Below are 288,358 nucleotides of genomic sequence, written 5' to 3'. Positions count from 1 at the left end.
GAACCTTGGTGTTCCTCATGTAGTGGTACTAATCACAAGTAACGTAGACTCACGGTATTCTTTGAAATAGAATGGTACTAATTACAGATAATGTACTATTCACAGGTAATGCATACCTATAGTGTTCCCATGGTGTTCCTCACATAGTGGTACTAATCACAGGAGCAGCCCAGAACTGTGGTTTTCAACGTAGACCCACGGTGTCACTCATATAGTGGTACTAAACATAGGCAACGCCCAGACCCATGGTGTTTCTCACATAATAGTACTAGTCACAGGTAACACAGAACCATGGTGTTCCTCACATATTGGTATTAATCACACGCAACATCCAGACCTGTGGTGTTCCACATATAGTGGCACCAATCATGGGTACTGTAAACCCCTAGTGATCCACCCACGATGATACGGATCACAGACCTATGGTGTTCCTCACATAATAGTACTAATCACAAGTAAATCTTACCAATGGTGTTCCTCGTGTTATGGTTCTAATCACAGGTAATCTCATGGTTCAAGATCCATCATCTCTTGGTTGCCCCTTTTAGTCACGTCTTACAACAGGCGGGGGATACCGTGGATGTATTCTTCAACAGCGTCCCCCACCTACAGGGAGTATTGTAAAAAAGCATTTTGGTGCAAGTGCTCAAGAGAATGAGACGTTTGCTTCTTATAACATTGTAAAAATCATTGCCAAAGTAAGAATGGTGAGGAAGTGATTCTATCTGCCAGTGTGGTTTATCTGCAAATGTGTACCTGGTGAGTCAGCATCTAGCTAAATCAGCTAGGTGCCTCTACGAAACAACACAGTGAAACTAAGAATAAATTATATGTCTGCTGACATAAAACAGAAAGAGGCTCTCATTTCAAGGATACAGACTTCCACCATTTTCTCATTGCTAACTTGATGAAAGTTCCACATCACAAAGCTATAGTGCTGGTTTTTATATGCTACATACCGATATGGGAAGACAAAAATATGGAAGATTTCTTGTTTTCAAGTGAACTTCTACAGTTTACAGCAGAATATATTTTTAAGACTATGAATGACTTCTTTTGAGGAGAGTTCTATTTCAATGGAGAAATATGTGGGCCTGAATACAGATGGTGCACGTGCTACGTCAAGCATAAAAACTGGACTTATTTCTCAAGTGAAGAATATAGCACGTAATGTGAAATGAAACTGCTCCTGTATTCATCGAGAAGCCTTAGCTACAAAGAAGTTGCCACAATCATTAAACAAAATACTTGACGAGGTAATTAAGATTATAAATTTAATCAAATCGTGACCCTTGAATTCCAAAATCCTCTCAAAATTATGCGAGGAAATTTGAAGCCAATATACACAATTACTTTTGCATACAGAAGTGCATTAGGTGTCCAGAGAAAAGATTTTGAAGCGATTCTTTGAGTTAATCAATGAAGTATGACTATTTCTGAGTGATACTAAATATCCATGTGTAGAGTTGAGTAACTTCTCTTGGTTACGTATGGAAGCCTACTCAACAGATATTTTGGCATACTTGAACACATTCAGTACAAGTCTTCAAGGTAGTTGCATGAATATTTTTGATGTTGGAGACAGAATTGAGGCACCAATCATAAAAACTCATCTATGGCCTATCCGGGCTCAAGCGTCTTCCCAATAATGAAGTCATTTCTGGACTTTACAAATAAAGAATTTCCACAAGCAGTTCAACATGTCATCATTGAACATCTAAATGATTTAGCAACTAGCTTCAGAGATTAGTTTTCTGAATATGATGGAGGTAAGTAATGTATAAGAAACCGTTTTGAGTATGATGGAGTACAATCAAACAGTTTGTCTGAGGAGGAATAAGATGATCTTGATAATGTTACTTGTAATGACTCATTTAATATGTTTTTCAAAGAATGTACACTTGATAAGTTTTGGGTGAAAGTATTTTCTGAGCATTAGAAAATAGGCAAAAAGGCATTGAAACACCTTGTCCCATTTTGTAGCACATATCTTTGAGAAGAAACGTTTTCAACACTTTGTTTCCTGAAAATTAAAGAAGGAAATTGCCTTGATGTTGAACCTGATTTAAGGCTAAAAGTAGCAAATAGTGAATCAGATGTTGAAAGAATTGTCTGAAACAACTAGATTATGGTATATACTGTACATCATATGCTTATAAGATAAATAAAGTTTGGTAATTTAATTGTTTTTGACTTTGCTACATACCTTTCCACTATTACATCCACACAGAAGCCAAAATTTAAAGATGAGGGGTCTGTGGCTTGCCTTAAAAATAAGAAGTAATTGGGAGCAACTGCTGTAAGCTATAGAAAATGATCAGTTGTAGACTTTGAGTTAACAGAGATAAATGTAATAGCCCGTTGAATTCCAATAGAATGAAAAATATTACCATAGCACAAAATGTACCAAATGAAGAAAAATGGAAATGAAAAGTGAATAATGAAAAGGAATGGTACTTGTTAAAACAACACAATATGCTCAAAAGAATCTGAATAAAAGAGAATATGTTGATTCCATGTGAAACAGGACCATCATCAGATCGAACAATGTTTTCTAAAATGATCTAGTTAATTTATGAAATGCTGTGACATGATAAATGATACTCCATACCTTAGAAGGAAAAGACCTCCTCAAACTTCATTCCTGTTGAATGTTACAGAAGTTTACTAACTGATCCACATAAATATAGAGATCAGATACATTGCCTTGTATGCAAAACAAATAGACGTACAAAACAAAGATTTTGAGGATATCTATTAAAAGAATCAAATATTTTTTGTAATACGAAGGTAATCCCAAAAACAAGGTCTCCTATTTTTTTAAAAAATATGTAGACCTGTTTATTTCTACAATGGTTTACAACATTTTACAGCTTGAACATTTAGCTATTTTTCTACATAATCACCATTTCGGTCGATGCATTTTTGTAGATGCTGTGACAGTTTTTGTATGCCCATGTCATACCAGCTCGCCGCCATGCTGTTCAGGAAGTTGTGAGCGGTGCTTCGGGAAACCTCAGAAACCAAAGTGCAGAGATCATCCAGTGTGATCCACAGATCTTTACGCATGATTTGCTCAACCTTCATGACTATCCCGACGGAAATTGACGGTTTCCCACTCCTTTGTTCATTCGTCATGAATTTCAAGAACACCACTTATGAACATTTTTGACATCCATGCATGAATCACCATACACTTCCCTCAATTGGCGATGGATTTCAATCGGTTCAGTACATTTTGCATTTAAAAACCTAATAACTGTACACACTTCGTACTTGGCAGTAACATCAAACGGGAGCTCCATTCTCAATGGCTGCCAAGCCAAGACTGAGTGTCTCAGCACGGCGTGTGCATGTTTATATGCGAGCGCGGGAAACACTCTTCACAATATTGTGACCAACAGCCACACGAACACAGTTCTGTATTTATAAAAAATGGAGACCTCATTTTTGGGATTACCCTCGTACAATCAGAATATGATAAGAAAATGGAAGTAATTGGAACATTATAAATATGCTGAACATTAAATATTTGCATTCAACCCCAAAAAGTTTGTTACATAATTTTATACTTTTTAATATTGACAATTCATTACAGTAATGATACAACTCTAAAAAATTATTTTTTTATTCAAGGTTTACAATGGACTTTGTCTCAGAACTAGCATGTGACATACACAACTGAAAATTATTCTCCTCATGGTTTGCAACTCATATCAGATTGAGCCCTCATTGTCTTTAGAACATAGCTGCCAAAATCTTGAGATATTAAGGCCAAGAAACACCAGCACCACATTTCTAAATTACAGCATTTTTGAGCAAGAAACAAGAAAAACTTTCTTATCAAAATAGCAAGTTGTATGATAGCAAGTGTCATACATAAAGATTACATGTTTCTTAGTGTATAAGCACCAAATTTCAAACTTATTATTGTACTACCATACAAATATCTGGAATTTACACAAAATGAGGGAAAAATCAGACTTGAAGTTCTCAATACATTAATGATTTGCCAAAAAGATACAGGAACATAATTTACTCCCTCTAGTGAATAATGGACTCAAGAAAATGATGCATGAAGTACCCTTTTTGTACGTAAACACTCATATACGGAGACATTTGAAATGAAACAAAATGTAACTCTTTTTTTTTTTGAGATATAAGATAATAATGTAAGATTTTTATACATTTATCACCAAATGAAACAATGTTGATAGAGATTTAAGAGAAACTCTGTAGGGTAAGGCAAGTGTATTAATGAGACAACATGTTTTAACTCATAATCATAGTGGTATTTGAGGTGATAGGATGCATTTAGCCCAATTATTTACATTATAATTACCAGTACATAATATTAACTAAAGAAAAGTTTAAGCCACAGGATAGCAGAAAGGTGAGTTCGATCTCAAAGCTACCACACTTGAATTATACTGTTCTTAATTACATTTCAAATTAATTTTCACTATATAAATAAGTACACAGAATAGGTTCAGGTATAGAAATATGAATATGTGGTATAACACACCAATTTTATGGAATACCACTTCTTAATTTTTCTCTTCTTGGTCTTAAAAACAAGGTGTTCTGCTGGGACTGTTAGATACAATCTCTCCAATAGTCTCGGTGGGAAAAATTGGTGTTGAGTATTCAGCTTGCCTATGTGTACTCTTCATCTTACCATCATGAAAACAGAACACAAACACATGACTTTGGTAAGGTAGGACTGGGAAATTGGTGTAAAATTTTGATGTCTGTATTTATTACACAGAACATTCCATGAAGAAGATCAACCAAAATACTTGAATGTCACTTCAGCTGCATTATCCTGGTTTGAAAGGAAATCATTCATGCTCAATACTTGATGCTTATGTGTCATTTACAACTCAACATCCCTTGTTACTCATATAAACAAAAGATATAATTTCATATTCAGTTACTTATTTTGTTCATTTAAACATGCTACACTACTTCAGCATCAAGCATTCTTGTACTATTCAACAAATGAAAACATTGCTTACATGGTATAACAGAACAAAGCATGTGAGGCAAATGTTTTCTGACTAACATTTTCATATCTACAGCCATTTTCCTACAATCCATTCTCTTCAATCCTCTTTTGAAAATAAATTTCCTTCCTTAACAGCTTATTACAAATACAAATAAAAAGCCACTTATATTATGACATATTAGAGGAATAATGAATCTATTCTTACTTTAATAATAGTTTAACACTATGGCGCAACAGCCCCAAAGGGCTATGACCTACCAAGTGACCGCTGCTCAGCCCAAAGGCCTGCAGATTATGAGGTGTCGTGTGGTCAGCACATTGGATACTCTTGGACATTATTCTTGGCTTTCTAGGAGTTTATGGTGACTATTAATCTTAAGTTATCTGCCACAGGCAAACTTAATAATTTTGTAATGCATTTTGCAACAAAGGAACAAAAGGTTTTAAAATGATCGAGAATTGGTTACCCTGCAGCCATATAAAAATAATTTTACAATTCTAGAGGACAATCCTAGAGGCATATTTTTACCAGTTGATGTACATAATCAATTGTTTGAATTGACTGAAAATTAAGGTATTTCTTTAACAGAAACAATTATATCAATGATTAAAATTTAGGAAAGGTTAATGAAAGTGACCCATTTACAATGAAACTTAATTTTATCTCTATTTCTTTTACACAAAAACGATATGTATTAATATCCTGAAAATGTTCAGGTTGAATTCAAAGAGGCTGCAACAGCCAAGAGTTACATAACATGGAAATTGCTCCATCTTCTGAATCATTATGCACTGTACTTGAAAAATGTGATAACATTGTGTGTAACATAATGCAATTGTATGCCTGTGGTATTACACAAGCAACAGAATTGATGTTCACAGTTTAATGTTAATGACTACATTAATCTTAATTCTAGCACCCAGAGAGAACAGTTTTCAAGTTTAAAAAATAAATCTATCTGAACATATTTTTCAGTTCAGGGGAGGTGTAGGTAACACACCAAAACCACAGATAGTTTTGTCTATTAATCTAAACAAACTTAAGAGAGAAATTGATCACAAACCTTGGCAAAATATTGAAATTTTTAATGCTGGATCCTGGTCACAAAGCTTTAGATCACCAGGCGAGTTGGCCATGCAGTTAGGGGTGCGTTGCTGTGAGCTTGCATCCGGGAGATAGTGGGCACGAATCCCATTGTCCGCAGCCCTGAGGATGGTTTTCCGTGGTTTCCCATTTTCACACCAGGCAAATGCTGGGGCTGTACCTTTGTGAAGGCCACGGCCGCTTCCTTCCAACTCCTAGGCCTTTCCTATCCCATCGTTCCATAAGACCTATCTGTGTAGGTGCGACGTAAAGCCACTTGCAAAAAAAGCTTTAGATCATTGTTTGTAAGGTAACAGATTTTAAAGCTTTAGGCTACACAATAGTTTGCTACACATTATAGTATTTTGTGGAGCAATAATTATTTTTCTCATAATTTTCCCCTCAGTATTAAATGATGAAATCCTGTTTTGGGATGTTCGAACACCTGTGAGTGTATACCAGGCTACACTTAAGATTTATTTCATATAAATCTTCCAAGAAATTATCTAAATAAGAAAGTGAAGAGTTGAGAACTATCTGAAATTATGGAAATAGTCAGAATGTTTCCTGGCAGGAATTTCATACCAGTAATTTAAGTGGTTTGCTAAACATACTGGCCAGAACATTGACAATTCATTTTAACAAAAATTTGAAGCAGATGTATGCAATTCAGAGAATATCTCTATAATCTTACATGTTGTTTCAAAGAAATATACAGTATGACTTGGAATTTTATGTATTTCTGTCATAACTGTTAACATTTAAAACTCAGTAAACAGCGCATCAAAAACATTATTCTCAGTCCAAAGGAGATAATAAAATCTGAACTTAAAATCAGCCATGTCCAAGCACTGATTATAGACAGGGAGGTGTTACTGGAGCACATATTTGTTTTCAGGGTAAATTCAAAAAAATCATCTCATTGAGAAGCACATAGAAGGAACTCAACTCTGAAAAATCCTAGAATATAAATATACGGCCATCACAATCATTTTTAATTAATGAGGGGAAAGGGTGAGGTGGTTTGCTTTTTGAGACTTCATATGTGCTGGTATTATGTATTAAATATATATATATATTTTTTTGCTAGCTGCTTTACGTCGCACCGACACAGATAGGTCTTATGGTGACGATGGGACAGGGAAGGGCTAGGAGTGGAAGGGAAGCGGCCGTGGCCTTAATTAAGGTACAGCCCCAGCATTTGCCTGGTGTGAAAATGGGAAACAACGGAAAACCATCTTCAGGGCTGCCGACAGTGGGATTCGAACCTACTGTCTCCCGAATACTGGATACCAGCCGCACTTAAGCGACTGCAGCTATCAAGCTCGGTGTATTAAGTAAAGTCCAAGCACCTAAAGATATAGACTTGCTATATTCTATGGGCTCTGTGTGATACCATGCTAAATTCCTCTCTGTCACAGATTTTTCTCTGCAGCTTTATGAAAGTAGATGAGGGGCTGTTAGATATGGAAGGTTTACAAACTATGGCCTTAGGAACCAACTGTAATGGATACAACACCAACCATGTGATACTTTCTTCTGCCCCTAGGAGGGAGTAGTCAATCAGTCAACCAAAGCCCATGAGAGCTACAGTATCAAGGGGTACTGTTTGTATTAATTTTGCACGGGTGAAATAATGCTGTAAATCAAACTAATTATAGAAGTTTAACTCCCTAATTTAGTATAGTTCATGATAAATCCAATAATGTAATTAAAGACTACCTACAAGTCTATAACATATCACAATAAGAACAGCAGCACACGAATACAAGAAATGAGGATACGGTATATGGTAAATTTTCATTAGGTGTCGGTCTAGGAAATGCTTGGTAATTCATACTGACAAGGGTCACCCTTGACCTTCAATGCTGTGAACCACATGAAAACATGACTTTTCCATTGAAAACTCAGCAGTTCCCTGTTAGCGCCATTAAACGGTGGCATGTTATATCTGCACTGACAAGTATAGCTGCAGTACAAATGCATCTCTTGGAGTGTTCAGTTTCAGGTTACAGTGTAAAATGTGTACATGTTATATAGCATAGTAATGCAGAAATATGACAGGCATGACACAGAAATGCGTGATGTTATGCTAGATAGATACACTGATTTTGAAGGAGAGGAATAGCCTGCACCTGAAGGTGGCCGTCCAAACAGTACAAGATTTTCATCTGCAGAGCAACAGGAGCCGTCAAATCAAAGCGAAGACAAACTATCTCCATCCAAAACGTTGATGCCCAGTGTGTTAGAAGATACTAATGACATAATACTGGGAAACATTAATGAAGACTATTACAATTGTGGCCTCAACTACTGTAGGAAACTAGTGAGGTGCTATAAGTTCATTAGAATTTCATCAAATTGCAAGTTAATTTTAAATTATGTCACTAGCAAACAACGAGAAGGAGCTCATTTCAGAGGAAACAAGCTGTCACAATCAAGGGTGTATTGATCTACAGTTCACTATTTGCATCTGCAAACGTGGGTACTAGAAGCATCTAAAATGATTGGCCTGGATAATTTCAAAGTTTTTATTACTTTTATCAACAATCTGTCCAACTCGTTGGCTGACTGGTCAGCATTCTGGCCTTCGGTTTAGAGGGTCCCGGGTTCGATTCCCGGCCGGGTCGGGGATTTTAACCTTAGTTGGTTAATTCCAATGGCCCGGGGGCTGGGTGTTTGTGCTGTCCCCAACATCCCTGCAACTCACACACCACACGTAACACTATCCTCCACCACAATAACACGCAGTTACCTACAAATGGCAGATGCCGCCCACCCTCATCGGAGGGTCTGCCTTACAAGGGCTGCACTCGGCTAGAAATAGCCACACGAAATTATAATTATATATCAACAATCTTAAGGCTGAGTTTGGCATTTCATCCTGGCACATTACTACATTCATCACACATAAGGATATAGAAGAAGATAATATTGTATGTTTAAAGGCACAAGAGTTTGCAGAGGAAGTGAATAAATCATGACAGAGGGGAGCGTGGACAAAGAACATGTTCAAAATAGCGATCACAGTCAATTTCATTGTCTCCACTATCTCACATGGGGAGAAAACTGCAGCTTGTATATAGCTCTACACACTAAAGATGGGCAATCTGAGACAGGGTCTCGAGATATCGCGAGACTAGCGCAAGCACTTTTCTCGCAAGAAATGTTGAGAGATCTCGAGAGCATTGTCCCCGCATTGTGCGCCGAGAAGCATATCGTAGGCCTACACGTAAACGGAGCTGAATGTTGTTTGTGCCAAGTATGTGAACAGCCAACCACAGGCCTTCCCCCTTCCCTAAATGTGTGTCAACAAGTGACTGGGCTGTTCATTTCTACCGAGGTCTATTACTGAAGAAGTATAACATAATTATAAAGAATACACATTCTGGAGTTGTATGCAGTGGTAAGTACACGAGTAGGCTAAATACAGAAAATTACCGGTACAGTAGGTATACATCATTATCACACAATTTATCAGAACCCAATTTCAATATCCATTTAACCAGTGTTTGTGTTTACGGACATTATGGTGACGAAGGAAATAATTCCTTACAATGTTATAGAGTATTCGCATCATTATTAGGTACTTCGGTATATGATGGTGCAATGTGTAATTGTGTCTAAATGTACGCAACAACTTTAAGATGATGTTGGAAGCACAACACAGGTCGGGGACGTGGGATTGTTTTGAAGAGATGCCACATAGCACAGTCCGCTGTGCAGAAATACGAGGATTGGGGCAAAAGTCATGGCAACTATTTTTCTTCTTGTAGATATGTGAACGGATCACAAACGTATGTGTGTCGTGTGGAAGTTCTGCAGGCATAGTGTGTATGCAGAACAACAGATGGCTCTGTGATAGCTGGTAGTAGCGCAGCGAGGGCTGTGAAATCTGTCAGTTGGCGAGTGTCGTGCGAGATGGAAGTAACCCGTGTTGAGCAGCGTGCTTACATCAAAATAGCCATTCTCCAAAGGAGAAATGCGATGGAATGTCACAGTGAATTAGTGGAAGCCCTTGGGAATAATGCCCTACCATACCGTACAGTAGCACGGTGGGTAGGAAAGTTTTAGCAAGGACGTGTGTCAACGAGTGATGAGCGACGTTCGGGACGACCTGTCACTGTGCGAACCGACGTGGCACGTGCCGTCATCGAGCAGCTCCTGGATTAAGACAGACGATGGATACTACTGGAGTTAGAGAGGGCAGGTGGCATCAAGAAACGCACCGTCCACAGGATATTACATAATGAGCTGCAACTGCACAAAATCGCATCACGGTGGGTACAGCATGCACTGACGGAAGTTCAAAGGTGGGTGCGCTACGCAATATGCTCCGACCACCTTGCATGCTGGCAACGGGACGGCAATTAATTCTTGTCACGAATAATCGCCATCGATGAATTTTGGGCCAGGGCATATGAACCAGAACTGAAACGTCAGTCCGCGAAGTGGCGACATGCTGGATCACCAAGGAGGCAGAAGGTCCGTCAGAATCCTTCCTCAGTCAAATTGATGGTGATCGTCGCATATGGCATCAGGGGTGTCATTGTTTGCCACTTTTTTCCACATGGCAGAACAGTGACCGCACAGTACTACGGGGACTTTCTGGTGCGACAGGTACGACGTTGCGTTAGGGAGAAACGTCTGGATCTTGTGGAGAGTGCAATAATCCTGCACGACAATGTAAAACCACATAAAGCACAGTGTGTAGGGCAGCTACTGCGACGTTGGGAATGGGAAGAATTGGAGCACCCACCGTACTCTCCCAACATTTCGCCCTGTGACTTTGATCTCATTCAAAAGATTAAGGAACCACTATGTGGTAGGCGGTTTGCAACACGAGAGGACATTGCTAATGCTGTGCGCCAACAGGTGACCCGATTCACACATGGTGCGGCAAATGCTGAGGCAGATGGTATTCAGCACCTCCCACATCGTTGGCAGCATGTGGTGTCGGTAGCAGGGGACTACTTTGAGGGCCTTTAGGCCCAGGTTTGTCATGTCAACTTTACGTGTACTGTGTAGTCATTCTTTTGCACTGGGAAGGCCATACTGCCCTGTATACTACCGTAATAAATTAGTGTGTTACGATATTTCAGTGCTATTCATTGTCCACACATGTAGTTAACACCTTGTCCTTTTGTCTGTATATGTCGCATTTTCCAACCGGACTGGTATCTTAAAGAAAAACAATAGTTGCCATGATTTTTGCTCCAACCCTTGTATTTCTGAGATGATCTGGCACTTAAAATCACATAACTGGAAGGGGATCATTACAGAGAACACCTCCTGCCCAGTTTGCATCTGTGTTCAAGAGACACAAGGCACTTTTGGCATGAATGGTTCAAAGAAATTTGAAGCAACATCTCCACAAAACATTCATGTGGAGGTAAGCAAAGGATAAAAAAATGACAAAAGAGCAAATGAAATGTGTCTAATTTCAGCCCTTGGTGAACATGTAAGTGAAAAGAGCCTATTGGTGTGCAATTCCTCATATGGTCATAAAGATTGTACCCTTTTAGACACAAGTTTTCCAAGCACAGATGTTATACTTAAGATATTGCCACTGAAAACAACAAAATATTACCAAACTCTAGACCATCCATTCCCAAACTGTACTCTGCAGACCCCTGGGGGACTGTGGCAATAATCCAAGGGATCCGCAATAATAAAATGTACGTTGTAAGTACTTAAAAAAGCAAAATGTTGTACACACACAATTCATAGATTATAACTATGCCTTCACTGTTGTACTATTGAACAATATAACTTAAATATCATATATGTACCTCCTAACTTGGACGATTGATGACACAAGTTAGCAGCAGATTGTTAGTAATGCTTAAAGTGGCTGATAGATAGCATGGGGTGTCTTCATTGGTAGTGTGGTTTTTGTATACAGCCAGTTGCACGTAGACAAGTGTGTTGCCTGATGCTAACTGGTTATTTTATATTAATACAAAGGCTCTACCTTTGCTTCTCCACGTACCCAAAATTCAGGAATACAGAAGCAATGAATGAGAAAGTGTAAGTATAATAGTACTTTCAGACCATAATATGGATCGCTGGTTGAAGAAAAGTTCACTGAAGTGTACATCTAATTCCGTTCCAGAAACCTCAACCGCCAGCTGGAAAACTGTTGAATAAGTGCAAAAATGTCCTAAATATGATGATAAATACCTGGAACTGGGATTTACTGTGCTAAATATTGGATACTGCAGTGACGTTTTACATAACGAGTGTATGAAACCATCAAAATTAAAACATCTCCAAACCATGCAAGACAGTGCAGCTGACAAGCTAACTACTACTCTTGCAGTAAACTCACTGAAGTTCATGTATCGAAGAAAGTACTCAAGGAAAGTGTTACAGGAGACAAGGGATATGTAGTTTTAGCACCATATCAAGTTTTCCTGTTAATTGTAAGACATGGCCAACCACATACCATTGGAGAAGTGATGGTAAATACTGTACTTTGTGAAAAGTAGTAAAAACAGTTGGGAGCTATATTACTGTCTCACAACACTGTCAAGCAAAGTATAGAAGAAATGTAACATAAAAGCTTTCCAGTCTGTCAAACACACAATTACAATACATATTATAACACTATAATATACCTGTAAAAAAATACAAACTATTAAACAAAGAATGACATGTTTAATTCTACAAGCACATCCTCAGATTCTATCAAATCACTTAAATCATGTGTATATACTGTATATGTACAGTATTGTTTACATTGTGTAAACTTGTCAATGATTGATGGGTCTGGTGATAATATGAGCAAGTATTATCAAATAATGACTGTAATAGTATTCAACTATCACCATATTAACTTAATGAAATACTTCTGTATTTATCTAATCTACTGAAGCATTGTCCGTTGTTTTCAAACACTGTTTCCAGACTGTGATCATGGAGAGGCTAGTGGAAAGTTTTTGTGGGCATTGTATACTGTTCCGCAAAGAGGGGAGGGGAAGTAGGGGAGAGGGGAGCATTGTGGATCCTTCCTTCTATCTACTGGAGAAGGGAGAGAAGGTCATTTCCTCCCATCCCGAAGGCTTTTCTTTTTTTTTTTTGCTAGTGGCTTTACATCGCACCGACACAGATAGGTCTTGTGGTGACAAGCCCCTCCAGAAGGAAGAGAGTTGATAGAAAAAAAGCAAAATCTTTGAATATTAAAGGAGTCAATCTAAATTTACAAAGCAAAGCTAGCCAAGCCAACAGAGATAAAAAAAAAAAAAAAAAAAAAAAACTACAAAATGCCCCCTTTTGCCCTACTCAATTTACACTTGGGCAACATTTACACTCTTTGAATTAATGCTTAACGACCTTAAGACTATGATTTATCATTAAAAATAACATCCTACAAGATACTTTCTAAATCAATTTCATACTTTATTTAATCCCAATCATTAACTTGCATTACTCCATAATACATAAAATACATCACAACATGACGAAGGTAAATAACCTTCTCTCCCCTCTCCAAAAGATAGAAGGAAGGATCCACAATGCTCCCCCCACCCTGCTTTCCCTCCCCTCTCCACAGAACAGTATGCAATGCCAACAAAAACTTTCCACTAGCCTCTCCATGACCACAGTCTGTAAACAGTATTTGAAAACAATGGACAACGCTTCGGCAGATTAGATAAGTACAGAAGTACATACTTCATTAAGTTAATATGGTGAGGGTTGATACTAATACAATCATTATTTGTTAATACTTGTTCATATTATCACCAAACCCATCAATCATTAACAAGTTTACTGACAGGTTTACTCAATGTAAACAATATTATACATATATACGCACGATTTAAGTGATTTCATAGAATCTGAGGATGTTCTTGTAGAAAGAAACATGTTATTCTTTGTTTAATAGGGTGTATTATTTTTTTACAGGTATGTTATAATGTTATAATTTATATTGTAATTGTATGTTTGACAGACTGGAAAGCATTTAAGTTGAATTTAAGTAAGTCGACACTGGAAAATATGGTTCCCTTCTAAACAAAGTATAGAAGAAATGGCAGAAAATGTGCAAGATACGTTGCTGGAAAGAGTAAAAACTAGTAAATTCTACGCGATGCAGCTCGAAAAATATCAGTGATATTTCTAACAATGCAAACTTATTAACTTTCATTCTATATTAATTTGAAAACATGATCTAGGAGGATTTGCTGTTTTGTTTAGTCTTACCCACGCACGTGAATGCCAAAAGTATCTTTGCGGTCCTAAACACATTCGTGACTGAAAATGGATTTAACTGGGAGGAATGCATTGGGTTAACTACCAATGATGCTAGGACCTTATCTGGAAAATATAAAGGTGTCATTGCACACATGAGGACTGCTGCCTCTCATGTAATATGGATTCATTGTTGCATCCATCGTGAAGAACCAGCAATTCATAACATGGCCCCAGAACTGGATGATGTGCTGAAAGAAGCTGTGAAATTTTTCATTTCATTGAACAGTGCGAGTGATATAATGGTAAAATCCCTGGAATTGGTAGGTTCCATACTCAGACAATACAACATTTTCTGCCTCTGATTGAGCAAATCTCATGAATCAGAAACCCCTTCCTAGAAACTGAACATAAACTGTCCTCCCTTGAGGAAGATCAATTAAACAAAGTATCACAACTACACATCTCTGATTGATTTCTACATCCATGCACAACCCCTATACCCTGCCACTTCTAGAAAGGCAGTACTGCGTTTAACAACACACGTGAGTGTACATATTCTGCATTTATGCAAATGGAAACGAAGTAAAGAAATAGAGCCAATATAGAAGCTGATCTTTGGTTTAAAGTGACTAAACTTGAACCAGACCTAAAATGCTTGGTCTCTTGAAAACAGCACCATATGTCCCAATGATCCAACAACTGTACCATGTGAATGTTCTTAAGTAAGTTTCCAGATCAAGATTGTTATAATTATTAATCAAGTATGCTAATGTATTGTGAATCAAGTTAAATTAAACTTTAAAGTTTAACAGAGAGTAAATATTAGGTTTATATTATCAGAATAAAATTAAACATGGTAACATCACAAAATCCTGTCTTTTGCTTACTGAATTACAGAAAATGTTATGTTCTATGGCTAGGAGATCTTTGGACATGCTTGCGATATGTTGAAGGGTCCTCAGATAAAAAAATTTTTTGGAAACCCTGCTCTAGACATGTACATTTTTTTGGCAATATGAACTTGAGAAGGATAGCTGCTTTTGTAAGACTACAGTGTGAAAAACCATAAGTAAATTTACATGATCGGCATTTCATCACTAAAGATCACTCTCTGATATACAATCAATTTTCTGCCCCAAAGTACAACCCTGTGTTGCATGATGATGATGATGATGATACTTGTTGTTTAAAGGGGCCTAACATCTAGGTCATCAGCCCCTAATGGCACGAAATGAGACAAAATGTAATGACAATTTAAAAGTTCAAAATCATCCATCGACCAGAATAAAAAAAAGTGATGTGAAGAATGAATGGATGGATATGAATTTAAAACAATCAGTGGATCCGACCCGCAATGCCCCACATTCCCAGAAACTAGCGTTAAACAATAGTTTTACTGACCAAAGGACTGCTTCTTAAGCACAATCCTGAATCGATGATGCTCGTTGTCTAAGGGATTCAAAATCCAGATCTACGGTCCCTCATAATTGTACTTATTATCGCTAGTAAAGTGGAACCATGGTATTTCTCAAGTTGCGGTACTAATCAAAAGTAGCGTAAACTCACGGTGTTCCACACATTATGGTACTACTCACAAGTATTGTACTTACGTTGCACAAGTAACGCAGACCTATGGTGTTTCTCATATGATGGCACCATTCGTAGGCATTGCAAACCCATGGTGCACCTCACACAGGTGTACTAATCACAGGGACTCTTACTATCCCGTGGTGTTCCTCACATAGTGGGTACAAATCACAGGCAATGCAGACGAACGGTGTCGCTCATATGGTACTAATCACAGGCAACGCAGACCAACGGTGTCGCTCATATAGTGGTACTAATCACAGGCAACGCCCAGACACATGGTGTTTCTCACATAATGGTACAAATCACAGGCAACGTAAGCCCGTGATGTTCCGCATATAATGGTACTAATCATAGGTACTGGAAACCCACAGTGAACCGCTCTCCACTGCTACTAATCACAAACCTGTTGTGTACCTAACATAGTGGTATTACTCACAAGTAAAGGCAACCCATGGTGTTCCCTGCATGATAGTACTAATCACACGTAGTTTCATGGTTCTAATTCAATCATCTCTTGGTCGCCCCTTTCAGTCGTCTCTTACGACAGGTAGGGGATAGCATGGGTGTATTCTTTGTCTGCGTCCCCACCCACCCCTGTGTTGCAATATGCTTGGCAACAGGCAGGTAATAACACTGACAAATGAATATCATCGTTTCAAAATATAATTAAGTGTGACTTTTGATATTGGACTGCTTGAATGCAAAAGTAATGTTGAATGTAAATATTTGGCTTTAGTGAGATGTGCATGTTGTTCTTTTCTACTTTGCTCTAACCACTTCATAGCAATCCCACATCTGCGCTTCAAAGACTAACAGCAGCACTATCAGGTTAGTAGCACAAATGTGTTTTATGTGTTGTAATTACTTTAAGCAGAATGTTTGAGACACTGTTCATGGAAAATGTAATAATATAAGTTACTCACAGGATTAAATTATTTGAAGAATCATATGATATTGATATTATGTTTCCTTGCGTTACCCAAGTTCCTCTCTTAGGACTTGAATAGATGATTATTCAGATGTCTCTTGAGGTAAAATGCACCGTTTTGAATGGGGACGACTCAGACCACTGTCACTGTGATGAATGATCTACATTGTATATTCTAAGCATGTTTTCATCCGGTTCAGAGCATTCGAGGTCAAGGGTGCCCCTTGTGTCAGTGTCAGAATTGCTCTCCTTGAGTTCAATAAACTGTATTATAATTGTCTTCATTATACCTATTTCCTTCCTGTACCTAAATAACTATGCCTTTTGTAAATAGTCATTAACTTTGGTTCTCCCATTATAGAATGGAAATTCTCTTTGTGCACATAACTGTGTAACTCACAACTTAATCTCAGGCAGTAGAGCAATACTCTGATGTTCATAGAACAAATAGGAAATATTTCCACAGAATATTTGAATACAGGAGACAAAATCAATCAATCAATCAATCAATCAATCAATCAATCAATCAATCAATCAATCAATCAATCAATCAATCAATAAACAAACCAACAGTAAAAAATGTCTGGCATGTCCATGTCTTAAGGAGCCACACATCAGGATTTTCAGTAGGGTTTGGATTTCTATGACATGTTATATTTTAATTCTGAACTCTATTTATAAATCTAAGTTAAATTAAGCACATTTCTAACCTTTCTGAACAGGATGACATGGTTTTCACTGATCACATAAGTGCATATCTTACTACATTTTATCATTAGTCGTATTTGACCATGTGTAAAAACATATTATGTTTGGTGATATTATAATAGTTTAAACATTTCTCCAAGTATTATCTGCATGTTTTGTGTTGATAATAACAAGTGATTTTATTTATATTAAATTATTTTGGATTCCCTTTCCTCTGAAATATATTGTGGTTAAATGAAGTTTGAAGGTAACAGGTTTAACAAGCAGTAATATGTCAATAGAGAAAGGTCAAAAGAATGTTAGGAATGTGACTACTTTTTTCCTGGTCTTCTAAGCAAATTCTAGACAATATTTACATTCTTTTGCATCATATTTCCCAGATTTCATGTCATATTTTGGTATTTTTAGGGTCTAAGTGCAAGCACATTTCCAGTGTTTACAGATAATAGAAATCCAAACCCTAATTATCACTCCCAAAAGAAATAATCTGAAGGAAAATTGTAGGCCTACATGTGAAGACAAAATAGTCATCACCTTGGTCTTGGTGAGATGGTTGAAATGGAATATATTCAACCTTCTGGTGACAGCAAAGAAAAGGAAGGTAAAATTCAACCTTTCAAGGATCAGTATTTTACTGCAGTTTGGCACACTTAAAAATCACAATGGTACTGGCATCTAATATAAAGCCCATAATTTCTACCTTCCGAGTCTCAGCCTCATTTATAAACAAATGCATCAGAAGAAACCTGATAGCCACATATGTTATCAGAGATACCGATATTTGACAGACATTAAGTACAAAAATGAAGTAATAAAGACATACAAATTGAAAATAAATAAAAAATACTAAGTAACTTACTGATATTCATAAGAAGACAAAATCTTAGCTGGTATGGCTAATCTTAGCAAAACCAAGTAAACTTTACATAAGAAAGATCTGTACAATAAACATACAAGAAAATTACGAGAGACTATAAAGAGGAAAAGTAACCAAAGTTATTATGATAGTGGCTTGTTGCTATCCTGATTTTTCTGCTTTACATCCTCATAAAGGACATGAAACTGAAGAATGATGCATGCAGGATCTCTTTGTAGCCCATTAGGAAAATACATGATAGAGGGAAAATAAGAGGAACTATTTTTCACATATAATTATCACATTAAAAAGAATTATGAAATTAAATACAATATATAAGCGAGTTCATCACTATTAATATTTTTTGTGATAATTGTTGAATGGTCAGTCTTCCTTCCCACAGTTACACATCATTCTGGTTGTTCAAATCCATTTACTATTGTGACACTGGATTAACCCGGCACAGGGCGTTGAGGTAACTAGGAACGGAAGAGGGTGCGTGGTGAGATTTATCCTCACCCATGAAATACATAAATAAAATCATCTTTATAGTACAGTTTTAGATTTAATAGGTTAAGTAAAGATTTTAGTATTTATCTTTATTGTAATTATTGTAGCTTTATAATAATTTGGTTACAAATGTAGGATTCTAAATTGTTTAATCAGTATTACAAACATCTCTTTCACGTGTGACTCTTTTAAGCATTTCTGCCAACTTGAGATTTGTATAATGCTCAATTTTTCTTTTATAGTGCCTTCAGAGGGAAAAAATGCCATCCTTCCATTGCCGAATTTACATTTCATGCTACCCTGGCACCTGGTAGATATTTTACGAGATTCCTATGCCTAGTTTTATGTGTCTTGTTTCTGCAGTGTACATCCCATGTGGTTCCTCCATCTTTCCCTGTGTGTAGGGGTCTACTTCATACCACTTGGTCAGAATTTGTAACAACGGGTTCTGTATCAATTCCAGAAAACTTGCTTTCACTATTTTATTCAATTCATTCAACATTATCATTGCAACTGTCAATTATATCATCTAAATCTTCACATACTTCTTCCTCCCCGTTTATCTCCTTTTCCACTTGATCGATCCATTGTACAGTTTCTATGCATTCTCTTCACCCATAGTTCAATATATTCACAGTATTCAACAATGCCAGAAATACTAACATAACAAGGCGCAAGGTGAGGGAAAATTTCACTGAACTGCAAGGATGACAAGTACCACAAACTAAAGCAATGAATTTTCACCAACATACAACAGTTGCAGACTGATGTAAACTCAGAATACCTAGAAGGACAGACATGTTTGCAAAACCACTGTGAAGTAGGATATGACAAAATCAAGGAATGAGGGATTCCCTCACCATACACCCGGTGCCGGGTTATGGTAAGCGTTCTACAGAAAAAAAGGAATACAAGGGTATCCTATCTTATCTTTTTTGGATGTGGACAGAATTATTACATCACTAGGAGGAGAAAACACACATTTATTTCACTAGCAAATACAACATTGCTAACGAAAACAAAACACTGAACACAGCCAAATAATTGGAATGTGAAGATATGTCACCATATTCTAAGATTTATCACCGCTGAAGTCTCGATGTGTCAAGGCTTCCACATCTTAATTGACTGATCTTCACCGTGCAAATTGGTTATGCAGTTTGGATCACATAGCTGTCAGCTTGTATTCGGAAGATAGTGGGTTCAAACCCCACTGTCGGCAGTCCTGAAGATGGCTTTCCACGATTTCTCATTTTTACACCAGGAAAATGTCAGGACTATACATTAATTAAGGGCATGGTCACTTCCTTCCCAGACCTACACCTCTCCTATCCCACTGTAGCCATAAGACATGTCTGTGTCAGTGAAATATAAAACAAATAGCAAAAAAATTACTAATTATCCTGCAAGAATTTTTAAAATAGTCCACTCTGTCGTAAAATCTCTCTCACTCCTTGTTTCATAAACCTAGCAAGTATTGCTGAATGTTTTCTATAACATGATAAATATAATATGAACAAAAAGTAAAATAAGGCAATTTTGTACCTGTGAAATAGTTGTAAACATTGTCAGAAGTGACAAGCAAATCTAGATATAAAGTTGTGCTTGTCAGAACTATTTGCAACTGTAGTAAGAATATTGTTGCATTTCTTTTAATCCTTTCACTCTATTCATTTAATTTATTTTAAATTGAAGGAAGTGTTAGTATAATGTTAATTTCTCTTCAACATTCAACATCAGTAGAAGGCAATTATTACATAGTCATACAGAAGTAATGTATGTAAATGACCTTACAGAAAGTTGTCGTAAGACGTATCTCCTATTATGTTGTGAATTGAGGGTATATCAAAATACTTATAAAAGAAAACGAAAAAAGAAATAATTAAATTGACTGATTAATAAACATTGGTGATTAGCATCAGTGTTTCACAGCAAAGTTATAATGCACAAATGTTCTCAAATTTTGTTGGGGAAAGTTGTGTATTTCTTATATTTTATAGTAAAAAACATGAGTAAATTATCCAAGTAAGTGTCATGTTCAGTATAGTTGCTCCACTGAAACAACAATTATAAATGTTTTTATCAGCCAATCCTATGATTCCAGATTTTTTATAGTTTGTTGTAAATTTTCATTACAGTAATATTGCCACACACACTTCTATGAAATGTAGACTTGTTGCACTGTTAAATAATAATGTACCAAATGATCAAGTAGGTTACATCCAGGTTAATTCACAAAGGAACAGTGCAATTTAACATTTCTCTGATAGTAATTTTGGTTTGCCACCTTTCGACATCTCTGAACAAAATCACTAAATACACCAAACTAAATTTATAAATGGAGTTACTTATCTAAACACTTAATTCATATTTAAATATCTTCAACATACTCACGGGTGATTTAGAAGCTATTGGAGCCAATTATGTCATGGAGGTTACACTATGTCGTATAGTTTCCAAAGGTAGATATTTTGCCATAGTTTTCAGTACATTTCTAGAGGCCAAATGAGTGATGGAGGAAGTAGATTATTACTACAACTGTTGAAATACCACTGCAACCTTCTTTGAAGCAAATGCAGTAACAGTGTACTAGGGGAGATATGTACCTCACTTGCAATAAATGCCTGCCTTTGGCAACCTAAAAAGTTTGAATACTTATATAATATTCACAACCAGCAAAATTAACTTATGGTTCCCTTCAGGGAACTTAATTTTGTCACAGTCAAACAGCCGTCAGTTACTGTTTTGGGCTTTATGAAGTTAACGGAAAATTACAATAGATCTTAACTTGTTCATGTTAAGTCATGGCATCATAGCTAATACATTTAGAATCTGTGATACTAAAAGCAGCAATATGAATTAGATTTATAACTAGTAATGTCAAGAAAATATGTATTAGGTGATATAAGCCCTAAAAATAGCATATATCCACCAGGTCATAAGTAAAAATAAGTCCCCATGATATTTATTGTAACTGCTACAGTGTTGTTCACAGAAGTGATTGGCAAACATTTCTAATGCAACTGATTTATCTAAACTCAGATGTCAACATCCTAATTAAACAATTAGTGAATTTTTCTTTTACATATATGGATAGAGTATTGTCAAGGTGCTTTCATTCCTAGTCTGTCCGTCTGTCTGTTAGGTCATCAGCCCAGAGGCTGGTTGGATCCTCAAATAGCACCACCAAAAGTTATGCGGTTATAAGGAAACCGCAAAAACCAATGCCAGCACCAAAATGAGGCGTACTACGCAATACGAGGAATGGGGTAGTTTGCCATTGCTTTCCTCACTGGGTCAGAAAGTGCTATTGCAACACGACTGACCCTATGAGTAACACCTTTCATAACACTCAGATGCACTAGTCGTGCTCTGAATGTCATTACTCAGCAACATCCATACCCCAGCAGCTTCCATATTGTCACAGCCATGGATGAGACTGGGACTTCGGTGAAAGCTACACTTTACTCTGGCCTGTATATAATTCTAATCAACAAGATCTTTAAAAACAGTATTCTAGAAGCAATGAAATTTATGAGTATTATCTCCAGTTCAGAATACAAATTAAAGAATGTGTTTTCAGAAGCCTATCTTTAATAGGATTATGAAAATGCAGTACAGTACTGACAAGAATATTTTTAATGTCAAATAATACTTCTCCCCCTCAAATCACGGTACTTGTGAACTTCAAATTTAGTATGAACATACAGCAGTGAATGTTATTTTATTCACAGATTACAGAAAGAAATAATATAAAAAAATCAGGACAAATATTTTTCATAACCCATGTTAAAATATGACACTGTTTCTTACATTTTAGGTTAAGGTTAATAAAAATGCAGCTTGCCACAGTACAATATCAATTTTCAAACTGCTATTATAGATACGAATGGACAGAACAAGCATAGTAGTGATAGTGCAACCTTTGATCAGACTTTAGCAATGAAGAAAAGCAAATACTGCCTGTGCTGGTAAAAGGAGATGCTTGTGGAGCAGAACATCATCAAACCTCTGGATTCAGTTACACACTGCGTGACAAAAAATTGAAGCACCCAGAAGAAATGATCAGATCTCAATGTAACTTTGAACACGTATGTAAATGGTTAGAGTTTACATTCTCTGCATCAGGTAGAACGGCTACCAAAGAGCATTAGCATTGTTCGTGTTTATATATATAAGGGGTGTGTACAGCGTCGGATAGAGTGATCACTGTAAAGGACACGGAGATGCCGTGTACTCGTGTAAGACAGAGTTATCAGCACCTGATATAGTTTGAAAGGGGCCTCATTGCGGGTGTCCATTTGGCCACCTAGTCATAACGTGCAATATCCAGTTGTGGGGCATTCAGATGTGACAGTGGCCCAATGTGGAACTGCATGGGAACATGAGAGCAGGCATACTTATTGTCAAGGTTCCGGTCGACCACGTCTGACTACCACACGGGAGGATCACTGTATTGTGCACCAAGCACATCGTAACCCCTTCACATCTGCACCTGCCATCCGAGAACAAGTAATGGACTCCCTGCAACATTCTGCATCATCCCGGACTAGGGAATTACCATCCCATGCGTAGGCTGCCGTTAACACCACAACACAAATGGCTGCATTTGGAGTGGTGCCGTGACCGGGAAGCATGGACTGCTGATGAATGGCGTCACAATGTGCTCAGCGATGAATCGTGGTTCTGCACTACCCCGTCTGTGAGTGTGGTTACTCCTGGCATCACGGTGTGGGAAGCTATCGGGTATGATTCAGGACATGGCTGGTAGAGATCAAGGGAACTCGGGTGGTACAACAGTATGTCACGGACATCCTACATCCTCAAGTGTTACCTATCATGCAGCAGTATCATGGTGCCATTTTTAACAGGACAATGCTTGTCCACAGATGGCACATGTCTCTATGAACTGTCTGCGTAATGTTGAGGTACTCCTGTGGCCAGCAAGATCCCTAGATCTTTCCCCAATAGAACACGTGTGGGATCAGCTCGGACGTCAACTCAGTCCCAGTGCCAGTATTCAGGATATCAAGGACCAGTTACAACAGTTGGCCTGCTTGCCTCAGGAGAGGATACAATGGCTCTACAACAACCTTCCCAAGCGAATCAATGCATGCATCCAGGCCACAGGGGAAGCAATGTCATACTGATAAGTGGGCTCATACTGCCAATTTCTTTTTTGCAAATTTGACTTGATTTTATAATCACTGAAATAACATCACATACCCTCTCAACATATGAAGTTTCACTTTGTTTCTTGCTTGCTTGTTGTTTTAAGGGGCCTAACATCGAAGGTCATCAGCCCCTCAATTTGTTTCCTCCTTCCATTTTGGATGCTTAAATTTCTTTATTAGGCTGTGTATTTATGGTTTATATAAAGAAATTCTTCATAATCCCTTAAATCTCCTACCTTTAACCCTCTCATGTGCACAAACTTCATATGAAGTCCCTAATATGTGTTTTATTCGATATGACCTGCGGTACGGTACTTCCCTTTATGAATGCATGCAATATAATGACTCCACACATCACTTTAGATATCATGTAAGGTGATGAGTTACTAGCAGAGTTGGGAAGTAATTGAATAAAAGCAATTGAATTAGTTGTAATGAATACTTTTGAGTAATTCTTGTAATTGTTACTTTTTACAAAATGTAAATTTTCCTCGCAATTTACTGCTTGAAACAGAATTGTAATCATTACATTCTAGTAATAGACATACATAACATGGAAGCAGAAACTAACATAAAATTCGGTGATGATCATTTTTTCAACTACTGCAGCAGAACCAATAGCTTCACCAGTGCTGGATGAAGTACTTTCTTACCTCTTCAGGACTTCCAAAGACATCAAACTTATCCTACAATATCCATTAATACATGGGCATGTTCTTAAAACTAGAGCTTCTTTTCAGCAAATGCAAAGATGTACTTTGGTTTAGCGATGAGAATGTTAAGAACCAGTTATTTTGTAAAGCAAATGATAGACTATTTGAAAGAATTATGGGAAAAATCATTTATGAAGTTCCAAAGTATCATGGTCAGTCTTGCTTAGTGATTATAACCACTTACCGGTATTGTCTGTATGCTTAGGAAAAAAAAAGTAGCTAATATATTTTTCATTGCAAACTTAAGTTTCATTCCAGCCCCATGCAAAAAATATGTCAGTGTTCTGTATAAGACAGCTGTTCTGTGAAGTAACAATTATTGTAATTTTACTGATTACTTGTTGAGAAAGGAGTTTTTACTTGTAATTGAGTAAAATATTTCTTAGGTAATTATAATTCAGCCCAATTACTTTTTCCTTGTACTCTTCCCATCATTGATTACTTGTTCCACCTCAGTCCAAGTGATGTATGCAAAAAACATTGTGGTGCCCTCCCAAATTTTTGTTTTACACGAGTCACACATGCTACGTTATCATAATGAGGTAAAAACGTCTTCAACTGTGATCAGTTAGTAAAAGTGTTTTCTATAGTAGAAATGTGTGTTCTTTCCAATGATACTATTATTTTTCTGGAGCATACAATACATTACCATTATTTTCTAAAAAATTATATAACTTTCAAAGAAAATGGACATATAATTATTTTTAGAAAACATGATTGTTCTTTGCAAACTTTCAACAAATAAGAAATGGATAAAAAATATTGTGTTTTGAAATAATAATGCATGTAAGAGAGGGTTAATATCTTACAATATGTTCATAAATGTGGTACAGTATCACCATTCACTGAGTTATATACTCAGCAAATGTACTCATGAAATTCTTCCTCGTTTTACCTCTGTTGTTATCATGTAGATGCCTAATGGAAGTAATATCATATGATAGCAATAGAAGAGTTACACATTCTAGTTATCTTACCGTAACTGGAATATTTTCTCAAATAAGGTAATATTTATTAGAAGATACATCCAGTTCACTCCAATCATCTAAAAATAAGGTGAAGAAATTGAGCATTCTAAAAATAAGACAATAATTCACCAAACTTCAGTGTAAGAATACAGAGTTGAATGTTAAATAAAAAACTGTTAATATTTGATAAGAACTTACTAATTTGTATAAGTATGCAATGTTCATTTGGTATTCTTTTCAAGTCAAACTTTTGCAATTTACTTTAGGATGATTACATACAACATATGATATTTTCCTTGAGCTACAGAAGAAAAGTGAATTTCTTCCAACAATATCCCCCACACATCATATGTAATATATACTGTATATGCAATACGTCGTGTCACCTAGGCACTAAAAATGAGAAAAATGCATGAAATATAAAAATTCAAGCCAGTAGTATGAGTAATGTCTCTAGCTTTAGAGTTCAGATCCTTGAAATAAATGTCAATCAATGTTCCTTTTAGAACTCTGCTATTTTATATGTGAATACATTTTGAGTTTAAATGGAATTGAGGAAAATGTTTTTCTTTACGGACGTAGGCTAATGTAGGCACAAAACTAAATAAATATTTTTGAAATGTACTCATTACATATGATGATTATTTAGGTATGTCATGTGTGACTATCGTCACTTCAACATATATGTGCAATATTTTATAAATTACATTGTGTACAAGTATTTTGTGAAGAAGAGTACTAAATATAGTTTATCAACCAGATAATCATATTTAGCAGTATTATAACGGCTTCATTCAGAGAAATATAATTCCTTCAAGCTGTATGGGCTTATGAATGCATATTCTGCAGTTAAACATTAGAGAAATATTATGAACATTGCAATAAAAAAGCATCTAATTGTTAGAAGAAAAAGCCTATGATGTTAGATATGATTTCTCACTTCAAACAACCAAAGGACAAAAAAACAAGGTCATTTTTTTTGTAAGCTGGTTTACGTCGCACAGACACAGATAGGTCTTATGGCGACGATGGGATAAGAAAGGGCTAGGAGTGGGAAGGAAGTGTCCGTGGCCGTAATTAAGGTACAGCCCCAGCATTTGCCTGGTGTGAAAATTGGAAACCACAGAAAACCATCTTCAGGGCTGCCGACAGTGGGGTTAAAACCCACTAAACAAGGTCATTATATCTATTTCAAATGAAATTAAAATATTTTATTTTTTGCTAGTGGCTTAACGTCGCACCGACACAGACAGGTCTTATGGCGACGATGAGATAGGAAAGGCCTAGGAGTTGGAAGGAAGCGGCCGTGGCCTTAATTAAGGTACAGCCCCAGCATTTGCCTGGTGTGAAAATGGGAAACAACGGAAAACCATCTTCAGGGCTGCCGATAGTGGGATTCTAAAATATTTCTTTTTAATATAAAAAAAAAAAATTTAAATACAATTCATTAATCTAAAGAGTTTTTTGACAAAGAAATTTAGAACACTCCTATCTTGTGGATATCCAAATCCATAATGCATTCTCATCCTCCACAAGAGAAGTAAGTACATTTTACCCAAAACAATTATTGGTATAATACAACTACATATTCTACATATAAGCATTCAAAATATTCTTTATGCAAAGCAGAATATTAGTGATCGCTTCCTTCACCAAGATTCCTTCCCTTTGGTGACCAACACATGGTAAAAATTGTCCAAAATTCTGCTACAGGATGGTAGAAATAGGCTGGCACTGCAGAGTTGAATACGCTATGTGGCAGTGCAGTAACATTGCAGGTATTACCAATTGTTGTAACAAATCTATTGGCCAGTATGCCATGCCATGGGGACAGAATCATGACACCTTTGAACAATTAAATAACTTTGACAAAAGCAGCATTGTGAGCATACAAGAAGTGCAATGAACATATATACAAATTGCCAAAAGACAGGTACAAGATGTTAGGAGAATGCACGTGTATTTTCTACAGTATGAATATGGAGGAGAAACTATGCCAATAGTAAACAACTTTAAATATTTGGGCATTACACTACAGGCGTCAAGTACTACTTATACCAGACACATCAAGGATAGAGTGGCTGCGGCCGTAATAGCAATGAATGACATCTTGATCTTACGCAAACTTTGAAGTCGCTATGAAATTGTTCCATGCAAAAATATCTCCGATAATGACGTATGTACTAGAATTGATATGGGAACATCTCACTAAAGGACATATTCGAGACATTGAAAGTGTAAAAGCAATGTACATGAAAAAGGTATTATGTTTGTCCAAATTCACTCCTTCAAGACTATGTTACGAGCTGACAAGAGAACTCTTCTATACAGAAGAACTACGCCACAAACTAATATTGCCGTCTACAGATGCATTCAACCAGTTACAAACAGAGCTGCAAACCAAGAAGAGAGATATATGGGAAACATTTTACACCACAGAGGCTACGACCAGTACGGATTGGATGAAGGCAAACTATGAACTCAGGCACATAGTGACTAGATTAGCAACACACGGTTTTCATTATCGTGTGTGTGCTAACAAAACTTTTCACACCCCGAGAAAGGAATGTATATGTGTACTGTGCGAGAAGACTTGCGACATATATCATGTTGTGACGTGTACTAAAAGACATATGGGACTAACCAAATTCTGTTTGATGTAATTAGTCATGTAAATATATTTTAATGGCCATTGGCTGCAGTAAAATCCTTATTTTCTACAATGGGACATGGAGACCAGGATCACGACAATGGTATGTGAAGACCAGTATATCAGGCAGATCTCACCACTCCAGCAATGCACATCTGAAGTGTAGTTGCAGCAAGAATCTCTGCCCAAACCATCAGAAATTGTCTCCCAAAGGTAGGTCATGAATTCCTATGGGCACATATCCACTCACCAGAGACAATGATCTTGATGTACAGCCCCTTAAAATAACAATCATCATCATTACTACTTGCTCACCTGTACCCATCACAGAGCATGCTTACAGCAGTGTTTACAAGGTGACTGGAGAGAGTGAAGGCAGTTTGTGAGGTATTTAGTGACAATACTGCTTCTATCTGATATTAAGTAGGTACATAGGCAGGTCTGGCATAGATGTGGAGAGAGGCATCTGGCACCAACCATCTGTCCCACATTATGAATTAAAATGTGAAGAATCATATTGTACAACTGCCAAATATACAGTACTGTATTTCATCATCATCATCATCATCATCATCATCATCATCATCATCATAACCCTGACAGCCATAGAATGCATGCAAGATGTCATACAACCTATCCTGCTCCCCTCCATGTAGAATCACAGGATAATGGTCTTCAAGCAGGATAATAATACCTGTCTCCATGCTCTGGATTATATTAGTCAGCTACTATGGTTTGCTCATTTTCCAGATCTTTCTCTGATTGAGCATGTAGCACTACATGGGATGATACATCATCCATGTCTAAGCATCAGTAACGAATATCACTCAGTTGACAGTGCAGTTTGATTAGGCATGGAATGCTGTACCTAAGCAGTGCACTGATTATCTCTACAACAGTATGCAAAGCAGAATCTATGCATGTGGCTATATGTGATACTACGGTTTATTTTGGTTCAGAAATTTAGCTCTTAGTAGAGTAAATATAATGATATATTCATTTTGAAATCTTTGGTGTGATTTTTCAACGTACTGTCATTCTTTCTGGGTATAATTTTTTTTCAACTTCTATCAGTGAACTTGTTCATGATATTCTTTGTTTTGCTGATAAAATTAAACAAAATTTACTCTTGCAATATCTCAAATTCTATTTACAACTTTTCCAGATGTATTGAATACATTTTACCCAAGAACAAAAATGTTATATTTTCAAATTTCTGTATAACCACCTCATAACTTGCTTGCAGACAAATCAATAATATATTGCTTCCCTAAATATCTACTTGGCCTGCCACGGGATAGAGAAGTCTGCTGCACCTCCACCACATAATATCAGCATTAAGCCCATTTTGTTCCAACACAGCAAGTCCCATATGCCTGTCTATTATATTCCCTCAACAATTCCAGTCTGTATTATGTTGCAGAGTCGTTTAGTCGAAAAGAAGATTTTCAGTGCAATGTTACTGTCTCTTTGTAACTCTCTCTATGTTTATATAATAAAATCCTTCCGGGCTGTTATGCCGTGGTCCACTCCTCTCGCTTCTCCCAGACGTTTCGACTACTGCTGCGGTAGTCATCTTCTGTGGCGTCGTGTAGATACGCTCTCCTGTATCCCGCTGGCGACTGCAAAAGTTGTTTGGGAAGCAGCTGTATTTATATGTAAGTGTGTGGCCTCCAATTGGTTCGCGCTGTGCAAACCGACATCTGATTGACTATCTGAAAGCACGACCTCCGATTGGGTCGCGCCGGGCATGGATTCTGACTGGGTCGCTCCGAGAAGTCTGTCGTCTGATTGGATCTCGGAGTGCACGACCTCCGATTGGGTCGTGCCGAGCAATGGAACCTCTGGTTGGTTGACTGTAATGTCCCTGATCTTAGTAAACTTCGGCCGTACGTTATATAAAGGGGTGTACCAGGCCTTGCTGAGTTTCATTCCTTCCTCCTTTCTATTAAAGTTATCCGGATGTTTATGTATTTCGATTGCTTCCCTGTAGAGACGGGCGTGAAAGTGGGATGTTGTGGCCAGTATGTCAGTATCCTCGTAACGGATCTCATGATTTCCGTCAAGCAGTGCATGCTCCGCTACTGCTGATTTGTCGTATTGCCCCAAGCGACAATTCCTTTTGTGCTCCGTCAGGCGAGTATTGACACTTCTGCCAGTCGTGCCAATATAAACAGCTCCACAGCTGCACGGTATCCTATAGACCCCAGTAGATGTTAAAGGGTCACGTGGATCTTTGGCAGAACGTAACATGTTTCGTAGCTGTTGGGTTGGCTGAAAAATGGTTTTAACTTCGTGACGTTCAAGGAGCCTTCCAATACGATCCGTGACGTCCCGTATATACGGCAAATAAGCGATACCTTTCTTCCTGGGTTCTTCTCGCTTACTATTCGCTGGCTGTCTTCTGGGGTGGAGTGCTCTCCTGACCTCTTGTACCGTGTAGCCATTGGCTTGTAAGGCTAGATCAAGATGCCGTAGTTCCTTCTCGATGTACTCTGGTTCACAGACACGAAGGGCGCGATCCACCAAAGTCTTCATCATGGCGCGCTTCTGCCCAGGATGGTGATTCGAATTTTTGTTTAAATATCGGTCTGTGTGTGTTGGTTTTCGGTATACTTGATGCCCTAGGGATCCATCATTCTTCCTCTTCACCAGCACGTCCAGGAAAGCTAATTCTCCATCCTTTTCCTTCTCCACAGTGAATTGTATACGAGGATGAATACTGTTCAGATGTGTAAGAAAACCGTCAAGTGCCTCCTCTCCATGGCCCTTGACGGTTTTCTTACACATCTGAACAGTATTCATCCTCGTATACAATTCACTGTGGAGAAGGAAAAGGATGGAGAATTAGCTTTCCTGGACGTGCTGGTGAAGAGGAAGAATGATGGATCCCTAGGGCATCAAGTATACCGAAAACCAACACACACAGACCGATATTTAAACAAAAATTCGAATCACCATCCTGGGCAGAAGCGCGCCATGATGAAGACTTTGGTGGATCGCGCCCTTCGTGTCTGTGAACCAGAGTACATCGAGAAGGAACTACGGCATCTTGATCTAGCCTTACAAGCCAATGGCTACACGGTACAAGAGGTCAGGAGAGCACTCCACCCCAGAAGACAGCCAGCGAATAGTAAGCGAGAAGAACCCAGGAAGAAAGGTATCGCTTATTTGCCGTATATACGGGACGTCACGGATCGTATTGGAAGGCTCCTTGAACGTCACGAAGTTAAAACCATTTTTCAGCCAACCCAACAGCTACGAAACATGTTACGTTCTGCCAAAGATCCACGTGACCCTTTAACATCTACTGGGGTCTATAGGATACCGTGCAGCTGTGGAGCTGTTTATATTGGCACGACTGGCAGAAGTGTCAATACTCGCCTGACGGAGCACAAAAGGAATTGTCGCTTGGGGCAATACGACAAATCAGCAGTAGCGGAGCATGCACTGCTTGACGGAAATCATGAGATCCGTTACGAGGATACTGACATACTGGCCACAACATCCCACTTTCACGCCCGTCTCTACAGGGAAGCAATCGAAATACATAAACATCCGGATAACTTTAATAGAAAGGAGGAAGGAATGAAACTCAGCAAGGCCTGGTACACCCCTTTATATAACGTACGGCCGAAGTTTACTAAGATCAGGGACATTACAGTCAACCAACCAGAGGTTCCATTGCTCGGCACGACCCAATCGGAGGTCGTGCACTCCGAGATCCAATCAGACGACAGACTTCTCGGAGCGACCCAGTCAGAATCCATGCCCGGCGCGACCCAATCGGAGGTCGTGCTTTCAGATAGTCAATCAGATGTCGGTTTGCACAGCGCGAACCAATTGGAGGCCACACACTTACATATAAATACAGCTGCTTCCCAAACAACTTTTGCAGTCGCCAGCGGGATACAGGAGAGCGTATCTACACGACGCCACAGAAGATGACTACCGCAGCAGTAGTCGAAACGTCTGGGAGAAGCGTGAGGAGTGGACCACGGCATAACAGCCCGGAAGAATTTTATTATATTGACACCGGCCGTGAAAGCCTTCATACTCTCTCTATGTTTGCTATCTTGAAGTGATGTCAGAGAAATGTAAAAGACCTTTTCTCCCTGCCATAATTTTAACACTAAAGCTGTGTACTTCTTCCACTCTGGTAGTAAGGAAAGCAAGTCGATCCTCCGTGTCATAATTTACTGTCGTGGAAACCTGGAGGATTGTACCTTTACTACGAGCAAACTACTAATGTGCCAACTGGTTTGGCCGACATTGTACTCATAGCAAACCAGCAGCACAGAGCACTGTATGTTCAAAATAGGCAGAGAGCTATAATCCCTCGAGATGATTAACTCCAACAGATAAAACACTGCCATTTTCTTTTAAGTGGTACCAATTTCCAATTTGCTGGGCATTTTGTATCATGATCAATAAAGCTCAGGGGGAAACACTGGAACATGCAGGTTTCAGTTTACCTCAGCCAAATTTCAGCCATGGCATATGTTGCAATGTCAAGTGTGCAAATTTTTTATGTCCTTAAAGTTGCAATACTGCCAAAAAGTATTATACAAAGAACGTCTTATATCCAGAAATCCTTCACTAAATATTTACCCCATTGACCATCATGTTTTGACGGGTTTTGGCTAGTTATTTATAAATTTAGTTGCCTGCCACAGTACTAGAATGTCTTATTTTCAGACAAGTGTGGGTTTTTGTTTTTACATTCAGTTTGTGATATGTTGCTTTTTCACTGAGTGTGTTGATATTTTGTATATTGTGTGTGCATTGTTGTTGGTTTCAGAGTTTCTGTCAGTGTGATGTGAACCCACATGAATTAAGTTGCAAACATGCAAACTAATTTGTGAGTTACAGCTGATATGATAGCTATTCAATTAAACAGAATTCTCAACAGACAAATAACTAACAAGTTTATTGATTAATAGAGCCAGTTTACAAACTTCCTGGCTAGTTTTAAAATTTAAAAAAATTTGATATGTTCTTTAAATCTGCATTGTCATAGATAAATGATGGAAATCCAGTACCTTAAGTAAACTGTAAGGATGGTTTAATAGTTCAAGATCTCAATGAAACAAAGCCATAATTTCTGTATTTTCTAAATGTAAATGTTAATCTATACAGGAAGGTGGAGTGGAAAGCAAGAGATTGCAAGTGAGCCATCTCATATAAATAATGTCACTGTAATAATATGCTTTAAAATAGTGTTTATTTCATCTTCACTGGATGATTTAATTCCTTTATTTTTATTTTTCCATGTCCGTTAATTGTTAATGTTAATACATTTGTTAAAAGAAGTTAGTACCACGTCAGTTTTCATGTGAAGTAGATTTTACCTATAACATACCTTCTCATGAACCAATCAAGAGTAATCACACACCCGACATCTGCAACAGCTAGTAAATAGCATGGCAAGCATAACCCACAAGGGTACAATATATTTACATGCTGGACATTTTTTTCTGGGTTGAATTCTACTAACGAGTCTGTCCTTTGCACTGAATGCACACATCCTGGATGTACATATGTTTCTGGATGATGGCTTCTGTGATGGTGGAAGTCTAGGAAGTAAAAGGCTTTGTTGCAATTCTATTCTGCTGTGTAATGTAGGATTTTGTGTACTTTGTTAAAATGAGAGATTAACTGTGCACTTTCCCTGGTGTTTAGAAGGATAATGTTGTCAATATATCACTGCTAGTATATTATCTTGTGAATGATTTTATATTTGTTTATTTAGGATTTTAGTGTCTTCAATGAGATGCATAAAATTTCAGCAAGTATGCTTGAAATAGATGAGCCCAGGTTGAACATAATACTTATTACCAAAGGTGAAGTAATTTTGCTTTCTGAAGGTGTTTAGAATGGTAAAAATTTACATTAATTTTCAATACTGCATCATCACAACAACACTCAGGATTATGAGTAACACCCTGATACACTACCCTTCCGTCCACCTAACCCGCGTACTGAGTATTTTGATTCGTGGTACACAGATTCCACACCATTCCTGCTCTCCACAGAAGACAACAGCGAAGAACTACACACCATAGTGGCTACAACTGCACATTTATTGACAGCTCCTATATAAATAAAGGACAAAAATCCAATATACTGAAACATAAAGACAATGGGAGATACATCACGCCAACATATTTCAATGGACTGAGTGAAATGACTACTTGATGCTTGAATTCAGGAGATGGTGAGTTTGAACCCCATAATCGGAAGCCATAAAAATGCTTTTCCAGGGTTTCCCATTTTCACACCAGGCTGTGCCTTAACGCCATGGCTGCTTCCTTCCCTGTCTTACTATCGCCGAACAACCTATCCAAGTTAGTGACATTAAACAATTAGCAAAATGTAATATTCAATGTATGCAAATGGATGTAGGCAAAGTTGTTCAATAATTCAGAAAATAAGGGTTCAATACAGTATTCATACCAGTGAACAGAACCCTTATCAGAATTCAAACTACCGACCAAGTGGCTGCGTGGCTTGGGTCGTGCAGCTATCAGTTTGCATTTGGTAGATAGTGGGTTCAAACTCCACTGTCGACAGCCCTGAAGATGGTGTTCCGTGGTTTCCCATTTTCACACCACGCAAATGTTAGGGCTGTAACTTAATTAAGACCATGGTCACTTCCCACTCCAAGCCCTTTTCTATACCATTGTTGCCATAAAACCCATCTGTGTCTGTGTGATGTAAAGCAAATTATCAAAAATTGTAAAAATTAATAAGAAATCAAATTAGAAACAACACATGCTCTAAATTGTACATTGTACCTATACTCATCAAAACAATCTAAGGAAATACATACTGGTAGTCAGCCTTTGCCAAAACCTTATTAGACAAAGGACATGAACATGCATACATCAATAAAAGCATGAGAATTCTGCACTTCAATCCCAATGGACTCGTCCTTAACATTTTAGAACAGTACATGCACTGTATGTCGAAGTACAAACAATGCCCATGAACAGACACTATACAACTACATCATTGAAAATGACTTTCCACGAATGTAAGACTTCAAGTAATACCATGAAGATGACTGTATTGATGATAGTGTAATTACATATATAACAGACAGCAACATTTACTAAAAAAGAATCTTTTTTCATTACCATTGCCTAAAAGAAAGTAATTTTACTTGCACTTGCTAAGCATGAAAAGAATGTCATTATACAGAGTGTAAAAATAAGGTAGACCAAACTTTCAGAACACATTCTTTACATAGAAGAAGATATGTTATATGGAAATGGGCCAAGAAACACTTTATTTCCATGTTAAACTCATTTTCTACAGTTCTGCATAATACATCAATCATGGGAAACAGGCAGGAACACAACATACCAGCATATCATGTGAAACTCTTTCTTACACGAAATGTTCAAAAATTCCCTCATCAACCAGGCATCACACTGAAACCCAGATGCTGCGCTGATGTAGCGGGTTGATACATGCATCAATGTTAACGGAGGGCATTCTAAATATTTTGTGTGAGAAACAGTTTCACGTGATATGCTGGTACGTTCTGTTTCCATGTGTTTCCCATGATTAATGTACTATGTAGAGTTGTCCAACTCCTTGGCTGAATGGTCAGTAGCGAGGCCTTTGGTTCAGAGGGTCCTGGGTTTCATTCCCAGCCAGGTTGGAGATTTTAATAGTGTCTGTTTAATTCTTCTGACTTGTGGACTGGGTATCTCTCCCAACACACTACTCTTCATATTCAGACAACACACCACACTATCAACCACCACAGAAACATGCAATAATGATTAGAAGGGCACATGACTGTAAAACAGGACCAAATCTACGTTCCACACAGTTTGCACCCGCAACCCCACAGGTGTGAGAAAATTGGTAGAGAAAGAAGAAGAATGTACTATGTAGAGGTATGGAAAATGAGTTTAACATGGAAAATAAAGCGTTTCTATACACATGTCCATGTAACATATTTTCTTCTTCTACGTGTGAGGAATGTGCCCTGAAAGATTGGCCATACCATATTGTTCCACCCTGTCTATATAACTATTAATAAGGATATTTTTTGCACAGTATGAAAAAAATCCTGGACAACAAATTCTTACCTTAGAAACCAGTAAAATTATGAAGTAGATTGTTTTCATTAAATTTTATTAACTGTTAATGAAAATTAATATCAATGGTAATGTTAAAATTATTTTGATATCAATTCCTAGAATATGAGATTGACTTGTGCTGGAAATATTTGATCCATCTATATTGAGAAAGTGATCAATTTCTTAATATTTTAAATCTGAAAACCACTAGAACTTACAACCACTTTCTTGAAATCATCAGGGGGTCCTCCTATTCAATACAATTATTGTAATCCCACTTCAATATGGATCATGAAATTTCTAAATATCAATCAGGAAATGTGTCTAAATATATTTAATACAAGCAGGCTGCTTCAATTAAATTTTTCTTAACTAGAAGTTTTATTTTAAAACTCTTCTTGAAGTGATTTAAAGCATTTGCCTACAGGCCATATATTAAACTTCCCACTTGTAAAATAAAAACACCTCTTCAGCCACATTATATAAATTACTACTTCTGTGAGTTATTCAATTTTTGCACTTTACAAATTTTGATCATGAATGTACTCTGCCTCTTGATCAATTGGACATTGGATTATTTTACCTCTCATTGAAGTGAACATTCTTTTATTGTTATCCCAAATTACAAGTTATATGAATGAAAATCAAGACTATTAATCAACTGCTTCGGAGCAAACCTTAATTTTTCAGATGGCATGCTGGGATTCAATAGAGTGAAAACTATAGCAAGCTTTTCATTCGTATGTTAACCTGCCATTAAAACTAAGTCACAGTTATAAGTTAAAGTGCTTGCTATATTCAACTCTCCCACTTTCCTATGAGATGTTAATATTTACTCATCACTTTTTAAAGGAGAGGAACATATTATACAGAACAGCAGAAATATGTGAAACAATACAGATGATTTTGAGCCTAGACTCCCCAGCTTCACCACTAGTATACACAGGTAATGATTTCATGTGATGTACTGTGCAACAATCCTGTATTATCAAGAATTTACTAAGAAAAACAGCACTGTTCCTATCTTTTACATGTACCTTTCTCATGAACTCCATGCAGGAATATCATTATTAAAATGACATAACAAGGGAAGATGAGGAAATTTTCTATTATAAATGATATACAAATTTTATATACATTATTTTTCACTCAGGGATAGATACAGTACATTATATGATGGGGTTCCAAAAGCGGGATACTTTTTTTAATTGACAAGTGACAAAATATAATCTCCACCACTGTTGAGCAGCACACTACTTTGTAATATGTATTCAAATATAGAACACACAGAAATTCCAAACAGGAATTTAAAAACTTTCAGTCCATTAAACTAGTATTGGCAGTCACCACTCTAGGCAAATATCTTAAATAATTTAGCCTCCTTACTATTGAAGGAGATAAGGAACTATCAAATTCTGTCTGATATTTTTGAAAGGTCTGTAAACAGTATGTAAACACCACTTTACTCTGCCCTAGATTCTTGTGACATGGGCTCTTCTCTCCCATGCAGGAAGTCAGCACATCTTCAGGGGCATTTGCCAGTGCAGTCAGAAAACTTCAGTTCAGATATAATCACACGAGAGTAGGCTTCTTGAACCATGAGATGTATGACAGGCTATTAATTTATGGTGAAGCAAAAGGTGACAGTGACAGTGCAAGTGCAAGTGCAAGAGCAGTACAATAGTATGAGATCATTTTCCTAATGGAACACAGCCAAGAGAGCCAATGTTCATCGCAGTGTTTCAGAGACTTTGAGATGCTGCATGACTACAGCCCAATTCTGAGAGAAGAGGCCGCTCACAGCAGCAGAGGAGAAATCCCGGATAAGATCTACAATGATCCCACGAGGAGCACTAAGGACATTGCACAGGAGGTGGATTGTCTCACTCCATTGTACACTGAACACATAGGAAGCAGTTGGTCTATCCATACCATAAAACACATGTACAACACCTTCAAGCAACAGACTTTCCCTGTAGGAAAAAATTCTGTCAGTGATTTGTGAGAAAACAACAGCAACAAACAGACTTTCTTGCAATAATTTTGACTGCTGACAAAACACTTTTCACACAGGACAGGTGTTCAGAGCCGCTTTCAACAGTGGTTTTCACTGAACATATGAATGGAAATTTTCGGGGACACAATCATTGGCCATTTTGTACTTCCACCTCATTTCACAGGCCAATGGTGTCTGTAGTTTCTTACAGACATGTCACTGGAGGTAAGGGTGATGTTCCTCTCGATTCTGTAGATAAATGTCGTTACTGCACAATGACGCATCTCCTCACATATCACAGCCGGTAAAAGAGTCCTGGACACAAATTTCCAGGGCCAATGGATTGGTCAAAATGGCCCAGTACAGTGGCCGGCTCAAAGTTCTGATCCTGATTTAAATCCCTTTGATTTTTATTTCATGAAGGAACTAGTATACAGACATGAAGTACATGAGCTTTAAGACCTACGAAGGCATGTATGCAGTAGTCATGATAAGAAACGATGCCAGTCTTTGAAGTGCCCGAGGAAGTTGACTTCGTCGCACAGACCTGTACATTCATGGTAATGGTGGCCAGATTGAACACCTTTTCTTAAATCCAGGACATGATGTGTATTGAGAGTACTTTTGTTTTCATGTCAGAATGCTCTTTTTCTAATTCTCTGTGACAAATTGATAACAATAATTATTAATCATGCATTTAAAATAAGTATCTCAATGTAAAATGTTTTATTGTACTTGAATAATTGGTTAAAAGGTCATTGGTTTCCAAAAATCACACGCAGAATGCTGGTGTTGCACACTCAAACCTGCTGACGCCTGCAAAACATTTTTGTATTCGTTTATTCAGTTCATATCACCTTATTTACCACAATTTTTATTCTTGAGCTCGATTTGTTCTGGGTGATTTCTGACAAAGGAGTAGCGTTACAAAAATGTTGCAAAGTTTGGGCTGGGAAAATTTGGGAGAAAGGAGACGAGCTGCTCGATTAAATGGTATGATCCGAGCTGTCAGAGGAGAGATGGCGTGGGAGGACATCAGTAGACGAATAAGTTTGAGTGGTGTCTTTAAAAGTAGGAAGGATCACAATATGAAGATAAAGTTGGAATTCAAGAGGACAAATTGGGGCAAATATTCGTTTATAGGAAGGGGAGTTAGGGACTGGAATAACTTACCAAGGGAAATGTTCAATAATTTTCCAATTTCTTTGCGACCATTTAAGAAAAGGCTAGGAAAACAACAGATAGGGAATCTGCCACCTGGGTGACTGCCCTAAATGCAGATCAGTAGTGATTGAAAGTGTTATCACGAACGAGACGTAACAGAGTATAACAGATATGTACTTGTAAGAAGTCTTGTTTGGCAGATTTACAGATCCTTTCTGTAAATCCATGGAAGAAGTTTGACTGATACGGCAAAATAACCTTCAGGTTGATGGATGAGATTAATCCAACATAATTTGCAAGCACTCAACATGGGGAAAGAGAGAACATGCTTTAAGAGTTTCCACTACAATGTCACAGTAATAGAAAAACAGTCTAAAACACCTTGTCCCCACTCTAGGTGTGTGAACTGCTGTTCTGTTAAAATGGCCTCACTTCATGACCAGTGCCGTTTACAAAACTCACGCTGTCAAAAGCATACTACTGTAATGGATCATTGTTTACTGGTGGGAACATATAGTAGTAGTAGCAGCAGTAGCAGTAGCAGCAGCAGCAGCAGCAGCAGCAGCAGTAGTTTTTTTGCAAGTAGCTTAACGTCGCACCAACACAGATAGGTCTTATGGTGACGATGGGATAGGAAACGTCTAGGAGTTGGAAGGAAGTGGCCATGGCCTTAATTAAGGTACAGCCCCATTTACCTGGTGTGAAAATGGGAAACCACGAAACAAAATCTTTAGGGCTGCTGACAGTGCAAGCAGAAAAGCATGAAACCTCAAACTTCACTTGACTTTTTACCTGTCTTTCGAGATGAAGCACAACAGCTATTTTAACAAGAGCTGTTTAGATAAATGATACATACTTTACAAGATATTAGAATCATTCCGTACTGACGGTTTTCACTTTACAAAGGTAAAATTAAGTGCATCCTCTTAATTCAATACATCATATAATTCCATCATTAGATGGAGTATTCAAATTCAAACATGTTTCGGCTTGTTTGAGCCATCTTCAGTGGAAAGGGGTGGGGGTGGGGTGAAATAATTTACATAATACAAGCTAAAAATGTGCCAAAAAACATAATGAAGGAACAAATGACAAACAAAAGACACATGACAGAAATAAAAAACAACCTAATATACAATATTTACATCACATGGAGCAAAACAATACTCACTGCGTTAAAAATTCAGTGAAAACAGGGATTAATACAAAACATAATTGAATCTAAAAACTGTGTTACCTAAGAAGAAAACAAATTAAAACAAATGATACAGATTGAAAGGAACAATAAGTGCACATAGCGAGGTTGCAGACCTCTTAGTTTACAAAATTTTGGTTTTATAACAATTCAAAACAGGATGAAATCACTCTGTCGAAAATTCAGGCCGAAAGTCTGCCTTTGTAGAAACACCATCACATCAAATGGCTAGGAGGGGAGCGGAAGCGAAAAAGTTTGAGAAACCAAGCCTGAGATAACGTGCAGGCGAAATGCATATGACAAGTGATGAAAAAATGCAGATCTGTATCATTTGTTTTCTTCTTAGGTAACACAGTTTTTAGATTCAATTATGTTTTGTATTACCCCCTGTTTTCACTGAATTTTAACGTAGCAGGTTGTTTTTTGCTCCATATGATGTACAGGTTGTTTTTTTATTTCAGTCATGTGTCTCTTTTGTTTTTTCATTGTTCCTTCGTTATGTTTTTGGCACATTTTTAGCTTGTATATTGTAAATTATTTCAAACTCCACCCCCTTTTTTCACTGAATATGGCTCAAACGAGCCGAAACATGTTTGAATTTGATTACTCCATATAATGATGGAATTATATGACATATTGAATTAGGAGGATACACTTAATTTTACCTTTGTAAAGTGATACTTTGTTGGACACAAGGGAGAATTTTTGTTTGAAACGGAGCCCATGCTCGCACTCATTTTGAACATCTTAGTAGACAGAATTTCTATGTGCATAGTCAGGCACTGTATTCTCTATTATTTTTGCAGGACTGAGTGGCTAAGGTGGCAGAGTGCTGACTGGCTTTCTGAGCCCGAGTTGATGGGTTTGATCGCGACTTATTCTATTGGTATTTGAATATCATCATGATCTCTTACATTCACTATAAGAGAGAAAGAGATACACAAACACACCTACCGTACATAAATGAAGAGAATCAGTGTCTATTACACAACGTGTCGAGTATATCAATTGGGTTTTTCAAAGTAAATTATTAATAGGTAGTAGATATGGCCCATATGTTATTGTATGGTTAGATAAATCAAATAGATCGTGTAGGGGCGAAAAACACGATGAAAATCCAATGCCAGGAAATACTCAAAACGGGTTCATTATATTACATTTGATTATTTACGGGATGTTATAATTTAAGGGATTATTAGTTAGTTGATCCATTATTTAATTATAAGGTTATAAAGTTTTATTCTTGCTTAGTTGTTTATTTTTTGTATATTTTATATGTGAATTTTTGATGTTATTGTTGTTGTTTGTTGTTTAAAGGGGCCTAACATCTAAAGTCATCAGTCCCTGTGAATTTTTGTGAACATATTGATGCTTAGAAAGTGTAAGTGTGATTTGCAGTATTTAATATTATTTACCAAGGGGACTTGGAATTAGTAATATGATATGTGGCCGGCTAAAGTCGAGCTAGCCGCCGCAGTTATACGTAGGGCTAAAGTAAACATTATTAGTATAGAAGTTAATAGTTTTTATAAGTTTATAAGTTTCTCCTACAGAAACAATAGGAACTTACACCATCGTTGGAGGAGGATGACGACAGAAGTTCCTATGCCGAGAATGATGTGACCATAGCCTTCCTAAGATGACTCTTTACTCCAAGAAGAAAACCTCTAATAAAAAACTATCTAAGGAGTATTCCTGAAAACTAAATGAGAGAACCAAGATTGTAGAGGACAAGACATAAATCACTGAATGCATATGGTGACTGAAAAACTCCCAACAGCTGCAGAAGTCAGCAGTGTAATATTGTCTCCAGAGTTGGTATTTCTTAGTCTGTAACCATTTAATTTTTATATGTTCCATGTATAGCAATTTTACTGAGCAAGTCAACTACTTGTTGGGATAATGATTCTTTAAATTTAAATGTACATTTATTTGGATTTTGTTTCCTTTTGTTTTGTCCTTGTACATATTTTATACGTCTTCAATGGAGAGAATCTACACAGGTCGTAATGCCTTTGTAACAACAGCGTTCTACAGGACAACTCCCTCTGTGGATCAGTGATAGCATGTTGACTGCCGGATCCCAGCCTTAAGATAATGATATTTACTGGCATGTAAAAGATGCAGTCAGATTTTCGAAGGGCAGTAAGAAGTCCATGTAGCACTCCATGTCATACGATACAAGATCCCTTGCGACATATTTGGTGTTTACCCAACAAAATTAAAACTCAGGAATATATTATCCAACAGAGATACATTTCTGAGCCATCTGGTAGAGTAATGTGGAACATTGAAACTGACATGCAGGCAGCTTAAATGGCATTAAATCAAAATGCCTGCACATAATAGCCGACGCCATACAATTACGGTGATTATTATTATTATTACTACAATACAGAGTGTGTAGCCTCATGGCTCAGCTGGCAGCGCACCGGCCTCTCACCGCTGGGTTCCATGGTTCAAATCCTGCTCACTCCATGTGAGATTTGTGCTGGACAAAGTGGTAGCAGGACAGGTTTTTCTCCGGGTACTCCGGTTTTCCCTGTCATCTTTCATTCCAGCAACACTCTCCACTATCATTTCATTCCATCCGTCATTCATTAATAACTGCCCCAGAGGAGTGCGACAGGCTTCAGCAGCTGGCACAATTCCTATCCTCACTGCTAGATGGGGTTTCATTCATTCCATTCCTCACCCGGTCGGATGATTGGAATTAGGCTGTGGATTTTCATTACAAGACAGAGTGTGCAGGAAATGCGTCCGGTGGACACATTCTTACTGTAACTGAATAGTACACAACTGGGAGAGTCACTCTAAAAAACTGTTGCAGAGACTTCAATATGAGTACCAAATGAAATATGATTGGCAACTTGGCAAATTACAAGTGACTGGTAGAAACCCCTAGCAAAAATATTTTGTGTGTGTTTCATTCAAGACAGGCTTCGACTTTTCATTTTTCATTATTGATAAATGGTTTAATGGCTATTATTATGGCAGCCAGAAGAGAAGTTATCTGCTATCTGTTACAGAGTAACACGAACCTCATTTAATAGAGAATGACTTTGACAGAACTCTCCTGTCATGTCACTTAAATATCTGTTAACATTTTATGGTTTTAGGGAGTGCTGGCCTTTCCCACACCTCCAAAATTCTACAACTGGGTTGGGATCATTTTTTGCCAGTCAATAGTATAGTGTTAAAAGACTGGAATCTTCAACACTGAGGAGAATAGCTCTTGACCTGTAAAGAAGATTTCTAGCCCTTTATGGAAGTTTTTGGCAAGACATGGTTCTTTCCCATACTGTGAAGAAAGTTAAAAATTTTCAGGGATTATAAAGTTAGTAAGATTAGCGAGAGAACTCCTTGATATTAATAGAGTGAGAATCGTGTTGAGATTTTACACAAGCAGATAACAAAATTTGATTGTTCCAAATAAGGAACATACTTTTTTTTTTTTTTTTTTTTGCTATTTTGCTTTACATCGCACTGACACATATGTCTTATGGCTACTATGGGATCGGAAAGGCCTAGGAATGGGAAGGAAGTGGCCGTGGCCTTAATTAAGGTACAGCCCCAGCATTTGCCTATTGTGAAAATGGGAAACCATGGGAAACCATCTTCAGGGCTGCCGACAGGGGGTAAGGAACATACAACAGATTCTTCAACTCAAGAGTAGTCTCATGATGATCTATGAACTTCCTAAATTATACATTCAAAGTTATCAAACGGAAAGGCATTAGCTATTAGAAAGATGGAATACATATTTTTAAAAAAGAGAATAAGAGCAATAAATAAAATTGAAGTATTATTCTGGTACACTAATTAATAATCTACCTCTGTGGTGTAGTAGTTAGTGTGATTAGCTGCCACACCCGGAGGCCCGAGTTTGATTCCCGGCTCTGCCACAAAATTTGAAAAGTGGTACAAGGGCTGGAATGGGGTCCACTCAGCCTCAGGAGGTCAACTGAGTAGAGGAGGCTTTGATTCCCACCTCAGCCATCCTCGAAGTGGTTTTCCAGGGTTTCCCACCTCTCCTCCAGGCAAATACCTGGATGGTACCTAACTTAAGGCCACAGCCGCTTCCTTCCCTCTTCCTTGTCTATCCCTTCCGATCTTCCCATCCTCCCATAAGGTCCCTGTTCAGCATAGCAGGTGTACCGTCTGGGCGAGGCACTTGTTCTCCTTCCCAGTTGTATCCCCTGACCCTAAGTCTCGCGCCTCCCTTGAGGTGGTAGAGGTGGGATGCCTCGCTGAGTCCAAGGGAAAAACCAACCCTGGAGGGCAAACGGATTAATTAAGAAAGAAAGAATCCTAATTTTAATATGATTCCATGTATGGGAAGAGACACAAATCAAGTCCTTTGCCCTATGTTACGACTACACATACTAATTCATAATAAATTAAATTCCTCTGCTATAAGTTACTAGTTTTCCAATGCATAAATTCTCTCCTCCCTTCTAATAATTGCTGTTTCAATATCCAAGAAATAAAATGCATTACATGTGGACGTACAGGTGTAAGTACACAACATAAGAAACATGTTATAGTCATTCTTCACGGAATTATTCTTTATAAAAGAGTCCTCGCAGTTCATGATCCCAGTAAACCAGCTATTGTCAAACTGTGGGACTGGATGGATATCTAGCCATGTCAAAATTCATTTATCAGGTCCTGAAATTGATAAATAGTAAAACATGGACTTTTCCTGAATATAATCTGAATATTTGGCAAAAGAAGGTAGAACAAAGGGAAAATATCTCATTTCAAATGTAGTTAAGACTGACCACTTACCTGCTGCAGCAAAGTCAACTTCTTCTATATACTGTCCCTTTATCTCTTCCTAAATGTTGTTTCCTATTCTCACCAAGAATTCTTCAAGAAACTTTGGAATTTTAATGGAAGCTTTAGGTTTTTCTTGTTGCTGTTTCTGATAGTTCTAAACATCATCACAACATATACCATATACCTATATACTTTCTGTAAACTCCCAACTCAATGTTGTTCTTTTTATCAGCTGGCACTTTTCTAGAACTGCAAGAAATTTTAGTGTCCTACTATTTGGAATACAACAGAGATGCTATTTCAATGTAACATATAGGTGTAGCTTATGAAGGTTCACTCTGATATTGAAATAATCATTATATCCAAGACCAGTGTCAACCAAATTCTTATTTATGCAACTTCTTACTTTCTTTTGTCTTTTGTCATGTTTAACATATAAAGTTTAGTATTTTCTATCAAAATTCTTCATTCCTTTGATAAATATATATTATTAGTTCTTTTTGCCTACTTCATTAATAAGACACGCTATAATTTTGTCACCTCCAAGCTACATCCATAAACTTGACTTTAAAAAAAATTAAAACTGAAGTCAATTCTTTGCAATTCGGTGTATCTTTCACTTAAAGAATTTGGATTAATTTTTACAGTCGCTGTTCCTGAACAGAACAAAAATAAAATAAGCTTTTGATTTTTGAAAGTTCTGAGTTTACTCCAGGCAACTTGCATATCTGATTTCTGACTTAAATTACTTGAATAAAAATATATAGCATTCAAATTTTGCATTGCATTGTATAACATTCACATTTTTATTTGACAGTGAATATACAGAAAGATAAAATTGTTTTATTCATAGAAAGATACTCTTTTGAAAACACTATGAAATTTCCTCTGTACAAACAAACCATCATCATGAACAACAAGTATACTGTTTACGTCACTTATTAATACTTCAAGCCTATTACATATTCATGTATTATACTTGGAGAGGTATCCCACATATAAAATTACACTCAGGAAGTAAATTTGACCAAAATAATAAGATGCTTGGAGGAAATTTTGAAAATGAATCACAATACAACAGGACATTACCTCTTGTACCTTGTAATTCTCTCAAAATAACCTTGCCATACAAATGAATTTCAAATCATATAATTCCAACAAACTAGTTGCAAGGGTTAAATTCATTAGCATAGTCACTGAAAATAATATACATTACTTCTCATTTCAAATAGGTAAGGAATTGAGTAGTCTGTATCACACTGAAGAGTTCCCTTGAATAATGCTCTTGAGATCTTTGTTAATGAGTGGATAAGTATAACTTTTGAATAAATTGAAAACCTCATTTTCTCCAGTTCAAGTGTGGCTATGACAGATTTAGAAAGATAATATGTACCTACATTATATAAATTATGCCCTCCTGGAAATTAGCTTGATTTAATTCAAACTGTTCACACAGTTAGATGATAAATACAAAATTAAGTGATCAAAGGGAAGCATTGGGTATTTTATATTTAATTTTGAAAGTTATTCAAATGAAAAGCAGCACATGCTAGTAGAGAGAAAAGAAGTGATAGTTAATACTGTATCTCACCTTAACAAATGCATAATAAGTATATTAAAGTAGGAAGTAAAGAAAGCTTAGTTTTATTTAGAGAGATCAAATTGTTCCTTGCTTTTAGAAGAATATTAATATTTGGTATCCATATTACATGAATCTCTTGCCTATGCATCAGTTGCATTAGCCTGAGCAAGTATATAAACAGTTACTTAGGAATGTATGTGTATAGATGGTTCCTGTACTCAACCATGATCAACAGTTATGAGAAACTATGAACTGGAAGGTGATACTCCTAAGAGTTATCTATTCACTCATACTTTATCATTGCTGATGTAGCCTACGCACACATATAAAAATTAAAAAAGTATTAAATAGTAACAAATTATTTATAGCCTTTCCTTGTTAAGTCGCCCATAATTTTTTCAATCATTTTAAATGAATAAGTCACCTCTTGTACAGAAATTACATGTCCCTATAGCCTATTCAAAGATCATCTAGACAAAGAAAACAGACCCATAATGAAACTAACATGGATGAAACAGAGATAATAAATAATGGAACAGAACTTGTCAGAAGTAGAACAACAGAAGTTGGTTGAAATGAGTAAGTTTTATAAAGATAAATGTAAAGAATGATGATCAAATTTAAGATAAGGATAAACTTCTGTAAAATGTTTGCAGTAGCACACAAGTTCTTCATCATAATGATGGTTCCTGTTCCTTTAATTGTACAATAATTAAAGTATTTACATCATTATTCAAGGGGTAACTTTCTTTCCTAAGATGGAAAAAAAAGTAGAGGAACTTCATGGATCTCTCAACACAGGTAGACAGATATTGCATCCATTATTTTTTCAGATTCCATGGCAACTTCACAACATACAGTCAAATTCCATATATTAATAGAAATGCTTAGCACAATAAAGGGAACACAATAGGTACATTTAAGGAGACTAAATACATTTTTCAGTGTATATAGAGTCTTTATCAATCTCCAGCAACAACAAAGTTTTCACTTCATCTGAAGATATATATTTATGTGTGAGTTCATTTCCTGCAATCTTTGGAAATATTCACACAACTCTTCAGTCAAGTAAAACCACTTATGTACTTTCCTCTGATTTCTAAATTCGGAGCATGCTTTTATTTCAATGAAATTCACTTTGACCACATCAATTCCTCTGCATATAATTTCATGACATGACATGACATGAACCTTGACAAAGATTATACTATGAAGGCCAACTTAGTCAGACAGAAGACGAGGAAAGAAAATAATGCAGTCACTTTAAATTTCATAATATTATTAATAAAATTTAGCTAACAAGTTAAGAATGATATATATATATCTATCAGAATCACATAAACAACAAATTTCCCCATCTTCTATCTGAAGTATAGTGGTTCCTTGCAGAAAGCAATCATTATATTGAACCATACCTTTTATTTCCTACTATTCTTAAAGGCACTGAATGCACAACATTTCTAAGGGTTAGCTGATCAATTTGTGCACTAGTGATGGTGGATCAAGACAATACAGCAGGCTTCCTGTCATCTCCAATGACCAAAAGTTAATGATTTAGTATGTAAACTAATATCCTACAAGAATGAGTCACTTTGTTGTCATCATGATGCACAGCCTGAATGCTTTTCAGGCATAACCTACAATGTTTAACTCTAATTAGCAGTCCAGGAAATTTTGTCAATCTACCTCAAATATAAGAGCATCCATTACTAAGAAATATATAAGGATAAATACTTATATTTTCATTGTGAAAGCCTGTGTTCTGTATACATAAAGTAAAAGACAGCAAACATATCCATTTATGGCACTTAAATACTCATACCATATATACACATACATAATTACAGAACAACTAATATCTGTTTCAAGTCTAAAAATGATATTTAATTCAGTTTCACCAATCTATGAGTAACCTTTCCATATATATCTGGCATTAATACGTTTCTTGCAACTTATGAATGACATTGCATCACTCGTTGCTGAAAGTCGGACACATTTGGGTCTCTGTATTGTCACTCTATGGTAGCATCTAAATTTTAAAATAATGAAAGATAGCCCAAGGTTAAATCTATGGAGTGCCACACTTGGAACAAGAGACAGGGGTCAAACCTCTCCGCTAGAGCTCACATGCTGTTCCAATGGTCTAGGAAGTGCACAGAGGTTATATGAAATACTGAGAAACATGGGCAGATTAGAGATACTTTAAGGCACGAATCCAATGGTAAAAATCACGGCAGAGTTTAGAGGCACACAGCCTCATATTCGGACCTGCTCCCCAGAGCATTAATGAAAAATTTGGCTTTAATACCGATTCCTACCACACTGTTTTGTTTAACTCAGCCTCTGCACACTACCCTCACCGAAGACTTATTTTGAAGACATATAATCAATTGAACAGGAATTTTCTTTACAGAGGGTTAACATTTCAGGAAAACAACAGCTATATCAGTACAAGATTAAGCATCAGCAGATACAATAGCATACAGCAAACAATTGGCAAAGAGACAAGCTTCCACAAAAGACTGCCAAAATGTAGATATTTTGTGTGTATCATTCTATATTTTCATTGTGAATACTCTCCCTCTATAACTTGTGTCCTAGAAAATAGTTTCATACACTGTAACAAGGCAACTATAAGAAATAGTACTTTGTTCACAATGAGTTATTTTATACATCTACTTACTAAGTACTATCACAACATACTTGTCAAAATGCTGCCATGCATCCTATCACTCATCCATCTTAATATTCATACATCAATACATTCAAATATACATACACAATTCCATCATTCATACTTACATATAATATATATATATACACACGCACACATATTGCTTGTGTGTTTTTGTGTGTGTCTTTCCACACAAACATATATGCACATACACACAAACATGTAGGCAAATAGGTGCATATATGTACATGCACATGTGAATAGGCAGAGGAACACACACATTTACACACACAACTTGCTTTCCTGTCTCTGCAGCAGTCTGACTCCTGTTAAGTGCCAGGGGAGAACAAGCTATCCACTGCCCATCAATGGCTGAACCAGGAAAAGAACAATGTGATGATATGGTGACGACTGCCATGGAGATTCCGTCAGGAAGTTTTCTTATCAGAGAAGGACAATTATACCTTCAGACTCCATATGTTTGAAATATGTAAAAGTTCAAATAAACAGGATGTGATGAACTATTCTTCAATAATACCAAAAGGAAGATAAAGAAGGTGAAGAGGTCAACACTTACTTTTAGTGATTCATTATTCTTCAGAACTTAAACACTTCAAAAGTTGCACGCGTGCCACTAGTTCACATCACTAATTTTGTTAGAGAGAGATAGAGACTTGTTGTACCATATATTTCACACTATTAACATTGTTTTGGTTGTCTAGTCCACACAGTTTTGCCAAGATGAAACAGGCCTGGTCCGATCGCTCTCAATGTACAAAGAAAAATCTTAAATAAATCTCTCTTTCTCTTACCTTTTCATTCTTGGCAGTAACTGCTGATACATATGGAGAGGAATTGTGGGGTGGAAGGTGCAGGATTGAGGTGGGGCAGGGGTAGCCATCGTGGTTTGAGCTCTGTGATCCAGCAGAACATGGACATGATTGGGACTCTGGTATTCATGCCTGTGGGAAAGCCTTCCTCCCTTGCTCAGTCAAAAGCCACGTACGGCACATAAATAATGTACAATTATATTACAAGGAGCGGATATTTCGACGAATACTCCTCCTCACCGCCCGACTAGTCGTACTGCAAGAATTGCAACAACACAACTGCAGATCAGCAACATCCAGCATGTATGTCCATGTGGTGCCCTAGATCCATTGTAAGTCAGCTCCTCATTCTTCAGTACTTCATTTGGATGTTTGTCATACTCATCTGAAAAAGAGAAGGATATTTAAATCAGAATGGCAATTTTATAAAATCACAAACAATGAATTCCACTATACTGGAATCTCATATATTTTATAAAAAAATATATATAATCTTTTATTATTTTCACTTCGTACACCAAAATATCACATAGTAGCAAAGTTGAAGACGAAAGATGATGAAGGTATACACACTGATCCATCACTATTGCATGCTAGGAGGAACAAGAATTGACATAATGAAAATCATGAAATATGTTCAGTATATGCTTGTGTTACCTCCTAATTCCATATTTTTGAAACTTCCAATCCCATTAATTATAAGAAATTTAGCCTCTATGTGAGCTGTCTTCTCTTATTGTTCACTACATGAACCAATTAAAAATCTCCCTAATCATTAACCAGCCCTTTATACAAGAGTTATCCTAAAAGTAAGTTAACAAGACGTTTATCATCTTTAAATGTGATGCTAGACTGATTGCAATAGCAGCAGATCTCTGTTTACATTTCAGGTGGTATTTCTGCATCGGTTGGGAGCAATGTGCTCTACCATCTTGCTGACTGGCTCAGATGTTTGAGGCACTGGCTTTCTGACTCCAACTTGACAGGTTCGATCCTTGCTCAGTCCGGTGGTATTTGAAGGTGCTCAAATACGTCAGCCTCATGTCTGTAGATTTACTGGCACGTAAAAGAACTCCTGCAGAACTAAATTCTGGCACCTTGGTGTCTCCAAAAACCGTAAAAGTAGTTAGTGGGACAAAAGGCCAATAACATTATTATTATTATTATTATTATTATTATTATTATTATTATTATTATTATTATTATTATGACTTTGATGATAAAAGCCAGTTAGAAATGGAGGGTCAATTGGTGCAGTGGTCCAAAGTAGGAAGTTAGTGCTGTTATTTAATTTTTCAACATAAAAAAAGTGCCAGCTGTGGAAATTTGTTTTCAGTTGGTGGAAGTCCATGACGAAACTGACGAGTAATCGCAGTGTGGAAAAATGGTACATAATATTTAGATTCATCTGTATGATTTACACTTTACACATATAACACATACACTTCCTACATTCGATTCGCATTATTGTGGTAACGTATTCTGGTGCAATCACTCCAAAAAACTCCACGATATTAAACACAAGTCTTTCTTTGAGGCGACTGTATCTCTCAGCTAACTACTGTCTGTGACAGAACGGCTTTGATCAGATAAAATTCTCCCCTTTGCTAAATCAATCTTATCTCACCTGGAACAAACATATCCAACACCCATTCTCCCAACACTACTTAGCTCCTTGCAAATATCCAACAATGAATATAAATCATAACAAAGTATATTTTCAATCACAGAGAAAATGTTAATGTTCATTACTATTGAGTAAATTCTACTGGTCTCTTGGAACCTCACACTAAGTTTAGCTAAGTTCTTGCCTGCTCTGGCAGACAATTTTTACAGTTCAAAGACCTCATCTTCAAGAAAACCCTACAAACTTTCATGAAATATAACCGAGTCCTGATTCTCAGTCCACTAATTCATACCAATTTTCAAAATATAACAAAAGATTTCTTGGTCTGTATGTTAATAATTTATTAAGGTTCCAATGGGTGAAAAAGTATGTTGGTCTTGTTTACAGAAAAATTAACAAAACACATTCCCAAAATACTAGAGCACTTCTTCAATGGGCTGACAGGTGAAGAGAAAGTGTACGCATGATTCCAGCGATATTCTGAAACAGCTCATACAGTAAGTGAAAGTAGATCAGTTTTAGCATTTTTGAAGGTATCGCTATTATAGATAACACATGCTCAGCCCACTTCCCCGAACTCACTGTTTGTGCCTTTATCAAAGGGAAAGTTAAAAAAAAAAGAAGTAACCCATGCAAGATACAATGAAAAGAAGGGAAAGACTATCAGCAGTATATAAAGTGAATGAAAGAGAGCAAGTGCATGGATCGAATCTTACTCAGTACTTTGTTCAGCTAATGTTCTTCAATGGGCTAACAGGTGAAGAGAAAGTGTACGCACGGTTCCAGCGATATTCTGAAACAGCTCATACAGTAAGTGAAAGTAGATCTTGTCCTTTACCTTTAGTATTGTATTGTTATGAACGATAGCCCTAATGCACTGTTACGTAAATTAGGGCTACCTTCCTTGGAGAATTAATAATAACTAGCTGAAACCCATCAATACATGACAGTCAATGCAGTAAATATTTATGGAACGATTTCCTTATATATACATTCCTTGTCCTTTATTCTTTTTTTACAATTTTCTTTACGTCACACCGGCAGATATAATTCTTACAGCGACAATGGAATAGGAAACGGCCAGAAGTGGGAAGGAAGTGACAATGGCCTTAATTAAGGTACAGCTGCAACATTTGCTTGGTGTGAAAATGGCAAACCACGGAAAACCATCTTCCGGGCTGCTGACAGTGGCGGTCGAACCCACTATCTCCCGAATGCAAGCTGACAGCTATGTCACCTAAAAGTAGGACTGTTAGGCAGTACCATATGCCTGATAAAACAGGCATGAGGCAGTTTCTAAAAAGTAACTATGATCGGTGGAAAACGGTAAAAAAAATGTAAACAGACTATGGGATGGGTTTAAAGAAATTGTTGAGGAATGCCAAAACAGGTTTGTACCTTTAAGAGTGGTAAGGAATGGTAAAGACCCACCTTATTATAATAGAGAAATAAAGAGACTAAGAAGGAGGTGCAGGCTGGAAAGAAATAGAGTTAGAAATGGCTGTGGAAGTAAGGAGAAATTGAAGGAACTTACTAGAAAATTGAATCAAGCAAAGAAGGCAGCTAAGGATAACATGATGGCAAGCATAATTGGCAGTCATACAAATTTTAGTGAAAAATGGAAGAGTATGCATAGGTATTTTAAGGCAGAAACAGGTTCCAAGAAGGACATTCCAAGAATAATTAATGAACAAGGGGAGTGTGTATGTGAGGATCTTCAAAAGGCAGAAGTATTTAGTCAGCAGTATGTAAAGATTGTTGGTTACAAGGATAATGTCGAGATAGAGGAGGAGACTAAGGCTGAAGAAGTAATAAAATTTACATATGATAACAATGACATTTACAATAAGATACAAAAGTTGAAAACTAGAAGAGCGGCTGGAATTGATCAGATTTCTGGGGATATACTAAAGACAATGGGTTGGGATATAGTACCACATCTGAAGTACTTATTTGATTATTGTTTGGTCAGAGGAGCTATACCAGATGAATGGAGAGTTGCTATAGTAGTCCCTGTGTATAAAGGAAAGGGTGATAGACATAAAGCTGAAAATTACAGGCCAGTAAGTTGACATGCATTGTACGTAAGCTTTGGGAAGGCATTTTTTCTGATTATATTAGACATGTTTGCAAAATTAATAACTGGTTCGATAGAAGGCAATTCGGTTTTAGGAAAGGTTATTCCACTGAAGCTCAACTTGTAGGATTCCAGCAAGATATAGCAGATATCTTGGATTCTGGAGGTCAAATGGACTGTATCGCGATTGACCTGTCTAAAGCATTTGATAGGGTAGATCATGGGAGACTACTGGCAAAAATGAGTGCAATTGGACTAGACAAAAGAGTGACTGAATGGGTTGCTATATTTCTAGAAAATAGATCTCAGAGAGTTAGAGTAGGTGAAGCTTTGTCTGACCCTCTAATAGTTGAGAGGGGAGTTCCTCAGGGCAGTGTTATCGGACCTTTATGTTTTCTTATACATATAAATGATATGAGTAAAGGAGTGGAATCAGAGGTAAGGCTTTTTGCGGATGATGTTATTCTCTATAGAGTGATAAATAAGTTACAAGATTGTGAGCAACTGCAACGTGACCTCGAAAATTTTGTGAGATGGACAGCAGGCAATGGTATGTTGATAAACGGGACTAAAAGTCAGGTTGTGAGTTTCACAAATAGGAAAAGCCCTCTCAGTTTTAATTACTGCGTTGATGGGGTGAAAGTTCCTTTTGGGGATCATTGTAAGTATCTAGGTGTTAATATAAGGAAAGATCTTCATTGGGGTAATCACATAAATGGGATTGTAAATAAAGGGTACCGATCTCCGCACATGGTTATGAGGGTGTTTAGGGGTTGTAGTAAGGATGTAAAGGAGAGTGCATATAAGTCTCTGGTAAGACCCCAACTAGAGTATGGTTCCAGTGTATGGGACCCTCACCAGGATTACCTGATTCAAGAACTGGAAAAAATCCAAAGAAAAGCAGCTCGATTTGTTCTGGGTGATTTCCGACAAAAGAGTAGCGTTACAAGAATGTTGCAATGTTTGGGTTTGGAAGAATTGAGAGAAAGAAGAAGAGCTGCTCGACTAAGTGGTATGTGGTAATTCTAAATTCCCATGGAGGGAATTAGATATTTTTCCACCAATACAGCATATCAAAAATGAGATCAAAATTTAGATGTATGGCTTTTTCAGGCATTTGCTCTATTAACCAGCATTTCGTCTTTGGAATTGCTAGGCAGGCATTAATTCCATTGTGGAGTTTTATCTCCCGTATGCAGTTATCAGACTGTGCCACATAAGAGGCTTCTGATAAGTTCACCTGCATACACCCCAGAATCAGTGGGTAGGGTCTGACACATCCCACTCTGATGAGTCTAGTGTCAGACCTAAGACGAAATGCTGGTAAATAGAGCAAACGCCTGAAAAGCCATACATCTAAATTTTGATCTGATTTAAGTGGTATGTTCCGAGCTGTCAGCGGAGAGATGGCGTGGAATGATATTAGTAGACGAATAAGTTTGAATGGTGTTTATAAAAGTAGGAAAGATCACAATATGAAGATAAAGTTGGAATTCAAGAGGACAAACTGGGGCAAATATTCATTTATAGGAAGGGGAGTTAGGGATTGGAATAACTTACCAAGGGAGATGTTCAATAAATTTCCAATTTCTTTGAAATCATTTAGGAAAAGGCTAGGAAAGCAACAGATAGGGAATCTGCCACCTGGGCGACTGCCCTAAATGCAGATCAGTATTGATTGATTGATTGATTGATTGATTGATTGATTGAACCACACAGCCCGTTGCTCGGTGCATTCCTTGTACCTCAAACCTTGTACCTTTTGGAACTATTTCAACTTTAAAATATTGCTCTCTCGACATTGCAACCTTTAACTGGCATGGCTGAAAACTGGCTGAGGTAAACGGAGACCCTCACATCCCTTGAGGTTTATTGATCTGATACAAAATGCCAAGCGAATTGGAAATTGATGCCTCTTGAAAGAAAATGGAAGTGTTTCTAATTGGATATTGTTAAGTCAATTCGAGGGAAAAGAGCTCTCTGTCCAGCTTTATCTCAACTTATTATTTCCAAATCTAAACAATTTTCATACATACTTCTTAGAATTAGGCCCTAATCTGGTTCCGTTTAGAAGCTGTTGGGAAAAGTTTCTCATTTCTAAGGAGCATAACTTTGGCTCCAGGTATTAGAATATGGGGAGGCAAACCATTAATTCCAAGGAATTCACGAATTACGTAGGAAAGTGAAGTAGCTAACTTTCATTTTCAGTATTAATCTGTTGACGCTAGTGTATAGTTTTGAAGTACCATGTATAAGCCCAGTGATTTTCAAACTGATTAAGAATGGCAACTTTTGAGAAAATTATGTGATTTCTCACAGAAGTGAACGTTTATCTATAAATTTCAATCACGATGTAATCATGTGCTAAAATTCTGGCTCGTAGTTCAATAACATTTGATCCATCACAATCTATGGAGGGATAGTAGCCATTACCGCTTTCTTGTAAAAAATCAGCTAATTCCATTTTTATGTGGTTATGTGCACATGCTTTTATGGAAGCGGCGTGTTTCGAAAAAGGTTCAAAGAGGATTATTTAATACAATTTTAACCAAATAATTGTTTGGCGATAAGCATTTGGCAAAACAGGCAAAACCTTTAAGAAACCTCCCCCAGGCACAACAATTTTCGTACCAGGAGGAATGATACATTTCATAAGACGATCTACACACATTAATGAATTACTATTTGCCATTGGGGCTTTCTGCCATATTGGGCCATGCTCATCAAATATCAAGAGCTGTTTTGGAATTTAATTTTAATCCAAACACCAAACTCTCATTTAAATTTAGCGGAATTTTTAATGTATTATGCACTGTTCAACTGTTGAGGAGCAAAAACAGCAACTGTTCCTGTATACGAAGTACAACTGAAGAGTAAGACGTCTAATTGCGCATGTGTGCCTACCACCTTCCACCTCCCAAAACGTGCTTGCTTATCAGTGCTCTCATGCTTTAGGTGGCCTAAGATACTGCCAAGCTTACTGACCAATGAGAATGCTTTATTTTCTTTCACAATTTAAAAATATACAGCAAGAAATATTTATGCTTTTAAAGACACTCTGAAAATCTACAGGCCAAGAGCTTTCGTCAGAATGCTTACGATGTGAATTGGTTCAACCGTTCCCTCAAAATCGATGTAACACAAATCAGCCTAGCATTTTAAATATATAGATAATAATAATAATAATAATAATAATAATAATAATAATAATAATAATAATAATAATAATAATAATAATAATAATAATAACGGAGGTACACCCACTCCGTGCATTTATTTTTATTTTTTATTTTTTTTTGCTTTACGTCGCACCAACACAGATATGTCTTACGGCGATGATGGGATAGGAAAGGCCTAGGAATTGAAAGGAAATGGCCGTGGCCTTAAGTAAGGTACAGCCCCGGCATCTGCCTGGTGTGAAAATGGGAAACCACGGAAAACCATCTTCAGGGCTGCCGACAGTAGGGCTCAAACCCACAATCTCCCGATTACTGGATACTGGCCGCACTTAAGCGACTGCAGCTATCGAGCTCGGTTCCGTGCATTTAAATTACGCGCCTTTCAGAAGGCCATCTATAATGAACAATGAAAACTCATTTTGGGAGAAGTTTGAACATTCATCGACAGATGTCTCTACTGTCAACTTATGTGCTCCCTCTGATGAGAAGATGGACAATTCATTTTCAAGAGAAATTTTGTAAACATTGGTTTCTTAAACTGTGTTGATTGTAGATTGTTTTTGGCGTTCTAAGGTTATCAGCACTTCTATCTCTTCCCACCAGCTTAAAATTGTAGCCAATAGGAAATGTTGTACATTTATTTAAGTAACCAATCAGGGTTTTTGATATTTATTTGATTGTCCAATGGAAATTGTGGGTGTGTCAGGGCTTCAGCCCACAGATATCTGGACCTTCCTCTCTGTTATAAAAGCTGGGACCTTTCGGGCCATGTTGTCTTTCGACTGCTCCAACCCAGCAGTAGAGTGTGTTCGTAAAGGAGGCAGGGGAGGGCTTGCCTCGTCCATCTCTGGAAGGTCCACCAGCTAAAGGTAATGGGAGACATACTTTAATCATGTAATAGTTAATAGTCTCAGAAAGTTAACTAGAGGGGAAGGTTTCAAGCTTCTTTCTTAAAGCAATCTGGCCATGTAAATTCTACATCTGGTTTAAGATCTTAGTTTAAATTAGGGAATAAAGAATGTAAACCCTCTTGTATTCCCCTTCAACTTGGTCTTGAGGTGACTATGATTTTGTAAACTTTAAATTTATGTTTTCCTTGTAATTTAAACTTTCTCTCCATCTAGTCACCTCCGTAACTTACGGCCATCAGCCCAAATAGGGTTTTTAGGTATTTTTCAAGTGTATTTCAGAGTGCAAGAGTTTGCCTCCTAACATTTTGATTTTTGGCCAGTAACTTTAACCTTTTCCTTTTCCAAGACCATGTAGAATGGGTACTTGTTACCCCTGTTAAAATTAACTTCCATTATTCATTTCCTTTCAAATGTAACTGTTGAGCAGATAAGACAGTGAGTACTGTTTGGTTTTGGCAAAATGTAGACTGTGCCTTTAAGAGGCCTGAACTTGTAAAATTTGGAGAACAGTCTTCTACAGTGTAACTGTGTGGAGCAAAGACGCTCTTCCTACTGTTGTAAATTTTGGAGCTCAGTCTTCTTAAGGAGTTATTGACGGCAGCAGTAGTGATCTTGTTGAAGTTGTAACTGGGGAGCTCCAAGCTCATGTTGTTAAGTCGTTGTCTGTTCTAGACTTTTCGAGCTCATGAACAAAACTTTTTTACCTGACTATTTGTTATTACTTAGCAAGGTGTAAAAACTGAAATGAAAAGGAGAAACCTAGGAAAGAAATATATTCAGAATTTTATTTTAAATTACTATTTAATCTTTTCTCTATCCACCCATTCATGCCCGCACTTTCTTTCACCTCTGCGTTCCACAGAATCCCCGGAACAAGTGGCAGCAGAGCATGGTTGAATGGGCCTGGATGAAGCCCCTTTTGACGGCTATTTATAGAATTCAAAACCGAACTCTAAAAAGTTTTCCATTTTTTGAATTTTCTAAGTTCTGTTAGTTTCTCATTCACTATGTTTGGTCCTAGGGAAGTCCTTGCACCATGGTATCTGCGCAAGGAGGAATTAATTTATGAACTTTTAATTAGAAAGGTCCAGTCTGGTGGTACGGTTGCTACAGATACTGCTAAACTTAAAGAATCTTTAGAGCTTCCCATCGGTATTCCAGTATTTGAGGAGAAGGAAATTGATGAGGGCTCTGTCAACCATCACTGACAATACTACTGAGCTAGCGTCTGTTTTAAGTTTTTTTGAAGTAGATGAGCCTTCCACAGTTAGTCTGAAGCACACTCAACAATGGACCACACACCTCATGCAGTATTGAGAGGTAAGTCTCATATAACCTATGCCATCTAACTAACACATTCTCTCATTCAATTCATTAATTTAATTTTATCTAATTTATCAGGTTAACTTCATGGGCACCGCAATGAATCGCAAAAATTTTATACCAGACACAATGTATCTGTGTTAACCACATCTTCATGTGTTGTCCTGACAATGTCCAACACCATTTCAGCAAGATTTAACAAGCACCATGAGAGCATCTCATTTATTATTTTGATTGAAGATGAAACAACATCTAACAGTTCCCTGTCAGCTAGTGGTTATTTACAGCAGTGTCCAATGGATTACATATAGCTAACACCACACATATAGATTTGATGACAAACTACAGGATCAACATTTACCAGTTCCTATTGAAATGATCAGCAGTATTAGAACTAACAGTTCTGTGTATATAAATTAATACTTAATACTTGAAATTATTCTCAATGATGAACATACTCAAGATGTTAGAACCTAGTTCATTTTCAAATTTATTCATATTCCATCCCAGTTTTTAATGTCACTTTGTATATATTTGTTTTCATTTGTTTTTATGTCAATTGTGTGGATGTACATTTGTTTAGTTATTAGGTGTTTTACATTAAGGCTGAAGATGGCCAGCCCAGGCCGAAACTAGTCCCTAATTAATGTAATTTAGAATATTACATATTATAGTATTGAAAGGTGGACCATTACTACATTAATTTAATAATTACATTGTACTTCTACAAGGTTATAAACACTTCAAGACTTATTTTCTATGTAATAACAAATGAACTCTCCATCAAGAAACCTTCTGATATCAACTTCAAATTCAAAATTTTCTAAAACGTAAATTTCAAACTGTGTCAAGCGTGGAAGGACTTTAGAGGATGGAGGTCTGTACCGGAGGTACACCCGCTCTGTGAGTTGAAATTAAGTGTCTTTTAGAAGGCTATCTATAACATGAACAATGAAACTCATTTCAGAAGAAGTTTGAACAATCATCGAAAGATGTCTCTACTGTTAACTTACGAGGACGGTTTGAAAAGTTCTCGGAATCACCGCTAGATGTCAGTGCTAGAGCAACGAGGTTCCTGCGCAATAATCACACATCCTTTGTGAGTGAACACGTGGCGTGTCAGTGCTCTAGCTGCAGGAGTGTGGTAGTGATGACTCTTTGTTGTTGTTGTTGTTGTTGTTCCCGCGTAGTGATTTGTGACAATGGAAAAAACTGAGATTCGAGCAGTGATTAAAAGAAAGGTATGAAAGCAAAGGAAATTCATGCCAACTTTCAGAACACACTGGGGGACTCTGCTCCTTCATTTTCAACTGTTGCCAAGTGGACCAGCGAGTTTAAATGTGGTCGGGAGAGCTTGGATGATGATCCGCGTAGTGGACGGCCAAAAAGTGTAACGACCCCAGAATTTATTGCAAAAGTGCATAAAATGGTCATGGAGGATCGTCGACTGAAAGTGCGGGAGATTGCTGAAGCTGTAGGGATGTCTTCTGAATGGGTATATTATATTTTAACCGAAGAATTGGGTATGAAAAACTTATCCGCAAGACGGGTGACGCGGCTCTTGACACTGGACAATAAACGCACCAGGTTGGAAATGTCCGAACAAAGTCTGGCCCGTTTTCAGTGCAATCAACAAGATTTATTTGCGCCGGTTTGTGACTACAGATGAAACTTGGGTCCACTACTATACCCCAGAGACAAAACAGCAGTCAAAGCAGTGGAAACATGCTGATTCACCACCACCAAAGAAAGCAAAGGCAGTGCGTTCGGCCGGAAAGGTCATGGCCTCAGTTTTCTGGGATGCAAAAGGCATTCTGCTGATAGATTATCTTCCTACTGGCCAAACAATTACGGGGCAATACTATGCAAACCTCCTAGACCAACTACAGGAAAAGATACGCGAAACAAGGCCTGGTTTGGCAAGGAAAAAGTCATCTTTCATAAGGACAACGCTCCGCCGCACACAAGTGTTATTGCCATGGCAAAACTTCATGAACTGGGGTACGAATTGTTGCCACATCCACCTTATTAACCTGATTTGGCACCATCAGACTTTCGTCTATTCCCCAAGCTGAAAATTTTCCTCGGTGGACGGAGATTTTATACAAGGGAAGAACTGACAGCCGAATTGGAGAGGTATTTAGCAGGCCTGGAGGAATCTCATTTTCGAGATGGGATCAAGGCTTTGGAACATCGCTGGACCAAATGCATTAGTCTACAGGGAGACTATGTTGAAAAATAAAAGCAGTTCCACCAAGATAAGATACTTAATTCTAGTACATTCCAAGAACTTTTCAAAGCACCTACGTATGTGTTCCCTCTGATGAGAGGATGAAAAATTAGTTTTCAAGATAAATTTTGTACACATTGGTTTCCTAAACTGTGTTGTTTGCACATTGTTTTTGGTGTTCTAAGGTTATCAGCACTTCTATCTCTTCCTGCCAGTTTAAGATTGTAGCCAGTAAGAAATTTTGTACATTTAAGTAACCAATCAGGGCTTTTGATATTTATTTGATTGTCCAATGGAAATTGTGGGTGTGTTAGGGCTTCAGCCCAAAGATATCTGGACCTTCCCCTCTGCTATAAAAGCTGGGACCTTTCGGGCCATGTTGTCTTTCGATTGCTGGATAGAAAGAAAATACAGGAAAATAGTTTGCAGATACCCTGGGCATATGAGAACCAACAGATATGGAGAAAGGCTTATTGAAGTATCTGAAGCATTCAATCTGAAGTTGATGTCCACTCCATTCAAGAGAGAAAGTAAAGAGTTAATGACGTATCGTTCAACAAATCCCATGTTGGGAGAATTTCAAATAGATCACATAGCCACATCAAGCTCGTTGGAAATCTTGAATGTTAAAATACAAAGGCGGGCTAATATAGATTCCGATCACTACCTGATTAAAGTCAAGATAAAATTTATTTCGAAGTCCAACAAGAAACCACCACCCATAATTAAGAGATACTGAACCGACAAACTGAAGATAAACCAAGAAATTGTTGAGAAGTACCAACAAGAGCTTGAGGCCTTGGAGTCTTTGAACTGGGACAAAATGGCCAAAAGAATTCAAGAAGCAACCCTGCCGAAATGGTCCGAGGCATGGAATAAATGGTGTTCTAACCAAACCAAACCCCATGGTGCAATAGCCCCAAATAGCCATGGCCGACCAAGCGACCGCTGCTCAGCCCAAAGGTTTGCAGATTATGAGGTGTCGTGTGGTCAGCTCGACGGATCCTCTCAGCCGTTGTTCTTGGGTTCCTGGACCGGAAAATGGCTTCTAACCAGAAAACAATTTGAAGAATTCAAGGAACAAAGGAAACTCAAGGAAACAATCCTTCAGAACATGAAAAGAAGGTATGAAAAAGAACAGCTGCTCCATATAGAGGAAAATTTCAAGAAAAACAACACAAAACATTTCTACCACATGTTTAAGAACAAAATCAAAGGATTCACCCCCAGAAATCTGTGTTTTAAAAATGAACGAGGGAAACTCATCCTTGGGGTCAGGAAAAACTGCGAACACTTGGTGACTATTTCCAGAAACTGCTGAACTCTGAACCTCCTGAGGAGGGATTTTTTCTTTGGAGAAACCCTAGGATTCTTGCCATAAAATAAAGAAGAAATTAAGGATATCATTATGGAACAAAAATTTTAAAAAGCTCGGGGAAGGACTCAACTCCTGCAGAGTTACTGAAATATGCTGGTGAAAATTTGGTGAATAAATTACAAGAATTATTTGCCCATATCTGGGAGGCAGAAGAAATTCCAAGTGATTTGAAAAAAAAAAAAAAACACAGAGAGAGAGAGAGAGAGAGAGCCAGCATCAGCAACCACAGTGGTATCTTCCTTTTCCCTGTAGTATTCAAAATCCTCTCAGAAGCCTTGCAATACAGACTTGAAACTCATTTAGACAAACAGATAGGTCAATATTAGGCAGGGTTCAGGGAAAGGCATTCGTGTACAGAGCAAATATATATACTAAAATCAATAATCAAGGTATGATCAATGAGAAACCAGGAGAGGATAATCTTAACGTTGGTAGATTTCAAGAAGGCGTATGATTTTGTAGATCATGGAGTGTTCATGAACATTCTCTAGGAGTTAGGAGTTGATGAAAATCCTTGGCTATAATTAGACAAACCATCACACACACCTTTACTCAAGTTAAATTTATGGGTGAACTCTCTAAAGCATTTTGGATTAAAAGCAACCTAAGGCAAGGAGAACCTTTCTTCACTCCTCTTTAATAGCATCCTAGAAAAGGTCATCAGGGAATGGAGATTGAGAATGACTGAAAAAGAAACTCACAATGGGGTGAAGATAGGTTTTGGGAAGAATTGCTCTCATGTTGGACTCTTTAGCCTTCACAGATGACTCACTCCCAGTGGAAATGAAATGGAGGCATTAAAATTGAAGGTGAGGAGGATTGAGATGGGCTTCAGACTATGCCATGATACGTACAAGTCCAAGTCCATTTCCATTCAAGCTAAATTAAGACAATACTGCATAGTGGTCAGAACAGAATGCCATTATGGAGCGGAAACACTGACAGAAAAAAACAAAAAAGAAAAAACAGAGAAACTATGTTTCTTCTAAAAATCTTGGGTCCAGAGAAGTTGCAAAATGACCAACATACTTTTTGATTGAGATCAAACCAGGAACTCTCTAAAATGAACAAAAAGTTACGTTGACGATGAGAGAAAGAAGAGTGACCTTTTATGGACACATTGAAAGGATGAATATGGAGAGGTCGGCCAACAAAATACTCCTTCTACAAGGAAAGTGGAAAAAACAGCCTGAGTTGCTTACACAAGTGCAGAAAGACCTAGCAGAAGTGGGTGCCAAGGAGGAAGAGATACAGGACAGAACAAAATTTAGGAAAAATGTTGTGAAAGTGAGGGATGCACCCAAAAATCCACTGGACAAGCCACAGAACCTCTTGGTGGATGAAAGAGAACGGAGAAGCCAAAAACTTAAGGATATTTGACGAGAGTACAAAGAGAAAGGCATTAGTCTGCGCTACAGAAGGGCAAGTAGATTGTGTAAACATGGCCCACAGATGGCTGTATCGATGAATGAATGAATGAATGAATGAATGAATGAATGAATGAATGAATTAATAATAATAATAATAATAATAATAATAATAATAATAATAATAATAAACCCACACACCGAGGAAGAGCTGAAACAAAATATTTGCCACAAAATATCATTAATTTCTGAATACAACATACACTGAGTCAGCGGGAACTCTGTCCGAAGAAGTCAGTGGTGCATACAAGCCTACGGACATTTCCAACAACTTCTGTATGAAGCAAATACTAATTCATTTTAGAATATGGTTTCTTTCTTTCTTTCTTTCTTTCTTTCTTTCTTTCTTCCTTTCTTTCATACCCTAAGCAAGCAAGCAAGACGCTCATGAAATACTTTGTGCACTTGCCAACAATGACCCTGTATTTTAAACCAAATTCTAATTTCATACTTAGAAGGTAAGTGGTTGCAAGCACCCAAGCGACGAGCTCTTCCTCCGATTCAACTGGAGTCACATGTGCCAGGCTCTTCAAGTAACCCCCACCTTTCAAAAAAAGTCATGTGGGATGAGGTCAGAAGAACGAGCAGGTCTTGCAATGCAAGGGATTACTATCAAATGGAAACTTAATAGTTTCATTCTCAGTCACGTTAAAAAGTACCTCAATTATCAGTTTCTCACTAGTGGTTATTTAATACAACATATTTGTTTCGATTCCTTCTATCGTCCCTAGAAATTTGTCTCTTGAATTTTGTTACACACAGTAAAAACGAAATTTAAAATAACTATTTCTTTGCAAATAAGGATAAAAACAAAGAACACAAACCAATTTTGTCTGAAGAAAGTTTTGTGTAATGATGAATCTGAGATGCTCTCCTATGTATCTAACTATACAAAGCACTGAAAAAATCATGTACATGGTTAGTAAACATGAAATGGTACTGACTTGTTTTCTTGGTTGTGGACTTGACATTGTAGCTAGGAACATCCAGCTCCTTGAATGATGTGGGCTTCACTGTTGTGGGAAGAGTACTCGTTACACTTGGGGTCGTTGACAGAGACATAGTCGATACAGTTGTGCTCACAGTTGTACTTGGCTGACGATTGAAGGCAGCTGAAACAAATTTGGGAGAAAATAACTTTCAATTTTGTGGAAGATATAAAAAACACTAGATTATTTCTAATTATAAAAAAATACAGGGGAAAGAGGAGCTCTTCAATTACGACATTGGAGTCCCGTTAATTCAAACTAATTGAGACTGGAGTCTGTTCAGATTAACCGGAGAATAGTTTCTATAACGCAGTACACTACATAATTTGAAATGTCCATTCTTTAGCAGTTGCATTAATAAAATACTGTATAAAATGACAGTAGTTAAGAAACCGCAGAGGACAAAACAACTAAAACTAGGTTAAAATTTGTCTCTTAAAACTGCCAAAGTACGGTAACGGGTTACACTTTTGTTTTTGTTTATTTAAGAGTTCTGCCACACTTTCGGTAGTAGCACTGCAGAACGTGAACACGTGAGTCATCGCAGCAAGCCACAGCTTTAAAGGTCTCTGGGCGATTCTGCCCTCCTCAGTTCGCTGCTGACTTTGTCTCAGCTTATTAGGAGCGCTATACTGTGATAAATTCAATCGAGTTAAGGCTTGAAAATGGAAAGGAAAAGAAAAACTTGAAGTGCCGAAACGGTTGGATAAGGGTGACAGTGCATCAAGATTATCTGTCGAGTTTGGTGTTGGAAAAACTACGGTTTCTGACTGGAAGAAAAGATGTTCTAAAATCAAACAGTTTTGTACAGCATCGTCAGCAGACATCCTTAAAACCTACCAAACAGCAAAAGTGTCCAAATTTAATAAACTTGATTAAGTGCTTCATTTATGGTTTTCACAGGAGAGGCAAAAAGGTACTCGGTTAAGTGGACCTCTTGTTCAAGGAAAGGTGCTTCAATTAAGAAATTACTGAATGGAGATGTTTTATTCATTGCCAGTACTGGATGGTTCGATCGATGGAAGAAGGCATGGAATACATCAGTTAACAATAATGGGACAACAGTTATCAGGTGATCATGCCACTGCAGAAGATTACATCAGTGAATTTAATGACTTGGTTAGCATCAGAAAATTATTCACTGCAAGAAATGTATAACTCCAATGAAAAGGGTTTAAATTTCAAGGCCCTTCCCAATAAAAGCCTTGCATCTGCAGAGGAATCTCATGCAACTGGGTTTGAGTAAGGAATGTGTTACTGTATTAGTGTGTAGTAATGCTGCAGGAACAAATAAATTGCCCCTAATGGTTATCAGCAAATCATCAAAACCAAGGGCATTCAAAAACTGTAATATGTAACTGTAACTGAACAGAAATGGTTTGAAGAACAGTTTGTTCCCTCAGTAACAAGTTTTAGTGCAAAAAGTAGTTTGCCTTTTCAGCATAGCTCTTGACTGACAATAATCCAGTGCACCCAGCAGCGAGTGAATGAACCTGCGGTGAAATAAGAGCAATTTTCTTGGCTCCTAATGTTACGTCGATATTGCAGCCAATTGACCAAGGCGTTCTGCAAAATGTAAAACCTGTGTATAAACAGAAACTTCTCAGGTACGTATTTGAGAATGACAGTTCACTTACTTGTCTTCAAAAACTGAAGAACGCGGATATTAAGGACGGGGTTTACTGGGCAGCAGAGGCATGGGAGGGTGTGATGAGGAAAATGTGAAAGAAATTGTGGCCGAGTCTTGTATTCATCAAGAGTCCAGCAGAAGCGTCTGCATCTGTCAATCTCCTTGAACTCGTTCAACACATTCTTGGGTGTGAGGAATCGAATGAATATGACATTAGCAAGCGGATGGAAGCTGACTGTCATCAATTCCAAACAGACCAAGAAATTGTAGCTACGGTGGAGAACGAACCTGGAGTTGATGAGGAACAGAATGACAAAGAAGAAGAAATAAAATAGAGTTTGAGGGATGTTCCACCATTCAAAACATTGTAAAAATATATCAAATTATAAGACCGGTTTTGACTCCCTTGCAGTCATCAGTTCTTGGTGAAAATCAAAACAAGGGGAATCTGATAACAATCATCATAAAGAAAAAACATGTACCTATAGGTGATTGCATGGAAACACATCAATGGGTTGCTAGACATTACCTTGAAATGCTACGTACACTTGGCAAGCTGAACTTGGAACTTAAAAAGTTCCCTGTTCTGGCTCTAACCGTCTTGTGTTCATGGAACACGGAACACTGGAAACACATGTACTGGTTGAAAATATATACAAGCCCGATACGGACACTTATAATGATATGAAACCTTAGTTCTCTAAGAGCGTTCTTGGACTTGACAGTCCTGTTTCTATCTGAAAAAAATTGGATGAAATACACACACATTGAAGCAAAATGTACAAAGATATAGTTCTGGCCTAAACTGTCGTGCATTCATGAACACGGAACACTGGGAACACATGCACTGTTCGAAAACACACACATACGATATGAAACACTTATAACGATATGAAACATTCGTGTTACAAGAACGTTCCTGGGTTTGACTGACTGGAGGGTGATTGGGGATTTAAATGAGACTATGGAGTGGGTATGTGGGAAACTGGGAGTGAAATTTCTAGATCCTAATGGGTGGGTAGGAGATAGGGATCTGCGCTCAGATGGCCTTCATTTAAACCGCAGTGGCACGTATAAGTTAGGAAATTTGTTTGGAAGGGTAATAGGGAGGTACATTCAGGGAAACAGGATGGCCTAGGGAGCGGTGATAAGGGAAAAGGGAACTCGAAATCAAGTAGGGATGACATAAAATTGTTAGTGTTGAACTGTAGAAGTATTGTAAGGAAAGGAATAGAATTAAGTAATTTAATAGATATATATTTACCAGATATTGTAATAGGAGTTGAATCATGGCTGAGAAATGATATAATGGATGCAAAAATTTTCTCACGGCACTGGAGTGTGTATCGTAGAGATAGGATAGGAAGGATGGGAGGGGGAGTGTTCATTCTGGTGAAAGAAGAATTTGTAAGCTACGAAAAAGTTAAAGAGGAGACACATGAAATTCTAGGTGTAAGGCTCACTTCTAAATAGGCAACTTGATATATTTGGAGTGTACAGATCGGGAAAGGGTAGCACTGACGCGGATTCGGAATTATTTGATAGGATAGTCAGCTATGTGGGAAACGACATGGAAAGAAATGTGATTGTAGCGGGAGATCTGAATTTGCCAGATGTCAATTGGGAAGGAAATGCGAATGACAGGAAGCATGACCAACAAATGGCAAATAAGTTAATATGGGAAGGACAGCTGATTCAGAAAGTGATGGAACCAACCAGAGGGAAAAATATCCTGGATATCGTGCTGATAAAACCAGATGAGCTCTATAGGGAAACTGAAGTAATAGATGGTATTAGTGATCATGAAGCTGTTTTTGTGGTAGTTCAAAATAAATGTGATAGAAAGGAAGGTCTTAAAAGTAGGACTGTTAGGCAGTACCATATGGTTGATAAAGCAGGCATGAGGCAGTTTCTATAAAGTAATTATGATCGGTGGAAAACGGTAAATAAAAATGTAAACAGACTCTGGGATGGGTTTAAAGCAATTGTTGAGGAATGTGAAAACAGGTTTGTACCATTAAGGGTGGTAAGGAATGGTAAAGACCCACCTTATTATAATAGAGAAATAAAGAGACTAAGAAGGAGGTGCAGACTGGAAAGAAATAGAGTTAGAAATGGCTGTGGAAGTAAGGAGAAATTGAAGGAACTTACTAGAAAATTGAATCTAGCAAAGAAGGCAGCTAAGGATAACATGATGGCAAGCATAATTGGCAGTCATACAAATTTTAGTGAAAAATGGAAGGGTATGTATAGGTATTTTAAGGCAGAAACAGGTTCCAAGAAGGACATTCCAGGAATAATTAATGAACAAGGGGAGTGTGTATGTGAGGATATTCAAAAGGCAGAAGTATTCAGTCAGCAGTATGTAAAGATTGTTGGTTACAAGGATAATGTCGAGATAGAGGAGGAGACTAAGGCCAAAGAAGTAATAAAATTTACATATGATAACAATGACATTTACAATAAGATACAAAAGTTGAAAACTAGAAAAGCGGATGGAATTGATCAGATTTCTGGGGATATACTAAAGACAATGGGTTGGGATATAGTACCATATCTGAAGTACTTATATGATTATTGTTTGGTCAGAGGAGCTATACCAGATGAATGGAGAGTTGCTATAGTAGCCCCTGTGTATAAAGGAAAGGGTGATAGACATAAAGCTGAAAATTACAGGCCAGTAAGTTTGACATGCATTGTATGTAAGCTTTGGGAAGGCATTCTTTCTGATTATATTAGACATGTTTGCAAAATTAATAACTGGTTCGATAGAAGGCAATTCGGTTTTAGGAAAGGTTATTCCACTGAAGCTCAACTTGTAGGATTCCAGCAAGATATAGCAGATATCTTGGATTCTGGAGGTCAAATGGACTGTATCGCGATTGACCTGTCTAAAGCATTTGATAGGGTGGATCATGGGAGACTACTGGCAAAAATGAGTGCAATTGGACTAGACAAAAGAGTGACTGAATGGGTTGCTATATTTCTAGAAAATAGATCTCAGAGAATTAGGGTAGGTGAAGCTTTATCTGACCCTGTAATAATTAAGAGGGGAATTTCTCAAGGCAGTATTATCGGACCTTTATGTTTTCTTATATATATAAATGATATGAGTAAAGGAGTGGAATCGGAGGTAAGGCTTTTTGCGGATGATGTTATTCTCTACAGAGTGATAAATAAGTTACAAGATTGTGAGCAACTGCAGCGTGACCTCGAAAATGTTGTGAGATGGACAGCAGGCAATGGTATGATGATAAACGGGGTTAAAAGTCAGGTTGTGAGTTTCACAAATAGGAAAAGTCCTCTCAGTTTTAATTACTGTGTTGATGGGGTGAAATTTCCTTTTGGGGATCATTGTAAGTATCTAGGTGTTAATATAAGGAAAGATCTTCATTGGGGTAATCACATAAATGGGATTGTAAATAAAGGGTACAGATCTCTGCACATGGTTATGAGGGTGTTTAGGGGTTGTAGTAAGGATGTAAAGGAGAGGGCATATAAGTCTCTGGTAAAACCCCAACTAGAGTATGGTTCCAGTGTATGGGACCCTCACCAGCATTACCTGATTCAAGAACTGGAAAAAATCCAAAGAAAAACAGCTCGATTTGTTCTGGGTGATTTCCGACAAAAGAGTAGCGTTACAAAAATGTTGCAATGTTTGGGTTGGGAAGAATTGAGAGAAAGAAGAAGAGCTGCTCGACTAAGCGGTATGTTCCGAGCTGTCAGCGGAGAGTTGGCGTGGAATGACATTAGTAGACGAATAAGTTTGAATGGTGTTTATAAAAGTAGGAAAGATCACAATATGAAGATAAAGTTGGAATTCAAGAGGACAAACTGGGGCAAATATTCATTTATAGGAAGGGGAGTTAGGGATTGGAATAACTTACCAAGGGAGACGTTCAATAAATTTCCAATTTCTTTGAAATCATTTAGGAAAAGGCTAGGAAAGCAAAAGATAGGGAATCTGCCACCTGGGTGACTGCCCTAAATGCAGATCAGTATTGATTGATTGATTTGATTGATTGACTGTCCTGCCTCAATCTGGTTAAACTAGATGAAACATATAAACATTGAATGTACAAAGACAAACCACTTGGCATTTAAAAGTTCTGGTTTTCATTTCAAAAACTGTCATGTGTTCGTGGAACACAGAAGAAGAAGAAAACAGTGAACAACTAGTGTCGCATTCAGATGCCGCGGCCGCCTTACAATTTGCCGTATGCTACATCGAGCAATACTCCATTGCTATGCCCACAGATGTGATGTTTACGAGGCGCTGGTCTAACACTGCATCTTCGAGTAGGTTCCAATTACTGCGGCAAATGAAACTAACAGACTTAGTAAAGATAAACGACCAGTGATTGATGGTTTATGATGTGTACTTATGTTAACATTAAGTTATTCTACTGAAGTATGACTAATAAAATGCAAGTAAATGTTCATTCTATAATATATTCTTTCATTTCAACAAGAAGAAAAAGTTGAAAAAATTCAGTTTAACTGGATTTTCAGATTACCAGGGTTCGGATTAACAGGACTCCACTGTATTTTCAAATATTTATCCTCTATTTAAAAGGAGAATATTATAAATACTCAGACTGCACAGGATCTCAAAAACATAATGAATAACCTGTTTAGTATTGTGTTGTTGAAGAAATTATGTCATAGCTGTGGAAAGTTCCTCTTCAGACGTACATAACCAAGGCCACACACATATATTATGGGCCCCTTAACTACTCAAAATGGGGGGCTCTCTTCCTCAACTTCATTAAAAAGTACCGAATATGATTCGTACAATAATGTGTATAGACAAACAGATATCCATTTTTATTTTTAGAAATACAGTTTAATACATTATTCAAAACAAGTACATTATGAAAATTATTACTTAATATTAATGTCAAATAATACATTTTTAAGTCCTAGAATACCAAATATATTCCTCTAGCCCATTGCAGATTTTGAAGAATGGCATACTGTTGTGGTATTAAAACTATCACCTTTTGATATTATCGCCTTCTCTGAAAGTTGGTTAACTGGCTTGGTTTCGGACATGGAAAACCCTCTTTCCAGAGGGTTTTCCATTTTCAGAATTGACCGTGGATCTTGGGGGGGGGGGGGGGGTATCCTGGCCGTTAAATCCAAATGGCACGCAACCCTACGTACTGATTTAAGCAGTGACTGTGAAGCCATAAGCCATTTGGGTAGAAGTGAAATTTCAACATACCAAATATCTATTTGCTTGTTTTTACAGACCACTTCGATCAACCCTCAATTATTCTGAAAATATTATTTCTTCTTCTTCTTATTCTATGACCACAAAGGATCACTTTAGTCAGTCCATCGTTCAGGTCTCTTTGAATGGATTGTTCGGGCTTTGCGGTCCTCCCAGTACTTCTTCAGACACTCCGATCTTTGTGCCCTTTCCTCGGTTGAAAATATGTGTGTAGTTGGTTTGTTTCGTGTAAGGGTAAAGCAGAGGTTTGTATTCTTGAGTTTTGTATTCAATTTTATCTTATTTGTGGTGTGTTCTGTTGTAAGGCCTATTTCCTTCACATCCTCTCTTACTTCTGATTCACTTACATCCTGTTGTGGTGTTTTTTGAGACGAGATTTTGTTGTACTAGCTGGGTTTCAGAAGTCTTGAATCCTCCATCCTCATGATATGTCCAAAGAATCCCAGTCTCCTCTTACGCATAGTATCTGTAATGGGTTCTAGCTCTTTGTACACGACTTTTTTTTTTTGGTATTATCCACCACTGTCCATCTTTCTGGTATTTTTTGTTGATGCAGGTTCTTCCAATCCTTCCTTCAATTTTCTGAAGTCTGTCAGTCTTTGATTGTTTATTCAGGTGAAAAAGTGTTTTTGCTGCATATGTAGCTTCCGGTTTTATAACTGTGTTGTAGTGTTTTACTTTTGCATTTATAGACAAACATTTCTTTTTGTAGATATCCCATGTTAATTTTTGTGCTTTAGCTAATCTATTTGTTCTTGTTTGGATTGAGAATTTTTCAATTAGGTTATATGTTATTACTTCTCCCAGATATTTAAATTGAGTTATTATTCTGATTTTATTACCATTTATGGTAACTTCTTTTAGTTGTGTTGGTTTTGGGGGCATCATTTCTGTTTTTTTCAAATGATGTTTTGAGGCCAATTTTATTTGCAATGTTTTGAAGTTCTGATATCTGGGTTTTTGCTTCTTTAATGTCCACTTCTAGTAATGCTAAATCGTTGGCAAAACCCAGGCAATGTGTTTTGATTTTTTGGCCAATCTTTATTTTTGGGGGACATTTCCTAAACCATTCCCTCACTACCATTTCTAGAGCACAATTAAATAATAGTGGTGAGAGCCCATCTCCCTGCCATAGTCCACTTTTAATTTCATATGACTGTGATGTTTCACTCCTAAATTTCACTTTTGATTTGGTGTTAGTGAGTCAATTTTATCATGTTTATTAATTTGGGGTATAGTCTATAACATTTTAAACAGAGATTGTCTATGGATGCATTTGTAAGCTTTCTTGAAATCTACAAATGTTATCACCATATTGCTGTTTCTTCTCCTGTTATAGTTCATTATCAAGCTAAGACTCATGATCTAATCAGGACAGCTCCTCCAGGGTCTGAAACCTCCTTGATATTCTCCTAGTTCTTCCTCAAGTTGTAAACTTATCCTATTAGGGATGATTATTGAAAATATTTTGTATGTTATGCCTAGGAGTGAGATTCCCCTGTAGTTATTAGGGTCGGTTTTGTCTCCTTTTTTGTGCAGCGAGTGAATGAGGGCTGTTGTCCAGTGTTCTGGCAGTTCTTCTTTAATCCAGGTAGAGACAAGTTGTTTATGGAGGGCAACTTTTGCTGATCTTCCTACATATTTCCAGATTTCTGCAAAGGTCTGATCTTCTCCTGGCATTTTGTAGTTTTGTAATTTATTCAGTGCTTGGTAGACTTCCTTTATTGTGGGGGGATTGATGTTTTCTGGTGGAGTTTTTATTGGAGTGTTGGTGTCCAAATGAAGGAGTTCCATAGGTTCCTCACAATTTAGAAGCTTGTTGAAATATTTTGCCAGAATTTCTGCACTGTCTTTATTGTTAGGAGCCAGCTTAGCATTTTCATCCTTCATCAGTATTCATATCCTTCATATTTTTGGAGCTATTTTCTTAAGGTTTTGTAGTAGTCCCTTGATTGAGTTTTATTGCATTCTTCTTCAATGAATTGCAGTGTCTCCTTATGATGCTGTCTTTTTATTCTTCTTAAGACTTGGGTAGTTTCTTTTCTCTGTTCTACTAGATTTTAATAGGATATTTCTGACTTTTGGGACTGATATAATAGTCATGCCTGATATCTTTTCTCTGCTGTTTCATCACATTCACTGTTCAACAACTGGTGTTTTTTACGTGGTTTAATTGGAGCCAGTTCTTCTGCAATTTGTTTAATGTTGTGTTTTAAGTCTCCAAGTTTTTTTTTTATTTTTTCAGTTGCTTTTTGGTAGTTTTCATAGTTGATTAACTGGGTAGGATCTATTTTTCTTTTAGTTTTAGGGGCTTGCTTTTGTTGTCTCCTCTGGGGAGTGAGTTTAATTTTTATTTTAACTACATAGTGATCTGATCCTGTGTCTATTCCTCGGAGGACTTTGACGTTATAGATCTCTTTGTGGTGGTATTTTTCCATGCAGATGTGATCCAGTTGCCATTCTCCTTTAGTGTAGTCAGGGTGTTTCCATGTTTTGAGTTTTTGAGGTTTTCTCTTAAAACATATAGATTTTGAGATTAAATTATGGTTTCTACACAGGTCAAATAGTCTCTCTCCATTTTTATTTGTTTTCTTATGTGCTGGCCATTTTCTGATGATGTCACGGTATTTTCTTTCTCTGCCTAGTTGAGCGTTTAAGTTGTAATAATTTTACATGGTGTTTGGGGGTGTTATCTAGGGTCTGGTCCAATAGGTCCCAAAATTCTTCTGTTTCCTCATGGTCTTTTGAGGAGTTGTTATCTCTTCTGTAATGAAAACCATTAATCTGAATCCTAATGTCATTATACTGGGTCACTTTAACCTCTCCATATCTTGGAATTCCCCAGCGTATGGTGTCCCTTCTAATAACCCTGACAAGTGGTATCTCAACCATTATATTACCGGCCTAGGCCTCCAACAGTACATTCTTGAGAACACCTGTGGGGATAGTCTTCTTGACTACCTGCTCTGCTCCGTTAAGCCTTCAGCTATTTCTGTGGGACAAAATATTTTTATATCAAACTACAAGTATGTAGAGGAAACATTCCCTATTTCCCCTCCCTGCTCTCTCAAATGTCATCGACCCTTCACCAGGAAATATGTACCCATGTGGTGAAAGGTTGACTGGCAGGCTATGAAACACAACCTGGCACTTCTTGCAAGTGGGTGAAGTCCAAGAAGCAGTGAACCTTTTTTAAGACTGAACTCGTGCTGTGATCCATGACCTTGTTCCCACTCATAAAACATCGGCCAAATGCCCTTCATGGAAGAAAAGAGACACCAAAATTGCAGAAATTAATAAAACAAAAGCCTGGAAAAACTGGAAAAGGTTGCCTTCTGAAGTCGGCTATAAAACCTTTTCTGACCTTTGCAAACAACAATCATCTTCTAAAACAATATTACCAGGACTACATAAACTCTGCCTGCCTAGAAGTGAGAAGTAATAGCAAGAGATTCTGGTCTCTGATAAACAACAGGAAAAATACAAAGCGTGTGCCAGACAGAGTGACTTGGGTTTATAATAGACCAGAAATTTTCTACGATTACTTTGCATCTAATTTTGTTGCACCTATTCAGTTCCCAGTTTTCCGAGTATTGATTCTGTTACTTCTCATAGTCTCAGTAATCTTTACACCTCCGAGTCAGAAACCTATCCTTTACTTTCTTCCCTGCCAGAAAATAAGTCTACTCGTCCAGATGGCCTCAGTCTTGTCTTCTTTAAGAATACCGCTATGACTCTTGCCCATGCTATTGCTGTTATATTTAACCATGGCTCCTTAGCTTTCTACTTTTCTGACGACTGGAAAATCGCTAACATCACTCTGGTTTTTAAAAGTGGAAAGAGGTCTGATGTCAGAAACTATTGCCCGATTTCTACATTAGCCACCCTATCACTCATCCATGATAAGATTATCCACCAGCATCTTTCATTCACCACTGCTTATATATCGTCCCAGCAGCATGGTTTTCTTCCTGGTAGCTCCTGCCTAATTACTCTGGCTGTTCTTTTCCATCGTGCAACATCTGCTCTTAATGCCGGTTCACAGCTGGGCATGTGCTACATTGATATTCCAAAGACTTCTGAAACCATGGACCATGCGTTCCTAGGGCATATTGTGTCGCCCGATGGTGTTTCTATCGATCATCGCAGAACACAGGCCATCCGTGATTTCAAACCTCCTAAGGACATCAAAGGTATTGCCAGGTTCATAGGCACGGTGAATTTCTTCAGGAAATTTATTCCTAACTTCGCTAACAGAGCGGTGCCCTTGAACTTACTTCGCAGGAAAGGCGTCAAATTTGAGTGGGGACCTTCTCAACAAGCCGCTTTTGAAGATCTGAAATTAGCTCTTTGTAATGCCCCGGTCCTTGCTATGCCTGATTTTTCCAAGAAATTCATTGTCCAAACCGACGCCTCATCATCGGCGGTGGCTGCTGTCCTCCTTCAGGAAACTGAACTCGGAAGACGACCCACAGCTTATGCGTCTAGGACATTATCAGCCCAAGAGGCTAAATAATCCATCTATGAACTTGAGGGTTTGGCAGTCTTATTTGCATTAGACAAGTTCCGCCTCTATCTGGAATACGTTAAGTTCGACCTGGAAACAGATAATCGAGACTTAAAATGGATCTTAACTAAGCCGCGTTGTACTGGTCGTATAGCCCGTTGGGCCATCAGGATTTCTGCCTTCCAGTTTGATGTTAGGCATATCAAAGGATCTGAAAATGTTGTGGCGGATGCGCTAAGCCGCATGTTTTCTCATGATGTGGAGACCACCGAACAGGATGATAGTCCTTCTCTTTCCGCGCCCATACCGTCAGGTGTAAATGCCATTCTAACTGATGCCCCATGTTGTTTAGGGATACTGAAAAATATCAACGTGAAGATCCCATGCTGGCTCCTATTATTGAGACCCTTTTTTCTGGGGAACATGTCTTCCCTTATATATTGAGGAACGGGGTGTTGTGTTGCCCATCGAGGCATGATCAAAAGATGAAAGTAGTGGTTCCAGCCGTGCTTGTACCTATGATCTTCAAGTACTATCATGAGACCTCATTAGGGGGGCATTTAGGCATCTTCAAAACTCGGGAAAAGATCTTGTTTGCTTAGTAAACCCACCTTGTCCACTAAGCTAGGTCTGTTATCTTCTCATCAAGCCCCATGGAACGCCTCTATATAGACTATGTCGGACCCTTCCCCCAATCAAAGGGGAACACCAACAAATTCATTCTGGTGTGTGTAGATGGTTTCACAAGATTTTCCTGGCTATTTCCGACTAAGTTGGCAACCGCTCAGTCCACCATTTCTTGTTTAAATACAATCTTTGCTTCTTTTGGTCCTTGTCAATATATAGTTTCTGATAATGCTAAAGTCTTTACATCCAATCTTTTCCGTAAATTCTGTTTTGATCTGTCTATATCACATGTAACTACATCGGCGTATTATCCTCAACCATCTCTGACTGAGCGGGTCAATCGTAATCTTAGATCGGCTCTCATTGCATTTCATCATGATGATCATTCCAGGTGGGATACGTCCCTGCATTGGTTGGCCATTGCTTTGAATTTGGCGATTCATGAATCTCACAAGTTCACTCCAGCTTCTCTGATGTTTAAATTTGTGCCTAACACGCCGCTCTTTAACTTTTGGTCACTCAATGATATTTTACCAGAGACAATAGATCCCGATAATATTAGAGATCTATGGAAGAAGGCTAAGGCCAATCTGTTAGGGCTCACCAATTTAAAAGTCGGAGATCAAGTCATGGTTAGAAACTTTGTTCCCGCGGGCAAGCTTGCTCCCAGATTTCATGGGCCGTGCATTATATTGGATTTCCTGACTCCCGTTACATTATTAATGAGCAATCCAGCCATGGAGAGGATTTTTTAGAGCGCACCTCTCTCAAGTGAAACCTGTATGATTAAAGTACCTTTTTGCCATTAAAATTTTAGCAAGAGTTTGAAGGTTACATTTTTTAAATTATTATTATTCGAGGCCTTCTGCCCCGATTATGTTATTAAATTTTGTATATGATCTGTATGTACGATCTTCCATTCTGGTTTTCCTGCTGTCTATTCCTTAGTGGTCATTACCAAGCTCCCGTCTCCTGCATCTCCGCACTACTGGCACTAAAGAATCTTCCACGCCGCCCGCCCCTCTGTATCAGCAATAAAGATCGTACTCTCAAGTCTGCAACAACACTTCTCTGTCGCCGAGATCTTACTGTTTCAGTGCCCCCTCAGCTGTTCGCCGCCGTACTGCAACAGAAGTGGGGTACGGGCCCACTCCACTCCCGTGAAGGCTCGCTTGTGAACGGCGTGCCGGAGTCCATCTCCCGGCAAAGGCTGAAGTGCGGTGTCCCTACCGCCAACTCATCTGGGGACTGTACATATACTTCTTATCTTTGGCGACCATCACCACGACTACCCCTCTCATAGTAGCGGAAGAGGTGTATCTGAGGGTACTTGAGGGGTCCGGGCGACCTCAACTGGGTATCGGCAGCGGCGGCAGGTCTTGCCGTCAAAACTATCAACATGTTGTTAATACTCTACAACAACAAGGACACTCTAAAGCTGGAGTTAAACAAGTTTCTACCTATCAACTTTAAAAAAAAAAAAAAAAAAAAAAAAAACTTAGAAATGTTTTTTTTCTCTTCACTGAAGATGTTTCTCAAAATTCTTCTGTGTCACCCCAGGGAAGGACATTTGGGAGCGGGAGGCCTGTACCGGGAGGTACACCTCAACGCCGCACATTCAAAACTAGCGCCTAAATTAACTCCTCTATTGGTAAAACAGTGAAACTGAAACTACACCAACTTGGAACTTTAATCAGAAGATGTCACCACTAAAATATTGAGTAATTTTGTTATTGTGCAGTTGCCTAACCTGAGTGGATTTCTACTTGTTTAGTTCGACATTCATCAAGAAGTTTGGACATTTTTTCACAGAGGACACCACTAAAAACTATGATCATGCACACTGGTGTGAGTTGTAAGAAGTTATAATGTAAAGAAGTTTTGTATTTCTAGGTTTTTGTAACTGAATGATGTTCATTTATTTTTTGGTTGGCAATATTTCCTGTTTCTTTCTGCCAGTTTTGAATCTAGCCAATCCCTAATTTCGGTATTTTATTTTCAACCTATCACAGGCTTCTTGTTCGATTCTAAGCGTAACTTTTGAATTTATCCAATAAAATTTAGAGGGTGTGGCTAGGTTAATCTTGAATGATCTCGAACGTTCCCCGAGGGTTTCTAAACTGTGGCTTTTCTCGTTTCTTGGCAAACTGATCATCATCTTACTGAGTGTGTGTCAAAGCAGGAGGTGGGCGGCCTCTTTAATAATAATAATAATAATAATAATAATAATAATAATAATAATAATAATAATAATAGCTTCTATACTAAGATCTATTAACTAAGCACTAAACTACAAAGGACTACACATAACTTTCGCTTATACACACACTTACACATCTCTCTCTCTCTCTCTCTCTCTCTCTCTCCCTCTCTCTCTCTCTCTTTCTCTCTCTCTCTCTCTCTTTGTTTCTCAGGTAATGTGACCAGTTAATATTTCAAAATTTCATGATCCGTATTGAAGTGGGATTACAATAATTGAAATTAAGAGGGTTCCTCCTATTCGATACAAAGATATTTATTAACGTGAATGAATCACATATCGTTCACATGAGGTACTAGTTTTGGCACCAAACTATGTGCCATCATCAGCCAACAAGTCAAATCGGGCAAACACAATATAAACTTAAAACAACTTTAAATACACCTGCAGGTGTTATAGTGTATTTGCAGGTGTTATAGTGCTATTTACCAACTGACGAGCCCAACATAGCACACTGGGGCAAAACGCTGGCAACCAGGAATGAGTTAGTTGGAAAATTTATAATGTCCAATAACGGACCATTTATATTGGTATTAAAAATGCACTCATTCGGGACAAATATTTTAGGTTCCCTATGGGAATCAACATCTATATCATCTGATGGCCATGCAGGCATTAATATTTGGTAATGAGACGAAGTCTCTCATAGTGCATTGACACAAGTAGCCTACGCAGTGGCCTCCACAGTAAGCACTAGCCATGCGTCTTGGTGGGTGTGCTATTTACAAACTGATGAGCCCAACTTAGCACACTGGGGCAAAACGCTGGCAACCAGGCAGGAATGAGTTAGCTGGAAAATTTATAATGTCCAATAACGGACCATTTATATTGGTGTTATAAATTTACTCATTCGGGACAAATATTTCAGCTTCCCTGTGGGAATCAACATCTATATCATGCTAGATGTATCCAGGAACCTCGCGAGATGGAAGACTGCAGATTAATTGTTGAGTAATTTCCATAGTCCTCTGCTGTGCTACCACAGATGGCAGTGAGAGGGGGCCGGTCTGGCACTTAAGTCTTGTACGTGATTGGCGTAGTCGAAGCGTAAGCGGGTGGACTGGTACGGTGACGGCCCTCGGCCCGTAGCAAGTTGGCATGGCGGACGCTATAACCATTACACTGCTCCCTCCTAAAAGCTGCTTGTCCCGAGCTGCTCCACGATATGGTGCCAGGCAATCGTGATGAACAACCATCATCTTCCCTTGGGAAAGCTGCCGGATCCGGTAGATGATGTCATTAATCCTGGTGATGATTGTACATGGGCCTTCCCATTGTGGCTGCAGTTTCGGTGACTTCCCTTTTGTCCGCACTGGACGGTACAGCCACACTCGGTCACCTTCCTGGAAACCCGCAGAGTTCGCCAGCATGTCGTAGCGGGCTTTCATCCGGTCGCTGGCTACCCTTAGATGATGTCGTTCAGGTGATCCACCAACTCCCATACGTACTCCGTCATGGGCTGCTGCTGGTCTGGTGCCGACGCGAACATTAGATCACATATGGCAGGTGGAGCTCCCTTCCGAAGACCATGTTGGCAGGTGTCATGCCCGTCATCTCATGAGTGGACGCTCGATAGGTCATCAAGATGAATGGGACCCTCTCGTCCCAGTACCTCTGATGCGCCAAAACCACCTTCCTGAGATACTCCTCGACGGTTTTCACAAAAGGCTACATCATGCCATCTGACTGTGGGTGGAGAGGTGTTGTATGGGTCTTCCACACTCCTAAGCGCTGCAGAACCTCTTGCATCAAAGTTTCTGCCTTGGTCGCTATGAAGTTCCCTTTGGAAACCGAATCGGCAGAAGTTCTTGGCCAAGACGTCAGCTACTTTCGATGCCTCTTGGTTCGGGATGGCGTAGACCTCCGGCCACTTTGTGAAGTAGTCCATGGCCTGGAGTAGGTAACGATTCCCGGCGTCAGATTCGGAGAATGGTCCAGCGACATCAATGGCGATCCTTTCGAAAGGTGCTCCAACATTGTACTGCATCATTTGGCCCCTACTCCTGGTAAATGGACCCTGGCTCCCCGCTCAGGTGTCATACAGCTTGCACATCCTCTCAACATTGTTCCTCAGGTGCACCCATTAGTAACGCTGTTGGGCACGATCTAGGGTCTTATTCACTCCCAAGTGGTGGGCAGTAGTTGCAACTCGGTGCAACTCAGTCAGAACCTCTATTCTCATGCTCCTGGGAATTATCAGCTACGCAATGTGCTTCTTTCCGCCGGTTGATTCCCACGCATGGATAACCATGAGAGACGACCGCTGGGTCCAGTACGCCCTATAGTTTGGACTCCGTTCGGCGATGTTTTTCCATTCCGGCCTCTGCCCTGACTCTACTTCCCATAAGATCAGCCCGATACCGTCATCCTTCAGCTGCTCCCTCCTGAGGGCGTCTCGATCCCATCCTTCAGCGGTGGTGGCCCTCATGGCCCAGACATCCACGATGCCTGCCTGTCTCTCCACTTTCTGGCAGTGTGCACTGTTCTCAAGGCATGGTCTTCTGGATAGAGCGTCGGCGTTGCAGTGCTTCTTTCCTTGTCGGTGCTCGGTGGTGAAGTCGTACTCCTGAAGGCGTTGTAACCAGCAAGCTGTCTATCCTTCTAGGTTTCTAAAGCTTAGGAGGCAGGTCAATGCAGAGTGGTTGGTGCGCAGACGGAAAGTCTGCCCATACAGATACTTGTGGAAGTGCTCTCAGGTCTTCATGATGGCCAGCAATTCCCGATGCGTCATGCAGTAATTTATCTCAGCTTTTGACAACGTCTTGCTGAAATAGGCGATCACCTTCTCCTGGCCGTCTTGCGCTTGTGACAGTACCCTCCTTCAGCTTCCGGAAGGCAGCCTCCACCTCACTTGACCATTGGAAAGGCCTCCTCTCCTCGGTGAGCTGATGATGATGCTTGTTGTTTAAAGGGGCCTAACATCTAGGTCATCGGCCCCTAATGGTCCGACATGAGACGAAATGGAATGACAAATTAAAAGTCAAAAATCCTCCACTGACCAGAATTCAAAAAGTGAGGACGAAGAATGAATGGATGGATATAAATTTAAAACAATCTGTGGATCCGACCCGCAATGTCTCGCATTCACAGAAACTGAGATGAAACAATAGTATTATTGACCAAGGGACTGCGTCTATAGCATAATACTGAATCGATGATGCTTTTAGTCGAAAGGGGTCCAAAATCCAAGTCATCGGCCCCTCATAATGGTACTTATTGCTAGGAAAGTAGAACCACGGTATTTTTCATGTTGCGGTACTAGTCAAAATTAGCGTATACTCGTGGCATTCCACACAGAATGGTACTACTCACAGGTAATGAAATTTGCAATGGAATACAGACCTATGGTGTTTCGCACATTGCGGCGCCATTTACAGGCAACGCAAACCTATGGTGTTCATCACGTACGTGTACTAACTACAGGGACCCGCACTATCCCGTGGTGTTCCTCATATAGTGGGTAGTAATCCTGGGCAAGCCAGAACCATGGTGTCGCTCCTAAACAGGTACTAATCACAGGTACTGTAGAAGACGGCAATGCACTCTGTTGCTTCTAATCACAAACCTATTTGGTGCCTAACATAGTGGTACTACGCGCAAGTAAAAGCGATCCATGGTGTTACCCGTGTGGTGGTACTAATCACAAGTAGTTTCATGGTTCTAATACAATTATCCCTTGGTCGCCCCGTTTAGTCGCCTCTTACGACAGGCAGGGGATACCGTGGGTGTATTGTACGTCTGCGTCCCCCACCCACAGGGGGTTGTGTGTTTGGTCCGCGAGGTATTTTATTTCCCTCAAGTCCGCCGGCAAGCCGGTTAGGGCCCTTCTATCCGCCACCTGGGACGCGCCACGTGGGAGTATCACCTCTGCTCCTGCTAGGCCAGCGTAGTAGGTTCGTGGCCGTGTAGGAGGCTTTGAGATGTCTGTGTAGCCAGCTATAAATCTGCGGTAGTACGTGCAAAGGCCAAGGGAACTCCTCGGTTCTCGCTTGTCCTTTGGCACCGGCCAGTCCCTGACAGCTTCTAACTTCTCCGGATCCTTGGCTACTCCCTCCGATGGCACGATGTGGCCAAGGGAGCGCCACTCCTTCTGGAACATCTGGCACTTTCCGGGATTTAACTTTAGGTGATCCCAACGTAGCCTCTGGAGCACTCTCCGCAGGTTCTCAACGTGGTCTCTGAACGCGCGTCCCACAATAATTATATCGTCCAGATACACGAGGCAGGCGTCGTGTGTTAGCCCTCTCAGTACAGCCTCCATCAGTCATTCGAAAGTTGTCGGCGCGTTGCAGAGGCCGAAGGGCATCACGGTGAACTGGTAGAGCCCTTGGGCGGTTGAGAACGCCGTCTTCTCTTTGTCTTCCGGATGAAGCGCCACTTGCCAGTACCCAGACTTGAGGTACAAAGTCGAAAACCGCTGAGCTCCAGATAACGTGTCCAGGGTGTCATCCACCCGAGGTAACGAGAAATAATCCTTCTTCGTGACGTCTCAAATTGCGATAATCGACGCAAAAGCGGTGCTCACCGTTCTTTTTCTTCACCAGGACCACTGGCGAGACCACGGGCTGTTCGACTCCTCGATGACTGCCCGCTGCTTCATGTCATCTAGCATCTGGTCGATTTCCACCTTCTTCGCCAGGGGTACCCTACGAGGTGGCTGTCGGATTGGAGCGGCGTCGCCGGTGTTAATGCGATGGTACACTCTACCCGCCTTTCCGTAATCGCCTCCGATAGCAGTGAAGCAAATAACATTATTATTATTATTATTATTATTATTATTATTATTATTATTATTATTATTATTATTATTATTATTATTATTATTAGTTCCTCCTTCCTTAAGCTCCCTGAGCTGTCTCGCCTCCAAATGTTTTCGGGCGTCGGATATAATCTTCCGGTGCTTATACGATCCTTCGCCTGCTTCCAGGGCCTGTGCATCTTCGCCGTCCACTGGCACGACGCACGTGACCGGTTCACCAAGTCCCAAGCTCGGTCCCGCTGGGTATCCTCTGCTCCTGCGACTTCGAATTCAATATTCGTATCGGCACGCAGCTTCGTGCCGGAACGAGCGTCCTGGCCATGTAGAATCCTTGATCGACGGTCGGCGATCCGAGTTCCACGAGCACGCTGTTCTGGGTTCCTCTAAGCACGCTGTAACCATCATCTCGTTGTTGGCTGGTACCACTTCGTCACTGGCCAGCGTTAATCGCGCTACTCGATGTTGTGTCCCTGGGCGTCGGAGAATTACCTCTTGTTTGCAGAGCCACAACACACGTCGTCCCACGTTGACAGTCGTCTCGTATGCCCGTAGCGCGTCCAGATCCAGGATTACCTCATCCATGACGGTGGCGACGAAAGCCCAGACTCGTAGGCGTCGTTGTCCCAGCGTCAGTTGAAGTAGCGCCTCCTTCAGGACGGGAATGGTGTCTCTTGAGGCCGTTCGCAGCACGTAAGGGCGGTTGGGTTCTCTCACTGGCTGTCCCTCAGCGATGTCAGGCCTGGCGATGGTCAATGCCTCCCCCGTGTCTATCGTGACCCGGCATGGCATGTCTCCGAGCCACCCGTCGCTCCGCTCGGTGACCACATTTAACGTGAAACGAGGGGACGGTAGTGACGGTGCCGACGAGCCCCTCTCCTTGTCGGCCCTTTTTTTTAAATGCTATTTGTTCGGGGCGTCGACCCATGTGGATCTTTTGCCCCTACTGGCACCATATTGTATGAACCTGCATGTAATTGGAATGGCGGTAGTGTTGGAATGTTGTGTGTGAGGAAAGAAAGATTAAGGACATCACAAACACCCAGTTCCCAGGCCAAGGATATTAATCATTACAATTAAAAACCCCTGACCCGGCCGGGAATCGAACCCGGGACCGCCGGGTGACAGGCAGACGCGTTGCCCCCTACACCGCCGGGTTGTCAGCCCTTACTCGTTTCCCTGATCAGGGGCCGCCTCCATACGGCAGTTCCTCTGCAGGTGGCCACACTCGCCGCAGTTCCAACAGGTGATCTCGTTGGTGCGTCGGCGTCACGGCGGTGGCGTGCGTCCTTCTCCTGTAACGGCGTGTCTTCGGCGCGCCCTCGCTCCTCACGGCTCGTATTCCCGGTGACGGTGCCGCTGTTCCCTTCTTGCTGGTAGCCTTCTTGTCCACAACTCAATAATACAATCCAATATAGGACTCAGAACTCCGCCTCTCCGACGTCAAAACTACAGAGAAGCTAACTTTAATTTAGGTAACTATTTAACAAGAATTAAAGTGAAGTCCATTCATTAACAGCATTGGCCAAAAAACAGACCCAGAATACAAAAGTACAGGTTAGAATTAGAGATTATCTTCCACGAAATAATAGAGAAATTTCAAAAAGAACTATACGTTAGACTGCTACAAATGGGGAACAGAGAACTCAAAATATCCAAGAAGCTGCAAAACCAAAACATCTTTCAAGTTAAAAAAGAAAAAACATCTTTGGTGGAATGATGAATGTGAAGATGCTCTAAGGAATTGTTCTGAAGCCTGAAACAAGTACAACTCCACAAGCATAACTCTGAAGACCTGACTCATACAAAGACAGCCAATATCTACAGAAATGACAAAGATGCAAAAGACACCTGCCGAGATAAGATGAAAATGAACTTCAAGAAGTACAGCACTAGAGATTTCTATCGAACCTTTAAATTGAAAGTTCAAGGCTATTCACCGCTCAACATCTACTTCAAGAAAAATTAAGGAAAATTAATTTAGAAACGGAATATATCGGCAATTATATTTTTTAGGATTTATTATCCAGACATCATATGCAGATCCTTTCAGCTGGCCGAGCAGGATTTATAATCTTGACATTTTAGTTTAGTATAATACGTCAGGAATTATGATAATTATCCTGACATATTCACCTAAATTATCAGCCAATAAAAAAAATCTGCAATTTTTCAAATTCTTGTGTCCATTCCCCCTGAAAACACATAATTTACACATCACACTACCAAACGCCACAGAAACACGTAATATTGAATACATCACAGATGTAAAGGTCATCCCTAGTGAAAGCATGGACAGTGATGAGTGACCACAGATTGGGTACTTCCCTTCACATAGAGTTGGAATCAGGAAAGACATCTGGCCGTAAACTGGACTGAATCCACATAATGCCTACGCCAATACATTAGTTAAATGCCAAGCACAAGAAGAAGTAGTTTCAAATGTTATATCAGTTATATTTACATCTGATCATTTCAAAAAAAAAATATTTTCTTAAAACAACACAAATTAAAACAATAAGCATAAATCAGAATTTTAGACATACCGATTGCTTTGCTGAATAGTAATGAAAACAGAATTCTAATGGACCGAGAGTACGGCTCAGTTAATTTAATTCTGTAGGGTGATACCGAATGTGCCACCGAAGATATTTAAGATGGCAACAACAGTGACATGAAATGCCAAGATTCTTGACCACTCTTCAAAATAGGATTACCTCAGCAAGAATCAAACCCGCGAACTTGGAATCAGGAGTCGAACACTCCACTACAGATCCACCATGCCAGCTTAATGATTGAACTCCATATCTAGATGATGATGCAGCAGAAGTCTACCAGGAAGACACGACTACAGTAGCAATGATCACTCATATTTTAGTACTTGTTTTCAAAGATAAGAACACATAAACTAATTCTGATTAGAGGAATAACATACATGTGAATGATTGGGAATTTACTGATTTTTCATTAAACAGGCTTTATTTTATTTTATAACTGTTAGGTTCTTCAGTCTGCTGAAGCTCATTTTAAGTAATAAATTTATAAATTACCAGCAAGAAAATACACTGACTGACAGAGCAAATGCAACACCAAGAAGGAGTGGTCAGAACTTTATGCCAATTGCAGGGTAGACTGACGTCACTGAGGTATGCTCATGATGTGAAATACGCCGCTGTGCTGCGCACGTAGCGAACGATAAATGGGACACGGCGTTGGCGAATGGCCCACTTCGTACCGTGATTTCTCAGCCGACAGTCATTGTAGAACGTGTTGTCGTGTGCCACAGGACACGTGTATAGCTAAGAATGCCAGGCCGCCGTCAACGGAGGCATTTCCAGCAGACAGACGACTTTACGAGGGGTATGGTGATCGGGCTGAGAAGGGCAGGTTGGTCGCTTCGTCAAATCGCAGCCGATACCCATAGGGATGTGTCCACGGTGCAGCGCCTGTGGCGAAGATGGTTGGCGCAGGGACATGTGGCACGTGCGAGGGTTCCAGGCGCAGCCCGAGTGACGTCAGCACGCGAGGATCGGCGCATCCGCCGCCAAGCGGTGGCAGCCCCGCACGCCACGTCAACCGCCATTCTTCAGCATGTGCAAGACACCCTGGCTGTTCCAATATCGACCAGAACAATTTCCCGTCGATTGGTTGAAGGAGGCCTGCACTCCTGGCGTCCGCTCAGAAGACTACCATTGACTCCACAGCATAGACGTGCACGCCTGGCATGGTGCCGGGCTAGAGCGACTTGGATGAGGGAATGGCGGAACGTCGTGTTCTCCGATGAGTCACGCTTCTGTTCTGTCAGTGATAGTCACCGCAGACGAGTGTGGCGTCGGCGTGGAGAAAGGTCAAATCCGGCAGTAACTGTGGAGCGCCCTACCGCTAGACAACGCGGCATCATGGTTTGGGGCGCTATTGCGTATGATTCCACGTCACCTCTAGTGCGTATTCAAGGCACGTTAAATGCCCAGCGCTACGTGCAGCATGTGCTGCGGCCGGTGGCACTCCCGTACCTTCAGGGGCTGCCCAATGCTCTGTTTCAGCAGGATAATGCCCGCCCACATACTGCTCGCATCTCCCAACAGGCTCTACGAGGTGTACAGATGCTTCCGTGGCCAGCGTACTCTCCGGATCTCTCACCAATCGAACACGTGTGGGATCTCATTGGACGCCGTTTGCAAACTCTGCCCCAGCCTCGTACGGACGACCAACTGTGGCAAGTGGTTGACAGAGAATGGAGAACCATCCCTCAGGACACCATCCGCACTCTTATTGACTCTGTACCTCGACGTGTTTCTGCGTGCATCGCCGCTCGCGGTGGTCCTACATCCTACTGAGTCGATGCCGTGCGCATTGTGTAACCTGCATATCGGTTTGAAATAAACATCAATTATTCGTCCGTGCCGTCTCTGTTTTTTCCCCAACTTTCATCCCTTTCGAACCACTCCTTCTTGGTGTTGCATTTGCTCTGTCAGTCAGTGTATATAGTAACAGTACTAAAACTGAAAAAGAAATGACATAATTAAAATAGAACGACATGTTTCTTTCTTAAAAGAACATCATCAGATTCCATCAAATCACATTCAAATATTTAGAAAAGTATAAACATTTAAGTTTATTTCTGTTCAAATACTTATGAGCTTGAAAATCTGGAAAGTATCTTAATGAAGTCCTGTTTCCTTTCCACTCGCAAACATTTTTAAAAAATTAGCAGGCTATCCTTTGTGATTATTCCATTTATTCATTGCTGGATTCAACTTCAATTGGCAGCGAATTCAAAAACATGCTTATGAAATCATTCTGGCCACAGTGACCAATATATGAATATTAATTGTGGAAAGAGCAACAGAACTGTAAAGAAACAACACCTTGTGGTTACTGTGAAGATTCAAAATACTGTCGCACGTGAAGCAGAATGGTATTTGAAAAACCTGGTGCCGACTTCCTCTCATTTAAGCCACATTTGAAGTTGTGTAAATCATGGCTCAAAAACGCCCACTGTCAATATTCAAAACTTTACTCAGGACGTCAGTAACCGCAAACGTCATATCCTAACTGTGTGGACAATAACAGTGTTAGGAATGACTTAAGCAATTCCCCAATAATATGCCAGAATAAGTAATTTCTAGCCCAGGAATGTTCAGGCCCATTATATCTAAACACATTCATTATTATCAACGCACTACACCAACATGTACACTTATTGAAATTTATAGACCAATCTTCTAGGCAGCCAGGAAACATTTCAAATAACCGGAGGTGGCTATTAGAATGACATTTATTGTTGGATCAAACCAAAAGCCTACCATACGCCTATTTTTAAGAAACTTGGGATATTAACATTACCTTCAATAATTATTCTAAGGAATATGTTTACAGATTTGAAATGAATTGTGATATCCACGGATGTTAAAAAAAAAGCAGAGGGGCTTGGGTTCAATTCCATGTGTGGATTTGGCCCAGTTTTTTGGTCGGATGCTCTTCCTGACTCCCAAAATCATGGGGAAGGATGTCCTTACAAATGTGTGTTTCTGTGGTGGTTGGCAGTGTGGTATGTTGTGCTTAGATGAAGAGGTGTGTGTTTCGAACATAAACACCCGGTCTCCGAACAAGAGGAATTAACCATACAGAGTTAAAATTCTGGCCCAGCCTAGGATCCAGTCAGTATAAGATAGTCAGATCTCTCAGGTTCTTCAACCAACCCCTTAGGCAATTTGGAAATATATAATTAACAAGTTCAAAAGGACACCAATGTTACTGTTACACAATACACAACAGTACCATACTATCAACTACCACAGAGACACGAAATAATGAATATATCCCCCAACATATCGCTGGCATCTGGAAGGGCATCCTGCCATAAAACAAGGCCATGTGGAATTAGAAGTGTGCTTATATACATATTAATGTTCAAAACTTGACTTTGACTCCTGAAACATTTTTAAGTGCACTTACTCTGGTTCTGGAGGTCCTCTGGGCGGCAGCACACTTTGAACACTACCTTCATGTTGTGTGTCGAACAACGGCCACCAATGCGTCGGTGCAGGTCATCTTTGGATGAAGTTGCTGCACATGAAAGAGGAGAAATAGTTCTTGTTATACATATTCAATACCGTGGGATGTATTGTACATTAATCAAATGGCACACTATCTCACCATATTAATCACCAATAACGGTAGTTCATAAATATTCATTTTGCATCTGCTATAGTCCTAATCACACCAGGTTTATACCTGACAAATGAATTAATGCTGGCAAAGTTAAATCCAGTAACAATCCGACTAGTTTTCTCACAATATTTATAAGTGATGTGAATTGTCAACCAACGAAATAGTTCACGGACATGAATCCATGGATTCCTTGAGGTTGTTAGGCTCATCTAATGTAGGCCTACCTACTGCTGTACTTGTACATGCACAATACACCACAGTACCACACTATCAACCACCAGAAAAACACGCAATAATTAATATATCCAGAGCCATCTACACTTAAAGCCGGACGGTGTGTTTGGCAATGCTGTACTATCTGTCAAGTGAAGGCCAAGAGAAGAGGGGGTGTGTCAGAAGGCATTCACTGAAGTTAGAAATAGACATATTACATGAATAAAAACAAAACACTTTAAGAACAGTGTTCACAAGCTCAATTATTGTGGAGCGTTGACAGCTTCCTCCACATAATGTTTTTATCCTCACTGCTGATATAACTCATGTTCTTCATCTGCTTCATCTGTACTTATGACTACATTGGAAAATGTAGACAATAAACAATCTATCAGACCATTATTGTCACGCCCACAATGAGGGCGTTCAAACCAGAACTATTAATATTCATCTCTTTAGCTCTGGATAGAGAGAAGAGAAATTCTTTTTGATTTTCACAATCCAAGTACCTAGACTTCAGAAACCAACAAGGTAAATATTCCTGTCACTCTGCATAAAACACAATCTGATGGCACCACTAACCCATCTATGAGTTCTTCAAAATGGACCTAAACATTTGTTACAGCCTATCCTTCTGGATACTGTTCTTACTGTATATCCAGAAATGTATATTACCCCTGATATCTCAAAATGCCCACCAAAAACTTCACATGATAAAAGTGAGTCTGAATTATATATTACTTCCATATAGAGCCTAACAATACCTGTCTAGATGGAATCAGACATTTCTAATTGGCTACAACCAATCTTCACTTTTCCATACCACCAGCACCTCAAGCCTAGAACACCCTTAATCCTAATTTTCATCTCACTTTCTAGGACTTAAAGTGTAGTAACATTATAGTTACAACCACTAAGCTATCGGTACTTCTTTCTAAGTTATGACTTTAAAACTTCCCTAACAGTAAATAATTTGCTTTCAAAGTTCCAAACGAAACTTTCTGAGTAACTCTTCTTCCTTTTAGTGCAAAGTTTGAATTGTTCCCTTAAAAATATGAGGCAAGACAAAGAGTCTGTGCTTTCACTGATTACCTCACGAAACTCTATGGGCTTGTTGAACATTTTTAATACATTTCTTTGTACACATTCAAGACTAATACTACTAGGAGTAGCTCCTATACAATTTAATAAATATTCATTTTGTTGAGATCACTTGAATATTTTACCATCAGCTAAAATGCCATTTCTTTTACCAACACCTGATCATTATTAACACAAACCGTGCCATTCATATCTTGGTTAATTTTGAGTAAATTGCTTACATTTGGCAAATCATCCATCTTTTGTTTTTCCTACTCTTCATTTCCAGTCTCCTGGATATGACAAAATATTTTGGCAAATTTAGGAAAATAATTGGACATGCATCAGGAAGAATCTCATTAGGTTTCGGTGGTAGTTTAGTTACATTGCCTTTACTATCACAAATTTTATCCCCTGTTAAAAAAACTTTCGTTTGTGAAATGTTTTATGCACACGACTGAATCTTTCCCATGTTCCCAATTATCCGGTTTAAAGTGACAAATCCATTTTTTTGTTTTAATTCCTCTTCTGAAGGAAACGTAAACGAGGTAACAAAACCTTCTTTTTTCATGCTATAGTTGCTACGATACTTGGGAACACAACACTTTCTGGGCGTCTGCAAATGCAAGAAACGTTTTATTCGTGACCCAAATTTAATCTGCACATTCACAAATAATAATGTTATTGATTTACCGTCCCACTAACTACTTTTGACGGTTTTTGGGAGACGCCAAGTTGCCGGAATTTTGTCCCATAGGAGTCCTTCAACGTGCCAGTCAATCTACCGACACGAGGCTGACATATTTGAGCACCTTCAAATACCACTCTACCGTCTAAACTACTCATCCCTGCTGCGACTTCACATTATTTTGATAATAGGCTCTACGTATGATTATTCAATCACTAATCTTGTTATATCTACTCTAACATATCCGTGAAAAATAAAACTAAACAAGACGAAGTTCACTACACATTAACATACACTGATAGCTCCCGCGCTTTCACTTTGGCCTCCGCTGCATGTTGCCAAACTTACATGACTCCGGCTTGTAACTGTAGTCGGTTACGATTGATCCCCCCACAACATACCGCTGACATCACGAAAGGCATCCCGCCATAAAACACGGTTTGTTTTTTTAACAATTTACTTTACGTCGCACCGACCCAGATAGGTCTTTTGGCGATGATGAGATAGGAACGGGCTAGGAGTGGGAAGGAAGCAGCCGTGGCCTTAATTAAGGTACAGCCCCAGCATTTGCCAGGTGTGAAAATGGGAAACCATCTTCAGGGCTGCCGACAGTCGGGTTCGAACCCACAATCTACCGAATGCAAGCTCACAACTGCGCGACCCTAACCACATGGCCAACTCGCTCGGTACACAAGGCCTGGTACACATATGCGACACGGTTTTCACGATACACAATAAAACATTGAAATACAGTATATTCAGGCTCTTACCTAATTGAACTATACGTTCATGAAATAAATATTAGAAGTGGTAAGTTACATTTTCCGTCTAGTACGCTTTTTGTTGCTATGAATCAATAGGAACTGATAAATCTGCACGTTATAATAATTCATTCGGGGCTGTGTTTTTATCAACTTAACCTTCATCTCCTCATTCAGAGTACCCTCCAGTCATCACCAGCGATCATTCCCCCTACTTTCATGCCTGTTACATCGAACTTATGAATAAGATATCATGAGTCCACTGAGCTTTCACTCTCGTACAGAAAAGTTGTAAAGATAGTTTCGTCCGAGAGCTGACGTCTTTCTTACAGAATACTGTTCATCGCAACTGCGAGGTCACTTCATCAGCTTTGCTGCACCTCGATTCATTCTCACTTATTATACTACCATCCTAGGAGAATAAACATCCAAATACTTGAAATGATCTACCTGTTCCTTTTTTTTAATTTGTTTTGTGTCGCACCGACACAAATAGGTCTTATGGCGACGATGCGATAGGAAAGGTTTAGGCGTGGAAAGGAAGCGGCCGTGGCTTCAGCATTTGCCTGGTGTGAAAACGAGAAACCACGGAAAACCATCTTCAGGGCTGCCGACAGTGGCGCTCGAAACCACTATCTCCCGGATGCAAGCTCACAGCTGCGCGCCCCTAACCGCACGGCTAACTCACCCGGTGTGTTCTAGTTTTGTAAGAATACTATAGCGCGCTCGTAATCGAACCACAAGAGATGATTTAACAACGTAGTCCACTCATGACATGCATAAGCCACACAATTACTTCAAAATCAGTTGTATATTCTCAAAATTTCATTTCAGGCTTATGAAAGAGCGTGTGACTTATCATTCTGGTTCTTAGAACTGATCTGCAAGTTTAAGTATTCATATTTCGGAAGCCTTACTAGAAAATTGAATCTAGCAAAGAAGGCAGCTAAGGATAACATGATGGCAAGCATAATTGGCAGTCATACAAATTTTAGTGAAAAATGGAAGGGTACGTATAGGTATTTTAAGGCAGAAACAGGTTCCAAGAAGGACATTCCAGGAATAATTAATGAACAAGGGGAGTGTGTATGTGAGGATCTTCAAAAGGCGGAAGTATTCAGTCAGCAGTATGTAAAGATTGTTGGTTACAAGGATAATGTCGAGATAGAGGAGGAGACTAAGGCCAAAGAAGTAATAAAATTTACATATGATAACAATGACATTTACAATAAGATACAAAAGTTGAAAACTAGAAAAGCGGCTGGAATTGATCAGATTTCTGGGGATATACTAAAGACAATGGGTTGGGATATACTACCATATCTGAAGTACTTATTTGATTATTGTTTGGTCAGAGGAGCTATACCAGATGAATGGAGAGTTGCTATAGTAGCCCCTGTGTATAAAGGTAAGGGTCATAGACATAAAGCTGAAAATTACAGGCCAGTAAGTTTGACATGCATTGTATGTAAGCTTTGGGAAGGCATTCTTTCTGATTACATTAGACATGTTTGTGAAATTAATAACTGGTTTGATAGAAGGCAATTCGGTTTTAGGAAAGGTTATTCCACTGAAGCTCAACTTGTAGGATTCCAGCAAGATATAGCAGATATCTTGGATTCTGGAGGTCAAATGGACTGTATCGCGATTGACCTGTCTAAAGCATTTGATAGGGTAGATCATGGGAAACTACTGGCAAAAATGAGTGCAATTGGACTAGACAAAAGAGTGACTGAATGGGTTGCTATATTTCTAGAAAATAGATCTCAGAGAGTTAGAGTAGGTGAAGCTTTGTCTGACCCTGTAATAGTTGAGAGGGGAGTTCCTCAGGGCAGTGTTATCGGACCTTTATGTTTTCTTATATATATAAATGATATGAGTAAAGGAGTGGAATCGGAGGTAAGGCTTTTTGCGGATGATGTTATTCTCTATAGAGTGATAAATAAGTTACAAGATTGTGAGCAACTGCAACGTGACCTCGAAAATGTTGTGAGATGGACAGCAGGCAATGGTATGTTGATAAACGGGACTAAAAGTCAGGTTGTGAGTTTCACAAATAGGAAAAGTCCTCTCAATTTTAATTACTGCGTTGATGGGGTGAAAGTTCCTTTTGGGGATCATTGTAAGTATCTAGGTGTTAATATAAGGACAGATCTTCACTGGGGTAATCACATAAATGGGATTGTAAATAAAGGGTACCGATCTCTGCACATGGTTATGAGGGTGTTTAGGGGTTGTAGTAAGAATGTAAAGGAGAGTGCATATAAGTCTCTGGTAAGACCCCAACTAGAGTATGGTTCCAGTGTATGGGACCCTCACCAGGATTACCTGATTCAAGAACTGGAAAAAATCCAAAGAAAAGCAGCTCGATTTGTTCTGAGTGATTTCCGACAAAAGAGCAGCGTTACAAAAATGTTGCAATGTTTGGGTTGGGAAGAGAGAAAGAAGAAGAGCTGCTCGACTAAGTGGTATGTTCCGAGCTGTCAGCGGAGAGATGGCGTGGAATGACATTAGTAGACGAATAAGTTTGAATGGCGTTTATAAAAGTAGGAAAGATCACAATATGAAGATAAAGTTGGAATTCAAGAGGACAAACTGGGGCAAATATTCATTTATAGGAAGGGGAGTTAGGGATTGGAATAACTTACCAAGGGAGATGTTCAATAAATTTCCAATTTCTTTGAAATCATTTCGGAAAAGGCTAGGGAAGCAACAGATAACAGATAGGGAATCTGCCACCTGGGCGACTGCCCTAAATGCAGATCAGTATTGATTGATTGATTGATTGATTGATTGAGCACTTTCCAAATCCTGTATCTTAGCCTTGCGCATCTTTGTGTGATTATGATAACCTAGTAGTGATTTTTATAGTGCTTCTGAAATTAAAAACAAGAAAGTACGTAAAACTTGGTGAATAACTTAATTTTCAAAATAAGGTCAAGTGGCCCTCGTGGCCAGTTAGGGACGAGCATGGTTGGACCTCCTATTATCTTGACCTACGGAGTAGAATATGAGGGCACAGTGGTCAGCAATTTACCACCTGACGGAATATAATGCAGGAAATTCCTCCGATATTTATCTGGACAGCTAGCTGAGTCGACTGGTGGTAGACTGGAACGTGGAAGTTTGTTTTGAAATCCCTACCACAACCAGGGACTGAACCTAGGTCTCTTCATTTGGAAAGCTAATATATCTTACCAATTCCGCCACCACAGCTCTGCATTTCATCATCAAGCGGAAAATACAGGGTGTAGGATAAATGCTGCCCAATAATAGCAAGCCGTGATAAGATAAAGACGATTAAAATGAGGATATGGATTTACCATCTAACCCGTAATTTTCATCCATATTCAAAAGGGGCAAGTAACGTAATCGTTTAGACAAGGTTTACGGCCCAAATACGTCCAAAGGAGTCCCTGCGACGTCTTAAATCACAGCTACACTGCGAAACTCATGTTTTTCGGTGGCCGAGTCGACCAAGGGTAGGGTCAAACGTGGGAGTTTGTCCTGAAATCCCAACCACAAATGGGATTTTCAGTTGGAAAGCTAATTTATCATACCAGTTGCTCCACTGCAGCTCTGCACTGAATCATTAAACGGAAAGTACGGGATGTATTATAATAATAATAATAATAATAATAATAATAATAATAATAATAATAATAATAATAATAATACCCGTGTGGGGATTGACCAGCAGTCAGAGGGTAGTATGGAAATAAAATACCACCGTAAAAAAAAGGTCCCTTGCCAGGGTTACGACGAAGACAGGTAAATGACCAGAAGCCAGAAAACATCTTGAGGCAACCTCTAGGGCTAACAACCCTAGTTGTAAAAGGATGGGTTCCCGTCCAAAACAAAGTTAATCAAGGAGCATGATAGCACAACGTTTCAAGAAACATACCCCAGAGGGTAAGTCTTCGGATAAATCTCTCGTCGTGAACGCCACGGCGCACGAGTCTCGTTCGGATTCTGGAGGAGACTCGACATCATGCAAGAGACGAGTTGGAGCGTCTCGGTGTACCCCGAAGTGTCAAAAACTCAGGCCAAAATCCAAAATCTTTCTAGCAACTTTCAACATAAATTCACTTACACAAACTGGCAAGCTGAAAACCCTCACCAAAGCTCTTCACGAAAATCAGATATCCATAATGGCCCTACAAGAAACAAGGTACCCAGATGAAGAGATTTTTGAATCCGAAGGCTACCGATTTTTCAAGAGCAAAGCACAAAGAGGAATCCTCAATGGAGCTGTGATGCTTGGAATCGCGTTTGCTGTTAGAACCAAGATCCTTAAATCGGTTGCAAATTTCGAACCTGTGAATGACAGAATGTCTATACTCACAATTAAATGCTCGAACAAAACCTACACCCTAGTTAACGCACATGCTCCTACAAACGATAAGAACAAGTCTGATCCAGACGAAGTTGATAATTTCTGGGACCTACTGGATGAAAAATTAAACAAAATTCCCAAACACCATGTCAAGCTTCCTTTGGGTGACTTCAATGCCCAACTAGGTCGTGAACAGAAGTACAAGAACATTATAGGAAATTACCCTGCTCACAAAAGAACCAATCCCAACGGCAAAAGACTGGTGTCCGTTCGCGAAAATCACAACCTGCAGGTCATGTCGACCCACTTTCGCCATCTACCCAGAAAGCATAAATGACTTTGCGTCCTCCCGTCCAAACCCTCGGAGAGTTCCAGATAGATCATGTTGCAATCTCCAGGAGAAATAGCCCTGATATTATGAATGTCAAAGTAAAGAAAAGCATCAATGTGGCTTCAGATCACTTTATGTCTCTGATCAAATTCAAATCAATTTCTGCAAACCAAACAGATCACACGCTTCGACAACGATAAACTTCGACAAAGGGTCGAGGAGTTCCAGGAGAAGGCTAGACCAAATGACTGTGACTTTAATAACACCAAAAGTCTCCTTGTTGAGGCCGCCAAAGACGTTGCAGAAATCAAGAGAAGCAAAAAGCATGCCTGGTGGAATGATACCTGCGAATCAGTCCTCAAAGAAAGACTCAATGTGTGGAAACAGTACTACTCCACGAAATCAGAAACTGATTGGGAATCCTACAAAACCCAATGTGCCCAAGCAGCTAGGGTGTTCAGAACTGAGAAACGTAAATACGAAAAATCTCTCATTGAAAAGTTCTTGAGGTGATATTTATCAAGGTAGTAAGACATATACGGGTTGTAATATTCCTTTTCTCTTCGCTAAGGGGGTGAAAAGACGTGTGTGTGTGTGTGTGTGTGTGTGTGTGTGTGTGTGCGCGTGTGTGTGTGTGTGTATTGTTTAAATGAGCATATCTATATCTCAAAAACTTAAGTTTACAGATGTAAAAATTGGTATTTAGAATCTCCTTTAAAAATACACATTTTTGTTTTCGGAAAATCCCCTTAAGGGGGGGGGGGTGAAAAAATGTGAAAAAGTGATTGAATACCTTTTATGAGGCTACTTGTATCTCAAACACTGAAGATGTTACAGATATGAAAATTGGTAGGAATATCTTTTAAAAATAAAGAAACACGTATTCTTTGTTTTGGAAAACCCAATTAATGGGGGTGAATAGGAGCAGCAAGGTGGTGAATTTAAAAAAGGACTATATTTATAGTATATCTCAGAAACGTAAATTGTTACAGACAAAATGTAACTCATTATTTTATCAGAGCGCAACATATCATGCACTTAAGCACGTCAGTCATAAATCAGTATTATATTCATTGGCTAGAAGTTACCTGGGCTAAAGCCATCAAAATGACCGTGGTGCACGAACTTATGCCGGGTGATCTTGTATGTAGGATGGGATTTTACGAATGGATTTTGAATGAAGTGCATGACGGTGAAATTAATCCTTATCTCATTCTGTCTTCAGATGAGGCTTGGTTCGCCATCCTTGGATGCGTTAATATACCCCATGAGAAAACCCGTGATCAACAAATAAGAGAATGGTGCGCAGTTAGTTGGCAGTAACAGAGTACAAGGTCCATTATTTTAGGAAAATTAACACACGTAGTTGCGCGTTTCTACAACAGGACTGTAAGCAAATACAGTAGAGACAATACGCGACACTCAGCGAGATATCGAGGGACAGCTATTAGAGCTCTCTCTAACGGGTAGACCTGAGAACTACTGATTCTGTCATAAGAGCACGTGTATTTGTGTGTGAAGTTTTTGGTGTTATTTATGCGTTTTCAGTGAGTTGACATAATTAATAGTAGCGTGTGTCATTCCTTGATATCTCCTCTCAACATGTGGGGAAAGGTATGTGCTGTGTTTGGCTGCAGTAACTATGAAGTAGAGAAGAATGCGCGGTCTTTCTTTCGCTTCTCTCGTGACAAGAAAATGTAAGTAATATTGTGTTTGCATATATATTCTTCCCGTGACAAAGAGATTTTTATAGTAGTTCATAATCTTCTGACCTGCTCGACCCATATTTTAACTGGCTTAAAATATAATACGCATATTTTATTGTATAATGCAGCAGTTAACCTTCAATACTGATGTGTTGTTGTAGGCGTGATCTGTGGGTTTTGAAATGTCACAGAAGTGATTTGGATATGGTATGCAAGAAAGAATTTCCGCAGAGCCCGAGCGAACTGCGTATGGACATTCAAATCGTAAATGAACACTTTGCGGGATAGGATAATTAGGCCTATTATTTGTAATTCTGTATTCTTAGCAGCCTTTAAACTCTCTTTTTTTTTACTGCACAAGCGACACTGACTGACTGACTGACTGACTGACCGGCATGAGGCTCAAGACAACGTAGCAGTCAGTAAGCCTTCCCGCCCAGCTGTTGGTGGCTGGCCTTGAGCGAAGTCAGTCCAGTGGCCTCCTGGTCATCAGATAATTGGATGATCCGGTATATTATAGAATCATTACTACGTGAAGTCAATTTCGTTGCACTACAACAATAAAATATTTTAATGGAATGGGACTGATACCATCTATTTAACTATTCAAGGGACGTTACGCCTATATAAGAATTATAAGATCTGTTCAGATCACTTCCAGGCCAGCGACTTTAGAAATCCTCGACTATACAGCCATTGGTTTTTTTTACATTTTTACTCTAATTGTACGTAAATATTCCTCAAAGCATCACTATCGACAACATTTTTCATACTTTTGTTTCTTTTATCCCTCTTATCAGATTAAAGCCGTGATTTTATAGATTTTCTTTCTGTTAGTAGGCTTCATGTTGAGAGGAAAATTGTCCAGCTTTTAAATGTTAATTCATTGCATTATGTGTGTAAGGAATGTGCCGAAATTTTCATTGACGAGTGTCTTAATGTGATGATACAATGTTTTTTAAATGAGAAAAAGGATAAATCTAACCGTAAAAGTTCAGGCAGGAATGCTAAAGCAAAAAAGTAATGCATAAATGAAAGATCAAGCCATTTCACATCTTGTTTATATGACTAATTTCAGTCTTTAAATAATAACCTTTTACACAATTCTTCATCCATTTATCCAGAATTGCTTTAGCAACTTCGAAGTTAATATCTCAATAATACTTTCTTTCTAGACGTAATTTATTTATCCATTTTCGTATATGCATTTCCATTGATATTTGAATTAAGCGCGACTTTTCAGGTCAAGTCACTAGGAGCGCCACCGTCGAATTGTCTCCCATTTTAACAAGGCTAAATCCATAAGTGTCGCGTATTGTCTCTACTGTATCTGCTGTAAGGGCTCACACAGCCAGTGATTCCTTGGAGGCAATTTAGGAAGTATTTAATGACTGACAACACATAGCCCGCAGGAACCGTCAATTTAACCCCTTGTGATTTTTACCTCTGGGGTACATTATAATAGTTTGCAAAAAAAATCCACACATTTTAGACGAACTGAAGGACAGCATCCACCAACAGATCATTTTCATTTCTCAAAGGGAATTAAGATGCGTAATGGAAAATATCACAAGCAGAATCTAGAAAATGAAGTTCTAGCATCTCCTTGCATGACAAGTGCGCTAGAATTTCCTAGAATCTAGCTCTAGTGTTCCCAGCACAAACCTTGTGTCGAGGGATGGACGTAAGCGAAGGTTTATCGGCTGATGCAGAAGGCACCTCGTTCTTGTGATGAAAAATTTACTCGTTGATGAGTAGCAATATTTTAGTTGCCATTTACTGCCCTTGTTTGTTAATTAAATCTTTTTTTCAGCGATGAAATAAATAAATAAATAAATAAATAAATAAATAAATAAATAAATAAATAAATAAATAAATAAATAAATAAATAAATAAATAAATAAATAAATAAATAAATAAATAAATAAAACGAACAGAAAGATTTCTCCTCATCAAATTGAACAATATTACATCAATAAGAACAAATACAACAAAATTTGTAGTAAGGTTATCTGGGGGTACTGAAATTCACAACAGTGGATTATACAATATACTTACATATAAAATAGTAGTCCTGTCCGGGCTGAAACTCCAGTCCTCCAGGCTGTGGAGTGAACGACCGGAATGTAATGGTGAAGTACATTAGCTTGTACGGTTTATCACAGATTGCTATAATCTTCGGGTTAGGATTCGTGATTCGACATGTGTCGTATTCTTCCTTGGAGACCTGCAAAAAAAAAAAAAAAAAAATCGAACGATATATATTAATTATATTTCAAGTACAGGAACTTTTCGCATGAGGTACAGACGTTATAACTTTTCCTATATTCAGCAGCTGAGCAGACTATGGAATTTTTTAAAGGCTCTCCAGGGTATAACTACCGGTTTCAATCTATAACCCCGGGCAAGAGCTAAAATAGCGAACAGTCCCATTGCAGCTACATCACTGTATAACATAAATCTATACACCTCAATGGAAAATGCATATATAACAATGAAATTAACTCCGATTGATTGGCACTTTGTGTTGCAGTAACCCGTCTCAGAACAAGGTTTCATACTTTTCTTAATTTATTTATGAATTACCACAAAAATATACATAAATTATACATAATCTCTTGGGCTTATGTCGTGTCAATAAAACAAGGTGAAACTCTTTACGTTTCGTAGAGAACTTTGCTCCGCGTCTTCAGAAGAAAAACTCGACTGTTCACGAGAAAGTCTTCTAGAATAATGAGGGTTTGAATTTAAGAATATTTTACCCTTGGAGCTGTAGTGGTACGTTCATTCGTCATCAGGTGGCTCGCTGTATGCTGGCACAGCGCTCCAAGCGGGAGCTGACGACAACACTATGCTCCAATTAAGATGTTCTAATCACACCGTGTGTGCGTGAGAAAGAGGACATCAGACGAATCAGGGACGAATGTGGTAGAAGAAATAAATAGTAACTAATAAAATAAGATGCCACGAAGGACACCAGGATAGAATAGAACAGAGCTGAAGAACGGAAAGAAAGTATGTGGAGAAAACCAGAGGATGATAAAGGTGTGAGACGTTGTGAGAGGGGCGGGGGGCATAACCGGTGCGCACACTTTATGAAAGTATGACAAACATATAACACACAGCTTGGAATGAACCAACGTACGAATTTGGAAAACACGGAAACGAAATAACAATATAGAAAGGAGAGGGAAGAGAACCACCTACGTAAATCCTTAATGGCTGGCAACTACTTATTACTTAATTGATAGCCAGTGTCGCTGTTTAAATTGTTAGGACTTTTACGTATTTCCACAGCTCCCTGTTTAGTGTGGGTAAGAGCTCCAACATCTTTGAATACATCACGAACTGATGATAGGGTGTGTTCAGCCATTGCTGACTTGTCTGGCTGGTTGAGACGGATATTTCTTTGGCATTCCTTGATACGAGTCCCAATGGACCTTACCGCAAATACAGGGAATTCTGTACACCCCAGGGTGTAATAGTGTGGACAATTTGTCTTTGCGTTTACCTAAACTGTGAGCAATTTTAGTGACGGTTCCGAACACGGTTTTTATATTGTGCTTGCGGAGGACCTTGGCAATTCGGTCTGTGATATTGTGAATGTAAGGCAGGTAGGCCAGTTTCCTTCACGTCTTTCTGTGGGCTTTGCTTAGTTGTCCCTCTGGGATGCAAGGCTCTATGAACCTGGGATGGCTAGGTGCCTTTCATTGGTCAGAGTTTCTAACAAACTCCATGCAGTCTTGAAACGAAATCCAGGTTTGCGAGATCATTAGTGGTGAAGAAGAAGAGCCCTCAGAAGATATTCCACCCAGCTACTCTTTTTCTTTTAAAATATCACCGGTGACTTCCTGCGATGTTAAAAGTTCCTTCTCAGCCTACAAGAGAATTTTATCAGATCAGTGCCAAAATATCACAATGGAAAACATGAGAAGAATTTGGTGACACACTGCGCATCACGATAAAAATAGTTAGCGTACTTACTTGCGTTAGTTCATTGTTTGTTTTTTTTGCTAGGGGCTTTATGTCGCACCGACACAGATAGGTCTTATGGCGACGATGGGATAGGAAAGGCCTAGGAGTTGGAAGGAAGCGGCCGTGGTCTTAAGGTACAGCCCAGCATTTGCCTGGTATGAAAATGGGAAACCACGGAAAACCATCTTCAGGGCTGCCGATAGTGGGATTCGAACCTACTATCTCCCGGATGCAAGCTCACAGCCGCGCGCCTCTACGCGCACGGCCAACTCGCCTGGTCATTGGGTTTTAGGACAGATTCCGTATTAACTTAATTTAGTAACAATGACTGGCTTAATTTACAGGGCATGAGGGCAACAGGAAATTAGCTACAACAATACATTGTGTAATATACTCTGCGGTTTCCAGAGCATAACATTATTTTTAAATATTGGAAATATTTAGAATATACCTTCAATATTATTTAATGCTGTCAAAATTAGAAAACAGTAGACAATATAAATTATCTAAAGCAACGACGCTGACTTTGTCATAAAATATGGAGGTATTTAAATCAATGTCATCGTCTCATATCGTAACCATAAGTCATAATAAAAGGAATATGCGACCATTGTTGTGAATTTAGTGCATTAATACGATTATATAATTTATTAATCTATATATATATATAAAATAACTTGTCCTGACTGACTGACTGACTGACTGACTGACTGACTGACTGACTGACTGACTGACTGACTGACTGACTGATTCATCATCGCCGAGCCAAAACTACTGGACATAAAGAAATGAAATTTTGGGCATAGATTCATATTAAGATGTAGGTGCTCGCTAAGAGAGGATTTCTGGATATTCCTTTGCTAAGGGGGTGAAAAGGGGGTTGAAATTTTAAAATGAGTGCATCTATATCAAAACTTTGAAAGTTTACAGATGTAAAAATTGGTATTTAGAATCTCCTTTAAAAATAAGGAAACACGTATTTTTTTGTTTTCAGAAAATCCCAATAGGAGGGGTGAGAAACGGTGAAATAGGGGTTGAATGCCTTAAATAGAATACCGGTACTTATATCTCAGAAACTGAAGATATTACAGACCTGAAAATTGGTACTTTTGATCTCTTTTAAAAATAAAGAAACACGTAATTTTTTGTTTTTGGAAAATCCATTTAATGGGAGGGTGAAAAGGGGGGTGAATTTTTAAAAACAGTGCATCTATATCTCAAAACTTTTAAAGTTTACAAATGTAAAAATAGGTATTTAGAATCTTCATTAAAATAAAGAAACACGTATTTTTTGTTTTCGGAAAATCCCAATAGGAGGGGAGAAAAGGGGTGAAAAATGGATTGAATGCCTTTAATGAGGAGGATACTTATATCTCAGAAACGGACGATATTACAGACCTAAAAACTGGTGTTTGGAATCTCCTTTAAAAATAAAAAGCATGCGTTTTTTTTGTTTTTGGAAAATCCAATTAATGGGGGGGGGGGTGAAAAGAGGGTGAATTTTTAAAATGTGTATATCTATATCTCAAAACTTTTAATGTTTATAGATGTAAAAACTGGTATTTAGAATCTCCTTTAAAAATAAAGAAACGCGTATTTTTTCTTTTCAGAAAATCCCAATAGGAGTGGTGAAAAAGGGGTTGAATGCCTTTAATGAGGATACTTATATCTCAGAAACTGAAGATATTTCGGACCTGAAAATAGGTATTTGGGATCTCTTTTAAAAATAAAGAAACAATTTTTTTGCTTTTGGAACATCCAAATTCTGGGGGTGAAAAGGGGGTGGAATTTTAAAATGACTGTATCTATATCTCAAAACTTTTAAGTTTATAGATGTAAAAATTGGTATTTAGAATCTCCTTTAAAAATAAAGAAACACGTATTTTTTGTTTTTGGAAAATCCAATTAATGGCAGTTAAACTGGAGTGACTAATTGGGGTGAATTTTTTGAAAGACTATATCTGCAGAATATCTGAGAAAGGTAAAATGTTACAGATGTAAAAAGTGGGTATTTGTAATTTCCTGTAAATGTAAAGAAACGTAGGTGATTTGTTTTTGGAAACTCCCCTTAAGGGGAAATAAAAAGGGGTGAAATTTTAAAATGAGAATTTCTACAGTATATTTAAAAAAACTTAACATGTTACAGAAGTGAAAATGGTATTTTTATTTTTATCTCTATTAAAAACAAAGAAACGTGTATTTTTAGTTTTCGGAAATACCACTTGGGTGGAAGGGGTGTGTGTGTAAAAGTAACTGAAAATGGTGTCGCTTTCTTTTAATTAGGCTACTAATATCTCAAAAATGAAGATGTGACAGACGTGAAATTTGATATTTGGAATCTGCTTTAAAAGTAAAGAAACACGTATTTTCGGAAAATCAAATGAAAGGGGGGGGGGTGATAGAATTGAAAAATCAATTGACTTAATTGTATGAGAATACATACATCTAATAAAAACTAAAGTTGTTACAGACGTGAATATTGGTATTTGGCTCTCCTTTAAAAACAAAGAAAAACGCGTTTTGAACGGGAAATCATCTTGGGCGGCGGGAGTGAAAAGGAATTGAATTCCTTTCATGAGGACACACAAATCAAAAACTGAAGAATTTAAGAGTCGTGATAATTGGTATTTAAAAGATCATTTACTATTAAAGAAACAAGTATTTTTTGCCGGAAAATTCACCTGCGGGTGGAGGTGGAGGTGGGAGGGGGGGGGGGTGAGAGGAAGTCAAAAAATGATGAATTATTTTTATGGGGATACTTATGTCTCAAAACTGAAGGTAATAGACGTGAACATTGGTGTTTGGAATCTCCTTTAAACATAAAGAAACACGCCTTCTTTTAATTTTTCTTTGGTTGGGGGGGGGGTAATAAATAAACTTAACGGCGGTGGTGTGTAAGAGGAGGTTAGACCAATTGATTTTACTGTTCATAATGTACTTATAAGGAGCCTCCGTTGCTCACTCGGTAGCGCGCCGGCCTCTCACAGCTGGGTTCCGTGGTTCAAATCCCGATCACTCCATGTGATATTCGTGGTGGACAAATCGGAGGCGGGACAGGTTTTCTCCGGATGCTCCGGTTTTCCCTGTCATCATTCATTCCAGAAACACTGTCCAATATTTAATTTCATTTGTCATTCATCGCTCATTGCCCCAGAGGAGTGCTTCGGCAGCCGGCACAATTCTTATTTTTGCCGCTAGATGGGGCTTTATTCATTCCATTCCTGACCCTGTCGAATGACTGGAAACAGGCTGTAGATTTTCGATGTATTTATTTTGATCATAAACCGATCATTTTTAATCTTTCCTGGGTTCGATTTCAACAGCCATCTTTTCCTTCGGAGAACATTCTTAGATTACAGTAGACTCTCCTGGCATATAAATAAAAATTTAAACACATTTGAAATAAACGATAGGAATGAGATTGACCGTCAAATTATTCACCTCTATAATAAGGTCAGTACCGGTAATGCACGGAAGTATGTCATTCGTATCTCCAGAAATCCCGCACACTTGCCTACGCGCGACAATGGTGCTGGTCACATTGTCAACAATGACATTGGTAGCAGATGTAATTTACCGCCAAGTAGCGGTCTTGCATCTTGCTGCGGGGTCCAGAACAATAATAATAATAATAATAATAATAATAATAATAATAATAATAATAATAATAATAATAATAATAATAATAGGCCTAATAATAACCTAAATTAAACTAATAATAATAATTATTATTATAATGTTCTGGACCGTCGTTAAAATGTGCGGACCGCGCTGGAAACGGGTCCTAGCCGGGTAATGACTACGAACGCAGTCCGGCCGCGGGTTCAGTACCGCCAAGGCACCCAAGACGACACCACGCCGGATCTCCTCAAGAATTTGATTCATATTAAAAATGCTTACAGGAAAAGATGGCAAAGATTTAGGGACCCAACTGACCGGATGGAATACCTGGACCTAGCCCGGAAGTACGAAATCGATTGCTGGAAAGAAAGATTGAGAAATGGGGGGATCTTTGCCGTAATCTCTCAGAAAACGAGTCACATCGCGAATTTCGGCGGATTATATACAAAACGTTAAGCATTCAATTATAAATTTTAGTATAATACCGTAGCGAAGCAGTATGCCAGTACATACATATTTTAAGAAAATCTATAATGTGTACATAAATTGGCAATATTATGGTTACTAAATGAAATGCAAAATGGTTCTGTAGTATAAAATGACGCTCTTATTCACATTTTACGACTACGGTATAGTTTTTAACTGTGTATCTAAAGCCATATTTCTGCATGTTGTGTCTATTTATGGACTTCCCTCGAAGTTCGAAGACTTGCAGTTCACTGGCTACGTCGTTACCTTAAGACAGCTATTTGATTTGCTACACAAATTCTTTCCCTCCATGACTGAGCTAGCATTCTACCTCTCTCGTAATACTCAGCCGCTCGAGTTTTGTTTGTAGAAGGTCAGGGAAGGGCAATCGCGGAGAGATAAGGTAACTGGGAATACCGTAGGTTAAACTGCGCACTGGAAATATATTCCCTTAAGAGAAGGTAGTGGGACTGAGTCACTCGCAAACGTAAGGTTAGTTGTTCGGGTCCGCATATCATTCCTGCGGTTGAGTGATTTTATCTGAATTTCTAAGATAGAAGTATCTTTTCTTCTATGCCTGCTGCTAGTCCATCAAATTTTTCTTTCAATTCAACATTTCACAAAAAAAAAAAAAAAAATTGTCAAATCTTGTCAAAGATTGTTCAACACTGCTGAAGGTTTGACAGGATATTAAAATATTTGGCAAGGTTTGATAGCATTGTGTTTTATGATGGAGATAATATAACGGGGAATATCGTAGATTAAACTGCACACTGGAAGGATATTTGCCCAACAGAAAGTAGCGGGACTGAGTCACTCGTTGAACAGCAGTTGCGGTTCTTGGTCTAGCAGTGGGATATATTCTTAAAAAGAAGAGAAACGCGCCATAAACCATAATTTACATGAGAAAAATATTAATGTGGTTATCTTCAACATAATTTTTGCAATGTATTTACAGCCATAACATAATTTGTATTTACTCACATTAACTGAATGAAACTGATAGCAATGATGCGGAAATTCATATCTTATTGTATGAAAACATACTTTACCGGGCGAGTTGGCCGTGCGCGTAGAGGCGCGCGGCTGTGAGCTTGCATCCGGGAGATAGTAGGTTCGAATCCCACTATCGGCAGCCCTGAAAATGGTTTTCCGTGGTTTCCCATTTTCACACCAGGCAAATGCTGGGGCTGTACCTTAATTAAGGCCACGGCCGCTTCCTTCCAACTCCTAGGCCTTTCCTATCCCATCGTCGCCATAAGACCTATCTGTGTCGGTGCGACGTAAAGCCCATAGCAAAAAAAAAAAATACTAGAAATTCCTTAATAATATCAATAATACTGTAATAATATGCGATGATATAGGTTACCGTGCGGTAATAAACATAAAAACTGTCCATTTCCTTGAGATATTTCTTTTGCAATCTCCTCGTATGTTGCAGTATTTGTTATTGAGGTACTCTACGGAGTCCACTGAATATAGGCAGGGCTTTGTCTCATACTTAGCAATTATGGTCTGTTCAGGGTAACCTGTTGCCCGATGTAAACAGATACACGTGATAAAGTCGCATTCTGATTGACCGCCGGCTCTGCAGCGTTGTTCAACCATTATTTCCTATTGTAATACATTTACGGCATATTTTATCTTATATAAATGCAATCATTATATTGTAAACTTCTTTATTCAATTTTGTGACGACAGATCGTTTCATATGCACCAAGTATACCTGAGTGTATAGTATTTTTTTTTTTACTACGAATAGCGTCTGGAGCAGTCAAAGTCGAACTTCTTCAAATAGCCAATTCACTGAAACGATGATGACAAATGCCATAGATGACTTTGCAGAGAAGGCTAGACATTATGTCCTTATCACTGTGAGTTGAACCCCACAGAATTAATTTGGGGCCTTCTTAAACGTTACGTGGCAAGGCACAGCACAACTTTTAGGTTAAGAGACTTGCATGCCTTAGTTATAATGAAGGACTTGCTCATGTAATAGCTGAGAAGTGGCAGGAGTGTTTCGGATTCCATGTAAAACTGGAGCTCCCGTAGGTATGCTCACGGTATCAGATGTTACGTAAAACAGCCTGCTTGCTTGGAAATGGAAAAAAAAGAAAAAAACAGACTCCAACAACCCCAAGAATACAGGATATAAGCTTAAGAAAGTTTTGGGCCACGATTAGCGCAGCGGCTTACGTGCTGGCTTTTTACCCGGATGATCAATATTTGAATTCTCGTGGATCCCGAGTTGAATTTTCACTTCGAAAATCACAAGTATTCAGGATGGACATCCGACCGAATCGAGAATGAGCTATTGTGATTCCAGCGATCCTGTGATGGGCCTAAGCTTAAAAAAACCTGCGACGTGCTATACGGCCTTCTCTTGAACGTACTCAACACACCTTGCGCATTCTTACATGCCATTTAGCGCAAGTTATATAAATTCAGTTCTTTTTAAGGTATTACCTGTCACAGTGGGAAAAGATCCTGATCTACAATTCGTTGCAGCACGTATCCATTCACCTGCGCTCGAGTTCACATCTCCTTCAATATATTGTAAACCAGACAGAATTATAACACCGGAAGTTTGGAATAAAATTTTGCCCCCCTTTGACACCACCCTACCTTATATGTGAAGACTTCAACGCACACAGTGCCACCTGAGGTGTGCCTTCACCGAAGATTTTGCAGATAGAATTGCGCCACCATCACCTATTTATCCATCCTGTACATTTAATGAAGAGCAATCTGAACATTTTCTCTGTTCTCCATTTACACTCAACGAGCTCCAAGTGGCCATTAAGAACTCTGCCAATACAACACCGGGTATAGATGAGATCCGATACCCCATGTTACACCACATTCCTGACGAAACTTTGCAGCTTTTCCTCAGGATTGTCAATGGATTTTGGTGTCTGCCTCCGTAGCGTAACGGTTAGTGTTATTAGCTGCCGTCCCGGTACTGCCAGGAATTTAAGAATGGCAGGAGGGCTGGTATGTGGTTGGAATGGTACACGCAGCTCACCTCCATTGGGGGTGTGCCTGAAAAGAGCTGCACGACCTAGGGATGAGGACACGAGTTAACTTTCAACAACACGCAATTACCTACACATGGCAGATGCCGCCCACCCTCATCGGAGGGTCTGCCTTACAAGGGCTGCACTCGGCTAGAAATAGCCATACGAAATATATATAATGGATTTTGGTTTCAAAAATGCACATCTGAGTCACGGAAGACGCTATTTGTAGTACCCACCCTTAAGCCAGAAAAAGAGCCAGGAGATCCAGCAGGATATTGAGCTATTGCCCTTTCTTCCTGCTGCTCATACATCTATCCCTCTGAGAAAACATCCTGGTCAGAAGAAGAACTCTCGTACAGTATAGTGAAACGATGGTTGTTCTCGTACCATTGCTCTCTTAGAGACAGTCGACGCTTACAATCTATCTATATTGAACGACGTCTCATCAACACTAGTTCCGTCCTTAGACCCCCCTCCATCGGCAGTTCATATAACACTCTCACGCCATTGCCTAAATCACTCAATGGAATGCACTTAAAGACCCGTTTGGTTCAAATCACTATCCAATACTTATAAACATAGATATTTCTCCTAAGAGTAACCCCTCAGCATATCCATCAAGCAAGCGGAATATCAATGGTGCAGACTGGACACTTTTTATGGAAGAATACTTGAGGATACACGCTGTTTCCCGACCCACGCATCTGCAATGAACGATTATAATAACTGTGTAGAGATGATGGAATATGCTGCTCATACATCTATCCCTCTAAGAAAACATCCCGGTCAGAAGAAGAACCCTCCTACAGTATGGCGAAACGCTGGTTGTTCTCGAGCCATTGCTCTTCGGCGGAAGGCTCTCCGGGAGCTCCGAACACACCCGACCCTAGAAACATACCTACACTATCAGAAGACATCTGCTCGTACTAATCGATTTCTCAAGAATACTGAGAAACAACGTTGTCAAAAATATTGCTCCACATTGAATACGGAAACCCCAATAGGAGACGTATGGCATCACATAAGAAATTTGCGCAACAGAAACTACAGTAATCAGCATTCATCACCTGATACCTCTTGGTTAGAAGATTTTGCTGAAAGAATTGCGCCACTGTCACCTGTTTATCCACCGTGTACATTTAATGAAGAGCAATCTGAACACTTTCTGTTCTCCATTTACATTCAACGAGCTCCGAGTGGCAATTACGAACTCTGCCAATACAACACCGGGTATAGACGAGATCCGATACCCCATGTTACACCACATTCCTGACGAAACGTTGCAGCTTTTCCTTAAGATTGTCAATGGATTTTGGTTTCAAAAATGCACACCTGAGCCACGGAAGACGCTATTTGAAGTACACATTCTTAAGCCAGGAAAAGAGCCAGGAGATCCAGCAGGATATTGAGCTATTGCCCTTCCTTCCTGCACTGGAAAAACGGTGGAAAGAATGATTAAAAATCGCTTCGAATGATGGCTGGAATCACAATTTCTGCTACCTTCTATTCAAAATGGATTCCGCAAGGATCGTGGCGCGTATCATAACCATGCCACAATAACCACGGCGATTCATACATCTTTTCTAAATAAACGCTACCTTTCTGCTCTGTTTTTGGACATATCTGCTGCGTATGACAATGTAAGAATACCAATACTAACTGACAAACTGAGTGCTCTTTGACTGCCTCCAACCTTTGTGTCGGGTTTTACATATAAATTTATACATGTTAGATGGCTTTAATTTCGCCATAACCATAGACTTTTCTGACCACGATGATCGACCGAAGGACTCCCTCAATGTGCGGTGCTTAGTTGCATACTATATTACTTCAGCGACGACAATACCTCCAAGGGTCGTCTTCCAGAGGCTTTGCAACATGTAAATCAATGGTTACATCAACATGGGTTAGACCTCTCTCCAAGTAAATCTTCGGCAGTAATATTCACAAGAAGAAGAATTCAACCACCAATTTACAACTTCATCCTGCGATCACATAACATATTGGTTCAACCACAAATCTAATTCCTCGGACTGGTTTGTGATTCCCTACTCACTTGGACTGCTCATATGCAACATGTTACTCCAAACTTGGAACACGGGATCAACATCCTACGCACATTAATGCGAGTTTGGTGGGGAGACACACACTAACGCGAGTTTGGTGGGGAGCACATCCATCTATACTATTACTGCTATGTCGCACGCTGATTCATTCGAAGCTGGAATATGGAAGCATATTTCGTGTCAGTAACAATAAACGCTTACGAAATAAACTGGATAGTCCTCAGTTTCAGTGCATTCGAATTTGCCTTGGAGCTATTAAAACCAAGCCAACTAATGCTCTTATATTAGAAGGCACAGAAATGCCTTTGAATATCCGTGCACAATTTCTTTCTGATACGTTAGTATTAAAGCAAACTCACGCAAAAATTCACAATTTTAGCATCTCTTCGAAGATTACAACACTTAGCAGATGACCAAGACCAGCTTTCTTTGAATCAAAGATATTTCCTGCTGCGAAGTGTCACGTATATAAACTCACTACTGACCCAATACTGTCCAAAAAGTATAGCAAACATATATTATATTCCATTTGAGCAATGCATATGCCCTATCGAAGTGAATAAATCATTAACATATCTACAAGAGATCACAGATTGGCGCAATTATGTCAAGATGATTTGATTCACCGCTATCCTTCGTCTGTTAAGACTTATACTGATGGCTCAAAAATACCAATAGGCGGCGTAGGATGTGCATTCTATTGTCCTGAACAACAAGAAGCTCTAGGGTTTCGTTTGCCAGAACATATTTCTATCTATGCAGCAGAAGCTATTGCCATTAAAGAAGCCCTCAAATATGCCAGACGATTCTATCGTAAAAGTACCACTATCCTTACCGATTCACTGAGCGTCCTTTCCACACTATCCACACCGCTTATTCTCTAGAAACCCAATATATACAACATCAGTATTATTAAAAAACATATGAACTCCAAAGACGCGGTTCCAGAGTAAACTTCGTATGGATCCCTGGCCACATCGGGATACCACATAATGAATACGTTGATGCCTTAGCGAAAGAAGCATGCATTAGTGTACAGGTCATGAGTACTACCAGCAACTACATGGATTATACAATAATTATATACAATTGTCAGCAGACAAAAAAGTTGAAAGAAACAAAGAGCCATAAAGGATAATATTACTCAATGATCGAACAGAATCCCCCGCGATGTCATTGGTTCACACAACTGAATTATCACCGACGATTCACCTCGACAATCACTCGAATGTGATTCAATCACGCAAGTTCTAGAATTCACCTTTATCTTATCAATGTATTGGACACACCATACTATGCATGCAATGGCCAGTCGATTCAGGACCTAAATCATCTGTTCTTTGAATGCGCTCGTCACCACAAAGAGCAGACTGTGTTCATTACACCTCTGATTCACGTTAAGCAACAGTTACCAACCTGTATCAGTACACTACTGGCGACTAAAGACAGAAACGGGTATACTATTATTAAGAACTATGTAACAGAAACATGCCTACAAATTTGACCGATTTTATACGGATTTTTGTGTGACTGTAATGTGAAAATGTGCAATATATATGTATTTTTAAATATATATTCCAATCTACCAATTAATTGTGAAGTTCAAGCCAGCATGTTTTAATATCCAGATGGCTGTTCGGTCTGACAATGACCTAAAGACAAAGTTAAAGAAAATTATCATTCCACCCCTACCCCCGGCCCAGGTGTCCTAACGCGACCCAAACACCCCCTTGCAACATCTGCGGGCAGCCGCACACTAAGTATTCAAGACGAAGCAAAGCTTGTCTCCCACGACCCCAACCCCCAGCTACGAGTGGCCCCAGTTCGCACTACTGATACTCCCACCACACCAAGCCCGCTCACTTTTCGCCCCACCTAGTGTGGAAGACCTAATACGGTTCATCACTATCGCACTGTATGATATTCATCCTTACAATGGCCTAGTCATTTTCGCACTTCTCCAAACCACCGCCGAACAAACATTAAATTTACTTTTTTAAACAACTCATTCTGGACTGAACACATATTTTCATTCCACACCATTAGATACACTCGTTTAAATCTTCACAGGAACCCCCCCCCCTTTTAATCACCATTCTCATCATTCTATATCAGCGTTTACTTACAGGATAACATGGTAGGTAGGTGGGGGTGGGGTGGGGGGCATCATCAGTCATGGGATAATGGGAGGGTGAGTAGGTAAAAACCTACATCAATAACTCATCATCTAGCCACATATCCCCCCATCCAACATCCACCAATCACCCATCATCGACTCCATAAAAATAAAACTACACGCATTCATCCACACAGATATCATTCATCGCCTATTCACATTCCCACACCCGAATATCCACCAAACATCCATCCAGTTACATAAAAAATCTCCACACATGCTCGTGCATTCCACCATCATAGCATTCATTCAAACACTTATTTCCAGTATCAACTTGGCAGTTTCGAAACCATATACATCCCATATCATCCACTCTTCATCTTAAGCCATGTAAGACAACCAGCCACCAAATATTAAACTACACTCTCCGTATTAGGGAAGGAGCTGAAAACTATCTCCACATCAAACAATCTCACCTCCCATCTCGCGTTTGCTTTACCCCTACTCAACCCGCTCAAATCTCCTGACCAGAGACAGGCTTGTTACCCTTTAGGTGGCCAGCCCCACCAACCTCAGGCGGGACCGATGGTACTCTTCAGAATTTTGCTATAGCTCTTATGTGTTAGACGGCAATGTCTTCACCACCATAAGGGCATCATCACAAACCCAACTGCCCGCATAATTTTCACATAAGTGAAGTCCATTCTGTTTGCTTATGCATTCACTGAATGATCCACTCAAAAAACGTTCGACATTCGTATATAATTTGCCAAAATCCTGTAAATTGTTTCAAATGAGAATCATTCAACAGTCAATTTTCTCCAAGTTGCTTTACGTCGCACCGACACAGATAGGTCTTATGGAGACGATGGGACAGGAAAGGGCTAGGAGTGGTTCGGAATCGGCCGTGACCTTAATTAAGGAACAGCCCCAGCATGTGCCTGGTATAAAAATTGGAAACAACGGAAAACCATCTTCAGGGCTGCCGACAGTGGCGTTCGAACCCACTATCTCCCGAATACTGGATAATGTAGTCGATTATCACTGCGGCGTGATTCTCAACACAAATATGTTTACCGGTTGTGACAGCTTTTCTTGGTACCGTGCGGACGCGGAAATTCCTTTCTCTTTTACACTGACCAATTATCTCCTTTAAGGGGAGCCGGAGGTGCCTATGCTGCCCATGTTAAAATGATGAAATTTAAGGAACATTCATGTGAAAACTATTACTTCTATTGATGTGAAAATTTGTCAAGAAATACAGTGGTTTAGTCTTAAAGTCAGGACGGGGGGATTTTTTTTACTATCTTTTATAGTTTCCCTTAAATAACTTTTTGTTACCAACCCTAATTTTTTTGAAAAAAATGCTATATTTAATTAAGTTACTTATACACTACTGAACATAGTCAAATGGTTGTGTTAAAATGTACTTTTGACCACAAGGAGCACTATATATATGTTCCATCTAGCTATCTTGAGTGGTTGTTGAGAAAATATTCCTTAAATTTAAAAAAATATATAATTTACGGGAAATGGCCTCCAAAGTATACCAATGCATTCCTGCACTATAGGATGGATTGTCAGGGTCTTCTTCATTCTCCAAGAGCTGCCTTTTTATTCTTCTTTTCTCTCCTGTTGTTCCAACATATTTCATGTCCCTTTCTCTTCTTTCTGCTCCTCTTATCCTCTCTCTGTCAATACTTCTTAGTGCTCACACAGTGTTCACTCCAGCTTGAAACCCTAATGCCTTGAAATTTGCACACAACATAAAAACCCTATTTGGGCTCCTGGCCCGAAGTTACAGGGGCTAATACCATTCTACTGAGGTGACTAGATGAGGAGAATTTAAGTTACAAGACCAAAAAGAAAACGCTTACAAAAACATAGTCACCTCAAATACAAGTTGACTGGGAACTCGAGAGGGTGTCACACTCTCTATTCCCGAATTTCGTCCAAGTTTCTAGGCTAGTTTTGAGATTTACATTTGAAGATGAAATTTACATTATTGGAAATATGGGTTGCATAATTAAAGACAGGAAACCTTCCACTCGGGTTAGCTTTCAGAGGCTATCAACTAATGATTAACTGGCTGCCATTACCTTATTGCGTTGGACTGCTCGATGAAGGGCGAAAACGCCCCCATAACCAAAGGAACGATTTACACGAGGAGTATAATATCGACAAGAATAAGCGCGTTAATGAAATACTTCAAAACTAACGATAACAAATATGGGATGTTCTGCGTCCTTAGCGCTTCATTTGTTATAGAAAACAGTGTAGCCAACATTTGCGCGCGCGCGCGCGCTCGCACACACACACACACAGTTAATGTAATTAATATAATTCAAAAATTTCTGGATAATGTTAGGAAATATTCAACTCAGGACGAGAAAATGCCAAGTAATTCGCCAACAACTCACGAGAGGCTGTCAGTTCCATTCAGCGGTTCCGCCCACTTCCTCCGTCAGCACGTATAGGAACAGCAATAACTCCACTTCTAGGGCGAGTAGAATGATAAATCAAAGTTTGCCTTGAAGAGGAATGATCAAGTTAATTTTTAGTAGTAAAAATGAAATATCGTAATTTTTTGGATTTGACCACCTCCGGCTCCCCTTAAATCAAAGCAACAAAATTTAATATAGGTCTATTCTTCTTAAGAACTATCTCATTTACTACAGTCTTAAATGAAATGTAGAGAGGAATCAAGCATTGGATGTTTACATGTGAAGATAGCTTGAAAGCCAAGCGGTATAAATGCTTGACTTCTCACTAAGGCGCCCGCGGTTGAAATCTCGACCAATGCAAGTTGGATTCTTGAAATGAAAAGTTAAGTCCCTCTGGTTCGGATTCCCAAGCTGTGCTTGAGTACGTGGCAGGCTGAATGAGTACTAGGATGGTGGAATGCACGAGCATGTGTGGAGATTTTTACTTTATTTTCATGGATGGTTGATTGGTGGATGTTTGGGTGTAGGGATGCGAGTAGGCGATGAATGATTTATGTGTGAATGAGTTTTTGTGGTTTTATTTTCATGGAGTTGATGAAAAAAATGAAATTGCGTATGGCTTTTAGTGCTGAGAGTGTCCGAGGACATGTTCGGCTCGCCAGATGCAGGTATTTTGATTTGACACCCGTAGGCGACCTACGCGGCGCTTATTTTAATAGCTCATTCCAAAGATTGCTCTTTTCTCCAACTTCCATTAGCCACTTTTGACGTCCAGGGTATTCTTGCCATTCATCGGATGCGTCTCTCTTCTCATTTTTTGCCAACGGTCCATATTCCCGAGCCATAAACAGCAATACTCCAGCTACAACTTTTCATACATTTTATCTTCACTTCTTTGAGGTTACAGATCTCTGCACATGGTTATGAGGGTGTTTAGGGGTTGTAATAAGGATGTGAAGGAGAGGGCATGCAAGTCTCTGCTAAGACCCCAAACAGGGTATGATTCCAGTGCATGAGACCTTCACCAGGATTACTTGATTCAAGAACTGGAAAAATCCAAAGAAAAGCAGCTCGATTCGTTCTGGGTGATTTCCGACAAAAGAGTAGCGTTACAAGAATGTTGCAAAGTTTGGGCTGGGAAGATTTGGGAGAAAGAAGACGAGCTGCTCGACTAAGTGGTATGTTCCGAGCTGTCAGTGGAAAGATGGCGTGGAATGACATAAGACTAATAAGTATAAATGGTGCCTTTAAAAGTAGGAAAGATCACAATATGAATATAAAGTAGGAATTCAAGGGGACAAATTGGGGCAAATATTCGTTTATAGGAAGGAGAGATACGGATTGGAATAAATTACCAAGGGAGATGTTCAATCAGTTTTCAATTTCTTTGAAGTCATTCAAGAAAAGGCTAGGAAAACAACAGGTAGGGAATCTGCCACCTGGGCGACTGCCCTAAATGCAGATCAGTAGTGACTGATCGGTTGATGATGAGGATGAAATGATGATGAAGACGACACATACGCCCAGCCCCGTGCCAGCGAAATTAATCAATAATGGTTAAAATTCCCGACCCTGCCGGAAATCGAACCCGGGACCCCTGTGACCAAAGACCAGCACGCTAATTATTTAGCCATGGAGCCGGACTATGGAGTTGATTATGGGTGATTGATGGATGTTTAGATGTAAAGGTACCTGGCTAGATGATGAATGATTGATGTATGCGCGATTTTGTTCAAATGTGTCTTTAAAATATTCGGCGGACCGAGCAAGTTGATCGTGCGGTTAAGGTCACGCAGCTGTGAGCTTGCATTCGGGAGATAGTGGGTCTGAATCTCACCGTCGGCAGCCCTGAAGATGTTTTTTTCCTGGTTCCCTATTTTTACACCAGGCAAATGCCTGGGCTGTACGTTAATTACCGTATTTACGCGAATAATCCCGCATATTTTTTTTAAAAAAAAATGAGGCACGAAATTGGGGTGTGGGTTTCATTTGCGTCGAGGTTGGAAAGTTTTCGATGTTGGATGAATTGTTACGCTTTGTGTAACCGCAGATGGAAGAAAAGTGCCCTCATATGTCATATTTAAACGGAAAACAATTCAGACTTTTAATTTAGAACTGCATTTACATTTTTAAAGAATAGTATTTACAGAGGAATTTAAATTCAAAATTTCTCCGTGTCTCGACAGAATGCGTCTTCCAGAGCATGCATGGGTAGCTTTCCGCACTTTCTTTCACTTCGGTGTGTCGACAGTGTGTTTCATAGCTGCTAAGTTCGAGTGAAATCGTAATTCTTTTGTATTCAGCGTTTTAAGGAACGCCACAATATGATGTAACAGGCAGTGTGCGGAGAAGCGGAATCCGCGAACACATTCGATGCCGACAGCTGGCGAAAACGCGTCCCTCATAATTATTAATCAATTCGTACGCACTGAACAATACTGTCATTGCCAATGAAACTGCATTGTTTTGTATGCGTGGCCAAAACGGACGTTGTTAAAGGAGATTGGGTAACTTTACTGTGTTACAATGCAGACGGAAGCGAAAGATTTCCTCCCCTCGTCATAAGAAAGCTCGATAAGCTACGATGTTTTTAAGGGCATCGGGTATTTTCTGTGCAAGTACAAGGCATCTAGAAATGCCAACAGTACAGTAATAAAAAAAATAGCACTTGCGCAGGGGAGCCAGCATAATTTGTCCTCGTCTTTGAATCGTGTTTCTTTTTCCTCTTTCGTTGCGTGAGGTTATGTTTTCCACTGAGTTATCCAAGTGCGTTATTTGAATACTGTAAATGCACTTTTTGGATACATTTCGGATTTCTTCCATGACATTTTAAAGGTTTAAACTATAAATTAATGTTAGTTGCATGCAGTAGCAGGTCTCGAATATTTTGTGACGCGACAAGGGTTGGCATTTCTGAAGGACGAGTTGGTGGCAGTTAATTCGAAATCACGTAATTCGAAGTCAGATTTTTGCGTCTCAAAGAGTTCGAAATAACGAAGTTTTACTGTATCGCAAGACTAACATCAGTGCTCGCCGGTGTGTCTCTTTCAAGTGTTTACATTTGACGAAAAGAATTATCCACCACCGGTCGTGTTAATATCCGAGTAAAAAGAGACCGCGTGTGAAAAGTTTTTTAGACGTGGCGTGTGACTAATTTGTAAGTAATTTAGGAGAGGATTCTAGTGATGCAAGAAAAAACGAATCTTGCGATCTACAGGGAATCGAGCCTACTGCAATTTCAGATTAATGAAATACCTAGGCCTACTTGCTAATTTTCATGGCAGATATATTTTATAGCAGTGATAATGTATTTTTATCATTTCAAATATGTTCAGGCAAAGCAGCTATATCCGTAAATTTACACGTTCATATTTGCGTAAAGACCACGTGAACCTCGCGGAGTGATATGAAATGTTTGTTTATGCCTACTTTACTCCTTCGATGGAAAGAATTTTAGTTCATTTATTTCAAAATGATCCTTCCTAAAATTAGGGTGCGGGGATTATTCGGCGACGGGGATTATTCGCGTAAATACGGTGAGTCCACGGCCGCTACCTTCCCCATTCTAGCCCTTTCCCATCATTCCGTCCCCAAAAGCCTTCGATGTGTTAGTGCAACGTTAAACACGTAACAAGTAAACTCCGCTGCATAATATTGCCACCGGGCGAGTTGGCCTTGCGGTTAGGGGCGCGCGGCTGTGAGCTTGCATCCGGGAGATAGTGGGTTCGAACCCCACTGTCGGCAGGCCTGAAGATGGTTTTCCGTGGTTTCCCATTTTCACACCAGGCAAATGTTGGGGCTGTACCTTAATTAAGGACACGGCCGCTTCCTTCCCACTCCTAGCCCTTCACCATCCCTTCGTCGCCATAAGACTTATCTGTGTCGGTGCGACGTGAAGACAATTGTAAAAAAAAATATTGCCTTCTTGGTTTCTCAATCCTATTAGGGGGCAGTGATTTATCTTATCCATTTCTTCCTTTCTTTTGTTAGTAGTTTCATTCCAACAGGTTTTTTCATTCATATCGTCAATGATTTTGGTCAATGGAATTGCAATTTTGGCCTGCCTACCTCTTCCTCTTTTCCCTCCACTTCCCCCTCTAAACATTAACCATAAAGGCATTCTGCCCGGATAAGTGTCCAATAAACCAATCTCTTTGTTTTAACAGCTCGTTTCAAAGACGGCTCTTTTCTCCAACTTCCATTAGTCATGTTTGACGTCCAGGGTACTCTTTCCATTAATCTCCAACACCACAGCTCAGATGCGTCTCTTCTCATCTTTTGCCAACGGTCCATATAGCCGAGTCATAAACAGGAACACTCCACATTTTATCTTCACTTCTTTGAATAAGTTTTTAGTAGGTAGAATGGTTGTTTTCTTGTTGAATGACACTTGGCTTGGGCAATTCTGCTCCTTATACCAGCTGTGCTTGGTCCATCTGCAGTAAGCTTGCGCAACAGATGCCAAAACTCATCACTTGTTTTAGTGGAATACGCCAATTTTGATACTGACGTCCATTAGCTGGCAACCCCATATCATTACATCTCTTTTCAGGCTTATCTTCATGTTGAACTTCAGAGTTCAAAATTAAGTCCGTATATCTCAAGTATTTCTGTAGTAATTCTCCCCGTTCGTCAATGATCGTGATATAATCAACAAAGAACTGGAAGCACACCTTTTTATGTTAATTATGGCTATCTGGCTTTTATACAAGTACGGTATTACCCTTCCATCTTTGTCGTCAATTTGTGAATATTGTTTTCTAAAGAGTATTCCAATTTACATGCTCAAACGAATGCACGAAAGCAATAAATAGTGCTTTCCTCCAATGCAGTAATTTTTCTATCGCTTGTGGTAACAGTATGGCTTCTGTAATACTCCTAATTCTTTTAAAAGCAAACTGGTCCTCCAATAGATTATGCCCTACTTTGCCGTTAATTCTATTTGACACGACGCTCGTTATTTTTGACGTATGTAGCAAAGAGGCTTAGCGAGCAGTTTTCTTCACATTTCAGCGTTGATGATTTCTGAGAATTTGGGATTATAGTGTTGTTCTGAAAATCTCCACGGACTTCGCCCGTTTCATTCAGTGATTAGCTTGACTATGTAGTTATGATGCGTAATACGGTGACCACTAAACAACAGTTTACAACAAACAAACGAGGCGCGCATAGCGAGCTGGTGGGAAGAACAGGCTGTATTCCCCTACTGCGTCGTCCCATTCTCTGTCTTGTCAGTCTCGGTCGTTGTTAAAGCTCTGTACTTGTGCCAGTGAGACACGTGATTTTTTTGGATGCGCTTCAATGATTATAATTATAAAGTGCACAATAACAATTATCCATAATGGTTAAGTTCGCCATTGAGCAACGAGCGTTTATCGTTGAAATACATATATTAAAAAGAAAATGTAAGATAGGTATGTGCGGAAGTATTCAAACGATTTCCGGAAAGTTCTATATCATCACAACCATATGTTCGTGCTCTGTTTGAAAAGTGGTGGGTAAGTTCTCGTAATTTGTCAACGCGTTCAGCACAGGAGTGTGGTATCTCGCCTATCTCAATGCTGAAAGGGCTTAAAATTCTGAAATTCTTTCCGTAGTGCACAAGTAAAATGTTGCAGATACTGTCGCTCGTGCTTAACTTCTGCCAGTGGGTGCTACAATCCGTGCATGATGGAGATTTAGATCCTTGGTTTTGATTATGTTTAACGAAGGTTTGTTTCATCTCAGAGAGTATATTAATTCTTAGAACACTCCACACTGGGACACTGAAAATCCTCACGCACACATGAGGTACATTTTAATGACACGAAAGAGTGTGTATTGTGTGCAGTTCACGAGTGAATAATAATTGGACTCATTCTTTATATACATAAAACACTGTCCTTCGAACGATACCTGGACACTATTTTGCTTCCCTTCTTTAACATGTTGACAGACGAAGAGACAGGCAATGCCTACTTTCAACACGGTGCTACGGGCCGCACTGCACGTATTTCTATAGCTGCAATTAGAAATGTGTTCGGTTACGGGATAATTAGCAGGGGATTGTGGCCAGCTCGTTCCCCAGACTGCAGCATGTGTAACTTTTATATGTGGGGAAATTTGAAGCAGAAAACCTATCGGAACATTCCGCGTACAGCTGAGAACCTGGAAAACGAAATTAGGAGACTGATTATTGAAATAACAGAAGACTAATTACAACACGTGTCGCAGAATTTCCTTCGAAGATGCCAGGTCTGCATAAATGAAAATTAATATCATTTTCAGCAGCTGCTCTAACATTAAGGTAAGAAAAGGAAAATTTTGCCAGTTTTTCATTTTTACGTTTTTTTTTGTGATAATAAGACTTTCTTAACTCCTTCCTGTTTAAGAGAACAGCGGCCGTCTCCAGGGAAGGATTGGGAAGAGGCCGTGGCCTAAATTAAGGTACAGCTGTAGCATTTGTCTGGTGTGAAAATGGGAAACCACGGGAAACCCACCTTCAGGGCTGCCGACGATGGGATTCAGAACCACCATCTCCCAAATGGAAGCTGACAGCTACGCGACACTAACCACACGGCCAACCCGCTCGGTACCAGAATAAATGAACAGGGCAGAAGCTGACTATTTAGAAATTTAACTTGTCGGGTAACATTCTGTCTTCGATTTCACTTCACAGAATTAGTTTAAATACATTATAAAACTGTTACAATACATTTCATAACATAATTTTGAGCGTTTAAATTAAGGCGCTAAAATTCTCAATTTGTTCACTCTCACGAGAACTATGAAAACATGACTTGTTGCCTTTTGCCCTGAGACAGTCGAACATTTTAACGAAATTACTACAAAGCAAAACCAATTGATGAGGAGGTGGGGGCTGGAATACCCCTGGAATGAGTAAATTTGAAAGATGCATGGAGATTGTTAGGTAAACTAGATTGCTATAGTAAACAGCAGGCAGCAATCACACTGGGAGACTGATTACCTCGGATCGAGTAGGGGTATTTCAGTCGCCTTGACAAAGAATACTGCAATGTATTCGAAACGTCAACTGTACGTAATGTACAGAAAACAACAACACGGTTCAACCCGGAAAATAAACTAAATAATTCTACACACCGTGGAAACTTCACCTGTAAGAGGCGTTCCACACTACTAAAAGTAATTGCGGCCAGTAAACGTCTGTGTGGAAATCTCTCTTGGTAAGTGCGTTGTGCTTTTAGTGCATTCGACCTTGACTGACCGCAAATTAGGAGCATATCAACGTACTCAACCGCTGAATACAGCACTATTGAGACCGCACACTACGGTGTTTGAGTGGTGATAGTTAACATCCCCAATAAAACAGTGTCCCCATTGGTCGAATGGCTACGAACAGTCGTGTGTTTGATAGCCAAAGCTCCGGTTGCAAAACAAAAGCACACAAAACAATATTTCATGGGGAAATTCGAACCATCAGCGAGCGGCGGATGGACAATACATATGCTGTCTTAGCTAAGCCAACAACACAACCATGTCTACAAGTCATACTTAAGAGTTTACTTCCGTTCCACCAAGTCGAACACTTTTAAAGCCTCAGTATCGCTGTTCTCAGCATTCCCTTCATATTTTATTATGGCAGATCATTTGGCAAGATCCGTTTAAGTCGTGTGTAGATACATTTTGTAACCACCGGATTCACACAAGTTTTTACAAGGATCTTGCAGTGATGACTTCATCTACGCTTAGATGCTAGTTTTCTCTGCAAGTTCTACTCAGTGCCACGGTGCAATACCACAGGTATGCAAAGGAATTTAGACCTCCCGTGCTCTTGACGTATGAAGGGTGTTTGAAGATCTAAAATTCAAAGGGACAAAAGACTCGCACTGTAGAGTTAGGAACGGATGTGGGAGTAAGGAGAGATTGAACGAACTTACTAGGAAATTGAATTCAGCAAAGAATAACACGATGGCAATCACAATTGGTAGTCATATGAATTGTACGGAAAATGGAAGGGCATGTACAGGTACTTTAAAGCAGAAACAGGTTTCAGGATAGAGGTGAGCAGTAAGCGGTTTGGGGCTCGGCTAGACTCATACGAGTGTCTGCCAGCAAAGCTTGTGATGCTAAATATGACTATCACACCCCAGCACTGTATTTATCACAAATTATTATTATTATTATTATTATTATTATTATTATTATTATTATTATTATTATTATTATTATTATTATAGCCTCCGTGGCTCAGGCGGCAGCGCGTCGACCTCTCACCGCTGGGTTCCGTGGTTCAAATCCCAGTCATTCCATGTGAGATTTGTGCTGGACAAAGCGAAGGCAGAACAGGTTTTCCTCCGGGTACTCCGGTTTTCCCCGTCATCTTTCATTCATTGAATCATGGCTGAGAAATGGTATAATGGATGCAGAGATATTCTCACGGAACTGGAGTGTGTATCGTAGAGATAGGATAGGAATGGTAGGAGGGGAAGTATTCATTCTGGTGAAAGAAGAATTTGTAAGCTACGAAGAAGTTAAGGATGAAAAACATGAAATTCTGGGTGAAAGGCTCTTCTCTAAAGATAATAGGCAACTTCATGTCTATGGAGTGTACAGACCGGGAAAGGGTAGCGCTGACGCTGATTCAGAATTATTTGATAAGATAATCAGCTATGTTGGAAATGATACGGAAAGGAATGTGGTAGTAGCAGGTGATCTCAATTTACCAAATGTCAATTGGGAAGGTAATGCGAACGACAGGAAGCATGACCAACAAATGGCAAATAAGTTAATATGGGAAGGGCACCTGATTCAGAAAGCGCTGGATCCAACTAGAGGGAAGAATATATATTGCTACTGGCTTTACGTCGCACCGACACAGATAGCTCTTATGGCGACGATGGGACGGAAAAGGGCTAGGAGTGGGAAGGAAGTGGTCGTGGCCTTAATTAAGGTACAGCCCCACCATTTGCCTGGTGTGAAAATGGGAAACCATGGAAAACCATTTTCAGGGCTGCCGACAGTGGGGTTCGAACCTACTATCTCCCGAATAGTGGAAGAATATTTTGGATGTGGTGCTGATGAAACCAGATGAGCTCTATAGAGAAACCGAAGTAATAGATGGTATTAGTGATCTCACGAAGCTGTTTTTGTCGTAGTTAAAAATAAATGTGAAAGAAAGTAAAGTATTAAAATTAGGAGTATTGGGCAGTACCATATGGCTGATAAAACAGGCATAAGGGAGTTTTTTAAAAGTAACTATGATCGCTGGAAAATGGTAAATAAAAATGTATAAACTGACTCTGGGATGGGTTTAAAGCAAATGTTGAGGAATGTGAAAATAGGTTTGTTCCTTTAAAGGTGGTAAGGAATGGTAAGGATCCACTATATTATAACAGAGAAGTAGAGACTAAGAAGGAGGTGCAGACTGGAAAGAAATAGAGATAGAAATAGTTATGGAAGTAAGGAGAAATTGAAGGAAGTTACTAGGAAATTGAATCTAGCAAAGACGTCAGCTAAGGATAACATGATGGCAAGCATAATTGGTGGTCATACAAATTTTAGTGAAAAATGGAAGAATATGTATAGGTACCTTAAGGCAGAAACAGGTTCAAAGAACGACCTTCCAGGAATCATTAATGAACAAGGGGAGTGTGTATGCGAGGATCTTCAAAAGGCAGAAGTATTCAGTCAGCAGTATGTAAAGATTGTTGGTTACAAGGATAATGTCCAGATAGGGGATGTAACACTAAAGAAGTATTCAAATTTACCTATGATAACAATGACATTTACAGTAAGATACAGAAGTTGAAAACTAGAAAAGCAGCTGGAATTGATAAGATTTCTGGGGATATACTAAAGGCAATGGGTTGGGATATAGTACCATACCTGAAATACTTATTTGATTATTGTTTTGTTGAAGGAGCTATACCAAATGAATAGAGAGTTTCTATAGTGTAGTATAAAGGAAAGGGTGATAGACATAAAGCTGAAAATTGCAGGCCAGTCAGTTTGACATGCATTGTATGTAAGCTATGGGAAAGCATTCTTTCTGATTATATTAGACATGTTTGCGAAATTAATAACTGGTTTGACAGACGGCAGTTTGGGTTTAGGAAAGGTTATTCGACTAAAGCTCAGTTTGTAGGATTTCAGCAAGATATAGCAGATATCCTGGATTCAGGAGGCCAAATGGACTGTATTGCGATTGACATATCTAAGGCATTTGATAGGGTAGATCATGGAAGAATACTGGCAAAAATTAGTGCAATTGGACTAGGAAAAGGAGTGATTGAATGGGTGGCTATATTTCTAGAAAACAGAACTCAGAGAATTGGAGTAGGCGAAGCTTTATCTGACCCTGTAATAACTAAGAAGGGAATTCCTCAAGGCAGTATTATTGGACCTTTTTGTTTTCTTGGTAAGGTAAGGGTTATTCTGCCCGAAGGCAGGTCCGAACCTCTGTAGAGGTGTTCCTGAGCCGGAGTTTACGTGCGGTAGGGTGGCCAGTTCCTTTCCGCTCCTCCATTTCCTTACCCCCACCAACAGCGCGTGGCAACCCATCCAACTCCTGACCACGCCCAATGTTGCTTAACTTCGGAGATCTCACGGGATCCGGTGTTTCAACACGGCTACGGCCGTTGGCTTATGTTTTCTTATATACATATATCAATGATATGTGTAAAGAAGTGGAATCAGAGATAAGGCTGTTTGCAGATTATGTTATTCTGTACAAAGTAATAAGTTACAAGATTGTGAGCGGCTGCAGGGTGACCTCGATAGTGTTGTGAGATGGACGGTGGACAATGGCATGATGATAAACGGGGTTAAAAGTCAGGTTGTGAGTTTCACAAATAGGAAAAGTCCTCTCAGTTTGAATTACTGCGTTGATGGGTGAAAGTTCCTTTTGGGGATCATTGTAAGTATCTAGGTGTTAATATAAGAAAAGACCTTCATTGGGGTAATCACATAAATATGATTGTTAATAAAGGGCACAGTTCTCTGTACATGGTTATGAGGGTATTTAGGGGTTGTAATAACGATGTAAAGGAGAGGGCATATAAGTCTCTGGTAAGACCCCAACTAGAGTATGGTTCCAGTGTATGGGACCCTCACCAAGATTACTTGATTCAAGAACTGGAAAAAATCCAAGGAAAAGCAGCTCGATTTGTTCTGGGTGATTTCCGACAAAAGAATAGTGTTACAAAAATGTAGCAAAGTTTGGGCTGGGAAAATTTGGGAGAAAGGAGACGAGCTGCTCGATTAAGTGGTATGTTCCGAGCTGTCAGAGGAGAGATGGCGTGGGAGGACATCAGTAGACGAATAAGTTTGTGTGGTGTCTTTAAAAGTAGGAAAGATCACAATATGAAGATAAAGTTGGAATTCAAGAGGACAAATTGGGGCAAATATTCATTTATAGGAAGGGGAGTTAGGGATTGGAATAACTTACCAAGGGAAATGTTCAATAATTTTCCAATTTCTTTGTGATCATGTAAGAAAAGGCTAGGAAAACAACAGATAGGGAATCTGCCACCTGGGCGACTGCCCTAAATGCAGATCAGTAGTGATTGATTGATTGACTGATTCCAGCAACACTCTCCAATATCATATCATTTCATCTGTCAATCATTAATCATTGACCCAGAGGAGTGCGACAGGTTTCGGCAGCCGGCACAATTCATATCCTCGCGGCAAAATGGGGCTTCATTCATTCCATCCCTGACCCGGTCACTGACCGGAAAACAGGTTGTAGGTTTTCATTATTAGGCTATTATTATTATTATTATTATTATTATTATTATTATTATTATTATTATTGGCGCATTAATACAATAATATATAATACCCTCCAAAGGGTTATTTGAATAATAATAATAATAATAATAATAATAATAATAATAATAATAATAATAATAATAATAATAATAATAATAATCTGAAGCTGGAAGGTCTCCATAGTGGATACTAGTAGTTTATGTGTACAAGCAGTTGGGAAACACAGAGCTATCTCAAGATCTGGAAATATATCCCGGGAAAGTTTTGGTGAGTCAAAAGGAAAATGCAAGTCTAGGATACTGGAAGTACATACGACGAAGCATAAGAGGCTACAGTATTATAGTCAACTGGAGGATTACGGAGGTGTTTAGTTCATCGAATATATTTACAGAGTGAATACTGAAAGAATGAACAGTCCGTGATGAAAATCGTAAATGAAAATATTCCAAGAAAGCCCAACTAAGTGAATGGAAGTTTATTTCTCTAATATACAGTACCTTAGAAAAGGGGTCATATATGAAAACTGGGGTTAAATTTTCTGAAGTGTGTATCGTCACAGCAACATACGGTCCTAAAGATTACTACTCGTATTATGAGTTCCCAGTGGAATTAAATACACGGTAACTAGGAAATAACTAGACATGTCTGGGGAAATAGGCGATAATATAAAATCAGCGAATGAAGTATCTAGAAAACTTATTTCTCACTTAACCCATTCAGAAAATTTCGTCATTAGTCGTCAAAATTCACAGAAAACTTGCGCATCTTTTACGGCACATTTATAAATGGCAAGGCATCAAGATGAGAGAGTACGCCATAACAACTGCTACTTTGGAAAGATTGTCACAACTATCTCAGTATTGTTAAATAAGTAAATTCTCTAACTGAAAAGTTGTAATAGAAATTCCTGAAAAGACTTAACATGTGTTGTGCATTAACTTGTGATTCATAAAACACAAGTTACCAGTCCATATTATTTCAATTTTTGTCTTGTTTCCAGTTAAAATGTAGAAAGTACTTCTGTGCACATCCCCAAACACAGTCAGTCGAAGACTTAAAGAAAAAAATATTCCAAACCTAAAAGTTCCGTTTCTGCTAACCGCGTTGAACTGTTGGGCGCATGTAAGAAAGGATCCCTAGAAATCTGAAAAATGATCTGACGAGTTCTGTTTTCTATACAAAATATACCAGGTGGTTCCCGAACGCCGTACTTTCTATATATAAATTTCCCGCGTGTACAAATGAAGAATGGGATATCTACCAACTGATTTTCACAGGGGCACCACTGCCAGCGGGCAGGTTACGTCAGAATATGAAGAGATAAGAACGGAACTGTCGCTCGCATCATGTTACTCAGTGCTACCGGTTTAATGCACCCCTTGCATTAGTAAACCTCGTTTTCCACCGCATAGTTTTCGGCTGGTGTATGGTACAGCCACACCAAATTTGCTGTCTGCATTTCGGCGATGGCTGGTGTGTTCAGCAGCGATGAATACACAGACATTATGTTAATGTGGACAACCTGGTCGGAAAGCAGCCGAAGCTCCAAACAGACGTATGTCTTCTACACACGTATTTCGCCGAAAAGTATTAGTTTTTTGTTTCATACAAGCAACTTTTTTATCGACTGGAATGACTACACTACGAGGAGGGATAGTCGCCTCCCCCCCCCCCCCCATTACATATTTATTCCACCTTAGCCAGCTGGAACTAGGAATTATTTTTAAAAAAGCTATTTGTACAAGCCTTGTTGTCTTATGTAATAATTAAAGAAAATAAAGGAAAAAATTAGCAGATAACTATTGGCGGAAATACGTACAAAATGCCGTTCGTCGCGGCTAAGCGATTTGTATAGCGCTACGGCAAGTAGTGGAGACTTTGCATGTGCTGTGAGGAAGGTTAGCAGGGGTACATATTTTTTACCAAGATCGTGGACATTGAGTTATAATTCACCCGCTTGCCGCGCGCTTTCGTCAGTCTGGCAGTCTCTTTAGTGTCTGTTAGTTTCTTAGCGTGTATTCAAATACTAAATGATTTTAAATCGCTTAATCATGCCGTACTCCGATTTAATTGTACCGGTCGAGCTGGCCGTGGGGTTAGAGGCGCGCAGCTGTGAGCTTGCACCCGGGAGATGGTGGTTTCGAATCCCACTATCGGCAGCCCTTAAGATGGTTTCCGTGGTATCACATTTCCACACCAGACAAGTGCTGGGGCTGTACCTTAATTAAGGCCACGGCCGCTTCCTTTCCACGTGTAGTCATTCCCTGTCTCATCATCTCCATAAGTCCTATCTGTGTCGGTGCGTCGTAAAGCCAATTGTAAAAAAAAATCATTTGTAATTGTACAGTAATTTCAACGGGATATAATAACAAAGTTCCTTTCACTGGGCTAAATTATTTCTTTGGTGTTATGTTATTTATTAAGTAAATGTATTTAACCTGACCCGTGGTTTGTATGCGATAGGTGGTGAAAATTTTATTTTACAGCATTGAATCAAAATCTCAAAAAAAAAAAAAAAACTATTATTAAAAATAAACCACGCGGCACGTTAATTACATTTACATAATAAATAACACAAACGATAGAATTTAGTCCGGTGAAAGAAAAGTTGGCATTATCTCCCGTTGAAATTACAATTCGAATTAAATATATATTTTTTTTACAATTGGCTTTACGTCGCTCCTACACAAATAACACTTACGGTGACGATGCGACAGGAAAGGTCTAGGCGTGGGAAGGAAGCGGCCGTGGCCTTAATTAAGGTACAGCTCCAGCATTTGTCTGGTATGAGAATGGGGTACCACGGAAAACCATCATCAGGGCTGCCGGCAGTGGGATTCGAAACCACTATCTCCCGGGTGCAAGCTCACAGCTGCGCGCCCCTAACCCCACGGCCATCTCGCCCGTTACAATTAAACAGAAGTACGGCATGACTGTGCAATTAAAATCATTTAGTATTTGAATACACACTAAGAAACTAATGGACACTAAAGAGACTGCCAGACTGACGAATGCGCGCGGCAAGCGGATGAATTATAACCCGGTGCCCACGACCTTGGCAAAACAATATGTACCGTTACTACCCTTCCTCATAGCACATGCAAAGTCTCCACTACATGCCGTAGCGCTATACAAATCGGTTAGCAAGGACGAACGGCATTTTGTGCGTATTTCCGGCAATAGTTACGTTAATAATAAAAGAAAATAAAGAAAAGAATTAGCAGATAAGACAACAAGGCTTGTACAAATAGCTTTTTAAAAAATAATTCCTAGTTCAGGCTGGCTAAAGTGGAATAAAAATGTAATGTTTACTCCACAAAGTGTGGGGGGAGGGCGACTATCCCTCCTCGCCCCACCCCCTAATCGCCGCTAATATTTGTAAACACGCCAAAGATGCAGATAAGGAAATTTAATAACTTATTAATTTATACACGTGAAGACTTTCCACTCGATAAAAGAGCTGCTTGTATGAAACAAAAACTAATATTGTTCGGCGAAATACGTGTGTAGAAGACATACGTCTGTTTGGAGCTTCGGCTGCATTCCGACCAGGTTGTCCAGATTAACATATCTGTGTATTTGTCGCTGCTGAACACACCAGCCATTGCCGAAATGCAGACAGCAAATTTGGTGTGGCTGTACCATACACCAGCCTAGAACTATGCGGTGGAAAACGAGGTTTACTAATGCAAGGGGTGCATTAAACCGGTAGCACTGAGTAACATGCTGCGAGCGACAGTTCCGTTCTTATCTCTTCATATTCTGACGTAACCTGCCTGCTGGCAGTGGTGCCCCTGTGAAAATCAGTTGGGAGACATCCCATTCATCATTTGTGCATGTGGGACATTTATAAGTAGAAAGTACGGCGTTCGGGAGCTACCTGGCATAATTGCAACTCTCTTTTCTCTGACATGATCCGTGGTTGTGAGATAGGAAAGTATTTTAAGCAGCAGAGATAAATGATTTGAGAAAAATGAGAGTTTGTATCCAGAAGTTATTATTAGAGGATCGGTAATAAGAGGCATAGACAGAAATAATGACAGCAAAGTTACAATATAAATTCTATATCTGTTCACAATCGTGAAGTACTACTTGAAATAGTTTTCTTATTACCCTACCCTAAAATAACATCTGCACCAACTCTCTAATACTGTAATATATACCTTCTGGTTGCAAACTCTTATTTTTCTCATAAATAATTTATCTCTGCTGCTTAAAATAATTTCCTATCTCGTAATCCTGGATCATTTCGCCGCGGTGGGGTAGAGTCATACAGAACATAGTACCCTCATGCTAGGCTGCTGGGTACATGCTGTAGAGTACAACTCTGAATTACAATTGCCCTATTCGTATCAATTACTCGACCTGTCCAAACACATGTAGTATACCTTACGAATGGTGCACAAATGATATTATTTAGTTTATATTTTCCTAGTATCAATGAAATATCAATGCAAAAAGCTAATATTTCTCCCTAGTCGCTTCTGACAAAAAAAGTCAATTATCATGAATTTGGTACTCGTTTAACGTCTGCTATATTTCCACCTGTACATTAACACGGAAGCAGCAGTGCTAAATGCTGAAGTTTTCCGCCAATAGCGATTAATAGCCGAATTTCATGACAATGATTCGTCAGTGATTACGGAAGGAAGGAAGGAAGGAAGGAAGGAAGGAAGGAAGGAAGGAAGGAAGGAAGGAAGGAAGGAAGGAAGAAAAACTAACTGCATTATCATCAACCCCACAAAATAGGAGGTCCATTTTCTTATAAAAGATGATACGTGCCACACTTATTTCTCCATGTACTAATTACTACTGTAACCAGTAAGACGGCAGGAAATACAGGTACACGGCTTTCAATAAAATACTCCGAACGAGAGGCACACACACGTACTCGGCGTTGTAAAAGGCTAACAGAGATTTAGTTAAACTCCACAGGCGAATGCAAGAAGCTAGAAAATGTCCAAGATAGAGAGAATCTAGTCCAAAGCAAGGAGAATATTTAGAAACTGACCTGGTGCCGATCACGAATCACTGTATTCTTAAAAAAAAAGGATAAACGAGGTTAAAGTTGGCGCAGAACATTCTTGCAAATGAGGCTTCAGTGTAAAATTCTTATACTGTTGTATAACTGTATATACCGCTATAAACTAAACATGGCTGATTACTAGCTAGCATTAATATCTCTCGCAAAGGTGATAGAAAACGTCATTGGAATCCTGTTTTCCTTCTGTCACTTTTCCCACATCCTTGGTGGGGTTGCGTGTGTGAACTGTGTCACACAAGTGGACTTGGCTCTGTTTTATGGCCGCATGCCCTTTCTGTCGCCAGTACTGTGTAGAGGATGTATTCACTATCGCGTGCTTTTATAGTTGGTAGTATGGTATATTGTGTTGTATATGAGGAGTGTACTGGGACAAACAAAAATACCCAGTCCCCGAGTCAGGGGAATAAATTCCGATCCGTCAGGGAATCGAATTCGGAACCCTCCAAACCCAAGGTCTCTGCGCTGTCCATTCAGACAATCAGCCGGATGAAAACGTTACTGGAATGAAAAAGGGTATTTGGAAATACTTGGAGAAACAAACACAGGAGTAATTGCATTTGCGTTATCAATTTCAAGTAAGAAACTCCTGTTGTACTTTATTTTTTCTGCAGTCTGTCTATATTTTCTAAATGGAAATGCGTTAGAGAAAATTTTAAGTGTACTGTTTTCTTTCGGTTTAAAGAACAAAGTAAAAATCAATCATAATATTGAACCCATAATTCTACGGTGAGAAAAATTTTTATTTTTCCCAAATATTTATTTGGTATTCAGAAACTACTGTATGTTTGAGGGCAGCCATTTTGCGCTCCCAAGAGCCCGATGTTGCGTGGGAAGGTTCCCGCAAGGCGAGCTCGTGGATTGCCGGGACACCTCGGTGGAACTCGAGTGCCCGACAATTTTCTAAATTAATGAATTCTACACAACGAGGGATTTTGATAAGATAGTAAAGGATGAAATAAATAAGCAAAATTATTCATACACCCTCTGTGGAGGTAGTGACACCAGGGACAATTTAGATGCAGTTAAGCCCAAGTGTGTGTTAGCGTGAGAACAGCGAGCTAGTTACACGTGCCAAGGTCGTGGGCAGAAGAAAAACGCGCGAAATGCACGGGCAGAAACAATTTATTTCTCCTGTGGTGAGTGTAGAAAAATTATAAATTTAACATCGAACATAAGTGCAAGTCTGTCCGGAGTTCTGGGACAAGTTTTATCAAAATCGGTTTATTAGAAGCAAATTTGGCAGATTACACCACCGAGACTCATAGAGGGGATAGCGTCCTTCCGGAAATTATAAAAGAAACCCCCCACCGTAGATTTTGCAGTGTCGATCTGGAACTTGAAGCCGCGGGAGCTCGTGCCCGTCGTCATTAGAAATTCGCGCCAGATTGACCGACAATAATTCAATACATGTTCGTGGCTAAAGTCCATATATTAGTTAAGAAGAAAAGTGATTGGAGAAACTGTGAACGTTTGCAGACGAACTGGGAAGGTGTAGGCTGGTGGAAAATTACACAGCAGATTTTATTTTTATCATTTCCTGTACTCTTGTAAGTGAAGAAGGTCTGGGGGAAGCGATTCAAAATAGTTCTACTCCCTTATCGGCCGAACACCTGTTCTTATTGAAACAACGGGGAGAGAAACCACTCTGGGAAGCGCATCAGGCAGTTAGAGTCGACTGCAGAACGAGGGAAGTTCGTGGTGCAAGTTACAAAGAAAGTGCATTATTTATGGTAATTTTAATCTCGTGTGTGTGAAGGGTAGTGTTTGGATGAGTGAAATTTTGAAAATGAAAATGTTATTTGTGAAAATGAGTGGCTAAGTACGAGGTTGCTGGGATGATGTAATCAGAATGCTGAGAATGTCACCAATGTGCAGGTCTGTCTATTTTATATTATGTTGTAGTTAGTTAGTTAGTTACTGTCTGTCCTAACCAAAATTTCCAGATGATTGTCGGGTGATATTCGTAATTATCAGGCGAAAGGCGTTGTAAATTTTGGTCAGCGTGTGAAAATTTTCAGTGTGTAAATTTCATGTCAAGAACGGTAAAATGCGACGCTTAAAATTTTGTGTTGAGATGAGATATCATTCAAAGTGCGGATTTGTGAACGTTATAAGTGTTAATTTTGTCGTGGCGAATATTGTAATTTCAGGTGTCAGTTGCATTCAGAAATGTTGGTCAATAATAATAATAATAATAATAATAATAATAATAATAATAATAATAATAATAATAATAATAATAATGTTTACCGCGGGATAAGGAAATTCCTCTCTGTTAAATTACATTTAACCAGTTATTTTTACAAGGATCGTAAGCATATTTAGATAATGTCAATGAAATTTGTTAGAGTCACAGTCATTAATGGGAAGAAAATTTTGAGACATCGTGTATACTTGAATTGCGAAAGGTCGATGTGCGCTCTTGGATTTTTGAGGTTCGAAAATCGTAATAATAGTAAAGTCAGAGATGTGCTTAATAATGGTTGTCGTTTTCACCAGGGGATCGAAGTATGGAAAAGGGTCTTGAAGGAAAAGGGATTGAGAGCGATGGATTTATATGTACGTGGAGATGAGAGAGAAGCGTTACCGCTGGAATCAAGCGATGAGAAAGAGTGTTGAGACATTTTTGTAGAGGAAGTATTTAGGAACAGGCTGTGTGAGGCAGGCTGTATTGTTTTCCGCAATCAATCCGAATTTGAGATGACTATGATGTGAAGCATTGTAAATTTATAGAATGATTCCAAGTGAAAACGACTCTAGTAAAATGTAAAGGTCTGGGTAGTAAACATCCAGTGATTTTTGTTAAGATAAGGTACGGCCTCACGGATTGAAGAGCAATTTTGACACACGGTTGGGTTATATTTAATTTGTTCATTGGAGAGGTCATGGATAAGATGGTTGGAATTGATGATAGGCGATCTGCGAATTTCGAATGTGATGGTGATGATTATTAATTTGAAGGCATCCACTAAAAGGGAAACGTGTGTTGGGAATTTTCATTGGCAGCCCTGACACTTCAGTGCACAGGCTGAGATTGTGTTCGAGGTGGAGAATCGTTCGTCACGTCTATTTATTTTTGAGTTCACATATTATGATGAGGTAGACACTTGTTGTATTTTTTTTTTTTTTTTTCGAGAGGTAGGCACTTACCGTGTTTCGACTTGCATTCTTTTGATAAGAGACGTAGTTCCGTCGTGCGTATTTTTTGTCTGACCAGATTCAGTGTTACTGTTGGAGGTTTGTTGGAAATTGCATTTCGCCTGATATGTTAAGGGAGGCGTATTACGACCCACTTTGACGCCCGACGATAGATTTAGGACGTCACGTGTTTATTCTTGGAGTCATTGATGATGAGACGTCCTAGGTCACGCCCGACGATAGGACTTGGAAGGCATCATGTATATACTGATTAGGTTTAGGGTGTACAGATTTCAAGTGAGCCCGACGATAGGTCTGGGATGGTAGCTGTACACACTCAAGTCTCAGTTTAGATTTTTTTTTCTTTTGTTTCTTTTGTGAAGTGGCCTGGTTGAAGGTAGCCATTACAGTGCGATATGATTTATTGTAGAGGGTCTATGCGAAGCTCTCATTGAGATAACGGGACTGCTGTTGACAAACGAGGGCTGTCCAAGTGTGGGACATCGACCCGATCTAGATTATATTTTTACTGTGTTTCTTCGTGCGTGTTAAGCTGTATGACTTCGAGATGTTAATTTATTTTTTACGGACTTTATTGTTTCCTCGTCTTGACGTCCGTTCTCACTGATAGTGTGCATTATTGACACTCAGTGTTTTAGAATGAGACTTGAGTTGCGAATGCGGTTTCGATTCGTCAGCCAGTAATTTTATTTTATATTTTAATCTTGTCGTATTCTCATTCGTATTCATAGTTAGAATAAGTAAGTAATCACTTTACCAGTAGTGTGTTGGGACAGACAGTAAATAGAGAGATCTGTACTGGTAGCATTGTTTTCAAGGGAAAGAATTCCTTAAATTTGTAGTAAATTTTAGCGTGGACTGGTAAATTTATTAAGCATAATAAACCCATTTCTAACCTGAAAATCGGTTCAATAATAATATTTTCAAGTGACTTTTCACTTTTTGATTAACTTCAGTGTTTGGCATTTCTTCCAAATGCATGATTAGTAAGTGTTTCCTGCATTTCGCAGTTTTGTTCCTTTAGAACGACTTAACGTAAGATCCTCCCGGATCATGTTGTTGTTGGTTCCTTCCGAACAGTTGTTTGGGGTGATGCACGTTTAGCATCGGGACTATCTTATCACTTAAGGGTGTCATGAATGACAAATACATGGTGGAATTTTATTTCAATTGTGAATGATGCCATTAACTTGTAGTGAACACCATGCTTTCCCATAATATTTCGCAACCTATCCAAAGCAACTGATAGTCAGTTTGGTTCGATTAAGGGTCCATTCGGCGGATGTTCCGTATCCGTGAAGGGTATTTGACTGGTGGATAACCTTAATTAAGAGAAAATCAGGCGTTCTACTTGTTGAAAGTCAGATTTTCCACGGATCGTGTGGATTAACTCTCAGTTCTCGTTTGGAATAATAGGCGCCCGTTTTTCAGGTCTTCCCTTTTTCAGTTTTTCAGTTTCGCTGTCCACTAACATATTAGCTTCTCTGAAGCAACTCTTCGACATTGGAAGAAACGAAGTGACGTTATGTAATGTGACTGTGTTAGGAACTTTTCAAAAATCAATAATTAAATGTTTTTATGTTTTGTGGCAAGAATGCATATTAAATTAACGATGTTATCGTGCTCTTTCAGTTTAAATAAAAGTTAGTAAGCACATTTTTGCTCCTCATTTCAAGTAGTTAGGCTTTCTTCTGAACCCCATCGTTTGGTTAAGATCGTGACCGAATTTATTCCCGCAACGACCCAAGATTTAAGAGTTCTAAATTGTTCTACTATAGCAGCCGTGGCCGACCAACGATGGAATGGTAAGTTCAAGGGTTCAGTAGAAGTGTCGCGCCAACTGTGGGGCTTAAGTCACGATGAGGAGGACGATAATATTCCACGTTGGAGGACAGTAAGAAATAACACCAACGTGATGGCTTAAGTCACTTAACGGAGAGGGCTTGAGTGCATTAAAGGAAGAACTACGAGTCATGTTGGTTGACATCAGTTAAATTATGACCAATTGTAGAATAATAGTACACGTTGGGCCTCAGTAGAAGTGGCGCCATCAACTTTGGGGCCTTAATGTCACGATAACGATGAGGAGCCCAAAGTCACGATAACGATATGATGCCACGATAACGATAATGAAATTATCCATTGAAAATAAATGTTAGAAAAATATAAAATAATGTTGAGGCTTAAGCCACATTATAAATAATACAAGCGGGTGAAAATTATGGCTGAGCCACAGTTAAACGAATTATGCCCAATGAGAGTGCTAGATATTAATACGTTTAATGAGGAGCGTAACTACTTGGTAGATAATAATAATAATAATAACAGTCACAATGCATTTTAGGAAACCAGTATTTAAAGCTGTATTGAAGCTTATGTCATGTTGCCAATATAAGTTTTGGAAGTGGTAATGCTGAATTACATTCAAAGTTTATGCGCTAACATGTTGTTTATTTACTTAATTTACGGAAGCGAAACTATTTGGGATATTTATCCAGAGTAACTTATTAACTTCAGAATTTCCTTTTCATTAAACAATTTTGTGATACCAGCCATGTAAACAAAAACTTTATAAGACAACTGTTGGAATGTTGTCAGTTTCGGTATTAAATTATAACAGCGTTTGTATGTGAAAACGCAGTAAATAGTGAATTCTTTCCTTAGTAGTTTGGAGTATTCTGGTTGCATCGACAGCCAGCGTACTCATTATTGTATTCTTTGTGGTATTGTGAGATGGAAGGTCAGGTGACCGTGGATCTGCTAAGGCAGATGATGGAGGACATGAAAGTTCATAATGAGAGTTTGAGAGAGGACATGAAAGTTCGTGATGAGAACTTGAATAGTAAGATAGATAGTTTGGATAGTAAGTTGAGAGAGGACATGAAAGTCCAGAATGAGAATTTGAGTAGTAAGATGGAGGATACGAAAGGGCAAATGTTAGAAAGTTTTGATAGCAAGATGGAGGACGCGAAAGTCCAGAGGGAGAATTTGAAAGAGGACATGAAGGCTCATAATGAAAGTTTGGATGGTAAGATTGAGGAGTTGCAGTCGAGTTTGAAAGACACTCGGGAGGAGTTACAGTCTAGTTTGAAAGACACTAGTGACGAGTTAAAGAGTAGTATTGAGGATACCCAGGCTAGGTGTAAAGAGTCTAGTGATGAGTTGAAGGCTGGATTGAAGAACGTAGTTCGTGAGACATACACTATGTGCACCGAACTTAAAGAGGAAGTTAGGGGTGAGATAGGTAAACTCAACCAGCGTTTTGATGATAGCCGAGTGGAAATTAGGGATGAAATTGACAAACAATTTGCGGAAGTGCAGGTCAGTTTAAAGAACGATTTCGACAAACAGTTTTCCAAAATCCATGACAGTTTAAAAACCGATATGGACAAGCGTTTTGACGAAAGCCACGACATGTACAGTAGGTTATGTGATAGTCAGGATGAGATGAGAAAGGAACTTGACAAGCATTTACTGGAAAGCCAGGCGGCGCATAAGCAGCTGATCGACAGCCAGGTTGAATTTAAGGACGACATTACACAACAGGTCGTAGAGATGCGGATCTCCAGTGATAAGGAAAAGGGGAAAACGCTAACCATAATAGAGGAACAACGTCAAATATTATCTGCGGACATTCAGTCACTGAACAACAAGGTAGATAAAATTAGTGTGGAATTGGAGAGTCAGGTATTGTCAAAAACCGAAACCATGGAGAAGAAACTGTTGCAAGTTAATGAGGAAGCAATTAGTAAACTCCAAGCGGCTAATGAGGACTCCGAAACTTTAATTAAAGAAATTCAAGAGGAGTTAGTTGAAATGAAAAATGAACACACCAGGGAATTCAATGACAGGCAAATTAGTATAGAACAGGACTTAAGGGAAATCACGTCAGCCCAGGAGCAGACGGACGAGAAGGTCAAACTCAAGGAGAGTGAAGTTAGTAATGAGATCAATACAGCGGACAGGCAATCAAAGATGGTTGGAAATCTGAGTCAAGCTATGGAGGATTATAATCTAGACCTTGGTAGTCAATTGAAAGTTGAAAAGGACGCAAAGGCTACAGGCCAGAATGTGTACGTTGAGGCGAGCAAATCTCAAAACTTAAGGATCGCGAACGTCTTTAATATGACTGGGAGATATCAGGACCAGTTTTGCCAATTGAAGGAAGACCCGCACCTAACTGTAAAGGAATTCTTTGAGGATCTGATGGAAGATGTCCTGGAGGCCAAGATATCTGAAGAACGTAGATGGAGGACAGCTGATGGATACACAGAGAAAGCGCCATTATTGTGGGTAGACGTTACAGCCCGTCAACATTGTTTCTTTGATAAAGGAAAGATATGCCGGAGAGCCCTTTCAGTGAAATGCAGATAGCAGGTGTAGAGAGAGAGAGAGAGAGAGAGGCAGGCGGCAGAGACCATCCAATGACGCACATAACATCAGTAACATCAAGAAACAGACTCCGAGCAACCCCCAATTCAATGATGATGCAGCCAACTTAAAAGGTTTATCATAGAGCCGAAGAAAGAATTCCATTACAGGATGACGCAGCCTTACCAGCTGGGGAAATGGTCACCGAAGAAGAAGAAGAAGAAGAGGTACAACCCGTAAATATGATCGTCACGTCGAGAGGAAGACAGGTCGAGGCACCACTCCAAGGACAGGCAAGCAGCGGGAGTAAAGAAGAGAAAGACGCTGAATGTTTACGATGTTCATTCTTAAGAGAAGACTTTGTTGATGACATCTGTAACGCAATTCTATTGTTGGAAGAAGAAAACAGGGAAATACGTGAAAGTAACAGAGCCCTACGTCAAGAGTGAGATCGGCTGGGAAAGTTTACGTAGAATCATGGTTCATCTGTATCAAAATTCCCATGTACACTTTAGAATTTTGAAGGAATATATCTGTTTAAATATTTCCCCTTTCTGGGTAAACATTTCGTTGTTGTAGGTGGATTATGAACCCATAATTCTACGGTGAGAAAAATTTTTATTTTTCCCAAATATTTATTTGGTATTCAGAAACTACTGTATGTTTGAGGGCAGCCATTTTGCGCTCCCAAGAGCCCGATGTTGCGTGGGAAGGTTCCCGCAAGGCGAGCTCGTGGATTGCCGGGACACCTCGGTGGAACTCGAGTGCCCGACAATTTTCTAAATTAATGAATTCTGCACAACGAGGGATTTTGATAAGATAGTAAAGGATGAAATAAATAAGCAAAATTATTCATACACCCTCTGTGGAGGTAGTGACACCAGGGACAATTTAGATGCAGTTAAGCCCAAGTGTGTGTTAGCGTGAGAACAGCGAGCTAGTTACACGTGCCAAGGTCGTGGGCAGAAGAAAAACGCGCGAAATGCACGGGCAGAAACAATTTATTTCTCCTGTGGTGAGTGTAGAAAAATTATAAATTTAACATCGAACATAAGTGCAAGTCTGTCCGGAGTTCTGGGACAAGTTTTATCAAAATCGGTTTATTAGAAGCAAATTTGGCAGATTACACCACCGAGACTCATAGAGGGGATAGCGTCCTTCCGGAAATTATAAAAGAAACCCCCCACCGTAGATTTTGCAGTGTCGATCTGGAACTTGAAGCCGCGGGAGCTCGTGCCCGTCGTCATTAGAAATTCGCGCCAGATTGACCGACAATAATTCAATACATGTTCGTGGCTAAAGTCCATATATTAGTTAAGAAGAAAAGTGATTGGAGAAACTGTGAACGTTTGCAGACGAACTGGGAAGGTGTAGGCTGGTGGAAAATTACACAGCAGATTTTATTTTTATCATTTCCTGTACTCTTGTAAGTGAAGAAGGTCTGGGGGAAGCGATTCAAAATAGTTCTACTCCCTTATCGGCCGAACACCTGTTCTTATTGAAACAACGGGGAGAGAAACCACTCTGGGAAGCGCATCAGGCAGTTAGAGTCGACTGCAGAACGAGGGAAGTTCGTGGTGCAAGTTACAAAGAAAGTGCATTATTTATGGTAATTTTAATCTCGTGTGTGTGAAGGGTAGTGTTTGGATGAGTGAAATTTTGAAAATGAAAATGTTATTTGTGAAAATGAGTGGCTAAGTACGAGGTTGCTGGGATGATGTAATCAGAATGCTGAGAATGTCACCAATGTGCAGGTCTGTCTATTTTATATTATGTTGTAGTTAGTTAGTTAGTTACTGTCTGTCCTAACCAAAATTTCCAGATGATTGTCGGGTGATATTCGTAATTATCAGGCGAAAGGCGTTGTAAATTTTGGTCAGCGTGTGAAAATTTTCAGTGTGTAAATTTCATGTCAAGAACGGTAAAATGCGACGCTTAAAATTTTGTGTTGAGATGAGATATCATTCAAAGTGCGGATTTGTGAACGTTATAAGTGTTAATTTTGTCGTGGCGAATATTGTAATTTCAGGTGTCAGTTGCATTCAGAAATGTTGGTCAATAATAATAATAATAATAATAATAATAATAATAATAATAATAATAATAATAATAATAATAATAATAATGTTTACCGCGGGATAAGGAAATTCCTCTCTGTTAAATTACATTTAACCAGTTATTTTTACAAGGATCGTAAGCATATTTAGATAATGTCAATGAAATTTGTTAGAGTCACAGTCATTAATGGGAAGAAAATTTTGAGACATCGTGTATACTTGAATTGCGAAAGGTCGATGTGCGCTCTTGGATTTTTGAGGTTCGAAAATCGTAATAATAGTAAAGTCAGAGATGTGCTTAATAATGGTTGTCGTTTTCACCAGGGGATCGAAGTATGGAAAAGGGTCTTGAAGGAAAAGGGATTGAGAGCGATGGATTTATATGTACGTGGAGATGAGAGAGAAGCGTTACCGCTGGAATCAAGCGATGAGAAAGAGTGTTGAGACATTTTTGTAGAGGAAGTATTTAGGAACAGGCTGTGTGAGGCAGGCTGTATTGTTTTCCGCAATCAATCCGAATTTGAGATGACTATGATGTGAAGCATTGTAAATTTATAGAATGATTCCAAGTGAAAACGACTCTAGTAAAATGTAAAGGTCTGGGTAGTAAACATCCAGTGATTTTTGTTAAGATAAGGTACGGCCTCACGGATTGAAGAGCAATTTTGACACACGGTTGGGTTATATTTAATTTGTTCATTGGAGAGGTCATGGATAAGATGGTTGGAATTGATGATAGGCGATCTGCGAATTTCGAATGTGATGGTGATGATTATTAATTTGAAGGCATCCACTAAAAGGGAAACGTGTGTTGGGAATTTTCATTGGCAGCCCTGACACTTCAGTGCACAGGCTGAGATTGTGTTCGAGGTGGAGAATCGTTCGTCACGTCTATTTATTTTTGAGTTCACATATTATGATGAGGTAGACACTTGTTGTATTTTTTTTTTTTTTTCGAGAGGTAGGCACTTACCGTGTTTCGACTTGCATTCTTTTGATAAGAGACGTAGTTCCGTCGTGCGTATTTTTTGTCTGACCAGATTCAGTGTTACTGTTGGAGGTTTGTTGGAAATTGCATTTCGCCTGATATGTTAAGGGAGGCGTATTACGACCCACTTTGACGCCCGACGATAGATTTAGGACGTCACGTGTTTATTCTTGGAGTCATTGATGATGAGACGTCCTAGGTCACGCCCGACGATAGGACTTGGAAGGCATCATGTATATACTGATTAGGTTTAGGGTGTACAGATTTCAAGTGAGCCCGACGATAGGTCTGGGATGGTAGCTGTACACACTCAAGTCTCAGTTTAGATTTTTTTTCTTTTGTTTCTTTTGTGAAGTGGCCTGGTTGAAGGTAGCCATTACAGTGCGATATGATTTATTGTAGAGGGTCTATGCGAAGCTCTCATTGAGATAACGGGACTGCTGTTGACAAACGAGGGCTGTCCAAGTGTGGGACATCGACCCGATCTAGATTATATTTTTACTGTGTTTCTTCGTGCGTGTTAAGCTGTATGACTTCGAGATGTTAATTTATTTTTTACGGACTTTATTGTTTCCTCGTCTTGACGTCCGTTCTCATTGATAGTGTGCATTATTGACACTCAGTGTTTTAGAATGAGACTTGAGTTGCGAATGCGGTTTCGATTCGTCAGCCAGTAATTTTATTTTATATTTTAATCTTGTCGTATTCTCATTCGTATTCATAGTTAGAATAAGTAAGTAATCACTTTACCAGTAGTGTGTTGGGACAGACAGTAAATAGAGAGATCTGTACTGGTAGCATTGTTTTCAAGGGAAAGAATTCCTTAAATTTGTAGTAAATTTTAGCGTGGACTGGTAAATTTATTAAGCATAATAAACCCATTTCTAACCTGAAAATCGGTTCAATAATAATATTTTCAAGTGACTTTTCACTTTTTGATTAACTTCAGTGTTTGGCATTTCTTCCAAATGCATGATTAGTAAGTGTTTCCTGCATTTCGCAGTTTTGTTCCTTTAGAACGACTTAACGTAAGATCCTCCCGGATCATGTTGTTGTTGGTTCCTTCCGAACAGTTGTTTGGGGTGATGCACGTTTAGCATCGGGACTATCTTATCACTTAAGGGTGTCATGAATGACAAATACATGGTGGAATTTTATTTCAATTGTGAATGATGCCATTAACTTGTAGTGAACACCATGCTTTCCCATAATATTTCGCAACCTATCCAAAGCAACTGATAGTCAGTTTGGTTCGATTAAGGGTCCATTCGGCGGATGTTCCGTATCCGTGAAGGGTATTTGACTGGTGGATAACCTTAATTAAGAGAAAATCAGGCGTTCTACTTGTTGAAAGTCAGATTTTCCACGGATCGTGTGGATTAACTCTCAGTTCTCGTTTGGAATAATAGGCGCCCGTTTTTCAGGTCTTCCCTTTTTCAGTTTTTCAGTTTCGCTGTCCACTAACATATTAGCTTCTCTGAAGCAACTCTTCGACATTGGAAGAAACGAAGTGACGTTATGTAATGTGACTGTGTTAGGAACTTTTCAAAAATCAATAATTAAATGTTTTTATGTTTTGTGGCAAGAATGCATATTAAATTAACGATGTTATCGTGCTCTTTCAGTTTAAATAAAAGTTAGTAAGCACATTTTTGCTCCTCATTTCAAGTAGTTAGGCTTTCTTCTGAACCCCATCGTTTGGTTAAGATCGTGACCGAATTTATTCCCGCAACGACCCAAGATTTAAGAGTTCTAAATTGTTCTACTATAGCAGCCGTGGCCGACCAACGATGGAATGGTAAGTTCAAGGGTTCAATATGACTCCGCAAAGGAGGACGTTTCAAGTTGTACAACCAAAGAAAATCCGAAGTGCCATCCAGATATTGCGCCACAGACAGGCTGAGAAAATACAGAAAAGATTTAAAGACTGTGGTCTCTAACAGTCCACCTTACAGCATTAGTGATTCTAGAACATTTTCAACTCGCCAAAATAAGTATCATGAACATACGTTGTTTTGAGTTTGATGTGTCACTGTGAACAAATATCACGTTTAAGTATTCCATAATGAATACAAAGTGGGATTTGCCCCGTTCAACTATATTTTGCTTTGGGATGCCACTCTTTTCTAGACCACAAAATGTGAGAGAAATACTATGCGAAAGTAAAATACATTAGGCCGGAGTATTCACGAAATAATGCAACCTAATTTCTGATATCAAAAATTAATCCTAAACTTCACAATTTGTTTGACGATTAGAACTAATGGAAATGTGAAGCACTCAAACGTGTCATGGGGAGACATCATGATAGAAAATGAAGGGAGGAATAACCATTAAAATATGGATTGGAGAGGGAAGACATACGAGTCTTCAGATCAAACTAGACAGGGCAGATTATTTTTCTTCAGGATCTACTACGAGGAATATGCCTGTCAGAGCCATTGCCTGAAGTCTGGGCTCGGTTACACAGAAATACCCAACTTGATTGAGTAAATATCAAATAATATTTCTTCTTTAAAATCTACTATTTGCGTAAGGCTGGGTTCTCAGGATATCTAATGGTGAAATGAAAACCCATGGCCTAATCTATTATTTTATTTACTGACTAATTATTACCTAATGCAGTAAGGCAGGGAAGCTAAACCTGACATGCTTCAATCCCGAGTCACGGCAACTTTCTATGACCGTTCTGAGTGAGAATTTTCCCTAGAATTTTATACTGTCACATTAAGAAAGGTTTAACGTACTAATATATTTCAAGTCATGTTGTACGTACCTAATACATTAATTACTAGTACACAGAAGACTGAAGGCACACTAATAATAAAGGTTATTAACTTCCACATACAAAACATACGGGACTGACAATGAAACGTCACTTGATCATAACACCTATAACAATATCATTAAATGCCGAAAGTTTTATTTGAGTAATACATGATGTTAAAATATAATTTTCTCAGGGAGGTGCTGACTTTCAGTGTGAAAATCCCCGTTTTATACATCAGCGACTTTTATTTATTGTAATAAACCAATAGACAAGGAAGACAGAAGGTTTAAAAAATGTTTAAGATTAGGTTCTCGCACTACCTAAGATGCTTCTACTTCGACTCATCACGCACAATGAAAATACAAGATACAAACGATTTAACAAACAATCACAACATGTTTTACAGACAGCTCTGGTCGTTGATAGCGATGTCTTAAACAACAGAACAGAAAGACAAAAATAAAACAAAACATCGTTTACAAGCGATAATAGAGAACGTAAAGGAAATACATTTTGCTACAGCTTTATTATAAATTATAGTACGAATAAAAGGCACTTACGTTGTAAATGATATATTTCTCTGCGTCCTCTTCGTGTGTACCAGGCATATACACGGGGCAGATGATGTTCACCTGATCGTATTCGAACGGTATGTTCCCTTTATTCACATCTATGATGTGATCTGTGTTGTCTATCCTAAAACTGAAAAATAAGAACGAATTATAATACAGCAAAAAAACAAGGAATTATTCAAATGCATTTGCTAAACAGTGAAATAGGTACTCATATCTCAATTATAAAAGAAATTAGAAGTAAACTACTGAAGTGATTATAGGACAACTTTATCTCGAATTATATCTTTTGATATGACATGTAATGCAAGTGATAGTTTTGAATTACCAAGGGATATAAATACATAAATAATCGCAACAATTTAAGTAACATCCATAATGAACAATTTACAATCAATCAGATTCATATTTATTTAGTATCAGCCACAGCAACCTACGACATATACAAAGTTTCATCCTAATCGGTGCAATATGCTAGGTAATTTTACAACCGTTGTATGAAATTACGACCCACAAAAGCCTCTTCTTTTCTCATCGTGGATCAAAATGAAAGTGACTGTGCTACGATGTGATAGGCTGTATTTAACTGCCTGGATTGTGCTAGCATATAAATGGTCCAGCATGACTGATTTCAGCACGACGACCCCACCATCCTTTCATCTAAAGATGTCTCTTTCAATGGATAACTTTCCTCTGCCAAAGCAGAATTAGTGTTTAATGGTCAGCTCAAGGGAAAATCGGTAGAAGAATGAGGTTGGACGGCCCGACGCCAAGAAGCACCTGCCATCTGGCTACGTGCCACCACATTTGTGAAAACAAAGCGCATCGATGTACCAGTAACTCCAATTATGTTAACTGTCATCAATTATTTTAGCCACTTTCATCCTCAATGAGCTTAAGCATTTCTTCCAAATTGAAAGTTTTCATTCATTGCTCCACTTCGCAGTATGTTAACTACCAAAGGAACCTACTCTTAACAAGCATATTCCTCTGGTTATTATCCAAAAATATGTTCAGAAGTTGTAATGTCTACTGTATATGGCCATGATAACATACAGTATAATGAGAAATTCGTTTCTACGCGAGTTCTGAAAAATTGCCGAAAAGTAAATATCTTAGCGCAATCTGGTGTAGATAACTGTACGGTTCCGACGAAACATGAGACTCCGCCGGGGACGGAGGTACGAATTTTAAGAGATTTTATGCCATATGAGCGGCCTTCACTCAAGACATGACTAGAAATTACGTTAAAAGACCTCTGAGAAAGTAAAGCGTCCAAAAGTGTACGAAGGAAGAGGGGAGGGGGACATCAAGAATTTTTTATGTTAAGAAGCTAGAGTAAATCACTGTCACGTACATTTTCTAGAATGTCCAACGGTAAAATTCTGCGGCATGACATCGCTCAACTTCATACGGCGACTGCAGAAAACATCATTCATACGGAGAGGTCGGTGTCCACGTTCTTATCAGACTCAAATTTCACAACATTCGTTCTTACTACAACTCATAAATGCCCTCATAACCATGTGCAGAGATCTGTACTCCTAATTTGCAATCCCATTTATGTTATTACTACAATGAAGACCTTTCCTTATATTAACACCTGGGTAGTTCCTCGAGAGCGGGGAGCAAACTGGCTCCGAAGGCATTTCGTTAAGTAGCGAATACGTTGTCACTCTGGCCACTTGACTCCTGGTCTTGTTCCAGTCGGTAGATCAACGTCCTAGAAGGCTGGAAAAATGTTAAAAGTAAGTTCCACTGCAACTGTCGCAGTTCTGGAAATATATTCACAACGTCAAGGCAGACACGGTTTAAATTCTAGACAATGCATGTGGATTTGTTTGAAATTAATGTCTCGTCCCTGTGATCTGGAATTCGCGTGAAGCTAGAGATCCAGAGACTATGATAATGTTGTCAACAATAGCGTAAATACGCGAACTACTTGTTTTCGAAAACCAATTCTAGGACAGGTTCCTTAAAAATAAACCCGAGGGAATCTTACCTGTGACGTAATAGATTGATCTCTGCAACCCGCGATAGGAAAGAATATTATTTTCAAGTACATATTCAGAAAAACAGAATGAGAATTTGAAAATAACTACTGTATAATGTACCTAATTCGAATAAAAATAGTGTACCGGGCGAGTTGACCGTGCGGTTAGGGGAGCACAGCTGTGAGCTTGCATCCGGGAGATAGTGGGTTCGAGCCACACTGTGGGCAGCCCTGAAGATGGTTTTCCGTGGTTTCCCATTTTCACACCAGGCAAGTGCTGGGACTGTACCTGAATTAAGGCCACGGCCGCTTCCTTCCCACTCCTAGGCCTTTCCTACCCCGTCGTCGCCATAAGACCTATCTGTGCCGGTGCGACGTAAAACCAACTGTAAAAAAGTACTAGTTCTTTCCTAGTGGCTCACACAATACTCGCCAAGAGGAAGCCAAAAACGTTATAGGTATTGATTTAGAAAGAAAGAAAGAAGCCGGTAAATTTCTTGCAGATTAATAAGATTCGCAGTTCCCTCGTGTACTACAGTAGGTATACCTAAAAATGACCGATGGCACGAGGTTAGACAACTAAATTATAGCGTATATCCCTTGTAGGGATTCGTGTACAACTCTAGGCACTCGCCTCCCGAATGCAGACCTTGGTTCCATAGCCACAGCGCGTTAACTTGCGCGTCCACTCCGCTCGATAAACAATCTGGAGGTTTATTTATTTATTTATTTATTTATTTATTTATTTATTTATTTATTTATTTATTTATTTATTATTAAATACATCCATAAGAAGTTATATCACTCCAATAGCAATGAAGAGTACAAATATTTTCGTTGTATATAACATATCTTACACAGTATAAACATAACAAAATAAAAGAAACGTCAACACTGATGTAAAACATTCTAGGAATACATGTATTTTCAATATAAAGTATTGTGTGTAAAATATCAAACTTAATGGTGAAGAAAAGACAGAACACCTTACATAACAAACACACGTAAAAACAACTGTGGTGTTACAGACTATAGGCCTACATTATATTTCAGTGCAGAATCAATTTACTCCAACTCATTCAATGTGATGTAAATATTGTTTAAAAATTTTAAAAATGAAGTAAATGGAAAACCGAAGAACAAGTTATTTGTAGTGTACTGTTCCAAGTGTTCTTTTGAACCCACAAGTGAATAGGCCTATCCTCCCACTCCGCAGTGGGAAGGTTCCGCCGCTACGCCTCGGAATTACCACGCCACGCTGAGAAATTTGGCACACACACAACACTAGAAAAGAATTTCCACATTCATCAATCTATGGTTAACTGCTCTAGCCGACAAAGAACGCCGGCAGCTCTCTCAATCTTATGATACGATTCATTTATTGTCTTGAGGTAAACCTCTAAGAACGGATAGAGTCCTACGAGAAATGCGGAACTTAAAACCGTTCTCGATCCTTCCCCGAGTCTGTTTTTCTCAATTAGGGTGAGCCGATTATAAATTCAAACACCATCCTTCGATGGGTGAATAATAAAGAAGGCGAGATTCAGAAATGATGCGAAGAAATATTTATTTGTAGAGATACACCCAATACTAATATGAATATAATCCAGGCGAGGAAGACCAACTTTTATCTCAACAGGGTTATGAACGGCCAGAACCTAACAATACGGATTGTTTGTATGTATCCTATGTCCATCCCTTTTCCTGATGCGGGTTCGAAGATGCGGCGAGATGATACTTCATGGAATGATTTTAGGGATGTTTATTTATTTATTTATTTATTTATTTAATTTATTTATTTATTTATTTATTACGTCCATAAGAGGCTATAACACTCCAATAACAATGAACATTACGAAATATTTTCATTGTACGGTATAGGATATGCAGGGGCTGCCTGGCCGATGCGGTAAAGGCGAGCTCGGTTCGCCCGGAAGGACGTGGGTTCGTATCCCCGTCAGAAAGTCGTAAAATTTAAGAAACGAGATTATCACTTCCGGGGGTGCATATGGCCCTGAGGTTCACTCAGCCTACACCAAAAATGAGTACCAGGTTAATTCCTGGGGGCAAAGGCGGCCGGGCGTAGAGCTAACCACTCTACCCCATCACGTGCCGAGGTTAACAATGGTGGAACCTTTACCTTCCACTCCTCCAAGGGCCTTCATAGCCTGTACGAAGGTGACTTTGCTTTGTTTGGTATAGGATATGTATCTTCTCCAGTATAAATATATAACAAAATAAACGAAGCGCCAGAAATGATGTAAAACACGTTAGTAAAAATGTGTTTACAATGTAACGTATTTTATGTAAAATATCAAACATAAAGGAGAAGAAAAGACAGAATACCTTAGATAAAAAATAAGAATAATAAACACACAAATATAGGTTCACCAAACTTCATTGGTGAAAACAACTGTGATGTTCTATAGGCCTAGATGATATTTCAGGCCATTCATTGTGATCTAAATATTTTTTGAAAATGTTAAAAATGAAGAGAATGGAAAAGCAAATTTCATTTGGCTGATTTCTGCAGATATTTTGTTAAATATATCATTCATTTTTATAAATGAATAATGTTTGTGAAGTAAAATGCAGTAAAATGTTCGTATCAAACGTAGACTTGCCCTCACAGTAGATGACCGAGCAAGTTGGGTACGTAGTACAGGTCGTGTAGTTAGTAAGTTTGTATTCGTAAGACGGTTTCGAACCTCAACGTCAATAGCCTGAAGTGGGTTTCTGTGGTTTCCCCATTTTCACACCAGGTAAATGTTGTATCTTAATTAAAGCCGCGTTCACTGCCTTCCCATTCCAGATTCCTTCATATCCCAGCGGCATTAAATTCATCTAAGTTAATGCGACGTTAATCAGATAGAAAAAACGTAACCGGATGCCCTTCCTGACGCCAACCCTATATGGAAGGATGTAATCACTATTGCGTGTTTCTGTGGTGGTTGGTAGTGTTGTGTGTTGTCTGAATATGAAGATCTACTTTCTTATTGCACTACTTCAATTAATTTCCTTACTAGTAATTTTAATTTAATTCCAATAGTGTGTACCATCAATTCATTATCATCAATCATTATACTGTGGTCAGTAACGAAGATATTTTATTAATATTCCACAGTGGGCACAGAGACCACACTGCTGATCCTGCAAACGAACGAAAATCGTACTAATTACCGGAATTAAGAATACAACGACAGTCGCCGTGGACACAAAATAGTTAACTGAAGCAAAGTATAGAAGAAAAAATGCATACCTCTTATTCCTCATTCATCTCAGCATTGCATGATATAACCACATACCACTTGGCGGAGCGGGTAAAAAGGACTGAAAAGTGGGTTGAATTCTTTTTATTAGAATACTGATATCTCAAAAACTGAAGATGTTTCAGTCGTGAAAATTGGCGATTGGAATCTCCTTTAAAAACGAAGAAATGCTTTTTTTGTTTTCCGAAAATCCACTTAAGGAGGGGTGAAAAAATTAGAAAGTTAGTTGAATTATTTGTATAAGGATACTTATATCTCAGAAACTAGAGATTCTGCAGACGTAAAAATTGGTATTTGGAATCTTCTTTAAAAGTAAATACACACATATTCCTTTGATTTCGGAAAATCCAATTTAGGGGGGTGAAAGAATTGAAAAATTAATTGAATTATTTGTCTGAGGATAGGCTACTTATATATTATGAAAACTTAAGTTGATACAGACGTGAAAATTGGTATTTGGAATCTCCTTTAAAATAAAGAAGCACGCATTTTGAAGGGAAAATAGATTTGGGGGGAGGAGGTGAAAAGTATTTGAATTCCTTTTATGAGGACGCATATCTCAAAAACTGAAGGTTGCAGACGTGAGAATTGGTATTTGCAATCTCCTTTAAAAATAAAGGAACATCTGTATTTTTGTTTTCGGAAAATCGACTTAAAGGGGGGGGGGGTGAAAATAAGTAAAGGACGAGTTTAATTCTGTTTAAGATGATATTTATATCTCAGAAACTGAAGATCTTACTTACGTGAAAGTTTGCTATTTGAATCTCCTTTAAAAATAAGGAAACACATATTTTTTTGTTTTCAGAAAGTCCACTTAAACGGAGAGGGGGTGGAAAGAAGAGAAGAAGTTGAATTATTTGTATGAAGAAACTTATATCTCAAAAACTGAAGATGATACAGACGTGAAAGTTGGTATTTTGAATCTCCTTTAAAAATACAGGAACACGTATGTTTTGTTTTCGGAAAAGGCACTTAACGGGGGTGAAAAGAAGTGAAAAAGTTAAAAAACATTAAAAATATTTATGAATATGCTTATATGTCCAAAACTGAAGATATTACAGACGTGAAAATTGGTATTTGTAAACTTTAAAAGTAATGAAACATGTATTTCTTTTTGTTTCCATAAAATCCACTTAGGTGGACTGATGAAGAGGTCGAGTTATTTTTAAGTGGATACTTATGTCTCAAAAACTGAAGATGTTACAAACGTGGGAATAGATATTTGGAATCTCCTTTAAAAATAAACATATTTTTCTTTCCATTTGAGAGAAGACTCTGTCACATGTACAGTTCTATGTCGCATGGTCATCTTAACTCTAAAAGCCAATAACACAAACGTGGTTTACAAAGAGTTTCTGGGGTAAATGAAACTCAATTTGTCGGTGAGTGTTTATACTTTAGATATTTTCAGATAATGTCTTAGTACAGTACCAAGGAACGATTGCTTTTATCATTTTACGAAATCCACGCGAGCGAAGCCGCGGGTAACTGCTAGTATGTAGTACTTGAAGCAGCTTACAGTTTTAATGGGTCTTTTTCTTGTGCGGCATATTGCTTGCCTTCCTCCTTTCCTGAATGTCATGCATGCTGCAAGTCGTCGGCATACATGTACAATATTACTTGTCCTGGAATTATTTCTTCAATATCTGCTGTGGTAATGATGAGCAACAGCGGGCTGAGCGGGTCACCCTGTAAGACGCCTGTGGTCTGTTCTACAGGATCAGATGTCATTATTCCGTCATTTGTAACTATGTAATTGGAGACTAGTATGTTTTAATGAGTCTAGTTATGTTGATGTGATTCCATATCAATTTTCCTAATATCTCGAACAGTATCTTCCTGTTAATTGTGTCGAATGCTTTGGAGAAGTCTATGAAAATACAGTGGAATGCAATTTTTCCATTCTACAGTCAAGGTTTCTACCATAATTACAGCGTCATATTGTTGAAGACAATTTCTGGAGCTGATTTCGTGATACTTTAAAGTCCCTCAATATTCCATAACAATACTTTCGCTTCGTAGGTTTCCATTTACTCCTTATGTAGATTAAGATCGAAACGACCGAAAAGTTATACCCGACGGCCAGAAAGTAAGTTCTTGTGTTTCATCCTTTCGGTCGAAAGGATTTCCCAATGCTTTATTGTCTCCTCTCGTACTGCGTTCCTTACACTTTATACCCCCTTCGATACTCTTCCCTTCAAGTACTCCACTACATCTCTTGAAGAGATTTCCATTGGATGTGTCTGCTGTTCCTGGTATTCTTCGGTGTATTCTTGGCTTGGTTCTCCACATTCACCTACTGTTTCTCTTATCATGGTGGACTCCTGGAGGACGTTGAAGAGGATGCTTACCACCTGTGATATCGCTGGTCTCATATGACGTAATTATTTGTGAGAAGGTGTGGGATCGCGGTTCGATTCTAATCCCTTCATCATCGCCAATCTTTTCGCAGTTGTCACTCGTATGTGATAATATTGTGTTATTTTGCTTACACTTCCTTTCCCTCTTCTCCACTATCTTAAAACTATGAACACTGTCCTCTTTTCTCTCCCCCGTCTCTTCCGATTCATAATTTTCATCCACTCGCGTCTCTCCATCTTGTCCTGATGAGTTAATCTCTTGCACTGCTATTAGATGGGGTATGTATTTACAAATTTCTGCAGGAATCGCTGATCTGAGTTTTTCGTGTACTCTCTTCTTGAAATTTATTTCCATGGATTCCAGCATTTCTTTTAATTTCTTCGCCAATATCTTTACAATTTTTTCTTTGTCTTCTGTTTTCCTTAAGGAGGACAGATTTGAATCCCGCATAAAGTCATGTAAGTTTGCGATGCCTCATTTTAATTATGTTCCATTTTCCGTTCGACAGACCACTGCAATCAGTGTGCTGCCATTCGTTACAAGCTTCACATTGTACGGCACTGTCGCTCTTTCCAAAGTCATTGCACGAGTCGTACAGGGCATCTTCCTCTCTCACCTTTTCAGTCATCTCGTTCTTGCTTCTTGAGTTAATATTTCTATTTACGGACTAGGCTGCTGTAATTTCTCCGTGAGAGAGAAAATTGTTCGTGTGTTATATGTCGTCACTTTTGGTCAAAGCTCTTGCACAGAGCGCTTTGTTCTAACTGTGTATAAATTCGATACTTAATCAAGAACATGCACGATGTATATCTAATAATCACATAATTACAGTTACGGACGATTCCATTGACTTACTGGTACACCTATTATCTACTTGAACGCGTAGAAAGATGTTCCAATCGTAAGCACTATTATACCTATCACTTGCTCTCTAAGTTTTCACCTTGTTTTGCTCGTACTCCAATAGCAACATCATTTAACCGCCATCTTGTTAAGTTCAGGGATACGGTAACTAGCCCGTGGTGACATTTTCCCACATCCCGCTGGCGTCGCGGGTGCAAAGTGTGCAAGGAAAGGCACTTAATGGGCTGTGTGCCCTCGGATTTGATTTGGTTTGATCTCGTTTTAATTACTATAATCAAACATACACAGTTCACACGAAACTATTTGCTCGCTATACAGCCGACAGTTTGTTGAATTACACGAAACTATTTGCTCGCTATACAGCCGACAGTTTGTTGAATTAAGAGTTTACGATTATCATCACTAAAGGAAGGTATATACATATGAGAGAACATACAGTCTGTGAATAAGAAATTGAATCATTCTCTATTCTGCGCTTCTTGCAAAAGATTAAACCCATTTTGTTCCGTGTAACTGCCCACAAGTCTATTCCTTGTAGACACACATAATGGAAGTCAGTAATTCAGCTTCCATATAAAACTGGTGCTTGTTTGTACGAACATGGAAACTTAATACACAGAAGATGAGTGCCTATTCAATTACTAGCTCTCTCTCGAAGGTACACATAACGGTAATTATTCACATTCATATTTGCTCAGCTCGATAAACTAAATAGAAAGCCACAGAATTAAGGCATATCAATCTTACAGTATGGTAGTTAAACACAGCGGAAGAAAAAAAATTCCAGTGAATATTCAGAATATTGCCCTTACTTAAAATCTCAGCCCTAATATTATTGAGAAAAAAGGAGCGTATATATTCAAACTGATGTCCAAGACATAAATGAACATTTATATTATTTCAGTTCCTGATGGTTAGTGTTATTTTAACTAGTCGTGGTACCTCGTTTATGAAAAAAAAAGCGATGTATCCGCGGCTGGTGCAGTACTCCTCGAATAAGGCAAGGGAATCGTTTATTAAAAAGCGGATTTGTGCAAAGAATTCATATACGCGGATAAATTTGTCTGCTGTCAGAGCCACAGCCTGAACCATGAAATGTAAGGCTTTTTAGGACTCTTTCACAGAATATAACCCCAAAATATATGTCTACTATTTAGAGTCGTGAAAACATCAAACAATACAAGACGTATTTACCCGACACTTCGAAATTACTCACACATTTACTTGGGTAGTTGGGATAGTTTAGTTTTGAATGTAACCGTACAACAGGGTTACAGACTCCATTCTGTATTTATTATTATTATGATTATGATTATTATTATTATTATTATTATTATTATTATTATTATTAACCTGATTCATTAGATTTTATATATTCTGTTTCTCATCATTTAGACTGTAATAATTAGGTATCGCGTATATTATTGTATTTAATCATAGGTTAAGTGAATATGTTTGTAATTATTCTGTATTGTAGTAAGTGAGATTTGTTGGTTTCATATTGTCATGCTGTGGCTTGTAACTTTGGCTAGATGAGCTGGCATAGTATTTTGCAATCGAGGCTATGTTTAGCTGTGTAAGGAGTTTTCCCGGTGACGCATTCGGCATAGTCATTCTCGGACCGCTTGGGTACGCTTAGACGACACATGACTGATGACATCAGTGCGTGGACACGTGATTGCGACCAAGTGTCAGTATTCGCCAGCTACTGTATGTGGAAGTGGAAGGGATGAACAGTGAGTGGGGAGATGAGTCGTCATCGCGAGGTTATATAAAGTCAAGGCGACGGTGGGGAGAGGTATTCTGTTCTTACTCAGTTCATAAGCAGTTGATATCGTGCAGATCATATGTAACAGTCAGATGTATAAAATGGAAGAAGTGGTCTTAGTGTGATGGTCAGAGCTAAGAGTTGTGTTTTCAAGAGGTCCGGTAATAATCGAGGAGGTCTACAAGTGGTGGTTGTATCCGAGCAGAGACGGGTACTATGCTGATAAAGAAACATCATCTTCTTGTGAGGATGGACTTCACAAGATGTTTCAATAATATTTTCCAATTATTTAAAATATATTGAGTGGACGTAATTACATTGGAGCTCCCTACACGCGTACATGGTATGTAGGCCAACTCCTTGTGACATAAGAAGATTACAGCAGACGGCTCCCGACTTCAGCTCACAGGTTTTCCCAAGAATTTCAAGTTCAACAGCGGTGTATGCAGACAACAGGTAATTAAAGCATCAGACATGTTATGCATTCATAACATGAAGAAGAGTGTAATCAGCGGCGATATCACATCTCACTTCAAGTTCATGCCAATAGCTTTTTTTTTTTTAGATTAAATTTTCCTTTTATTTAGTACCACAAATCTCACGATATATTTCTTTTGTTAAATTAAAAGACGTCAATGATTGTTCATTGTGACGTAAATTATAGTCATAAACTCAGTTTTATTTTAATTATAATAAGGGATTCCAGTTCCATGTACAATCCTCAATTGTGGAAATGCAACAGTAATCTAATATTTTCCTGATCCATATCCCTGTATATTGCCAGATATGTGAGTTTATCACCTCACGCCTTGAGATAATTGATATAAGAGGTATGCTCTACCGAATTTTGTTGTTTTTCTTAAAAAAGCAACTGGCGCTCAAACAAATGTTATGTATATTGTGTGAAGGAGATGTAAGTATAAGAGTAGTGGTAAGAGTAGCCACAAAGTGTCGCCAGCAACGTGGGGCTCGAAAGGTTCAGAAAAAGTGTTTCTGAATGGCAATATACATGGATCAGTTCTTTTAATGAGTACGCACATGTGAAATTCACCGAGTAATGTTAGGAAGGTCATTTTGTTGAAGTTTGTATTTAAGGGGTAATGTCAGAGGAATTGCAAGGGGAAATAGCTTTGAGATCGCGAAAAATTAGTAGGAAACCGAAGATGGACAAGGATAGCAATATGCAGTCAGGTGATGAGGCTGAGGTTATTGTGTCCAAGGAAATCCAAGGTGGTAACATAAATAGGAAGTTGGTGACTAAGGTGGGACCTGCTGAAAGTCAGAAAATAGTAGAAACTGAGGAAAACGCTGTCACGCAAGATCAAAGTAAAGGGGTGATTGACCTGGGTTTATTTAATTTGCTGATGTCCAAAATGACTGAGCAGAATAATGCCATGAGTGAGAAAATTGAAACGGTTATTAGTGAAAAAATTGAATCTCAGAATAATATCATTAGTGAGAAAATTGAAGCTCAGGGTATTAGTATTAATAAGAAGATCGATGATGTTAGTAATAAGATAGATCATAAGGTGTTAGAAATAAGTAAGCAAATTAATAATTTAGAAAGTAAAGTAAATAAGGAGTGTAGTGATATCAGAGCTGAGATGGAATTGGGTCGGAGCAATCTCCATACGGAAATAGAGCAAATTAGTGAGACATGCATCAAACAGATTGATGAATTAGGCGCAAAGATCGAGTCTAATAAAGGAGAAATCAATGAATTAGTAAAAGAAAGGTTTGAAAAGATAATCAATACAGTGGGGCAAGAAACTAGGAAATGTATTAGTAGGGTAGAACATGTGGAAAGAAAACTTGGAGAAGTAGGTGATCTAGAGAGTGAACAAAAATCATTATCACAGAAGGTGAGAGAATCGGAAGAAAAGTTGCAGGAGGAATTAAGAAAAATTCAAGAAAAGGCTGAGGAAACAGTGGAAGAAAAATTTCTGAGTTGCCAGAGAGTACTCCAGCAAGAAGTGCGTGATAGTAGAAATGTACGTGAAATAATTGTAAATAATGGTTTAATCACTAGAGATCATGATTTACCTAAGTTTTCTGGGAAAGAATTTAACCCGATGGAATTTATGAGAGTAGTAGAGAAGAAATTTGCTGTTCAATTAAGAGACAATATTATTAGCTGGGAAACTGTATTGGAGATCTTATCTAATGCTTTCGTAGGAGAGACTAAGTCTTGGTTTCAAGTATATAAAAGCTCGATGTCTAGTCTAACTGAATTTAAGGAGAAATTCATGGCTAAATTTTGGAGTGAAGGTGTTCAGAGTAGAGAGAGAGAGAGAGTAATGTTTGGCAGGTATAATTCTAACGAGGGTGTTAGAATGACTGAATACTTTTTGGCTCATGTTTTGGTGTGGAGAAATTTAGAATGTATTGGACCTGAAGCTGATATAGTTAGACTTATGGCTAAGCACTATTCCGATAGAATAAGAGAAGCTGTTTGTATGCAAAGAGTGGAGACTATTAAGGAAATGGAGATTTTGTTGGAAAGTTTTGATGCTTTAGGTAGTAGCTTGAATAATAATAGGACACTAAATAGGAATGTAGAAGGAAGGGGTAACCAATCTAATAATCAGGACAGGACTATGAATAATCGTAACTACAGAAGAGAATATCAGGAGAGACCTAATAATAATTTCCACAGGGAGAGAAATTATCAGAATAGTTCGGAAAATTTCAGGACTGGGAGGCGTGATTATGGTAATCAACCAGAAGCTGGGAGGCGAGAGAATACAGGCCATAATAATAATAATAATAATAATAATGACGCTAGAGGAAATAGGCAACAGGGGAGGCCGACTGAGGTGTGTAACCAACAAGTCGTAACCGAACCTAGTACTTTAAACGCGCAACGGACTGTATAAACAGGTCACTGAGACAGTCCGTAAATGGTGAGTTCACGTATAAGGTAGATAAGTATGACAATGTCGACCAGCCTATAGTTGTAAGTGAACATGATTGTGACCTAAGTAGCAATAATTCAAATGTTTTAAGTGACGACTTAATCGTAGACAATAAATTTTTAAAGTGTAATTTAAATTTAGATATAAGGCAAGATTTGTTAAGTGATCTTATATTATGTAATGAGGATAATTTAAGTAGTGTTACTGTTACCCCGACGATTGAACTGCTGATATGGGGCAGAAAAGTTAAGATTTTGTTGGACTCTGGTAGTGAGAAGTCATGTGTAAATTCCAAGCTGTATGAGGAAGTTTTAAGAGAGAAGTATGAGGTAGCGGAAATTCCAGTGAGGAATACGTTCATCGTAACAGCTGTTGGGAACAAGTCTCATAGAGTGAATAAACAAATAGCTGTCCCCATTAACATAAGTGGAGAATGTATTTTCCAACCATGCTTAGTAGTGCCTAATTTAGTTTATGCCGTTATTTTAGGTACCGACTGGTTAACGTGTCACAAGGCTAAATTAAATTTTGATCTGTGTAATGTCAATCTTATTTGGGGAAAGAGTAGCAGGGAAGTCAGTTTACCATATGATGTTTTGTCAGAAATTAGTGCGAATAAAGTGTGTTCTAGTACGGAAGGATCTTGTGAAATTCCTAATATGAGGAAAAATATTGATGTCTGCCATGTGTCTATACAGAGAGATTCTAGAGATGAATTGTATGAGACAGTGGAGAAATGTAATTTAGCGGAAAGTCAGAAGGACGAATTGTGTGAATTATTGATATCACAGAGTGATGTTTTTAGTGATCGGCCTGGTAGAACACATCTTTACGAACACAAATTTAATGTTATTGATAACTCAACTTTTGTAGGACCGAAATATCCCATTCCGTTAAAATACGCTAGCGCTGTTGAAGAGCAGATTGACATTATGCTAGATTATAATATAATTGAACCATCATGTAGTCCTAATTTGAATCCACTTGTTATTATACCTAAGAAGGATAACACGGTAAGATTGTGCATGATAATTTTTGTAAGACTAAATTGGATGAATTTGAGCTTGGTGACAAGGTTTTACTCAGAGTGCCACTCCCGTCATCAGCAGAAGCTGGTCAATTTTCTAAGTTTTTCTTGTTATATCAGGGATACTTCACCGTAGTGAAACGGATTGGGAAATGTGCTTATTCATTAGAAGACAAGGAAGGAAATATCGTAGGCACATACGATATAAGAAATCTTAAGAAATATATCATGTGAGTTTGTTGATTAATTTTCATTATTATGTTAATTCACCATATTTTATGAAGCTGGCATTGCGAACAGGACTTCAGTGAAATTAGCGTGTGTTGTGATAATAAGTGAGGCACGGCAGTGCAATAAACTCCAGTGCTTGGAGACAGTGTATATAATGAAATGTCTTCGAGAATTACTTTTGAACACTCAATGAACGTTTGAAACGACAGAAGTGAGAAAGAAATGTAATCTGTATGTAAATAATACTGTATAATCAAAGTGAAAATGATAATTGATCAATGTTTTATATGTGTAACAACGAACATCCAGATGGATGATACTATATACCCAAATTTGTAAAGGGCATTTTTATACATGTATCTATGGTGTACTCGATTTCAGACATGTTATGTCTATATTTCATGAATCAATCGATTCATTTAATCGATTATTTCATGAGGGAGGCGTTCTGTAACCGTACAACAGGGTTACAGACTCCATTCTGTATTTATTATTATTATGATTATGATTATTATTATTATTATTATTATTATTATTATTATTATTAACCTGATTCATTAGATTTTATATATTCTGTTTCTCATCATTTAGACTGTAATAATTAGGTATCGCGTATATTATTGTATTTAATCATAGGTTAAGTGAATATGTTTGTAATTATTCTGTATTGTAGTAAGTGAGATTTGTTGGTTTCATATTGTCATGCTGTGGCTTGTAACTTTGGCTAGATGAGCTGGCATAGTATTTTGCAATCGAGGCTATGTTTAGCTGTGTAAGGAGTTTTCCCGGTGACGCATTCGGCATAGTCATTCTCGGACCGCTTGGGTACGCTTAGACGACACATGACTGATGACATCAGTGCGTGGACACGTGATTGCGACCAAGTGTCAGTATTCGCCAGCTACTGTATGTGGAAGTGGAAGGGATGAACAGTGAGTGGGGAGATGAGTCGTCATCGCGAGGTTATATAAAGTCAAGGCGACGGTGGGGAGAGGTATTCTGTTCTTACTCAGTTCATAAGCAGTTGATATCGTGCAGATCATATGTAACAGTCAGATGTATAAAATGGAAGAAGTGGTCTTAGTGTGATGGTCAGAGCTAAGAGTTGTGTTTTCAAGAGGTCCGGTAATAATCGAGGAGGTCTACAAGTGGTGGTTGTATCCGAGCAGAGACGGGTACTATGCTGATAAAGAAACATCATCTTCTTGTGAGGATGGACTTCACAAGATGTTTCAATAATATTTTCCAATTATTTAAAATATATTGAGTGGACGTAATTACATTGGAGCTCCCTACACGCGTACATGGTATGTAGGCCAACTCCTTGTGACATAAGAAGATTACAGCAGACGGCTCCCGACTTCAGCTCACAGGTTTTCCCAAGAATTTCAAGTTCAACAGCGGTGTATGCAGACAACAGGTAATTAAAGCATCAGACATGTTATGCATTCATAACATGAAGAAGAGTGTAATCAGCGGCGATATCACATCTCACTTCAAGTTCATGCCAATAGCTTTTTTTTTTAGATTAAATTTTCCTTTTATTTAGTACCGCAAATCTCACGATATATTTCTTTTGTTAAATTAAAAGACGTCAATGATTGTTCATTGTGACGTAAATTATAGTCATAAACTCAGTTTTATTTTAATTATAATAAGGGATTCCAGTTCCATGTACAATCCTCAATTGTGGAAATGCAACAGTAATCTAATATTTTCCTGATCCATATCCCTGTATATTGCCAGATATGTGAGTTTATCACCTCACGCCTTGAGATAATTGATATAAGAGGTATGCTCTACCGAATTTTGTTGTTTTTCTTAAAAAAGCAACTGGCGCTCAAACAAATGTTATGTATATTGTGTGAAGGAGATGTAAGTATAAGAGTAGTGGTAGGAGTAGCCACATGAACAAATAAGAACAAATAAGCACATATTTTAATGATAAAAAATAATCACCTCTGTGTTATATTTTGCTGGGTCTTTCATAAAATGGGAAACATGATGCAGCAAAATTAAGAAATAATGTATGAGAATTAAGTTGAAATTATAAGTTTAAAAAAAGAATAGATATTGGCTTTCATAATTTGGACGCAAATGACTACCAGCTGCAACAATCTACTGCCCTTTGACAAAGTAATTTATGATGGGAATAATTTTTCATCTTATCATAATGCCAAAATCGCATATTTATAATGATAATGTGTTTAAATATTTTTGCAGATTTCGAAGAATTAACGACTGGGTACAATATTTCATGTGTGAAATTAGTGTCAAGTTTATCCAATTCGATATATGTCTGACTCGTTGACTGAATGGTCAGCGTTCTGGCCTTCGGTTCAGAGGGTCCCGGGTTCGATTCCCGGCCGGGTCGGGGATATTAACCTTAATTGGCTAATTCCAATGGCCCGGGGGCTGGGTGTTTGTGCTGTCCCCAACATCCCTGCACATAACACTATCCTCCACCACAATAACACGCAGTTACCTACAAATGGCAGATGCCGCCCATTCTCATCGGCGGGTATGCCTTGCAAGGGCTGCACTCAGCTAGAAATAGCCACACGAAATTAAAAATTAATTCGATATATTACATTTTTTCTGAAACTACAACTTAGCCAACCATCATGGTTGGTTCAGCTCAATGTGTTCTCAGATCGCTCTGTCCACAATAATCGAAGTGGTTTTCCATGATCTCTCCTTTCAACTTCAGACAAAACGCTGGACTGGTGCCATTTTCATGGTCATGAGAATTTCCCTCGCTTCGCTGGTCCTAATTAAATACATAAGTTATAGGGGGGTTGATTCAGAAATCATGGCAACTATTTTTTATCCCAAAATCGCTTCATCACAGGAAATTTACTAAGTAAATTTGAAATTGTACGACAAGGACAATTCAGAAGTAACATCACATGGTGTAGGGATGCAGAAATCTCTGGCAAAGTAACAGGCATTTTGAAATCTTTTATTTTATTTATTATATTGTCTTGAAATCTGTATACAATCATTTGTACGTATTGTACAAGCTGTTTATCATCCTTCAAAACAGTCTACTAGATTGCCCATGGTTCGTTGCCGTCGATGAGGAATACTGAAATCATCAGCTGCGTGAGATTCGTTAATGTGCCCTACCTCACGTCGAAATGCTCATAAGTCTTGTTTGTTGGCAAAGCGTTTCCCAAGCAATAATTACTTCACTTGGGGAATAAGATCGAACTCACATGGATTAAGATGTATGAACGCTACTCGACTTCGGCTACTTGCATAACGCACCGCTGGCTATCAGACAACTGACAGGGAGCGCGATCACAGCCAGAATGATGCATCCAAATGCCACCTGCCGGCAACATTACGAAGTTCATGAAACGTACTTTAAAATGTATGTACCGGGTGTCCACAATTATATTTATGGTATTCAACGCGGTACACCGTGGACTGTAATGATCGTAGGAGTATGAAATTTCGTAGATTTGCTAACTAAGGAATGCGTTTGCGAATTATGCCACAAAAATTATTAGTTCCATGTTTTACCACTGCGAAAATATGGCGTTGTAAGCGGTCAGAACGTGCAATATTCCGTAACTGTGACGTCAAAATGTTCCTCCGTAGAATTGTGTTGTGTCAGTTCCTTGGTTGTTGCTTGGTGACGCATGCCGATTCATTCTGTGCAGTGAATTTTCGTTGTAACGTTAGAAAGTTGAACTTTTCTATGTGAAACGTGATTCCTACTGGGAAAAGAGACCGTGCACTACTAGTGAAGTTGTTTTTATCAGAATGGCAGCAATCGCAACGTTGCATTGCGGGAATATCGCCGACAGAAACAGCAGAGAAGAGGTTTCATGACAAGTAACGGGCTGAAATTCGAGGAAGCAGGCGAATTAAATGTCGCACCAGGGAGAGGACGGCAGCCCATCCTCATGGATGTTGTTGATGAAGTTGCTGTAGCTGTGTCACGTGAATTGTCGCTACATCGGTCAACAGTTCACAAGATTTTGCGGCGCATTTTACACTGCTAACCCTACAAAATTTTCACTCTCCACAAATTGAAACCCCAAGATATTTCACAACGCCGTGACTTTGCCTTTCGGTTTCTGGCGCGCGTGAAAGTGGAGGACATGTGGCCGGGGAATATTCTGTGGACTTACGAGGCGCATTTTACTCTGGAGGGTGCAGTGAATGCAGGAACAACTATTGCATTCAGCTTAAATGACTGTTTGGTGTGGTTTTAAGAGCTCCTACATTCTCGGTCCGTTTTTCTTTGAGGGGATGATCCCTCGTGAGCCTGTTAGGTGTACAGTAACATATGCATGTTATAGGGACCTCCTTGTGCAACACGTGATTCTAGCTTTGCATGAACGCAACTGTGATCATACCGGTATGTTCATATAAGATAGGGCAACATCACATATCGCTCGCCAGGTGAAAGAATTGCTTCCAGAAACCTTCAGGAACGGCCGTATTATCTCTAGGCATTTTCTAGATGCATGGCCTTCGAGGTCCCCCGACTTAAATCCACATGACTTCTGGTTGTGTGGATATTTGAATGATCGTGTCTATCAGGGGCATATACGGTCTCTGTCTGGTCTAAAGGCTAGCATACGATGGAATGCCGCTCTTATTTCACCCGATATGCTGCAGGCAATTGCCGACCATGCCGTATTACGGATGAAGCATGTTGCTGAGTTCGGAGCCATACTGAACAGTGTTTGGAACCATAAATGCTACTAAACCTCCCAGAACCACCGTTATCTTGATTTTTATATTTCCTGCCTTTTTTCTGTTACCCCTACCATTGCTAACAGCACCGTATTTTCGCCTCGTGGCAAAAACTTGGAACTAATACTTTCTGTGGTATAATTCGCGAGCGATTTTCTTGGTTAGCTAGCATATCTACGAAATTTCAGACTCCTTCACATCATTTCAGCCCGTACTGTACCGCGCTGAATACCATAACTTTATTTGTGGACACCCGGTACGTTGGAGTTGGCACATTTTCAGGAGATAAAAGATCGCTGCCATGACTTCAGAATCAACCCTCATACAGTATATTCATCCGTACAGACACCATGCGTTTCTTCCGATTCTTACGAGAAGTGGGATGGTTGTTTTTGAGCTTCATCTATGTAATTTATGCTTTGTGGTTGTGTAAGTGAAAACTGAAAATGCCTAATAGTTATGTTCATGGCTGCAAAGGAGAATATGTTCCGGTATTTTCTTTTCCTGTGGATAAAACTCGAAGAAACCTTTAGGCAAGGGAAATACCCAGGGAAAATGTAACTGTGTCAGTAGCATACCTCTTGATAATTAATCATTCTGAAAGAAAATCCACTTGAAAGAATATTCATACATAGGGTTATTAAACCCCGTTTAGTGTACTGTATGTATAATCCGCTTTCAAATAATAAGTGGTAAGATTATACAGCACAATAAAATACAGTATAATATAACACATTCTGAAGTGGAATGGAGGTTAACAGCGAATGTGAAACATCCAAAGAAAGGCAGGCATCTACTGTCAGGGAGAGAGATGTGCTGATCCGGTAAGAGGTATACACAACAGATTCACTAATTAAACAAACACAGTATCTTTTTAATAACTTCGGTTTTTACTATGTTTTACTGGGATGCTTTCACACCAATGATTTAGAAGGAAGGTTTGGGAACTTCAGCATGTAATCGTACAGAATTCCAACCCCACGTGAAGTCAATATTTGTATTTACGGCAATATTTACGCTAAGTTATAGGTTACGTATTTATATATTGCCAGAATCATTTATTTCATTGTAGGAATACCGTAGGTATTTATTAATGTATCAAACATTATTTAGTTCATTGTAAGAACTCTGTGTTAAATTGGTTGAATTCTGTGGCACCAAAAGTTGGGAATCTTGGTTGAGCAAGAGAAATAATGTATAGAGAAAGTTGTGTAAGAAGTTGGTTAGCCCAACATGACGTACTGTATGTCTCCCAACGGTTTTCAAGGCCAAATTTGAGCGTCAAATTTTGAAAACGGCGTGTCATGTGTGACAGAAATGGAAGATAGTGATTAGCTAGGACAGAGAAAACCTTTTGACTTGAAAGAGTTTATTTTTACGTCCGGTTTTCTGAAAGTGCGGTCTTATTGGACTTGACTAGTCGAAATTTCTTGATCGGCTGGTTGTCCCATTTGAAGTGTGCGACGTTTCGTCCTATTGAATGCTGCTTATGTCTGTGTCTTGGAGAATTGTTTCTCGCCTCCGGACGCCTGGTTGGGACATCCGACAGGCTTAGGTATCCGTATCACTCGCGAAACTCTTAGTGATACTTCTTTGTACGGGGGTGAGGAGTAAGGAGGGAGCTAGCCCGGTTCCGGTAATACTGCCACATGAATAGAAATGAAATCTGAACTGAATCGATAGTATGATCGATCGATATGAATTTTCTAAACTTTTATTATCCTAAGTCAACAACTGTGTCACACACACACACACACACACACACACACACATTATATAACATTTCTCGATGCGAATCTTGTTCCTAGCATGCATTCTCAGAAATATCACTTCCACCATTTGAGCCTCCGTGGCTCAGGCGGCAGCGCGCCGGCCTCTCACCGCTGGATACCGTCGTTTAAATCCCGGTCACTCAATGTGAGATTTGTGCTGGACAAAGCGGAGGCGGGACAGGTTTTCTCCGGGTGCTTCTGTCTTCCCTGTCATCTTTCATTCCAGCGACACTCTCCATTAACATTTCATTTCATCTGTCAGTCATTTATCATTGCCCCATAGGAAAGCGACAGGCCTCGGCAGCCGGCATATTTCCTATCCTCGCCGCTAGATGGGGGCTTCATTCATTCCATTCCTGACCGAGTAAAATTACTGGAAACAGGCTGTGGATTTTCACTTTCATCACTTCCACAATCACTATAACAGTACTAGTACGTAAAGTGTACGCCAGATGTCTCACGGATGCATAATCGATTCACAGTTTGTGTTCAAATGTTGCCAATACGAATCTCGACGATTGCCGAGGTCTAACGATTCAGCACTAGGGAGTCCAGGTATCACTAAACGTTTCGCGAGTAATACATGTATAGAGAAGAATGCTATGAAGTGTTAAGCAAGTATACTTAGCTGAATATACCGTGATTATGGTTTTACTGCCAAAACAGACCATGAACTTGTCAGCAAAGTTATCGGCCAGTTTGGCGAGGTATGGCTGTATTTAACTTCAACGTCGAGATGATGTAGCAGGTTATGCAGCTGAGGTTCGTGATCCGGCATTTCTGACTAATCAGATTATATATAAATGCAAGCTAATAAGAAGATATTGTGTTAATATGTACAGTTGAGTTTAGCGTGTGTCAAGGGACGGAGAAAGTCAGCGTGACAAGAATTGATCGCCGTTCTGTTGCCAGCGTGCAAGGTGGTCGGAGCATATTGCATAGCGCACCCACCTTTGAACTTCCGTCAGTGTATGCGGTACCCACCGCGATGCGATTTTGTGCAGTTGCAGTTCATTACGCAATATCCTGTGGACGGTGCGTTTCTCGATGCCACTTACCCTCTTTAACTCCAGTAGCGTCCATCGTCTGTCTTCATCCAGGAGCTGCTCGATGAAGGCACGTGCCACATCGGTCCGCACCCTGACAGGTCGTCCCGAACGTTGCTCATCACTGGTTGACACACGTCGATGCTGAAACGTTCCTACCCACCGTGCTACTGTACGGTATGGTAGGGCATTATTCCCAAGGGCTTCCACTAATTCACTGTGATATTCCATCGCATTTCTCCCTCGGAGAACGGCTATTTTGATGTAAGCGCGCTGCTCAGCACGGGTTACTTCCATCTCGCACGACACACACCAACCGACTGATTTCACAGCTCTCGCTGCGCTACTACCAACTATCACAGAGCCATCTGTTGTTCTGTATACACACTATGCCTGTAGAACTTCCACACGACACATATACGTTTGTGATCCGTTCACATATCTGCAAGAAAAAATAATTGCCATGACTTTTGCCCCAATCCTCGTAATAATAATAATTTATTTATGAGAATTACCCTGAGTAGTGCAGGTTTAAAAGTGAACGTGATGAGTTTATGAGTCCTAGTAAGGTTCTGATCATGTTGTGGAGCTAGTGTTTGGTTGGTACCAGTGTAAGCAGTGCAACGTAATAAATGGGCTGTTGACCACGATGTTCCAAGCTCCTAGAGTACTTCAAAAATTATTGTCTGTCTCAAGAAAAAAAAAATGGTGTTGTTTTTCCGTCCCCTAACTGCTTTTACAGTTTTCGAAGACGAGGTATCGACATTTTGGCCCACAGGAAGCTGGCGTATATGAACACCTTCAAATATCACCGAACTGAGCCGTGATCGAACCCATCAACTTGGGCTCCAAAAGCCAGCATTCAACCATCTCAGTCACTTAGCCCGGCAGGAAATAAAAAAAATGTTCTTGAACTGGTAGTGAACCGAGGAAGAAAATTAACGAAACTGTAAGTGTAAGAGGGTCGGTGTTACGAGGGAAGTTGTAGAAACGAGGTAGAGAACGGACGAGGGAGATGAGCAAATAGGGAGTGTTTGGAAAGATCGATGCAGAAAGCATCATTAAAATCTGTTACCCAACTACTTGCACCTGATCCCAGCATCTTGTTTGTTGTCAACTCGCTTGTAACGTACAGTATATGAACTGAACCACAGAAGAAGATTAAACTCGATGAACATGGGTTAAAACCATTAAGCGAATGTCAATACAGAGATCAGAATTAGTGAATAGCAGTTCTCAATCGTCGCATAAGGAATGTTTGCTTGTTTGGAATGTAAAGTTGATCCCTTACCTTCCTCACCCTTCACAAAATTGTATCCTGCTTTGTGTATTATGACACTAGCTGCTCACCTATTTTCAAATATGATCCAATCTACTCATTCTCATATACTGACCCTTAGTGCACTTGCATTAAGACATTACTTACGCTATAAGGCATATACTGATGATGTTTTTTGCTAGTTTAATAGATTACTTTAATTTTCGAAGATACACTGACTGACAGAGCAAATGCAACACCAAGAAGGAGTGGTCAGAACTTTATGCCAATTGCAGGGTAGACTGACGTCACTGAGGTATGCTCATGATGTGAAATACGCCGCTGTGCTGCGCACGTAGCGAACGATAAATGGGACACGGCGTTGGCGAATGGCCCACTTCGTACCGTGATTTCTCAGCCGACAGTCATTGTAGAACGTGTTGTCGTGTGCCACAGGACACGTGTATAGCTAAGAATGTCAGGCCGCCGTCAACGGAGGCATTTCCAGCAGACAGACGACTTTACGAGGGGTATGGTGATCGGGCTGAGAAGGGGAGGGTTGGTCGCTTCGTCAAACCGCAGCCGATACCCATAGGGATGTGTCCACGGTGCAGCGCCTGTGGCGAAGATGGTTGGCGCAGGGACATGTGGCACGTGCGAGGGGTCCAGGCGCAGCCCGAGTGACGTCAGCACGCGAGGATCGGCGCATCCGCCGCCAAGCGGTGGCAGCCCCGCACGCCACGTCAACCGCCATTCTTCAGCATGTGCAAGACACCCTGGCTGTTCCAATATCGACCAGAACAATTTCCCGTCGATTGGTTGAAGGAGGCCTGAACTCCCGGCGTCCGCTCAGAAGACTACCATTGACTCCACAGCATAGACGTGCACGCCTGGCATGGTGCCGGCCTAGAGCGACTTGGATGAGGGAATGGCGAAACGTCGTGTTCTCCGATGAGTCACGCTTCTGTTCTGTCAGTGATAGTCACCGCAGACGAGTGTGGCGTCGGCGTGGAGAAAGGTCAAATCCGGCAGTAACTGTGGAGCGCCCTACTGCTAGACAACGCGGCATCATGGTTTGGGGCGCTATTGCGTATGATTCCACGTCACCTCTAGTGCGTATTCAAGGCACGTTAAATGCCCACCGCTACGTGCAGCATGTGCTGCGGCCGATGGCACTCCCGTACCTTCAGGGGCTGCCCAATGCTCTGTTTCAGCAGGATAATGCCCGCCCACACACTGCTCGCATCTCCCAACAGGCTCTACGAGGTGTACAGATGCTTCCGTGGCCAGCGTACTCTCCGGATCTCTCACCAATCGAACACGTGTGGGATCTCATTGGACGCCGTTTGCAAACTCTGCCCCAGCCTCGTACGGACGACCAACTGTGGCAAATGGTTGACAGAGAATGGAGAACCATCCCTCAGGACACCATCCGCACTCTTATTGACTCTGTACCTCGACGTGTTTCTGCGTGCATCGCCGCTCGCGGTGGTCCTACATCCTACTGAGTCGATGCCGTGCGCATTGTGTAACCTGCATATCGGTTTGAAATAAACATCACTTATTCGTCCGTGCCGTCTCTGTTTTTTCCCCAACTTTCATCCCTTTCGAACCACTCCTCCTTGGTGTTGCATTTGCTCTGTCAGTCAGTGTATTTGTCGCCAAAATACTCGCTGGCCATTGTGATTTATTTATTTATTTATTTATTTATTTATTTATTTATTTATTTATTTATTTATTTATTTATGCCTTCGTATGTGGCGAAGTTATGGCTCACCTCTCTCTCTGACACTTAACCACAACATACACTACACAGTCACATGAATGAGAAAAAATGGCATTGTTGACAGTCTCTAAAAACCACCTAAATTAATGGAGTAATGTTAGCCTATAACTTATTAGAATTTTTTTAAAATAATTAATATTGTCCATCCATCTACATCACGTAGCTCTAAGTCATACTTGCACTCATACACACTAACATTAATACTAATACCGAGCGAGTTGGCCGTGCGGTTAGGAGCGCGCAGCTGTGAGCTTGCATCCGGGAGATAGTGGGTTCGAACCCCACTGTCGGCAGCCCTGAATATGGTTTTCCGTGGTTTTCCCATTTTCACACCAGGCAAATGCTGGGGCTGTACCTTGGTGAAGGCCACGCCCGCTTCCTTCCCATTCCTATCCCATCGTCGCCATAAGACCTATCTGTGTCGGTGCGACGTAAAGCAAATAGAAGAAAAAACACTAATATGCTCATTAACTTCCTCAGTTACTCCGATGTTTCTCTGAATAGAAACTCTTGCATATATTTCCATGAGACTCCAGGCCGAAGTATATGCAATACTGGCCTGTGCTGTACATGTATGGAACATGCCTGGACGTAAAAGATGCATCACCATCTGCAGCGACACCCAGGCAGCGTTAAAAGCACTAGACGCAGTTAGAACAACATCCAAAATGGTATGGGAGTGCCAAAGGATGTTAGATAAGCTGTGCGAACTTAGCCCAGTTACCCTCTTATGGGTTCCTGGGCACACAGGAATCAGTGGAAATGAAGAAGCTGACAAACTAGCGAAACAAGGCTCAAAAAGTCCTTTCATCGGACCAGAGCCCTTCCTGGGAGTATCTCTCCGAAGTGTGAAACTGGTAATATCCCAGTGGACAAACCAGTCTCACTTAGACATCTGGAAGAGGCTAACCACAACAAGACAGGCACATGAACTTATCGAAGGGCCTAGCCAAAGATATAAAAAGGTCCTAATAAATGTGAATAGGACCAGAATACGAATGGTAGTTGGACTGTTGACAGGCCACATTACCTTACAGAGACGCCTACACATCACGAAAATCAGTCAGGATCCGATGTGTAGAAGATGCGGTAGGGAGGAAGAGACCTCCGCGCATGTGCTGTCAGTGCGAGGCTCTTGCAAGCATTAGACATCGATATCTTGGCACACATTTTGTGAACCTGGAAGATATCAGGAATGCCAACATCCGGACACTGGTATCCTTTATAGGAGCACTAGGGCTGGACTAGGCAAACCCGTTTAAGGGACACAAAGGGTCCTCACAGACCTACGCGTGGAGCCCTGCAAAGGCAGGGCTCACCCATTCCTTATCTATCTATCTATCTATCTTTTCATGAGACTAAATGCTATGCAAGATTTATTGTGACAAACTACGAGGAGGCGTTCCAACAGTAAGTTTACAAGAGCCGGTCTGAGTGGTTCAGGCGGTTAAGGGGCTGGCCTTCTGTGCCCAATTTGGCAGGTTCGATCTTGGCTCAGTCCAGTGATATTTGATAGTGCTCAAATATGTCAACTGCATATCGTTAAATTTACCGGCAACTAAAATAACTCTTGCGGGACAAAATTCCGGCACCTCGGCGTCTCCAAAACCATAACATCAGTGAGTGGGACGTAAAACCAGTAATATTATCAAGTTTACAAGACGTTTATTACATGTAAACACGTTGCTAGACTGATTGTAACAGTAATTCATGTTTCAGTTGGCATTTTCATATAGGTTGGTAGCACTGTACGTTACTTGGTAACAAAAGTCAGTTAAAAATGGAGGGTCGATCGCAGCAGTGGTCCAAGCAGGAAATTCGAGTTGTTATTCGATTTCTCAACGAGAAGGATGTGCCCAGTGCGAAAATTCGTCGTCAGTTGGTGAGAGTCTATAGCGAAATTGTGAGGATTCGTCTGAATGTGATCCGAATTTTGGTGAAAGATTTCGAACATCCACCGTATAGTGCTGATCTAGCGCCAAGAGATTTTTATATCTTTCCAGCTTTAAGAGGACATCTTGGGGGCACAAATTTCAAAGTGATGATGTCAGAACAGCGGTGAAACGCTGATTCAACGGTCAGGACACCCCGCATTTTACTAGAGTGACATCGAAAGTTGTGTCCCACGGTTCGATAAATGCCTCAATCGCCATAGAGACTATGTAGAAAAATGAAGCATTTAACGCAGTAGCCTACATATACAAAATTTTATACAATAGCGAGAATTACACATTGTAAACTTTCTTTAAGGACGCCCTTCGTAAATACAAAATTCCTTCATCTGTTCTGTCTCACCTTGCTATGTTTTAGTCCAGTTTCGTTATTTCAGTACATACAGCAATGATAGGATACACCTGATACATTTAACTGTCACTGGTCCTAAGACATTACGTTCTATCCTGAGAATGTTTTTAAAACACATGTCTTTCGTAAGTTATTTGTCATTTGTCTACCCCATAGTCCCGTTTCTTGATATGGGGTCGGGCCAGATGTCCTTCCTGACGCCAACCTCGGTGAAGGACCTAATGAAGATGAAATGAATGATGGTGAATGAATCTCGGTAAGGAGGTGGAAGCAATCTATTGTGATCTATGAATTGGAACTCTCCCATCATTTGCCTGGAAATGAAAATGGGAACTCTCAGAAAACCATTCTCAGGACAGCCTACGGTGGGGTTCGAACCCTCGCGTCTCCCGAAGGCAGAACTTGGCCGCATAGCCGTAGCGCGTTAACACGTGCGGCCACTCCTCTTGATGCACGTTTTTCGTTTAAGTGACCACCGTTCAATACTGATTGATTCTGACAATATTCAAACGAGAAAGCTCGAGTACAGGAGATGAGTGCTCAACAAACTGGACCAAACTGCTAACCACTCACCTACCAAACAAATTATATCAATTATTATAATGAACAAAACTGGATATATTTGACATCATAGATGGACTCTTGTTAAACACAGTAAGATCTACTGAAGGAGTCTTACTATTCGAGAAAAAAATCATTGCACTATACCAGGTGAATCAGCTGTTACGAATTAAATGTCTCCTACAGTCATACCTTACTCAACATCTTACAGCAATTTCATATACGTGCACATAGCCGGATATAGGTTTACGCGTACACCGCTTTCTTTCATAGCGTGTGGCCTCCGAAGAGGCCGGGTGCAAGTCTTTCGAGTTGACGCCGTATAGGCGAGCTGCGCGTCTAAGAGAATGGGGCCCTACCTGTGATGAATTCTAATGCTGAAGACGGCACACACACCCAGCCTCTGAGCTAGTGGAATTAACCAATGAAGGTTAAAATCTCCGACCCAGCCGGGAATCGAACCCGGGACCCTCTGGACCAAAGGCCAGCACGCTAACCATTTAGCCACGGAGCCGGACTGCGTTCACCGCTGAAAACCATATACGAGTACGCAAGGCCGATCTTAAACATTCTGTGCCTTTTTATTTAGTGCGGAGTCTACTTTTCTAATAATTTTTAAGAAATGTTACTGTGCTGTAGAAACTACAGTAATATCCATCCTCATAGCTATCGCTGGAGAACTGCGCATCTAACTAGTCCAAAAGGCCACTTTTCTTTTGAGAGAAAACGGTGGACGTTGTATGATATGAGGACGTGATAGGATAGGACCTGTAGGCACTCTTTACCATACGTCACAACAAAACTAACACAAAACTTTCGGGTTTTTTTTTCAAATTATGGTATAAATTATGGCACGTAAATAGTATACAACAGGCGTGATAACTCACGCCGTGTAAATACTACGGATTAAACGTTCAACAAAGGCCTAAACTCAGATCATAAGGCTTTAATACACAAGCTCAAACTTGCACGCTTCTAGTAGCTACAGTACGTGGAGTTTTGTAGGGTAGATAGCTGGATTCTCAGAGCAGTAAAGGTTCAAAACCCCGCTTCATCCATGTCTTTTTTTACTTTCACTATGTACTCTGTTGAGTATGCTATATGAATATCTGACTTTCCTGAGGTATCAGATACCCTGTCCGCCTCTGTGGTGTAGTGGTTAGCGTGATTAGCTGCCACCCTCGGAGGCCCGGGTTCGACTCCCGGCTCTGCCACGAAATTTGAAAAGTGGTACGAGGGCTGGAACGGGGTCCACTCAGCCTCGGGAGGTCAACTGAGTAGAGGTGGGTTCGATTCCCACCTCAGCCATCCTGGAAGTGGTTTTCCGTGGTTTCCCACTTCTCCTCCAGGCGAATGCCGGGATGGTACCTAACTTAAGGCCACGGCCGCTTCCTTCCCTCTTCCTTGCCTATCCCTTCCAATCTTCCCATCCCTCCACAAGGCCCCTGTTCAGCATAGCAGGTGAGGCCGCCTGGGCGAGGTACTGGTCATACTCCCCAGTTGTATCCCCCGACCAAGAGTCTGAAGCTCCAGGACACTGCCCATGAGGCGGTAGAGGTGGGATCCCTCGTTAAGTCCGAGGGAAAAACCGAACCTGGAGGGTAAACAGATGATGATAATGATGATGATCATTGATCAGATACCCTTATAACGGAGTTATAGTAAATAAAGTTGACACGACAGTTATCGCCACTGACTACGGACAAACTCATTGTCAACATTACACTGGATCCATTTAACCAAGAAATAGGTACATACTCCACTCGTTGGGAATGGTTGAAACTATGTAGGCTTAAGAGAGTGAGAGGTATGTTCATATATTATTGGTTTCACGTCTCACTAACTAGATATTTATAGTTTTAGGAAATGCCGAGGCGCCGGAATTTTGTCCCGCAGGAGTTGTTTTACGTGCCAATATATCTACCGACACGAGACTGATGTATTTGAGCACCTTCAAATACGATCGGACTGAGCCAGGATCGAATCTGCCAAGTTGGGGTCAGAAGGCCAGTGCGTCGGGTAATAAATTCGTGGATATGATATTTACTCTACGGAGAAGCAGGCCATACCGGTTATGGATGGTAAGCACGGTGCTTACACCAAGATCGATTTCCTGGACGAAGACTACCGACTGCGGATGTTTTGAAGGGTCGAAAGGTGCTTGCGTGAAACGATGTCCTTTGGAAGGGAATCGCCTGTTCCGGATGCTATAGTGACGTCTGGTGATAAGAAAAATACTGCCCATAATGTCATTGAGAATAACCCGTACACCAACCATTACGAGCACTTGCTTCATTAATCAGCTCACAGTGAGGCAGGGAATACGATGTTGATCCATAATCCCATTGCGCCTCCGGCTGTAAGAGCTGCTTACACTATAAAAACCCTCTCGAGGTCTGTATAACATGCAAACCTAGTAGAGTACGTCGAATGTGAAATGTAATCATAATTACTATTGGTCTTCATTACTCAGACTCGTATAAGATTGAAATAACTACATTAAAATATTCTGCCAGCACCAGGTAGGAACATCCAAACACAAAAAACAGTCGCCACGGAGAAGTACAGTATGTTACAGCTGTCCCAATACCGTAACATTAAATTTCACTGCGAACCTAGCTTCCGTTCAACGCGGAGTATTCCTTTGATACGCGTAACACCGTTCTGGGCGACCATGCATTACTACCTCCTAATTGCTGGCTTGCCAGGAACAAATACTGTACATGTATTTCAAACCTTGCTCCCTGAGCTGCTCTTTCCTCGACAGCGGGGAGCAAACTGCCTCCGAAGGCATTTCGCTCTCGATTGACGATGCCTGTATTATGTCATCTTGCTTAGGTGGACACATTAAAATCAGCACAGTCAACTAGGGATTATTCACGTAAACTGTGCAATTTACTTCGAAATAAGAACTAAACTGATTTATCTTTTTTTGTCTTCACTGATTTTATTTTATTTTTCAGTTCTACATATTTCTTTTTCATTTCATGCATGTCAAGACATTCCATGACAAGAAAATACTTGGACGCTTTGCAATTTTTCTGAAGGGAAGAAATTATATTTATACAAACAAAGAAGAAAGCAACTGTGTTGAATATACGGTAAACCGCCGAATACAGCCGTTAGTGGGGACAGGAGTGTGCTCGATTAACCGAAAGACATGGATTATCGTCCTTAATTCGACTTGTGAAACGAATGTTATGTTATGTTCTTTATATGTTCGTGATTCATACATTTCACATCGCAAACCAGCACTTGATTTGTATTTATTTGCTATTCTGTTTTGCACAGTTTTTCTCGGATCATTTTAAAACGTGCAGTTTTCATGAGGACTGCTTTAAAATATCCTGCACAAATCGTTAGAATAGCCTTTAAACGGTTATTCACTAAATAAAATTGTTGCAATAAAACATCTAGATGTTTCAGAAAACTCTTGAATGTCTCAGATTTTGACGTAAAAATATTCAATCAAATCTCATTTTGAAAACCTACCTAACGTAAATATTAAATTAACATCAGAGGACCACACAATTCTTATTTCGAAGCTTCGCTACGGTTATTATTCAAAGTTTTAGATTTTGGAGAGTCCACTGTCAGCTAAGCCTGTAAAATACGCCCTCAGTCCGTACATCAAACATTTTTGGTCGAATGATTATTTATTTTCAGATCTAACACTCATTTGAACCACATACGGAAGAATTTGAATGTTTTAAACCCTATCTTATGTAAAATCTGAGATGTAAAAGCGACCAACCTGTGAAATTTTGATTTTGTACGTCGAACAGTAATGGAGGAAAAAATACTTTTTAAGAGGTGAAAGTTTTTAAATATTTATTAACATCTAACGAAATGAAATGAAATGAAATGTCGTATGGCTTTTAGTGCCGGGATATCCCAGGACGAGTTCGGCTCGCCAGGTGCAGGTCTTTCTATTTGACGCCTGTAGGCAACCTGCGCGTCGTGACGAGGATGAAATGATGATGAAGACAACACATACACCCAGCCCCCGTGGCGTTGGAATTAACCAATTAAGGTTAAAATCCCCGACCCGGCCGGGAATCGAACCCGGGACCCTCTGAACCGAAGGCCAGTACGCTGACCGTTCAGCCAACGATAACATCTAGAGTACAGAAGACCAACCTTCATAAAAAAATAAGTTAGTGCCTGAAAGGTTTCGGAAGAATGGATATTGTGTTTTTGAAGGTCAACCACCATCTAAATACCTAGGGGAGAAATATTTTGAAACGGAGCTTGATAGCTGCAGTCGCTTAAATGCGGCCAGTATCCAGTATTCGGGAGATAGTTGGTTCGAACCCCACTGTCGGCAGCCCTGAAGATGGTTTTCCGTGGTTTCCCTTTCTCAAACCAAGCAAACGCTGAGGCTGCACCTTAAATAAGGTCATGGACGCTTCCTCCCCACTCCTAGCCCTTTCCTGTCCCATCGTCGCCATAAGACCTATCTGTGTCGGTGCGACGTAAAGCAACTTGGAAAAAATATATTTTGAAGTATACGATATTTTACACCTAGGACATAAAATAACACCCTTTTCGTAAAATTATAACTTTATACGTCAACCAGTTTAGGAGGGATGTATAATTTCGTTTACGGAGCTAACCTCATTTAACACATTAGGGTTGGAACGTTAAAAATATTCCCTATTTCACACCTAGGATGTGGAATTGGAATTTTGTATTCGTACGTTAAACCGCTTCGGATGAAGGAGTGAATATATTTGTTTTCGGATCTTAACAACCCCCATTTAACTCTCTGAGCAGTTAAATTTGTTTCAAAACTTCCGTTATTTAACGCCTAGGATATCATTTGAAATTTTAACTTCATAATTCTAACGGTTTCATATAAATGCATATTTTTTCACCATTCCTCACTCCCCAGACAAAACCCCATTAGGGGCGTATTGTTTTAAGTCCACTTATTATTTGTATCCTCATAAAAGTAATTGAACTCCTTTTACACCCTCTTAAGTTGATTCCACCCCCCCCCCTCCTCCACCGCCACAAAATACGTACGTCTTTATTTTTAAAGGAGATTCTAAATATTAATTTTCTCGTCCATAACATCCTTCGTTTACGAGATATAAGTATCCTCAAACAAAGAATTCAACTCATTTTCAATTCATTTATCTCCCCCGCCCTTAATTGGATTTTCCGGAAAAAGGAATGTGTTTATTTTTTAAAAGGAGATTCCAAATACAAATTTTCATGTCTGTCTCATCTTCAGTAATTGAGATATACGTATCCTCAAAAAGATTCCATCCCCTTTTACAGTCCTTTTAACAGCCTCCACCCCTTAAGTGTTTTTTTCCGAAAAAAGTACGCGTTACTTACTTTTAAAAGAGATTAAAATACCAATATTCATGTCTGTAATATATCGTAAGTTTTTTTATGTACTGTAGACATGCTCATTCTAAAAATTAACCCCCTTTAACACTTCCCCTTAAGTGGAATTTCAGAAAACAAATTATGCGTGTTCCTTTATTTCTACAGGAGAGCCAAATACCAATATTCACGTCTTCAGTATTTGATATGCAAGTATCCTCATCAAAATATTTCAACAATTTATTCAGTTCTTCTCACCGTCCCCACCCCCTGAAGTGGATTTTCCGAAAAGAAAAGAATACGTGTTTCTTTATTTTTAAAGAAGACTCCAAATACACATTTTCATGTCTGTAACATCTTCAGTTTCTGAGATAGATGTATACTCATAAAAAGAGTTCTACTCTTTTTTCAGTTCTTTTAAAAAAACCCTTACGTGAATAGCCCGAAAAAATTCGTGTTTCTCAATATTTAACGGAGATTCCAAATACCAATTTTCACGTCTGTAATATTTTCAGTTTTGGAGATACCAGTATCCAAATAAAAATAATTCAACCTCTTTTTCAGTCATTTTAACCCTCCCCCTTAAGTGTTTTACCGAAAACAAAAAAATACGTGTTTATTTTTAAAGGAGATTCCAAATACCCATTTTCACGTCTGTAATATCTTCAGTTTTGGAGATGCCAGCATTCTAATAAAAATAATTCAACGCATTTTCAGTAATTTTAACCCACCTCCCTTAAGTATTTTTTGCGAAAACAAAAATACGTGTTACTTTATTTTTAAAAGATTAAAAATACCAATTTTGATTGAAAAGTAACGGTGACAGGATACATCCCTGGCGAACTCCAGCCCTTGTACGAATCTGCTGAGACTGTTTGTTTTGAATCTTCACAGTGGTTGTATTTTCCTTATACAAGGACTTGAGGAGATCAATCAAATGGAGTGGCAAACCCATGTCATCCAAAATGTTCAAAAGATGGTTCCATTTTACAGTATCGAACGCCTTTTGGTAGTCAATAAAGCACAGGTATACCGGAACATTGAATTCTCTAGCCTTTTCTATGATTTGTCTTAGGCTTAAGATCTGTTCTCGAGTGCCTTTTCCTTTCATGAATCCAGTCTGGACTTCAGGAATTTGATACTCTAGGAATGCCCGTAGTCTCTTGTGCAGGTTATGAAGCATAACTTGACTGGCATGTGAAATCAAAGCAATTAAGCGATAATTTCCACATTTTTCCTCGATCCTTTCTTGTGGATTGGGACAAAGATTGACTGTACCTATTCCTCGGGCCATCTTCTAGAATTCTATATTGCTTGGCAGATTTTCAACAGCATTTCAATTCCAGCATCGTGTGTAGCTTTCAAGACTTCTGCACTTATTCCATCAGGTCCACACGCTTTTCCAGTTCTCAGCATTTTCAAAGCCATTTCTACTTCATCCCGGAGGATGTCAGGTTCAGGATCTGACTGCTTGTCTATCTTCACTTGGTCTTGTGCATTACATTGTTCACTGTACAGATCCTGGCAGTACAATTTCCATGTTTCCAGAACATTCTCTATATCCACAACATCATCACCCTGTGAGTTCTGTATATTCCAGGAATATGGCTTGAATTCTCGAGTGATTATTCTAATTTTGTCAAAAAGATCCTTGCTGTGGTTTTGATTTGCATGGTCTTCAATCTCAAAACAAATGTTACTAAGGAAATTATTCTTATCCCTTCTACAAGACGACTGAATCCTTCTATCAAGATCAGACATATGCTCTCTTTTTTCTTTAGTGTTAATGCCAGATTTGTTAAGGCACTTTCTTTCTTCTACAAGCTGAAGGGTCAAGTCAGAGATCCACTGTTGCCTTCTAGTATTTGGTACTCGAGATTCATTCAAAGAGGACTCTATACAGTTTTTAGTCACATTCCACAGCCCTTCTGCAGTTGTTACTGGATCCTGTGATATGGAGGCTCTTCGCGCCAATGATTCCTTGAATGACGACATATTAACTACTTGTGGTATCCTGTGTGATCTTTTAACTGGTGTTTGAAGTTTTATTATTCTTATTTCTGTTCTAAGAAGCTGATGATCACTGCCACATACTGCACCTGGACAAGTTTTGCTGTCCATTACAGAAGACTTTCATCTTGAACTGATCAAGATGTAGTCAATCTGATTTTTATATTGACCATCAGGCGATGTCCATGTGTACATGTGCCGTATGTGATGCTTGAAGACTGTATTAGTTATAGTGAACCTGTTTTGAATTGCAAACTCAAGAAGCCTGTTCCCCGTTCATTTCTTTCTCCAATTCCGTATCTTCCTATCGATGTTCTGGCATGCTCATCATGTTCCTCTAGAAAATAGTAATTTCAACTGAGGGAAAAAAAGTACAATGGCACAAAAACATCATAAAAACACATTGTGTGAAAAACACTACCACTGTTCACTGCATGACCATTCGAAAGTTATTATGCAACACTCTTGAGTTCCTTGGCGTGATTTTTCTCTGTTGGTGGCACACGTTTCAATAATTTTTGTTTGTCATCTTTTAGAAGGTGGATGAATGTGTTAACTCGCATACGGAATGCTGCAGGTAACATAAGACGTCAGCATTTACTGATAATCAATGATGTGAGCTTCAGGAGGCGCTGTGGAGCTTGTGTGCATGCCAACGGAAGTCACTTCGAGCAACTGCTGTGACGTTTCTCGCCCTGTCTAGTATGGACTCCCTTTTGTTTCAATCAGCAACAGCCTGCTCGCACACTGCACCACGAAAAAGTATTTTACTACTCACACGCTTAAATTGCGCATGTTATGAGCGTTAGTAAGGACTGTCAGTTGCTCTAGCGTCATCAGAAACATACTGAATGGGTAACTGCTGTCTTAGCAGTATACAATTTTTATGCTAAAACTGCAGTGAACTTGACTACATACCCTGGCTTTGTTACTTCCCTTATCTCCCGAATCATCTCCTTGCTTTATGCCATAGAAGAGAGACTCACGCTCTACACACCTCACATTTCAGCACCCAATTCTTTTACCAAGATTTAGTTCAAGTTTTCATTCTCTAACTTACCTTCATCTTTTTACGGTTTCCTCTCGTTGTTGCATTAATTCTTGAGATAAAGTGTCTACAAAACCAAAACCAAACAAACCCCATGGCACTACAGCCCTTGAAGGGCCTTGGCCCACCAAGCGACCGCTGCTCAGCCCGAAGACCTGCAGATTACGAGGTGTCGTGTGGTCAGCACGACGAATCCTCTCGGGCCGCCATCTCACCGTCAGATAGCCCCTCAATTCTAACCACGTAGGCTGAGTGGATCTCGAACCAGCCCTCAGGTCCAGGTAAAAATCCGTGACCTGCAGGGAATCGAACCCGGGGCCTCCGGGTAAGAGGCAGGCACGCTACTCCTACACCACGGGGCCGGCTCAAAGTGTCTACAACAAATTATTACCAACAAAAGTGACTAGTTTACTTCTGGATACATTTTAAACTGTGTAATATTACTTACATATAACACATTATATTATTATTATTAATTGGCAAGCCAAGGGTGGCAGGCCACGTTAAGTCTCAAACCCAGTGGTATGTCACCATGGACTAGGGAGACAAGTGAATTAGAATGATTAATCGGCCATCTTTAACATGGTATTCTAAGTTTTCCACTTCAATTCAAGGGAAAATACTTACATAGATGATACCTGTGCTCCATCTGCCCAACCTGATAGCCTAAATGTATTGCAGTATCACATGGTCAGCCATATTAGACAGTATTCAGTTTTCTTGACAGCCACTCAAATACGACAGTTCCTTATTTGACCTCACGAGGCTTGAGTAAACCGCGTTCCAGCTGTCAGACCCTTATTAAAATAATTACAAGAAGCGATCCTGGGGCCTGGTAGTAAGAAGTAAAGACGCTCTCTGTACACCAGTGGTATTCAAACGTTTTGGTTGGTGAACCCCCAAAATCCAATTGTTTTACCTTCGTACCCCCAAAAGTACGAGTATATTGCGATAATACCAGAAATAACAAGTGATTGTTGCTAGCTGCCAAATAAATAATAATAATAATAATAATAATAATAATAATAAAGAATAATCACCATCATCACCACCACCTTCCGCAGCTTATCCCGCTTGCTGAGGGTCCCTGTACGCACTGAGACATGAAAGATTTGTGTCTTATGCGTTTCCTGACAAGACTTTCAACTGAAAATCCCACCCCACCAAAACCAAGAAACAAGGTATAGTCGCCGGGATGACAGGCAGCTAAGCAGCTACACCACCCTGTTCCCAAATAATAACAATAATGTATTATATAGCCTATATATAGTCGCTGGGCACAGAAAAACTCGTAACTCCTTCGAAGTAAAGTTTACAGGATAAGCCCAAAACTGAGCGCTCAGTACAGGGAACTGTTCCTGTCATTTTCATTGCTTAACGATAGCCCAATATTCGACCATTGGGGTCTTCTGATCCCTTCATAAGCAATGAGGCAAGCCTTCACAAGACAGATGGAGAAACGTGGTTTTCTCGTTAGTGGAATTACAACGTTTTCATTGCCTAGCAACGTTATACAGTGTGATTCAGCAACCCCTTCCAATATCGTTTGCTACAGTCCAACTAACGTGCACATGGTTATACGGGTGCTATTCCCCTGCAGGCGTACTGTATGGTACCAATGTTCAGTGAGCACATTTTCCACACGATTCTGAACTCTAGCGAAATGTTATATCATCCTTTCGCAAAACATGACTCCTTGAAATCATGTAGCAACGTCATTTTACCATGTAACTATGTTAATGTGTCGTGCCTCGTGACTGGGTGTAACGAAGAGGGGAATCAATGCATAAAACTACGTAGGAATGCAGTAGTCCGCCTCTGTGGTGTAGTGTTTAGTTTGAATAACTGCCACCCCTGGAGGCCCGGGTTCGATTCCCGGCTCTGTCACGAAATGTGAAAAGTGGTACGAGGGCTGGAATAGGGTCCACTCAGCCTCGGTAGGTCAACTGTGTAGAGGTGGATCCGATTCCTACCTCAGCCATCCTGGAAGTGGTTTTCCGTGGTTTTCCCACTTCTCCTCCAGGCAAATGCCGGGATGGTACCTAACTTAAGGCCACGGCCGCATAATTCCCTCGTCCTTGCCTATCCCTTCCAATCTTCCCATCCCCCACCAATGCCCCTGTTCAGTATAGCAGGTGAGGCTGCCTGGGCGAGGTACTGGTCATACTCCCCAGTTGTATCCCCCGACCCATAGTCTGAAGCTCCAGGACACTGCCCCCGATGAGGTAGAGGTGGGATCCCTCGCTGAGTCCGAGGGAAAAACCAACCCTGGAGGGTAAACGGATTAAGAAAGAAAGAAAGAACAATGCAGTAATTAATGTCTTAAACATCGAACGTACTCTGCTCTGGTCGTACTACCAGTATGTCTCCAGCAGTGTAGCGTACCGGATGTGGTTAGGAGTTCGCCTGGCAATCGGCGGAATGTGCAAGCGGCGGTTCGAATCCTTCATCGTTCAAATATTTTTGCAACGGTATGATGTTTGAATACGTAAACACACACCCACATTTGCCACATTCAAACAGTAGAATGACCCTATTATTCATACTGTGCCCTGCGCATACTCCGCTGGTTAGGGCCTGAATGTACTGTAATCTCTGCTGTAATTCGGCATGTTTTCCATAGAGGAATACCTTGACATGCGCCTCATTTGTGGGGAAGCAAGACAAAACCCGTGCGAGGCACTACGTCTGTACCAGGAACGGTATCCCGACAGGCGACACCCGGCTGCTACGACATTCCGCCGTGTTGAAAGACGTCTAAGGACAACAGGCGTGATTTCCAACAAGCCACAAGTCCACGATAGGCCAGTTGCATCGGGTAAAACAGAAGAGGCCGTTCTGGAGGCAGTTCGTAATAATCCACACATCAGTACAAGGGCGATTGCACGAAAGGTGAACACCAGCCAGCCGTCCGTCTGGCGAATATTACATGAACATAACTTTCACCCATATCATCTTGAGCTACAGCAACAGCTCCATGGGCGAGAATTCGAAGCTCGAATGGAGTTCTGTCGGTGGCTATTAGGTAGGCTGGACAATGATGCAGCATTCGTATCGCATATCTTGTTCTCGGACAAATCGCATTTCCACAATAATGGGAACGTCAATCGCCACGACATGCACTATTGGAGTCCGGACAATCCTCACTGGGTGCGACAGGCGGCCCATCAAGTACGATGGGGAGTGAACGTTTGGTGTGGAATCTTGGGGAGATCATCTAATTTCTTTGAGGGCCACTGGACGGGCCCGCGCTACCTGCACTATCTGCGTCAGGAACTCCCACTGCTGCTGGAGGATGTGCCCTTACACGATCGTTTGACAATGTGCTTGCAACAGGATGGAGCTCCACCACATTAGACTTTGCCCATTCGTAACCATCTGAACGAGGAACTGCCAGCGAAATGGATAGGACGAGGACGCTCTGTTTCTTGCCCCGCCAGATCACCGGATTTAACGCCGTTAGACTTCTTCTTGTGGGGACATTTGAAGAACGTCGTTTACTCTCAAGCGCCGGAAAACTCCGCGGAAACTCATCACGGACGCCTGCCGAAGAATTACACCTGGAATGCTTCAGCGCGCAAGACGATCCCTTGGACATCGGGCCCGAATGTGCATAAACCAAAATGGTCATCATATCGAGCATTTGCTGCGCTAAGACATTGCCAGGGCAGTTGTGTTCCTATTATTTCCGGTCTGTATGTGTCCGGTCTGCTAAGTAATCATCCCTTCCTAGGGCCACACACACACATTCATTCACACACAATTTGCATGAAAGCGGGTATTGAACTTACATTGCGTGCGATACGTATTAAACAAATATTTCAAAATTTTGTAATCTTCGCTCCAGACTCGAACCTCCCACCTGGCATGCAAGCCCGCGCCGCCACGCCTTTACCAACTACACAATGGTTCCACACGGCACACTGGGCAGCTTATAACAAGTATTAGGTTTACTGCGGTCAAAATATCAATTTAGAGTTTCGCCGGCGTGTCAGGTTCGTATGATCCAGAAGGCACCCGCATGTCTTCCAGTGTTTAATACGAGTATGATATTACGGCGTCCTATCATGGTGAGGCGGTAAATACCGAGATATTCAATTGTGTTGTCTGAGCATACCGGCAACTCAGATGTTTTCAGGACGGGATGAATATTGTGGATTGCATAAAACTACATTGGAAGGGGCGGCTGAATCACGCTAACACACACACACACACACACACACACACGCGCGCGCACACACGCAAGTATTATTAAGGCAACAATTACCGGTACTATTGTAATATATGCACTGCTACTGAAAACATTGATGTCAATGAATGGATTTCGAAATAAAGAATTACAAAAGAGCAACGAAGCATAAGTAAGGATTGTTACATGGGCGCCCGCAAGGGGGGGCAAGGGGGGGGGGCGCTTACGCCTCCCTGGAATTCTAAAATGGTTGATGTTCAATTGTTTAATATCATACCAGATTATTTCATAAACTGAACTTACTGACAGTCATCTATGAACTGTTATAAGCAGAAATTTCTGTAAACAATTTAATGTTGCTGACGTTATATTGGTTTTTATATTCAAGAAAATTGTTAATGTGCCCCCCCCCCCCTGGAAAAGATCCTGCGGGCGCCCATGGATTGTTACATACTTAATGAATGAGAGGTACAAACGGACACATATTTTACAATGAATAGCTCGGAAAGGGGACTGTGTATAGTGGTAGACAAAAACAATAAATCAAAACAAGCTTTTACTGAAAATGAGCAGGCTCAGCCCAGTTTTGAACTGCTCACTTAAAACAGTTACAAGTTACGATAAATTTGCGTACCCCCTTGGAACGACTCCGCGTACCCCTAGTGGTACGCGTACCACACTTTCAATATCACTGCTCTACACCATCGGCCTTCTGTCCACCCACACTAGTGTTTAACGTGGCACTAACATACTGAAGGTTTTCGGCGACGCGAGGATGGGAATGCGCTAGGATTGGGAAGGTAGCGGCCGTGGCCTTAATTAAGGTACAACTCCAGCATTTGCCTGGTGTAAAATGGGGAACCACGGACAACCATGTTGAGGGCTGCCAACGGTTGGACATCATCATTCCATAGTAAGATTTTTTAAGCTGACATGAATAAACAGAACATTGCTGTGTAGTGATGGTGGTCGTCGTGGCGGCAGTGGTACACGTTGTTAATTCATTTATAAACTAAAACATCTCAGGTTGACAGTCGTGTGTGTGTGTGTGTGTGTGTGTGTGTGTGTGTGTGTAAACTAACAACTTATATTTTTATGGAGTTTGAATTTATGTATGAAACTGCAGTTACTTAGGTCGAAGACTGGGATCCTCCGGGAACAGAAACACGATACTATGCCAGAATATATTTATGAGCAAGAAAAGTGTTCAATTCGGTCGCAAATTGATGTGGTCCGGGAATGAACAACTCAAGTTTGATTTCCCAGTCATCTTACGGAACGTAGTAGATACCATTCTGGCCCTCAGTAAGCGGTGGAAATATTTGCACATTTATCCTGTTGAGTGCGATGAAAATTGTATCTTTATAGGGGCTTATGACAACGAAGTCGTTGGCATTTATACATATTTTGTCTGACAGCCGACGTCTAGATTCTGTATAATATGTGCGTGTGCTGGACCTTTTCTGGGGGTTTTACTGGAAAAGATGCTCCACCACTTTAAATACGGTATCATTCTGGAATTTGTCGTGAAAAAATGTGTAAATACTTAGGGAGAGAACATATTATGTCTATTTCCCTTGTACCAATGTGCTTCCCAAATGTTAACCATTAATGATTCTATGATCAGAAGGGTCAGAAGGGTCCCTTCATATTTATAGGTTATAACTAAGTATAGCACCAATTATCTAAATAATAATAATAATAATAATAATAATAATAATAATAATAATAATAATAATAACCTCCAAGGAGATAAGCAAAGTTACAGAATATCGATTTGCTAGAAGCAAAGCTCTTTGACCTTTAATGAAAAGCGCATTTCGAACAATGATATGTAGTTATGTGTCTGGCACATTCCAGCAATGAGGGAGAAAGCCTTTAAGAGGGAACAGATCAGAAAGGAAATACTACAAAGCAGGACTAATGCTACTCGTAAGAATTCGATTGCGTTGAGAATGCACACAAATGAATTTTACTACTATAGACGTACAAATAACCAAAGGAAGAATTTTTACAAAAGAAGCAGTGAGCGCTCCAAGAATCAGAGTATGAAAGAGCAGGAAATGAACTGTCAATCAAAGAACAACTTCAATGAAGAAGACCTACCTTGATCTGTAGTTACCATATCAAGGTTTTTATAGGTTCCGATCAGCATCCAATACGAAGTAGATACCACGTTCTTTTGTCTCCGCTCCTGCATGCTGAGAACTACTTGCCAGAATACGGGGAAACTTATCACACTGCACCACTTAAAGACAATTTGTTTTGCATCGCACAGACAAAGATAGGTCTTGTGGCAACGATGGGATAGAAAAGGCCTGGGAGTGGGAAGACAGCGGCCGTGGCCTTAAATAAGGAACAGCCCCAGCATTTGCCTGGAGTGAAAATGGGGATACCACGGAAAACCATCTTCAGGGCTGCCGACAGTCGGGTTCGAACCAAGTATCTTTTTTTTGGCTATTTGATTTACGTCGCATCGACACAGAGAGGTCTTACGGCGACGATGGGATTGGAAAGGTCTAGGAATGGGAAGCGGCAGTGGCCTTGATTAAGATACATCCCCAGCATTTGCCTGGTGTGAAAATGGGAAACCACGGAAAACCATCTTCAGGTTTGCTGCTGACAGTGGGATTCGAAACCACTATCTCCCGGATGAAAGCTCACAGCTGTGCGCCCCTAACCGCACGGCCAACTCGCTCTGCCCACTTAAACAAACACGGAACATTTCAGTATGAAAATATTTGTATAACATCCCCCAAAATGCAAATGATTATAAGGGAAGCCTTCGTGCCTAAACCGTGTATTGGAAAGGGGTTCTATAATGAGCCAACATGTAATGTTGTATTGCGATGATAAGTTACCCTGCAAAGGAGGGCGAAACATCTGCTTCATGAAATGTATGCCTTTGAAGGATTCATTATATCTCACTGTTTACAAAAATCTGGATGGTACTTATTACTGCTGTTGTGTTTAGAATTCTACTGCACCGGGCGAGTTGGCCGTGCGCGTAGAGGCTTGCATCCGGGAGATAGTAGGTTCGAATCCCACTATCGGCAGCCCTGAAAATGGTTTTCCGTGGTTTCCCATTTTCACACCAGGCAAATGCTCGGGCTGTACCTTAATTAAGGCCACGGCCGTTTCCTTCCAACTCCTAGGCCTTTCCCATCCCATCGTCGCCATAGGACCTATCTGTGTCGCTGCGACGTAAAGCCCCTAGCAAAAAAAAAAAAAAGAATTCTACTGCTATAAATATTGGTGTTTTAAAAGAGTATTTTATAACAAAGTATCTAATTTTTAAATTTGAAAACATTACTTGATACGATAGGCTTACATTATAGAGCTGAGACTAAACAATGATACATACAGAATTTCAACATTTTGTAAAGGACACGGCATGTTTTGAAACCAGCATGACAAACCGTAAATTTATTCAGATAGAGGCGGGAATGAATACTACTATTAAAATATAGAATATCAAAAATGTATTTTCAAACTATTTTTGGACTGTTCGTTGGATTTACAAAGTAACATGGTAACTACTTTGCCAATTAGTTCTAAAATAAGTTGTAGGCTATATCATTTCCATAAAAATTCACATCAAGTGAACTACTTAAGTGAACCCTTCTTGCAGAAAACTTTCTTAGGACAGTACTCGATGACAAAAGTAATAAGCAGAGCTCGGATTACATGCAATATCAAAATGAGAAATATGTACATGTGTAGTTAAAACTGATAAAATATGTAGTTAAACATGTAATAAATAAAAATAAATATGTAACTTAATATCTAAGCTTTATTTGATGTATTCTTGTACATACAAGAAGAAACGAAATACGAAAAAAGTTAAAACTGCAGATGTTATCCAACCTCTGATTTTCATTTGGAGGCGCAATTAATAACTAAATACTTTTCCAAATTTTCTGCGGTCATCGAAAGCATTCTATCTGTTAGGATGTCCTTATATATAGAAAAAGATCCTTCATTCTCTCATGAAGTCACTGGTGCGTATTTAAAATTGCCCAGCAAAGAAATGTTTAATTGTAGACTTGCTAAAGCAAGGAAAGTCCTTATTAAGAGAGAAGAAATTTGATCTCATGGAAACACAGATATGCTTATTAGAAAAATGTTCCTGAGGACTTTTGTATGGAGTGCAGGGCTTTATGGAAGTGAATCATGGGCAATAACCGAAGTAAGAAAAAAAGAAAGAAAGAAAGAAAGAAAGAAAGAAAGAAAGAAGGAAAGAAGGAAAGAAAGAGAATAGGCGCTTTTTACATGTGACATTAAACCGAGGACTAACGAAAGGATCAGAAAAGAAGTCACTAAATCTGCGAGGAGAACAATGTGACAAAGTTTGTGCAAGGTAAGATTGATAGGACACAGCTCGAGACACCCAAAACTTGCACAGTAAACATAGGTAAGTGATGCGATTCTTTTGACAGAATACCTCACTTTAAATTATTAAATTATTTTTGGATGTTAGAGACGTACGGTACAGGCTTTTAAAACTATTTTCAAGTGTTTAATTAAAAAACCTCAGTCGATGTAAAATTAGTGAAAAAATGTGTTTTCTTTCGAATGTGCTATATCCTTCAAAATATTTTAAATATGTAACATTTATAAAAATAATTTTTATACATCGAAATATGTAAAAATGTGTAACTTTAAACTCGTGGAATAATGGTGTCAGTCTCTGTGGTGTAGTGGTTAGTGTGATTGGCTGCCACCCCCCGGAGGCCCCGGTTCGATTCCCGGCTCTGGCACGAAATTTTAAAAGTGGTACGAGGGCTGAAACGGGGTCCACTCAGCCTCGGGTGGTCAACTGAGTAGATGTGGGTTCGATTCCCACCTCAGCCATCCCGGAAGTATTTCCCGTGGTTTCCCACTTCTCCTTCAGGCAAATTCCGGGATGGTACCTAACTTAACGCCACGGCCGCTTCGTTCCCTCTTCCCTGTCTATTCCTTCCAATCTTCCCATCCCCGAGAAGTCCCCTGTTCAGCATAGTCAGGTGAGGTCGCCTGGGCGAGGTACTGGTCATACTCCCCAGTTGTATCCCCTGACCCAGAGTCTGAAGCTTCAGAACACTGCCCTTGTGGCGGTAGAGGTGGGATCCCTCGTTGAGTCCGAGGGAAAAACCGACCCTGGAGGGTGAACATACAGGAAGGAATAATGGTCCTTTTTGTGTGATTCACCGACATTTCAGCTTTTCTTGTAGATACATATATGGGAACAGAATATGTAATTACATATAATCCGGGCTCTAATAATAAGATACCTAACATATAGTTATCTACTTAAGAACATGTTCCTCCTTCCCTTTTCCGTTTCTACTTTGTCAGAGAAATAAAACAACGCAGAGGCACAATTTCGCCAATCTAATTCAATATTAGTCTGGATCTGCTATACATTATGGTAAAAAGATCCTTAGGTGAAGGATTATAAAACCAAAGTTGCATAACATAAGGGATGAAGTCAATCTATCAAATTAAGGAGGGTTACTACTGTAAACCATTTGTGCACAGAATAATTAATTCACGTATTTATGGACTACTAAATGAAATGAGTTAGGACTGTACCAACACACTTACATATTGTAAAAGGCAACGTTCTTGTCTCGCATTCTAGCCCTCAACCACGCCTGCCAGCAGACCCAAACCAATTAATATGGTTAACACAGCGTTATTCCTACAACGCACAAAAGGTATTTTGTATTTCCTGGAATCCCAACGTTCTGAACAACGTAGGCGTGTTTTCTCTCCCAAGAAGGAACCCAATTAAGATTTTTTCTGATAGTTGTTGACGTCACTGAGATGTAAATATTGAAGGGGGACATATACATGCATTAATGGAGATAGCAAAGAGATAAACATGCTTTAAGGCCTACTTCAAATTCTTTAAATCCTACTCGTCGTAAAGGTTCGTCGACGGTGGTGAAAAATAGTAACAAACTATTGAACATCCAGGAAGAAGTGAGTAAACAGAGTGTTTATTGTTTCACACATATTGCAATGAAATATTTAATGTCATTTGAATATATCATAGGATCCGTTTTATTTGGATATAACATTTACTGATGCTAATTATTATTTAAGTAGATTGACTCTTTTCTTTCAAGGGCATTTCCATTTCTGGATCACTGAGTGCTGTACTGCAACACACACAGATGTTGCATCCTTTCCCTGACCCCCTCCATTGCCATTCGACGATACCGCCTCCGCCGGCTTAGGCACGGCTTTCGCATACCTCTTGGCGGAGGGAGTCTTGACCTTCCCACCCTGCTGTGCTGACTTAGGTTTCCTAGCTCGCACAGGCTTCTGTGTGATCGAAGCCTGGGTAGACCCCCACCTTCGAGCTTTTATTATTTGGCGTTGCTTACATGAGCAACTGCCGCTTTGGGCGCACCGATCTTCGCACGTGTTTGCGAAGTAAACGAGGAGCCTGGTAGACTCCGTGCTATCAGGGTTAAGTCTGGTGCTTTTGAAGGAGCATTCATGGAATTAAACGTACGGTGCGCTTCCTGGCACGAGAGACCATCCAGGGTCTTGATCTCCTGGATCTTTTTTTATTTTCTGAGATGGACTGGTCAGTTTCTATCTCGAGGAGAATGAAGACCAGGACAGTTAGTGCACTTTTTCTGGGGTGTGGACACTTCCGCGTCACGAGCTTCTCTTCCACATGCACCAGACACGGACTGATTCGAACAATGAGATATTATGTGTCCGAATTTTTCGCATTGATAGCAGCGCATGGGAAGCGGTATACGACCTCACATCGCAACGATAGGTTGTAACCTTGACTTTCTCTGACAACACTGACAGTTTGAAGAAGACAATGAGCGCACACGTGGCAATGTCTTCACCGTTGACTTTGCGCGTAATTCGCCGGACGAGTGTCACGCCACGGAGCCTGATGTCTTCGATCAACTCATCATCAGTGTTAAAGATGAGATCGCGGCGGAAGATGATTATAGAACAAGATTCAAGGATTTGTGCTCTTTCACTTTTCCGCCAAGTCGTCACACATGAGTAAATGATCAGCCCGAAATACAGTGCGCGTCTTCAATAACTAGCTACCGTTACGTATTTTCTTTTTCTTCAAGTTCTCCGTAGGCACCTTCAATGTGTCTACTGAACAAGATAGACTTCACCAGCTTAAAATCTTGCCCATCGGTTGTGGTAGCAACCAGGAACCTAGGGAAGACTGATCCCATGCCTTCACACTGCGCTTGTTCCCAAGAGGTTGCCCCCCCGAGGGAATCAAAAGTTAAAAGGCTAGGGTGGCGGACCATCCCAGGCGGACTTAGATACAGTATTTGTTTACAGACATGCCCGAAAACATTTCCCCCGAATGCCACCCACTCTGATCAGGGGCCTCTGTAGCCGAACCAAGCTGCCAAGGCAATACCACCTGGTCGTAGCAAGTGTTGCCCGGGCTCCGATGTTAGACGATGCCTAACACGGGCTGACTGGAGCAATAAGCGCTAGGACTCCCTTCCTCAAATCGCCCGCAATAGCATGTAACCCATAGCGTATACAGAGTAATAAGTATACATAAATAATTATTAATATGCCCTTCTGGCATTCGGCTGTGCGGGGACCTGCGTTGTCAGGCGGATGCTACTGCTTAGTACATGGCGCTGCCACCGACTGGATTTTTGGGATACCGTCAGGATTTCGAGCTTAATTGCATACGTAAGGGGGTCTCCCAAAGCAGCACGCATATCAAAACTTTGATTTAGTCTAAACAAATCCTCAAGAAAAAAATAAAGAGGGGAATCGATGGCCACATGACCCTTTTAGTTGCCTTCTACGACAGGCAAGGATGTATTTAGTCCCTGCCATCCACAGGGGTTACAATGCATGGTACCAGAGCCACAATCCATTTCCGCGCCTAGGTCGCCCCTTTCAGTCACCTCTTAAGACAGGCAGATGATACCGTTGGTGTATTTTTCATCTGCGTCCCCCATCCAGTGGAGGTGAAAGAGAAAGGGAAAATGCTGATGCAGTGCATGATTTGTAAAAACAGTACGAGTCAGAAAACATGGATAGAGAAATAACTCTAGATATTGACATGACCGAACAACAGCACGATGTAGATGAAGAGGGAGAGTAAATGAAGAATTACTAACCAAATCATCTTCTGAAGGCGAGTTGAGCAGTTCACAGCAGAGCCATTGTATGCTCCTTCTCCAACAACAAAAACGACAAAACGCAGATAAATTTCTACAGCAGAAAAGGTGAAATTCGTGAATTATAGACTGCTTCTAGGAACACCCAAACACCACAAGCAAAACTTTACTCACTGACCGTGTTCATCAATGGAAAATAAATTTAAATGGTTATAATGTGAACGACAATTGCACAAAATAACAGATTTTATTGAACAGGAGCAGAATTTTGCTGACAAAATGAAGACTGTTACAGTAAAAAGTGTACATTTTAAGAATTTCTGAAGTGACGTGCAGTGAATTTTATTTTGACATACAAAAATTTACGACATTAAAGGCTCGCGAATAACTAATTTGCGAAAAGAATTTCAACGCTACTTCATCTTGTCTTTATCGTTTTAAAGAGCGCTTAAAATATAGTAAGCCGTAAAATATTTATAACAACACGGCAAGTTCGAGATAAATTCCAACAACTTCACTGTTGGGAGGATATGTGAAATTTTAGTTATTACAAAATCGAGTCAAATTTACAAAGAACTTGGCAGTACGAGCCCACTTATCAGTATGAAGTTTCACCCCCATCTGGCCTGGATGCATCCACTGATTCGGTTGGGTAGGATGTTATAAAAGCCGTTGTATCCTCTCCTGAGGCAAGCTGGCCCACAACTGCTGTAACTGGTCCTTGATATCCTGGATAATGTCACTGGGACGTGTTTGACGCCCCAGCTGATCACACATATGTTCTATCGGGGACAAATACGGAGATATTTCTGGCCACGGGAGTATCACAACATTAAGCAGACCGATCATAGAGACGCGTGCCGTGTGTGGACGAGCACTGTCCTGTTGACGAATGTCACCGCGATACTGTCACATGGAAGGTAACCTATGAGGACGCAGGATATCCGTGACGTACCGCTGTACCGTAGAGTTCCCTCTATCACTATCAGCCGTTACCTGAAGTCATACCAGATGGCTCCCCACACCATGACGACAGGAGTAACACCACTGTGCCTCTCCAAAACTTTGGAAGAATTGAATCTCTCCCCGGATCGTCGCCATGCTCGTAGACGATGGTTATCCGGGGTAGTGCGGAACCGCGGTTCATTGCTGAACACAATGAGACGCCATTCATCAGCAGTCCACGCTTCCCGGTCACTGCACCACTCCAAACGCAGCCGTTTGTGTTGTGGTGCTAACGGCAGCCTACGCTTGGGACGGTAGTTCTTAGTCGGGCTGCTGCTACTCTTCGATCCATGGTGCGGGATGATACAAAATGTTGCAGGGAGTCCACTGCTTGTTTTCGGATGGCAGGCGTAGATGTAAAGGGGTTACGATGTGCTTGGTGCACATTACAGCAATCCTCCCTTGTGGTCAGACGTGGTCGATCGGAACCTTGTTAACGAGTATGTCTGCCCCCACGTTCCCATGCCGTCCAACATTGGGCCACTGTCACATCCGCATGCCCCATAGATCTTGATATTGCACGATTCAACCAGCCGGCCAAATGGCTACCCAAAATGTGGCCCCTTTCAAACTCTATCAGGTCAACGAGAATTACAACTCTTATCACCCGCCGATGGTGTGTAGGTGTACGAAGTTATATCGACACCCAACCATTTCTTCTGGGTGCTTCAATATTCTTCTCTGGCAGTGTATATATATACATATATAAACAGCTAGCAATCAGAACAACGCCGACTTAAAGTACTATCAGTGTTAGATGGACTGCTTGTCTTCGTGAATTATAAGGGGCTGGTGGACCACCCGGTATATACAAAATGTACACGCAATGAGTCTGATATACCATAACTTATTTCTTAATAGTGATTCGTCCGTCGGATGGCGAGTAGAACCCTTGGTGCTATTCGACAGGAGTAAGCTCTTGCTGTCGTATACCACGTCATTCATTTCATTTCATTAACTTCTGTGATGAGGTTGACGCCAGGAAGCGCATCCGGTCATATAAACCACCACGACAGATTCATCTCACCTCACACCCTAACCCGTAGAGAAGCGGGACAAGGGTTGGACAAACAAAACATTTCTTAACCATAATAAAATGGTGAACTGAATTGGCGCAGCGTAAAAGAGCCACGCCCATCCAAAGAGGCATCCGTAAATGCAGTTATACTTCATAACCGTCAGGACTGTAAATACTATACCTACTTCGCAGGACAAGTTCGTATGATGTAAGGAACAACGAGAAGATTTGAAAGGAGTGTACAGAAACACAGATTCTGTGGTCGATGTCTTCACAATGGTTACGAATTCAGCTCAGGAACTCGTCGTCGTTCGTGCATGGAACAAGTACAAGTCGTGAATGCTGTTTTTTCGTCGATCGAATTTAAAACAGTTAAGTGACGTTCAGAATATCGCACATCTACCAACCGGGCCTAACAAGCATAACGAGGAATACGCAATTAACTAATCATTTCATAACTGGAACCAGAACTGTCAACTCTTTCGCATTTTATCCTGCCCTCACGCTGCTCCTTCAGTTAAGGACTAAATATCCAGGTTTCGAGCGAGATGGCTAAGCGTTGCAGGTCATCTGTAAGCTTGAATTTAAGAGATAGCCATTTCCAATCCCACCGTCAGCAGCCCATAAGGTGGTTTTTATTGTTTTTCTTATCACGTTCACACCAGGCAAATCCCGAAGATGTATCTTAGTTAAGGCTACAACCGCTACCTTTCTAGTCATAGCCTTTTCCAATCCCAGCATCGCCGAAACCCTAAAAACGTTAATGCAATGCTAAACTAGCAAAACATTCTATATCTTCAGGTTTTTCTGATTAAAGGAAGGAAGTACTGTAAAGTAAGAGAGTACGGTTGGACAGGTAGACACACACACACCGGGCGAGTTGGCCGTGCGCGTAGAGGCGCGCGGCTGTGAGCTTGCATCCGGGAGATAGTAGGTTCGAATCCCACTATCGGCAGCCCTGAAGATGGTTTTCCGTGGTTTCCCATTTTCACACCAGGCAAATGCTGGGGCTGTACCTTAATTAAGGCCACGGCCGCTTCCTTCCAACTCCTAGGCCTTTCCTATCCCATCGTCGCCATAAGACCTATCTGTGTCGGTGCGACGTAAAGCCCCTAGCAAAAAAAAGACACACACACACATCTATAGTGGATCCCCTAATGTTACCAAAAGAGAACAAGAATACACCGAGGATGGCTGGACAGTAAAAGCAAACTCGATAAGATGAAAAGATCCCAGCGTAAATGGAAACAATACAATACTGTACTAGTACTTATTGAAGCTCAGGGATCTTTGTCACTACTCCGTTGTCAAACTCAACAAGACTAGTAGGAAAGAAGTAGTGATATCATATTAGACTTCGAGAATTTGGTTTTATGGTCTCCAAATCCTTATTTATATTATGTTTTTATCTGTTCAGTGATGGTATTTTCGAACTACTGGTACCTAAAATTCAAGTGATAGGCCTACTTTATAAACAGTAATAGAATCCACTACCATCATTATTTCATCTCCGGTTCCTGGGCCTAATGGTTATCGTACTGGCCTTCGGTTCACAGAGCGCCGGGTTCGATTCCCGGTCAGGTCGGGGATTTTAACTTTGTCTGGTTAATTCCTCTAGCTCGGGAGGTGAGTGATAGTGTTTGTCCTAATACACATCTTCATTTACATACAACCTACAACACATACTGCAAACTACAAAAGAAACACACAACAGTGACTACATCCCTCGCTGTGGGATACGCTAAATCCACGCCAAGTGCCGACCCCACGTAACTTGGAAAAAGGCAAGAAAGAAGAAAAAGAAAAGGAAGAAGACGAAGAAGACCAAGAATTGTTATAATTATTTCCTAACTAAAAAGGGATGTCTACGGTGCCGCGGACACCGATTCTGTCGAGCTTCCGCGAGTTAATCTGCAAGGGACAGTGAAATGAAAACGGGTCACCTGTCATAATGTATAGCAGAACATTTCGTACCTCAAAGGTAATCGCCAGACCTGGTACGACATTCACCCCACTGGGTGATGAGGTGTTCAATCCCATTCTTGAAAACGTTGGCGGGCTGTCGACGGATCTGAACACAGTCACACACGTCGACATCCGATGCAAAGCGATGTCAAACGGATGTCTTTCTTCAGCTCGAGCATGGTACCACAATCAATGCACTGCGATATGAAGACACCTTGCAGAAACTGAGACGCGCCATGAAGTCAAAACGCCCGGCCATGCTATCGAGCGGCATTATCCTCGCTCATGAAAACGCCCGCCCCCAGAGTTCTAACTCTCTGAGGAATACGCTTTGGAGATTTTGGTGGGAAACTCTTCAACAGCCTCCCTACAACCCATCAAGAATGACATTCGTGCAAACCGGTTTGCACTAAACGACTACGTGTGACTGGGTACAGATGTGGTTCCGTCGACAGCCCACTAGCGTTTTCAAGAATGGAACTACGCGTCCCATCACCCAGTGAGAAATATCTTAACAGTTCCTGGCGATTAATTACAATAAATAATGCTATTGGCTTTACGTCCCACTAAATAATTGTAGCGTTTTCGGAGACGTCGAGGTACCGAAATTTAGTCCCGCAGGAGTTCTTTTACGTGCCAGTAAATCTACCGGCACGGGGCTGACGTATCTGAGCGCCTTCAAACAACACCGGACTGAGCCAGGATCGAACCTGCCAAGTTGGGCTCAGAAGGCCAGCGGCTCAACTGTCTGAGCCACTCAGCCCAGCGCGATTACTTTTGAGGTACGAAATGTTCTACTTTTTGGCAGGTGACCGGTTGTAATTTGATTGCCCATTGTGTATGATTACAAAATAAATACCTACTTAAAAATTCTCTCGATGGGGTTTTACTTTTAGAGGTTTTAGAGTTTTAATTTTCAAAACCCAGTTATAAGTGCCATATAAGCTAACATTCAGAGAAATGTTCTCGTAGTGTAATAATCAGGCGCTGGCCTCATAACGTAAAGTGCCTACACAGGTTTACGTCTCAATCCAGTATGTTTTTTAAATATTCAATTTTGAAATCACTTTTTAACTGTATATGGTGCACTATTTTGCTATAGGGGCATTTAATATAGTACGACAAACCTTGGTAATTTCGTGATATTTCATTTCTTATAAATGTTCGAAGTCCGCCTCTGTGGTGTAGTGGTTAGTGTGATTAGCTGCCACCCCCGGAGGCCCGGGTTCGTTTCCCGGCTCTGCCACGAAATTTGAAAAGTTGTACGAGGGCTGGAACGAGGTCCACTCAGCCTCGGGTGGTCAACTGAGTAGAGGTGGATTCGATTTCCACCTCAGCCATCCTGGAAGTAGTTTTCCGTGGTTTCCCACTTCTCCTCCAGGCAAATGCCGGGATGGTACCTAACTTTAGGCCACGGCCGTTTCCTTCCCTCTTCCTTGCCTATCCCTTCCGATCTTCCCATCCCCCCGCAAGGCCCTAGTTCAGCATAGCAGGTGAGGCCGCCTGGGCGAGGTACTGGTCATCCTCCACAGTTGTATCCCCTGACCCAGAGTCTGAAGCTCCAGGACACTGCCCTTGAGGCGGTAGAGGTGCGATCCCTCGCTGAGTGCGAGGGAAAAACCAACCCTGGAGGGTAAGCAGATTAAGAAAGAAAGAAAGAAAGATAAAGGTTCGAGGCAAATTTATTAATATTGGAACATATTTATGTACATTATTATTAGATGCAACGTATTTTGACACGTTTTTCCTCGAACTGACCCGTACGATTAAGGCAACCGCATTTTTATATCGAAGTAATCCGTTGGTAATTTTGTGACATCATTCGTAAATCCGTGATACTGCCATGGTAATTTCATGATATCTTCAGTAAGTGAAATAAAGTCAAATAATGCGCATGAAACACTTAGAGCCTATTTCTTAATTAAAAATTTTAGATAGGGTATATCTGAAATACAAGTTCTGTGCGTATTTTAATTTCTACTAATTAACTCAAATGATTAATTAATGTAACAATAAAGCAAAACAATGCAAACATATTCAAGCCCTTCAGGTTTTTTCAATCGAAAAGTTACCAGCGTTTCACCCCAGTGTGGCAGTGGGCTCGTAAATTTTATATATATACGTATATTAATGGGCGTGCTCGGTTCACCCGGAAGGATGTGGGTTCGATTCCCCGACAGGAAGTCGAAAAAATTTAAGAAACGAAACTTCCTCTTCCGGAGGTGCATATGGTTCAGAGGTTCACTCAGCCTTCACCAATTCCTGGGGGCAAATGTGGCTATCCCCTCTATCCCTCAAGTGCCGAGGTTACAGATTGTGGACGCCTTCACCTTCCACTCCTCCAAGCGCCTTCATAGCCTGTAACGAAATTACTTTGCTTTTTTCTTAGTGCAGCCAGAAAGCAGCTGATGAGTGGAATGGCATACTGGGCGAAAACATTGGTAATTTCATGACTGATAAAAGCCATAAGAGCTTGAATACTTTAATATACGCAATTCATGTAATTACATTTGGCTCCCTTCTGGGAACTTGTCTGTCTGTTAGGTCATCAGCCCAGAGGCTGTTTGGATCCTCAAATAGCACTACCAACGGCTATGCAGTTATAGGGAAACCGCAAAAACCAATGGCAGCACCAAAATAAGGAACTTATTTTTGATAAAACAAATGTTTCCAATTATCCAACAATACATCAGTCTTTCTGAGAATTGTCGCTGATACCAATCACACAATCACACACACACTTTTGTATGATACTAGTTATACTAGAGAAGGCAGAAACTGCACTGGAACCACTATGCTCCAGATTTCCTTGTGAAGTCCTTTTAGTAGCTTACGCCACAAACCCCACCACCACAGTTACGTGTGGTAAATTCGTGATATGTGATATCAAGCAGAAATTTAGCATTAACATAAAATAGAATTCCATACACAATTCCATATATACATATATAATTTATTAATTTTAACTTGAAAGTATTAAACCATTTTAAGAAAGTAAACGGCACGAAAACATCTCACAAAATGTCTTCCCAAATGTTAGGATTTTCTTCATCCAATTAAGGCCACACAACGAACTCAGATAAGTATTTTTTTGCTAGTTGCTTTACGTCGCACCGACACAAACAGGTCTTATGGCGACGACGGGACAGGAAAGGCCTAGGAATGAGAAGGAAGCGGCCGTGGCCTTAATTAAGGTACAGCCCCAGCATCTGCCTGATGTGAAAATGGGAAACCACGGAAACCATCTTCAGGGCTGCCGACAGTGGGGTTCGAGTCTACTATCTCCCGGATGCGAGCTCACAGCCGCGCGTGAGCATCTTCCAAAGTTACCATAATATGTATAGTTTCACTATACAACAGTGTTAACATATTTCCTTATATCACAGGCAAACATTATTAATTATAATTGTCACAGCAAACTTTCTCTCACAAAATAAAAACAACCGTCACTCACTACGAACACCTGCCTGTCTCCACAAAGGAACGAAGCTTGGCTCAGCGGTTTTCGAAAGAGGGGGCTTCATATCATCTATTGACCGAAGTTGGAACTCTTAGGCCGGTTGGTTATTCGACGACGGAATATTAAAGAAATATCACGAACTTGTCAATGCCAGGAACTAACCCTGGTTTACCCTACTGAGACATGGTACTACAAGACGCATCGTGTCAGAAATAACAGTTTTAAAAAGTCTAAGCAATATGAATGAAAGCACTTAAGGAAATACAGAGAAGCTAAAAGAAGGAAAAGAGGAAAAAGGTTCGATGGTGACTTCAACCTATGTACCTTATTACAAGTAATGAAAATCATTTTTCGTCCGTATTGAAAATATCATATAATGTATATAGGAAAATGTTTATTATTTTTCTGTATACACCTATGTACCTTACATTACGGAGGCAGTGCCTTATCCACTATGCTACGGGAATGCTTGTCTGAATGCACGCTTATAGGCCTATGGCAACTTTTGACTGGTGCTTGAAAACTGAAACGTTAAAATCTCGAAAATTAAGACCATTCGACAGAATTTCCAAATATATATTGATTTTGCACCCATGTAGAGGACACCCCCATGTACATTCTTGGTGAATAACAAATCAGCAACACTGGGTTTTAGAACATAATAGGCCCCAAACTGTTAGGGAAAAACAGTCACACCCGTTGAAAACATGTATCCATAGAGGATGATATACGATGCGAGATGCAAATCTCGATTTCAAAGCAGCAAAATGAACTAAAAACTGTAACCCTTTGCAGTCGAACAAGGCTGGCTGGTTACGCGGTTCGAACCCGACTGTCGGTAGCCCTGAAAATGGTTTCCCGTGATTTCCCATTACTACACCAAGCAAATGCTGGGACTGAACAATGATTAAAGTCGTGGTCACTTCCTTCCCACTCCTAGCCCTGTCCCATAGTCGACACGACGGCATGGATAGGCGAGAGAGTATTACTCTTTTTTATTCCTAAGGCTAGAACGTAGTTATTGTAATCTCAAACTGAAATAAAATACTTTATATGATTTCATAAATGCTCGTCATGGAAGGTATCAGAAAATGAAGACGATGGTAATCGAACTCAGTTTCTACAGATTTAAAAATAAGAGGTAGGCAGCTAAACTAGGCCAATGAGCTACTTACAAATAGAGGATTGTGGAGGAGTTTAGTAAATTCAAGGAGACTTGCACACTAAAGGCCTTTTTTTTGCTATGGGCTTTACGTCGCACCGACACAGATAGGAATTGGATAGGAAAGGCCTAGGAGTTGGAAGGAAGCGGCCGTGGCCTTAACCCGCCATCGGTATCGTTGTTAGGTAGCCCCTAACAAAAAACATTCCTTATTAAGAAAAGTTTTTTGGTTTAAGACTCAAACTTTTCAAACTCCAGGTATTCTCAAATGAGTTTATGAGTCACATGTTTTCCTTCGTTACGCGATGACTCAAACCAAAAAACTTTTCTTAATAAGGAATGTTTTTGTTAGGGGCTACCTAACAACGATACCGATGGCGGGTTAATTAAGGTACAGCCCCAGCATTTGCCTGGTATGAAAATGGGAAACCACGGAAAACCATCTTCAGGGCTGCCGATAGTGGGATTCGAACCTACTATCTCCCGGATGCAAGCTCACAGCCGCGCGCCTCTACGCGCAAGGCCAACTCGCCCGGTACACTAAAGGCTGAAAGGCACAGCAGTTTATAATGAAGACGTATGTATGTATGTATGTATGTATGTATGTATGTATGTATGTATGTATGTATGTATGTATGTAGAAAAACAGGATTTGCAGGTATGCTTCACATATTCATTTTTATTTTCTGAGTACCACGTCTCAAAGCAAACACCTATATGAAAGTTCAGTTTGACTGAAAATGTTTTCGGCAAGAAGTGGGTTTCTCTTTGTCCTCCTTTGTTCTACATGTTGCTACACTCAGCACAATCAGTTGTAATATTCAGAGCGTGTGGCTAGAGGAAGTATGGTTTTCTGTTCAGTGGCTACTCGCGTTTACAGAAAAAACGTTCCCAAGACATGAACGGTTATTATGCAGAGGCTATATTGCCCAAGAATTGCTTAAATGGTAACACTTACATGCGCTATTCTTAAACATAACTGTACTTCTAAAGAGTTCCGACATACGGGCAGAACTGGAGATCAGGATGTCTGAAATATCTGGCATTATAACACTTCGGCGTACTAACTCGCTATGGCAACCCCACAAGTTTTACAATACGTTACATTTCTTCACTATAAGCGTGCAGTAATTATAAGAACCACTGAAATTTCTCTTCCCAGTAGGCTATCATGGAACTTATGAACGATAATGAAAGTGGGTACGAATTGATCAGCACTATTTACTAACTGCTAGTCTATCTGCCTATAAGAAGAATGTGATATTTAAACGACATCATCGCACGCTTCTCTCCGAGACAGTTTTGATTCGAATCCTGGTCAATGCCAGTAGACTTTTCTACATGGACAGTCATGTCTCGGTAAAATAGAGGGTTCGTGATTTCCGATTTAAGTTTAACAGTCACTCAAACCTCCAAGCTAGCTTGTCTGCCTGAGAATCCGAAAAACAATGCTGTATACACTGGGCTGATATAGTGTCATGGGATATAAAATCAAGTAGTTTCCCAGCTATTCGTCGCCATAAGACCTATCTGTGTCAGAGCGACGAAAAGCAAATTCTAAAAAGTATCTCAGCTATTTCTTGAAGGCACTGCTGAGAACGCTCCTTTTCTGCAAGAAATGCAGATTGAACGCCGAAAGGCACAACAGCCTAACGAAGATGTATGTATGTATGTATGTATGTATGTATGTATGTATGTATGTATGTACCACACCGTTTGTTGACTGAGACCAGCCTCTACACACAATTCCTGGACAGTCCATCGATGGTCTACGGAAACTAGACCACTCACGATGTCAATCTCATCTTGAGGAATGGACGGCAACCTGTGTGGTGTAAATCCGCAGTCTCATTCAGACCCGCACGAAACGCCTTGACCCATCGTGCAACCGTCCTATACGGCAATGCATTCTCGCCACAAGCTTCACGTAATCCTCGATAACATACTGCTGCATTTTTGCCACGGGTAACGCTGATCACCTTTTGAAAACATGCTTTAGAGCGGTAAAATGAAATGGCGTATATCTTTTAGTGCCGGGAGATCCCAGGACGGGTTCGGCTTGCCAGGTGCAGGTCTTTTGATTTGACTCCTGTAGGCGACCTGCGCGTCGTGATGAGGATGAAATGATGATGAAGACAACACATACACCCAGCCCCCATGCCAGGGACATTAACCAATGATGGTTAAAATTCCGACCCTGCCGGGAATCGAACCCGGGACCCTGTTGTGATGTTTGGAACATCAAGGCATGTATTAAATTATTGAACTGTATAATTAATTGATAAGATGTATATATTTAATCAATGGTAGGTCATTTTTAAATTATTATGTATATAGGGTTTTAATCATCCATTTCACATCATTTCATTTCTTTGTATCGCGGCTATAACGTATTCTGAACGAACAACTTATTGTGTAAAGTATTTCAACATCATTCGTATTAATAGCTTGCAGTAAATTTTCCAATAACCGGTCAGGTGACCGGAGTCACCAGGCTAATTTCAGCCCATTACCAAGAAATGTACGTCATCAAGCTTACGAGAGACCGTACCCCTTCCATACTATGAAGAGACAGTTGGAAACTTATTAACGCCTACTTTTCGAAGTTCGCTACCTGACGCTTCGTTTCCGCGGGAAAGTTCAACCTATGTGAATGGACGTAATGAAGCTACATGATGGATTCACATCAATATATAGGAGAAGGGATAAGACCTCAAATCTTACTGGACCATGTGATATGGCTGATGGAGGGAGACTTTGAACCTATATACTCCGACGACAAGGACTGGGGAGGCACGTGGAGAAACTAAAAAGCAGACACTCTTGGAAGGACACTCTTAACGACGATTCTACGTCTGCACATCGGAGATCTTAACTTAGTTCACTTCGCATCTGAGTAGTGTACTACTCAAAAGTTACTCTCATTGGGACCTGCTATCACAATGACGAGAGGTAAAGTCAACGGGAGACCGGTTTTGACTGGTATAGGGCAGGAGAGATTTTGTTATGAATTTAGTTACGCTACATTTCCGTAACACGGAAGAATACAAGTGTATTCTCTCCATGAAAGTAACCCATGGTGGTTTTGCTATTAAAATTAGGACTCACTACGACTTTATGTAAGGAGTACAGTAGGAAGTGCTAAAGGCAAGGAAAGTCATGGTACAACTAGTGTATTATGCAGAATGCAGAAGTAGGACTGGAACCCACAACTAGAAATGACGACGCCTGTACGAGAGATCCATTAATCATCAGCCACTACATAGATCGTATCCAGATAAGAGTCTACAAATGGTGAGCTAATGGCATAAATTACTGCAAGTCTTCGCGCAACAGTTGATTTTCTTAGAGTTTATTTCATTCAATTTTTCTTTTGCTTCCGTAAGTTCAGATTCCGTTAATACGCCGTTACGTCACGTTTTTCATCCTAATAAAAAGCTGTTTTAATTTGTATTTTCTGAAATTATCATCAATGATCCTTTACTTCCAAGGTAGTGTACTTAATGGATAGTGTTGCGTCACCCCACCCCTGGGAGTTTTTAGAGTCTCATTACGTGTTGTTGTTGTTATTATTATTATTATTATTATTATTATTATTATTATTATTATTATTATTATTAACTATCGTTTTCAAGCCTCAAGCTTCAAGGCTGGCGCCCATAGGATATTGTTTATGGAGAAACAATGAGATATCATTTATTTATATTAATATTAAGGTGACCCGCCACGTCATAATTTTGTCACACATCTGTGGGCAGAGTGAGTACGTCACACTGTGACCAAAGGCCAGCACGCTAACCATTTCGTAAATTACGAGACAGAATTTGTCTTCGATTTCTTTTTTCCATTTAACCGTAATTTTCATTGTAAGGAGACGAAAGGAAATTAAAACCATACAATTTTAATGATACAAGGCACGACGAACGAATCAAAATCAGAAGAGGCTGTTGAGGATCATAGACTCTTAATTCACTCACAGGAATAATATAATGGCGTGTGGCTTCCGAAGAGGCCGAGTGCAGGTCTTTCGAGTTGACGCCGTATAACTCACAGGAATGATGAAAGGCGTTAGGCTGAGGTAAAAATTAATGAATGTATTTATTTATTTATTTATTTATTTATTTATTTATTTATTTACTGACTAAACAGATGAAGACATTCTTCACACTTTCGCTTAGTTTTCTTTGTTATGCGCTGTTATTTGAATTCCAATCAGAGCCCAGTATGTTCATAAGCTGACAAAACATTGAGCCCGTGTAAGCGTTGCGTGCACTTCCAGTTGACTTGGTCCTTTGTTTAATATTTACACTGGAAAACGGGTCAGTTGCCAAAAGATGACGAAACGATGGAGGAAACTGTCAGCCATCAAGCCTTATGCCTTCACGTCCATTCAAAAACTGCACGCGTGGTGAAAGTTAACAGGCTGCTTATTTGTCTTTATCGCCCCAAGTAATGCTTTTCGTATCACCCCTAAATGCAAATGAACATTCGTTGCCGTGAATGTTCACTCCAACACAGTGATAGGAGTAGCAAAGAGTATACTTCCCCCATTGTCACAATCAGTCCAGGAAACCCATAGAATTAGTACTAATATTAGTTCTCGGAGCACCTACTACATCCCAGTGCCTCAATACACACTACCATTGTCTGCACACTGTCAGAGGTGATCACAACGTCTCTAAGGTTGAAAACGTAGGACTGAATGGTTGAGTGCAGAAAGTTGTCCATCACTGTATAAAACGATCTGCATCTCACCAAGCAACAGTTGGCAGCATTGTCGTTCCTCTCGGCGCTCCCTCCCAGCGCTACTAATACGACTGTCAAACTCGCGGTTTGAGGCCCCTTTATTATAGTTTTGCCATGGAAATAATGAAGATTTTAAAAATTATACTATCTACATCAACTGGCAGTACATCAGCATCTTGTTACAATTATTATGCAGTACATATGCTGGGCAGCCAACCACGATTATACGTTCATTTCATTTACTTTTAAGTGCTGAAAATACGTTTTTGCCTTCTCTACGATTAACCCCTCCAAAATTTACATTTGCATTGTCTCCACTAAAAGCAACGCATTTAGCAGAAATATTATGCTTCTTTAAAGTCTCTGAAACATAATTGGATATTGTCTCTGAAGTTTCATTAGAACATGTTTGTAGTTCTAAGACTTAGTTTGAATACCATTTTCTTCATAGTCCAAATATTGTATAACAATAGGAAAAAAGTTTCAAAGCCCCATGGTTGCTAGCATCAGTACCCACTTCGAACAAAGGAATACTATTATTCAATGTTTTAGTGATAATGTCAATGGAATAAGGAGAGATTACATTATTTATGATAGCTTCAGTTTTGATTCTAGCGCATTATAAGTTTGCTAACAAAATATCATCTGCAAACAGCACATTATCCAACTATGATGTGCAGTCCATAGACTTACACGACTGATGGTGAGAAACAGTGTGATATGCCAATGTTGCCCGAACTTTCCTGTCTAGTGGGGAATGTTTAATCGAAAAAAATGAATCAATATTACTGCTAGAAGAACTGCTTCTAATTGTTTTTCAATGCTTTTCGCTAGCAATATGCACCTTTGTTTCCAACAGTTACATAACAGTCACAAATGTAACATTTCGCCTCACTTTCGTTACGTCCCTCTCTGAAACACGGGTACTTCTGTTTCAGTTTGTCCGAGAACTTACATTTCCTCTTTTGTGCCTCGCCACTTTTGAGTGATGACATACTGATAATATTCAAATCTCATAATAAAATCACAAACACTCCACTCACTCAGAAGGTCCGAATCCAACTAGCACAAAAACAAAACTACGTAATACCGCAGCCAGTATTATTTGAATGGTGAATCCCCGCCGAGAATTCCCCGGCCCCGACCGAGCACGTTCAGATCACGTCGGGTGGTGTCACCACTTTGGTGACAGGCCCTTCAGACAGCTCTATCTTAAGATATGATTTATTATTAAGTGAGTAAATGACGTAGTCTGATAGGGGTATCCAGAATATGGACTGAGATAGAGGAAGTGCAACAAAAATAGCTTTGCAACAGAGAAAACAATAGGAAACTGAATGACTAAGAATACAATATGCAAAAAGCCGGACATTTAATAGCAAATAATAAATGCCTGCCGGACAGAGGACAAGCATTAAAAAAGGAGGACATGTCCGGCAAATGCCGGACGATGACCCGACGAATCTATGAAAAATATTTTACCATCACCTGACAAGTTTAATATTAGGTCAGAATTTTCAGATTGTTAAGTCCAAAAAGTCTTTTTTAAGAATGCCTATAGCGCAAACATAAACAAAAGGATAACCGGCATGTCAAGCACAATAAATCTTCAAGATTATGCATCTCAGCTAGAGCATTCGAAAGACAACCAGTGTGGATTTTGTCATCTGGATTATAACTGTGAGAATTGTGTGGTAAAATAACCATAGATTCAGTGCCAGGACTGCAATGAAATATGTGTTGGGGGAAAAGGAAAGATATATTTTGTGTATGGAAAATATGTGTGATCCAAATTGTACCTTGCGTGATCAGAATTGTACCACCAGCGGTACAATTTCGATCAAAGACAGGCTGTTCTATTTCGTACAATTTTTACAACGATGGTTTATTTAAATACTATTAGACTATTAATGATGAGTGCCATAGTTTAAGGTGGCCACTTCATTGTCAATGTAAAAGAATGTTGATAGTACAGCAAGTGAAGTGAGAGTGCACGATTAATTAAATCTGATCAAAAATGTACCACCTTACCCAATTGGCGGCATAGTTATGCTCCTTAGAAATCGGAACGTTTCCCAACGGCTCTTATACGAAACCAGATTAGGGCCTAATTCTTAGAAGTATGTACGAAAATGGTTTAGTTTTTGAAATAATATGTGGAGATAAAGCTGAGCGGAGAGCTCTAATCCCTCGAAATGACTTAAACAACATCCGATAAAACACTTCCAGTTTCTTTCAAAAGTCATCGGTTTCAATTTCGCTTGGCATTTTGTATCACGATCAATAAACCTCAAGGGACGTGAAAATCTATTTACCTCAGCCACTTTTCAGCCATAGCCAGTTAAATGTTTCAATGTCAAGAGAACGACATTTTAAAGTTGCAATAGTGCCAAAAGGTAACCGTACAAGGAATGCACCAAGTAAGTGGCTGCGTGGTTTGGATCACGTAGCTATCAGCTTGCATTCGGGAGATAGTGGATTCGAACCCCACTGTCGGCAGTCCTGAAGATTATTTTCCGTGGTTTCCCATTTTCACAGCAAATGTTGGGGCTGTACCTTCATTATCGCCAAGGTCGCTTCCTTCCCACTTCTAGCCATTTCCTAATCCATCGTCGCCGTATGCAGCATGCAGCGGCGTGTTAGTTCTTTCAAAGCCGACAGTAAGAGACTGGAGCCATAGTTTGTGGCTATTGCTTTTGTTTTACTAAGTTCCAAATGAGTTCAGTTGGATACAGGGCACAGTGATAGGGTGGTAATATCAGAACAGTAAACCCACCGTCTTTCAAAATCCCGCCTACCGAGTGCAGAGGTTCCGGTTTATTTGCTTTTACAAGTTCCACCAACTCACTCTTGATCATGTCGTCATTCAGAGCCATTTTGTTGTCCTTCAACCACGACACTATAATGTCTTCGCAAGCAACACGTAAAGGAGGATTGTCAAGAACTACAATACAACCAGGCGGAAGGTTTGGGTCGAGTCGCCCCAGCATCTACTTGCATGGGTCAAAACAGGATTCACCGCATTACATTGCAGTAGTTAAAGAGGTCGAAGGAAAACAAATGTGACAAGTCATGGTCAAAGACATATATATTATCCACATTGAGACGAATGCGAACGAAACCTGGTAGAATTAGAAACAAAACATAAGCAGTACATAAGACGCAAACAACACACTAGCAATGTCACTTCAAATAAGTATTCAACTTCAATACTTTCGGCACCGTATTCGTGACCCTAGTGACGTTCCAGTACTTCCTTTTCGCTTAATAATTACCTGGAGTCTTCGAGGAATGGATTGCACCAAGGGTTCTGTAATTTCGCACGTGATTTTCTGCCATTCTTGCATCAAAACACGCTTCAAATCGCTTTTACTGGAGATGTAATGTTTTCGAATGTTTTCTTCGACAACATGCCATAAATTCTCGATGGGATTTATGTCCGGCGATTGAGGAGGGGTCACCATCCATCGTGGGGTGTCGTACAAAAACCACAGCTTCGTGTTGCGCGCGGTGTGTTTAGGATCGTGGTTCTGAGTAAAGATGTAATCATTTGGAAGACGCAACTGCTGCACACTGTTGGGCAAGTGGGCCTTTAAAATGTTAATATAGCACACGTGGTCCATCTTGCTATCAATGAAACACAAATCCTCTAGACCGCTGGCGCTCATGCAGCCCCACACCATTACTGCCCCCCCCCCCCCCCTCCTGTTTTGTTGTAGCTGTCAGATTTCGCTCCTCTAGTTTACAGTTCCTTTTCCTTCACAGAGTCACTCGTCCCTCCGATTTAATAAATTTTATTGCAGCTAATGTCCATAGAGATATAAATTCATGTTACAAAAGGTAATATCGCGTAAATTGCGTTTTTCATATTAGTCCGTTTTATGCCTTAAAGAAGTCTGCTAGTGAGGTTCCTCTGTTCTTGCACTACATTACATGGTATCGATCGCAATTTTACCCACACAGCTTGCACTTGCACTTTTCTTCTGGGTTATGGTATTTCTCTGTTGTGAATATTCGGTGGTGAAACCCATGGACCGTTTCTCTCGTCATGATGTGTCGTAGGTCGTATCTGGCTTCAGCCCAGTCTCTGTAGATAATCGCACCCGTGGCGAAGAACTCCGGCCATATCTCCTGTTTCTTCCTGGTGAGTTCTCTTAGTAGATCTTTGTAGGCTTCGGTGGCTGGCAGGAGCAGGTCTAGGCGAAGTTCTGTTCCCTTGTTAAAACGTAGGTGAGGCGTGTGGATGTGTACATTGATAGACTTAGAACTCTTTTCAGGAAGTGAACTTCGACTTTTTCTATGTCTTCTAGATTTTTCTTGTTTAGATTCTTCCATATCATCTCTAATCCGTCGGTCATAATTGGTGCGATCTTCAGGCGGAATATGGTCATCGCCGTTTCCAAAGATAGTTTTCTCAGATTCTTTATACTATTTGCTGCCATCCTGGCTGTTGAGGCGCGTTCTCTGGTGTGTAGGTCGTACGTGTCCCCTCTGCTTTGCAGCGTGATTCCTAGGTATTTGAAGTTTGATACGTTTCGCAGTGGATTTCCTTTATACAGGATGCAGTCGTTCGCTGCCAATCTTCCACCCCTTCTAAATGCCATTTTCACCGTTTTCTTCTCATTTAGCTTCAAGTAGTTTTTTCTGGCCCATGCTACAAGTTTGTTGAAGACTTCTTGGGCATTTTGAAGTTCGTCCGATTGAAACACATTAAATTTGCTTTCGTCGGTGAAGAGCACCTTCTGACACATCTCATGTGTATCACTGCGGTGTTCTTTAACAATGTTATTGGCTTTTCGTCCCACCAACTACTTTTACGGTTCTCGGAGACGCCGAGGTGCCGGAATTTAGTCCCGCAGGAGTTCTTTTACGTGCCAATAAATCTACGGACACGAGGCTGATGTATTTGAGCACTTTCAAATACCACCGGACTGAGCCCGGATCGAACCTGCCAAGTTGGGGTCAGAACGCCAGCGCCTCAACCGTTTGAGTCACTCAGCCCGGCTACACGCGGTGTTCTTTTGCATAGAGCAGTCGCTTTTTCCTGTTTGCCTTACTGATGTAAGGTTTTCGTCCGGCTGTGCGGCCATTGTAGCCAGCTTCATACAGTACATTCACCTCCTTTCCTATTTCTCGTGCCACTTCATCTCAAATTTTCAGCGCACTCAATTTAGGACCTTTCTTCACTTTTCGTACTATGTTGCGATTCTCGGCCCGCGTTCACAGTGACGGGCGGCCACTTCGTGCTTTATTTTGTACAGTCCGCGTTTTCGGAAACCTGTAAATGATGCCCTCACTGTATCTATACGTTTTCTAGTATTTCACGAATTTCCTTAAATGTTTTCCCCTTGCGATACAACCTCACTCTATTTTGCGTTCTTCTTGTGCTGTTTCCTTCTGTTTACATCCCTTTGCTGCTCCACTCACTTTAACCACTCTGCAACTCTGTCCTATGTGTTGTAGCTACGGCAGTTTAATACTTTTTTGACTCACTGTAGTTTAACTTGTGCTGCTCATTTCGGCATGGCAATCAAGTGATTGCGACTTCAAATCGTAAAGCAACTCTGCACCTTGAATGAACAAAATTTCATCACCCGGACGAACATCAATGGCTTGTTGTCCTGCCGTTTTGTTCACCATAACCCCTGGAACGTCTGCGTGCCGCCCAGTACTTCTTTACCGTGTAACGGGTATGAGCCCATGTCTCATCTACGTACACGAAAGGTATTTTAGGTCAATTTTTATTGTTTGTCCATACGCGGAGAAATGCTGCGCGTAGTGCAACAATATCACTTTTAATGAGTTTCCAGAATGTGTTTTCCTGTTCGGTAAGCAGTATTTTTCTTTTGTTAGCATTAAGAAGTTTTCGTAAATTGGGGATTCCTTTGCGAACTTCATTACATTCCAGAACTGTCCGGTGCACAATACTCTATAGATTTCGCCACGGCCTGTCTTCTTACGATGAGGACGACTTACACCTGGGATACGAATCCCAGATACATCTCCTGCGGCTTTTTCACACTGCCTAGCAGTATTGCGATTGCGAACTGTCCTTTCACTTCTACAGATACCTTTAGCAGTCCTTTTCACAGCTTTCTGGAGAGGGATTTCGAGACCTCTCCTCTTTTCTTCTTTACAGAGCTGTAAATTATTTATTGTATTAACTTCCTCCTCTGAGATCGGAGCACTTAACGCGATTTCTTCGGGGGCGGCTGCATTCTAAATACAATGCAATGACATGTCAAATTATGTTTAATCTCCTCAAATGTCTACAAGCTCTCTAATACGGAATACCAGCATTGCATCCAACATACAGTACAACCGAGCTTAATGATAATGGCGCAATGATACACGTGTGCAGACTGTACCGTGCGCTCTAATTCAACCTACTGCGCCACACGCAACTGTTCGCTCAAGTACCGCCGATGAAGACTCATACAACGGTATGTATGTATGTATGTATGTATGTATGTATGTATGTATGTCAGGAATATACACAACATTCAGTTTCTCTACACTAGAAGGTTTTAAATAGTAGAATGAGAAATTTTAAAAACAGAAACAGGGAAGTATAACTCGAAAAGTGCAATAATAATAATAATAATAATAATAATAATAATAATAATAATGTGATGCTGGAATTTTGGCCTGGAAATTTCCTTTCAATCTGATAGCAAATTTATCGAACAAGATGTCCAGCATTCTGTAACTCTTAAATGAAGAACGACTTCGTCAGGAACCGATCCTGCATTGGAAGGAAGGCACTTAACAAGCTGCCCTGCAGAGCTAGCCATGTTGCAAAACCTATCCTTTAGTGGGCATGTAAAAAATCCCGGTAAAACTATGTCAGGAATAAAAAGATATATTTTAAATCATATTAAAATGTTTAAATTTCCCCACAGATGGAGAATTCGACGAAGAATTTAGTCATAAAAAAAAGAAAACCGCCATCGGCACCAACTCAACGTAAGTAAAATATGTCTTCCTAAACCAGAGATTTCTACTAGCTTAACCGAAACAGTTAGTGGTTTATAAAAGTACTGTTCACACCTTTACACAAGTACGTGAATGGGCCATGCATAGTTCTCAATACAACTTAGAATTTACATGATTTTTTTTTTAAAGTAACCATAACGATCGTTGACCGAGCGGAGTGGCTGCGCAGTGGCTATGGAGACAAGCTCTGCATTCGGGAGGCGAGTGGGTTCGAAACCCACTGTCGGCTGTCCCGAGAATGGTTTTCTGAGGTTTACCATTTTCACTTTCAGGCAAATTCCGGGGCGGTTCCTATTCGTAGGCCGATTCCTGCCATCTCCTTACCCAATTTCATTCGGCATCATTCATTTTATCTTCACTAGCTTCTCAACTGAGGATGGCACCAGAAAGGGCATCCGGCCGTAAAACCATACTGTAAAATAATATCACCTCATCCCCGATCCCGTATCAGGAAACGGGACTAAGAGGTAGACTTCATACAATGATGATAATCGTTTGGTCTAATCTACCGTGGTACAGGCCTTAAGAGGTGCCATCTAAGCGGCTTGTCTACCAATTTCGACATTCCGATCGTGCTGCTACCTAGTAACGAACGCGGAATTCCACTGGAACGGATACTATAGCTGAAAATCTAATTTTGTCGGGTGACAATGAGTGCGCCACAAGAGATCTGTAACAACCAACAACAATGGCATAGATTTCTAAAATGTTAGTCCGTCCTTCAAAAATTGACTCCTGACCTAGGAAACCAAGACTAAAAGGTGGATTCATACATCTCCGGGACGTGACGGAGCCATCCGTAACGCGTCGGCATCTTCCGACAAAACAAAATATTGTCGCCTTGTAAACGCAGTGAGGAATAGAGCTAGGAATTTTAGGTGCATCATTTGGGTCAAAAAGATGCAAAAACAAGGTGCAATAATTTAGTTTTAAAATATGCAAAACAAGGTGCAAATTTCAAATGGAAATATTCATTACAAGGTGTACCAAAACCAATAACATTACACACGTTATTAAAGTAGCCCGTCCGGCAACTGTGTTTTTTCTTATTGGTGAAGCTGCAACTCCTGTCAGTAAGGAAGTTCTTGTACGTCGGAAAGGAACGTTCCATGTCGGCAAACGTAAGTGGTGCATACTTTGTTTGTAGTCTGCAATGTAGATCCTTGTTTGTTGCTAAATTCTCAACGTCAGGGTTTATGGCTAAGCTCTGATCCAGCTTCCGCTTTCCATTACCCTCCAGTGCTTTCTTCCCATCCATCAAAACAGCCCATTGCGCATCTTGCCGAGGACACCACTACTCCACTACAGCAACTGTCAGGAAAGAGTGGCAACGCACAGTCGTATGGCTTTTAGTGCCGGGATATCCCAGGACGGGTTCGGCTCGCCAGGTGCAGGTCTTTCTATTTGACACCCGTAGGCGACCTGCGCGTCGTGATGAGGATGAAAGGATGATGAAGACAACACATCCACCCAGCCCCCGTGCCGTTGGAACTAACCAATTAAGGTTAAAATCCCCGACCCGGCCGGGAATCGAACCCGGGACCCTCTGAACCGAAGGCCAGTACGCTGACCGTTCAGCCAACGAGTCTGACGCAATGCACAGTAAACGTTCACCTTGCAGATCGTGTTTAGGTGCTACCTCTTCGTCCTTTGGTAAAGCATCTAAGAAATCACATGTTAAAATGGTTAGAGATAAATACTGCAGCCTTGAACTCAGTACCCCATCTAGTGAGAACTGAGAAGGTGGAAGAGGAAGTTCCGTAATTTCTACATAAATACTGTATCCTAGCAGGAGCTTTTTCAGAATGTTCTTGGTGGAAGACACAAATTCGCTTGCATGCGAATATTTAAGTAGAGCTGAGCAGCCCAGGCGGCAGAACACCGGCCTTCGAGCCCAACTTTGAAGGTTCGATTCTGGCTTAGTACTGCAGTATTTGAAGGTGCTCAAATATGTCAGCCTCATGTCGGTAGATTTACTGGCACTTAAAGGAACTACTGCGGGAAAAATTCCGGCAATTCGGCGTCTCCGAAAACAATAAAAAATTAGTTTGCGAGACGTTAAAACAACATTATTATTATTATTATTATTATTATTATTATTATTATTATTATTATTATTATTATTATTATTATTATTATTATTATTATTATTATTGCCTCACAAAGTCCATGCAGTTTACGTGCATTGCAAGTCACATGTGTTAAATTAGAGTAGGTTTGGGGTTGGCAATAGCCAACGTGTAAGACGCTTGGTCGGAAAGCACTAGACACACTCGATCATTTTTAATTATTTCAGGCCACAATGGAACGTATACATTGTTGAAATTTTGCATCACACTGGCATTGTCTGTTTTGTTCAGCAAGTAAGTCAAAAGAATGGGATTCACTTGCTGTCCTTTCAGCGGTGTTATTGCAGCGTTCAAAACATATCTGCTCTGCCTATCAGTGGTTTCATTTAGGAAAAATAACATACAGGATATCAGCTACTACTTGCCTGATATGTTTTTATCTTTATTTGTACAGAGGATGAAGATGCGATATTCGTACGGTGCTCTCATCTGAAAAAGACTTCCCAATATATTTCTGCAAATACGATTTAATAATTGGGCTGTTAAGCTACCAAAGTGGAACACCACATACCCAAAATGCCTTTAAATTATTAGTAAGAAACTTACTTTTGCTTCTTGAATTGAAAGGGGCCAGTGCATCATGTGAAATTGGGAAACCACAAAAAACAAACCTGAGGGCTGCCAACAGTACGGTGTTCGAACCTACTATCTTCCGAATGTAAACTGGCAGCTACGTGAATCAAACATCATAGCCATCTAGCACGGTGGACTGCCTTTCTGGTACCACCGGGAGGTTAAGGGGATTTCCTGCAAGCACATAACCGACATTTTATGTTTACCGAAGACAATATATCAAATTTGTTCCTAATGTCTCATTTTCCTTTAAACCGCATCGCAACTCCTGAAAGTAATATTTGAAGTGTGTCGACCACATCATCACAAAGGGGGGGGGGGGGGGGGGGGGGGCATTTGTTTGTGTGATGCGTGCGTGACAGTTAACAGTGTTCTTATAATGTTGCTTTTCTAGTCGCCATTTATTCCACAACTATGAAAATTTTTGGAAATCAGCTCCGAGTATAGTACGTGTGCGCGTCGAGGCCGTATGATGAATGTATTACTGTGGATACGTCCTACTCTCTCTTTTTTGTTTTGCTATTTGTTTTACGTCGCACCGACTCAGGTCTTATGGCGACGATGGGATAGGGCAGGGCTAAGATTGGGAAGAAAGCGACGATGACCTTAATTAAGGAAGAGCCCCAAAAATTTCTGATGCGAAAATGGGTAATGCCAGGATAATTGTACAAATGTGTGTACAAAAGATGTTATGTGCAGCGGGACTTTGTATAAATGATATTTCTGAATGGCATTAGCTAGTTTACATACATTAGAATTAATGCTGTCTGCATAATCATATAACCACGTATAATATACAACATTTAATTCATAGAGTAATTTACAAATTTAGTTTGAATTACTTCTAGTAGCCTACAACGATGCCTTTGCTGGTGAGACTTGTGTTTACAGTGCACTATGCCTTCTGGTATAGGGTAGAATAAATTTGTTACTTTCATTGACCTGTCTCAGTCTCATCCTTGGCTTTGACAATACGAAAGTGACGTTAGGTATGAACGATGCTAGTAATGGCACTCCTTACGCAGTCAGTCCCTGTTATAAACGGTGTGAAAATGTCGCACATGGGGTCGGTTGGTGCATGCATTTCAGTGGGCTTCAGTCTGCAAGCCTCTGTGGATTTACTAAACGTCGCCACAATTCTCTATTTGCAACTAGTGCTGTGTCCTCATTTAGTTCTACACCTCTTATCATTAAATCGTTAGAAACTGAGTCTAACCATCGTCGTCTTGGTCTCCCTCTACTCCCCATACCCTCCATAACAGAGTCCATTATTCTCCTAGATAGCCTATCCTCCCCCATTCGTCTCACATGATCCCAACACCGAAGTCGGTTTATGCGTACAGCTTCATCCATCGTGTTCATTTGTAACTTAGCCTTTATCGCCTCGTTCCGAGTACCAACCTGCCATTATTCCCACCTGTGTGTGCCAGCAATCATTCTCGCTACTTTCATGTCTGTTACTTCTAACTTATGAATAAGATATCCTGAGTCCACCCAGCTTTCGCTCTCGTAAAGCAAAGCTGGGCTGAAAACAGACCGATGTAAAGATATTTTCGTCCGGCAGCTGACTTCCTTCTTACACAACACTGTTTATCGCAACTGTGAGCTCACTGCATTAGCTTTACTACATATTGATTCAATCCCACTTACTATATTACCATCCTGGGAGAACACACAACCTAAATACTTAAAATTGTCTACCAGTTCCAGCTTTGTATCACCAATCTGACATTCAATTCTGTTAAATTTCTTACCTACTGACATCAATTTAGTCTTCGAGAGGCTAATTTTCATACTCTACTCATTGCACATATATTCTTCGAGTTTCAAGATATTAGACTACAGGCTGTCGGCACAATCTGCCATTAAGACCAAGTTATCAGCATAGGCAAGACTGCTTACTACATTTTCACCTAACTGAATCCCTCCTTTCCACTTTATACCTTTCAGCAGATGATCCATGTAAACTACGAACAGCAAAGGTGAAAGATTACAGCCTTATCTAACCCCTGTAAGTACCCTGAACCAAGAACTCATTCTACCATCAATTCTCACTGCAGCACAATTGTCATCAAAAATGTCTTTGATTGATTTTAATATGAAAATGAAAACCTACAACCTGTTTTCCAGTCAGTGACCGGGTCGGGGATGGAATGAATGAAGCCCTTATCTTGTGGCGGGGATAGGAACTGTGCCGGCTGTCGAGGCCTGTCGCACTCCCCTGGGGCAATGATTAACGACTGACAGATGAAATGAAATGATAGTGGAGAGTGTTACTGGAATGAAAGATGACATGGAAAACCGGAGTACCCGGAGAAACCTGTCCTGCCACCACTTTTTCCAGCACAAATCTCACATGGAGTGACCGGGATTTGAACAACGGAACTCAGCTGTGAGAGGCGATGCGCAGCCGTCTGAGCCACGGAGGCTGATTGATTGATTGATTGATTGATTGATTTCAATAATCTACCCTTAATCCCATAATCCCCCGGTATGGCGAACATCTTTTCCCTCGGCACCCTGCCATATCCTTTCTCTAGATCTACGAAATATAAACACAACTGTCTATTCCTCGCGTAACAATTTTCAATTACCTGGTGCATACTGAAAATTAGATCCTGACAGCCCCTCTGTGGTCTGAAACCACACTAGTTTTCATTAAACTTCCTCTCAACCACTGATCGCACCCTCTCTTCCCAGATGCCAGTGAATATTTTGGTATACTAATCAATGAGATACCTCGATAGTTGTTGCAATCCTTCCTGTTTCCTTGCTTATAGATAGGTGTAATTACTGCTTTTGTCCAATCTGAAGGTACCTTACCAACATTCCATGCTAACCTTACTACTCTATGAAGCCATTTCATAACTGCCTTCCCACTATACTTCACCATTTCAGGTCTAATTTCATCTATTCCTGCTGCTTTATGACAATGGAGTTTATTTACCATCCTTTTCACTTCCTCAAGCGTAATTTCACCAACATCATGTTCCTCCTCCCCATAAGCTCGGTTGTTCGCAACACCACCAGGAAGATCTGCTTTTACATTGAGAAGATTTTCAAAATATTCCCTCCACCTGTCCAGTGATTCCCTGGGATCCATTAGGAGTTCACGTGAATTACCCAAAACACTGTTCATTTCCTTTTTACCTCCCTTCCTAAGATTCTTTATTACTGTCCAGAAAGGTTTTCATGCTGCAAAGGTTTTCCAGGTTATTACCAAAATCTGCCCACGACTTCTCTTTGGCTTCAATACTATTTGTTTCGCTGTTTCTTTTTTATCTATGTACATTTTCCTGTCTGCATCGTCCCTTGCTTGGAGCCATTTCTGATAAGCCTTCCTTTTTCGTTTACAAGCTGCTCTCGCTTCATCATTCCAGCAAGATGTTCGGTTTTTCCCCATCTTTACACACAGTCGTTCCTAAGTATTCCCTTGTTGTTTCTACTACAGAATCCCTGTATGCCACCCATTCTCTTTCTATATTTTGAAACTGCTTACTGTCCACTGTTCGAAACTTCTCACTAATATCCATGTACTTATGTCTACTTTCCTCGCCCTGGAGATTTTCTACCCTTATTCGTTTGCAGACAGATTTCACTTTCTCTAATCTAGGCCTAGAGATAGTTAGATCACTACAGATCAGATAGCGGTCTGTATCATCGAAAAATTCCCGAAAAATGCGTACATTCCTAACAGACTTCCTGAATTCGAAGTCAGTTAAGATACAATCTATTATGGACCCGGTACCCCTAGCCTCCCATGTATAGCGGTGAATAGCCTTATGTTTGAAGAATGTATTCGTAACTGCTAAACCCAGACTAGCACTGAAGTCCAGCATACGCTTCCCATTTCCATTAGCTTCCACATCTTCCCCACATTTACCAATCACCCTTTCGTATCTTCAGTTCTATTTCCAACTCTTGCACTGAAATCGCCCATTAGCACTATCCTATCCTGGCTCTTGTCCCTGACTACGATGACACTCAATGATTCATAAAACTTGTCAACTTCATCCTCATCTGCACCCTTTCATTTTGTATACACCGAGACAATTCTCGTTCTAATTCCTCCAACTGCCAAATCTACCCACATCATTCGCTCATTTACATGCCGAACAGCAACTATGTTGCGTGCAATAGTATTCCTGAAAAACAGTCCTACCCCACACTCTGCCCTCCCCTTTTCAACGCCCGTCAAGTACACTTTATAATCTCCTATGTCTTCCTCGTTATCTCCTCTTACGCGAATATCACTTACTCCTAGTACATCCAGATGCATCCTCTTTGCTTCGACATTATGTACTGACACATGAACCGAATATATGTTTGTTGAACTATCTCTTGATGAAACTAAACCACCTAAAGCAGGAAACTTTACCGATTTTGAAGAAAACCTACTAAGACTCATACCCACCTACGAATATGTACTCATATGTGGTTACTGATACAAAACCATGAACGGACCCCATTGAAGCACATCGTTTACAGAACATATTTACCTCTTGTAACATGTCAGTATTGCCACCTAACCCTACTCATCACGGGTATATATCCAACGGATCCTCATACACTAATAGATTTACTTATTACAAACAACCCTCAGAAAACATTAAGCTCTATAGGCTTTTTCAATCGTGAAATTATATTGTTTCGCCCCAGTGTAACAGCTCATCAGTTGGATTGCTACACCTTTGCAAGACGCTGGCGGCTAGTGCGCTCACTGCTACACTGGGGCGGAACGCTGGTAATTTCACGATTGAAGAAGTCTAAAGAGTTTAATGTTTTTAACATTTGCAATCGATGAAATTAAATTATGGTTTCCTTCTAGGAATCTTATATTTTTATCCTCAGAAAACACTGAAACACGGACAAACTTCCGTACCTACGATCTTCTATATTTAGCTTATTATTCGAAAGTTCCCAAAACGAAGCCGAACTGATAAGAGAGATGTGAAAAAGTTAAATCCTCTACAATGAATACAAGACGCTATCCTCTGACCGTGGGGCGAAATACTGGAATTGAGCGACAATGACGAAAAAGTTAAGAGATTTAACACATTACTGCTGGAATTGTATAACAAACGTGCACCTGAACGTACTGCTAGGATTACTCTCGCAAAGCTGCTCCATGGTTATTAAATGACATTAAATCCGCAATGACTGAACGTGACGCATCACATAGATGTTACAAACATACTTTATGAACTGTCAATTTTGAAAAATATCGCGTGCTTAGAAATCGAGTTAAACAAATAATCGGAAAAAAATATGCCTGCTTTCAACAGCTAGCCAGTAATATAAACGCAACAAATTCCTGTTAACAACTGAGAAACGTACGTATCGGGAGGCAAACTACAAACTCAAATAAGCATGGCATAAATCCGATGAATTAAATACCTACTTTGTTACAAAAATAGTTAGTACCCATCCTCAAATTATACAAACAATAATAATTCATCTTCAATCTGCTCCATTACCACAACGACCTTTGTTCAAATTTTGAAAAGTAAACGAAAGTAATGTAAGGAGAAAGCTAACATCATTCAAATCACAAGCAATTGGAGTGGACGACATCCGATATCCTTTTTCGTTACCTTGATAGATGCAGTATTGCCAATTCTAACCCATATATATAACTCATGTTTTTCGGAAGACTTCTTCCCAACTATTTGGCAGGATGGTTTAATATTTCCAGTACCAAAAAAATCTCTAGCAAATTCTCCTTCTGACTATTGGTCTGTTTGTATACTTTCCTCACTTTCTAAAATCTTCGAAAAACTTATGCATCAACAACTGCTCCAGTATTTTACGCCGCATTCGTTACTTAATCGCTTGCAATCTAGATTTATAAAAGGACATAGTACATTTACTGCTCTCCTAAAAATTACAGACGACGTAAGGAAAGCAATGGATGAACATAAAGTGACCATGCTCGTTCTCCTAGAATTCAGCAGTGATTTTGACACCATCTGTACGGCCATATTGATAGTGAAATTGCATTCCTTCCATCTTAGCCACGCTGCTCTCAATTTGTTTAATAATGCTATTTGTTTTACGTCCCACTAACTACTTTTACGGTCTTCGGAGACGCCGAGGTGCCGGGATTTAGTCCCGCAGGAGTTCTTTTACGTGCCAGTAAATCTACCGACACGGGGCTGTCGTATTTGAGCACCTTCAAATACCACCGGACTGAGCCAGGATCGAACCTGCCAAGTTGGGGTTAGAAGGCCAGCGCCATAACCGTCTGAGCCACTCAGCCCGGCCTCTCAATTTGTTTGCCTCCTACCTCCATAACTAACAACACTGTGTTGTGAATGGAAAGAGAACGGAGTGGAAGTACCACAAGGTTAGATTCTCGGTCACCTATTATTTATTTTATATTTGAATGACATCTCTTCTAAGTTGGAAAACCGCAACTACCATCTCTACGCCGAAGACATTCAAATTTACTGCCAAACAAAAGTTAGTGAGATAAGTGCAGCCACTGAAAATATGAAACGAAACTTAAGGAAGATTATCTGTTATGCTGCTGAGAATTCTCTCTCCATCAATTCAACTAAAACACAATCTATCAAACTAGGGTAGAGTAAACTGCTTGCCCATTTACAAAGTCGACACTTTCTAGTCAGTCAACTTAATGGCATTGCTATCCCATTCTGCAAGTCGGTAAAAAGTCTTGGAGTCACTATAAATGAAACTTTTAACTGGGATGAGCATGCCACTAATGTATGCAGGGAAGTTTAATCACCACTTCATCCCCTTAACATTCACCAGTCCGTTTTACCTCTCAATTTAAAAATGAGACTGGTTCAAGCATAGATACAGCCAATTTTTAACTACCGTGACATTGATTTGCTAGATGCTGCCAGTGAACAAAATAAGAAACTTCAGAGAGCATTAAACTCTGGATTAGATTTATTTTGTCATCGAACTTTGACTCACATGTATCGCCTTTTATGCACAACTTTCTTGGTTAAAAGTAGAGCAGCAGAGAAATCAGCAGGTATTAACTGTAATCTATCGACTCTTGACTGAAAACACACCCGAATACAGTATGTGTCTCTGTTATTCGTACAGGCTTCAATTTCTTATCAAGTCCCGTATATTCACATTAACGATTGAAAAACTGAAATAAAACGTACATTACGGGTAAAAACATGGTTTGTCAATGATAATTCGTTACTGAAAACCATACTTATTTACATATAGGCAGGATGATTTAATATGAATGTGTCAGCATCGACAAACGGGTGTACCAGTTGTATTCGTACATATGGACAGGACGATGCCCACTGTTTGTTTGCGATGCACGGAAAAGTCTCAGTGACGCCATACGACTGGTCAAGTGCGTTAGTTTCCTTCCTAGTGGACATGAGTAGGAAGTGCAGAGTTAAGCACGGAGCTTAAGTACGCTGTACTTACACTGGCACTTAAAGGTTTTTCAGTACGAAAGATTGGACATCTGGTCAATAGAACACATTCTACGGTGCAATATGTGAATGATGGATTTAAATACAAAGGCACTATTAAGAACACGCCAAGGAAACCCAGGAGAAAGTGCTTAACTGAAAGGGAAGAACGGTTTGCTGTTCGGCTGATAAAGTCAGATTCCAAATTAAGTCCACCAGTATTGGAGCAACTCACGGAGGAACGAACTGGAAAGAAGATCAGCAACTCCACCATCCGAAGGATCCTGTATCTGCATTGGTATTGTGGAAAAATCCCTCGAATAATGCCATACGTAAGTATAAAGAAGAGACGGCGTAAACTGGCATTCGCTAAGGAGCATATAAATAAGGAGAATGAATTCTGGAATTATGTTATCAGGTCCGATGAGACAAAAACAAATCTTTTCGGGTCAGATGGCACCCACAGAATATGGAGAAAAATTGGTACGGACAATGATGTGGCAAATACACTCCCAACTGTAAAATACGATGGTGGGTCTGTAATGCTTTGGGGCTGTATGTCAGCCAGAGGTGTGGGTAACATACATTTCATTGACGGAATATTGAAAAAGGAGGGCTATAATGCAATCCTGCGGGAAAACGTGAAGCACAGTGCCGAAAAAATGGGGATGTCACCTGTTTATATGTTCCAGCATGATAATGACCCAAAACACACTACTGACATTAATAAGACAGGGTTGATCTGGAACATTCCTAAGCATTTTAGAACACCTCCCCGGTCTCCGGATTTAAATCCCATCGAACAACTTTGGGCTACGTTGAAGGGGAATATCCACAGACAACGTGTGCGTACGAAGGGGGAACTTAAAAGTTTGATTCTTCGGGAATGGCAGAAAATCAATCCGGACATGTGCAAGAAATTGGTGTATTCTATGCGGCGACGATGTCGGGCAGTTATAAAGGCTAGGGGACATTCCACTAGATACTAACATGTTCCAGGAACCCTTTATTGTTTATTTCAAGTGTTCAATTTACTTGTACGAACAGAAAAGATATAAAGATTATGGGCGCGCTTTTCTTTACTAGAAGCTGCATGGTTTGTTAACATGATTGCAAACAGATATAGTAGACATATGTTTTATGAAGGCTTTGGTGAATATATGTTCAGTGATTGTTTATTATTTTCTGGCCGTGCCTTGAGGTACTGAAATAAACAGCCCGTACGAATAGAAGAGGTACATACTGTATCTCTCCAGTAATTTGTTTCCTATTTTCCTTTCATGACTGTAACACGCGATCTGGGTCAATAACTGCAATACCTCCACATCATTTATCTGCCTTCAATAATTCCTTTCTTGTGTCGGGCGCTAGAATGTGGAATGTTTTACCGCAGAAATTAGAAATTGTTCCTCATTAATTACCTTCAAAAGACAGGCTAAAAATTTCCTCTCGAATACGTAGGCTATAGTGCATAGTTATGTGCGAATGTGCGAGGGAATGTCTTGAGTAAATAGTTCTTAAATGTTTTAATGTTAATTGCTTTACGTCCCACTAACTACTTGTGCGGTTTTCGGAGACGCCGAGGTGCCGGAATTTAGTCCCGCAGGAGTTCTTTTACGTGCCAGTAAATCTACCGATATGATGCTGACGTATTTGAGCACCTAAATGTTTTAAATAATAATAATAATAATAATAATAATAATAATAATAATAATAATAATGTTATTTGCTTTACGTCCCACTAACTACTTTTACGGTCTTCGGAGACGCCGAGGTGCCGGAATTTAGTCCCGCAGGAGTTCTTTTACGTGCCAGTAAATCTACCGACACGAGGCTGTCGTATTTGAGCACCTTTAAATACTACCGGACTGAGCCAGGATCGAACCTGCCAAGTTGGAGTTAGAAGGCCAGAGCCTTAACCGTCTGAGCCACTCAGCCCGGCCCTAAATGTTTTATAAATTACTGTTGTGTTATACGAATTTCACGCAGAGTGGTCTATATTGTGTTAATTATGCTCATTTCACACTGAGGATGTAGATCTTTTAGGATCTTTTAGTTTTAGTCTATACTGGAAACATATATGTGTATTCTGTATCAAGTTGCATAATATGGTTAAGTGTAAGAGAGGGCCAAGGGCCCTAACTTTACCCCAATTAAAGATATCTGTAAATAATTGAATACATGTCTGCAATTACAGCAGAAGTCCTATAAAACTACAGGCCTGCTTACTTTTATATGCAATTAAGAAACATTATTAGCACATGAACAACAAGTACTTATTTTTCAACTATTACATTATTATTATTATTATTATTATTATTATTATTATTATTATTATTATTATTATTATTGTTGTTGTTGTTGTTGTTGTCTTACTGGTGATTTAAGTGTCCTATTACATGCTCATAAACCCAGGATAATAATACGTACTAGTACTCAAAAATGATATTCCGATTCTAAGAAATGAAGACAAATAGCAACTCATCTATACCCGGACAAATTCCCGCGCACCCGCACCCACACACACCTCTCCAAAACAAATTTCTTAAGGTGTGCCTGCAATACTGTACATAAGATAGTCTCTGTTAGTGCTAGGATTCGAGCTTCGATTTGCGATGCTTTCTGGTTCTCTCGTGCAGCGCACGCTGACAAGCTCCTATGAAAAAATTCATAAGATAATTTATAAACCCAAAAGGGTTTGAACTGCTTCTGAAACTTTTATCGTACAGTGATGAAGATGATCTACCACCACGACGACCACAATGGAAATGTGGTATCTTCTGCTTCTTTAGTCCTTACCGTAGTTTACGTGTTCTTTTACATTTGATTATATAATCCTGAGACTTGAGAGTTTAATAAACCTCAAAGGTTGAAAGCGGAATATTTCTTTCCTCAATCTGGTAGTGACGGAAAGAGCACGGTGTACGTGAATTAACTAGTTATGTCCAGCCATTGCCGATCTTTGCTGAAGAAATGCCAGCGAACGTGGTGATTCACTATCTTTTTACATGCCGTTACGGTGTGAGAATGCGTGTGACCGTGATTCTGTGAGTGAAGTGAGAACCACTGTTCGAGGCGAATGAACAGCGAGATTCCTGGGTGATATAACCCTCGTGGGTCTCTTATCATACGTCGTCACTGGCTGGGACTCCAAGCGAGACAGTCACAGTACATACCGAAGCTAAGATTTCAGATTCTTGGTCATACTGGTTTCAAATCTGCGTTCATGGTCGTCGAGAAAGCATACTTTCGGACCGTATAATAATAATCAAATACTGATATGCCCTGCGGTGTACGGTACAAGAATAAGAACGAACTACGTGTGATCATGATCCACTTTTCCGACACTGCAGTCTCTTCTGTACTCATGTCTATCATAACAAAAAGGAAATAAAATAAAATGTCTTGTACGTCAGCCCCTCTCTTATACTGCACGGTATAGTTCACTAGTCTCGCGGAAAACTTGCTTTGTTCTTTCGTATCACGTGGCCCCATTAGACAGTCCCGTAAAACTGCAAGCTTGATTTTAATTCAAGCTACTCATACGAACAGCTTCATAGGATGTGTTCAGCTTTGCCACTATATTTACTCTTTGATTATGGATATTTTCTTGACGTTCTCCTTACTGATATGTAGGTCGCAGTGTGAGTTCCTGGACAGACATACTAGATTGTTTAACCAAGGGTTAATGGCTAACCACCAAGGATGTGAACCGTAGAGTTGGGATACAGAAAGAGACGTCTTCGTTTGGATTCTGCTAGGACGAGAAATTTACCGCTTTGTCCTTAAACAGGTGGAGACAAAATTCGCTGATGTCCTTAGTAGACATGGCTAGCAACCAACTTCACAGGTACAGTGCGTAACAGTCTTGTTTGTACACCAACTTATTGCAACGAAATAACGGTTAAACTTTTGTATACAATTATTGTGTTGTATTTTATTGCCCATATCGTAATAGATACTCTATTAAACAATGTAAATAATAAAAAACAGATATGTGATCTTATAATTTAATACAAAGACAAGCAATTCACCAAAACCGGGCGTGTCATCGTGCAACAATCTTGTTTGTACACCTACAGAAGAAAATGAAAAGTTCACTCGATAACACTTGGTAACTTGGATTTCATACCCCAGTGAGTATCCTCTGGCCTTGAGAACTGCCTTGCACCTTCGCTGCATGGAATGAACCAATTAATCACATCTTTTGGGTAGGTTTTACCCCATTCTTCGTTGACTAACTTATACTTCTTAACCTCGAGTGATTGACGTTTCCTTGCATGAATCCTTCTTTTTAGATCGACCCACAAATGTTCTATGGGGTTCGAGTCAGGGGATTGGGCAAGAGTTCTCAGTTGCGTTGGTACATTCCATATCAACCACTGCTTTGCAAATATCAGCTGTGTGCTTGGGGTCATTGTCTTGCTGAAAGATATAGCGAAAACCCAATCCCATTTTTACTGCACTCTGTTTGACATTGTTCTTTAAAATGTTTAAATAACCCCGTCTGTCCAAGCTGCCATTGCTGATTTTGATATTTCCCACTCCACAAGATGAGATGTACCCCCAAATCATAATTGATCCACCGCCATATTTTACGGTGGCAGCGTTTTGCAGGTTTATTGGCTGTATTTACTTTTCTCCATACATAATTGTTTCCATCCGAACCGTATTGAGATATTTTGGTCTCATCTGACCAAATAACTTCTTTCCAGAACGTACAATACTTGTTTCCATACTCTCTGCAAAATTTCATTCTGGCTTGTCGAATTTTCTTAGTAATAAACGGCCTTTTCCGTGGTCGACTGCCGCGATAATCATATTTCAACAATTATCGAACTGTCTGACTTGACATTTTCTTCTTTGTACTTCCTTCCAGCATTACGCGGATCTTGGCGCACTTAATTGTGGATTTATTTTACTTGTTTCACAATATAACGTTCATCTCGCCTGTTCAGTATCGTTTCTTTTGCTTTTCTTGGCAAATTCTTTGTGGTTCCTCTATACCTGAATTTGTTCAACACATAGTGCATTATGGAAGGCGGTTTATTTACGTTGTGTCCAATTTCACGCAGAGAATACCCACGCAACACGAGAGATACAATTACGATTTTTAGTTCGTCACTTAACTCTGTTCTTTTACCGATTATGTAACACACGGCCTGGTGCACTAATTGTGAAACTATACACACTACCACAACACAGACACACATCATCTAACTAGGAGAGTTCCCGAGTGAATACGAGGTAGTGAACGTGTACAAACAAGACTGTTGCAAGCAAATAGGCCACTACACAACATATTTCACTCCTATTCTTTTAAAATTATATACCGAGACTTTTAATCGCTAACATCAAGTACTCAACACCTTGTAAAATAACTTATCGAAGTACCGTGCATTGGTTATGTACTATTTCGAAATTATAAAGACATATCTTCAAAGTGGGATGTAGAAGCAAGACTGTTATGCACTGTATATCCTCAAACACATTAACAAGACAAAACATTAAATTCTATAAAATTTTCGGGCCGTTATTATCAAGGCGAGTAAAGTACAAAAAACAGAGGTGAAGTGTTATCAGCGCATCATTTGTTTAAAAAAGAAGCCCTGTGGCACATACAGCTTAATAAGTCGGTGGCTTCCCAAGATGACTGCTGCCCTCCCAGAGTGCCAACACACACTGAAATGTCATCGTGACATGTTCCTCAGCCGTACTGCTTGGCTTGTACACCGAGTCACGCTGCCTCTCGTATCTGCAGTTCTTCAACTGAACTCAGAAGGCTGAGTGAACCTAGTTCTAGACCTCTGCCTAGATTAAAATCGTTGCGCGAGCAGAGGTATCCGGGTAGAAGTCAGAAACGGTACCTCACCACCACAGGGGTGTCCATCAACTACTTCAGCCATTCGAAATTGGCTTCCATACTAAGAAGCACTACCCTTCATGCAATTGGCTTAAGAGTTATCTGCTTAAATTCTAGCCAAATCTAAGAACCAAAAAGAGTAAATAACTAACAATCAATTATTATTATTATTATTATTATTATTATTATTATTATTATTATTATTATTATTCCGGGGTTTCTGTGGCTCACAGAGGAATAGGAAGCGCCTGGGTTGAATGACTGGACAAGAAATTACGAGGGTTGGAACTTAAATAGTGGCAACACTGCTGTGCAGACGTTATGCAACGGAATCTAATATTGTCGCTGATAGAACACGTTGGTTACATACCTACCTTACCTCAGAGCAAACTGACTCGCCCTTCCCACATTACCTGCGTGCGCACAAGCGAGAGAAACAGAGTCACTTGTGAGCTTAGGGGGGTGACACTTCATGGGGAGCGTCCCAAGCAGTTCCGAGATGGGTCCCTCAATCTCCGTCAACTTGTGAAAACTAAAATTGCCTTTTGGAGGGTTAATTTAGAAGGCAGTGGTTGGCATTACACATGCAGTTGCGCGGTAGAGCAAATTCATAACACCACACCGTTATCGTTGCGCGCGAAGGGAACTTGGTCGTATGGCAAGTAATAGTGCATGTTAAGACGAAAATTTGTTGAGATTCTTTCCCACTGAACGATATTTTTGATCCAGTTTTTTGAGAGTATGGAGTGAAATTAGAATTATACGCGATCTTAGTGTGAAGAAATAGTATTATGATCATGAACTTACTTCACATTGAACTATATACTGCTGCGAGTAAACGTGTCTGTGTGTACGTGTGTTGGTGCTTCTTACCTATTGTTTGGAACAAGTAAATTGAAAATATAAACTGTGTGAATTATGCTGTGTTTTACTTCTTCCTTTCCTTCTCCTGTTTTCCATTCCCTTACATAAAAGTCATGGGTAGGGTTCAACGAACGAACGAGCGAAAGAATGAGGTTATGTTAGATCGTGATTTAGGTAAGCTTGGGCGTTTTGGGGTTTTATATGAATTGCATTAACATTTTCAGTAACCAATGTTGCATTTATTATTTAATAGATGTAAATATACATTAAAATGCGAACGGTGAAACAACGAACGTAATAACAGGATTGCCAACATACAAATACGGTAATCGCAATTTACTTTTCAAGTAAAAGACACGAGAGAAGCTTGTGATACAACTTTCCTACCGAAATGCAATCATTATCTCTATCACAATTAAAATTTTAACAAAGTAACAACTGTCATTGTCAAGTTTATTACGAGGTACTATCGTGGTATTTATTTCCTTACGTTGGCGGAAAAAAGGGGCCACTATAGCTTCCATGACCTGTTTTCTCAGTGAACTTTATTACACAGGAGTGACGGATCTATTTCTCTTACATGATCCTTGTGTGAGCTAGCGGTCTAACGTAGCGTTGCCACTATGTTTTCCAAACAGGAACAATGGAGTTGGATCAAGATTGAATGTGCCAGAGGTAGTACAGCACGCCAGTGTCATCAAGGTCTTCAAGATGCTTGCGGGGAATCTGCATTGCCTTACAGAACAGTGATAGGTTGGGTAAAAGCCTTCAGCGATGGTCGGCAAACTGTGGCGGACATTCATCGGGCAGGTCGTCCTAAGAGTGAAGAAGAAGTGGATGCTCTTGCCGCGTTACTGGACAGTGATCGAAATCAGACGATTCGTGAGCATTCGCTTTAGAACTGTTGCAGAGATTCGACAGGGAGTAGACCGATCCATTCGCACCATCAACAGAACAGGTTCTGCTAAAGGTATACTACGACTTCCACATCGCTGGCAACGGGTTATACACAATGCTGGTGACTGCATTGAAGGACAGTAAAGGTTGCTAACATGTAACTCTTTTGTATCTGTTGTAAATAAATAGTTGCCACTATTTAAGTTCCAACCTTCGTACTTAGAACAGCATTTAACACAACAAATATGGGAATTTTACATCTCTCAATTTAAGAAAAGGAAAGAAATAAAGTCAGAATGAATAACAATCAATAGAACAGGTTATTAACGAGCTCGTCAGCTCTAACAATATCGGGGACTTAGAAGTCCGAATATCAAGTACCAAAAATCTTGCGATATTACCATTTGTTAATTTTACGTAGAAAATGAAAACCTACAACCTGTTTTCCAGTCTTTGACCGGGTCAGGAATGTAATGAATGAACCAGATATAAGCTATTATTACAATGGGGTCGCCACTCCCAAGGAGACATTAATGGCTGATAAATGCTATGAAATGATAATGGAGAGTGTTGCTGAAATGAAAGATGACAGGGAAAACCGGAGTACCCGGAGAAAAACCTGTCCCGCCTCCACTTTGTCCAGCACAAATCTCACATGGAGTGACCAGGATTTGAACCACGGTATCCAGCGGTGAGAGGCCGACGCGCTGCCGTCTGAGCCACGGAGGCTAATTTTACGTAGAGAAGAGCATAATTGCTCTTGACAGGTACAACATTTTACAAGAGCACAATTTTCTCCTATCAGTTACATTACACAGGAGTCTGAGCTCCAAAATACCCTAGTCTAGCCTAGTCTAGCTCCTTTTGATGTACTGCAATTACATTAGGCAACCCATCGAATGAGCCCACTTAAAATTGTTCAGCAAGTGCTCCACAATAACAGTAACATTAAGCACTGTTCGTAAGGGAACCAAAACGCAGAAACAGTAACAGACTAAACAGGGGCATAGCTGTCCATACTACATGGCCATGATAGTAAAAAGAAAAGGATTGCACATAAGCGGCCACAAACAGAAGGTAAAGGAGGCGAAACATCTGCACTCCTTTTATAAATTGCTGAAAACCTAAGTGGGCTTTTGGCCCAATGACAAAGAGGCTAATTAATCCTATACTACAGGGTGTGACTAGAGGAGAAACATTTAAAGCCGAGACAAGATTTACAAAATGTTGAGGCTGAAAACTTTAGTCACCCAATGCAAGACTGAATAGGAAACGACTGAGGGTCATCACTCTCTGTTTCCTTACATTACATACTTCCCAGTAGGGAAGGAAAACAGAGTCCCCGGACTTCGCCGATAATCCTACATTGAAACCGCCAGTTTACAAAATTATGTTAAAAGAAAAACGGTTGAAACCTTCCCCTCGAAATACCCGCAGGCGCTATCATATGTCTAGGTAAGTTCTGCCATTACCTTGTGTCGCTGGATATTCTTCAAGCAGGCCTCGCCCTGCCTCCTGGGCTTCCGTCAAGTCGCACTCCCAAGCACTGGAACAATTCAGACACGACGGCCCTAAAGTGCCCTGCTTTTATAGTTCCATAAAGGGAAGCTTCCAGAACTCTTTGCTGATAGGCTGAATTCCTGTACACACCGCCTGTTTTGATTGGCTAGAGAAGATTACAAGCCTCTGTGTGATAGGTAGATTACAATAGAGGAGGAACCAGCTGAAGTACTGACAACTTCGGTACATTAAAAAAAAGCAATCCTCAGAAAAGGTTTTTTCTTGCAAGTTGCTTCACGTCGCACCGACACACATAAGTCTTATGGCGACGATGGGACAGGAAAGGGCTATGATTAGGAGAGAAGCGTCCGTGGCCTTAATTATGGTACAGCCCCAGCATTTGCTTGGTGTGAAAATCGGAAACCACGGAAAACCATCTTCAGGAATCCCGACAGTGGGGTTTGAACCCACTATCTCCCGAATACTGTATACTGGCCGCACTTAAGCGACTGCAGCTATTGAGCTCGGTTCAGGAAACGTTTACCAACTCCTAAAATAAACATTACTCTACCAAGTAGTTAGTTTTTAGTCGAGTAGAGGGAGCACACAAATCGATGATAGAGCATCTAACTGCCGGAGACGAAATTCTTGGGAGTTTACAAGTTCAAGTTTGTTTGCATAGATGGCCGTAGAGAAGGCGTGCAGTTTAAATAGCCGGGGAAGGTGTACCCCTGGTACAAGTATTATTATTATTATTATTATTATTATTATTATTATTATTATTATTATTATTATTATTATTATTATGAACAAAGATCTCCAAGGCTCATGCTATAAACCCATGTGGATCAGATCTTTCTCACTCGGATTGTTCCCGACAGAATTCATGGAAGTTCAATACACCAGTCAGTAACATCAGAGGAAACAAATATAACAATAAAATTGCTAATGACAGGGCAGTCACGATCACAACAAGATGTGGTGTGAAAAATGGACTTATGATTAAATGTCAGCTTTTATTTCGCGTTCTAGACGTCCAGGAACAAAAGAAATCGAATAACAATGAATCAGACATCCTGTAGAAATTGTTTCTGGAAAGTATACTCGTTGAATTTGGTGCTGAGTCAAATCGCAGAGCCCTGTTAAACCGCTGCTGATGCCAATGTTATTTCATAATATTGGAACGTTATAGTCGTAAGTCCTGTGTATCTCCACGCATTGCTTCCTAACTGATATTGCTTCATTTGAAAAATGGGACAACAATGTCTCAATTTTGTAGTGTGTGCTGTAGGTTGTTCGAATACTTAGATAGTTCTGATATATGGTAGGTTCTTTGTAACAACTTTTAACACGTTTCACCTGTGTGTTTTATTATCAGGATTTAGTGAAAATCTTATGGCATGTACACAGATGCCAAAATAAGACAACAGTGTTTATAAAAGTAGATGGCCACTGGCTCATTCAAATTCACAAGTCAAACCGTAAAGGATGAAGCAGAAAATATTCATACCAGATAATGCATTCTCCACACGCCTTCGAAGACCTGTTACGAGTTCCATGGTGAATATACAGGGTAACATCTGTCTTGGTAAAAGCCAGGCTGAGTGGCTGAGGCGGTCGAGGCGCTGGCCTTCTGGCCCCAAATTGGCATGTTTCATCCTGGCTCAATCCGGTGGTACTTGAAGGTGGTCGATACGTCTGCCTTGTGTCGGTAATTTACTGGCACGTAAAGAATTATCATCATCATCATCATCATCATCATCATCATCATCTGGGTAAAGACCGTTTCAAACAATGGGGGTACTTATTTATTTATACATGCTAATTTTTGTAGGACTAAAACCCTTTAGCATTAGAATTACATATTAGCATTTCCCTACTTACGTGGAACTTCTTTTATGATCTTGGTGCAGTACATGCATAGTCAAGTGGTTGTTACTAACAACCTTGCTCCATCCAATTACACTGGCGTGTGAAGTGTTACCGACCAAACCAACACACTACGCGATGGTTACCAAGCTGACGTGAAGTGTGCAAAGAACGTGATGAACTATATCTCCGGACAAACGATACGTCTGACTGCTCATATAAACGTGTGTAAAATTGGCATTCTTCAATGTTTATGACAATGGGAAAGTAAAATACAATTTTGTACTTTAAGGAGGAACATCTGAAGAAATAAATCTGGAAGAAAATTAAATAGGAAATAAACAAGTGTATCATTTTTCTTCAAAGATTATTCAGTGAGCTTAAAACAATACTCGCTGTGTAACCGAACAATGTAAAATAATAACATTTCGGGAGAGTTAAATGTGTTAATCAGAATCCAGTAAGACGTAACGTAACGCAATACTGAATTTATTTACAGGAGAACCCTGGATAGCAATTTCCAACTTCCCCACTACCCGTCGTTCCCTCTTCAGGGTTAACAATACCAGACTAAACTCCACCGACCGGACGGTCCGTCACAATTCTTATCACCGCCCACCGCCCGACCCGTCTTCGACTTCCTCCTACTATTAATAGTGGTGGACAAGCGAATGCACAAAGACGCAAACCCAATGTGGCAGGCGAACATGGAAACAGCTTGGCCTATTTCTGCACTGAGAGTATGCTCCATAAGAGACTTGCGAAGCCGCAGCGGTCATGAAGTACTGTATTGAGAAGTTCCACGCGACGACAGATGAATGACATCTCAAAATGAGTATTTTTTTTTCAAGTTGATTTACGTCGCACCGACACAGATAGGTCTTATGGCGACGATGGGACAGGAAAGGGCTAGGAATGGGAAAGAAGCGGCCGTGGCCTTAATTAAGGTACAGCCCTAGCATTTACTTCGTGTGAAAATGGGAAACCACGAAAAACCATCTTCAGGGCTGCCGACAGTGGGGTTCGAACCACTATCTCCCGAATACTGGATACTGGCCGCACTTAAGCGACTGCAGCTATCGAGCTCGGTACAAAATGAGTAAACGACGACGAACTGTTTGTTATCCAGTTACCTGCCAAAATGGAACAATCTCTTCCAGTATCAAATATTATGTCAATATAAATATGAAATACGTTACATTATTTGTGCCTTATTTCACGAGTTGTATGTACCAAGTTGTCTGACATGGGAATGTAGACATACTTGAAGAGAAAATATTTTGCCGGGCTGAGTGGCACAGGCGGTCGAGTGCCGGCCTTCTGAGACAAAGTGAAGTGTTCGATCCCGGTTCAGTCCGGTTGTGCTCAAATAACCTAAGACAGCGTCGCGTCGGCAGATTTTACAGTACGTAAAAGAACTGCGGGACAAAATTCCGGCAACTCTGCGTCCCCGAAAACCGTAAAAGTAGTAAGCAGGACGTAAAATCAATAACACTATTATTAGAAAGTATCGACGTTAAAACACAGCAAAAAGAAGCTGTTAGCTTGAATTCGGAGGATGGTGGGTTCGAACCCCACCGTCAGCAGTCCCAAAGATGGTTTTCCGCAGTTTGCCATTTTCACACCAGAAAAGAGCTGGGGCTGTACCTTAATTAAGGCCACAGTCTCTTCCTTCCCTGTCCTACACCATCGTCTGATACCTGTCTGAGTGGTTGCGACGTAAAAACAGTTTCCGCGGATGAATTTGAAAGTGGCGTCTAGTTTTACCCTTAATGCTGTTGGCTGTAACGAATTTCAACGTATCGATCATTTACTGATGTGGCATTCTTACTGGCTTAGCGTTGATGTACAAGAGATGCAGATCTAGTTCACACAATACTCGTTACATCTTCACAGTTCGCTTGCGGCAAGCAAAGAGTGAGGACGTGTTATAGCTTACTGTGCGCGCTCGAGTTGTCGCTGCGATTCCGTGTACACTAGAAAGCATAAAAATAGGCCGTCGCAAAAGATGAAATTCCTATAAAATCCCCTTGTCTGAAATGGGAAGAACGTATTTCCCCCCCTTCATTTTAGCACATCAGTTAACGGCAGTGCTTGTGTGATTGGGAGAAACAAACCATTGAAGTGGTTTATATGGGAAGGGTCTTTTCCAATATTTCCAAAATACTCACGGAGTGATGTCTAGGAAGGTAACATTTTATTATCGAATTTAGGAAGGGCATTACAGGTATTTAATTCTGTTTCCAGTTTCGATGCCGATATGGAGTAGATTGCAATGAGTGGTAATGCTGCAAGCAAACGAGCCCTAAAAGACACTGTGGGAGGCGCAGGTGAAAAAAGATTGATGTATAGGTCGCATGCCCCACATGACACTCGGAAAAATACTTCACAATAATGTATCCGGTATGAAAGACAGTAATGAAAATATTCAACCTCTCGGGCGTAATAAAATTAAAATAGAAATGAACAGTGTTCTTTCTTCCACAACTACCAAACAAGAACTTCTTAAAGAGACTTGAAAATATCCCAAGGTATGCGCACCACCTGATCCCAGACCACCACAACCACTGAGGAACTAACTGCATTTCAAAGACCTTGCAGAATTTCACTATCATCACCAACGCCAACAAGTTCGAATGTCAGTCAATACATACCCATCTGTTCCCCAGATTCCTAACTGTTGACAGCTTAGTCCAGCCAAAACTGAACGGATCGTCGACCACATCTACAACCTCATTATGATACTGATACAACAAACATCTTCTTAGCATCGATATCTCGGCGCACCACCACCGACTGGTATATTGTGCCTGCGGCTCTCGTTGGCGCTATAAACCGAAGGTAATGGATCAGTGTGACTTGACCAGACGTGCAGGATGCCTCGCAGACGTATGCGAGAACCGTACCGTCAAATGAGTGAGTTTGAAAGAGGGCGCATTATTGGCACTCGAGAACGTGATGCATCCATACGGGAAATTGCTGCTCGAGTGGGAAAAAGTGTGTCGGCAGTGCAACGGGTGTGTATAGAACGGTTCACAGAAGGCCGTAGAACATGGCGAGATGGGTCTGGTCGCACCAACCAGACCACCCGCCAAGAAGATCGACACCTCATCCGAATTGCATTGCAGGGCAGATCTGCGTCCTCCTCGGCTCTGGCGCAAGAGTAGAACACTAACACATCGTACACTATCAAGAGTGACAGCCCGTCGCCGTTTACTACGGTCTGGGTTAACGGCGCGTCGTTCACTTCTCCGCCTACCTTTGACTACTGTGCATAAACATGCTACACTGCAATGGTGTACGGAGCGAAGTCACTGGGGACAGGAATGGCAGCAGATAGTGTTTTCGTACGAATCCAGGTTCTCTGTTTGAAAATGATGGCATTTTGTTTCTCCGCAGACAGGGGGAGAGTCATCACATTGACTGCATTCGCACAAGTCATACAGGGCCAACTCAAGGCCTTATGGTGTGGGGTGCTATTGGGTACAACCACAAATCACAATTGGTGCGTGTCCAGGGCACAGTGTCCAGTTTGACGTACGTGAATGGCATCTTGCGACCCGTAGCCATACCCTTTCTGCACGAAACCCCAGACGCCATATTTATATTTGTTTTACGTCGCTCCGACACAGATAGGTTTTATGGCGACGATGGGACAGGAAAGACCTAGGAATAGGAAGGAAGCGGCCATGGCCTTAATTAAGGTATATCCCCAGCATATGCCTGGTGTGAAATGGGAAACCACCGAAAACCATATTCAGGGCTGCCGACAGTGGGGTTCGAACCCACTATCTCCCGGATGCGAGCTCACAGATGCACGCTCCTTACCGCACGGCCAACTCGCCCGGTACCCCGTATTTCAGCAGGACAATGCGCTACCACATGTTGCTGCACGAACACGTCTCTTCTTGTTGTCACAGGATGTAAGACTGTTGCCCGGGTTCGCCCGATCACCGGACTTGTCGCCAATCGAAAATACGTGGGATATGGTGAATCGACGGGTGCAGCGCTCTGACCCAATGCCAACCACCAAAGATGAACTGTGGAACCAGGTGAATGCAGCATGGATGGCAATACCCCAGGACGCCATTAGCGCCTTGTCTGTCTGTCTGTCTGTCTGTCTGTCTGTCAGTTAGGTCATCATCCCAGAGGCTGGTTGCATCCTCAGATAACATCACCAAAGGCTATGCAGTTATAGGGAAACCACAACAACCAATGGCAGTACCAAAATGAGGCGTACTAGGCAAGAGGAGTGAGGTAGTTTGCCATTGCTTTCCTCACTGGGCCAGACAGTGCTATTGTAGCACAACTAACCCTATGAGCAACACCTTTCATGGCACTCAGACACACGGGTTTTGCTCTGAATGCCATTGATCAGCACCACCCATACCCCAGCAGCTTCCATATTGTCACAGCCATGGATGAGACTCGGACTTCAGTGGAAGCTACACTTTGCTCTGGCCTGTGCCGAGAGATGGATGCAAAAGTACTGTATCCATCAAGAAATGACAGCAGGCAGATTCGCGCTTTATACGCGTCGATGTCATCACGCATGGAACAAATTATCAGTGCCCATGGAGGACCCAGTTCCTACCAGGCAACAGGACACATGCTGAACCTGGTTGTCAATTGATGAAAACAGTGATTCTGAGGGCCGATTTATTGCTAATGTAATTGTGGGCGCCGTAAATAAGGAACAAAAGACGATACCATATCTTCTTAATGTGTGTGAACTGCCGGCCACTAACAATGTAACTGTAACGCAGTGTGTGATGGACTCACTGAAACTATTATGCCCATCTGGAATCAAATACGACCGGTTACTTTTATTTGTTACCGATGCAGGTACTTATATGGTAAAATCAGGACAAACACTGAAAGACATTTTTCCTAACTTAATTCATATAACTTGTTAGGCACAGGCTCTTAATCGCATTCCTGAGACAATACGCAAGTCTTTCCCATTGGTAGATCGATTTGTGGCCTGATGAAATAATTTTTTTGTTAAATCTCCTTCAAGTGTCAAGTTGTTTAGATCAACAGCACCCAATATCCCACTTCCTCCTGCGCCAGTGTTAACACAATGGGGAACATGGCTTGATGCTCAGCACACAGAAGTATTCAAAGAGGTTGTTCATTCATTGGATTCGAATGAAGCTGCATCAATACAAACAGTGCAAAATATTCTGTCAGGCACTGAGTTAGAAGAGAATCTTGTTTTTATAAATGCCCATTTTTCTTTTTTTGCCAACCGCCAAAACGTCACTGGAAGCTGTAGGATCTCCCTTAAAGGATATACCGGTAGTTATAAACAGTTCTGTGATATTCGAAACATTACCGAAGGAATACCGTCTGTCACACCAAGAGACTTGCCTCTTTCTGTGCAGCAGTTATCATCTTTTAAATGTGCCCCAGTAACATCTCGTGATGTGGAAAAAAGTTTTTCACGTTAAAAAATTGTTTTGCGAGACAACAGACTATGATTTTCAGTTGAAAATTTGTGCAAAGCGATGGTTGTGAACTGCAATTCATCACTCAGCATTGACAGTGGGACCATTTCTGTTTCAACTTCCAAGGAATAAATATAAGTTTATTATTATCAATACTAACCTGACTCGATTACTGCCATTTTTTCATTTTAATAGTGCATATTTATTGGCATATTTTCTAGTTTAAAGAGCATATTTGCATGCATATTTCTTACTTTTTTAGGGCATGAACTTCCGAGCCTTAGTGATCACCGTGGCATTTGAGTTTGGACTATTGCAATGCGGGAACATTGTAAATAATGTAGTATGTCTACATGTTGCCCTCGTTAAAGTGTGCATACTGTTCCATTCCGCCGTGTTTTAATCACTTCATTGAAACTCCACATTTACACTTCGACGTCGAATAAAGGACAACACAGTATCTTCTATTGCGCGAAAGATCACTATGTCAACACGGAACTGCATGTGTTAAGAGTTCTTGTTGCAAGCACGTGTTCAACTTTTTGCCAGATGATACTGCACCACATCTGTTTCTTGTTACTATATTGGTCCGAAGTGCCTGTTGCACGGTAGTTTCTGCTGCGAATTGCGTTTCTGCAATCTTTGTACGCCGTAACTTCCAAACATTGATTGTTCACTAATGCGGGGTTTTACAGATAAATCCCCTTGATGGGTAGTAGAACAGACATATCTTCGTATGTTAAGCGCACTTCCAGTCGGTTTTAGCCGTTCGAGCTGGGGTATTTCCCTCGTAAGGGAAAATCACGAGGATGGACGTGGTGGAGTAGCCATTCTAGTGTATTGCACATTATCTTATGGTAAATTACCATCCACAGCAGCGTGCCTTCATCATTCCAGCTGATTGCTGCTCGTGTTCAACTAACCATTAGATTTCTTTACGATAGCATCTGGATATTATATATACTGTACTAGCAGTTAGGGGCTACCTAGCCGAGGCGGTAAAGGCGTGTTCGATTCTCCCGGAAGGACGTGGGTTCGAATCCCCGCCAGAAAGTCGTAAAATTTAAGAAACGAGATTTCCACTTCCGGAGGAGCACATGGCCCTGAGGTTCACTCAGCCTACACCAAAAATGAGTACCAGGTTAATTCCTGGGAACAAAGGCGGTCGGGCGTACAGCTAATCACTATACCCATCAAGTGCCGAGATTACGGATAGTGGAAGCTTTTACCCTCCACCCCTCCAAGGGCCTTCATGGCCTGTACGGAGATGACTCTTTTTTTACTAGCAGTTACCCGCGGCTTCGCTCGTGTGGATTTCGTAATTTGATAAAAAGTAATCGTTCCTCGGTACTGTGCTAAGATATTATCTGAGAATCTCTAAAGTATAAAACCTCACCGAAAAATTGAGTTTCATTTACCCCTGAGACTCTTTGTAAACCACGTTTGCCGTATTGTCTTTTGGGGCTAAGATGACCACTGGACATAGAACTGTACACGTGACAAACAGTCTTCTCAAAAAAATAAATAATAACGTGCCTTTATTTGTAAAGGAGATTCCAAATACCTATTTCCACATCTGTAAAATCTTCAGTTTTTGAGATATAAGTATCCTCATTAAAATAATTAAATTCCTTCTTCAATTCTTTCCACCCCATACCCCTTAATTGGACTTCCGAAAACAAAAAATGCGTGTTTTTGAGGTATAAGTATCCTCATACAAAAGAATTCAACTAATTTTTCAATTCCGTCACCCCAGCCCCACTTAAGTGGATTTTCCGAAAACAAAATAATACGTATTTATTTTTAAAGGAGACTCCAAATACCAATTTTCACGTCTGTAACATCTCCAGTTTGAGATATCACTATCCTAATAAAAAGAATTAAACCACCTTTTCAGTCCATTTCACTCCCCCTTAACTGGTTTTACCGAATATAAAAATACATCTTTCTTTATTTTTAAAAGATTAAAAATACCAATTTTTCACATCTGTAACTTGTTAAGTTTTGAGATATACTGTAGATATACTCATTTTAAGAATTCATGCCCCTTTTTCAGTTACCCTTAAGTGGACTTTCCAAAAACTTACTTATCTATGTTTCTTTATTTTTAAAGGAGATTCCAAATACACATTTTCACCTCTGTAACTTGTTACGCTTCTGAGATACAGTATACTGTAGATTTAGTTTTTTTATTCACTCCATTTGTCACTCCTGTTCACCCACCTTTAATTGGATTTTCCAAAAACAAAAAAATATGTATTTTTATTTTAAAAAGAGATTCCGAATACCGATTTCCATGTCTGTAACATCTTCAGTTTTTGAGAAATCAGTACGGTATCCTCATAAAAAGGTATTCAACTCGTTGTTCACCTTATTTTCACCCCCCGCCCTCCTAATGTATTTTCAGAAAACAAAAAAAAAGCGTTTCTTTATTCTTAAAGATTCCAAATACCAATGTTTACGTCTGTAAACTTTTAAGATTTTGAGATATACTCATTTAAACAATTCAGCTTCATTTTCATCCCCTTAGGAACGGAATATCCAAAAATCATTCCTTAGTGAGTACTTACATTCTAATATAAATGTCTCTCCAAAATTTCGTTTCTGTAAGTCCAGTAGTTTTGGCTCAGTCAGGACACATTATTTTATATATATGTATACAAGACATTAGCTAATAAAAGTTACATGCTTGCCCTATCCTCTTTTGCGTACAACAATGCCCATAGCTCAAGACTGAATTTAAATGCTGTAAATATTTTTTCCATAGTAGATCCTGCCGAATCCAAATCGCTAAAAGGAATGATTTCTAACTTGTTTTCTTTTTGGTGGTCATTTAACATTATATTTGGAGTTGCAAGTTTCCTGTTCTGAGACGTATGGAAATTAAGATATACTCCATTTCCGTAATTTATTATTGGACGATTGTTTTGAGACCATTCCAATAACTGTTCTGCAACAGCATCAGCAGACTGCATCAGTCACATTTGACTTACCTCGAATTAAAAATTTAGTATCATCCGCAAACAAAATCTTCTCACCTGAGTCAACATTCTGCAATAAGTCATTTATACAGTAAAAAAAGAAAAGGGCCCAGGACTGACCCCTGTAGAATTCCTAATTTGATGGTACCCTCATCAGATAACTGCTCATTAAGTAGAGTGTTTCCACCACCACTGTATTTTAAGCTAACATAACTAGAAACGATTCAATCCATTTATTTGCTTTAACCCTAATACCATATTGAGTTAGTTTTGTAAGAAGGATTTTGTGATTTACAACAACGAAAACCTTCGAGAAATCCAGGAATATGCCAGTTACATTTATTTTGTTGTAAATTAGTTTTAATATTATGAATAAAACTCCGTCTGTTTTATTACTCTAATTTATTTCAGGATGACCCAGTAAATGAACACACAAACACAAAATTCTAACAAACCATGAATGGCCAAGAGGGGGATAGCCATGGACGGGGGGGGGGGTTACTCTGGTTAGACAACCCCCATGGAATTTTTACTTGAAATAAACATAAACTGACAAACAATAAATTAAATAAACATTCACGGCGACATAATTGTAAAATCAACAGATCTGGTGAATCTATTTTCTAAAAAGCCTCGAAAGTTGGATTTTAGATTGTAAACTGAACATATCATTGGCTGTAAAACTGTTGACCTTGATCATATTGTTCTTGTTCTGTATTTTAATGTAAGACTTTGTCCTGTATTGCAATCTGAATATCAACATAATTCACTTTTATCAGTGTCCGTATAATGAATGTCATAAGCCGCGTATACACTTGTGCATTCGCCCCGAATGAGCATGCGTTTGCCCAATTTTGCTCAGATGAGTACAGGGCGAACCGAATGGATCCGAAAGCCTCAGCCCGATCCGAATGTTGTCGGTACCTCAAAGTGAGCACGTGCTCTGTTCGTGCTCAGTGTGGACGGTTGGTGACGAGAGGGGTAGCCCGAACAAGTATGAGCCGACTGCTTCCGCTATGCATATGCGATCTCGCTCGTGCAAGTGAAGTGAAGGAAGTGTGTGTGAAAGATAATTTCAAGTTGAAATGGAATTGTCCCAGGATAATTCTCTTATCCTCTTGGGGTACTACCACAAGTATCCCGTTCTGTGGAACTCCAAGGACGAGTTCTATTACAATACCTTAGAAAAGGACGATGCTTGGAATGAAATTGCTGCCCTCATGCAACTTCCAAAAGATGAGTGCCGCAAGAAAATAAATATGTAAACTCCTGCAGTTTCATTAATACTTAAGTATTTTTTCTCGGTATTTGCTATAATAAAATTCTTCTTCATAAACTATTTTTTTTATTTAATTATTATTTTGCTTACCCTCACATAATCTTTTACAATGGCTTGGCACACTTCAGGTATGATTCTGCCAATGGCATGTTTCGAAATTTTGAAGAGGTATTGCAAACTCGTGTAAGAATGCTCTAGTCAGAAATCGCAGTGTCACAGGCAGGCGTTCCTCGGCAGATATGGCTTTCCTAAATGTATTGTCCTCTCTCTCAATCGTAGCCCTGATACTATGCAATATCCATTCAAAATCCTCGGATGACATTCTCGTAAAAAATTTTAAATTGTCATCTGTTTCATGTCCGATCGTTTTTAACAATTGAGCATTTCATCTCTCTTCATACAGTTTTCTTTGCCATCACCACTTTCTCCTTTTTGTTTTCAAGGAATGCAATAAATACATATAACAATAACTGGCGACGATCAATTTTCGATTCACCATTGTAGCCTCAGATCAGGCAAAACACTACACAACACCTAAACACAGACGGTGTTCTCGGTCCGCACGAGGTCCGAACACAGTGGAAACTTGCTCAACAGATTGGCATGCGGGTCGTGCTTGTGCGCTCCCGCATCGGCAACGCAAGTATACGCGGCTATAGAGGTGTGCACCACACACGCACCTTCATTATGGTCTATCATAATTTTTAAAATACAACCTCCTCCCCCCCCTATGCTACTGATGGCCACACTAACTAACTGCTATCTATTTACAAGTCTCTCTTCCACATAACACAGCAGGCGGGGGCCCGATGCTATTACATGGGGACGGCTATTTCTTACATTAACTTTCCCAAATCCAGTCACCTCATACAGCAGCTGTGTGTAGACTGCTGGATTTGAACACAGGGCTACACCACACGCGATGACTATTCCTTGGTTCGACTCCAGAGACAGTCTAGTAACTTACACAGTCACATACAGTGAACAACTAAACAGCAACAGCTCAACAGTATTCAACAGCTGGACGATACTCGCAACACAGGTCCAATTACCCTCACACTCACGATAGCGGCTTCCCTCGCTGACTGACGGCGATCCTCAGTTAACCGAACTAGACAAACACACAGTACTGTCAGGTAATACAACATCTTCAGTTCCTCACGCCGTCTCCAAACCAGCCACTCTCTGGACACACCGCTACCAACAGCAGCTCCTCGTTCAGACTTCGGTGGGACACTTGCGACAGCCAATACCTCAGCCGTCCTCAGCCCAGCCACCGAACCCCAACACACTGAGTCACACACTGACTCCACCACGGAGCCAAACACTGACTGTCCGCGGCTAGCCTCTCTTTTTATAGTTAGGGTGATGTGAACCAGAATATTCGTGAGGTGACTAGAGGCGGAACATTCTCGTCGAATCTCCAAGAAACTCGCAGGTAGGCTAGCTGACGAGAACTTTACACGCAAATGCCAGCCATGCCCTCCAGGCCGACTGGGAGCTCCACGATCGGCTGACTCACTAGTCCCTTGCAAGACGTACCGCGAGGGGCTACCATAAAGCTGGTACGTAACAATATTTTATAAATCTTATATAACATGTCCTGACTGACTGACTGACTGACTGACTGACTGACTGACTGATTTATCACCGCCGAGCCAAAACTACTGGACATAAAGAAATGAAATTTTGGGGATACATTTATATTGCAATTTAGGTGCTCAATAAGGGAGGATATTTGGATATTCCGTCGGTAAGGGGGTGAATTTTAAAAATGGGTGTATATTTCAAAACCTTAACAGTTTAAAGACGTGAAAATTGGTATTTGGAACCCTCTTTAAAAATAAGGAAACGCGTATTTTTTGCTTTCGGAAAATCCAATTAAGGGAGTGGGTAAAAGAATTGAAAAATGAGTTGGATTCTTTGTTTGAGGAAGAATGTTTCGGTATTGGTATTTGGAACCTGAAACCGGTATTTGGTATCTCCGATAAAATTAAAGACACGTATTTTGTGGGGGGGAGGGAGGGGTGTGGCATCAACTGAAGGAGAGGCGGTGTAAAAGGAGCTGAATTATTTTTATGAGGATACAAATAAATGGTGCACTTAAAACATACTCCGAAGGGAGGTTTGTTTGGGGGAGGGGTGAGGAATGATGACAAAAAATGCATGTATATGAAACCATTTGGATTATGATGTTAAAATTTCAAATGATATCCTAGGTGTTAAATAAAAGAAAGTTTGAAACAAATTTAACTGCTCAGGGTGTTGAATGGGGGTTAAGATCCTTCCTCCGAAATGGTTTAACGCACGAAGACAAAATTCCAAATAGCGGTTTATATTTTAAATTCTAGGTGTAAAATAGGAATTTTTTTAACGTTCCACCCCAAAAGTGTTAAATGAGGTTAGTTCTGTAAACGAAATTATTTATCCCTCCAAAACTGTTTGACGTACTAAGTTGTAATTTTTCGAGAAGGGTCTTCTTTTATGTACTAGGTGTAAAATATTGTATACTTCAAAATATTTCTCCTCTAAGGGGTTTAGGTGGTGGTTGACTCTCAAAAACAAATATCCATTCTTCCGAAACAGTTTCTGGCACGAACATATATATATATATATATATATATATATATATATATATCTTAAATAAAGGGTGGTCTATTACTGTTCGACGTACAAAAACAAAATTTCGCAGTTTGGTCGCTGTTACATCCTAGATATTAAGTAAGGTAGGATTAAAAACATTAAAAATCTTCCGTATCGAGTTCAAATGAGTAGGCTAAGTAAGGTAGGATTTAAAACATTAAAAATCTTCCGTATCGAGTTCAAATGAGTAGGCTATTAGATCAGAAAATAATCATTCTCTCAAAACTTTGAATAATAACTTTCAGTTTACAACCGTACATTCATAAATGCACAGCCTCCGTGGCTCAGGCGGCAGCGCGTCGGCCTCTTACTGCTGGGTTCCGTGGTTCAAATCCCGGTCACATCATGCGAGATTTGTGCTGGACAAAGCGGAGACGAGACAGGTTTTTCTCCGGGTACTCCTGGTTTCCCTGTCATCTTTCATTCCAACAACACTCTCCACTATCATTTCATTTCATGTGTCAGTCATTAATTGCCCCAGAGGAGTGCGACAGGCTTCGGTAGCTGGCACAATTCCTACTCTCGCCGCAAGATAAGAGCTTCATTCATTTCATCCCTGACCCGTTCACTGACTGGATAAGAGGTTGTAGGTTTTTCATTCATAAATGCTTGTCTGTGTTGACTTTTCAGTCCTGAATCCATACTGTGAATATGATGGTATAATATTCCTTTTTTCAACTATTTTTAAATGAAACTTGGTAAAGTAATTGCTCGATAGTTATCTAATTTACCTCTTGCCCCTTTTTTATGCAATGGAATGATTTTAGAGAACTTAATGTTAATGGAGAAATTATATTTTCAGTATATTTCTTTAAAATTGTATCGGAGACGCCACCAAAACCAGTACAGAAATTAGTCCTTAATTCCTCTATAGCCATTCGCACCTCATCCAATGCGGCATGATTTTGAAACAGAGATTCACAACATCTATTTATCTTATTATTAAACAGAGCGGCTTGTTCGTGCGGTTATAGGCGCACAGCTGTGAGCTTGCATTCGGGAGATAATGGGTTGGAACCCTGCTGTCGGCAGTCCAGAAGATGGTTTTCCGTGGTTTCTGATTTTCACACCAAGCAAATGCTCGCGCTGTACTTTAATTAAGGCCACAGCCGCTTCCCTTGCACTCCTATCCCATCGTCGCCATAAGATCTATCTGTGTCGGTGCGACGTAAAGCAAATTGTAAAAAAAGAAAACTTATCAAATGTTTCAGTACCTAGATGGTACTTCCCCAGTCACTCTTCCGGAATCTTCAAAATATACTTGTTGAAAGTGCAATTTGTTCAGGGTTTTTAATCAGTTCATTTTCGCATGACAGTGTCATATTTTGATGTAATTTTTTAGTGTTCCCTGTTTCCCTCTTTATTGTATCCCACATAGTCCTGTTCTTGTTAGATGATCTGGCAATGAGTTCACCATTATGCGTTTTCGTAGCTAGTCTTATTACTTTCCTCTATATGCTGGTGTATTTTTTCTAATTTATGTGTAAGTCAGGTGTCGAATGGTTTTGTGTATATATTCTGTGTAGTATTTATTTCTACAAGAGTTTCTAATCCCTGTTGTTATCCAAGCACAAGTTCTACTGTTTTTTATGCTTAGGCCTACTGTTTTAAGTGGAAATGCTATTTCAAAATAGTGTTTAAATATGCTGACAAACACATTCCATTTATCGTTTATATTTTTCTAATTTATAGACATCAGGCTGGTCCCGCGCTGTAGGGGTGGCGTGCCTGCCTCTTACCCGGAGGCCCCGCGTTCGATTCCCGGCTAGGTCAGGGATTTTTACCTGGATCTGAGGGCTAGTTCGAGGTCCACTCAGCCTACGTGATAACAACTGAGGAGTTATCTGACGGTGATGTGGCGGCTCCGGTCTAGAGAGCAAAGAATAAAGGCCGTGAGGATTTGTCGTGCTGACGACACGACACCTCGTAATCTGCAGGCCTTCGGGCTGAGCAGTGGTCGCTGTGTAGGCCAAGGCCCATCGGTGCTGTTGCGCCATGGGATTTGGTTTGGTTTTTTATAGACATCAGACCATAACTCCCTTTTTAACAAGTGGTTAAAATCTAAAATAAAAAAATCGATTCATTGAATGATCTGCGCTATATTTTTTGAAGTTTCATTATTGATTGGTTCAGTTACATCAATGATAAATATCTGTGCACGATGGTCACTAAAACCTGGACAATAAACCTCTACTGTGTGATAGTATTTACTTATATTTATAAACAAATGATCAGGGGTAGTTTTAATAAATGCTGTTATTCTCGCCAGGTGCAGGTATTTTGATTTGACGCCCGTAGGCGATCTGCGCGTCATGATGAGGATTAAATGATGAAGACGACACATACACCCAGCCCCGTGCCAGCAAAATTAACCAATGATGGTTAAAATTCCCGACCCCGCCGGGATCGAACCCGGGACCCCTGTGACCAAAGGCCAGCAAGCTAACCATTTAGCCATGGAGCCGGACGTTGGCTACTGAGTGTATGATTCGAAGCAGTGTATCGATTCACTGAAGTGTCCGAGTGAATCGATTCACAGGAATGGCGAGCTCACGGCACACGATTCAGCTGACTCGCAGCAGACAGTGCCGAGTGGCGCACTCACGTATCAGTAAGACACAATAAACACCCGACTGACTAGCGGGACACTGGACATTGGAGGTGAGCCGAACTTCCACTGCAGCAATACATACAGGTCCATGGCACACTGAAGGAATCGTTCGCTATAACGGACTCTCGCACTCAGCTCACTTGAAAATAATACCCAATAAATAATAAGACTGATTTATTTGCAGTGTTAAAAAGGAAGTCAAAACGTAATTATTCTAAAGTACCTACATTAGCTTGTAAGTAGATAGGCTATTAGGTTATTATATTTACAGTATTAGTTTAATAATAATAATAATAATAATAATAATAATAATAATAATAATAATAATAATAATAATGCTATTTGCTTTACGTCCCACTAACTACTTTTTAAGGTCTTCGGAGACGCCGAGGTGCCGGAATTTAGTCCCGCAGGAGTTCTTTTACGTACCAGTAAATCTACCGACACGGGACTGTCGTATTTGAGCACCTTCAAATACCACCGGACTGAGTCAGGATCGAACCTGCCAAGTTGGGGTTAGAAGGCCAGCGCCTTAACCGTCTGAGCCACTCAGCCCGGCAGTACTAGTTTCATCAATCAGTATTTTTACACTGACTGACCGAGCAAATGCAACACCAAGGAGGAGTGGTTCGAAAGGGATGAAAGTTGGGGAAAAAACAGAGACGGCACGGACGAATAATTGATGTTTATTTCAAACCGATATGCAGGTTACACAATGCGCACGGCATCGACTCAGTAGGATGTAGGACCACCGCGAGCGGCGATGCACGCAGAAACACGTCGAGGTACAGAGTCAATAAGAGTGCGGATGGTGTCCTGAGGGATAGTTCTCCATTCTCTGTCAACCATTTGCCACAGTTGGTCGTCCGTACGAGGCTGGGGCAGAGTTTGCAAACGGCGTCCAATGAGATCCCACACGTGTTCGATTGGTGAGAGATCCGGAGAGTACGCTGGCCACGGAAGCATCTGTACACCTCATAGAGCCTGTTGAGAGATGCGAGCAGTGTGTGGGCGGGCATTATCCTGCTGAAACAGAGCATTGGGCAGCCCCTGAAGGTACGGGAGTGCCACCGGCCGCAGCACATGCTGCACGTAGCGGTGGGCATTTAACGTGCCTTGAATACGCACTAGAGGTGACGTGGAATCATACGCAATAGCGCCCCAAACCATGATGCCGCGTTGTCTAGCGGTAGGGCGCTCCACAGTTACTGCCGGATTTGACCTTTCTCCACGCCGACGCCACACTCGTCTGCGGTGACTATCACTGACAGAACAGAAGCGTGACTCATCGGAGAACACGACGTTCCGCCATTCCCTCATCCAAGTCGCTCTAGCCCGGCACCATGCCAGGCGTGCACGTCTATGCTGTGGAGTCAATGGTAGTCTTCTGAGCGGACGCCGGGAGTGCAGGCCTCCTTCAACCAATCACGGGAAATTGTTCTGGTCGATATTGGAACAGCCAGGGTGTCTTGCACATGCTGAAGAATGGCGGTTGACGTGGCGTGCGGGGCTGCCACCGCTTGGCGGCGGATGCGCCGATCCTCGCGTGCTGACGTCACTCGGTCTGCGCCTGGACCCCTCGCACGTGCCACATGTCCCTGCGCCAACCATCTTCGCCACAGGCGCTGCACCGTGGACACATCCCTATGGGTATCGGCTGCGATTTGACGAAGCGACCAACCTGCCCTTCTCAGCCCGATCACCATACCCCTCGTAAAGTCGTCTGTCTGCTGGAAATGCCTCCGTTGACGGCGGCCTGGCATTCTTAGCTATACACGTGTCCTGTGGCACACGACAACACGTTCTACAATGACTGTCGGCTGAGAAATCACGGTACGAAGTGGGCCATTCGCCAACGCCGTGTCCCATTTATCGTTCGCTACGTGCGCAGCACAGCGGCGCATTTCACATCATGAGCATACCTCAGTGACGTCAGTCTACCCTGCAATTGGCATAAAGTTCTGACCACTCCTTCTTGGTGTTGCATTTGCTCTGTCAGTCAGTGTATGACCAGTTGACATTCGACAATTAATTAAACTCAGCTCTATAGCCTACCCGCCTGGCTCAGACGGTTGAGGCCTGGCCTTCTTACCCCAACTTGGCAGGTTCAATCCTGGCTCAGTCCGGTGGTATTTGAAGGTGCTGAAATACGTCAGTCTCGTGTCGGTAGATTTACTGGCACGTAAAAGAACTTCTGCCGGACTAAATTCCGGTACATCGGCGTCTCCGAAAACCGTAAAAATAGTTAGTGAGACGTAAATCCAATAACATTATTATCTAGCCTACTCTATGACTATGAGTCATGCTCATAACCACTCGAAATTGTCTGTTTTATATTGGGAAGAACCGCTCGATATTCTCTTAGTTCGTATGTCGCATCATTGCACAATACTTCGATAATCAAATCACGAGATCACCGGTGTACATGGACAGTGAGTAAGTGAGCCGACTGATGCAACAGCTTAAATAAAACGATGTGTTATCAGAAAACCTGTGGGCTACTGTACATTACGGGTAGCCTCTACAAAATATGACGATTTGAAAAATCCTCTGCTGGTAGAAAAATATATTTTCATAGACCACCGAGCTAGTTGGCCGTGCGTTTAGGATCACGTAGCTATGAGCTTGCATTCGGGGGATGGTGGGTTCGAATCCTACCGTCGTCAGCCGTAAAGATGGTTTTCCACGGTTTCCCATTTTCACACCAAGCACATCCTGGTGCTGTACCTTAATTAAGGTCACGGCCACTTCCTTTCCACTTCTAGCCCTTTCCTATCTCACCGTCGCCATATGACCTGTGTCGGTGCGACATAAAGCAAATTATTTGAGTTATATTTAATATGTAAGCTACTTATTGTACTTATTTTTACATTTAATTCTGTATATATAATAGAGCTGTGACTTTCAGAGAACTGTGGAAAACCATAAGGTAGTGTATAAAATTTGAGTTATATACATTATCATCATCATCATCAACTGCGTAGGTTTTGTGCTGTAATAAGCATGTATAGTATTGCACAAGTACCTATTTTTTCCTGCATTTCAATTTTTAACTTATTTATTTTGTATTATGTGCTTACCGAGAATATAATGAAATTTCGAAGTTCTTTAAAATCATTTAAGAACTAGGCAAACAACTGATAGGGAATCTCTCATCTGCGCGACAGCTCTAAATGCAGATCACTGATGATTGTGTGTACAAATATTTTTCATCTAACCCTATATACTTATTTAATGGAGTTGTCACTGTCGGGGGAAGGCTTTGTAACATCAAAACTTGATGCGAAGAAGTGGCTGCAGGAGGAACGGGAATCTGAAAGTTAGATGACGCATAGCACGGCCGACTGGATCGAGCTAGCTAGAGCGACGCATCAAGTCGGCCGTGCGCATAGGAAAGCATTTCATAGAATGAAGACCAGATGGCAGCATCAATCATTGAATATTGTTGCTGCTCTCTTATCAGTACACACTATACAGATGCAGTACACTGTATCGATTCAATAACGTATAACGAATAGATTCAGTAAAATGAATCGAATATCCCATGACTAGTTCCAACCTCGTTTGGATTGGTCCTTGTGAGCACATGGTACTAAGAACCACATGCCGGTTCATAAACACAGTATGATTAAAAGTATCAAAACTGTATATATACCGGTACTGATTTATTTACACATATAAATACTGATACATCCGCATAAAACACATCGCTAACAGGATTGTTCAGAATTTTGCTAATCATGTCTGCACAACACATTCGCTAATTCGTTCAAGGTAGCCATGCTGTTTGTTCACCACCACGAGACGCTTCCGGTCTATTGGTCACATGATCACCATCGAACGAAAGACACCGACCAACCCCAAGGCAGGGAGATCATCCTCTTGTCTTAGCTGCCCAAGGAAGTGGTGCTCCGCCATTGCAGTGGCGCGTTCAACCACTAATACAAGTGTTTGTTTAAATATTTAACTGTTCTCTTAAGCATTCAAATTGCTCATGTAAAACTGGAATATTTTTACGAGGTCTTACTCAATTCACTTTATATTTTATTCATTCAAGGTTAATGAAATGTATTTAACACTTATTTTAAATAATTGAGGCTCGTCTCAACTTATGACCGGTTAAATGATACTTCGCTACTTTTCTAAAACTCAGCAATTAATTGTGTAATTTGGAACATTTTCTTGAATTCAGAGTCTACTCACTAATGAAATAAGATTATGTTCGAACACTTTAGTAGTGGATAATACTGACATTCACTGTGGTTCATTAATGAAAAGGCTTCACTTATGAATCCAAATGAAAGTTTGTATATCATTCAGTTATATTCTGAGACTCAAAGGAAGCCTACGGATGGGGAATATAAGCCTACTGAACCGCGGCAGGCTAGCTGAGAAGCCAGTGACGATGTCACTCCGCTATCACGGCAAATTGTAGCGAGGGAGAATGACTATTAGCAACGAGCAGAAAATAACGATATGTTCTCGTTGAATTCAGACATGAACTCAGGAACGTTTCCAAAATTTTGCAAGACTATCGTAAGAGATTATTTAGCATAAGTCCGTGTATTACACCGCTAATCTCTATAGGAACAAAAAGATCCTTCTCTCTGATGAAAGCTGTACCATTTGACAAGAGCGACAACATGAGAGTAGAGAATTGTAAGAACGAAATACTTTTCATGTATGGCCAATATAGCCCAACAAATCACACAAAAATTTTAACTGCGTTGGAAAGATTTTGGAAAGGCTAGGTCAAGCGGTAGGGAAACCTTTCTAGCTTTCTTGACAGTAATAAAACTATCTTAGAAAGGAAGAGGAAAAAGGAAACTAATTGTGTTTTTGTAACTAAGGAGAAGTCATAGTAGATCCCAGGTAATCACGGGATAGGTGGAAGGAATAATTTTGTTATTTGCTTTACGTCGCACCGACACGGATAGGTCTTTTGGCGACGATGAGGGAGGAAGGGGCTAGGAGTGGGAAGGAAGCGGCCGTGGCCTTAATTAAGGTATAGCCCCAGCATTTGCCTGGTGTGAAAATGGGAAACCACGGAAAACCATCTTCAGGGCTGCCGACAGTGGGGTTCGAACCCACGATCTCCCGAATACTGGATACTGGCCGCACTTAAAGGAATAATTTGAAAATATTCTAAACGTAAAAGGAAATCTTCCTCTTGACGTCGCGAACAATCGAACTCGTGGGGAGGACAAACATGTTAGTGAAATTACGTTTGAGTAAGTGGGAAGGATGGTAAATACACTCCACTGTCGTAAAGCACCAGGAATAGATTAAATTAGACCTGAAATGGTGAAACATGGTGGGGAGACTATGATGAAATATATTCACACAGTAAGCAAATTAGTGTGGAATGGTAGTGAACTACCTTCTGATAGGACGAACGCGGCAATATTGCACGTATCTATAAGCAAGGGAACACTACGGATTGCAGCAATTATCAAGGTTTTACACTGATCAGCATACAAGGCAAGGGATTCACTGGCAACTTGGAGGTGCAGTTTGTGGTGAGCAGCCGGACAGGCAGATTGTAATATGTACCTCAACTCTGCTATAGCTAGTGAGACTTGTCAGTGAGGCAGTGAAACAATCTTCAGAACACAGAAATTTAAGTAATGAAATAATCACTGTTTATAGTTTAATAGATTGAATTGCGGAGAAGTATAGTATCAGTTAGTTAAGAATATACAATGGCTGAGCTCCCAGATTCGGGGACAGTCCATAAAATTGGCACTAGAAACATGTTATATGAAAGACTCGCTACCTCAATTAGATTCAGTGAAGCATACTATTACTAATGGAAAATCACAACTTCAACCAGCACCTGCAATTTATGATCACCAAGAGTCAGTATGCTCTTCTCAACAGCAGCAGTAGCAGGAACAACATAATGGAGTTCTGAGCACGGGCACTAATAGCCCCTCACTACAAGAGAGACACTCATCCGAAGGTAACAAATTATATTAACCCATCACGGAACTGGCTTAGTGGATAATAGTGTAGATGTAATACCTAATCAACCTGCTAAACGATTTTGTGGACACATGGCGGGACAATCAAATAGCAGTATACACGAAGTAGAAGAGTTGATAGATGTGGATATGTCAGACACTAGTACTTAAACATCTAGTAACCTCTCGGTCCAAGACGTGCCATTAACTAATCAATAAAGTTCAAGTAACGTTAGCTCTGATAAGAGAACGCCTGCCTATCAAAGTAAGGACAATAGATATAGTCGTCTACACTTAGGCCCGCATTGTACTTTCGTGGAAAGTTTGGACAGTAAAGTTGGCCAGTTACACCCCATGTCGATAGGCAAACGGCTTTTTCAACACAGCGCCTTTAAAACGGAGGTGGTTGACACCAGCTCTATTAAAAAAAAACTATAGCTCGTATGGCAAGATCTGCAACTTTAGTTGTACAATCCGATGTTTTTAAACAAAGAAGTTTAGAAGCTTACACTCCAAGCTTCCTAATGCATAAACAGGGTATAGTCAGAAACGTAATAATAATAATAATAATAATAATAATAATAATAATAATAATAATAATAATAATAATAATGTTATTTGTTTTACGTCCCACTAACTACTCTTACGGTTTTCGGAGACGCCGAGGTGCCGGAATTTAGTCCCGCAGGAGTTCTTTTACGTGCCAGTAAATCTAGCGACACGAGGCTGACGTATTTGAGCACCTTCAAATACCACCGGACTGAGCCAGGATCGAACCTGCCAAGTTGGGGTCAGAAGGCCAGCGCCTCAATCGTCTGAGCCACTCAGTCCGGCAGTCAGAAACGTCGACACCGCGTTCAGCGAGAAGGAAATTTTTAGAAGGAATGGTTTCTCTATACCCAGTTGTGCGCAATAAAATATTTATCAAGTGATCCCATACGAACCCAGATCAAGTTACAGTAATCTCAGTGTGTCTCGTAACATTTCGATCTCAGTCTCTCCCTACTCATATATCAATATTGGGAACTCGCTGTGCTGTGGAACCGTTTGTTGCTCCGGTAGTGCAGCGTGACATACACTATGTTTACGTTTGGGCCACCGTAGAGGGCAGCGTAAGACGAGAGTAACGCGACGTCGTAGATGTGCGGGTCCACACTTAACAGACGACTGTGATAATACCACGGCAGTTTGTTATGCTCTCTGTCGAGGTCAACATTTTGCTTCAGATAAGAACTGCCCGGTGCACATAAGACAACTTACCATGAAAAGGGTAAATGCTTATAACACAATTCCTATGCATCCACCAATTGAACAGCAAAGTCAGGTAGTTGCTACTGTACCACAATACAGTAGTCGCGAAGAATTTCCACCTCTACCAACACAACCACTACAAAATGCATATAAAATAAACACTCAGTATCACAGAGCTCTGCAATCATTGCAATCATCACACCAGTTATCCCACCCACAACATCAAGGACAACAGGAACAACGGCTACTTTCACAGCATGATGCCGCGCCCACGCAACGGCAGCTTCCTTCACCTTCCACTACGCCCTACTGGCCGCAATGAACCTCCCCCTTCCCCAAAGCTTTACACTCACTCCGCCACACCGAGTGTTTGTTCCTCACCAATTACACCTATGAGACAAAACCCATACCCTCCTCGTCCACATAACATTCCTGATTACTCCATCAATCGAAATGACTTCATTATAGAAGAACTAGTCCAACTTATCATGCATATAATCTACTCGTCTCAAACAGCACACACAGAAAATCTCTTTCTCATTCGGGAACAAATACCCAGTTTAATTAAAAAAAAGGTTTTAAGCTCCTGCAGTGGAATACTAGATCTGCCACAGCTAATAAGGAAAGTTTAGAGCATATACTTCGTCACAAAGATATCACGGTAGCAGCAATTTCGAGACGTGGACCAACGAACCAAAATTTATAACATTTAGAAATTATGATATTCTACGACACGATCTGTTCGATAGGAAAGGAGGTGCAGTATTTTTAACGTATAACGCAGTACTTTTAAGGTATTGTCCCTCACAGTGGGGCTAGATCCTGATCTACGACTCATTGCAGCACGTATCCATTTCACCTGCGCTCGAGTTCACATGTCTTTCAATATACTGTAAACCAGATAGAATTATAACACCAGCAGTTTGGAATCTAATTTTATCTTCCTCGATAATACCCAACCTTATATGCGAAGATTTCAACGCACACGGTACCACCTGGGAGTGTGCCTTCACCGATCGCCAAGCTAGCAATATTTTAGACAGAGTCGACACTTACAATCCATCTATATTGAACGACGGTTCACCAACACTAGTTCCGTCCTTAGATCACCGTCTATCGGCAGTTTATATAATAATGTGCTCTCCCTCCGTTGCCACAATCGCTCAATGGAATACACTTAAAAGACCTGCTTGGTTCAAATCACTATCCAATACTTACAAACATTGATATTGGATTGAGATTGGACACTTTTTACGGAAAGAATACTTGAGGAAACACGCTATTTTTCGACACATCTGCCATGGACGATTACGATAACTTTGGAGAAGTGATGGAGCGTGCTGCTCATAAATCTATCCCTCTAAGAAAACCTCCTGGTCAGAAGAACACTCCAACTGTATGGTGGAATGCTGACTGTTATCGACCCATTGCTCTCCGGCGGAAGGCTCTCCGGGAGTTCCAAACACAACCTACCCAAGAAACATACCTACATTAACGGAAGACATCTGCTCGTACTAAAAGATTCCTCAAGAAAACTAGGAAACAAGAGAAAAATACTGCTCCACATTGAATAAGGAAACCTCAATAAAAGTACGGCATCGCATACGACACTTGCGCAACAGAAACTACAGTACTCAGGATTTATCACCTGATACAACTTCGTTAGAAGATTTTGCTGATAGAGTTACGCCACCGTCACCTACTTATCCACCGTGTTTATTTATTTATATAGCCAGTCTGTACGGAGTTATCCTTCATTTACAACAGACATATGAATGAACTGAATAAATGAATGAACTGCATTGAAGGAATATGCACATATCAAGCCAGGGTTGATTCGGCGTGTCTTATCATCAAACACTAAACTCGCAGAACAATGCATCACCCCGTCCTTGAATCATATTTCACTGATTCTCGACAAGGCTGCATGTTTCTCGGCCCGACCTGCCTCATTGCCATGCTCAGATCTCCGTCGTTATCTAAGACTGTTTGCAGATTCAACCCCCTTCCCTCCCGTACACTTGCTGAGACAAAATATCGAACAAAAACACAAGATATCTAACAACGCAAAACAAACATCAAACCCTTAAGTACACTACCATTATACATAATGTCATCATTGCACTAATACACCTGCAGTACTCACACGCGATAACTCCCCTCTGTGTCCAAGTGTGTCTTGTGCATTAATCACATGTCCACTTCCATTATTTTCTTTATACTTAATTTCCTCACTGCATTTAAATACAGACTTGAATTATCTACCCTACTCCACTCTTTTGCCACCCATCCAATAATTTTCTGACCATTACCAGGCTGCTTTAATAATTCCGCTGAATCCCACTCAATATTTTCCCTCCCACATTTTGAGTTTCTTTACATATTAATTACTAGTGCAGATCTTCCCTCACTTCACCACAGAGTATACATAATGTACTGTCCTTTTTCCGGATCACCGGGCGAGTTGGCCGTGCGCGGAGAGGCGCGCGGCTGTGAGCTTGCATCCGGGAGATAGTAGGTTCGAATCCCACTATCGGCAGCCCTGAAGATGGTTTTCCGTGGTTTCCCATTTTCACACCAGGCAAATGCTGGGGCTGTACCTTAATTAAGGCCACGGCCGCTTCCTTTCAACTCCTAGGCCTTTCCTATCCCATCGTTGCCATAAGACCTATCTGTGTCGGTGCGACGTAAAGCCCCTAGCAAAAAATAAATTAAAAAATTCCGGATCCATCCCTCGTGTTTGTTTAAGCCCAAAAACCACCATAATAAACCTCTTCTCGCAGCTCTATCTACATCACTAATACTTATCCTTGTTACTTGGCTTATCCTATTAAACATACTTAGGGCCGCTCTCCTCCGACATTCTCCCATCTGATTTTGCACTTGGATATCCTTTACCTTCTTTATAATTAGTCTCCAAAACCTTCTTCCCCTTTTATCCCAATCCTCATACCATATGTACCCTAGACCCAGCCTTTCCGCATTTCTTTTGACCTTCACCAACCAGCTCTCCCCATACATACTTTTGAGCTGTTGCTGATAAGCAGCTTGTAGCAATATGCCACCTTCTCCTGCCTTTAATCTCATTCGGTAATTAAATACCCTCTTCACAATTCCCACTTCCATATACTCCCCACAAATTACTGTCGCCCCCGCATTAGCAGTGCACTCGGGAAGTCGCACCAACATCTTACTAAATTTATTAGTAATCTGATTCAGAGTAACCATCCACCGTGTACATTTAATGAAGAGCAAACTGAACACTTTCTCTGTTCTCTATTTACACTCAACGAGCTCCGAGTGGCCATTAAGAATTCCGCCAATACAGCACCGGGCATAGATGAGATCCGATACCCCACGTTGCAACACCTTCCTGACGAAATGTTGCAATTTTTTTTTCAGGATTGTCAAACTTTGGTTTCAAAAATACATACCTGACCCATGGAAGACGCAAATTTGAGTACCCACCCTCAAGCCAGGAAAAGAGTCAGGAGAACCAGCAGGATATATAGCTAGTGCCCTTCTTTCTGCAGTGGATAAAAGGTGGAGAGAATGATTAAAAATCGCTTAGAATGATGAGTAGAATCACACGCTCTACAACCTTTTAATCAAAATGGGTTCCGCAACGGTCGTGGCACGTATGATAACCATGCCACACTAACCACAGCGATTCATACAGTTTTTCTAAATAATCACTACCTTTCTGCTCTCTTTTTTCATGACAATGGAAGAATAGCAATACTAACGGACAAACGGACTGCTCTTGGACTGCCAACGTATGTGTCGGGTATATATCAATTTATGCATGTTAGATGGCTTTATTTTCGCCATAACCATAAACTTCTCGGACCACGAAGATCGACCCAAGGACTCCTGTACCATATACAATTTTTACCCAACTTATGGAGAACATTCTCCCTCCTAGATTTAGCATTCTTCAGCATGTCGACGACGTATGCATTTTTACTTCAGCGACGACAATACTCGCTGCCAAATGTCGTCTTTCAGAAGCTATGCGACATGTAAATCAGTGGTTACATCAACATGGGTTAGACCTCTCTGCAAATAAATCTTCGGCAGTAATTCACAAGAAAAAGAATTCAACCACCAATGTACAACTTCATCTTGGGATCACACAACATCTTGGTTCAACCGCAAACCAAATTTCTCGGACCGGTGTATGATTCCCGACTCATGTGGACTGCTCATATGCAACATATTATTCCAAAATTGGAACAAGGGATCAACATCCAACGTTTGGTGGGTAGCACATCCATCTATACTATTACTGCTATAGAGCACACAGATTCGCTCAAAGCTGTAGTATGGAAGCATCTTTAATTTCAGTGGCAATAAACGCCTACTAAATAAACTGTATAGCTATCAGTTTCAATTCATACGAATTTGCATTGGAGCTATCAACCACGCCAACTCTTCTATTACAAGCCGCAGAAATGCGTTTGAACACCTGTGCACAGTTTCTTTCAGGTAAGTTCACATTAAACCAAACCCACGCTAAAAATTCGACAATTCTAACATCTCTTCGAAGATTACAACATTTAGCAGACGAACAATATCGGCTTTCTTTGAATCAAAGATATCTCCTGCTGCTGTCAGGTATATAGACTCATTACTGACCCAACACTGTCAAAATAGTATAGGAAACATGTATGATATTCCATTTGAGCAATGGATATGCCTTATGGAAGTGAACACATCACTAACATATCTACAAAACTATCAAAGATTGGCGCAGTTATGTCAAGATGATTTGACTCTCTGGTATCCTTCGTCTGTTAAGATTTATACTGATGGCTCAAAAATACCAATAAGCAGCGTAAGATGTGCATTCTACTATCCCGAACAACATGAAGTTCAAGGTTTTCGTTTGCCAGAACATATTTCTATCTATGCATCAGACGCTATTGCCATTATAGAAGCCCTCAAATATGCCAGACGATTCTACCGTAAATGCATCATTATCCCTACCGACTCACCGTGCGTCCTTTCCACACTTCCTACGCCGCTTATTCTCCAGAAAATAAATATAAACCACATCAGTATTATTCAAAAAGCGTATGAACTCCAAAGATGCTTTTCCAGAGTAAACTTCATATGGATCCCTGCCCACATCGGGATACTACATAAAGGATACGTAGATGCCTTAGCGAATGAAGCAAGCATTAGTGGTCAGGTCATGAATACTCTCAGCAACTTCATGGATTATAGAGTAATTATATGCAAAAGAGCCTATAGTCAGTGGACAAAGAAGTGGCAAGAAACAAAGGACCATAAAGGTTAATATTACACATGATCGAACAGAAATCCCCCGCGATGTCCTTGGTTCGCACAATGGAATACTCACCGACGATTCATTTCAACAACCACTCGAATACGATTCATTCACTGAAATTTTAGAAGTCACATTTATCGTATCAATGTAGTGGATACACCATACTGAACATTCGATTCAGGACCTAAATCATCTGTTTTTTGAATCCGATCATTATCACAAACAGCAAAATGTGCTGAATATATCCCTGATCCACACTAAGCAACAGTTACCATCCTGCTTCAGTACACTACTGGCGACTAAACACAAAAAAGTGTATACTATTATTCGGAACTATTTAACAGAAACTCGCCTACAAATTTGAATGATTTCATATGGATATTTATGTAATTATAATGTGATAATAATAATAATAATAATAATAATAATAATAATATTTGTTTTACGTCCCACTAACTACTCTTTTACGGTTTTCGGAGATGCCGAGGTGCCGGAATTTAGTCCCGCAGGAGTTCTTTTACGTGGCAGCAAATCTACCGACACGAGGCTGACGTATTTGAGCACCTTCAAATACCACCGGACTGAGCCAGGATCGAACCTGCTAAGTTGGGGTCAGAAGGCCAGCGCCTTAACCGTCTGAGCCACTCAGCCCGGCAATTATAATGTGAAAATTGTATAATATGCATACGCACATCATTATAGACCTTTATGCCTTTAAGCGTTCAGTCTGCAAACCTCTGAATTTACTAAACGTCGTCACAATCCTCTATTTACCGGGCGAGTTGGCCGTGCGGTTAGGAACGCGCAGCTGTGAGCTCGCATCAGGGAGATAGTGGGTTCGAACCCCACTATCGGCAGCCCTAAAGATGGTTTTCCGTGGTTTCCCATTTTCGCACCAGGCAAATACTAGGGCTGTACCTTAATTAAGACCACGACCGCTTCCTTCCCATTCCTAGGCCTTTCCTGTCCCATCGTCGCCATACGAACTATCTGTGTCGGTGCGACTAAAGCAACTAGCAAAAAAATCCTCCATTTGCAACTTGCTGTGGCCTCATTTAGTTCTATATCTCTTATCATTAAATCGTTAGAAACTGAGTCTAACCATCGTCGTCTTGGTCTCCCTCTACTTCTCTTACCCTCCATAACAGAGTCCATTATTATCCTAGGTAACGTATCCTCATCCATTCGCCCTACATGACCCCACCACCGAAACCGGTTCTTACGGAATACTATTGATCGCAACTGCGAGCTCACTGCATTAGCTTTACTGCACCTTGATTCAATCTCACTTACTATATTACCATCTTAGGAGAACACACATCCTAAGCACCAAGATGTTCGGTTTTACCCTCCTTACGCACAGTTGTTCCTAAGCATTGCCTCGCTGTTTCTACTACAGCATCCCTGTATGCCGCCCATTCTCTTTCTATATACTGAGCCTGCTTACTGTCCACTGTTCAAAACTTCTCACTAATATCCATGTACTTCTGTCTAATTTCCTCGTCCTGGAGATTTTCTACCCTTATTCGTTTGAAGACGGATTTCACTTTCTCTGTCCTAGGTCTAGAGATACTTAGTTCACTACAGATCAGATAGTGGTCTGTATCATCGAAAAATCCCTGAAAAACTCGTGCATTCCTAACAGATTTCCGGAAATTCGAAGTCGATTAAGATATAGTATATTATGGATCTGGTGCTCCTACCCTCCCATGTGTTGCGGTGAATAGCCTTATGCTTAAAGAATGTATTCGTAACTGCTAAACCCATAAAAGCACAGAAGTCCAGCAAACGCTTCCCATTCCTATTGGCTTCCATATCTTACCCACATTTACCAATCACCTTTCGTATCCTTCAGTTGTATTTTCAATTCTCGCATTAATATCGCCTATTAGCACTATCCTATCCTTCCTGTTGACCCTGACTACGATGTCACTCAACGCTTCATAAAACTTGGTTAATTTCATCCTCATCTGAACCCTCACATGGTGAATACACTGAGACAATTCTCGTCCTAATTCCTCCAACTGCCAAATCTATCCACATCATTCGCTCATTTACGAGCCTAACAGAATCTATGTTGCGTGCAATAGTATTCCTGATGAACAACCCTATCCCACTCTCTGCCATTCCCTTTTGACACCCGTCAAGTGCACTTATAATCTCCTATCTTTTCCTTGACATCTCCCCTTACCCGAATATCACTTGCTCCTAGCACATCAAGATGCATCCACTATGCTGAATCACCCAGTTCTACTTTTTCCCCATAAGCCCCATTAATATTGATATCTCCCCATCGAATTCCATTTCGCTCGCTAAGTGTTCTCAAGGTGTGCCTCGCCTGTCAAATGGGAGCGGGACACTATTACCCCCATAGGTCTGAGGTTTGCTTAAAATGTTCTGAGCTCGGTAAATTCGTGAATTAGGATGCTACCCTACTTACACTTAGTCCAAGTGAGGATCTCTCCTCTAACGGGTTAGGGGCCTCCGGTGGATTGTATAGTCCTAGCCGCCTGAGCATAAAGAGGGCCACGACTCAGAATATGTTCGAAATGCCCACTCCCATTCCGTAGCAACTGGTATCCCGACTCACGACCACTTACTAGGCCACTCAGCCGTTGCGCATGGTTCACGAGCTAGGACGTGACTACGGTAACCCACGCCATGAACTATAATGTATAATATATATTTTATTAATATTCCGATCTCCGTCAATGAATTGTAAGGAAGTGTAATGAATTGTAAAGTTCAAACCAGCATTTTGTAATATCCAGATGGCTATTTGCCCTGGCACTGACCTACAGCCAAATAAATACGAAATAAGTAAAAAACTTGGGAGTGTAAGATCAATGGTTGAGAGTAAGCTGGATGAAACCACAAAGGACTGTCAGGATAAGATTTTCAGTACGTGACAGGGAATTTAAAAACACCACGAGAAGAACAGACCTCCAACGTTATGCTTCTTAGATTTAGGGAAGGAACATGACGGAATCGGGAGGGGAAAGTTGTTAGCCGCACTGAAAGATTATGGGATTAAGTGTAGGTTATTAAAAGTAATTGAAGGCAATGATTATTGGCCTACGGTGAAGATTGATGGTAAAATGAGTTCTTGGTTCAAGATACTTACAGGGGTAAGACAAGGCTGTTATCCTTCAGCTTTGTTGTTCACAGTTTATATGGATCTTCTACTGAAAGGCATAAAGCGGCAGGGAGGGATTCAGCTAGGCGGAAATGTAGTAAGTAGTTTGGCCTATCCCGACGTCTTGGTGTTAGTGCAAGACTGGGCTGAAAGCCTGCAACCTAACATCTTGCAAACTGAAGATAGGTGTGGTGAATATGATATAAAAATTAGCCTTTCCAAGACTACAGTTACCCCGTGGTGTAGGGGTAGCGTGCCTGCCTCTTACCCGGAGGCCCCGGGTTCGATTCCCGGCCAGGACAGGGATTTTTACCTGGACCTGAGGGCTGGTTCGAGGTCCACTCAGCCTACGTGACTAGAATTGAGGAGCTATCTGACGGTGAGATAGCGGCCCCGGTCTAGAAAGTCAAGAATAACGGCCGAGAGGATTCGTCGTGCTGACCACATGCAACCTTCGGGCCTTCGGGCCAAGGCCCTTCAAGGGCTGTAGTGCCATGGCGTTTGGTTTGGTTTGGTTTGGTTTTAAGACTACAGTTATGTCAGTAGGGAAGAAACCTACGCGAATTGAATGTCAGGTTGGGAATACAAACCTGGAACAGGTAGATCATTTCAAGTATTTACGATGGGTATTCTCCCAGGACGGTAAATAGTGAGATAGAATCGGGATGCAGCAATGCTAATGCAGAGAGCTCACAGTTGCGATCAACAGTATTCTGTAAGAATTAAGTCAGTTACCGGACGAAACTACATTTACACCCAACGAGCCAGAATGTAATACAATATATTGTAGCTCATTGTTAACACCGGTCTATTTTAAGGCCAGCTTTGCTGTAAGGGAGTGAAAGCTGGGTGGATTCAGGATATCCTATTCGTAAGTTAGAAGAAACAGACATGAAAGTGGACAGAATGATCCCTGATTCAAAAATGTCGGGACAATGGCAGGAGGGTACTCAGAATGAGGAGATAAAGGCTAAGTTAGGAATTAATTCGATGGATGAAGCGGTACAAGTAAGCCGGCTTCGGTGCTGGGGTCACGTGAGGCAAAAACAGGAGGATAGGTTACCTAGACGACGATGGTTATCCTCAGTTTCTAATGATTTAAAAGAGGTATGGAAGTAAACAATATCACAGAAGTAGTAACAATTCCAAGGTTTAGTAAATTCACAAAGGCTTGCAGACTGAAGCTGGAATTAGTAGCAGTCAATAATGAAGATGTATGTATGTATGTATGTATGTATGTATGTATGTATGTATGTATGTACTGATTTATAATAGCTACTGACAGAAACTTCGATCAGAATCAGCTATACTGACTGTATTTTTTCCTTTCCAGAACTGGTTTCCAAAGGATCACTTAGCACTGTCGACATAAAACATGTGAATAATACCTTGAGAACATCTACAACTACTATGATCAGAATATGCTTTTATACCACTTTAAAACTAATATGACTTATTTTTTATGTCCGCAATAAAAACCGTGCTGTCGTGTTCAGAAAAGCTAGAAATGAATTTAATTTAGCTTCAGTTTGTATAAGGAGACTAGAATTTAAAAAATGCATGTCATAGAAATCCGCGCCCTTCTCATCATAACAGGGGGAATAAAGTTCTAACACGAGTTTTAAATGATCAGTAGCCTGTTAATTTACAGTGCCATTCATGTTATAGTAACTGTCTCCTTAGTAGTGACTTATCAATCCCAGTAGCGGTCAGTAAGTCGACGGCCTTTCCCGAAGGAAGTAAGTTCAAATTCGAAGGTCGGTGGCGTTTGAGGGTGTTGGCTTCCGGCGCATTAGGCCTAAACAACTCCTGTGGGAGAACATTCCGACAACCTGGTGTCCGAAGAACGTTAGTAGTTAGAACGCCTATTAAATAACAATATTTATGAGTAGTGACTGATGCACTTTTTCCCTTCCAAGGCGTTTCGCTTTTAAGGGAAGTACGGTAATATGGCTTCCATGCTCAAGATGGATTCTGTACCCAATCGTAGGTCTTCTTACACACACACTTCCCAGATGAAGTAACTTAGTATTACTGTGGAAGTTTGTGTACTATTGGTGATAAATATAGTCGGGTATATGCACGGCTAAAATAGTGCCATAGGCACACGGCAAAGGAAAATTCGGACAGCATTGCAATAGCTGACTGGTGAAAACTACAAAAAATCTTAAGAACTACATAATTTATATTATTGCTTTTTACGTCCCACTAACTACATTTGACGGTTTTTTTGAGACGCCGAGGTGCCGGAATTTTGGCCCGCAGTTCTTGTTTTACTTGCCAGTAAATCTACTGGCACGAGGCTGACGTATTTGAGCACCTTCAAATATCCTAGACTGAGCCTGAATGGAGCCTGCCTATTTGGGGTTAAAAGGCCAGCGCCTCAACCGTCCGAGCTACTGAGCCCAGCGAACAACTACAATCAGGATAGCTAACATCTACTTCCGAGGTCAGGATACAAGCCAATGATCCCAAGCATTGCTGCTGCTGTAGCTACCACGTACTGAAAAAAATCATTAACTGAGCTATGCTAGTGAAATCAATTCGTATGGCTGATACGGAGTCGAGGCATCAACGGCGTTCGACGAACCAATGCAAGCGAAGGGTGCATCTTGTTCTTTTACTTAACACATATTATTAAATATGTGATTTTAAAAATGGTAATAACTTATTAATAATTACCTAGAAGCGCCGGTACTTCCAGTTCATTTCCGAACTAGAATTTTGGTAGGAGCATTAACTTGTTAAGCAAATTGCAGGGAAACATTCTAATATCCGGTACGCCCTTCACGGCGCTAAGGGGAGAGCTGCGTAATAGTAAATTAAATTAAGTGAGCGATTGGAGCGCGATAGCAGACCGCTTCCGAACGCCCCATGTCCGAACAAAGTCAACACAGCGGTCTAGGGAAGGGGTGCAAAAACAGCAGTTCGGGAGTTTTGTATCTTCAGAACCGTTCACTGAACGTATTTTACCGAGTGATCGAGTCACTAAATTCACATTAGCAACATGTCAGGTATCAACCAATCAAATGACTGGATACCTGCGTTATTCTCTCACACTTACCATGTTCGGCGTTAATTCTCTCTATGCCGGGCTGAGTGGCTCAGACGATTGAGGCGCTGACCTTCTGAACCCAAATTGGCAGGTTCGATCCTGGCTCAGTCCGGTGGTATTTGAAAGTGCTCAAATACGCTAGCCTCGTGTCGGTAGATTTACCGCCACGAAAGGCTACGGCCACACTTGCGTGTTTTCCCGCAGCGGGATTCAGTTTTTCACGCAGCTGGACGACCTGCGAGTGGGGTGGCCACACTTGCGGTTAGTTCAGGCTTGATTTCTGCGTGCTTTTTCACGCAGTTTGACGAAGACACGTGGCCACACTTACGTGTTTGTACGGCGTGATTTTATTAGTGTGTTGTATACTGTGAGTAGCAAAACATCGCCATTGCTCTGCATATGAAGTCATTCCATTTTTAAATAACTTCGTTGTTGCGTTATGTGCTGCATTCGTCGTCGTCGGCGTCAAAGAAAATATTGCATCCATCCTATATTAAATGACAGGTCATCAAATGGACAATTTGTGCTCCTACACAAGTCTCCCCCAAAACAGCGCCCGTTACTGTTAACCACGCATCTGTTTTCATTTCCCTGTTTTTGAAGTCTTTGTCCTTTGTATCGTAAAGGCACGGGTACCTTTGTATCTCCAATATTATCAGTTCACTGTCTAACATTCTCCTAAGTTTTGAACACGAACAAAACCGCAGGGTCTTCTTCCCGCAAGTGTGGCCAGTCCCATTAAAGTCAGTGCTGCGAATTTTTAGCGCGGGATTTCCCGCAGTCCTGCTGCGGGAAAACACGCGAGTGTGGCCGTACCCTAAAAGAACTCCTGCGGGACTAAATTCCGTCACCTCGGCGTCTCCAGAAACAGTAAAAGCAGTTAGTGGGACGTAAAGCAAATAACATTATCATTTATTATTAATTCTCTCTATTTTTGGAACACATATAACGAAAAAACAAGTATAATGACATTTATACGACACTTCACAGACTAATTTCCACCAATACGAGGACATTAATCAAATTATTATTATTATTATTATTATTATTATTATTATTATTATTATTATTATTATTATTGTGTGTACAGTATCAAATGGACGATAGCTCTAACGGACGTCAGTGCTTCTCCTCCGACAAGTGAGAATGGATTTCGATAAATTTAAAACAAAACAAAAATTACCGACAATCTTAACTACATCGTAAAAAAAGAGTTTTATGAATTTTATGAGATTTACGAAAACGAATATATCTCAGAGAATAAGTTACAACTGACAAGGATTATTTTTCCTTATAGTTTAAAGTTACTGATGACTATAGGATAAGAATGGGCAAGGACCGGGAAGGAAGAGGCCGTCGCCTTAATTAAGGTATAGCCCCAGTCAGCATTTGCCTGGTGTGAAAATGGTAAACCAAGGAAACCCACCTACAGGGCTACGAATAGTGGGGTTCGAACCCACCAACACCGAACGCAAGCTAATAGCTACACGGCAAGAATTGCGCAGCTAACTCGCTCGGTATTGTTACCCAGGGTGAATCCCATAAAAAATGTATCCCGAATATTTCTGAAATATTTCTGCTGTTTTACCAGAAATAAAGTGCAACCAAGGGCTCGTAATTGTAGTCCATACACAGACTTTAATCATTATTACAATATGTATTATTCTAGGAAGTTACATTTTTGAAATGGAACAATGCCTTTTGACATTAACAAAAAAAAACCTACAGTAAATTAGAATGTCAATGGTGATTTTCCTTCTGGATTCTAGTGCAAATAGTTCACAAGCTATCGTAGCTTGAAAATTGTAAATACCAACAGCTGTCTGCTCCATTCAACTGCTTAATTACGAGGCTATGATGTTCTTATGTGTGTTTCCGTTACAGTATGTGGCCCTGTTATTCGCACAGCCTTCATTTTTTATCAAGTCTCGTATATTCACATTACCGATTGAGAAACTGAAATAAAACTACAGTACGGGTAAAAAGCATGGTTTGTCAATGATAATTCGTTTGTCTAAACCATACTTATTTACATTCAGACAGGAAGATTTGATACTAACGTGCCGGCATCGACAAACTGGTGTACCAGTTGTATTCGTACACATGGACAGGATGATGCGCACCGTTTGTTCGCGATGCACGGAAAAGTCTCAGTGACGGCATACGACTGGTCAAGTGCCTTAGTCCTTCCTAGTGGAATTGGGTAGAAGTGCAGAGTTAACTACGGAGCTGAAGAAGACTATACTTAAACTGGCACTTAAAGGATTCTCCTTACAAAAGATTGGACAGCTGGTCAATAGAACACATTCTACGGTGCAATATGTGGTTGATAAATTTAAATACAAAGGCACTACTAAGAACACACCAAGGAAACCCAGGAGAAAGTGTTTAACTGAAAGGGAAGAACGGTTTGTTGTTCAGCTGTTAAAGTCAGATTCCAAATTAAGTGTAGGCTTACCAGTATTGAGGTAACTCACGGAGGAATGACCTGGAAGGATTATCAGCAACTCCACCATCCGTAGGAACCTGTATCGACATGGGTACTATGGAAGAATCCCTCGGAAAAGGCCATATGTAAGTAGAAAAACAGACGGCTTAGACGGACATTCGCTAAAGAGCATATAAATAAGGAGAACGAATTCCGGAATTATGTTATCAGGTCCGATAAGAAAAATAAACCTTTTCGGGCCAGATGGCACCCACCGAATATGGAGAAAAATTGGTACGGACAATGCTGTGGCAAATACACTCCCAACTGTAAAATATGGTGGTGTGCCTGTAATGCCTTGGGGCTCTACGTCAGCCAGGGGTGTAGGTAACATACATTTCATTGACGGAATAATGAACAAGGAGGGATATAATGCAATCCTGAGGGCAAACGTGAAACGGAGTGCCGAAGAAATAGGGATGCCACCTGTTTACCTGTCTATACACTGCCGAAAAAAAAACCACTTCTGAATTTTCAAAGATTGTGATTTATTTTATTAAAATCAATAACTAACTTGTGTGGGTTGTTGTTATCTTTATCACTGTCATTTAACACACTAATAATGTGATATCCAGAGCAATTTTCATTGAGGGAAATGATATTTTACAGCAAATAATTCACAAGGATACAGAAATTGCTAAAATCGCCCTTGTGTATCAAAATTTAATATTGTTTAGGGACAGTTAATTTTAATTTCCTTTCACTCCAAAGTTAGGTTATTATTGCACTGCATTTCTGCACTATAAAATATACTTTCAGAAAGATGCGTTGCCACCTCTGGTACGAATCGCAGCTTCCATCCTTGGAGGCATACTCCTGATGAGTGCCGCTATGTCCTCTTGCGGAATAAGCTCCCATTTTTCTTGAAGGACTCCCCGCAGCTCCTGTATAGTCTGTGGACAATGACTACGCACTTTTCTTCCCAAAATGTCCCATAGATGCTCAATCGGGTTGAGATCCGGACTGCGTGCAGGCCATTGCATCAGTTGGATCCCCACATCCTCGAGGTACTGAAGGACACATCTTACAACATGAGGGCGCGCATTGTCCTGCATTAGCACGAAATCGTCACCAATGAAAGGCGCAAAAGGAACATGTTTTTCGAGGATTTCTTCAATGAAGCGACGGACCGTCGCACCGACACAGATAGGTCTTATGGCGACAATGGGATAGGAAAAGCCTAGGAATGGGAAGGAAGCGGCCGTGGCCTTAATTAAGGTACAGCTCCAGCATTTGCCTGGTGTGAAAATGGGAAACAACGGAAAACCATCTTTAGGGCTGCCGACAGTGGGGTTCGAACCCACTATTAGTCCCTAAATAATCAGCCTTGGCTTCGTCAGGTGGAAGGTTACTCTCCATGGAGTTTAAATGTGTGGTGTGGAATAGTAACCACCAGCTCATAGGAGCACTAGATTCTTAAGAATAATTCAACCTCCTAACAGACTAACTTCCACAGAAGTTAGAAGATGTTCCACTGCAGACTACGAGGCAGATGTGGTATCAGCATGATACTACAGCGACGTACTACAGCTTGTCTTCACCGATAGACTCCAAATCGTCGAATTGGACGAAGGGGACCTGTACCTTGGCGAACCCGTCCGCCAGATTTGACCCCGTTATATTTTTCTCTGTGGAATGCTAAAGGATAGTGTTTACAAGGACATACTGACTACTAGTGTTGGCTACTGAGTGTATGATTCGAAGCAGTGCATCGATTCATTCAAGTGTCCGAGTGAATCGATTCACAGGAACGGCGAGCTCACTGCACACGATTCAGTTGACTCGCAGCAGACAGTGTTGAATGGCTCACTCGCGAATCAGTGAGACACAACGCACACGGCTCATTATCGACACACTGGACATTGGCGGGGAGCCGAACTTCCGCTGCGCGAGAGACGTACAGAGCCATCGCACACTGAAAGAATCGTATGCTAAGACGGGCTCTCGCTCACAGCTCATTTGAAAATAATACCAATTTCCATTCACTGTCCCCTTGTTACAGGGAGGTTTAAATAATAGACTGATTTATTTGCAGTGTTAAAAGGTAGTCAGAGCATAATTCCAAAGTAACTAGCTAGTAAATAGGTAGGCTATTAGGTTCTTCTATTTATTAGTTTAATGAATCAGTATCATAACTTACTGTGGTTGACATTCGACAATTAATTCAACTCAATTATCTAGCCTACCTGTGATAGTACATATATCACACCCCCGAATTATATGTAGAAGGTAGAGATATTATTGTCAGTATTCGATTTATTATTATTATTATTATTACCGGTATTTCATTTGTATGTTTTGTCATTTATATTTATAAGCTGGAAGATATCCACACATGTAGGTATGAGTAATTTGTTTTGCATGAGTGGGAAAACATTGCTTTAATAACTCTGGTAATTTGAATGAGTCATATGGCTACCCCAGTGTCTGTTGTGATGTACTTGTGTCGGGAAATTCATGAGTCATGTATATATCCCAGCCTGATGAGATGAGCTTGTTGTTGTATTAGGAAAATTTGGTGATTCATGTAAAACTCCCGAGAGTTTGTTATTGTCTTGGGAGGAAGAAGTAGTTCGGGGCTTGGTCTTGACAAGAGGTTCACTCATGATTGGTGGGCAAGCACCAATCAAGACGTCGCATCTGAGAGGAGGGGGATGTTGATGTCTATAAAGGTTGATCATACGGCGGCAACCTGAACATTGTAAGGAACATTGTAAGGGTGATTGTAGAGGTGATTGTAAAGGAACGAGAAGGAAGACAACTACAATTACAACTACAACTGACGCACTGTACGGGAAGGAAGTAGTGCTGATACACGGTACTGGAGTGACACGGCAGTAATGGACTGGACTTCAAACGTTCGTGGAGTGTAGTCTTGTTATGTTCGTGGAAAGTGGCTGATTGTGGAGAGTGCTTGCGCATTAAGTATTGTAGCACTTGTGGTGGCCTAGCATTATATGTTGGTGAAAGCTATCTCAGACTTTCCATAATTTATGTTGAGGATAGACAGACATGTGTATATATCTTTACAAGTGTTAAAATATGTGAACACAGTAGTACAAGGTACAGTATCTGTGTGATGTGATAACTGCCGATTATGAGAATCGGTAAGTCGAATTGATATAGAGACAGTGAAGGGTATTTATCTTCATACATGTACATTGTTCATCGGACTATCTACAAATGGTAGCTTAGTTCTCGCTTTCGTTTTCCCACGATTTTCATTATTGTTGTTGTTGTAAATATGGAGTCTTCCAGCAATATTTTATGTGTGTATTATATGTATAATGTTATATGTCGATGAGGTGCTCATGCACGGAATTTGTTAAGAATATAGTTAGCTATTTTAGAATTAGTGTTATTGATGAACCTAGGTGCAGTTCCTACCTAATTAGTCGTTTTCAGGAGGTTAGGTAAGGCCTGCAGCAGATGTACCAGTACGCAGCATTATGTACACGCCCTGGGATATAAAGTTTATCATGCTCTTATCTAAATTCGAGGGATCCATTCTGGTGAACTCTGGCGCCCATACTACGGACATTTTGGTTAATTATGCTTATTAATTTTATTAAATTTTTTGAGTAATTTTATTTATAATATTTTATTCATGATTTTATTTATCAGTAGTCATCAACTTGTTACAATTGGCTTCCCAACGTGTGGCTGAATGATTGGTACATCTGTTAGGCTTATAAGCGTAGGTGCACTTGTCAGGTGTGGTTGGAATTCTGCGAACTATGTCAGTGAAGTGTTTTATATGTACGTGATATGTATGTTGGAGTATGAAGAAATGTTGTAGCGAGTCGAGTATTATAAGACTGAGAAATAGAGAGGTTGTTAAAGTTGCTAGTACTATGAATCAGGATAAGAGAAGTCAAAAGAATTCCACCACATTGAGTTTATCTAATTTAAGTGAGAAAAGCGAAATGGCGGATAGTAGGAAAGATCAATCGGTAACGATAGGTGAGGAACCGAGTAACCCGTCTCAAACTCAGAACGTAGGAGATCAAGGCGAGGCTTCAATGCTCATTATGCTGAAATCGCTACTTAATGAATTGAAGGGTGAATTAAACAGTAAGAATGAAGAGTTGAAGGTTGAATTGTCTAGTAAAATTGATAATCAGAGTGTTGAATTAAATTCAGTGAGTGTTGAACTGTCCAGGAAAATCGATAATAATAATATTGAATTGTCCAGTAAGATTGATAGTCAGAGTAAAGAATTGAAGAGTGAATTGAGTTTTTTAAGTAATGAAATATACAGTATTAATAGTGAATTAAATTCAGTTAGTACGGAATTGTCCAGTAAGATTGAGAAGCAGAGTGCAGAGTTAAATTTAGCTAGTGTTGAATTGTCTAGTAAAATTGATAGTTTAAGCAGTGCTGTGAATGGTAGAATAGATGAATTAAACCAGAAATTTGACCATCAAAGCAGGGAAATTCAGGAAGTCAATAATAAGGTAGAAGCTCAATGCTTGGAATTGACTGAGAAAATTGAATGCCGATTTAATGTAGTTAGGAAAGAATTTGTTGAAAACAGCAAGGAATGTGATAAGAGAATAAAAATAGTGGAAGATAAAGTCGAAGAAATAGATAGTATTAAAACCAGTCAATGTTTTAGCGAGGCGAATAGATGAAAAGACTGAGAAATTGGAGAAAGACCTAAAGTCAGTAGAAGGAAATGCCAGAATGGTAGTTGAAGAAGGAATTAAAGCATGTCATGTAAAGTTAAGGCAGGAGATCAGTCAAATCCAAGTAGGTAGCAATATATGTAATAGGTACGTATCTTGTACGAAGGACTCTGAATTACCCAAGTTTAATCGTCGGCAGTTTAATCCGATGGAATTCTTGAAAACGGTGGAGAAACGGTTTTCCAAGAATCTTGACGATGGTTTGATCGAGTGGAGTATGGTTAATGAGATGTTGGATATTGCATTTGTTGGAGAAGCGAGATCCTGGTTTCAAGTTTATAGACAGGGTATTTCGAGTTTGGAGGAATTTAGGGAGAAATTTAGTTCTAAATTTTGGAGTGAAGCTATTCAGGGAAGGGAAAGAGATCGCGTGCTATTTGGCAAGTATAAACCTCAGGAAGGTGTATCTATGACGGAGTATTTCTTGGCGCATGTTCTGATCAGCCAGAATATTGAAGGTCTAGCATCGGAGAGAGATACAGTCCGCCAGATGTTGAGGCATTTTCCTGAGAAGGTCGGATTAGCTGCATGTATGCAGAATATTGTTACGATTAAGGAATTAGAGCAGCTGTTAGAGAGGTTTGATGCTTTGGAAGGGCAGGGGAGGACTAGGCAAAGTGAAGGTAGAAATTACGGGGATAATGGGAGACAAGGTAATCAGGTAGCGGGAGATAGGAATAATCAGAATTTCAGTCATTCTAGGCAAGGGAATGAGGGTGGTAATTGCGGAAGGGGAAACAGACACTCTAATCAGGGAGTTAATCACCAGGAATATTTTGGCAGAACACCTAATCAAGGGGAATCAGAAAGTAGGGGGCGTACGGATCAAAGACCGCCAGATCAAGTGCCGAGAAATTATAACAGTGAACAGTCCACGTCAAGTAATTTAAACCGGAATCGGACTTCTTAGTTGGGTCAGATAGGCAGTCCGATACCGAAATTCCTATTCACGCGATGAAACAGGTAAGTTACGAGGTAGACGTGAAAGAGGAATTATTGTATGACCATGTGTTTTGTGTTCAGGGAGATTTTGAGAATAGGGGGCGTGATGAAAGTAAGAATGATGTGTCGGATGTCTTACTTTGTGCTAGTGGTGATGGTAATAGCGGTGTTGCGATTGATAATCTTATGAAAGTTTCTGAAATTGAAAGTGAAGTTTTTTGTGAAGTTGATTAAGGTTGTTTTGTGAGTGAAGAGTGTTCACGGAGTATACATCATGAGGATGTTTTTGTTGATTTAAGTGTACGTGAGGAGAGTAAAGTTAGGTCCATTACGTGTGAAAATGGTGACTTTGAGATTAATGAAACTTCTGATAAGAGAGTCGAAAGTAGCAGTGTTGTTGGCATGAAAGTGGTGCAAGTGGGAGCTGATATGGAAGGTGGTGAAGATGGATTAATTGTTGGGTTATTAAGTGGTAATGATAGCAACATTATAGTGAATTATGGTAAGAATTACAATAATAGAGTGAGCGTGTGTGAGAATGGAAGTGTGCGTGAGATGAAAGAATGTCTATCCAAGCGTGTGTGTAATGTTTTATTTAAGTCTGAGAGTTGTGTGAATGATTTGAATGACGTGCTGAGTGATAGCGATGTGGAATGTGTGAATAAGTATGTGATCTGTTTGCTTGCATTAATTATGGTTTTGTGGAAGAGTAAACGTAGTGAGATTCCCACGCATTTCAGAAAGAGGGATTTCCTTTTTATGAATGTTCCGAATGAAAGCTTGTATGATTCTTGTGTGACTCGATGGGATGAATGTTTGTGTGTAAGATAGATTGTATTCTAGATGTAGTTAGTTTTATTACGATACGCGTTCCTCACTTATCGATGTCAATGTTAAGTTTATGTATAGTTTTTTCATTTATATCAGGGTCCGTATACTGTGGACAGTAGAATAGGCAAGTGTGCTTATAGGCTCCTAACCACTGACAACAAGGTTCTTGGAACATTTAATATCTATAGCCTTCGCAGATATAAGAGATAGGATCTGCACCTTGGATGTATATATTATCAATTTTAATGTATGTGTACAGTAGCAAGAAGGGATTGTGTTCAATGGTATGTGAAACAATCAGAGTTGTGTGTATATAGCCAGATAATTATTATTATTATTATTATTATTATTATTGTTTGGACAAATTGTATTTCGTGTGTGCGAATACAATGCAGTAGACGCAATGTATATATCATTATTACAGTAAATTACTGTATGTGTTCAGTTATGTCATTATAAGGTTATGTAAGAAGTTCTGTTTTATGGTGAATCATAATATATGATATCATCGATTCACCAAGGGGGCGTTATGTGATAGTACATATATCACACCCCCGAATTATATGTAGAAGGTAGAGATATTATTGTCAGTATTCGATTTATTATTATTATTATTATTATTATTATTATTATTATTATTATTATTATTATTATCGGTATTTCATTTGTATGTTTTGTCATTTATATTTATAAGCTGGAAGATATCCACACATGTAGGTATGAGTAATTTGTTTTGCATGAGTGGGAAAACATTGCTTTAATAACTCTGGTAATTTGAATGAGTCATATGGCTACCCCAGTGTCTGTTGTGATGTACTTGTGTCGGGAAATTCATGAGTCATGTATATATCCCAGCCTGATGAGATGAGCTTGTTGTTGTATTAGGAAAATTTGGTGATTCATGTAAAACTCCCGAGAGTTTGTTATTGTCTTGGGAGGAAGAAGTAGTTCAGGGCTTGGTCTTGACAAGAGGTTCACTCATGATTGGTGGGCAAGCACCAATCAAGACGTCGCATCTGAGAGGAGGGGGATGTTGATGTCTATAAAGGTTGATCATACGGCGGCAACCTGAACATTGTAAGGAACATTGTAAGGGTGATTGTAGAGGTGATTGTAAAGGAACGAGAAGGAAGATAACTACAATTACAACTACAACTGACGCACTGTACGGGAAGGAAGTAGTGCTGATACACGGTACTGGAGTGACACGGCAGTAATGGACTGGACTTCAAACGTTCGTGGAGTGTAGTCTTGTTATGTTCGTGGAAAGTGGCTGATTGTGGAGAGTGCTTGCGCATTAAGTATTGTAGCACTTGTGGTGGCCTAGCATTATATGTTGGTGAAAGCTATCTCAGACTTTCCATAATTTATGTTGAGGATCGACAGACGTGTGTATATATCTTTACAAGTGTTAAAATATGTGAACACAGTAGTACAAGGTACAGTATCTGTGTGATGTGATAACTGCCGATTATGAGAATCGGTAAGTCGAATTGATATAGAAACAGTGAAGGGTATTTATCTTCATACATGTACATTGTTCATCGGACTATCTACAAATGGTAGCTTAGTTCTCGCTTTCGTTTTCCCACGATTTTCATTATTGTTGTTGTTGTAAATATGGAGTCTTCCAGCAATATTTTATGTGTGTATTATATGTATAATGTTATATGTTGATGAGGTGCTCATGCACGGAATTTGTTAAGAATATAGTTAGCTATTTTAGAATCAGTGTTATTGATGAACCTAGGTGCAGTTCCTACCTAATTAGTCGTTTTCAGGAGGTTAGGTAAGGCCTGCAGCAGATGTACCAGTACGCAGCATTATGTACACGCCCTGGGATATAAAGTTTATCATGCTCTTATCTAAATTCGAGGGATCCATTCTGGTGAACTCTGGCGCCCATACTACGGACATTTTGGTTAATTATGCTTATTAATTTTATTAAGTTTTTGAGTAATTTTATTTATATATTTTTATTGATTTTATTTATTATTATCATCGTGACCACGCGAAATTGCCTGTTTTATATTGGGAAGAATCGCTCAGTATTTTCTCAGTTCGTATGTCACATAACTGCACAAGACTTCAATAATCGAATCACGAGTTCACCGGTGTACGTGGACAGTGGGTAAGTGAGACGACTGACGCAATAACTTAAATAAAAGATATTAAATCAGAAAACCACAGGGCTACTCTGCATCTCGGGTAGCCTATACAAAATATCATCATCATCATCATCATCATCATCATCATCATCATCATCATCTGTTTACCCTCCAGGTTCGGCTTTTCCCTCGGACTCAGCGAGGGATCCCACCTCTACCGCCCCAAGGGCAGTGTCCTGGAGCTCTATACAAAATATGACCATTTAAAAAAATCTACTGATAGAAAGAGACATATTTACAAAGATGACTGAGCGAGTTGGCCATGCGGTTAGGATCGCGTAGCTATGAGCTTGCATTCAGGGGATGGTGGGTTTGAATCCTACAGTCGGCAGCCGTTAAGACGGATTTCCGTGGTTTCCCATTTCCACACCAGGCAAATGCTTGTGTTATACATTAATTAAGGCCACGGCCGCTTCCTTTCCACTCCAAGCCCATCGTTGCCATAAGGCCTGTCTCTGTCGGTGCGAGGTAAAGCAACTTATTTGTTTTATATTTAATATGTAGGCTACTTATTGCGAACACAGATATATATTTACATCTAATTCTGTATATATAATAGAGTTGTGACTTTCAGAGAACTGAGGAAAAACCATAAGTTAGTGCACAAAAATTTAATTATGTCAGTTCTTCTTCTTTTTCTTTTCTTTTGCTAGTTGTTTTACGTCGCACCGACACAGATAGGTCTTACGGCGACGATGGGACAGGAAAGGGCTGGTGTGAAAATAGGAAACCACGGAAAACCATTTTCAGGGCTGCCGACAGTGGGGTTCGAACCTACTATCTCCCGAATACTGGATACTGGCCGCACTTAAGCAACTGCAGCTATCGAGCTCGGTACGTTCTTCTTCTTCTTCTTCTTCTTCTTATTATTATTATTATTATTAACTACGTAAGTTTTGGGTTGTAATATAACGAGCATGTATAGTACCACACAAGTACCTATTTTTTCCTGCATTTCATTTTTAATTTATTTGTACTGTATTGTGTACTTACCGTGAATACAATGAAATTTCCATGTTCTTTGAAATAATTTAAGAAAAGACTAGGCAAACAATTGGTAGGGAATCTCCCACCTGGGCGACAGCTCTAAATGCAGACCACTGATGATTGTGCGTACATATATTTTTTCATCTAATTCTATATAGTTATTTAATGGAGTTGTCACTGTGGGGGAAAGGCTTTGTAACATCAAAATTTGATGCGAAGAGGTGGCTGCCGGGAGAAACCTGAATCTGAAAGCTAGATGACGCACAGGAAAGCAGTTCATAGAAAGAAGCCTAGATGGCAGCAGCAAGCTTTGAATGTTGTTGCTGCTGTCTTATCAGAAGACACTACACAGATGTATAGGAACGGTGATTCTAATGCGCCGTGAATCGAATCACTGTATCGATTCAATAACGTGAACGGAATCAAATGAAGCGATTCAGTAAAATGAATCGAATATCCCGTCACTACTGACTACACCAGATGATACGAAACGATGCATTACTGTTGCCTGCGCTGAAATTTCTGATGAAAAGCTACAGCGTGAGCATCAACCTTGACATGGCAGACTGAAAGCTTGTACTGAAGCTGGCAGTAGTCATTTTGAACAGAACCTTTGAAGGCCTATACTTTTTCTTCTTCGAAATCCAAAGAATGTGTTTATTCACTTTTTCTTAAGTTAGCGCAGACTCGCGGAGCAGACAACTGCCGGTATTTACAATATTCGAAATACGATAGCTCGTAAACTACTTGTGTCAAGAGGCATTGTTCTATTTGAAAAATGAAACTTTCTTAGTCCGCCTCTGTGGTGTAGTGGTTAGTGTGATTAGCTGCCACCCCCGGAAGCTCGGGTTCGGTTCCCGGCTCTGCCACGAAATTTGAAAAGTGGTACGAGGGCTGGAATGGGGTCCACTCAGCCTCGGGAGGTCCCACCTCAGCCATCCTGGGAGTGGTTATTCCGTGGTTTCCCGCTTCTCCTCCAGGCAAATGCCACGATGGTACCTAATTTAAGGCAACGCCCGCTTCCTTCCCTCTTCCTTGTCTATCCCTTCCAATCTTTCCCTGTTCGGCATAGCAGGTGAGGCCGCCTGGGCGAGGTACTGGTCACCCTCCCCAGTTGTATCCCCCGACCCAATGTCTCACGCTCCAGGTCACTGCCCTTGAGGCGGTAGAGGTGGGATCCTTCACCGAGTCCGAGGGAAAACCAAGCTTGGAGAGTAAGCAGATTAAGAAGAAGAAGAAGAAACTTTATAAAATAAATACACATTCTAGAAATTATTAAAATCTGTGCATATGCTACAATTATGAGCCCTTGGTCACACTCCATTTCTCTAAAAACAACACATCAATAACACCTTCCATTTCAGAAATATTTGGGGAGCAATTATAGATGATTCCCTCTGTGTTTCAAAGGTGGATTCAGATGCCCTTTATGATAAATCTCTTCACTTTTGAGCTCAACAGCTACTCACATACGCCAGCTTCTTGTCTGTAGATTTACTGGAATGTAATGTTAAGAAGTAGAGAAATCCTTATATTCGGGGAGACGTAGCAAGCCGATAATGTAGGGGTAAGTCACACAAATTAACTGCTTCGTACATCTCAAGTTTCTTTTTGCTAGTGGCTGTACGTCGCACCGGCACAAATAGGTCTTATGGCGACGATGGAATAGGAAAGGGCTAATAGTTGGAAGGAAGCGGCCGTGTCCTTAATTAAGGTACAGCCCTAGCATTTGCCTGGTGTGAAAATGGGAAACCACGGAAAACGATCCTCAGGTATGCCGCCAGTGGGATTCGAACCCACTACCTCCCGGATGCAAGCTCACAGCTGCAGGCCCCTAACCGCACGGCCAACTTGCCCGGTCCTCATGTTTCCCTGAATTTCCTCAAACCTATTAAGAAAAAAGGTTTTTCTCTCATCGCACAGTTTCACTTGTGTATTAATAATGTTATCGTTTTTACGTCTCAGTAACTACTTTGGAAGTCTTCGGAGACGCCGAGGTGCCGGAATGCTGTCCCGCAGGAGTTCTTTTACGTGCCAGTAAATCTACTGACACTGGGCTGTCGTATTTGAGCACCTACAAATACCACCGAACTGGGCCAGGATCGAACCTGCCAAGTTGGGGTCAGAAGGTCGGCGTCTCTACCGTCGGAGCCGCTCCACTTACATTTTACTTTGCAGGAGAGAGATTTGGTGTACTGTACAATATGAACAGAGTATTTGTTAGAGTCAGTATAAACATCTTACGTTAGTCTTAACTAAAATATAGTCTAAAAAAAAGATAGTGTTATTAAATAAATATTAACTACCCTAACTTTGCAGATGATTCATACAACAGTGTTATCCCATCTTTAATGGCAATGGCTTTTCGTTTTGGTCTCCGTATGCAGAACATTGCTGTAGAGTAGAACATGCCAGGGGATTGTCACGCCTCACATTTCACAATGAAACAAAATAAGCAGGAAAAGTGTCTTCAGTACGGAGTAGGTCTACTGCGGTGCGTGAAATATCGGTCTATATTGAAGTCTGTCAACACGGTTGCTTTAGTTCTACCAAATATTTGTTTGTACCTCTACCGGACAGCTTGCGGTTTTCAGCGAGAAAGTCGATAATGTTGCTACCTACACGGCATGGTGCGGCCAACTCTGCGAGAGCATATTGCCACTTGTATGATTCTTTGCGCACTGGCGTGGTTTATAATTTATCAGTGTTTATCAGTAAATAGTTTTACATTGCAGTGATATTCCAAAAAAAATGTTATGCGCTGAACAAATTAGCCAGCAAGATAATGACATGGGAAATGATAAGGACCGCAAGTATTAAAATATCATGACCTCGTATGTGTGTCGGAGTTACCTTCTATGCCCCTTATATTAAGAAGTCAATCAAATGGAGCTCTTAATGCACTCGAACGTGAGGGTCCGTATTGTTAAGTAGTACCACCAATTTCACGCTTCATAGGCTGTGAACCTGTAGCGTAATGGTTATTGCGGTCGTCTTTAAGTTGAAGGGCATGACTTTCGAATCCCGTCGGCATCAATGTTTTTTTTTACTGTATGGATATTGTTTCAGTGTATTATTGGGATAGGACTAACCATCAATCCAACAAATTTAATGCGTAAGTATGAAAATGTCCGCCTCTGTGGTGTAGTGGTTAGTGCCACCCCCGGAGGCCCGGGTTCGATTCCCGGCTCTGCCACGAAATTTGAAAAGTGGTACGAGGGCTGGAACGGGATCCACTCAGCCTAGGGAGATCAACTGAGTAGAGGTGGGTTCGATTCCCATCTCCGTCATTCTGGAAGTGGTTTTTCGTGGTTTCCCGCTTCTCCTCCAGGCAAATGCCGGGATGGTACCTAACATAGGGCCACGGCCACTTCCTTCCCTCTTCCTTGTCTATCCCTTCCAATCTTCCCATCCCCCACCAAGGCCTCTGTTCAGCATAGCAGGCGAGGCCGCCTAGGCGAGGTACTGGTCATCCTCCCCAGTTGTATCCCCCGACCCAATGTCTCACGCTCCAGGACACTGCCCGTGAGGCGATAAAGGTGGGAACCCTCGCTGAGTCCGAGGGAAAAACCAACCCTGGAGGGTAAGTAGATTAAGAAAGAAAGAAAGTATTATAATTCTTCACGCATAAATTTGTGAAAGAGACATTAGGAAATCGTGAACTCTTCTTCCCCGTTAGGACCATCGTATTTCACTAATGTAACCCCAATAGGCTATGTATTATGTACATACTCTATCATTAATTAATTTATTTCTGTCTTCAGAGGAAAAACAGAACATTCGAAGTAGCCTATAGCAAAAGCGAGATAACAGCGCGACGCGAATTCCCCTACAGAGTTCGGGAAGGTCGGCCGTAACGACGGATAAATGACGAGGAGGAAGAAAATAATGTGTTAAAACTCTTATTCCTTAATTACAGTTTCTCTTTTTCGAAACCTTAATAAAGCATGTATGTCGTTAAGATATGTGCCCCGTCCGGCGCTTTAACTGAATGGTCAGCGCTT

General features: G+C 40.1%; 1 protein-coding gene across 1 annotated transcript; it reads right to left on the bottom strand.

The window, feature by feature from the left end:
* Positions 1-46,364: 46,364 nt before the first annotated feature.
* Positions 46,365-214,171, bottom strand: Ephrin (ephrin). Its single transcript, XM_068226017.1, has 7 exons — positions 213,764-214,171; positions 198,129-198,418; positions 148,543-148,684; positions 102,209-102,377; positions 90,820-90,930; positions 65,801-65,968; positions 46,365-51,089 (listed from the first exon to the last, which is right to left on the bottom strand). Exons 1-7 carry the CDS (start codon positions 214,169-214,171, stop codon positions 50,941-50,943), a joined length of 1,437 nt encoding a protein of 478 aa, XP_068082118.1. The 3' UTR covers positions 46,365-50,940.
* Positions 214,172-288,358: the final 74,187 nt, after the last annotated feature.

Source organism: Anabrus simplex, chromosome 2 (genome assembly GCF_040414725.1).
Source record: "Anabrus simplex isolate iqAnaSimp1 chromosome 2, ASM4041472v1, whole genome shotgun sequence".
Lineage (NCBI taxonomy): Eukaryota > Metazoa > Arthropoda > Insecta > Orthoptera > Tettigoniidae > Anabrus > Anabrus simplex.
This window is presented reverse-complemented; position numbering and strand designations above follow the sequence as displayed.

Coding starts and splice junctions, on each gene's coding strand:
- Ephrin (XM_068226017.1), bottom strand. CDS start 214,171: ATGGTGTGGGGCTGCATGAGCGCCAGCGGTCTAGAGGATTTGTGTTTC. Junction 65,969..90,819: donor AGAGGACCTCCAGAACCAGA/GTAAGTGCACTT, acceptor AATTTGTTTCAG/CTGCCTTCAATCGTCAGCCA. Junction 51,090..65,800: donor GTCCACAACCAAGAAAACAA/GTCAGTACCATT, acceptor TCTCTTTTTCAG/ATGAGTATGACAAACATCCA.